Genomic DNA, 288,358 nt, shown 5'->3' on the forward strand with positions numbered 1-288,358 from the left:
ACTGTACATTTCTATATGCAACGTTCAAACTAGAAGGGTACCGAACTAATCGAAATATGGGCGAGAGATTAGAATTGATCTTAACTGGGAAAACGTAATGAGGTGTCAACATTGGCTATCTACCTATAGAAAAGAGAACGAATTCAGATATGTACAATGTGTATATACTGCTTTGTTACATCTAATGTGTTGCGTTACTGAATCAAATTACCCACGAATACAGACAGAGAATGCGCCTATCTATGGAACTTTACGGTACAGCCATACCAGCAGAAAGGGATAGTTCGATGTGCATGCAATTTCCCATTGAAAAGCTTGCAGCTACTTAAACACAAATGAGAATGCCCCGTCAATGACAATTATTTCATACACATTCTGCAAATCATATATTTTCATGCACATCGTGAAGTCGCTTTTGCACTGTCTTTAACAATAGCATTGTGTGCAGTGCATCCTAGCTAGTTGTCTAGCTAGCTAACGTTAGTTGCAAAAGAAACCCACCCCCCCCTCCGAGAAGAACAGCGCGCGACCAAAACATGGCGGAGTCAGAGGAGGCTAAACAAAAATCTCAGGTGAAAATATGTTTGCAAATAATGAAGGCATTATTATCTTATTAACTAGCGACCCATCTGTATCTGCTCAGCCTTGTTGCAGCTAGCTTCCTGGCTATCTTGCTAGATTTTCCTCAAGTGCATGACTATGTAGCTTAACGTTACAGTAGTTAGAGCTAGCTAGCCATGTAGCTAGGTTAGCTATTTTAAGCTAGCTAGATAGTAGTGTTCGTAGAATAATCAACCCTCATATCAATAAGGGGTTCCAGTGAAGATAATATATCACAGTTCTGTCAAAAGTATTATGAGTTTGCATCCCTGTGTGAGTGTAACGGCTTATGTCATGAGGTCCGAAACGGTATGGCAGGCCAGGGTCGCTGGTTCAACCAAGGCCCATTGCGGCTGTTTGTGTAGCTACTACAGCACTGTCCAGAGGTCTGGGCCCTCATGGCACAGGCAGGAGTGTGCTTGCTCTGTATGAAATATGGTTTCTGGTTCAAATCCCAACCAGACGATTCCCCCTCTATTGCTGCCCTAGTACGAATAATGTCATAGCTTTCTATACCAGACCGTATACCACAGGTATGACAAAACATTTCTGTTTAGTGTTATAATTACGTTGGTAACCAATGTATAATAGCAATAAGGAACCTTGAGGGGTTGTGGTAGATGGCCAATATACCACGGCTAAGGGCTGAATCCAGGCGCTCTGCGTTCAGTCGTGCATAAAGACCAGCCATTAGCTGTAGTATATTGGCCATATACCACACCCCCTTGGGCCATATTGCATGAATATATGGTATTTAGCAGAAGCTTTTATCCAAAGTGAATGCCATGCATGCATCATTTTTTCCCTTATGGGTGGTCCCAGGAATTGAATATGCTATCCTGGCGTTGCAAGTGCCATGCTCTACCAACTGGGCTAGAGAAGACCACCATTTTTTTATTACTATTATTATTTTTTATACCCTATTTTTCTCCCCAATTTCATGGTATCCAATTGGTAGTTAGTCTTGTCCCATCGCTGCAACTCCCGTACGGACTCAGGAGAGGCGAAGGTTGGGAGCCGTGCGTCCCCCGAAACACAACCCAGCCAAGCTGCACTGCTTCTTGACACAACGCCCATTAACCCGGAAGCCGGCCGCACCAATGTGTCGGAGGAAACACAGTATACCTGGCGAGTGTGCATTGCGCCTGGCCCGCCACTGGAGTCGCTATTGTGCGATGGGACAAGAACATCCCTGCCGGCCAAACCCTCTCCTAACACCGGGCGATGCTGGGCCAATTGTGCGCCGCCCCATGGGTCTCCTGGTCGCGGCCGGCAACGACAGAGCCTGGACTCGAACCAGGATCTCTAGTGGCACAGCTAGCGCTGCCTTAGACCACTGCGCCTCTCGGGAGGCCCCAAGACCACACTTTTTAACCAGTTGTCTCCTCCCACAGCATGAACTCCGGCTGTCCAAGGCTTTTGATGAGGCGGTGAAGCTCTCAGCCCCAACGGCTGGTGAGTCCCAGCGACAACACACTCCCCTGTCAACAAGATCTCTTTGGAGCAGCATCTCAACCGGACCAGTCTTTGGAGCACCAGAACCAGTCGGACGGCCTGACGTCGACCATGATTTTAGCAGTGACGATGAAGGGAATGTATTCCCTCACATCTCTCATCCTACCAGTACCACCTTCTCCCTAGCTGGTCTGGGGGTGGGCCAGCCAGAGGATGAGCTGGATGGGGTCCCTGTGTTTGGGGCAGATGAGGAGGAGGAGTGGGACATAGCCCTGCCCAAGGTGGCACTGGGTGATGTGGAGTCTGACAGAGAGTCAGGCGGACGGCCGGCTGGATCGCCTGACACACGACGTGCAGAGACTCAGGATGATAAAAATTCCACTGACAGATTCCTTGATGCAGTCTCACTTTCCAATATTAGAACAGGTTAGAATGAAAGCATGATGCCTAGTCTGACTTGGCCTGTGACGTTACTCCTCATGCATTTTTAACTTCTCATCACCAATATAACTTTTCTTACTTACATTTCTTACTACTTAAAGGACAATTCCACTCAAAAACGTGGTATTTGTTTCATTAGTCCACTGTTGATACATTCCCAAAATGTTTTATGCAAACTGTATCAACAGTGGACCAATGAAACAAATAACAAAAATAGTTTTTTTTGTGTGGCATTTTCCTTGAACTTAGGCCTACTTCTTTTTCATTGCTTAACAACAGTCATTCTTTTGGCAGCTTCTGAGGTGGCTAGTCAAATGCAAGGAGAAAGCCATCTTTCAACTAACCTATCTCAGTCCCCTTCACCAGATAACAGCTTGGGTAAGACTGCAAGCAAACTTGCCCTGCTAGTTATAACTATAGTTTCAATAAAGAACATGATTTAGGACATTTCCACACTCCATGCACATGGTATGCACATTATTAGAGCTGTGATGATTATAATAAATGGCATTTTCTCCATTTCTGTCAGATGGAGTAAGACAGAATCGGTCTATTGCTGGGGGATCCAGCCGTCAAGAGGTCTGTATAGTGTATGACCTTAGTATACCGGTAGTGTAAGTGGAGAGGGGCAGCAAGAAAGAACTGGCGGAGAGCGCGAGAGATTTCAGGATAATTCCCTTTTGCGGAATGCTGTTATGAACATTTTTTTTTTTTTGTGTCACCTTTATTCATCTATTTCATCCCTTTGCCCTGACCTCCAGAGGTCAGAGAGTGTGCTCCAGAACCCAGTGGTAGGGGACAGAGAACGGCCACCCATCTCTCCCCCCATGAACATCAAGGATGAGCCCATAGATGAAGGATATGACTGCGCCCTTCTACCCTCAACACGGGGTATCAAGGAGGAGCTGGACAACACAGCTCCTGAGGTCAGCAAAGGATCCCATGCCCTGCCTTAATGTCCCCTTTTACAACATATGGATATGATGATTCTGTTATGCTATATTATTGCTGCTATATTATTATTATCATCAATTCTTTGTTCTTATTTGTTCTTATTTGTTGTATGTTACAGGAGGTGCTGAGGATCAGTTCTGTCTTTTCTGTTGGTGGAGGAAATGCGTATGGCTCGCCCACTGCTGCTCCCCAGACCCCCACCTCCATATTTGCACCAGGAAGAAGTCTAGTTCAACAGGGGCCAACGATGACCCTCAGGAGCCTGGCTCCAGTGCCCCAGCAACCCCCTCCCCAGCCCCAGCCCCAGCCCCAGCCCCCTAGTGGCTCCAACCCAGCCAACGCAGTGCGTGTGTCCTGCTCGGGCTGCTCTAAGATCCTGCTGCGCGGTCAGACTGCCTTCCAACGGAAAGGATCCACCCAGCTCTTCTGCTCCACTGTCTGCCTCACTGGGTTCACCCTGCCTCCCATCAAACTGAGAACCTGCTACCAGTGCCTAAAGTGAGTCACTCGGCTACTGACTCACTTCAACTTTCAATCGTTCTGCTATCATCTGATTCCCGTAGTTACTGTGGGGGTGCACCAAATAACTTCCCCCGTTGCTCATAGCTGTATTGATGTTTATAACTCTTTAATCTGTCTAACTCGTTTATAACTTTTAATTTCTTCAGGGAGATCGAGGACCCCAAGGATGTAATCAGTGTGATTACAGACAATAACCTGAAGGATTTCTGTAGTCAGTTCTGCCTCTCTGTGTTCAACCGCAAGAGGAAACCAGGGACTATTTCCATGCCTTCTTTCCAAGAGCCCACCGCCCCGACGTGCAGTATGTGCAAGAAGAGCGACATGGTAAGGGACAAAACAGACAACCACTGGTTTGACTAGTTCACTCTCATTTCTAAGTCAACCTCAGGTGAGGTTACATGAGGAAATGTTTGATTTGACCATCCTGCCTGATTTGATAACCCCCCCCATCTCAGATTCAGCACGAAGTGACTCACCAGGGCTCCTTGCACAAACTGTGTAGCGATGAGTGTTTCATGCGCTTTCGCTCCTCCCACAACCTGGTCATAAATGTGTGTGAGAGCTGTGGCGAGTACTGCGCCAGTACTGACAGGAACTGCCGGTCGCTCCGAGTAGAGGGTGTCACCATGAAGTTCTGCAGTCGAACCTGCATTAGCACTTTTAAACGAGTAAGTATGCACAGTCAGGTAGTACACACAGACAGTCCTCCATAGAAACAGGAGTCCACTTTAAAAAAAATGTCTGGCCTTGATGGTCATATGTACTCTTAACTTCTATAAGGTATATTCAGTAGAGGTTGGGCCTCCCCTCTGAGTCTGGTTTCTCTCAATGAGTCTCTATGAATACATTATTGATATTATACACATTTGTCTCACTGAGTCCCCCTGTCCCACCTCCGCCATCATCAAATCTCTTCTTCTTATCAACTCTTTCCCATTGTTCCTGTATGGCAGACGACCACCAAGGTAATGCCGTGCGGTCACTGTCGTGATCTGAGACTCATGTCTGACATGGTGGAGAGCACTGATACGGATGGCAAGGTGGACCTCTTCTGCAATTCCGTCTGTGTCAATAACAGCCGGCCGCAGAACGACCTGTCAGGTAGCATTGACTTTACCATTGTATAAGCGGAAGTCTATAAATGTGTTTTCATTTATGAATATTGTAGGCCATATGTTGTCTGAAATAGTCTGAAATATGTTTTTGACTGGTATAATTTTTTTCTGGGATGCATTTAGTCCAATAATTATTACTCAGAGAGTGGAAAAAACCCTGCAGTGGATTCGGTCGGGATTTATTTTCCACTAGCCAGCAAACAATTTTGTGTTTCAACCAATATTTTGCCATAATTGTTTTTACATTTTATTTGCAGTGGTATTAAAAAAAGTTGTCACACACAGGAACGGCATTCCCTTGTACCTACTGCAAAGTGAAGGCTGTCTCTCAGTACCACCTGGCCATGGTAGACGGCAGCATCCGCAACTTCTGCTCTTACACCTGCGTCAAGACTTTCCGGGTATTCGTTGATTAATTGTCTAAATGGATCAAACAGACTATGTTACATATGATCTGTGCTTTCTGTGTGTGCATATTAGAGACGGTTCAGTCTCAGTCAGGTAGATTTGAGAGGGATTTTATGTGTTTTTCAGCATGCATTTAGGTTCAGGTTTATTTGACAATTGTACCAAACATAAAAAACACAGTGCATACAATACAGGTCAAATTGAAAAGATACCAATCAGCCTATATACAGTGGGGCAAAATAGTATTTAGTCAGCCACCAATTGTGCAAGTTCTCCCACTTAAAAAGATGAGAGGCCTGTAATTTTCATCATAGGTACACTTCAACTATGACAGAAAAAATTAGAAAAAAAATCCAGAAAATCACATTGTAGAATTTTTAATGAATTTATTTGCAAATTATGGTGGAAAATAAGTATTTGGTCACCTACAAACAAGCAAGATTTCTGGCTCTCACAGACCTGTAACTTCTTCTTTAAGAGGCTCCTCTGTCCTCCACTCGTTACCTGTATTAATGGCACCTGTTTGAACTTATCAGTATAAAAGACACCTCTCCACAACCTCAAACAGTCACACTCCAAATTCCACTATGGCCAAGACCAAAGAGCTGTCAAAGGACACCAGAAACAAAATTGTAGACCTGCACCAGGCTGGGAAGACTGAATCTGAAATAGGTACGCAGCTTGGTTTGAAGAAATCAACTGTGGGAACAATTATTAGTAAATGGAAGACATACAAGACCACTGATAATCTCCCTCGATCTGGGGCTCCACGCAAGATCTCACCCCGCGGGGTCAAAATGATCACAAGAACGGTGAGTAAAAATCCCAGAACCACACGGGGGGACCTATTGAATGACCTGCAGAGAGCTGGGACCAAAGTAACATAGTCTACCATCAGTAACACACTACGCCGCCAGGGACTCAAATCCTGCAGTGCCAGACGTGTCCCCCTGCTTAAGCCAGTACATGTCCAGGCCCATCTGAAGTTTGCTAGAGAACATTTGGATGATCCAGAAGAAGATTGGGAGAATGTCATATGGTCAGATGAAACCAAAATATAACTTTTTGGTAAAAACTCAACTCGTTGTGTTTGGAGGACAAAGAATGCTGAGTTGCATCCAAAGAACACCATACCTACTGTGAAGCATGGGGGTGGAAACATCATGCTTTGGGGCTGTTTTTCTGCAAAGGGACCAGGACGACTTATCCGTGTAAAGGAAAGAATGAATGGGGCCATGCATCGTGAGATTTTGAGTGAAAACCTCCTTCCATCAGCAAGGGCATTGAAGATGAAACGTGGCTGGGTCTTTCAGCATGACAATGATCCCAAACACACCGCCCGGGCAACGAAGGAGTGGCTTTGTAAGAAGCATTTCAAGGTCCTGGAGTGGCCTAGCCAGTCTCCAGATCTCAACCCCATAGAAAATCTTTGGAGGGAGTTGAAAGTCCGTGTTGCCCAGCAACAGCCCCAAAACATCACTGCTCTAGAGGAGATCTGCATGGAGGAATGGGCCAAAATACCAGCAACAGTGTGTGAAAACCTTGTGTAGACTTACAGAAAACGTTTGACCTCTGTCATTGCCAACAAAGGGTATATAACAAAGTATTGAGAAGTATTTGGTCAATAACAAAAGTTTATTTTCCACCATAATTTGCAAATAAATTCATTAAAAATCCTACAATGTGATTTTTCTGGATTTTTTTTCTTCTCATTTTGTCTGTCATAGTTGAAGTGTACCTATGATGAAATTTACAGGCCTCTCATTTTAAGTGGGAGAACTTGCACAATTGGTGGCTGACAATACTTTCTTGCCCCATTGTATAATGGATTGTACGGAATACATCATGTTTTTGAATGTGTCTCCTTTGATGTAATGTGGTAGGAGGCCGAAGGCAGCCAGCTTCCCCCCCAACTGGGCCAGATGAACGGCTCCTCATCCACTGCTCCTCCCATGGTGTCTCCGTACCTCCAGACCCCTCCAGCACCACCCCAGGGCTACTCCCATCCTTACCCCCCATCCTGGGTCCCCACCACTGGCCGCCCGTACGCCCCAACTCAGACCTCTGCTCCACCTCTACCCTATCGAGCCGCCACAGGCTTGGCTTGGGCCTACGGGGTGGGGCAGCATCAACCAGGTCCGCCCATGGCCCCCTCCTTTACCTCCGCCCCCAGTGGACCTGTGAAACTCTCCTGCCATCAGTGTCCTCAGCAGTTCCGCTGGAAACCTGAGCTCTATGAGTACAATGTAAGTACCTCTCTCTTGATCCTGTACCTTGTTTATTACATTTGAAGTGTTATGGGAATGGTCGTTTTGTGATAGGTATTGTAGTGTTGTCTAATAATGCTTTTGCGATTGGGGTTGTAGTTTTATCTCTAATGCTCTTTGTCCTCCTGGGCTTGTTGTGTTCCTTCAGGGTCGCACCATGCAGTTCTGTTGCAAACTGTGCTGTGTTGAGTTTAAGAAACGGAGTAATATCAAAGTGAGGTGTGAATACTGCAAACTGGAGAAGGTGGTCAAAGAAGTCATCAGATATGACCTCATCGACCGGCCCTTCTGCAGTGAGAGTGAGTACCAAAGACCCTTTCTCTCTTTCTCCTAGTCCTTTTTTGACAATTTATGCCATAAATATAACAATGATGTAATAATTTGTTTTGAGTATAATATTGTACATTAACCTGTCTGTGTGGGTGTTGTAACAGGCTGTAAGCTGCTCTTCAAGCACGACATGAAGGGGCCATGGCGGACGTGTGCCTATTGTGCCGACATCAGCCCCAAGATGATCCACAACCACTTTGGTGGAAGGATGCAAGAGTTCTGCAGGGACGCGTGCATGTCCAACTACACTGTTCTCTTCTATGAGGTCAGAGCCAGAATAATTTTTATGCATGTTGACCTCTGTATGTAGCAAGCATCTCAGAGTAGGAGTACTGATTTGGGATCAGTTTTGCCTTAAGACGACAATGAATAAGACTGCAGGGACCTGATTCCAGATTAGGACTCGTACTCTGAGTCGCTTTATGAATACATGCCCTGATCTCTCACTCTCTTGATTTGATTACCTTACAACCACTTCCCGGGACATATCTATGTAGTCCACAAATGGCTGAAGCTCTTTGAATTGCTGAACTGTTTGTTGTCCTTCCCCTACCCAGATGGCTAAGTGTGAGTGCTGCAGACGTCAAGGGAAGATGAGAGAGCAACTGAAGTGTTTTGGGGCAATTAGGCACTTCTGTAACCTGGAGTGTGTTATTCAGTACTGCTATCAGACCTTCCAGCTGCACCCTCGGACTAGCAACGGCACCACTACTACACAGGGTACTACTTAATTATATACACGTTTCTCTTGAAAACGACTACCTGGTTGGATGACCTATCGCTGCATCTCAGTTTAATGGCTGCCTTGGGCCTACTACTCAACATGTCTCCCCTCTTTCCTTCCCTTCTTTCTCCCCCTGTAGGTCCGTCCCAACCTCTGTTCTCCCTCTCCAAGCCAGCTCCTGTCATTGCTGATGTTGTCTCGTTGGCCACCTCTCCTGCTGGCCAGCCCCATGCTACGGCTGCCACTGCCCTGACTGGTAGCTAGTACACCCATTGAGAACACTGGCTAACACCGAGCATGGTTAAGACATTTGTGAAGAAGTGGTCGATTAATATAAGCTTTTGTAGTTCAGACTGTTTTTTGTTTTGCTTGTAGGAGCTCTTCCGACGTCGAACTCTCACGGCAAGAGCCTTGGCGATGCCAGCACCCAGACGGACGCCATGAGGATCTCAGCCCGCCGTCGGATCATGAAGAACAAGGCCATCATCTGTAAACCCCTCATGCTGGACCAGGAAACCAGCTGCCCGATTCCGATGCAAACCGCAGAGAAACCAATGGCACCCATGGGTAAAACAACAGACCGACATCCAAAACATCAGAAATGCTAACCTAGTCGCTGATGCCTATTCTGCGATTTTTATATCTTGATTCTTTAAATTATTTTAATATTTTTGGAACAAACTAGCTACTTAAGATGTCTCGTCCATAAAGGTATTAATAATATCTTCATTATATTTCTATGGCCCCACCCTTCCACTGAATTTGTAAATCAGACCTTCCACTACATGTTCATAGTACGACCACTTGGTTTAAAGGGTTAGTAAGGATCTCTGATTGTAGGCCGTCATTGTAAATAAGAATTTGTTTTTAACTGACTTTATTTAAAGGTTAAATAATAGCCTCTCTCGTTGTTGTTGTTGTAGGGTTCACAGAGACTGGGTTCACGTACACAGAGAACGGGGAGAAAGTGCGGGTGGTTGTGATGCCCGTCCCTGTGCCAGTCTTCATCCCAGTGCCCATGAACCTGTACACCCAGTACACTCCTGTGCCCATGGGTATCCCCGTGCCTGTACGTTTGCTCTGCGTCCTCTTCTCATGCCTACATCCACTTTCTCTTTATATGCCTTTTAATAGATACTTTATTTTCCACTTTTCAAAGGGAAGTACCCATCCCTGGTGGCCTAAACACTCACATGCCCCGTGTCTTGGATTGTTATTCTTCTGAGGACCCTACTAATACCCCCACCATGGTTCATTGTGTGTTCTTTTAATGATTGGTTAACTTGGCTGGTTAAACCATGTTCTGTTCTCTGTGCCCTCTGTCCAGGTGCCAGTGCCCATGGTAATACCCCCCTCATTAAGCCGTTCAGAGCTCAAGGACAAGAAAGACGGTGTCGCATCTCAAACCATGGCCGAGCAGGAGGACGAGGAGAAAGACAAACCTGTCTCCCATGGAGGTGAAGAGAAAAGTTTGTACTCTGAGCTGCGGCAGTGTGTTTATGGGAACGTTACTGTCTAACTTTGTTGCTTGGCACATCAGCCGACTGCTGCTTTCTTGAACGGGTCTCTCTTGCATTTATCTCAATATTTAGACTAACCCGTATTAATAGATAAACACTGTTGGAAAAGCAACCTTTTAAATTAAAATGACTCTGGTGGAGGATCTTACTGAAGGGTTAGATAACATGGTGTCTGTCTGTGTGGTGTTTATCCACAGACCAAGGCAGCGCCTACAGTGGAGACCTGGAGTCTGAGGCTGTGTCCACCCCCCACAGCTGGGGTGGAGAGGATGAGTCTACATCCAACCCCCAGAGAGGGGCAGAGGGTCCTGTCGAACCCCCCAGCACAACAGCCTCCCCCAGCATGTTGGACCTGGAGGCTGACTACCCCCCTGGTAAGAAAGGCTCTGAGAATAACAACATAGCTACATTTATGTTCCAAAGTTTTTTTTATTAGATGAAAAATATTTATTCAACCTTTATTTATCCAGTTAAGAATCAATTATATTTGCACTAGCTAGGTTTCCATCCAATTTGCGACAGATTTTCATGCAAATATTCTAGAAACTGCGCATAGGAAATATGTACATTTTCCTACCAGTTGTATGTTTCTACCAAGTTGACTTGTTGTGGAAACAATTAGTGCATGATGACGTAGTGCACACAAAATGTATTTTTCGCTTAGGTTTTCATGTACTGAATAAAAATCCAAAGTTTTTCTCATCCCATTTTCAACTCTACCGATAGTTTTGTCACATTGTTGAGTTAAATAGCAAATGTGTCTACTCTGGTCTTGGCACCTGCTCTCTAGCCAACATCTCTCAGATACAGTGCGGGTTGTCTAGTCTACATGAGATTATTATGAATAAACTGCAGTCAAGCATCGATCGTCATGTCACCAGAATAAAACCCTCAATATTTATTGGAAAGTGGCGTCAAGCTCATCACCGTGTACGTTCACCACCCTGTGAAGTTCATCATAACTTATTTCATCTGTAGCCTAACTGCATGGTTTCCCGAGTCGTAGTGGGAGGACCCCACACCATATTATGGCGTGACTCCAAGTTTACTTCGATATGATGGTTATTATATCAATATTTGTGCATAATGGAGTTTCTACCAACATTCCCCGCCAATTAATTTAACAGACGCAAAAAGATCCCACCATGTCGAACGAACAAATGATCTGTCGGCATTTGTAAAATTACACCGGCACTTCCTGTTTCCGTCACAGCTGTCGTGATTTATTTTTATACGATACTCGCATAGAAACTGTAGATGGGAACGTGGTTAATGATGAACTTGCTAATTCCCACAGATCACATTTGTATCCCCTGTGTAACTGTGTATTCAATGCTGTTTCAGAGTCGTTTGATCGTGCTGCAGTGAAGGGACAGAGGCTGACTGTACAGGCCACAAGACAGAAGAGACCCAAAGATGGCTTCCCTCCCAGAAAACGGGTATGTCTATACTGTAGTCTGCGTCCCAAACGCTACCCTATTTATTTTATAGCGGGGTTACTGGTCTAACGCTATAGGTAACATAACTAGTTAGGTCATATCAGCACCATTATTACTATTGACTGCAATAGGGTTTCAGAGATATTATACAGTAAAAGCAAGTTGTTTCTCCTTCCACTACGTTGTTGGTCCAAACCTTTTTCCCTTTCCCTTTCTCTATTGCAGAGTCGTAAGCAAAGTGGGACTATGGACATGGTGGAGCAAACTGTTTCACTCCCTCCTGCCAGATCAAAACTCCACCACGAGTATGGGGTGAAAGCCTGGAAGAATTGGGTCCTGCAGAGGAACAAGCGGTTTGACTGTGAATTTGCCAAAGATCCCTGTGAGTCAGATTGATTGATTTTAATTTATTTGTTAATTAAAGTGCCTTGCAACATCTCAGATGCCATGCCCAGATGAGTTTAAAATATGCTAGCAGTATTCATGTACAGTACCTCTACTTACTTCCGGTGCCGACAGAGATGGCCGCCTCGCTTCGCGTTCCTAGGAAACTATGCAGTTTTTTGTTTTTTTACGTGTTATTTCTTACATTGGTACCCCAGGTCATCTTAGGTTTCATTACATACAGTCGAGAAGAACTACTGAACATAAGAGCAGCGTCAACTCACCATCAGTACGACCAAGAATATGACTTTCGCGAAGCGGATCCTGTGTTCTGCATTTCACCCAGGACAACGGAATGGATCCCAGCCGGCAACCCAAAAAAACGACTTCGTAAAAGGGGGAAACGGAGCGGTCTTCTGGTCAGACTCCGGAGTCGGGCACATCGTGCACCACTCCCTAGCATTCTTCTCGCCAATGTCCAGTCTCTTGACAACAAGGTTGATGAAATCCGAGCAAGGGTAGCATTCCAGAGGGACATCAGAGACTGTAACGTTCTTTGCTTCACGGAAACATGGCTCACTGGAGAGACGCTATCGGAGTCGGTGCAGCCAGCTGGTTTCTCCACGCATCGCGCAGACAGAAACAAACATCTTTCTGGTAAGAAGAGGGGCGGGGGCGTATGCTTTATGGTTAACGTGACGTGGTGTGATCATAACAACATACAGGTACTCAAGTCCTTCTGTTCACCTGATTTAGAATTCCTCACAATCAAATGTCGACCGCATTATCTACCAAGGGAATTATCTTCGATTATAATCACAGCCGTATATATTCCCCCCCCAAGCAGACACATCGATGGCTCTGAACAAACTTTATTTGACTCTTTGCAAACTGGAATCCATTTATCCGGAGGCTGCATTCATTGTAGCTGGGGATTTTAACAAGGCTAATCTGAAAACAAGACTCCCTAAATTTTATCAGCATATCGATTGCGCAACCAGGGCTGGAAAAACCTTGGATCACTGCTATTCTAACTTCCGCAACGCATATAAGGCCCTGCCCCGCCCTCCTTTCGGAAAAGCTGACCACGACTCCATTTTGTTGATCCCTGCCTACAGACAGAAACTAAAACAAGCTCCCGCGCTGAGGTCTGTTCAACGCTGGTCCGACCAATCTGATTCCACACTCCAAGACTGCTTCCATCACGTTGTCTGGGATATGTTTCGTATTGCGTCAGACAACAACACTGACGAATACGCTGATTCGGTGAGCGAGTTCATTAGAACGTGTGTTGAAGATGTCGTTCCCATAGCAACGATTAAAACATTCCCAAACCAGAAACCGTGGATTGATGGCAGCATTCGCGTGAAACTGAAAGCCCGAACCACTGCTTTTAATCAGGGCAAGGTGACCGGAAACATGACCGAATACAAACAGTGTAACTATTCCCTCCGCAAGGCAATCAAACAAGCTAAGCGTCAGTATAGAGACAAAGTAGAATCTCAATTCAACGGCTCAGACACGAGGTATGTGGCAGGGTCTACAGTCAATCACGGATTACAAAAAGAAAACCAGCCCCGTCACGGACCAGGATGTCTTGCGCCCACTAAATAACTTTTTTGCCTGCTTTGAGGACAATACAGTGCTACTGACACGGCCCGCAACTAAAACATGCGGACTCTCCTTCACTGCAGCCGACGTGAGGAAAACATTTAAACGTGTCAACCCTCGCAAGGCTGCAGGCCCAGACGGCATCCCCAGCCGCGCCCTCAGAGCATGCGCAGACCAGCAGGCTGGTGTGTTTACGGATATATTCAATCAATCCCTATCCCAGTCTGTTGTTCCCACATGCTTCAAGAGGGCCACCATTGTTCCTGTTCCCAAGAAAGCTAAGGTAACTGAGCTAAACGACTACCGCCCCGTAGCACTCACTTCCGTCATCATGAAGTGCTTTGAGAGACTAGTCAAGGACCATATCACCTCCACCCTACCTGACACCCTAGACCCACTCCAATTTGCTCACCGCCCAAATAGGTCCACAGACGATGCAATCTCAACCACACTGCCCTAACCCATCTGGACAAGAGGAATACCTATGTGAGAATGCTGTTCATCGACTACAGCTCGGCATTTAACACCATAGTGCCCTCCAAGCTCGTCATCAAGCTCGAGACCCTGGGTCTCGACCCCGCCCTGTGCAACTGGGTACTGGACTTCCTGAGGGGCCGCCCCCAGGTGGTAAGGGTAGGCAACAACATTTCCACCCCGCTGATCCTCAACACTGGGGCCCCACAAGGGTGCGTTCTGAGCCCTCTCCTGTACTCCCTGTTCACCCACGACTGCGTGGCCACGCACGCCTCCAACTCAATCATCAAGTTTGCGGACGACACAACAGTGGTAAGCTTGATTACCAACAACGACGAGACGGCCTACAGGGAGGAGGTGAGGGCCCTCGGAGTGTGGTGTCAGGAAAATAACCTCACACTCAACGTCAACAAAACTAAGGAGATGATTGTGGACTTCAGGAAACAGCAGAGGGAACACCCGCCTATCCACATCGATGGAACAGTAGTGGAGAGGGTAGTAAGTTTTAAGTTCCTCAGCGTACACATCAGACTAACTGAATTGGTCCACCCACACAGACAGCATCATGAAGAAGGCGCAGCAGCGCCTCTTCAACCTCAGGAGGCTGAAGAAATTCGGCTTGTCACCAAAAGCACTCACAAACTTCTACAGATGCACAATCGAGAGCATCCTGGCGGGCTGTATCACCGCCTGGTACGACAACTGCTCCGCCCACAACCGTAAGGCTCTCCAGAGGGTAGTGAGGTCTGCACAACGCATCACCGGGGGCAAACTACCTGCCCTCCAGGATACCTACACCACCCGATGTCACAGGAAGGCCATAAAGATCATCAAGGACAACAACCACCCGAGCCACTGCCCGTTCACCCCGCTATCATCCAGAAGGCGAGGTCAGTACAGGTGCATCAAAGCTGGGACCGAGAGACTGAAAAACAGCTTCTATCTCAAGGCCATCAGACTGTTAAACAGCCACCACTAACATTGAGTGGCTGCTGCCAACACACTGACTCAACTCCAGCCACTTTAATAATGGGAATTGATGGGAAATGATGTAAAATATATCACTAGCCACTTTAAACAATGCTACCTAATATAATGTTTACATACCCTACATTATTCATCTCATATGTATATGTATATACTGTACTCTATCATCTACTGCATCTTTATGTAATACATGTATCACCAGCCACTTTAACTATGCCACTTTGTTTACATACTCATCTCATATGTATATACTGCACTCAATACCATCTACTGTATCTTGCCTATGCCGCTCTGTACCATCACTCATTCATATATCTTTATGTACATATTCTTTATCCCCTTACACTTGTGTCTATAAGGTAGTAGTTTTGGAATTGTTAGCTAGATTACTTGTTGGTTATTACTGCATTGTCGGAACTAGAAGCACAAGCATTTCGCTACACTCGCATTAACATCTGCTAACCATGTGTATGTGACAAATCAAATTTGATTTGGTGTTCAGTGGCCATCTTTCTCGCTATGGCAGCTAAATCCATGGTTCTCTAATCTGGTTTTCTGTGCCCTTGTCTCTCCTACGGCAGCTAAATCCAGGGTTCTCTAATCTGGTTTTCTGTGCCCTTGTCTCTCCTACGGCAGCTAAATCCATGGTTCTCTAATCTGGTTTTCTGTGCCCTTGTCTCTCCTACGGCAGCTAAATCCATGGTTTTGAAGGAGGACGTGTTGCAGTGTAACTCCTCTGAGCTTAGTTATGGCCTCTGTCGCTTCATCAGTGAGGTCCGTCGCCCCAACGGTCAGGCCTACCCTGCTGACAGCATCTTCTACCTCTGTCTGGGCATACAGCAGGTATTGAACCTCCATGTTTATCTTATTCCGTACTATGTTATTCACTGTGGTACCACCTTTTCTGTCTGTCAGTGGCCATACTTAAAATACGGTTCAGTCTAAAGCCCCAGTTATACTGATGTGATGGCAGCTAACACTGTTTGCAGACTATTACAATCAATATTATCTGGACTTTTCCTATAGCAACTTCCCCAGGGGCAACAACATCAATTGTACTTGCCCCTCTGCCAAATGTGATATACAGTGCCTAATGCCTCTCTCCCTCACCATCTCTCATTTGGCTCACCAGTATCTATTTGAGAATGGAAGGATAGAGAATATCTTCACTGACGTGCTCTACCACAAGTTCACCATGGAGATTACTATGATGCTACATTTCTGGAGACCTACCCTGCTGCCCAGCGGTAAGAATATTTCTAGTCTTCTATAAGTTTCTTCTTCTATGCCTGTCGTATCCCTTTAAAATTTAGGAATAAGCGTCCCATCAACGGGGCAGTTGTAAATCATGCAGCGCCATCGCAGATTTTTAGAGAAACAACAAATGTCGGTACATATAAGTGTCTTATATCGACTGAAAGCTTAAACTCTTGTTAATATAACTGCATTGTCCAATTTACAGTAGCTATTACTGCGAAAAAATGCCATGCTATTGTTTGAGGAGAGCTCCTAACAACTAAACACTTTTTTCACCACAATAGGTTTGATAAATTCACCTCTGAAGGTGAAATGTGTACTTACATTCTGAAATCTTGCTCTGATTTATCATCCAAAGGGTCCCAGAGATAACATGAGGTTTTGTTAGATAAAATCCTTTTTCCTATCCTAAAAGGGTCCATACATCATGCGCGATCAATTTTGTATTTCCACTCGTTCAATTTGCAAAGAAAGGAATCTGAAAATCTAACCCTAAACGTTGTTTCAACCAGTCAAATCACGTTGGTATTTATTCCTCAGAGATCCTAGAACGTAACCAGACTTCACTATATCATTAGGAGTGTAGTATATCCTATAGGACACCAGATTTGGTCAGAAACCGACGCCTTCATGTCGCGCCGATGACGTGGGCGGTCTTCACTTGATTGACTGTAACTTTGTCAAATAAGCACCAATCGGAGTCAAACAAAGCTAGCTAGATAGCCAATGCTTTACGGAAACCCTGTATGTCGCAAAATGTTGCTGCTAACCTTGTGCAACATCAAGCCTTTTCCTTTTGTACAAAAATTACAAGAATTTGGAGTGTTATGAAAATGTTGAACTTGTAATATGGCTACTAATACTAGAAAAGCTAAATCAAAGTCCAAGATTTGACAATATTCTTGCAGAAAAATGTAATGTAAATGTCTCGTCACGATTTGCCCAAATGTACCTGGGTGACTTCACACTAAATGTCATGTAGTTTGCTCATACTTCAAGTTATCCGTCTGAAACTTTGCACATACACTGCTGTTATCTTGTGGACACCAAGATACCAACCAGAGTGATGGCTAGATTTGGGACCTTTCTGTTGCATTTCAAAGATGGTGGTTTTTGATGTTTATTTTCTTCCACCAGATCTATTATGTTATGTTCTCCTACATTCAATTCACATTTCCACAAACGTCAAAGTTTTTCCTTTCAAATGGTACCAAGAATATGCTTATCCTTGCTTCGGGGCCTGAGCTACAGGCAGTTAGATTTGGGTATGTCATTTTAGGCGAAAATTGAAAAGAAAAAAGGGTCCATCCCTACGTTTCTTCTTATATGCCTGTTGTATCCCTTTAATATCGCTGGGACATTTTGAAATGCATAAAAAATGATGACCCATACCTCTGACCCTTCCTCCACTGTCGGTCTCTAGGCTACCTGCATTCCCGTGTGGAGGAGGAATACCTGTGGGACTGTAAGCAGCTGGGGGCCCACTCCCCCTTCGTGCTGCTCAACACCTTGCTCTTCTTTGGAACCAAGCTCTTCCAGTTCAAGACCCAGAGCCAACACAGACGTTTGTCCTTCGCCAACTTCACCCACTGTACCAGGGTCACGAAGAACGGCAAGAGCGCCTTCCTGAGGTTTAGGCCTTGTCAGGACACCGCCGGTGAGTTCCGACCTCAATGGTGTTGAAGGCTATCACATTTTATTCTACTTTATTTATCCCATTAGTAGCAATTAAGAAATGCATTGCCATATCCCAAGCAATAACATCCTCCACAAGCTCCATAATGCGCTAGGTTGCAGGTTGATTTGTGTCACTTTGTGTAGTGTATCCAGAGCTGCTAGCTTTGCCTGCCAAGAGGAAGCTGGATGAACAGGATGGTGACATGGAGATGTCAGAGAACACTGAGAACCCACTACGTTGCCCGGTCAGACTCTACGAGTTCTACATCTCCAAATGGTGAGATTACATAAACATGTTTATTCCTGCTATATTTCACTCTGTTACTGTACATATGACTTGTTTTAGATATTGACAACATTTTAATGCCTCAATGTTTTGCAGTCTGAAAAAGAGAAACGGATAACATTTCTGTATTGGCTGCCTATCGATTCATTATATAATCCTCTTTTTCCTCCAGCTCAGAGTCTGTGAAGAATAGGCCAGGCTTGTTCTACTTGCAGCCAGAGCTTTCATGCCTCTCCAACAGCTCGCTGTGGTACTCTGGCCAGCAACTAGAAGGCGCTGCACTGGAGAGCATGCTAACACGCATCCTGGCTGTACGGGAGGTCCATCTGGATGAGCCTCCACTGCATCATCACTCTACTGAAGCTTCATCAGCCTCCACAGATGACAACGATGATAGCTCGTAGTGGATATAACAGACTCATGGAATGGCACCCTATTCCCTATATAGTGCAGTGCACTACTTTTGAACAGGGCCCATAGGGCTCTGGTCAAAAGTAGTGCATTTAATAGGGGATAGGGTGCCATTTCAGACCAACCATGGACATGTTGCAAAAACATCCACAATCATGTAAAGACACTACGATAAGATACTTTTTTGACACTTCATTTAGTCTTTCATAATGTCTTTGTTTCTAGATTCTAGTTTTAGAGGATGAATGGAATCATTGTTGACAAAACATAAAAATACTGTTAATGTTACATTAGTGTCCGTTTGTTTTTCTAAGTTGTTACTATAGCTGAACATTTTATTGTTACTTTCTACTAATCTGTCTTTTATTCTAAGGGCCCACACAACTAATTCCATAGTCTCGATCATCCACTCTACTAACTAAACCAAGGTGATCATGTAATATTGTACATAGATGTTTTTTTGTATGAATCCCTCTGTTATGGACTTGAATAAGCAACATGATTATGCAAAGGACATTTCTGTCTGCTCTGCTGTTTGTTCTCTGAAGGGATTAAAAGAACCTCTGACTCTGAGAATAAAACTCAGAAACCGATTGAAAATGTTCCTTCACTGTGAAAGTCATCAGCATTTAGATTTGAATAATGATATGTTAAATTGCACCTGGTCCTGTATGCAAATCTGAGTGGAGCTGAAGAGTCGCTTTCATCTGCCTCAGTGTATGATTTACTGACTGATGGTTCAAGGTGGGGTTATGTATCTGTGTTGTGATGCTCCTGCTTTAGCAGTGCAGAGTCATGTAGTACAGTACATGATATATTGATGGACAAACAGAAAAGATAGTCAGACCACGTTCTCGTTGCATGTGCGAAAGGGCATGAGTGGGAGGAAAGGGGACTGTACTGAGAGAAGTGGTACTGAGGGATTGAGTGTGTTGCGCGAAGAAGAGTTTGTGTGGGAGAGAGGAGGCAGATGGATAAAAGATCAAACTGCAGGCTGAATTTTTATCCTCCTGCATCTCTCAGCCAAGCACATTGAAACTGGTTGTATAACAACGCGTTTTGTTTTCTGATTTGTTTCAAGTGATGAAATTTCAAGGATATCATTCTGTCAGTGTCACATAAGATGGAGATCGCAAAGCTGTGACTGTCCTTTTCACCTCTTTAGAAACGTCTGTTTTTCCCCTGCTGATTTCTGTCTGGAGAGGAAATCAAAGCCCATGGCGGTCAAACCTAAATGGAAAGAATAGGGGACGGAGAGAAAGAAAGAAGAAGCAAAGTTAGTCTTTAACAGCTCCAAACCTCTTAAGCCCTGAAGCAGCCTTAGAAACATGGGGGAGGGGAATCTGTAATTGGGTGTGTGTGTGAGAGATGGAGAGCGTGAGAGAGAGGAGGGGGGCGGTTTGCGTTGGTGTTGAAATATTTGTCAAATAATCAGTGCCTGTGAGCAGACGAGGATGATTTACATGGTTTCCTAAACCTGAATATCTTCATTTCAGAAATGCTTTATTTTGGAGCGAAAGCAAGAAAGGGGATGTACTGATCAGCTGCTATGGCAATAACAAGTGTTTGACATCTGACTTCATTATTGATGGGCACAATGGAAGTTGATGACAGCAGAGACAAGTATGAGGAGAAACCAATGCAGAGATAGACGATAAGAAATGCTTTGGGGGTTCTGAATGGACCAGCACAGAGAGAGCAGTGAGTTACCCGGCATCATGATGTTGAAGTCGTGTTATTTTTTGAAGCTGCAACTATTAAATTCCTCTGTTTTTGTGTTGTTGGCTGCAGTCAGAGGAAGTGAGCAAAATTGTTCTTTAATATTCCTGTATGTATGACTAAAAATAAATTCCCAAGCTCTACTGTTATTATTGAGAGGAGACTATGTTGACAGATTTTACAGATGGCACTCCTCAATCTGAATATTTCTCATTTACAGTTGACTATTACATGACCAAAAGGAATGAGCTGACGTGCATCTTAGACATTTTTAAGTTGTCTCCCTGCAACTCGTGTATCTAGTATATTTTAATTACGATCTCTTTTTGGACTATTAAGAAAATAAAAATAAAAACACTATGGGGAAGCCTCTTAGTCGACCGGGTTGTTGCAGGCAGAGCTCCTGCTGCCTGGAGAAGAGTGTAGACGGAGATGGCTATAATGAGGACGGTTACATCCCCCAGCGCTCCATCTACGACACAATGTGTATCAATGAACATATTGACCATGGCTCTGCTCAGAACACAATAACCTCCAGGGGAGGCCAGGACAACAACTTCTCCAGCAATGGCAACCTAGGGGTGGGAGCAGGTGCCTGCGTGGACATGATCACATTCGAGGCACGATCACGATCCACGACTCCCATACCTTCCGTAGGTAGAAGGCTGGATGAAAGGGTGATATTTGACCAGCTGAAGCTGGTTGAAGCTGGCCAGAGCAGCCGGTCCCCAGGGGGGTTTGGGGGCAGGTCAGTGTCCCCCAGTGTCTCCTTGATGTCAGCCCCTGAGGGAACTTCCTCTTCCAGTGGCAAGAGACAACACCAGCATGATAGCGGCAAGAGAGGGGACAACTGCCGGCAGTCCTGGAAAGTCCTGACACCCCCCAAGAATCTTGAGCATCTAGAACTCTCATCTGGTGATGTAATGGAGAAGAATTTCTTAAATCCTCTCTACCTACAACACAGCATGACCTCCCCTCTCATCTCACCTTTCTCTGGGTCACCCCTCTCCTCAGGCTGTCACACCCCTGTGTTCTTATCCCCAGCCAAACCCCTGCCGTTTCAGCAGCATAGCTTCATCTTCGAAGAATCACCCCCCTCTCAGCCTCGTCACCCGCCTCCCAAACCCCCTCTCTCCCAGCTCTCTGTGACGGCCCTCCAATGTGTTCAAGAGGATCTCAGAAGGATAGGAGAAAGAGATCGAGAAAGAGAAAGAAAGAAAGAGAATGGCGTAGAGATTGAGAAAAAAAGGGAGGTATCCCACTCAGTGGGCTCAATGTCTCAAGAGGAGAATGTTGGGGTTTTTGGGTTTACGCCCAGGACCAAGGCACTGGACTCAGCCATTGACAATGATTCTCCCTTCTCCCCAGAGCCAACCCGTGACACTACCCCCCTCATGCTCGATCAGATTTCCCCAGGACCTGCTCCTGCTCGTGCTGTGAGCCCCCAGCCTATGGAATCCACCTGGCCTCGCAGGCTGATTGTAAGGAAGAGAACTGTTAGACAAGGCGGTGCACTCCATAACCTCCCTATTCTTCCCCCTCTGCCCTCCCTGGTGGTTCTTAGTGCCATAGAGAGAAAAAATCTTCCTCGCCTCACCCCTTTTTCTGAGCACCAGGGTAAATTGGTAGGTAGGGTGGGTTACTCCTTGAAGGAGCAAAACCTGGAAAATTGGAGGGTCTACTCTGCAAAAAAACCTCTCCAGAAACAAGAGAAGGAAGGGGAAGAAGGAGCGGAGCCAGAATGTAAAAGCAGTGATGGTGCTGAGTCAAGTGTGAAGGAGGGAGATCCAGAAAGCAAGGAGGAGGAGGGTGGAGCAGGATGTGGTGGTGCAGAGGGGGAGGAGGTGGAGGAGTGGGACATAGTGCTCGGTATGGTGAACACACTGTGGGATGAAGGCTGGGGGGACACAGAGTCTTACACTGGCTCTCTGAGGCACTGGCCTCTGCTCAAACCCCCTTCTGGGTTTGGAGGATCTCACCCACCCTCTAGTGCTGCTTCTGAACTCTCCCTCCTGGAGCTGGAGAGAAGGGCCAAGGAAGTAGAGAGTGAACTTGTGGCACAACAATGTCTGACAGATTCTCTGAGAAAGAAAGCTTCACAGCTCACAGCGGAGCCATCTGTTGTTTCTGTAAGGGTCTCTGAACCTAAGCAGATCAGTACCCAACCCAGCCTGGAACTCCTTGCCATGGGGTGTTCAACAGGGACGACAAAAAATCTCAAGGAAGATGGTTCGCCTGATTCCAACCTGACCTTGGAGTCAGACTCAAGTGGAGTCTTCATGTCGAACCCCAGTCAGACCAGCCAGGAGGACAACGCCTCAGATGGTAGTGACAGACCCTTGACTGAGTCAGACTTGGGGAGCAACACATCTTTGGACCAGGATAAAGACGAGGTGGCATTTAAAGACTGGGGGAGGGAGGAGAGCACAGAGCTCCAGTGGTGCTACCCATCACTCTTAAAGAGCTCCTCTCACTGTGAGGGGCATGGGTTTGAGGAAGAATCACCTTTGATGAAAGAAACCGAAATGGGTGAGTTGCAGTCCACCAGCAATGAAGGGCCTGACCAGGCAGAATTGAAACCGAGGAACAAGAGTGTTCAAATACTTTCTGGCATTGACTCCCCACTCCCCTTATCCCCCTCCAGACATGAGATACCACAGAATAAATCAGGCCTGGACAGCAGTGACCTGGATCCGTTCGTTACTACAGATAGTTTTGTATACCTGGCTGTGTCTGTGCCCCCTGCTGTCTCACCAGCACAGAAGGAGCACCCCTCTCTCCCTTCTCTGACTGAGTCTACACCCCCAACCTCCCTCTCCAAACACCTCTGCCCCAACATTGAGGAAAGTGACTTCCTCTCAACAGATAGCTTTGTTTACCTAGCAGGTCCTGAGTGTCACCGGCTCGCAACAGAAGGCCACTCTTCGTTCCTTGGTAGTTCCAAGGAGTCTGACTCCTCTGATGACAGCGGGTCTGGAGTGGACTTTGTACTCGGCTCCATGGTTGGAGACAGTGACTGGGATTCTGATGAGTCCGAGTCTGGTCCTAAGGCTAAATCTAAACCAATCAAACAACCAACATGGGATTTGTGGAAGGAGCTAGAGCAGGAGGTGTTGTCTTATCTATTCTGTGAGGAAGTGAAGCCAGTGACCGAGCCAGTGACAGAGGAAGTTCCAGTCCCTGTAACCGAGCAACCGAGGAAGGTTACCTGGCAGTTCAGGGCCGCTGAAGGTTCAACTCGTCAGACGAGTAAAAAAGACACGTTATCCTCTTCATCTTCCTCTTCATCCTCTTCACACTCCTCAACCCACACAGAGGTGTGAGAGGAGAGACACTGTCTGCATCTCAAATGGCGCCCTATTCCCCATTTTGGGATACAACCAGAGGGAGTCTGCCTCATAGTTGTTGATCTCACATTGATTATGACAGCCTTTGTTTTGATTAAATTACAAATGAGTTTTTAGCTTAACACAATTACCCATTTCTGTCATATACTATGGAATCCATGCTTAATTTCAGTAAAGATAGTCCCAGTAAATGCTACCGTAATAACAGCTTAATTCATCGATTTATATTACCATATGAGCAAAATGTAAGAATTCTCCTTCTACAGCTTTTATTTCATGTATTTTTTGTTGCATCAAATAAGTTACATATATATATGCTTTATCAAGTTGATTGATATGGAAATTATGTTGGATTTTCATCTACAGTATTTGTTTGTTCTGATTGTTAGAATGAAAGGTTCTGAATTTAAGCGACACATTTGTTTATATATTTAATTCATGAAAAGTGTTGATTGGTTGTTGTATGAAAATGATGAGTGAATGTGGTATATTTGATCATTGCCAAGTATATAATAACGTGCTCTGAACCTAATTTAGCATTGTAAAGCTATGAAATCCTGAAGATGTCTTGATGAAATTAACTATTGATCTACAGTAGCCTACCTTGCTTAGTTTTTGATGGTAAATAATACTAAGTGATGCGTATGGAGGGATCTATTGTAAAGCTTTTGTGTGCAATTATGAGGACTTGTTGAAATGCATAAATGTGAAAATAAATATTTTAACTTGGTGATTCTGTGTCACCTGCATTTTGTCTATTGGGAAAAGTAAGCCCCACAATATTTTTTTTCTAACATTTTTATTTTACTACTGTAACGGTTGGCCATCATCCCCTTACAGTAGATTTTCAGCATTTTGTCTGTTTCAATTTTTACTTGTGCTCTTCATCTGTCTCATATTTTTTATTTTCCTATAAAATAGAAACTGTGACTTCTGTGTATTACATCGTAGGTACATCCAAGGCCGAACTGTTTTTGCAGAAATGTAGGGCTCAGTCTATTTCTGTCCAAATTAATTAGATCATTGTGAACAAGGCCAGAGAGGTGGCAGTAGGTGTGTGTGTGGTGGGGGGCTGTCGTAATTGATAGCTAAATTGTCAGCTATATTTCACATGAGAATCAATACACACATTATCTGAGGAGGCTGACAGACGAACTGTTGTGTTTGTGTCTGAGCATGATAGCACAAACAGACTAGTACCCAGGTTAGTAGTACATCAGTGGTCTTTCATAATCACCACAGTGTGTCTGGGTGACTAATCTCCCAAAACCATTACTGTGTCACTCACTATATGCGCCACAGTTTTTTTTTTTTTTGCAGAAAGAAACATTTTTGCTTCTTACCCTAACCCAAGTAAGTGTCACAGTTGATATTGAGCTCTGGAGCATTGAATGACACAGGTGACATCTACCTTTTGTTTTAGCGGCTGGTTCATGCTATGACGATCTCTCAGAGGCATGCAGATTGTTTCTTCGGAGTACTTCAGACACACCAGACGAGGTTATTGCATAATTTATTGATTCCGCTGAAGATTAATATTGTGAATATTAATTATATATTAGCCTGGTCCCAGATCTGTTTGTGCTCTTGCCAACTCCATTGCCCCCACAAGGGTGCGCACTCAGCCCTATTTTGTTCTCCCTGTTCACCCATGACTACATGGCCACGCACATCTCCAACTCAATCATCAAGTTTGCCCACCCTCCAGGACATCTACAGAGCCCGGTGTCACAGGAAGGCCAAGACGATCATCAAGGACCTCAGCCACCCGAGCAATGGTCTGTTCACCCGCTACCATCTAGAAGATCATCAAGGACCTCAGCCACGTCCTGTTCACCCCGCTACCATCTAGAAGATCATCAAGGACCTCAGCCACCCGAGCCACGGTCTGTTCACCCCACTACCATCTAGAAGGCGGAAACCGTACAGGTGCTTCAAAGCCTGGATAGAGAGACCGATAAACAGCTTCTATCGCCAGGCCATCAGACTGTGAAACAGTCACCACTAGCTCGCTTTCACCCAGTACCCTGCCCTGAACTTAGTCACTGTTACTACCACCCGGTACTCTACCCTGCTGCCCTATGTACAGTGCCTTGCGAAAGTATTCGGCCCCCTTGAACTTTGCGACCTTTTGCCACATTTCAGGCTTCAAACATAAAGATATAAAACTGTATTTTTTGTGAAGAATCAACAACAAGTGGGACACAATCATGAAGTGGAACGACATTTATTGGATATTTCAAACTTTTTTAACAAATCAAAAACTGAAAAATTGGGCGTGCAAAATTATTCAGACCCTTTACTTTCAGTGCAGCAAACTCTCTCCAGAAGTTCAGTGAGGATCTCTGAATGATCCAATGTTGACCTAAATGACTAATGATGATAAATACAATCCACCTGTGTGTAATCAAGTCTCCGTATAAATGCACCTGCACTGTGATAGTCTCAGAGGTCCGTTAAAAGCGCAGAGAGCATCATGAAGAACAAGGAACACACCAGGCAGGTCTGAGATACTGTTGTGAATACGTTTAAAGCCAGATTTGGATACAAAAAGATTTCCCAAGCTTTAAACATCCCAAGGAGCACTGTGCAAGCGATAATATTGAAATGGAAGGAGTATCAGACCACTGCAAATCTACCAAGACCTGGCCGTCCCTCTAAACTTTCAGCTCATACAAGGAGAAGACTGATCAGAGATGCAGCCAAGAGGCCCATGATCACTCTGGATGAACTGCAGAGATCTACAGCTGAGGTGGGAGACTCTGTCCATAGGACAACAATCAGTCGTATATTGCACAAATCTGGCCTTTATGGAAGAGTGGCAAGAAGAAAGCCATTTCTTAAAGATATCCATAAAAAGTGTCGTTTAAAGTTTGCCACAAGCCACCTGGGAGACACACCAAACATGTGGAAGAAGGTGCTCTGGTCAGATGAAACCAAAATTGAACTTTTTGGCAACAATGCAAAACGTTATGTTTGGCGTAAAAGCAACACAGCTGAACACACCATCCCCACTGTCAAACATGGTGGTGGCAGCAAAAGAACTGAGACTGGGACGGAAATTTGTCTTCCAACAAGACACAAAGCAAAATCTACAATGGAATGGTTCAAAAATAAACATATCCAGGTGTTAGAATGGCCAAGTCAAAGTCCAGACCTGAATCCAATCGAGAATCTGTGGAAAGAACTGAAAACTGCTGTTCACAAATGCTCTCCATCCAACCTCACTTAGCTCGAGCTGTTTTGCAAGGAGGAATGGGCAAAAAATGTCAGTCTCTCGATGTGCAAAACTGATAGAGACATACCCCAAGCGACTTACAGCTGTAATCGCAGCAAAAGGTGGCGCTACAAAGTATTAACTTAAGGGGGCTGAATAATTTTGCACGCCCAATTTTTCAGTTTTTGATTTGTTAAAAAAGTTTGAAATATCCAATAAATGTCATTCCACTTCATGATTGTGTCCCACTTGTTGTTGATTCTTCACAAAATAATACAGTTTTATATCTTTGTTTGAAGCCTGAAATGTGGCAAAAGGACGCAAAGTTCAAGGGGGCCGAATACTTTCGCAAGGCACTGTACATAGTCATTAAACACTTTGATATGTTTACATTCTGTTTTACCCACTTCATATGTATACAGTGCATTCGGGAAGTATTCAGACCCCTTGACTTTTTCCACATGTTGTTACGTTACAGCCTTATTCTAAAATAGATTACATTGTTGACAAAGCAAAAACATGTTTTTTGCAAATGTATTAAAAATTAAAAATAAAGTATTCAGACCCTTTACTTAATATTAATACTTTGTTGAAGCACCTTTGACAGCGGTTACAGCCTCGAGTCTTCTTGGGTATAACGCTACAAATTTGGCACACCTGTATTTGGGAAGTTTCTCACATTCTTCTCTGCAGATCTTCTCACGCTCTGTCAGGTTGGATGGGGAGAGTTTCTGCACAGCTATTTTCAGGTCTTTCCAGAGATGTTAGATCGGGTTCAAGTCCGGGCTCCGGCTGGGCCACTCGAGGACATTCAGGAGACTTGTCCCGAAGCCACTCCTGTGTTGTCTTGGCTGTGTGCTTAGCGTCATCTTGTTGGAAGGTGAACCTAAGCCCCAGTCTGAGGTCCTGAGCACTCTGGAGCAGGTTTTTATCAAGGATCTCTCTGTATTTTCTCCATTCATCTTTCCCTCGATCCTGATTAGTCTCCCAGTCCCTGCCGCTGAAAAAGATTCCCTCAGCATGATGCTGCCACCAACATGCTTCACTGTAGGGATGGTGCCAGGTTTCCTCCAGACGTGACGCTTGGCATTCAGGCCAAAGAGTTCAATTTTGGTTTCATTAGACCATATAATCTTGTTTCTCATGGTCTGAGAGTCTTTAAGTGTCTTTTGGCAAACTCCAATCGGGCTGTCCTTTTACTGAGGAGTGGCTTTCGTCTGGTCACGCTACTTTAAATGCCTGATTGGTGGAGTGCTGCAGATATGGTTGTCCTTCTGGAATGTTCTCCTGTCTCCAAAGAAAAACTCTATAGCTCTGTCAGAATGAACATCGGGTTTTTGGTCACCTCCCTGACCAAGGCCCTTCTCCCCCGATTGCTCAATTTGGCCAGACGGCCAGCTCATGGAAGAGTCTTGGTGGTTCCAAACTTCTTTCATTTAAGATTGATGGAGGCTACTGTGTTATTAGGGACCTTCAATGCTGCAGACATTTTTTGGTACCCTTCCCCAGATCTGTGCCGTGACACAATCCTGTCTTGGAGCTCTACGGACAATTCCTTCGACCTCATGGCTTGGTTTTTGCTCTGATAAGCACTGTCAACTGTGGGACCTTATATAGACAGGTGTGTGTCTTTCCAAATGTCCAATCAATGGAATTTTCCACAGGTGGACTGCGATCAAGTTGTGGAAACATCTCAAGGATGATCAACAGAAACAGGATGCACCTGAGCTCAATTTTGTTTCTCATAACAAAGAGTCTGAATACTTATGTAAATAAGGTATTTCTGTTCTGTTTTTGCTTTGTCATTGTGTGGTATTGTGTGTAGATTGCTGAGGGAAAAAATACATGTTATTTTAGAATAAGAATATGTGGAAAAAGTCAAGCGGTCTGTATGCTGTATTCAAGTCAAGGCTCATCCTACTGTATATAACTTCTGCTGTACACACTTTTCCTATTCATATACTAGCCATACTGTCTATACACACAATTATATACATATACAGTATATTTATATTCTGAACTTTGACATTGCTCGTTCTGATATTTCAAAGTTTCTTTCTTTACATTTTTGGGGGGATTTGTGTGTATTGTTTTGTATTGTTAGGTACACTACTAGATGGCCAGAAATATGCTCGTTGAACATCTCATTCAACATTCATGGGCATTAATATCGAGTTGGTCGCCCCTTTGCTGCTATAACAGCCTCCACTCTTATGGGAAGGCTTTCCACTAGATGTTGGAACATTGCTGTGGGGACTTGCTTCCATTCAGCCACAAGAGCATAAGTGAGGTTGGGCACTGATGTTGGGCGATTATCCCTGGCCCGCAGTCGGCGTTCCAATTCATCCCAAAGGTGTTCGATGGGGTTGAGGTTAGGGCTCTGTGCAGGCCAGTCAAGTTCTTGCACACCGATCTTGACAAGCCATTTCTGTATGGACCTTGCTTTGTGCACGGGGGCATTGTCATGCTGAAACAAGAAAGGGCCTTCCCCAAACTGTTGCCACATAGTTGGAAGCAGAGAATCATCTAGAATGTAATTGTATGCTGTAGTGTTAAGATTTCCCTTCACTGGAACTAAAGGGCCAAGCCCGAACCAAGAAAAACAGCCTTTTCCACAATAACAGCACTTACAGTTGACCAGGGCAACTCTAGCAGGGCAGAAATTTGACAAACGGACTTGTTGGATAGGTGATATCCTATGACTGTGTCTTGTTGAAAGTCACTGAGCTCTTCAGTAAGGCCATTCTGATGCCAATGTTTGTCTATGGAGATTTCATGGCTGTGTGCTTGATTGTATGCAACTGTCAGCAACGGGTGTGGCTGAAATAGCCGAATCTTCTAATTTGAAGTGGCGTCCACATACTTTCATAAACAGTTGAAGTCGGAAGTTTACATACACCTTAGCCAAATACATTTAAACTCAGTTTTTCACAATTCCGTACTTTTCATCCAAGTAAAAAATTGTATGTCTTAGGTCAGTTAGGATCACCACTTTATTTTAAGAATGTGAAATGTCAGAATAATAGTAGAGAGAATGATTTAATTCAGCTTTTATTTCTTTCATCACATTCCCAGTGGGTCAGAAGTTTACATACACTCAATTAGTATTTGGTAGCATTTCCTTTAAATTGTTTAACTTGGGTCAAACGTTTTGGGTAGCCTTCCACAAGCTTCCCACAATAAATTGGGTTTGTTTTGGCCCATTCCTCCTGACAGAGCTGGTGTAACTGAGTCAGGTTTGTAGGCCTCCTCGGTCGCACATGCTTTTTCAGTTCTGCCCACAAATTATCTATAGGATTGAGGTCAGGGCTTTGTGATGGCCACTCCAATACCTTGACTTTGTTGTCCTTAAGCCATTTTGCCACAACTTTGGAAGTATGCTTGGGGTCATTGTCCATTTGGAAGACCCATTTTCAACCAAGCTTTAACCTGATGTCTTGAGATGTTGCTTCAATATATCCACATACTTTTCCTACCTCATGATGCCATCTATTTTGTGAAGTGCACCAGTCCTTCCTGCAGCAAAGCACCCCCACAACATGATGCTGCCAGCTCCATGGTTCACGGTTGGGATGGTGTTCTTTGGCTTTCTCCAAACATAACAAATGGTCATTATGGCCAAACAGTTCTATTTTTGTTTCAGCAGACCAGAGGACATTTCTCCAAAAAGTGCAAACTTTGTCCCCGTGTGCATTTGCAAACCGTAGTCTGGCTTTTTTATGGCGGTTTTGGAGCAGTGGCTTCTTCCTTGCTGAGTGCTCTTTAAGGTTATGTCGATATAGGACTTGTTTTACTGTGGATAAAGATACTTTTGTAACTGTTTCCTCCAGCATCCTCACAACGTCCTTTGCTGTTGTTCTGGGATTGATTTGCACTTGTCGCACCAAAGTACTTTCATCTCTAGGAGACAGAACTCATCTCCTTCCTGAGCGGTATGACGGCTGCGTGGTCCCATGGTGTTTATACTTGCGTACTATTGTTTGTACAGATGAACGTGGTACCTTCAGGGATTTGGAAATTGCTCCCAAGGATGAACCAGACTTGTGGAGGTCTACAATACACTAAGTTGACTTGTGGAGGTCTTGGCTAATTTCTTTTGATTTTCCCATGATGTCAAGCAAAGAGGCACTGAGTTTGAAGGTAGGCCTTGAAATACATCAACAGGTACACCTCCAATTGACTCAAATGATGTCAATTAACCTATCAGAAGCTTCTAAAGCCATTCAATAATTTTGGGGAATTTTCTAAGCTGTTTAAAGGCACAGTCAACTTAGTGTATGTAAACTTCTGACCCACTGGAATTGTAATACAGTGTTATAAGTGAAATAATCTATCTGTAACAATTGTTGTAAAAATTACTTGTGTCATGCACAAAGAAACCTACTTGCCAAAACTATAGTTCGTTAACAAGATATTTGTGGAGTGGTTGAAAAATGAGTTTTAATGACTCCAACCTACGTGTATGTAAACTTCTGACTTCAACTGTATAGTGTATACTGCACTGTTGGAGCTACAAACATAAGCATTTCACTGCACCTGCGATTACATCTGTAAAATATGTGTACACGACCAATACAATTTGATTTGCTGTTACTGTCAAAGCCAAACATGTTTGGCATGACAGGGAGTTGGCATTTTAGCACAAACAAACTGACACTCACTACATCTATGTATCATCATCGTTATTATCATTGGAGAATACAGATGTGAACATATTTCAGACTAAACATATTTATCTTTTCTGTAGATTTTGCTAAAATAAAATATGTGGTCCTGCATTGTTTGACAGGGGAGTGTGTGGGAGTGCATGCTGTCTGTGTTCTTGATTGTACTGTATGTATGTGTGAAATGTAGCCAGCTAGGACGCTGCATGCGTGGGTGTAGCTGAGTGGGTGAATCATGCAGCAGAATATCTGCCATTGCTAGCTGGTCAGATTGACTGAGAAGAAAAGCAAAAAACACTGATATTATGCCACATCAGACATCCTCGCTCTTACTTATCAGCTGAAGTCAATTGATGTTTGAATAATAGGAAGATTCCGCCATAAATTAATGAGGGACGATAAGCTGTGTAAGTCATGGCAACGAGAAAGCACAAGAGGAAAGTGTTATTGTGGTTAGATGACAATGGGAAGAATGGAACTCGAGAGTGAGGGAGAGGGTCTGAGGATAATGGATAGATTGAATGGTAGGAGGGATGTACAAGTAAAAGTTCAAGAGGTGCCGCTTATGTAACGTTATGTAAATGCTAATGTTCTGGGCAGGCGGGCACTATGCTGTGCTGTAGATGGAGTGTGCTATTTTAAAAGGTGCTTTAGCTGAGAGAGAAAGCGAGAGAGACAGAAGCCGTGTGGAATGTGGCTTCAGAACACAGACGGGGGGAATAGAACCTGCAAGAGAGAAAGAGAGAGAGAGAGAGTAAAAAGACGGGTTCAGAAAAAGTAGAGCTTTTGAATTTATATTTCTAACGATTGTTGTTGTAACCTTTGAATGTGTAAAAATTGTGGTAGCTTTGTGAATTGTATAAAGGTTGTTGTCTTTGAATCATGTTCGCTTGCAGTGAGAAAAGTAGTCGTGAGTTGTTTGTGGTGGCAATGCAAATACTGTTTGGTTGAAGAGTTAGAAGTGATTTAAATAGTGTTCTGAGTGAGTGAGGTGAGCGTTGCACATTTCAGAATAACAGAGTAGGAGTCGTGGCTTTTGTTATGGCCATCGGACTCTGAGTCATGAGCATAATAATATTCAATTGAATATTAATATTCTGATATTCTATACCGTGATTTTCTATGGGGACTAGACCTGACCTAGCCTACTACTAATGCCTGGTCCCAAATCAAATCCTAGCAATCTACATAGAGGTTCTGGACAGTGCCTTCATATATTGAAAATGTACATGTTCAGTCTTTTAAAATACAATCATTTATTTCACGTATACAGACTTTTACTTGCCGAAATACAAGATCGATAAGTGATCTGTAATGAATTTAAAGAAAAGACAAAAATTCACACGGTCCTTGAATATTAAACATCTATAAAACATTACGGTGCAAAAAGTCTGTATTTGATTTTGCCATTTTACTATAAACCCTTAAATCTCTGGATGTTAAATATTGGGAAAGCTATTTAAAAATGTACGTTGATGTTCTGTAATATAATTCTATCTTGACTAGGTTGGGGATTTGAAATACTCTTCAAGTCAAGGAAGTGGCTAAAACAAAAAATATGAATAAGACATAATATCATGTAAGTACTAAATAATTAGTGCTACAGTGCTGAAACATAAAAAATAGATGAACAATTGTAAGCTATGTAAACAAACGGCAACAGAAGTAAACAAACAAAAGTAAACAAAAAAACACAACGAACCACAAGCAGACACACACCACAGTTATCTGTACATGTAGGAGTCCATTTATAAAGCTTCTTATTCCTGTGTAAGGTCCTTCTGTTCTTCATGATTCTTGCACAGTCCCAATATGCACCAAAATCATACAGATCAGGGCTACAGGCCTGTGGCAGCAGCCTCCTCTGCCTTCTTCTGTCTGTTGATGTTCTGCTGGCTCCCAATAGTTGGATCTACCCTGACGTACGATGACCTCGGCAGAGCAATGTTGGTGACCTTATGGCGCTCAGCAAAGAGCAGTCTCTCGTTGGCCTGCCATACTTTGAGCACCTTCTGTAAGCGCATGCCCACCAGATAGAACATCTCCAGTATGCACATGAAGACGCAGAGTACTGAGGAGACCACCATGAAGATGGTGAAGATCTTCTTCTCCATGGGCCTGGAGATGTAGCAGTCCACTGTGTTGGGGCAAGGCTCCAGGGCACACTTGGAGAGACGTGGCATGTCATACCCGTGGTAGATATAGTAGAGAATGTAGAGGAAGGCTACATCAAACCCGGCCTTGAAGATCAGGCTGACCAGGTAGGTCCACCACAGGCCTCCACGTTTCTTCCCTGGGTTGGCGTACAGGTGAGAGCCCTGGTGTTGGGCAGTATACTTTGAATCCTTCCCCTCGCGGTACTTGACGTGCGCCACCACCATGAGAGAGGGACAGGTGACAAAAATAAGCTGTAGGGCCCACAGGCGGATGTGTGAGATGGGGAAGATGCTGTCGTAGCAGACGTTGGTGCAGCCGGGCTGCCTGGTATTGCACACAAAGTCCTTGTTCTCGTCTCCCCACACGGGCTGGGCGGCCACCACGAACACCATGACACGAAACACAAATACCATGGACAGCCACACACGGCCGAACACTGTGGAGTACTTGTTGACCCCGCTAAGGAGGCTCTCTAGTGCTGACCAGTTCATCCCTGCGGACTGTCAACACAGGCACCATGAACACAGAGAGAGTCAGAAGTCAGTCACAAGGCAAAATGGTCAAACACAGGATTACAATCCGTCTGTCATCAATTAGACACTGACACAGCCAATCGTCCATCCTTTTCAGTGCTGTAAAATAGACTATGATGGCATTGGTGATGACATTAGCTCTCGCTTGCTACTTTGTGACTCTACCACAAAGCAGTCTAGGAAACAAGATTACTAAATGAAGAACCCACACCCCATTTACAATACAGGAAGTATATTTAATCTAAAACTCTTGATGAAAAGAAATGAGTGAATTGTATTCTTGACACATCATTTCATCCATCATGAATTGGAAGCCTAAATAAAACTAGATCTAAATTGGATATGGTATGTGTATCAGTTTTTGTGTTACATCATATATAATTAGTCCATGGAGATTAAACTAATCTACCTTCTGATAGCATTTATCAGCTCTAGATGCTTTTAGCGCTCCGAAGCACAGCAATCCATTTTGAAACTATAGGCCTTAGAGAAATGTAAAATGGAACGCCTACTTTTCCATAATGTCAGTAATGATGTACAACTATTACACTGTATTGTATGCCTCCAACATCCACTCAGACTATTAACTGTTAGAGACTATTTGACAAGTATTCAGTATTCCAGATCATGATTATATTTGATGGAATGATTTATTATTACTGAAGTCTTTGCAACAACAGTACTTGCCAGTAAATTGTCATTTAAATGTGTACAGAGGTATTGCTATGTTTGTAGAAAGCAAAAGTTTGTTCTCTCTACATTCAAAACACATCACCGGGCTCTAATCAACATGAGTCTAAACAAGCAACATTCACTGAACAGACGGTGTAAAGATGTTTAAAAATAAAAGTATGACAAACCAGTTCATCTCATTGAAAAAAAGCCAATTGAGATGTACACATTTGATAGGAGTAACAATAGAACAAATGTCACATTTTATTACAAAGTGTTCAAGTTAACGCTCCGACCATTGTTATTGTAGCATCTTTACTCTTGTAAGACATGTATTAGTCAGTGTAAGTGTTAACGAGTGTTAAACCGTAATTACTTTAAATTACACTATTGATTGATGTATTTGATTTTATGTACTGCTAAAGGATGGTATCCTCGAGTGTCCTGAAAGGCATCTGTCAAATAAAATGTATTATTATTGTTAAAGACATGTTAAGCACCTTGAGTATAGAACACCTAATGTGTAGAGATTATAAACATACTTGGGTGACAGGTATGGAAACAGGAGTGGTTATATTGTACAGAGCGTATACTGTGGTAGGCCTACCTCCAGTTTTCTGAATTTTAAAGTTTATTTACCCCCATTTCCCTAAGATAATATAGTTAAGGCATGTGTTTCTTAAAGTAGACTCAAAATGACCTTACCTGGAATATGAATATGGAAATATTACAGCCGAACAAACACAGCAGGAAGCTTCTATCAAGTAGCTCCCTGCTCCACTTCAGAAATCCTGTCAAACCTGATCAAGGGCTTAGCCTGTTGTCACCTGGAAAACTACAGAGTGCAAACAGCCTAGCCTACCTGCCCCAGGTGTGTGAGGAGTGAGTGATGAGGAGTGTATGCTATTGCCAGTGGTATAGTTTTTCTACCTGTTGATCAGAGGGTGTGGGTGTGTGTTTATCTATTCATGAGGAAACCACACAAGACCAGACATGTTGTTACAAGCCCACCCAACCTCAACGAGAGAGTATGGCTGTGGGCTGTAGGATTACTGTAAGAAGTAAGAGTAATAGTAGGATTTCACACCTGTGGTATCCATGTTAATGAAACTGCAATTACTTTATGTAGGCCTAACATATAACACTGAATGAGGACTGAATAACCTCTATGGCAATTAATGCGTCTACTAGGTTTCTTGTCAAGGCAAAATGTTTTTTTTTTTTAAATGGGTGTCTGTCGTCAGAATTGGGCAAACATTCAATATCATGTTTCATCACCAATGTCTATCATTGAAATAACATGAAATAATAAAAAAATGTATTTTCCCCCCAAATCAATGTTACTAAACTGTGGGTCAAGGTCTCCCTCTGGTGTTGAGAATATGAAAGAAAATGCTCACAGTATTGTTTTTCCAGCGCAAACATTGACGTCACTATACGCCAAGCCCCTAGAAGCTAAAACTGTTTAGCACCGCTGTCAACAAACGGAAACGTTGCTTTTGTCAACCGGTCTTTCACCGAATTGTCATTGCAATACTTTATTCAACAGCTTTTTGTAAGTAACTAGCTAGTTAACTACACATATATTTACTAGCTAGATTTGCTGCGTTTCTAACGTGTTAGCTTGACTCCCAAATACTGTATGGCAAATGTTAGCTTATAGCTAGATAATTATGGTGGTTAAATGAAAGTACTTCTGCAATAGTTAGTTACGTATATCAATATTATTGCATGAACTGTATTGTACTATTATGTTATGTTTATACAGACGGAGAGACAAAGAGTGGGTATAATTTGTGGAACGTTCCAACAGGAATCTGTTCCAAAAACTTCGTAAATAACAAGGTTGCCAACAAACGCATACAAAGTTGTATAGCGGCCGAATAAGATACCGGGTAGGAAGTGTGCTATTTCAAAGTGTTTCACTCACCACGTTTATTCCGAAAAATGTCTGTCCTCACTCTGGTATCATATGGACTGGCATTAAGAACAAGCTACGTGGTGAGTTGATGCCTTTTCTGCAGCTAGTTAGCTAGGTGAATTGATCGTGCTAACGTTACTTGTATGCGTTTGGCAACGTTGTACTTTACTAAGTTCTTGGAACAGATTCCTGTTGGAACGTAACACAAATTATACCTACCCTAAAGTATTGGTTTTGTGAACTGTAATTAAAGGTACCAGAAATGTTCCATATGCACAGAAAGCTTTTTTTTTTTTTCTCATGTTTTGTGCACACATTCATTTTCATCGCTGTTAGTGAGCATTTCTCTTTTGCCCAGATAAACAATCCACCAGGTGTGGCATATCAAGAAACTGATTAAACCACATGATCATTACACAGGTGCGCCTTGTGCTGCGGACAATAAAGGGCCACTCTAAAATGTGCAGTTTTGTCACACAACACAATGCCACAGATGTTCCAAGTTTTGACTGAGTGTGTAATTGACATGTTGACTGCAGGAATGTCCACCAGAGCTGTTGCCAGAGAATTGAATGTCCATAAGCTGCCTCCAATGTAATTTTAGAGAATTTGGGTAGTAACCGGCCTAACAACCCCAGACCACGTGTAACCACGGCATCCGGCTTCTTCACCTGCAGGATCGTCTGAGACCAGCCACCCGGACAGCTGATTTTAATTTTTTTTAATTTCACCTTTATTTAACCAGGTAGGCTAGTTGAGAACAAGTTCTCATTTGCAACTGCGACCTGGCCAAGATAAGGAATAGCAGTGTGAACAGACAACACAGAGTTACACATGGAGTAAACAATTAACAAGTCAATAACACAGTAGAAAAAAGGGGAGTCTATATATACATTGTGTGCAAAAGGCATGAGAAGGTAGGCAAATAATTACAATTATGCAGATTAACACTGGAGTGATAAATGATCAGATGGTTATGTACAGGTAGAGATATTGGTGTGCAAAAGAGCAGAGAAATAAATAAATAAAAACAGTATGGGGATGAGGTAGGTGAAAATGGGTGGGCTATTTACCAATAGACTATGTACAGCTGCAGCGATCGGTTAGCTGCTCAGATAGCAGATGTTTGAAGTTGGTGAGGGAGATAAAAGTCTCCAACTTCAGCGATTTTTGCAATTCGTTCCAGTCACAGGCAGCAGAGAACTGGAACGAAAGGCGGCCAAATGAGGTGTTGGCTTTAGGGATGATCAGTGCTGGATACACCTGCTGGAGCGCGTGCTACGGATGGGTGTTGCCATCGTAACCAGTGAACTGAGATAAGGCGGAGCTTTACCTAGCATGGATTTGTAGATGACCTGGAGCCAGTGGGTCTGGGACTTGCACATCTACCATTCAATTGCCATATTGTAATTACTTCACCACCATGGCCTATTTATTGCCTTAACTCCCTTATTTGACCTTATTTGCACTCACTGTATATATACTTTTTTTCCTACTGTATTATATTGACTGTATGTTTTGTTCATTCCATGTGTAACTCTGTGTTGTTGTATGTGTCGAAATGCTATGCTTTATCTTGGCTAGGTCGCAGTTGCAAATGAGAACTTGTTCTCAACTAGCTTACCTGATTAAATAAAGGTGAAATAAAAAAAAAGTTAAAAAAAGTAGAGATACTGTGGTGAAAAAGGAGCAAAATAAATACAGTATGGGAAGGAGGTAGATAGATGGGCTGTATACAGATGGGCTATGAACAGGTGCAGTGATCTGTGAGCTGCTCTGACCGCTGGTTCTTAAAGCTAGTGAGGGAGATGGGAATCTCCAGCTTCAGTGATTTTTGCAGTTCGTTCCAGTCAGTGGCAGCAGAGAACTGGAAGGAAAGGCGACCAAAGGAGGAATTGGCTTTGGGGGTGACCAGTGAGATTTACCTCCTGGAGCGTGTGCTAAGAGTGGGTGCTGCTATGGTGACCAGCGAGCTGAGATAGGGTGAGGCTTTACCTAGCAGAGACTTGTAGATAACCTGTAGCCAGTGGGTTTGGCGACGAGTATGAAGCGAGGGCCAGCCAACGAGAGCGTACAGGTCGCAGTGGTGGGTAGTATATGGGGCTTTGGTGACAAAACGGATGGCACTGTGATAGACTACATCCAGTTTGCTGAGTAGAGTGTTGGAGGCTATTTTATAGATGACATTGCCAAAGTCAAGGATCGGTAGGATGGTCAGATTTACGAGGGTATGTTTGGCAGCATGAGTGAAGGAAGCTTTGTTGCGAAATAGGAAGCCAATTCTAGATTTAATTCTTTGATTGGAGATGCTTAATGTGAGTCTGGAAGGAGAGTTTACAGTCTAGCCAGACACCTAGATATTTGTAGTTATCCCACGTATTCTAAGTCAGAGCCGTCCAGAGTAGTGATGCTGGATGGGTGGGCAGGTGCGGGCAATGATCGGTTGAATAGCATGCATTTAGTTGTATTTGCGTTTTAAGAGCAGTTGGAGGCCACGGAAGGAGAGTTGTATGGCATTGAAGCTCATCTGGAGGTTAGTTAACACAGTGTCCAAAGAAGGGCCAGAAGTATACAGAATGGTGTCGTCTGCATAGAGGTGGATTAGAGAATCACCAGCAGCAAGAGCGACATCATTGATGTATACAGAGAAGAGAGTCGGCCCTAGAATTGAACCCTGTGGCACCCCCATAGAGACTGCCAGAGGTCCGGACAACAGGCCCTCCGATTTAACACACTGAACTCTATTAGATAAGTAGTTGGTGAACCAGGCGAGGCAATCATTTGAGAAACCAAGGCTGCTGAGTCTGCCAATAAGAATGTGGTGATTGACAGAGTTGAAAGCCTTGGCCAGGTCGATGAATACAGCTGCACAGTAATGTCTCTTATCGATGGCGGTTATGATATCGTTAAGGACCTTGAGCCTTAACGATGAAACTGGGTTTGCACAATTTAATAATTTCTGCATAAACTGTCAAAAACCATCTCAGGGAAGCTCATCTGCGTACTCATCATCGTAACCAGGGTCTTGATCTGACTGCAGTTTGGTATCGTAACCGACTTAAGTAGGAAATGTTCTTCTTCGATGGCCACTGGCACGCTGGAGAAGTGTGCTCTTCACGGATTAATTCTGGTTTCAACTGTACCTGGCAGATGGCAGACAGTGTGTATGGTGTTGTGTGGGCGAGCGGTTTGCTGATGTCAACGTTGTGAACAGAGTGCCCCATGGTGGGGTTATGGTATGGGTAGGCATAACCTATGGACAATGCACACAATTGCATTTTATCTATGGAAATTTGAATGAGCAGAGATACCATGAAGAGATTCTGAGACCCATTGTCGTGCCATTCTTCCGCCACCATCACCTCATGTTTCAGCATTATAATTCACGGCACATGTCGCAAGGATCTGTACACAATTCCAGTTCTTTCATGGCCTGCATCCTCACCAGACATGTCAGCCATTGAGCATGTGTGGGATGCTCTGGATCGACGTGTACGACAGCATGTTCCAGTTCCCGTCAATATTCAGGAACTTCGCACAGCCATTGAAGAGGAGTGGGACAACATTCCACACGCCACAGTCAACCGCCTGATCAACTCTATGCAAAGGAAATGTGTTGTGCTGCATGAGGCAAATGGTGGTCACACCAGATACTGACTGGTTTTCTGATCCATGCCCCTACCTTTTTTTTAAGGTGTCTGTGACCAACAGATGCGTATCTGTATTCCTAGTCGTGAAATCCGTAGATTAGGGATGAATTAATTTATATCAATTGACTGATTTCGTTGCATGTTGCATGTTGCATTTTTCTTCTTCCGTATAAATAAATTGTATTCTACCTCTTCTATGAGCTGAATGAAACATTCATGGAATGTAAAATGTATTATATTCTTACTAGGATAATCTTGCACAGCATTTTCCTTAACTGGTCTTTTTTAAGCTATGTTTTAGCCAGGTCAGGAGCCCTTTGTGAGCAGCAGGAGCCCTAGGCTGAGCCACTGTAGAGAGAAGAATCAATGGTGTGCAGAGTTGTCACACCGCCTGGATGAACTCAACGTTACTCAGCACACAACGGTTGGTTTGTTTCACTCATAGATTTTCTCATTGTTTTTTTTGTTGTTGTTTTTTTTTTACCATGTAGGCCTATTTTATTGTTGCAAATCAAGTTTACATGACACATGTAATACCACATGACACACGACCTCTGTTGGACTTCTATAGCCTGAATTGCTTGTGCTGTATTCTATCTGATTTAGTTCTACAGCTAGTCTATATGTTTTACTTGGGCTGTGTTGCTGCTAAAGCCATGTCTCCCTGTGACTTATCTTCCTGTGATCAATGTGTTTTCTAGGATGCACATTTATGGCATTTGTGAGGGTGAGGAACTGTGGAGACTTCTGCCAGGCACAGCACCAGCACCTGGTCATTGTGGACAAGTAAGCTGCCTTTAGCCAAATATATGAAGAAATACCCCACCTGAAGTCGATCAGTACTCCTGGAGAGAGAGAGAGGCTGAAATTTCTCCAAGTATGTGGCTTCGATTGAGTTAATCCAGCCGTTTAGCAACCACTAAACCATTTCTGAATGTTTTATTTCCTTTTCATATTCCACTTTTTATTTACTTCCATCTCGATCTCCATAGTCTATATATTTCAATAACCACCTTTACACCCAATCTATCACAGATTTTGGAGTATTTTTCTCTACTGCTGGACTGTTCACCCTCTCCTGGAAGACTGCCTTCTCCAACTGTCTGTCAAGATGAATCGCCCCGCCCCTGTTGAGTTTACCTATGAGTGTATGAAGTTTCTGATCACCCACAACCCCACCAACTCCCAGCTGGTGAAGTTTATAGAGGCGCAGTATTAACTCCTATAATACATATCCCCATATGCTTTGTAATCACATGAAGCATTGTGTTATGAGTTTATAGCATTTTCTTTTGTCAAGCCAGATTGGAATGTACTGAAAAACAGACAGTGTCTTGATTACTAACATAAAACACTTCATTTAATTTATAACCAGGACCTCAATGCTTTTGGTGTGCAGACACTAGTCAGAGTATGTAATGCCACTTATGACAAAACCCCTGTGGTGCAGGAAGGCATCACTGTTGTGGTAAGACAACTTTTGTTCTCTTCTGCCATGATGTTAACCCATCAGAGACCTTCAGATTTGGTTGGAGCTTCAGGCATTCTGGTTCCAATCGTCCACTGTATCTACATGATATCTAGGTCTATCTTTTTCCTAATGATGGAGGTTGCATGAAAGCGTTAGGCCTATCAATTACGCTACCTAATAAATGAATCCATTAATGGAGCCTAAAACCAACCATATGTTTTCCTCAAACAGGATTGGCCCTTTGACGGTGGTTCTCCCCCCACCTGAACATGTCGTTGATGACTGGCTCAACCTCCTCAAGTGTAAATTCCGAGACGAACACGGTTGTTGCATTGCAGTGCATTGTGTGGCGGGGTTGGGTCGGCGAGTTGTCTGCCTACATGTTCAATCTATTTGCCTATTGTATCTTCTTCCTTAGAATGTCTGCTAGCCACCAACACATTGGGACTCATAGCAAAAGCAGTGTGTACTGAATAGTTTATGAATAATGATCATTTAATTCTCAAATGTGTTGTGTTTTATATTACACATGAACTTTCCCATCTCTACAGTACACTTGATATAATTGATATAATTTCTCTCCAGAGCCCCAGTCCTGGTAGCGCTGGCGTTGATTGAGTGTGGGATGGAAAATGAAGATGCTGTTCACTTTATAATCAGTAAATTCTCTCAATTGATCATATTGTGACATTTCAACCATTGTCATCACTACTTTAGATCAAATCTTCTTGCTAGTGTGAATTAAAAATAAAGATGATATAAGTTATGATGAGCTGATTCCAGAATAGTCTTTCAATATGACATTCAAAGTGCCATCAGAAAGCCAAATCATTAAAATACACAATGATTGCCATCAAAATGCCATCCTTTTTTCTTCTCTCAGAAAGAGACGTGGGGCCTTCAACTTAAAATAACTAAACTACAAACCCAAGATGTGTCTCCGCTTCAAAGATGCTAATGGACAAAATTGCTGCATCCAGTAAGAAGATAAGCGGTATTGTCAAGATTTACTCAAAAAGGAAACTGATTACTATAAGAACAGTTATTGGTTATACTCAAAGCAACAAAAAAATACTCAAGAAAACTAGTCTAAATAGTAAAATTGAATTTGATTAAAGTAAACATTCTAAAAAGACCAGCTAGAGATTCAACTCAGTTGTTAGCACTGATATTTTCCTCAACTACTGTAGTTGTGAATCATTGAAGAAACATTTTTAAATTGTTACTAGTTGGTGGTGGTAGGGTCATGTATAAGTTTTGCAAAGGCTAAAATAAGTGTGTTTAATAAGTCTAACAGTCTTTATTGTTATTCAAAACATTATCATGAAGGCATGAGCACCAGTCTGCACAAATACGGTATTTACCACATACGTTCTATGAAATGGTGTATTCTATTTTCTGGTAAATATTTCAAAAAGTCAATTATCTCAACATATTTGGGTAACTGCCTGGTACCAAATGGTGCCCAGTCGGGATTATTTGAATGAATCCTGAATCAAATGTAATTTTGGCCTATAGTTATTATCATGATGTTACCATTTTACTATGTCATTTCAGAGTAAATACTGTAACGACCCTTGGTTTATGAGCTTGGTTATTGACTCTGCCATATGAGCATGCTTTTGTGGCATAGTCGATGGCGCGCACGGCTACGGGCTAGAAGGTTGAGGACTTGAGCGCACTCCCTGCCTGTTTCATTACATTGTAGTAGACCAGCCAACCTGGAAAAAGTGCTTGCTTTTGTTTTGCTTGTTGAAGGCTGTCATCCATGCTAGATCAAACAATGATGGGATGATACACATAGGTAGGCCTGATGACATGTTACATTTTGATTAAGGCAATTTTCAAGGGTTAAAGGTCAAATCTGGTGAAAAAGGCATAATGAAAATAGTAATTTTTATTGTACACAGTGAGTCCATGCAACTTATTTGATTGTTATTTACAAGTTTTACTCCTGAACATATTTTGGAATGCCATAACAAAGAGATCTTGTTTCTCATGGTCTGAGAGTCTAGGTGCCTTTTGGCCAACTCCAAGTGGGCTGTCATGTGCCTTTTACTGAGTGACTTCCGTCTGGCCAATCTACCATAAATGCCTGATTGGTGGAGTGCTGCAGAGATGAGAGAACCTTCCAGAAGGACAACCATCTCCAGCTCTGTCATTATGGGATATTGCTTGTAGATTGCTGAGAATTAAAAAAAAAAATGTAATCCATTTTAGAGGAGGCTGTAATGTAACAATGTGGAACAAGTTAAGGGGTCTGAATAATTTCTGATGGCACTGTGTATATATAATTTCATGGAAGCTTTTAAAATTGTCAATTGCTTTGTTATTTCTAATGACCTCTTTTGTGTCTTAATCTTTTTAAATTATAACTGGCAGTAGCATGTATTCGTTTTGTGAGTGTTGTGAGATATTAACAGGTTTATTTGCCATTAAGTAGTAGACTTTATTTGAGTTTAACCTGTAGTTTTTGGTTCTCTTAAAAAGTAAAATATTGTATTCCTGCTTAAGTTTCTTTACCTTGTAGAGATTGTTGTGGAAATTAGCACCAGAGACACCTGAAGTAAATCTTAAATGAATCATTCTTTATTAACAGCAATCTGAAGCGGTCACAGTCAAACTTAGATGCATAAAGTACTGGTCTGAAGTGAGCGCCACCAGGGCAGTTCTGTTAGTTCTCTTATATAATGTTTACACAAGTTGCATTTGCATGATTTAGCTTATTCATAATGAATTCATTATTCGGAATGGGAATATAAAAGGAATACCTCCCAGATTGCAGTTCCTAGGGCTTCCACTAGATGTTAACAGTCTTTAGAAAGAGTTTCAGGCTTGTTTTTTTTTAAAATGGGCTAGAATTTGTAGTTTTAGTAAGTGGGTCCCATTTTGGCTGTAGTGTTTGTTGCGCGTTCCGATGAGGGCGCGTACTTTGTTATTTATCTCCACTAATGGTCTCCGGTATTCTCCATCTTAAATTTTATCGTTTATTTACATATTAGGGTACCTGAGGATTGATTAGGAATGTTGTTTGATATGTTTGGAAGAAGTTTATTGGTAACATACATTCCTTCATTTGTATGCATTTAGAACGAGGGATACCGGTGGATTACTGAGTCAAGCGCGCCAATGAAACTTACTTTTTTGGGATACAAAGGACTTTATCAAATAAAAGGACCATTTGTTATGTAGCTGGGACCCTTGTGATTGCAAAGATCTTCAAAAGTAAGTGATTTATTTCATCGCTATTTCTGACTTTCGTGACGCCTCTGCTTGGTTGGAAATGTTTATGCTTTTGTGTGCGTGGCACTGTCCTCAGATAATCGCATGGTGTGCTTTCGCGGTAAAGCCCTTTTGAAATCTAACAATAGCTTTTAAATGATGTATGACACTTGTATTTTCATGAATGTGAATTTAATATTACGATTTTTGTCATTTGAATTTCGCGCTCTGCAATTTCACCGGATGTTGTCGAGGTGGGACACTAGCGTCCCAATGATCCGTAAGAAGTGAATTTTCTTAGTCAGATAGCTTTACAGTTTGTCCTCCCAATGGCACATGTTCAAAGTGGATGGCCCTTGATAATTCCCGATTTCAATATCTGAGTAATAATCAGATTTTCCCAAGCACAAGGAGTTTCTAGAGCGTGATGAGCCAAGTAAAGCCCCCTCTGCAAAAACCCTCCCCTAACCCGGACGATGCTGGGCCAATTGTGCACCACCCTATGGGACTCCCGGTCACTGCCGGTTGTGACACAGCCTGGGATCGAACCCGGGTCTATAGTGATGCCTCAAGCACTGCAATGCAGCTGGGCCACTCAGGAGGCAAATCTCTTAATAGTTTTTACACCACTTACATATGTCTACGTGTGGGTGTGCAAGTTGTATATTATTATTATTTTCCATAGTTACTTTATCAAATCTCGAGTACCCATTATACTCTTCTTCACAAATTCCTCCTTTACACTAGTGTTCTTTCATTACAGGGGTTTAAATATTTACACTAGTGTTCTATTTAACAGAAATAGTACTCTCTCCTTTCACATACAGAATCCCTATATAACATTATACATTAAAAAAACTGGGATATTCATTCAGACACACACCTCTTTCACACCGGAGCTAGTCCCCTGACAGCTCCCATTCACTCAGTACTTAATAGTAATAATATCTATTATTATCTCAATTTCAATCCACTTATTATCCAAATTTCAATCAGCTTATTATACAAATTTAAACTCTTTGTTGAACTCAGCTTACCACTTATTATCCAAATTTCAATCTCTTAACACTAATATCGCTTATTATCTAAATTTCAATCAGTTTAACACGTCCTTTCCACACTCACACAACTCTCACATCCACATTCACTGGATACTATTCCCAAATACACTCAGTAATCTCCCTTATTTCTTAGTAATCAACCTTATTACTCCATCTTCAATAATCCTCTTGCTGTTACATCCTATGCACCATTTGTATCTTCAACAGTTCTCTTGCCGTTACTTCCTATACATATAAAATAACACCTCATGTTCAATAACACCTTGTGCTATTAACGGTGGCTCCCGCTTCTCCTCTTAATGTTGTAACTACCCATCCCGTGTCCGGTATCATTGTCATCATCTGACACTAATTAGCATAACGCAAGGGACATAAATATTACTAGAAAATATTCCTATTCATGAAATCACAAGTGAAATATATTGAAACACAGCTTAGCCTTTTGTTAATCACCCTGTCATCTCAGATTTTGACAATATGCTTTACAGCCAAAGCAAGACAAGCATTTGTGTAAGTTTATCGATAGCCTAGCATAGCATTATGTCCAGCTAGCAGTAGGCAACTTGGTCACGAAAATCAGAAAAGCAATCAAATTAAATCGTTTACCTTTGATGTTTTCACTCACGAGACTCCCAGTTAGATAGCAAATGTTCAATAGCTCTGTTTGTTCTTCACATTTGGCTGAGAAATCGACCGGAAATGGCGGTCACGAAAACGCCGAAAAATATTCCAAATTAGCTCCATAATATCGACAGAAACATGGCAAACGTTGTTTATAATCAATCCACAAGGTGTTTTTCAAATATCTATTCGATAATATATCAACTGGGACAGTTGGCTTTTCAGTAGGACCGAGAGGAAAAATGGCTACCTCTGTATTTTACGCAAGAATCACTCTGAGTCATCAGGTGACCACTTACGCAATATAGTTGCTTACGCTCATTCTTCAACATAAATGCGTGAAACTATGTCAAAAGGCTGTAGACACCTTGGGGAATACGTAGAAAAATGAATCTGGTTGATAGCCCATTCACTGCTCAATCGGAACGCAGAGCTTTCAAAACATGAGTCACTTCCGGATTGGATTTTTCTCAGCCTTTCGCCTGCAATATCAGTTCTGTTATACTCACAGACAATATTTTTACAGTTTTGGAAACATTAGAGTGTTTTCTATCCTAAGCTGTCAATTATATGCATATTCTAGCATCTTGTCCTGACAAAATAGCCGTTTACTCTGGGAACGTTATTTTTCCAAAAATGAAAATACTGCCCCCTATGCACCATGTGTATCTTCAACAGTTCTCTTGCCGTTACTTCCTATACATAGAAAATAACACCTCATGCTCAATAACACCTTGTGCTATTACCTGTGGCTCCCGCTTCTCCTCTTAAGGATCAGACCCTTTTTTTTCCAATTTATGCCTAAAATGACATACCCAAATCGAACTGCCTGTGGCTCAAGACCTGAAACAAGGATATGCATATTCTTGATACTATTGCAAAGGAAACACTTTGAAGTTTGTGGAAATGTGAAATTAATGTAGGCAAATATAACACATTAGATCTGGTAAAAGATAATACAAACAAAAAAAGCATTTTCTATTTTTTTTGCATCTTTGAAATGCAAGAGAATGGCCAGACAGTGATGTAGGATTATAGGTGTAATATAGATGTTGTCCACAAGATGGCAGCAGTGTGCGTGCAAATTTTCAGTCTGATTCATTTAAGAATTACATCAATACACAATATTTTGTATCAAGTCTGCCAGGAGTTTGCCCAAATGTGCCGAATTGGTCAATTTATACATTTTCAAGTAAATATGTATAGAGAACATACAAAAATGTAATGGCACTAAAACATTAAAGGTTACACACTCCCAGGAATTCCATACATGATGGATCATTAGCTTCCTTACAGAAAATACACTAACCTTCACACATCTAGATGGCCGGGCGGGGTGGGGGTGGAGCCAGAGACAGTAGTGGGATCAAACTGTAGAACCCAGTTCCTACATTTGAATATAAACATGGATTTTATCAAACAAAACTACAATACATTTTATCTCTGTGACCCTCAAGATGACAAATCAGAGCACGATTACTGAATGTAAGTACATTATTTACCCTCAGAGGTGAATGTATCAAACCAGTTGCCGTGATAAGTGTTTTGTTGTTGTGCACTATCCTCAAACAATATCATGGTATTTGTTTTCTGTAATAGCTACTGTAAATTGGACACTGCAGTTAGATTAACACTAATTTAAGCTTTCTGCCCATATAAGACATGTCTATGTCCCGGAAAGTTCTAGTCACATTATCACATACTGACCTACAACTGTCCCGGTTTAAGGACACTGATCCAGTAGAGGATAAAGAACTGTACACCTTTGATTGTAATTCCACACCAAGGCTGACTAAGACCTTTCTAAAATAATGAAGATCTCCTCTTCTCTTAAAAGAAGGCGTGTTGCTGGGAGCCCAAATATCTCTTAATAAAATTTAAAGGGCATTGGATAGCATAAATAAAGGCAAATCACCTGGATGGGACTGTTTTCCTCCTGAGGTCTATTTGACATTTTTGAATCAACTATGATTCCATGGATGATATTTTACTATATCTCGACAATGTATCTCAATTGCTCCAAAACACATTGAAGATCATAGGTAAATTCAACCTCATCTCAAGTTATAACATTTATTTAATCAAATTAGCCCTAGTTCCTCTCAAGACAGCGATGTAGGACTCCATCTCTATTTATGGAATTCCAATTGTTTCCCATTTGAAATATTTGGGAGTAGATATACACTACATGACCAAAAGTATGTGAACACCTGCTCGTCAAACATCTCATTCCAAAATCATGGACATTAATATGGAGTTGGACCCGGTTTGCTGCTATATCAGCCTCCTCTGGGAAGGCTTTCCACTAGAACATTGCTGTGGGGACTTGCTTCCATTCAGCCACAAGAGCATTAGGGAGGTCGGGCACATTACTGTATGGACCTCGCTTTGTGCACAGGGGTATTGTTATGCTGAAACAGGAAAGGGCCTTCCCCAAACTGTTGCCACATAGTTGGAACCACAGAATTGTATAGAATGTCATTGTATGCTGCTGCGTTTAGATTTCCCTTCACTGGAACTAAGGGGCCTAGTCCAAACCATGAAAAACAGCCCCAGACCATTATTCCTCCACCAAACTTTACAGTTGGCACTATGCATTCGGGCAGGTAGCATTCTCCTGGCATCCGCCAAACCCAGATTTGTTGCTTCCAGGCAGCTTAGAACTCGGTAGTGATTGTTGCAACCGAGGACAGACGACTTTTACGCGCTTCAGCACTCGACGGTCCCGTTCTGTGAGCTTGTGTGGCCTACTACTCTGCGGCTGAGCCGTTGTTGCCGTTGTTGCTCCTAGGCATTTCCACTTCACAATAACAGCACTTTCAGTTGACTGTGGCAGCTCGAGCAGGGCAGAAATGTGATGAACTGACTTGTTGGAAAGGTGACATCCTATTACGGTGTCACATTGAAAGTCATTTAGCTCTTCAGTAAGGCCATTCTAGAGCCAATGTGTGTTTATGGATATTCCATGGCTCGATTGTGTGCTCGATTTAATACACCTGTCAACAACTGGGTTGGCTGAAATAGCCGAACCAACTTATTTGAAGGGGTGTCCTCATACTTTTGTACATACAGTGTGTTCAGAAAGTATTCAGACCCTGTGATTATTTCCACATTTTGTTATGTTAAAGCCTTATTCTAAAATGTATTAAATAGTTTTTTCCCCCTCATCAATCTATATACAATATCCCATAATGACGAAGTAAAACCAGGATTTTTGAAAAATGCGCTAATTTATTTAAAAATAAAAAATAGAAATATCATATTTACATAAGCATTCATACCCTTTACTAAGTACTTTGTTGAAGCACCTTTGGCAGCTATTACAGCCTTGAGTCTTCTTGGGTATGACGCTACAAGCTTGGCACACCTGTATTTGGGGAGTTTCTCCCATTCTTCTCTGCAGATCCTCTCAAGCTCTGTCAGTTTGGATGGGGAGCGTTGCTGCACTGACATTTGCAGGTCTCTCCAGAGATGTTAGATCGGGTTCAAGTCCGGGCTCTGGCTGGGCCCCTCAAGGACATTCAGGCACTTGTCCCAAAGCCGTTTCTGCGTTGTCTTCGCTGTGTGCTTAGGGTCGTTGTCCTTTTGGAAGGTGAACATTCACCCCAGTTTGAGGCCCTGAGCGGTCTGGAGCAGGTTTTCATCAAGGATCTCTCTGTACTTTTCTCCATTCATCTTTCCTTTGATTCTGACTATTCTCCCAGTCTCTTCCTCCTGAAAAACATACCCGCAGCATGATGTTGCCAACACCGTGCTTCTCCATAGGGATGGTGCCAGGTTTCCTCCAGATGTGATGCTTGGCATTCAGGCCAAAGAGTTCAATCTTGGTTTCATCAGACCAGAGAATCTTGTTTCTCATGGTCTGAGAGTCTTTAGATGCCGTTTGGCAAACTCCAAGCGGGCTGTCATGTGCCTTTTACTGAAGAGTGTCTTCCGTCTGGCCACTCTACCATAAAGGCCTGATTGGTGGAGTGCTGCAGACATGGTTGTCCTTCTGAAAGGTTCTCCCATCTCCACAGAGGGACTCTGTCAGAGTGACCATCGCATTCTTGGTCACTTCCCAGACCAAGGCCCTTCTCCTCCGATTGCTCAGTTTGGCCGGGCGACCAGCTCTAGGAAGAGTATTGGTGGTTCCAAACTTCTTCCATTTTAGAATGATGGAGGCCACTGTGCTCTTGGGGAACTTCAATGCTGCAAAAATATTTTGGTACCCTTCCCAGATCTGTGCCTCGACACAATCCTGTCTCAGAGCTCTACGGACAATTCCTTCGACCTAATGGCTTGGTTTTTGCTCTAACATGCATTATCAACTGTGGGACCTTAAATAGATAGGTGTGTTCCTTTCCAAATCCAATCAAGTTGTAGAAACATCTCAAGGATGATCAATGAAAGCAGAATGCACCTGAGCTCAATTTTGAGTCTCATAGTGAAGGGTCTGAATAATTATGTAAATAAGGTATTTCTGTTTTAAATGTTGTATAAATTAGCAAACATTTCTAAAAAACTGTTTTTGCTTAGCCGTTCTGGGGTATGGTGTGTAGATTGATTAGGATTTTGTTCTATTTAATCAATTTTAGAATAAGGCTGTAACGTAACAAAATGTGGAAAAAGTCAAGGGGTCTGAATACTTTCCAAAGGCACTGCATAGTGTATTTCCTTCCTTAGATAAAACCATTGGCAGAAACTTTAACAGAACGCTCACATCAATTCAATCCGACCTCAGTAGATGGACTAATATCCCAGTTGCTTTAGCCGGCAGAATATCTATTGTCAAAATGAATATATTGCCCTTTTGGCTTTTGGGATAAAATGCCTGCTGCGGCTTAAAAATGTATATGCCAAGGTAAGCGATCCCTGATACAATTAACAAACTTACAAAGAGGGAAATATGTAGGAGGACTATTTGTATCTAACTTTAAATTGTATTTTCAGGCATTAGCATTTCGCCCCATCCTAAATTGGTTTAGACATGATTCTTCCGCCCCCTGGCTGAGAACAGAGATATATGGTGTCTCCAATTGCCCTGGAAGAGGTGGTCTTCACTGAGATCTCCCTTAAACAATAATAACTACGCTTTCGTCCTATTACTGCTCACACAATTTATATTTTGCCGCAAAATTGAAAAACGATGTAATTGGAAATCATTTCACAATAATGCCTTGCGATCTGGAGGGCGGCCATTTGCATCCTCCCAATTGTACAAATGTGAAATCCGTACCCTTACCGATATCATGGACAGTAATGGTGTGAGAACATTCCAAGATTTGAAAGACACATGCACATTACCAGGCAACTCATTTTTTCTATATTTAAAACTTAGGTCAGCTATGCTGGCCTATCGAGTCCCTTGGGAAACCCAACTACCAAACCATCTAATGATGGGATTTATAACTAAAGTATCTGGGCTCCCAAAAGGGCTGATCTCTATAATATATAAACAACTTTTAAAAAGCTCATATTCTGACCAAAAGTATGGTCCACAGATCTAAGTGAATCTGAACAACCCTTTAACTGGACCAGAATATTGAAAAAATATTACCTTGGCATCCCGTAATCCGAACCGTCAACTCACAGCTCCCAACTGTTCACTGCATCTACTATGTTACTTAACAATGACAGTTTATTGAATCCAATAAATGTTCCCCTTCCCTGCAACTAACTATAGATAAAGGGCTAACTATTTGTTTAGGCTGCTTCCTTTAGACACATCCTTGCAAGCAACTAATTTCACAGTATGGACACAAGATGACACTGAAGTTCCATTTAAATCTGCATCATCCTTGTTTTGAAACTGCTCTCATGCAGATAAACTTGGTTTAGAGTTAAAACAACTGAACTAAAGGACAAATACTCCGGTAGCCTATTTTATGAGGTTAATCAGTATATATGTTTTTGCATCAACCTCAAAATAGTACAATGTTATCATTCCTCTCCTCTCTGTGTGAAGCATGCCTGTCACTGACATTTGTCCCCTGCTGATGGAGAGTGGGTTGCATTATCTTGTGCATTTAAAACAGTTAGTTCTGTTGTATTTAGATTTTCTTTGTCACATCAACGAGGACTAGAGCACTGGCTGATAATAACTAGGCAAGAAAGAATTAAACAGTTGCAAAGTTGCTAATTAGCTAAAATGCTATAGTTGTCCGTGATGACATTCGAACACACAATCTTTTTAGCAAAGTAGCTAAAAAGAAAAGTAGCTAAAAAGAAAAGTAGCTAAAAAGTAAAAAGTAGTAAGTAGTTGCTAATTAGCTCAAATGCTGAAATTGTCCATGATCAGAATCAAACAATCAAACTTTGGGTTGCTAGATGTTCATGTTATACTCCTACCGAACCACCACCCTTTCGTTTTTGCGTTAAGTAAGCTTCCATGTTATGTAACCACACTAAGCGTAACATATACTAATGTCAGTGTCTCGGATTTACATTTACTATGTTACGTCTAGTCTATGAGACCAGTCTGGGTTTGAAAGTCAAACTAACGTTGTTGTGGTTTGACATGTCCGTTTTTTTCCTTGATATCAAGTCAACGTTAGAGAGTTTGGGTAATTTTAAAAAATTGGCTACTATCTCACGGATAACCAAGATCAGAGCAATAATCTTTGTTAATTTTTTTGGGGGCGGACTTGGTCTGTACCAGTTCGTGTCCTGTCCTTGGATTATCCTACATATTAGAGCACGCGGGAGGGCAGTCGAACCGTGTTAAAGCAATCGGCGAATTATTTGTGGCGTGCACTCGTTCAATCACTGTCATTACAGCATAACGCTTAGCAGCAAATTCCCTGAAACAACATGCCACCCAACTAGGCTGTGTGATGTTCTGTGACTATTGCGTGCAGTGACATACTTCGCCTTCAGCGTCTGTGTGAGTCTCTGTGGGATCAAGCATCGTTGCTTTAGGACCATTACATCTGATTCTGGAGCGGGACGCAGATTCTACCGACCGGTTATTCGGACCGGCCTGTCTGGCAACATAGGCTAGGGGAGGCAAAGGAGGCAGACAGAGGAGTGTGTTACTCCAAGAGATTGGCTGGAATAAACATATTTATTGTTTCACTGCAGTCATGATGCCGGTAAGTAAAAGTAATCCGATGGGAATAGAAGATAATATATATTTTTTTTAATGTTACATTTTTTTTTTTTTTTTACTTTGAGAGGTCTTGGAAATAGATTGTGGATTGAATTAATACATGCCTGTGGAAGGAATAGCTTGGAACAAATGAGCTCTAATAAAAAATATATATAATTATTTTAGGCTACATATGGATTGTGAGCCTGCAAATTTGAGTGGTGGATGACCTACAGTATTCCCATCAATTACAATGTACTTTTTTTTTGTCCTTTCATCCACCTTTTGTGTTTGAGTGGTGTGTGTTTGTGTGAGAGTGTGAGCAGGTGGTGAATGAGACAAATCACTGCAATATCATTTTTTTACTATGATTAAACATCACTTGATAGACCACTGATCTATGCATTTGCTCAACTCTCTGCCTGCCTATACAACTACAGAGAGAGAGAGTGAACATTAAGGGGAGTAAGGCATACTTTTAGGGTAGCCTATGTAAGATCCCCACACAACAGTGACAGACAGGCAATTCTGGTGATCACCCACACAGTGACGCACATTCACCATGACCTGTAACCTCCCTGTCAGTGTCAGTCCACCAGTAGCTGATGTCAGTGTAAGAAAGAACACACACACATACACACACCCTGTTCCAACATCTCCTCATGCCTGCTAATTGGCTTTTGCTCATTGAGCAATTCTTTACTTATATAATTAGCGAGGCAGGGAAGTGGGTTGAAAGTTCAGAATTGCATAGCTACTTTTGCAACAACAAAAAAATAGTGCAATTAATCGTATTGTCTGAATGTAATCAAAATACACTGGAAACATCCAAAATACATAGTCTATATAGCTAAAAACAACAATGCGAAGTCAAAACAAGTTGACATGGAGGTTAAAGAGTGTGCTTTATCAATTTACCCTCCTGCGCCTGCGTGGAGAGGAGACCAGGCTGGAGAGAGAGAGTCAGTCAGTTGCTGTTTGAATGACGGAAGGGATTAGCCTGTGGATTGTGATGGTCTGGGACGGCCTCGCTGTGCGTCACAGAGGTTGGGTGAGATGGCCGAATTTCTGGGTAATTTCCCACACCAGATGAGCTTTCAGCTCTGCACAAGCCCCTCTCGCTCGACCCTATAGTCCAACTGTACGAAGGTAGTCCTCCTATCTCTCCCTTACACTTACAGTTGAAATCGGAAGTTTACATACACTTAGGTTGGAGTCATTAAAACTCGTTTTTCAACCACTCCACACATTTCTTGTTAACAAACTATAGTTTTGACAAGTTGGTTAGGACATCTACTTTGTGCATGACAAGACATTTTTCCAACAATTGTTTACAGACAGATTATTTCACTTATAATTCACTGTATCACAATTCCAGTGGGTCAAAAGTTTACATACACTAAATTGACTGTGCCTTTAAACAACTTGGAAAATTCCCGAAAATGATGTCAAGGGTTTAGATGCTTCTGATAGGCTAATTGACATAATTTGAGTCAATTGGAGGTGTACCTGTGGATGTATTTCAAGGCCTACCTTCAAACTCAGTGCCTCTTTGCTTGACATCATGGGAAAATCAAAAGAAATCAGCCAAGACCTCAGAAAAAAATTGTAGACCTCCACAAGTCTGGTTCATCCTTGGGAGCAATTTCCAAACGCCTGAAGATACCACGTTCATCTGACAAACAATAGTACGCAAGTATAAACACCATGGGACCACGCAGCCGTCAAACCACTCAGGAAGGAGATGAGTTCTGTCTCCTAGAGATGAACGTACTTTGGTGCGACAAGTGCAAATCAATCCCAGAACAACAGCAAAGGACCTTGTGAAGATGCTGGAGGAAACAGGTACAAAAGTATCTATATCCACAGTAAAAACGAGTCCTATATCGACATAACCTGTAAGGCCGCTCAGCAAGGAAGAAGCCACTGCTCCAAAACCTCCATAAAAAAAGCCAGGCTACGGTTTGCAACTGCACATGGGGACAAAGATTGTACTTTTTGGAGAAATGTCCTCTGGTCTGATGAAACAAAAATATAACTGTTTGGCCAGAATGACCATCGTTATGTTTGGAGGAAAAAGGGGGGCGGCTTGCAAGCTGAAGAACACCATCCCAACTGTGAAGCACGGGCATGGCAGCATCATGTCGTGGGGGTGCTTTGCTGCAGGAGGGCCTTGTGCACTTCACAAAATAGATGGCATCATGAGGTAGGAAAATTACGTGGATATATTGAAGCAACATCTCAAGACATCAGTCAGGAAGTTAGATCTTGGCCGCAAATGAGTCTTCCAAATGGACAATGACCCCAAGCATACTTCCAAAGTTGTGGCAAAATGGCTTAAGGACAACAAAGTCAAGGTATTGGAGTGGCCATCACAAGCCCTGACCTCAATCCTATAGAAAATTTGTGAGCAGAACTGAAAAAGCGTGTGCAAGCAAGGAAGCCTACAAACCTGACTCAGTTACACCAGCTCTGTCAGGAGGAATGGGCCAAAATTCAACCAACTCATTGTGGGAAGCTTGTGGAAGGCTACCCAAAACGTTTGACCCAAGTTAAACAATTTAAAGGCAATGCTACCAAATACTAATTGAGTGTAAGTACACTTCTGACCCACTGGGAATGTGATGAAAGAAATAAAAGCTGAAAGAAATAATAATTTCTACTATTATTCTGACATTTCATGTTCTTAAAATAAAGTAGTGATAAACTGACCTAAGACAGGGAATGTTTACTAGGATTAAATGTCAGCAATTGTGAAAAAATGAGATTAAATTTATTTGGCTAAAGTGTATGTAAACATCCGACTTTAACTGTACTCCCTCCCTATTCCCTTTATTCCCACCCAGATTTACAACCCCTCTCATAGCTTTTAAACAGACAGCGGAATTGACCATTTGGGTGGAATAGTCAGAAAAGACAAGCTGCTAGTGGACTGAGTATTATTCTAAGTCTTATTTTGAGCTGCTGAACCTCCATGGAAAATAGACTGGGTTGTACATGAGTTATCATTGGGGGCTTGAGTATTATAAACATCACAACCAATAGCATATAACCTACTACAACGGCAGTGTTACAAGCCAAATATGAAGTTCAGAGCCCTCCAGTAGTTAACCGGCTGATTTTGATCGTGAGCCATTTTGTACGCTCTCATCTCATCTCATGACTTGACCAGTAGCCAGTTGTAGGCTTACAGACTTAACCTGTTTAATTTACTGACTTATTGTTGTTGTTATAGTGAGAGTCCCCCTCCTTCTCTTCCTCGATCATATCAGGGCAGAGTCTAAAAATCTCCTCCTCAGCTCTCATTAGTGTAAGTGATGCATGATATCACTGTGTAGTCGAGCTGCAGGGAGCTGTCGTTGTTATGACTCCTGCCATGTGCCTTTTGTATTGATGCTTCCCTCTCAGGTTTGGGGTCAATACCATTTCAATTCAGTCCATTAAGGAAGTAAAGTGAAATTCCAATTCCAATCGGGGAGAAAATCACAGAGGAAAATTGGATTTGGAAATTCTGTTTACTTGCTGAACTGACTGAATTGAAATGGAATTCAACCCAACTGTGATCTCGCTAACTAGAGGATAAAGTACATTTCTGTTTGTAGCAGAACGTGGAGCAAACAGTGCTAGTCTATGTCAGCTGCTCCAAGGCAGGGTTCTATCACAGAGAAAGCTATACATCCGAACCAAAACAAACTAGGTTCAGATCCTCACCTTATAAAAACTGAACCTTCCATTCAACCTCTTGACTTAATGGCAAACACTCCCCCCCCAGTCCCGCGTCAATGTGCTAACCCACTAGGCATGTATGTCAGCTGTGTGAATGGGAGGCTGTCAGCTCCATTGAATAGACTGAGGATGGAGAGTGTTGTTTACAGTCATGTCCTGTGTTTAACTTCCACAATCTCAAGAAGAACAGGACTGTCTGCCTGGGATCTTTTCTAGGGGTGCCAGGCAAGCGTGTTTCCACAGACACAGTGGTTGCTATGGAGACTTTATTGACTGTTCTGTACTGTGCTGCACAGGGGAGCCAGCCAGGACACTAAATCAGGTGTCGGTTGGTTGGTCCGGGTCAGTCCCAATGTGTCTGACTCTGAAACCTCACACTGTCTGTCTGCATTTTGGGTTCTTATCTTTGTTGTCTGTCCTGGGACCTGGTTAAAAGTAGCACACACACTATATCTTCCACCAATCAGACATGTTGCAAATCCATCCACTGATAAGGAGATACTGTATCTCAAATCTCTCTAATGATTTGTTATACTTTTCATGTGGTTTGTTTGATGCCTCGGGGGTATTCCTTTTAAGGAGCTTAAGACACTTTGTTTATAAACATCTTGCCCCATAGGACTGCCTCTGAGTCAGAAGTGGATATTAGAAGGGTTTTACACACACGCGCACACACACACTCACACTCACTGTCTATCTCGCTCTGCCTGGTAGATGAGGTCTGAGTAACAGGGTAAACTGTGCATCACAGGGATTTGTTTCCAGGCAGTGGTTCATCAGTCAGCCCAGCTCCAGGCCCACTGCGACAACGCCTGCTTTGTGTCCTCAGATTTATTATCGACAAGGCCCGGGATACTGCTGGCACAACTATTAGATTTGTGCTTCATGGAAATCAGTCAGGAGATCCATTCTGCCCTTCTTCAGACCAAAAATCAAGTGAATGAGAATAGAGAAAGAAAATATGAGATGGGATGGGATCATTTGTTCTCTAACAAATGGAATTATTGTAGTTTTGTCCTCTCAGCAGGTTTAAGTCATTGTAATTAAGATTTTGTTCTTAACTGACTAGCCTAGTTAAATTAAGGTTAAACAAAAAATAAAAAGTTATGTAGCTGCTGGAACATTTGAACGTTTGAACAGTCAGAATGTGTGCGTGTCACGCCCTGACCTTAGAGAGCCTTTTTTATTCTCTATTTGGTTAGGTCAGGGTGTGACTTGGGTGTGCAAATCTATGTTTCTATTTCTTTGTTGGCCTAGTATGGTTTCCAATCAGAGGCAGCTGTTTATCGTTGTCTCTGATTGGGGATCATACTTAGGCAGCCCTTTTTCCCACCTTAGATTGTGGGATCTTGTTTTTTGTATAGTTGCTGCTACAAAACGTTACGTTCGTTTATATATACATTTTTTTGGTGTTCATCAAATAAAGAAAGATGTACGCTTACCACGCTGCACCTTGGTCCAATCCTTCTCTAAATGCTCTTGACAGAAGATCCCACCACCAAGTTACCAAGCAGCGTGCCCAGGAGTGGAGGACATCCTGGACCTGGGAGGAGGTAATGGCAGGGGACAATACCCTGCCATGGAAGTAGGCTGAGGCAGCGAGAGAGGAACAGCAACGAGACGACGGAAGCCCGAGAGGCAGCCTCAAAAGAAAATTTGGGGGGGCACATGGGGTGGCGAGCGGAGCAAAGTTGGGAACAAGAACCAACTCCCTGTAATTACGATGAGAAGTTGGTCACGGTTCAGATACCATGTTTTCCGGTTCTGCGCACCGTGTCTCCAGTGCGCACCTTTAGCACGGTGCGTTCTGTGCCTGCTTTCCGTACTTGCCGTGCTAAGGTGAGCATCTGTCCAGGACGGATTGTGCCAGCTCAGCGGTCCTGGTCTCCAGTGCGTCTCCTCGGCCCAGGATATCCTGCGGCAGCTCTACGCACGGTATCCCCAGTTCACCAGCACAACCCAGTGCGGCCTGTGCCAGCTCCCCGCACTTGCCGTGCTACAGGGGGTATTCAGCCAGGACGCGTTGTGCCAGTTCTACGCTCCAGACCTCCAGTGCACCTCCACGGCCCAGTATATCCTGCGCCGGCTCTACGCACTATGCCTCCAGTGCGCCTTCACAGCTCAGTACGTGCTGTGCCAGCTCTCCACACTTACCGAGCTAAAGTGGGTATCCAGCCAGGACGCGTTGTGCCAGCTCCATGCACCCGGCCTCCAGTGCGTCTCTCCAGCCCGGTGCGTCCTGTGCCAGTTCCACGCACTCGGGCCTCCAGTGATGATCTATGGCCCGAAGCCTCCAGTGAGGATCCATGGCACGAAGCCTCCAGTGAGGATCCATGGCACGAAGCCTCCGGTGAGGATCCATGGCACGAAGCCTCCGGTGATGATCCATGGCACGAAGCCTCCGGTGATGATCCATGGCACAAAGCCTCCAGTGATGATCCATGGCACGAAGCCTCCAGTGATGATCCATGGCACGAAGCCTCCAGTGATGATCCATGGCACGAAGCCTCCAGTGATGATCCATGGCACGAAGCCTTCAGTGATGATCCATGGCCCGAAGCCTCCAGTGATGATCTATGGCCCGAAGCCTCCAGTGATGATCCATGGCCCGAAGCCTCCAGTGATTATCCATGGCACGAAACCTCCAGTGATGATCCATGGCCCGAAGCCTCCAGTGATGATCTATGGCCCGAAGCCTCCAGTGATGATCCATGGCCCGAAGCCTCCAGTGATTATCCATGGCACGAAGCCTCCAGTGATGATCCATGGCACGAAGCCTCCAGTGATGATCCATGGCACGAAGCCTCCAGTGATGATCCATGGCACGAAGCCTCCAGTGAGGATCACCAGCGACGGTCCCCAGTCCGAAGCCTCCAGTGATGATCCATGGCACGAAGCCTCCAGTGATGATCCATGGCACGAAGCCTCCAGTGATGATCCATGGCTCAAAGCCTCCAATGATGATCCATGGCCCGGAGCCTCCAGTGAGGATCACCAGCGACGGTCCCCAGTCCGGAGCCTCCAGCGACGGTTCCCAGTCCAGAGTCCGCGACGACGATCTACGGTCCGGAGCCCCCGGCGACGATCCCCGCACCAGAGGAGCCACCGAAGTGGGGGGAGCTTCAAGCGGAGCGGGGTCTGCGTCCCGCACCGGAGCCTCCACCGAGATGAGATGCCCACTCGGACCCTCCCCTATAGGTTCTAGTTTGCGGCCGGAGTCCGCACCTTTGGGGAGGGGGTACTGTCACGCCTGACCTTAGACTTTTTTATTCTCTATTTGGTTAGGTCAGGGTGTGACTTGGGTGGGCAAATCTATGTTTCTATTTCTTTGTTGGCCTAGTATGGTTCCCAATCAGAGGCAGCTGTTTATCGTTGTCTCTGATTGGGGATCATACTTAGGCAGCCCTTTTTCCCACCTTAGATTGTGGGATCTTGTTTTTGTATAGTTGCTGTGTTAGCGCTACAAAACGTTACGTTCGTTTATATTTTGTTGTTTTTTTGGTGTTCATCTAACAAAGAAAGATGTACGCTTACCACACTGCACCTTGGTCCAATCCTTCTCTAAACGCTCTTGACATTGTGCCTCTGTGTGTGTGTGTGTGTGTGTGTGTGTGTGTTTAATTTTATTTTATTTTACATAACCTTTATTTAACTAGGCAAGTCAGTTAAGATCAAATTCTTATTTACAATGACGGCCTACACCGGCCAAAGCCGACGATGCTGAGACAATTGTGCTCCGCCCTATGGGACTCCCAATCACGGCCGGTTGTGATACAGCCTGGATGCCTCTGTGTGTTGTTTAGCTGGATGATTATGTGTCTATGGTCACTGAGTGTCCTGTTCCTCCTATTGATGCCCTATGACAGTGACAGCCTGGTCTGGTTAGTGTCACCAGGCGCCTCTTATCTCTCTCAGCCCCACGGCTGTTCCTGTTCCTAGGGAATCTCATTCTGAAGGGGGCCGGCCGCGTTATATTACCCCTACCCCTTGCCTGGCCCTGGCTATGGCTGCATTTATCACCCCCCCCCCCCCCCCCCCCCCCCCCCACCTTGACTACGCTCCTCACGTTCAGTCACTGACACCCCCACCCCTACCCTTCTCCTGCCTTGTGCCTGGTGTCACCCACACACACACACTTGGAGACCCGTGCACACAGACAGACACGCAGTGAGTCTCTCTCAGCCCTGCCTGCCCTCCTGTCGATCTGTCTGCCTGTGTGAGTCTTCTCCCTCCGGCTCTATGAAGAGGTTCTTCAGCATGGTGCTGCACAGTCTGGTTAGTGTAACCAAGGACAAGGCCTGGCTCCACCAGAGGGTCCGTCCCGGGCTGCAGCAACAGCAGCAGAGGAACCAGGGCAGGAAGACGCCATGCAGGGCGGCTAAGGTGAACAGACAGACAGACAGACAGACAGACAGACAGACAGACAGACAGACAGACAGACAGACAGACAGACAGACAGACAGACAGATAGGGTTATAGCTGTAGCACTGGACTGGCTGGAGCTGGCTGGGAGGTGGGCGCTGCCGCTATTCTGTCCTGTCCAGCTTTGAGTCTGACTCTGACGGTACTCGTGCTGCTGCTTAAAATAGCAAAAGGCATTCACAGCTGGCTAGGAGTCATTTTGGGAAGCTGGAGAGTGTGCTTGTATGTTAAGTGTTTGTGTAAGTTTAAGTGTTTGGTGGGCTGTTGATGTTTTTGTTAGTGAATGAGTGTAGTTCGGGTGAGGAGACAGGAGACAGGAAAGGCACAGTATGTATGTGGTTGAGTACAGAATGTTGCTGATGCATATGAATTTGTATTGTATCTTTTTGCACAGAATTTTCAAGGGGATTAGATTCTAGGTGTTAGGCGTATGTGTGGTTTCTTTTTGTAGATATACAATGTTACTTGACTGTGTGAAAGTTTATTAAGAATGTTAACGTGTGTGGCTGGCTGTGCAGAACTAACGTGTAGAAGGCTGCTCAGTGTGACTGAGTGTTTAATACTATTAGGCAGAGGTAGGTTTTGCCTCTCTTTTAGCTTTTTTTCTGTCTGGTTTCTGACCTTTCATTGAGAGATGCAGGACAGAGTAGATCACAGATGCATGCGTGTTGGCAAACACGTTCCTGTGTGTCAAGAGAATATTTAGCACCGATGATGAGTTCAGGACTGGTTTGGGTTTTCTGAACCTTGTTGGTTGATTCTTGTTTGATAGAATGGTTCGGAGCGGCCTGTGTGCTTTTTTCCCCCTGTATAGTCGACAGCACTACAGGCCAATCCCTAAGGAGAAAAACATAGATTATCCTTTTCCCCCTACAATAACCTTCCCATCCTGGATTTGTTTATGCTCTCTCTCTCTCCCCTGGTGTATGTTTTCACTTGTCACCCTGTGGACACAGACATATACATGTTTATAACCTCCATAATCTCATTATTATAGTGCTCTCTATGTTGTAATCTGCGCTTTACAGAATTCCTCCTCTCAATCTATCTATCTGTCTGTGTCTGTGCGTGTGCTCTGGCAGTGAGAGATTACCTTACATCTTGGACTGGACGTGCGGCCCCGTTGCAGGGCTTGTCTCGGTCGGTGTGTCTGTGGTTTAGACATGTTTATGGGGCTGGGCTGAGCCACTACAGAGTGGAGGCAGAGGGTTTATACAGATGGTTTATACAGGCCAAGGGACCCGTGTCAAGCACCTCTGTCTATGTCAATCCTATCGTGGAAGTATCCGCTGCAGCAGGAAGGGGGGTATGACATTTAGGGAGGAACATATTTGGATTCTGCAACCCAAATTTGTAGATTAATCCTAAATTTAGCAGATTATCCCCCATTTCCGTTTACTACAGATTGTCAATCTGGAAATGAGGACGTCACTTCTCATTTTACCAGGAAATCCTATTTATAAATGTGGTTTCTCAGTACTCTTTATTGAGAGCAAATACTGTATTGCAGGCACGCGCACACACACACCTTCGTGTTGCCTCTTTTTTTTTTGTGCTAGGAATTTCAATAATCAATCTTGTTTTTAATTTACCAATAGGTTGTAGGCACTAACGGAAGTAAACTTGTCATGATGCCACCAAATCACGCATGTTGGTTTGGCAGTCTGCCTGTACTATCTTTGCGCTTGTAATATCTCTTTAATGTTTGTAGCTCAGCTCAGTCTTCAATAGTCTCTCTCCCTCCTGAATGCCTCTGTCTTTAAGGCAAAGCATTTGATGGAAATGTATTTAGGTTAGAGGGCAACCGGAGCTAAGGGGACATTTCCTGTAATTCAAGAGCTTTCCTCCCTGGGTTACATGCATTCAAATTCCTGGCATATGTACGTTGTATATACTTGTAACTACTATTACCAGTAGTCTGATCCCAGTCAGTAGCTTGATCCCAGGTATGTATGTGCTGTAGCCAACTCTTCATGACTACGATATAAGAGTTTGCTAAGGCATATACAGTATGAGCCCAGGCTATGTTTCGTCAGAGATATATAGTATGTTTGACAAGCTATTTCTCTGTCTCCCTCATGCAGATGATCCTGACAGTGTACCTGAGTGACTGCCAGCAGATGCTGACAGAGGTGCCCATCACCCCAGAGACCACTTGTAAGAATGTGGTTGAGTTCTGTAAGGAGGCTGGAGAGAACGTGTGTCACCTGGCTGAGGTCTGGAAGGGAAAAGGTAAGGGATGCTTTCATCTTTAGCCTCTGACCTCTAACCTATTTAACCTAATCTTCAACCCCTAACCTCCTGGGGTTAACTAACTGACTGGTTTATTGCTACACTGACTGACTGGTGTTGAGCTGTGTCACAAGCTCTAAATGCACTGAGCAAAGTGACAAGTTGAAAATCTTAGCTTTACAGATATTTAGCAAAGCACTGTATTTTTTATAATTTGTCTCTGCTTCATGACTTTCTTAAAATGAATTTATAGTGATTTCTTCCAAGTTTTGCATGAATCTATTCAACTGAATGTCTTGATATACAGTGCCTTAACTTTTTTGACATTTTGTTGTGTTGCAAACTGGGAATAAAATGTATTTAATTGTCTTTTTTTTTGTCAACGATCTACACAAAATACTCTAATGTCAAAGAAACATTCTCATATTTGTAAAAGAAATATGAAAAATAAAACACGAATATATCTTGATTAGATAAGTATTCAACACCCTGAGTCAATACATGTTAGAATCACATTTGTCAGTGATTACAGCTGTGAGTCGTTCTGGGTAAGTCTCTAAGAGCTTTCCACACCTGGATAGCAATGATCAACATTTGGCCATTTATTCTTTTCACAATTCTTCAAGCACTGTCAAATTGGTTGTTGATCAGTGCTAGACAACACATTTTCAGGTCTTGACATAGATTTAAATAAAAACTGTAACTCGGCCACTCAGGAACATTCACTGTCTTCTTGGTAAGCAACACCTGTGTAGATTTGTGTTTAAGGTTATTGTCCTGCTGAAAGGTGAGTTCATCTCCCAGTGTCTGGTTGAAAGCAGACTGAACCAGGTTTTCCTCAAGGATTTTGCTTGTGCTTATCCTGAAACTCCCCAGTCCTTAACGATTACAAGCAAAACCATAACATGATGCAGCTACCACTATGATTGAAAATATGGAGAGTGTTACTCAGTAATATGTTGTTTTGGATTTGCCCCAAACATAACACTTTGTATTCAGGACAAAAAGTGAATTGCTTTGCAATTTGATTTGCAGTATTACTTTAGTGCCTTGTTGCAAACAGGATGCATGTTTTAGAATCTTTTTTATTCTGTACGGGCTTCCTTCTTTTCATTCCACTAGGATTGTGGAGAAACTACAATGTTGTTGATCCATTCTCAGTTTTCTCCGATCACAACCATTTAAAGTCATTATTGGCCTCCTGAGTGGTTTCCTTTCTCTCTGGCAACTGTGTTAGGAAGGACACCTGTATCGTTGTAGTGACTGGGTGCATTAATACACCATCCAAAGTGTAATTAATGACTTCACCATGCTCAAAGGTAATTCAATGTCTACTTTTTTTTTACCCATCTACCAAAAGTTGCCCTACGTTGCAAGGCATTGGAAAACCTCCCTGGTCTTTGTGGTTGAGTCCGTGTTTGAAATTCACTGCTCGACTGAGGGACCTTACAGATAATTGTATGTGTGGGGTACAGAGATGAGGTTAGAAAATAATGTTAAACACCCAGCATGAGTCCATGCAACTTATTATGTGATTTTTTAAGCAAAGTTTTACTCCTGAATCTATTTATTCTTGTCATAACAAATGGGGTTGAATGCTTACTAACTCAAGACTGCTTTTCATTTGTATTAATTTGTAACAGTTAATAAAGTATTGTGTGTAGGCCAGTGACCAAAATATCTCAATTTAATACATTTTAAATTCAGGCTGTAACACAACAAAATGTGGAAACAGACATTGACAGCCAGCCATCATTTAGAAATTTTACTTGGCTAATGACCCTCTCCCCTCCCTGAACAAAAGCAGTGGTGGTCTGCCCCTGACATACAACAATGATGTTTTTGTCTCAGGCAGCCTGTACGTCCCAGACAGACAGTGAGGCGGGATAGAAAGTGGGTCAGGATGTCTCTCTGTGACCCTCCAGGCTCTGGTGCTTGTTTACACACATAGCCTGTGGGCCTGTCGTCACGTAGAAATAGAATTACTGGAACAGAAAAAGCACCTCAGACCACAGCAGTTTTGTTTTTGAAGCTCAGACCGCAGACAGCAATTTGACAGTACACTCAATATGGCCGCCGGTCCACCCATTACAGAATGTTGACTTGAATGGAATCGTAATTCTATTTCAATGTTTTCACAGCCCCAACCCGGCTGCACAGGCCAGGGAGCGCATGAACACATGCTCTAGTGAGGGAACATAGAGTAGCTAGCTACAGTGTCAATAAGGTTGTCCTGACTTTCATAGGTTCTTTACTGAAGACAGGTATTTCTCTTCATCGCGACCCAATACAGTGCGTCAGTGCCAGAGTATAGCTGTGGGGACTAATGTGGTTTATCCTATTCTATTAATAGAAAGTACTTAGTTCATCTCTAATGATGATCAGGGCTGAGGGGCAATCAACCCACCATATCACTTTACAATCACCAATAGATAATCACGCAAGTCTATGTGTCTAACAACAACTCCTGTTTTCTTCTTCCTCCCATAGAGTGATCCTCTCATTAGTGTTGTGTATATATTATAATTATGTTATAACTTTGTCCTCCTTGTCCTCCCCAGAGAGAGTGATCCCCTTTGACTACCTGATGTATGAGCACCTGCAGAAGTGGGGTTCTAGGAGGATGGAGGTCAGGTTCTACCTGAGACACGAAGACTCCCCCTCAGAGAGCAGAAACCAGGGTGGGTGACTGGCCCTCGCCAGGCCTGGTCCCAGATCTGTTTATGCTCTTGCCAACACCATTGCTGTCATTGTCAAGCCAAATATGACAATGAGTGACATGGAGTTATAACAGCACATTTAGGCTTGACCCATGGTTTAGGCTACATCTTAAATGGCACCCTATTCCCTGTATAGTATGCTACCTTTGTACCTGAAGTGAAACTATTCATTATAGAGTGCATTACTTTTGGCCAGAGGCAGCCTATTCCATATAGAGTGCACTACTTTTGGACAGAGGCACCCTATTCCATATAAAACATAGGGTGCCATTTCTGGCACAGACTTATTCTGTTTCTCAGTTAGCTAGTAACATATCAGATAACATAAACCAGACATTCACTGAGAAGCCATTATCATAAGAAGGTTGTCATGAAAAGCAGTATGTGCTCTCAATTCTGGAACAGCTCAATGTTTGTGTCCCAAGTGGCACCCTATTCCCGAAATACCGCACTACCCATAGGGCTCTGGTTCAAAGGACTCAAAAGTAGTGCACTATAAATGGAATAGAATGCCATTTGGGACATACTCTGTACTTTTGTTTTGTTTCTCTGAACAGGAAGGTGTGTTTCTGTTTTGACTCCGGAGTTCCTGTTAGAGCTCTCAATCATGTTTTTCCATGACACATAACTGGCTCTGTCTGTCCCTTTCCACGTGGCTGAGTGTTTGTGTGCGTGTGTGATGGCTCTGTATGGTTGGCCTGCCTGCCTGCCTGCCTGACTGGCTTTTATGTAACTAATCTCTTTTGTGGCTAATTGGTCTCCTCGCCTGTGACCTCCTCTGACCGGTGCACCTGAGATGGATCAGAGAGAGAGACACCCAGGCCTGCAGGGTTAAGGAGGGTGGAGGCCTGACCAGGGGTGGAGGGCAGGGGGCTGGTGCCTGACTGGGACCTGACCAGGCGTGGAGGGCTGGGGAACTGATGCCTAACCAGGGGTGGAAGAAAGGCCTGGGAAGTTGGAACTAGCCTTAAGTAAAGAGAGGAGCTTTACCGCTGTTCACTAGTTCTTATCATGTTAGCTATCTATACTGTAGACTGACTTCCTGAGAGTGGAGGATAAGGTATCAGAGACTCCCAGCCCACCTTCAAACAGAGGGAGGGGGAGGTACAGTCAAGGCAAGAGAAATCCAGCCATGTGGAACATGCTACAGATGTAGGATCTTAATTTGATTACCCTGTTGCAGGAGAACATTTCTAATTACAGGCCTGCCTGGTGGGTATTGCAATGAGGACAGGTCTGGCCCATTGAGGTTGAAGTCAAGTACAGAGAAACACCTGCCTGGGGGGCATTGTACTGTAATTAGCACAAGTCGGCCCATTGAGGTTGAACATGTTAAGGCCCTGCCTGGGGGATAATGAGGACTGGGCCGTTAACGTTGAACCTCCTATAGCCCTGCCCTGAGGGGCATTGTAATGAGGACCGGCCCACTGAGGTTGAGGTATTTGCAGCTGACTGACAGGATTACCCACATAGTGATTCAGGCCCAGGATTTAGGGAATTAAACATCTAGCTATTTATAGATGACACAGTTTGGGGGGGGCTGTTTCGCCAAAGAGAATAGAGAGTCCAGAACACTGGACTGAGTGCCTGAGGGAGGGACGGTTGGGTAAACGGTTGGGACAAACGCCCCTCCCTTATGACTCTGGACTGGAGTCGCATGGCACGGCGCGCCGGCCCAGTGGAGAACCAACCAATGATAATTAGACTTAATACTGGATCCTGGACAGCTCTGGCTCAGTGTTTGGACTCATTAGACCAGATCACTATCTGAATGAGGACTCTGTGGGGGCTGTACTATACTGTACCGCGCCGGCATCTGCTCTTATCCAGACTAGTGTGACAGGGGAGTTTGGAAGTTGGTTAGAAGACCGCAATGCAGTGAGTTGTCCTAGAAGGTATGGCTGCGGTGATAGTGATCAGATGTCTGACTCGTGATAGATTTGTCCTGGGCTGTATCCTGATGCAATTGTTATCCTGTGTAGTAGGTGTAATGTCAATGTAATTTTGTTAGGAATGCGTTTTTCTCCTCATGATTGGTAGACCTCTGTGTTTCATTATTGAGTCATGTGTGATCTAGATTCTTGATTGGTCATTGTACTCTATATTGTTAACTCTGTACTGCTCTACTGTGTTAGTGACTGGTTATTTGCACTGTTGTCTGATGTAATGTCCTTCTTTGCTATTCAGGGAGACAGCTCTCTCAGGACCAGTCCAGCAAAGGCAGTAGAGGGAGCTCAGACCAGCCTTGTGAGGACAGAGTAAGTCCTCACAACACAACACACACACACAAATGCACACATTCACACACTGCAGTAAACAAACACACTTCCTGGCAAAATGCCTGCCTGCTCATTAGGTTTGTGAATGGGAAGGAAAGCTGTATGGCATCATGATTTAGCATTTCAAGTCTTAATAATTCCTATCCATAGGGCCAAAAACAATGTTTTTACTGTAATACCAAGGACTTCCTCGGTCACTCTCTTTAAGAGATTTTCTTAGTGGGTCTTTAACTGTGAGAGAGAGGCAGAGAGAGTGTGTGTGTGTGTGTGTGTGTGTGTGTGTGTGTGTGTGTGTGTGTGTGTGTGTGTGTGTGTGTTGGTGTGCTCAAGTAAGTGTGTGTGTGTGTGTGTGTGCGTGTTAGATTGTGCTCGAGTGAGTGTGTGTATTAGAGTGCGTGTGTGTCTGTTGTTGTTTGTAGAGTACAGAGGATTAGAAGAAGGCTTAGTGACAGGCATGATTACAGTTCCCTCAGAATTTGTCCATGTGAAAACAGGAGATAAAGCTCAACTTACTACGGTCTGGCATCTCTGACCCAGGCTGGAATCCTGACTGCTTTCTTTGGCTATTATTTTTGTGTCACATATCAACAATTTCCCCTAGATGCTGTCCCCAGGCAGTGCTCAAAAGCAATTGCATTTAGTTTCACAGTTTATGATCTGAGATACTCATCTGTCACTCAAATGTTCGCTTATGTCCTTCATTGACAGCCATTTGGTTAAGGGCTTGTAAGCATTTCACGGTAAGGTCTACACTTGTTGTATTCGGTGAATGTGACAAATAAAGTTGAATTTGATTTGAGTTACATGCGCACATCTTCAAGTTCAGATGCCGCCATGAATGTATTAAAAGACGCAGATAACTTAGAATATAATTTAGCCTAGTAACTTAACACGTTTAGCGACAGTGCATCTACCTTTAGTTGAGTGCTTTTATTCAGGACTGGTTCTCTTAGTCAGTCCTGATGGATTACAACAATCTCATGAAATAACTGTTTTAAGATCATTTGGGGGGGCTGATTCTCACTGTGGTGTGTGTGTGTGTGTGTGCGCGCGCTGAGGTTACAGTTACTGGGGTGGGGTTACTGTAAATACATTACATAACCAAAAGTATCTGGACACCTGCACGTCAAACATCTCATTCCAAAATCATAGGCATTAATATGGAGTTGGGAAGGCTTTCCACTAGATGTTGAAACATTGCTGTGGGGACTTGCTTCCATTCAGCCACAAGAGCATTAGTGAGGTCGGGCACTAATGTTGGGCAAAAAGGCCTGGCTCTCAGTCGGCGTTCCAATTCATCCCAAAGGTGTTCGATGGGGTTGAGGTCAGGGCTCTGTGCAGGCCAGTCAAGTTCTTCCACACTGATCTCGACAAACCATTTCTGTATGGACCTCGCTTTGTGCACGGGGGTTTCATGCTGAAACAAGAAAGGGTCTTCTCCAAACTGTTGCCACAAAGTTGGAAGCACAGAATTGTCTAGAATGTCATTGTATGCTGTAGCGTTTAGATTTCCCTTCACTGGAACTAGCCCAAACCATGAAAAACATCCTCGGATCATTATTCCTCCTCCACCAAACTTTACAGTTTACAGTTGGCACTATGCATTGGGGCAGGTAGCGTTCTCCTGGCATCCGCCAAACCCTGATTCGTCAGACTGCCAGATGGTGAAGTGTGATTCATCACTCCAGAGAACGCTTTTCCACTGCTCCAGAGTCCAACGGCGGCGAGCTTTACACCACTCCAGCCGACGCTTGGCATTGCACATGGTGATCTTAGGTTTGTGTGTGGCTGCTTGGCCTAGGAAACCAACTTCATGAAGCTCCCAATGTACAGTTCTTATTCTGACGTTGCTTCCAGGGGCAGTTTGGAACTCAGTAGTGAGTAGTTCCAACTGAGGACAGATGATTTTTACGTGCTACGTGCATCAGCACTCGGCTGTCCTGTGAGCTTATGTGGCCTACCACTTCGCGGCTGAGCCATTGTTGCTCCTAGACGTTTCTACTTCACAATAACAGCTCGCACAGTTGACCGGGGCAGCTCTAGCAGGGCAGACATTTGACAAACTGACTTGTTGGAAAGGTGGTATCCTATGACGGTTCCACGTTGAAAGTCAATCATTAAAGCCATTCTACTGCCAATGTTTGTCTATGGAGATTGCATGGGTGTCTGCTGGATTGTATATACCTGTCAGCAATGGGTGTGGCTGAAATAGCCAAATCCATTCTTTTGAAGGGGTGTCCACATACATATGCCATTTCGCAGACACTTTTATCCACTTTTATCCAAAGCAACATTTATGTATGGGTGGCCACAACTGGAATCCTGACATTGCAAGCGCTATGATCTAGCAACTGAGACACTCAGGACTACTGTTAATTGATAACATGTAGCATGATGTCTCTTTCTGATCAAGGGGCACTCAAGCTGCAACCCATGGGCTTGTCGTAGTTGGCTGTCAGTGGTTTTGTTTAAAAAAAAATGGTACTTTAATAGTCTACTGTACTATGTTGATTCTTAGCAATCTCATATCTCTCTGTGCGTCATTGTCTTCACAGGGTGGAGTAGTTCACTGCCAGGAAAGTGTGTGTCTTGTCATTTATATGTAGGCCAACTCAATCCAAGCGATCATTTTTTTTTATGGAGATTGGAGATTTGAACATCCTTTGATCTTTTTATGGGTTTTCAGACAGTATAGGCAGATGTTAGGGGGGAGACAATGAAGGATGAATGACGGGTAGGAAGGGCTAAGCCGAGACCTGAACCCTGTGGATGGGCATATGTGGTCCAGAGTCTAGAGCGTTACAACTTGACCAGACTGAAAGTTGAAAGTTCAGTGTGGAGACAGAGGCAACTTTAGGAGAAACAGAAGTTGCCTACACCAGCACACTGTGCTGATCTCATTGTCTGTCAGTGTCTTTCCCTCCTCTTCTTTATCCTCCCTCTCTATGTCTCTCTGTATGTTCATTTCCTTCCTCTCTTTCTCCTAGACATGAAGTGTGCTGCCTCCACCCTCACATGCTCCTGCTACTGGATGTGTTGTAAGGGAGTGAGCTGTGGCTACAACAGAGCAAGGCTCAGGCAGCAGTGGTTGGGTGGACCCTTATGGCTGACATGACACTGACACCTTTGTTTGCACAACTGTGTGTAATTATAGAAATAACAGCTGGGTTAGGGAATACGTTTGATTATGTCAAAACAGGTCAAGGGTTTGTTGATAAAGATTATTATCTGCTCTTTTTCCATTGTATATTTTTTTTTTTGCAGGGCGGGGGAATCAAAATTGAAGACAGTTTAGGTGTCATAATGATTAGGTCCTTAGAATTGGGATTTGTGTGTGGAGCAAGCAGCAACTGAATCAGTTTAATTTATGTTTGAGACTGACTCTGAGGTTCTACTGAGCATCACATTTATTATGCAAGAAGTGTAATCTGTATTTCTGAGATCACAGCCATTTTAGAATATGATGCATGAAAGCGCTGGAATGATTGGCAGGTTTTGTTCCAACCTAAATTTCCATTATGTGCATTATCAGGAGGGTCCCAGTACCTGTCCGGGAGACAGCTGTGGCGCAGAGACTTTATGGCAGCAGGAGCTTGGGAAAGGGAGGGGATGTTCTCGTGCTGCAGTCCGGCTCCAGCAGCATAGAGAGGAGAGGAGGAGCGAGAGAGGGAGAGTGAAAAGAACTGCTGGCACGTCAAAATTGGAACAAATCCCTCACAGGGGAGAAAAACTTACGCAGTCACAAAGTCACGTCAGCGACGAAGAATGGGCGCTTTTGATACATGTTTGAGATGTTCTTATAGCCAACGTAATTTTAAAAAAAAGGTAGCTAGTGGTGTTTTGTCGTATGAACATATAGTGTGACCCATTACTCTTCAGGCTAAATGGATGTGACAACTATACCTGTCCATCTCATCCCGACTGAGTCACGGACTTGATTTGTCCTCTCTGTTTACTGAATGCGCACGCTGGTTTACATGTTCTAACGTGACACGAGGGGAATAACAAACCGTGCTTCTTGGGCCATAGGAAGAGACTCGTAAATCACCGCATCGAACAAGTGCGAAAGTTGCGATAGGAATCGGTGCATTGTCATTCATTGGCGCGGTGACCGGGGCTACGTTTACTAGATGAGTAGAGGAACGATTTGAATGAAAAAAATGGAGTGGAAACATGTTGAGGCTGTACAGGAATTTACAGTTGAAGGACAATGCAGCAAAATTAAGGTGCGATCTTGCAGAATTACCTGGGACGCCCACCAGGTAATAAAACCAATTTAAATTAGATCTCTTTGATGTTTTGTCATGGTGTAAAGTTTCTCGGGCAGGTCACATATTGTCTGCCTATATGTTTTCATGTGTTTTTATTGGTTTGTATAGCATTTCATTGTATTCCATATATGCTATAAAGGCTAGGAATGGTACCATAAGGCATGCATAAAAAGCTAATAATATCATTTATTTAATTTAATTTAATCTTTATATAACTAGGCAAGAATAAAGATATGCCCAAATCCCTGTGATTAGGCTATTACATGTTTGAATATCAGCATTTTTCTGGATTTTACTGATCATGCAATATGTCATAATTGCATAATTAAATGAATTATTGTCAAATGGCACTGATTTTAAATATAGCTGCCCGTTAGTGTGTGTAATTGACATATGTAAGACATGTTCTATAGCCTACATCTTTTTCTTTAGGATCCCCATTCATATGGGGTGTGATTAAAACTACATATGATTTAAGCTAGTGCTATAGTCATACCTATGATGACGATGAGACAGCCTATAGGGAGGAGGTCAGAGACCTGGCAGTGTGTTGCCAGGACAACAACCTCTCCCTCAATGTCAGCAAGACAAATGAGCTGATTGTGGACTACAGGAAACATAGGGCCGCGCACGCCCCCATTCACATCGACGGGGCTGTAGTGGAGCACACAACCAACACAGTCGTGAAGTGGGCACGACAACACCTCTTCCCCTTCAGGAGGCTGAAAATATTTGGCATGGGCCCTCAGAATCTTAAAAAGTTATACTGCTGCACCATTGAGAACATCTTGACTGGCTGTATCACTGCTTGGTATGGCGACTGCTTGGCATTCGACAGCAAGGTGCTACAGAGGGTAGTGCGTACGGCCAAGTACATCACTGTGGCCAAACTCCCTGGCATCCAGGACCTCTATACAAGGGGTTGTCAGAGGAAGGCCCTAAAAAGGGTCAAAGAGTCTAGCTACCCAAGTCATAGACTGTTTTCTCTGCTACCACATGGCTAGCGGTACCAATGCTCTGGAACCAACAGGACCCTGAACAGCTTCTACCCAAAGCGTTAAGACTGCTAAATAGTTAGTTAAATAGTCAACCAAATAGCTACCCGGACTATCTGTATTGACCCTTTTGCACTAACTTGTTTGACTCATCACATACTGCTGCTACTGTTTATTATCTGTCCCTTTATTCCTAGTTATAAACTCAGCAAAAAAATAAACATCCTCTCACTGTCAACTGCATTTATTTTCAGCAAACTTAACATGTGTAAATATTTGTATGAACATAAAATTCAACAACTGAGACATAAAGAGAACAAGTTCCACAGACATGTGACTAACATAAATGGAAAAATGTGTGCCTAAACAAAGGGGGGGTCCAAATCAAAAGTAACAGTCAGTATCTGGTGTGGCCACCAGCTGCATTAAGTACTGCAATGCATCTCCTCCTCATGGACTGCACAATATTTGCCAGTTCTTGCTGTGAGATGTTACCCCACTCTTCCACCAAGGCACCTGCACGTTCCCAGACATTTCTTGGTGGAATGGCCCTAGCCCTCACCCTCCAATCCAACAGGTCCTAGACGTGCTCAATGGGATTGAGATCCGGGATCTTCGCTGGCCATGACAGAACACTGACATTCCTGTCTTGCAGGAAATCATGCACAGAATGAGCAGTATGGCTGGTAGCACTGTCATGCTGGAGGGTCATGTCAGGATGAGCCTGCAGGAAGGGTATCACATGAGGGAAGAGGATGTCTTCCCTGTAACACACAGCGTTGAGATTGACAACAAGTTGACCATGACGAACCCTCCACCTCCAAATTGATCCCGCTCTGAGTACAAGCCTCAGTGTAACCTCCAAATTGATCCCGCACTGAGTACAGGCCTCAGTGTAACGCTCATTCCTTCGATGATAAATGCGAATCCGACCATCACCCCTGGTGAGACAAAACTGCGACTCGTCAGTGAAGAGCACTTTTTGCCAATCCAGTCTGGTCAAGCGACGGTAGGTTTGTGCCCATAGGCGACGTTGTTGCTGTTTTAGGGGTCTCACAATACAGACATTGCAATTTATTGCCCTGCCCACATCTGCAGTCCTCATGCCTCCTTGCAGCATGCCTAAGGCACGTTCATGCAGATGAGCAGGGACCCTGGGCATCTTTCTTTTGGTGTTTTTCAAAGTCAGTAGAAAGGCCTCTTTAGTGTCCTAACTTTTCATAACTGTGACCTTAATTGCCTACCGTCTGTAAGCTGTTAGTGTCTTAACGACCGTTCCACAGGAGCATGTTCATTAATTGTTTATGGTTCATTGAACAAGCATGGGAAACAGTGTTTTAACCTTTTACAGTGAAGATCTGTGAAGTTATTTGTATTTTTACAAGTTATCCTTGAAAGACAGGGTCCTGAAAAAGGGATGTTTCTTTTTTTGCTAAGTTTATGTACAGTACCTATAAAAAGTTTGGACACACCTACTCATTCAAGGGTTTTTCTTTATTTTTACTATTTTCTACATTGTAGAATAATAATGAAGACATCAAAACTATGAAATAACACATTTGGAATCATGTAGTAAACAAAAAAGTGTTAAACAAAATGTATTTTATATTTGTTTGCTTTAATGAAATCTTTGCACATGCTTGGCATTCTCTCAACCAGCTTCATGAGGTAGTCACCTGGAATGCATTTCAAGTAACAGATGTACCTTGTTCAAAGTTAATTTGTGGAATTTCTTTCCTTCTTAATGAATTTGAGCCAATCAGTTGTGTTGTGACAAGTTAGGGGTGGTATACAGAACATAGCCCTATTTGATAAAAGACCAAGTCCATATTATGGCAAGAACAGCTCAAATAAGCAAAGAGAAACTACTTTAAAACTACTTTCCTTTAAAATATGGTCAGCCATTCTGGAAAATTTCAAGAACTTTGAAAGTGTAGTCGCAAAAACCATCAAGCGCTGTGATGAAACTGTCTCTCATGAGGACAGCCACAGCAGAGGATAAGTTCATTAGAGTTACCAGCCTCAGATTGCAGCCCAAATACATGCTTCACAGAATTCTAGTAACAGACACATCTCAACATCAATTGTTCAGAGGAGACCGTGAATCAGGCCTTCATGGTCAAATTGCTGCAAAGAAACCACTACTAAAGGACACCAATAATAAGAAGAGACTTGCTTGGTACCAGGAAAAACTAGTAATGGACATTAGACCGGTGGAAAACTGTCCTTTGTGGTTCCCACCGTGCAGCATAGAGGAGGAGGTGTGAAGAGGTGTGGTGGTGCTTTGCTGGTGACACTGTCAGTGAGTTATTTAGAATTCAAGGCACACTTAACCAGCATGGCTACCAAAGCATTCTGCAGCAATACGCCATCCCATCTGGTTTGCGTTTGGTGGGAGCATAATTTGTTTTTCAATAGGACAATGACCCAACACACCTCCAGGCTGTGTAAGGGCTATTTGATCAAGACGGAGAGTAATGGAGTGCTGCATCAGATGACCTGGCCTCCACAATCACCTGACCTCAAACCAAATGAGATGGTTTTATCGCAGAGTGAAGAAAAATCAGCCACTAAGTACTCAGCATATGTGGGAACTCCTTCAAGACTGTTGGAAAAGCATTGCAGGGGAAGCTGGTTGAGAGAATGCCATAGTGTGTAAAGCTGTCATCAAGGCGAAGTGTGGACTTTTAAGAATCTCAAATCTAAAATATATTTTGATTTGTTTTACACTTTTTTGGTTACCACGTGTTATTTCATGGTTTTCATGTCTTCACTATTATTCTACAATGTAGAAAATAGTGAATATAAAGAAACACAAATTTAGGAATGTTTATCCCCGTTTTGTTCTGTTTACTTCCGTTAAAATCTCTTGAAGCTAGGGGGCACTATTTCTATGTTTGGAAAAATAACGTTCCCAAAGTAAACGGCCTATTTGATGCTAGAATATGCATAAAATTGACAGATTAGGATAGAACACACTAAAGTTTCCAAAACTGTAAAAATATTGTCTGTGAGTATAACATAACTGATATTGCAGGCGAAAGCCTGAGAAGAATCCAATCAGGAAGTGACTCTTATTTTGAAACCCCTGTGTTCCTATGCATCCCTATTGCCCATTGAAAGGGATATCAACCAGATTCCTTTTTCTATGGCTTCCCTAAGGTGTCAACAGCCTTTCGACATAGTTTCAGGCTTTTATTTTGAAGAATGAGCGTGAACGACCACATTGCGTAAGTGGACAGGAGGGGGCTCTCAGAGGGATTTGTGCGCAAAAGAGAGAGGCGGCCATTGTTACTCCCCGTCCTAGTGAAAAGCCAACTGTCCCGGTTGATATATTATCGAATAGATATTTGAAAAACACCCTGAGGATTGATTATAAACATTTTTGACATGTTTCTGTGGACATTATGGATATAATTTGGAATTTTTGTTTGCGTTGTTGTAACCGCTCTTTCCGGTGGATTCCTGGGCATAACGCACCAAACTAGCGGAGGTATTTGGATATAAAAAATATCTTTATGGAACAAAAATAACATTTGTTGTCTAACTGGGAGTCTCGTGAGTGAAAACATCCAAAGATCATCAAAGGTAAACGATTAATTTGATTGCTTTTCTGATTTTCGTGACCAAGTTACCTGATGCTATGTGTACTTGTCGTGTTTTGTCGAGCAATCGAAAAACTTACACAAACGCTTGTATTGCTTTTGCTGTAAAGCATAATTTCAAAATGTGAGACAACAGGTGGATTAACAAAAGGCTAAGCTGTGTTTTCCTATATTGCACTTGTGATTTCATGAATATGAATATTTTCTAGTAATATTTTTTGACTGTGGCGCTATGCTATTCAGCGTTGTTGATGACAATTCTCCCGGATCCGGGATGGGTGGTTCCAAGATTAAGAAATGTTTTTCAACAGAATCGGTGGAATGCACCCCTGATCACACACAGACACAGTTCACTTTCATAGCAGCCACATAAAAAAACCATGGTCCATTTGAACGTTGTAATCCTTCTCGCATCTACGCGCTCTCCTCTCACATTTTTCCTTCACTTGTGAACTTCAGTGCACAATACATCAGCTTTCTGTGACCAGGCGAAAAAACCTATCCAGGCCAAACCTTGATATCATAATTGCTAACCGCTACACACAGCCTACATCGTTGTCACAATATTACTATTATATGTAATAGTCAACATAGCTACTCATACAGTCAGCAGCAAGCATTTACACTGGCAGACCCTGTGGCAAGAAATTAATAAAACCAAAAGCTTACCTTGATTTGGAAGAATTCCAGTGTTGAACAGCCATAGCCAGCTAGCTAACATAGCGTCCCTCTCTGTTTGAACCGGGTGTTTGAGTAGGCTAAACTAGCTAGCTGCATTCGCTAGCTAAATAAGTGAAAGTGAAATACAACAACATCTCCCTCACTCTTTCTTGCCTCTCCTAATAGTCATTTTATCTCTCTTTGAGTCAACTACTCAACATATTTTACGCATTGCTAGCTAGCTAGCTAGCTGTAGCTTATGCTTTTAGTACTAGATTAATTATCTGATTCTTTGATTGGGTGGGCAACATGTCATTTCATGCTGCAAGAGCTCTGATCGGTTAGAGGACATCCTCCGGAATGTGTCATAATTACAGTGTAAGTCTATGGAAGGGGGTGAGAACCAAGAGCCTCCTAGGTTTTCTATTGAAGTCAATGTACCCAGAGGACTACAGAAACTAGCTGTCCTCCGGCTACAACATGGTGCTACCCTACAGAGTGCTGTTGAGGCTACTGTAGACCTTCATTGCAAAACAGTGTGTTTTAATCTATTATTTGGTGATGTGAATATATTTAGTATAGTTTTATCTAAAAATGCTAACTTAAAAATAAAATAATCACTTAAAAAAAAAAATCACTAAGGAGGATGATCCTCCCCTTCGTCCTCTGAGGAGCCTCCACTAGTACATATCTACCTCAATTACTTCTTACGCCTGCACATCGACTCAGTACTGGTGCCCCGTTTTTAGCTCATTGTGTATTTATTATTACTTTTATTGCATGTTTTACTTTTCTATTATATCTCTATTTTCTTTCTCTCTGTATTGTTGGGAAGGGCCCGTAAGTAAGCATTTCACTGTCAGTCTACACCTGTTTAACATTTTATTTGTCTTTTCCTATGGATAAAATATTGCAGGTACAGTACTCTGGCATGGTCCTGCGTATGGTATGAGGGCTGAGTCAGAATTCTGATCCTGCACAGGGACGCTGTTTCCTAATATCAGCAGTTATGTCAATGTTTGATGTGAAGGAAATGCACTGTTAGAGATTTTTGTCCATTTCCCTTAACTTGCATTAGAGACCCCTTTTCTCCTGCTGTTTTTGAACTTACAATGACAGACTAGTTAAGACAGACAGCAGTAGTTATCAAAGTTAGCTATGTTGTATGAAGCTTCTCTACAGCTCTGTTGAAATGCAAACAAGCCTGCTTCAGTTGTCTTTTAAAACCTCATTTGACATAATTTGGTGCCTCTCTAGAATGAGGACAATTCTGCCCATAGGCCTAATCAATGGATTCCACTGGTCCAAAATGTTCAGTGTAGTACTCATTCTATCCTTCTGACAATGGATAACCCAATGTTCCACTGTTGAATTGTTACTGGTGACTTGAAATGTTGCATATTTAAGCCCCTCAGGGGAGAGGAAGTCATGTATTCCAGGAAATCTTGATGTGACAGGCGACACTTGACATGTCCATTGACTGAGGCATGAATGAATCGACCACTCAGAGGCACCTCTCATTGTTCCAACACACACACATACACACATCACACACACACACACACACACACACACACACACACACACACACACACACACACACACACGCACAGACCGAGGAATGACCCTATTTCCCTCGTGGCGTCTATTGTCCAAAGGCGAACAGCAAGCCTTCCTGTTTTCACTAGCTCACAAATGCTGCCTTGGCACCACAAGCTAAAGCACCAGAGGCCTGTTCAAGGTTGCTGTAATGTATTTCCCTTTGAACATCATGGTTTCAACTTTAGCCGTAATGGGAATGGATTGGAATGGTCCAGTGACCTCACTAAGCTGTGCTTTGTAGTCTTCCTGTTCACTAGCCCTTTTCTCAAGATACAAAACCATAAACTCTTCACCTCAAAAGGATAGACTCGAGATCAAGCACCTGAGGGAGATTATGAGTTGACTGTGAAAGCAGGACTTAATGTGTGTGTTTTATAAAAAGTGTGTGTGAGAGAGAGACAGCATTGTGTTTGTTAATCAGTGACTATACACAAAACTATACACAATTGCAGGACATGACAGGACTACAAGCTTCCTGTTTAGGCAATCCAGGCATTTCCTAGTGGTCCAGTGATGATTGCTGGTGTGTGTGTGTGAGCGCCATGTGACTGCAGTGTGTGTGCACTGAGAAATGCATTTAAACAAAATATATATATTGTTTTTGACAGCTGTGTGTTGCACACAGCATCACGGGTCAGCATCAAACCTTTTAATATCATGAGCATAATGTTTGATATTCAAATGTGTATGATGTTCTGTTTGATATTCATTTTGTATATCACAAAGCTAATGTAACTTCACATCAGAGAGGAGAGTTATGTGTTTTTTGACGTTATGGAGAATACTCTTACATAAGACGGTGAGATGAGACCTGTTGTCTCCATGTTTGACGTTGTTATATCTAGGTCTACTGCTGCCTACACCATTCTCTGTATTCTACAGCATAATGTTTCATCATCTGATGCAGCCAGTGTTTTCATGTCAATATGTGTGTGTGAGGATGTGCTTTGTTTGTTGTTTGAGAGGGCCCACATTTTGAGCTTGTTCTTTCTCCCGGTTTGTCTGATGTGTGTGCGTACGTGTGTGTGTGTTTGCGCGTGTGTGTGTAGGTGGAAAACCCTAGCGTGGAGCTGTCTCTGTCGGAGCTGCAGGAGATGGCCACACGTCAACAGCAACAGATCGAGGCCCAACAGCAGATGCTGGTTGCCAAGGTACTAGGACACAGACACTGCTGATCACATAGTCAATAATATATATATATATATATTTATATATAAACAATAAACATAATATACAGTACCAGTCAAAAGTTTGGATACACCTACTCATTCAAGAGTTTTCTTAATTTTTAAAATTATTTTTCTACATTGTAGAATAATAGTGAAGACATCAAAACTATGAAATAACACATATCTAATCAGATATGTAGTAACTTTATATTTGAGATTCTTCAAAGTAGCCACCCTTTGCATTGATGTCAACCAGCTCTCAACCAGCTTCGTGAGGTAGTCACCTGGAATGCATTTCAATTGTGTGCCTTGTTGAAAGTTAATTTGTGGATTTTCATTCCTTCTATATGCGTTTGAGACAATCAGTTGTGACAAGATAGGGGTGGTATACAGAAGATAGCCCTATTTGGTAAAAGACCAAGTCCATATTATGCCAAGAACGGCTCAAATAAGCAAAGAGAAATGACAGGCCATCATTATTTTAAGATGGCCAGTCAATCCGGAAAACTATCAAACGCTATGATGAAACTGGCTCTCATGAGGACTGCCACAGCAAAGCAAGACCCAGAGTTACCTCTGAAGCAGAGGATAAGTTCATTAGAGTTACCAGCCTCAGATTGCAGCACAAATAAATACTTCACAGAGTTCTAGTAACAGACATATCTCAACATCAATTGTTAAGAGGAGACCGCGTGAATCAGGGCATCATGGTCGATTTGCTGCAAAGAAACTACTACTAAAGGACACCAATAAGAAGAAGAGACTTGCTTGGGCCAAGAAACACTAGCAATGGACATTAGACCAGTGGAAATCTGTCCTTTGGTCTGAGGAGTCCAAATTTTAGATTTTTGGTCCCAACAGCCGTGTCTTTGTGAGACGCAGAGTAGGTGAACGGATGATCTCCGCATGTGTTGTTCCCACCATGAATCATGGAGGTGTGGGGGTGCTTTGCTGGTGACACTGTCTGTGATATATTTAGAATTCAAGGCACACTTAACCAGCATGGTTACCACAGATTCTGCAGTGATACACCATCATATCTGGTTTGCGCTTAGTGGGACAATAATTTGTTTTTCAACGGGACAATGACTCAACACACCTCCAGGCTGTGTAAGGGCTATTTGTCCAAAAAGGAGAGTGATGGAGTGCTGCATCAGATGACCTGGCCTCAACAATCACCCGACCTTAACCCAATTGCGAAGGCTTGGGATGAGTTGGACCGCAGAGTGAAGGAAAAGCAGCCAACAAGTGCTCAGCATGTGTGGGAACTCCTTCAAGACTGTTGGAAAAGCATTCCATTTGAAGCTGGTTGAGAGAATGCCAAGAGTATGTGCCAAGAGTATGTGGCTATTTTGAATAATTCTAAAATAAATAATATATTTGGATTTGTTCAACACTTTTTTGGTTACTACATGATTCCATATGTGTTATTTCATAGTTTTGATGTCTTCACTTTTAGTCTACAATGTGGACAATAGTAAAAATAAAGAAAAACCCTTGAATGGAGTTTGTCCAAACTTTTGACTGGTCCTGTATGTGTATATATATATATATATATATATATATATATATATATATATATATATATATATATATATATATATATATATATATATATATATATATATATATATATATATATATATATATATATATATATATATATATATATATATATATATATATATATATATATATATTTGTTGTTGTTGTTGAACTTTTACTCCTTTTTCTCCCCAATTTTGTAAATTTCAATTGGTAGTTACAGTCTTCTCCCATCGCTGCAACTCCCGTAACAAATTATTGTCCCACTAAGCGCAAAGGTGAAGGTCAAGAGCCATGAGTCCTCCGGAACACGCCCCTGTCTAGCCGCACTGATTCTTGACACACTAATCGCTTATCCCGGAAGCCAGCCGGGATAAATGACCACAGAGACCACAACAAGCTGACCACAGCACGTGACCAGATCAACAACAGACCATGTGTGAGCTATATCCCAACCAATCAAAAATCAAACATAAGCAGAAGTACAATGGTCAGGAAAAACTCTTCCCCAACGCATCCCACCACAAATGCTGTTTGTGCTGAGCAACCAACTCTATTAAGACATGACAGGCAAGCAGGTAACATGTTTGTATATTGTCCCATACAATAATCTGTACTCCACATTTTTTGTTCCTAAAAAATAAAATAAATAAGTTGGCGACCCCAACTTTGAATACCACTGCTCTAAGGAACAGGCCAGGACAGGGAGGCCTGTTTTACTGTGGTCTCAGACAGTGGGACATGCTAACATGCTATCAGGGAAAATAGATACCTGCACACTGTCAAAGGGTTTGGATGAAGATCCAAAACAGATGCATCTGTTTACATGCAGGATACATTAACATGCAAACATGAGTGCTAAAAGGTCAGAGAGGCAGTGAGTGTGTGTTACCTGCTTGCCTGTCATGTCTTAATAGTGTTGGTTGCTCATCACAAACAGCATTTGTGGTGGGATGCGTTGGGGAAGAGTTTTTCCTGACCATTGTACGTCTGCTTATGCTTGATTTTTGATTGGTTGGGATATAGTTCACACATGGTCTGTTGTTGATCTGGTCACATGCTGTGGTCAGCTTGTTGTGGTCTCTGTGGTCATTTAAACACATCAAGCAGTTCCTAGATCATCTTGTGTGTGATATTGTGTGCAGTCACTAGCTAGGTACAGAGTTATGGTTACTGTGTGGTCATTGTGGTCATTGTGTGAGGTGGCAGCATGCATCGCCAGGGACAACGAGCAGGGACAACAACAGGAAGGGAATAGATGTCCGGCAGGAAATGAGATCAGCGGTGAGCAGCCAGCTGTTGGGCTGTCTCAAGGAGAGGAGAGGATGGAGAGGAACCTAGAGGGTTTAACAGTTAAGGGTTTACCCTATTTTACCACACGCAACATACTGGAAACTCAAATTTAGCACCAGGAAAGCATTTACCTGAGACATCAGGGGACAACTTGTCATGTATTCTTTAGTATTTTACTGATAATCACATTTCCTGTTTAGATCCGATTGTGGATTAGGTTTTAACTGGTGTTTCTCAGTCTGAAGGTAAATATGTCTGTTTATGTTTTATTATGGGGCTGAGGAAACACTGGATGTTTCAACGTTGTCTATCCTATAAGAAGCCATGATGCCTTTTTATGTGTTGATGATTAGGGTAATACTGGTGATGCAGTTGACTACTAGAGGTTTAATGAAGCTTCTGTGACTTTATAAGCTACGTACATACACGTGTCAGTATGGGAATGTTTTATTTGTTCACTGTATTAACACTGTGTATTAATGTGTGTGATTAGCTGTGATTTTGGGTGTTTGCATAGAGTGGGTTACTGCTCTCATTTTGTCCTTCTATTGAACAGTGTATTGTGTTTAGTCAACACTCCCTGCCCAGTTCTCTCTCTCTCTCGCTCTCTCTTTCTGTGTCAGAACCTGCATTGTGTTTGCTCATTCTAGAGCAGACCTGAACATTCTTTAGTCAGCACCACATAGCCTTGCAATCCCTTGTACTCACTACCTCATTCGCTCTCATTCACATACTGATTTGTTTTTCACTCATTCACTCACTCCACTACTGGTATGTATGGATTTTGTTTTCGTTATTTAGATTATCTATGTATGTCATTTGCAAGGCTGGTATTTTTTGTATTGGAGAAAATGTGTGTTGGCAGAAAAGCTCTTTAAATGTTTTGATAAGAGAAAAATGGTTTGTGTATTCTCTCTTCTCTGCAAATCTGTGTGTTTAGGTCCACTAAGTTAGCTGAATTCGATTACATTTGCTGTGTGTCTCTTGCTCCCTCTTTTCTCAATACTTTTTATTACTTTCTTTCTCTTTTCACTCTCTTTTTCCTTTACCATCTCCTTCCTTTTCGTCCTTTGTTCCTTTCAGCTCTCTTCAGTGAGAACGGAGGTGTGTGTGGCTGTGTAGTGTGTGTGTGAAAGTTATTTCTAAAAGCAGGTCATTGTTATGTGCTTGTGTTCGAATATGTGTGTCTGCGTCAGTGTGTGTAATTTTATCTGTGTCTGAATGAAGTGGAGGAATGCTTGCACTACATTTTACCTCCCCACATCTGTAACTCATTGTTCCCCTCTGTCCCTCCTTCAACCCTCCCCTCCCCTCCCCTCCCCTCCCCTCAGGAGCAGCGTTTGAGGTACCTGAAGCAGCAGGACCACACACAGGGCCAGACAGCGTCAGAGGCTGAGAAGCTGCAGAGGTTGAAGGAGCGAGTGGAGAGTCAGGAGGCCAAACTAAAGAAGATCCGCGCCATGAGGGGCCAGGTGGACTACAGCAAGCTCATCAATGGCAACCTGTGTAAGCAATGCTCCAATACACACACGCTTGCGCGCACACACACACACTGCCCTGTTAACGTGGTGAAAGTAGAATCTGGGCTCCGTTCAGCTGTCCATGATGTCATCTCTTTCCTTAGTTCTGTCAGTGAGCCTGGAATCTGACCCTCCTTATGTTGTGGTCTGGAACTGGGTGTGTCTGGGTGTTGACAGGAGTTCTCTGAATGTTTTAACGTCTCCATGGTCATACTGTAGCAGGGTCTTGTTTTGTATAACGTCCAAGGCTGCACCCTGCCTGCCACACACTGATAATGATACACTATACTCACTCTTCTCTCACACAGCATCAGACTTGAAGCATATGTTTTGATTTCTCCCTAACACACACATATATACACACACATAATACATAGTTACTGATATTCGTGTATTGCGTCCCCTGTCCTCTACCCATGCAGCGGCTGAGATCCAGCATGTGAGTGGGCTGTTCCAGGAGAAGCAGGCAGAGCTGCAGTCAGCTGTGGTGAAGGTGGACCAGCTCACCCAGCAGCTGGAGGACCTGAGGAGGGGACGTCTCAACGGCCTGCAGCCCCTAGGAGGACCTCTCACTGGCACGGCCGCCCTGGAGCTACGCAAACTTTACCAGGAGCTACAGGTACATTTCCTGAAGAAAATGTGTGCTTGCTTCAGCCATTTAAAATGATATTTTCAGTAGTACTGCAAGTACTGTACAGAAGTGAACATCTCATCACAATACCACTAGATTATGATGACACAGAGTCATGCTGAGAGATCAGTTTAATGTGACGTGTTTTTACGTAATACAACAAGAAATTACACTATATAAAGTAATGACACTTCAGATTCATATTTTCAAGGGGAAGTTACATCATCCAGCTGTAGATCAGATGAAGGAGAGGAGATTAGAGTCCGATTGACATTTTCATTCTGAAGGACATTTGCAGCTTTTGTCTCTTCATCCCTCATCCTGCCAGGGCCTGGTTAAACAGAGACAGGACAGGATGCCCACTGGCGTGACTCTGCCATGCCACCAACGCGCACACACACACACACACACACACACACAGGAATGACCCTATTTCCCATCCATCTGACCCCTGGTGTGTTCCCTGTTCCCTCTGTGTCTCTGTCAGGTGCGTAACAAGCTGAACGCGGAGCAGAGCGGCAGGCTGCAGCAGAACAAGGAGCTGCTGAATAAGCGCAACACAGAGGTGACCATGATGGACAAGCGCATCTGGGACCTCCGCGAGCGCCTGCACAAGAAAAAAGCTGAGGCACGTCAAAAAGAGAACAACCCTGTAAGACCAGGAAGGAACTCTCACAAGCTCACCAGAGATACTCAATCTATCTCAATACCTTTGTGCTCCCAGAGATACTCAATCTATCTCAATACTCAATACCTTTGTGTTCTCAGAGATACTCAATCTATCTCAATACTCAATAACTTTCTGTTCCCACTCACTCTTACACTCAGACCATCAGCGCATATGCAGTAGCATATCACGCCTACATACTGCACTGCACAGTGCCTAGTGAAAGTACTCACAGTTTTCACATTTTGATGCCTTAAAACAAGTTTTTAAATTTGCAAATGTAAGCCAAAAAAATGCTAATAATTTCACTGTTTATACATTCAGTATTTAGGTAATTGGCTTCACTCTCTGTCTCTTTGAAATTCTCTGTAATCTACAGCAGATCATTGTGATTTTAAGTATAGCTGACATTGTATTTCCCGTCTCTCTCGCTCCACTCCACAGCTTAACAGGATAAATGGGCCTCCCTCCCCCCAGCCCACCCCCAGCAGCTCAGGGCGCGTGGCCGCTGTGTGTCCCTATATCCAGGTCCCCGTCCCAGGCAGACAGGAGGGAGGCTACGCTCTGCCCCCAGACCCCTTAAAACCACAGTCTGTCCCTGGGACTGGCCCCATCAACCATGGCCGCTCTAAATCAGGTCAGTCCCTGCTCCACACTCTGCAGCTTTACCTACTTTATCACTCTCAAACTACTGTTTGTCAGACTATATCTGTCTATTTGGGACACCTTGGTTGATCTTATCTCGACAGTCATGAGATTGGTAAGGAGGAGGTGGTAGAGGATTTTAGTTCAGAGTGGTAGCAGCACGTAACACCTCTGAGCAGATATTTCAAATCTAAACTCGTCGTATTTTTGTGTTATCTGGCTCAGCTTTCTCTAACTTCCTTTCCTCTATTCTCCCATGTCTGTCTGTGGACCTCTTCTTCTCCTTCCCTTACTCGTATCGTCTTTTCCTGCTGTTGTTGTCGTCGTTATTGTTGTTGTTGTGACCACGGTGTGTGTGGCGGTCTCGGCTCAGCAGAGGAGGAGGGGTGCGGTGTGAGGAAGCCCTCCGGCCAATGGAAGGTCTCAGATTTAGACATCATAGTGGACCCCGTGGAGCTGAGAGAGGGGCACCGGTCCCCCTCAGGGGCCCACGGTGCCAACAGTGAGTCGGCAGCCAGGGACCAGGGCAGCAGAAGGAGAGGGGCTTCAGTAGCATAACTCAATATCAACAACAGTGCTTAAACATGAATTCTGATAGTTATGTACACTACCGGTCAAAAGTTTTAGAACACCTACTCATTCAAGGGTTTTTCTTTATTTTGACTATTTTCTAGATTGTAGAATAATAGTGAAGACATCAAAACTATGAAATAATACATGTGGAATCATGTAGTAAACAAAAAAAGTGTTAAACAAATATATTTTATATTCAAATAGCCACCCTTTGCCTTGATGACAGCTTTGCACACTCTTGGCATTTTCTCAACCCGCTTCAACTGGAATGCTTTTCCAACAGTCCCGAAGGAGTTCCCACATATGCTGAGCACTTGTTGGTTGCTTTTCCTTCCCTCTGCAGTCCGACTCATCCCAAACAATATCAATTTGGCTGAGGTTGGGGGATTGCGGAGGCCAGGTCATCTGATGCAGCACTCCATCACTCTCCTTCTTGGTAAAATAGCCCTTACACAGCCTGGAGGTGTGTTGGGTCATTGTCCTGTTGAAAAATAAATGATCTCACTAAGCCCAAACCAGATGGAATGGCGTGTTCAGAATGCTGTGGTAGCCATGCTGGTTAAGTGAGCCTTGAGTTCTAAATAAATCACGGACAGTGTCACCAGCAAAGCACCCCCACACCATAACACCTCCTCCTCCATACTTTACGGTTGTAAACTCATGCGGAGGTCATCCCACACCGTGTCTCACAAAGACACGACGGTCTTTGTGAGACTCCAAAAAATCTCCAATTTGGACTCCAGACCAAAGGACAAGTTTCCATTGGCCCAAGCAAGTCTCTTCTTATTATTGGTGTCCTTTAGTAGTAGTTTCTTTGCAGCAATTCGACCACGAAGGCCTGATTCACACAGTCTCCTCTGAACAGTTGCCGGTTACTTGAACTCTGTGAAGCATTTATTTGGGCTGCAATTTCTGAGGCTGGTATCTCTAATGAACTTATCCTCTGCAGCAGAGGTAACTCTGGGTCTTCCTTTCCTGCGGCGGACCTCATGAGAGCCAGTTTCATCATAGCGCTGGATGGTTTTTGCGACTGCAGTTGAAGAAACTTTAAAAGTTCTTGAAATGTTCCGTATTGACTGACCTTCATGTCTTAAAGTAATGATGGACTGTTGTTACTCTTTGCTTATTTGAGCTGTTCTTGCCATAATATGGCCTGGACGTTTACCAAATAGGGCTATCTTCTGTATACCACCCCTACCTTGTCACAACACAACTGACTGGCTCAAACGCATTAAGAAGGAAAAAAATTCCACAAATGTACTTTTAACAAGGAACGCCTGTTAATTGAAATGCATTCCAGGTGACTACCTCATGAAGCTGGTTGAGAGAATGCCAAGTGTGTGCAAAGCTGTCATCAAGGCAAAGGGTGGCTATTTGAAGAATCTCAAATATAAAATATATTTAGATTTGTTTAACACTTTTTGGGTTACTACCTGATTCCATATGTGTTATTTCATCGTTTTGATGTCTTCACTATTATTCTACAATGTAGAAAATAGTAAAAAATAAAGAAAAACCCTTGAAGAGTAGGTGTTCTAAAACTTTTGACCGGTAGTGTACATGCATGTATATAGTTATAACATCTACCTAAAACTAATGCCACAGCCTTGCCTTCCCTCCTTACATAAAATATGTAGCTACAGGTTGAATCATTATGTAACTATTGTGTTCATCTTCTGTAGGCCTACTATGAGGTCCCATTCATTTCTCGGCCTAGAAAATCAATTTATTTATATTGGAATTGAATGTTATCGTGTGAATATATGTAGCCAAAAATACCACGGTCAGTCTAAATGACCTCGATTGAATAATGGGAAATGGATAAGCTACGTGGTTTATTTGTATGGACAAAAATAGATCTATGACGTTCGAGAAGGGGTTACTGATGCATAGTTGTCCACCTCTATGAATGTACAATTCAAACGGGACTCATGTAGAGAGAGGAATGATGTGTCCTCTCTGATGGACTTGTGCTGCGTCAGAAATGGCACCCTATTCCCTATATTGTCCACTTTGTTTGACCAGAGCTCTATGTGGGCCCTGGTCAAAACTAGTGCTCTATATAGGGAATAGCTTGCCATTTCAGGCTCAGCCTTAGATGATGTAGCGCCTCTAGTGCTCACCTTTTAATAGGACCGGGCAGTTGTAATGTTTGAAAGGGAGAGTAGCAGTGGCTTTGCTGGCACAGACACTGCAACAGGTTTAATAGGAAGCCTGGCAGGCAGACAGACAGGATGCAGGGAATAGTTTACCTCCAGACAGACTATGTCTCCAGGAGAGCTGAGCGAGAGAAGAGAGGGAGAGGGAGTGAGAGAGAGATCCTCTTGGAGTGATAGACATTCTCTAATCCCTTTAACCTGATCTAAACCGGATCAGAAACGGGGACTAAAATACACACAGCACATACTCCTTGTTATTAGAACTGACACTGTGTCCCTCAGGTCAGTCTGTCCTGCAATATAGGTATGGAGGTCACCCTGTTCCTGTACTGTGCCAGTCTGTATGAGACTAATCTCTAGTGGACAGACTACATAAACGGTACTGGAGATCTGTCATGATACAATGGGATGCGCGGGATAACGAGCAGCATAAGTTCCCGGTGCTGTGGGCAAATTGTGATTTCGCAGGTGTTAGCATTTTTCAAATTTTGGAAGGGGAGGCAACATTTGGACTCTAACTTGCAAAGAGAGAGGGTGGAGCTCTTCGTTCCGGTTCCTATCCTCTTCTCTTAACACATATGGACCCAGAACTTAATCGAGCATCTGACCAACTACGCAAGACTTTAGTTCTGGGTTAACCGAGATTAGTATGAGACACAAGGCAAAGAGAGCAACGTGATCTAGAAATGGAAACGTATTAGCCTCAGGTACTAGTTCTTCAAATACAGTGTTGTGTGTGTGTAACTGTACTTTCAGTTGCTCATTTAGACTACGTCAACATTCTATCGATCACTTCTCAAGACAACTAGAATACCACAGCCCATCTTCCCCAACCTTTATACTGATACACAGACTACCGGGTCCTGCGGTCTTTCACCCCCTCTTTTACCTCTTGCCTTTCTCACTCAATCCCTCTCTTCTCTACCCCTCCTGTAGCCAATGATGCAGTGTGGCCCACCCTGAGTAAAAGTGTCTCCTCACGCCAACCTTCAGATTGGAGGAAAACCAGCCCAGACCAGGTGAGATCCCTACTTCACCTCCCACTACTACGGTCATTGAGTACCTCTCAATAGTCTAAAGTAGCTTCCTGTCATCATCTCCTCTCCTTCACCTGCACTGTTATTCTGTAACTAACCAAGAAAAGCAAATTCCTAGTAGGCATTCTCCACCATTTTGCTTTCACAGACCCTGTTTTTTCAGATCAATAAGGACGAAGGAGAGGACACAAGTAGAGAATCCACTTTAGACTATTGAGACGCAAACATTCACTTTTTGCTCTTTCACACATTCCTTGGACTACTGTCCTACATGGACGTCTATCTCACTGGTTCACTCTATTTCCTTCCACAGAGCCTTGACTCCAGTAAGCTACCAGGAGGATCCGTGTCCAAACCACCACCCATCTATGGCACTTACCCTGCACCTACTGGTCACCCGTCTATAGTCTGCTCTACCAGCTCCCTGCCCAGGTCTGCCCCTGCCACCTTAGCCTGGCAGCGCTCAGCCCCAACCCCTGCACCTCCTGGTTCCTCCTCCCAGCAGATCCAGCAGCGTATCTCTGTCCCCCCCAGCCCCACACCCCAGCCGGGCCAGGGAGAGAGGCCTGACCCCCCGCTGGCTGTGGCTGTGAGGCCCTACGTCCCAGACAGGTCCTCCTCCAGGCCTCAGTCCCCCAGGAAGGGCCCAGCCACCATGAACTCCTCCTCCATCTACCACATGTACCTGCAGCAGCCTACAGCCAAGAGCTACACACTAGGAGGCAGATCTGCTGTCAAAGCAGGTAAACCCCTCAATAGATTAACATTATATTTTGTAAAGAGTCAGTCAGACCTGGGTTCTAATAGTATATGATTTCCTTCAAATAATGCATCTGCACTTGATTGAGCTTGTCTGGCACAGTAGGACCAATATAATAGTCCCATTTCAATCCAGATAACGCTTGACTTTCCTGTTGGGCCTCAACCGGTATGGTCCTATAATAATGTCTTTATCTCCTTTTGTTTGTAGTGTATGGGAAACCAGTGCTTCCCTCCAGCACCTCTCCCTCCCCTGTGCCCTTCCAACACGGGGCACTGTCCCCAGGAGGAGGCCTGGGGGGTGGAGAGGACATGGTGGACAGGGAAGGGGACACCACAGAGGGTAGACTCCTACCCCCTCCCAGTGTGGAGAACATCCCGCGGCCCCTGAGCCCCACCAAGCTGACCCCCGTGGCCCACTCCCCGCTGCGTTACCAGAGCGATGCCGACCTGGAGGTCCTGCGCCGGCGGTTGACCAACGCGCCGCGCCCGCTGAAGAAACGCAGCTCCATCACAGAGCCAGAGGGCCCCACCGGACCCAACATCCAGAAGCTCCTGTACCAGCGCTTCAACACCCTGGCCGGAGGCATGGAGGGCAGCAACAACACTCCGTTCTACCAGCCTGTCTTCATGGGTGGTGTCCTGGGATGTCCTGACATGGACAACATCAACACTGCTAATGGGAACCTGATGGAGACCGCCTCCCTTGTGGTCACTGCAGCAGAGGGTCCCAATTCAGACCATCGCCTGTCCCCTTCCTCTGACTCCAATGAAAATCAGCAGCAGAGGACCCCCCCACCCAGTGAGGCCATTCCCTGCTTGCCCACCCCCCAGCCCAGCAAGGAAGACAACAACAACAACAACCAGCCTGGTCCTACCACCACCAGCACCACCTCCACTCCAAGGCCCATCCCTGAGGCCTCGTCCCCCCAGCAGAAAGACACCTCTCCTCGGACTGTCACACCCCCGGCACTGCCTAAGGTAAGCCCGCGGAGCTACAGCTCCACAGTGTAACAATATGCTTCCTTTTTGTAAGTCATAATTCATAGGGTCCAGAGTTTCTCCTGGTCAGGTCACACGGTAAGCAAAAACTCCTTGACTTATGTTAGAGTTGCCATCAGAGTTGCAGACTTCACTTTCTTCACAGGAAACATTCTCTGCCTTAGTCATTCTCTGTCTCAGCAGATCAAGAGGACTAACCTGAAGAAGCCTGAGTCAGAGCGGACAGGCCACGGGCTGCGGGTCAAGTTCAACCCCCTGGCCCTGCTACTGGACGCCTCTCTGGAGGGAGAATTTGACCTGGTGCAAAGGATCATCTATGAGGTAATCATACGCTCTTCAATTCAAACTATTATCCCAGAAGATAAATGAACTGTGTTGAGTCTTCTCATTTTACATACCATAGACTGTCAGCATGTGAGGGATTTCAAACTGACATCTAAATCATCTACCTTTAAACATTTTAACAGCTTTTGTGACAACTGTTGATGTAAAAAAAAAGTCTTTATCATGATTATTTAATTATTTAATTGAATTTAATTGAAATAAATGTGATTGATTGACCCTTTCACCATGCAGGTTGAGAATCCCAGCACAGCCAATGACGAGGGCATCACCCCCCTGCACAACGCCGTATGTGCTGGACATCACCACATCGTCAAGTTCCTGCTCGACTTTGGGGTCAACGTCAACGCTGCTGACAGCGATGGATGGTGAGGACATACACTTTTTAAACCCTGCTGTGACCATTTCTCTTTACCTTCCTCTTTCACTTGATATTTTCTATTTCTTTCACCTTAGCTTTGCTCACCTGTATTTAAAATGGTCAAGACTACACAATGTCTCCATGAACGTCTCTCCTTTTGTGTCCGTCATATATCCAGGACCCCACTACACTGTGCCGCCTCCTGTAACAGTGTACATCTCTGTAAGATGCTGGTGGAGTCAGGGGCGGCCATCTTTGCCACCACCATAAGTGACGTGGAGACAGCGGCTGATAAGTGTGAGGAGATGGAGGATGGATACACACAGTGTTCCCAGTTCCTCTACGGTGAGTGGTGTTCTATAGAGAGACATATGGCTCCTGAACAAAAACAACCCATAGCCCCTACACCCTACACACTAGGAACTTGTGCTAGGATATGTCAAATTGGATAGGTATAAGCAATATGGTGAAAGCTCCACCTAACCTATCTGAAGGCTAGGTGAAGTTCCAACGTTATTGTTTGGCCAGGGTTTTCTAGACAGGGCCATGGTTTTGTGTCAGGAAGGTTCAATAGTTTTTCTATGTGAACTGTGAAGTGACCCTCTTCCCCTCTATCCGCCCCCCAGGGGTGCAGGAGAAGCTGGGTGTGATGAATAAAGGGTCAGTGTACGGGCTGTGGGACTACGAGGCCCAGAGCTCAGACGAGCTGTCTTTCCACGAGGGAGACGCCATTACCACTCTGAGCCGCAGGGACGACGCTGAGACAGAATGGTGGTGGGCCAGACTACATGACAAGGAGGGATACGTGCCACGCAACCTGCTAGGGGTAAGGCCAGCCACCATGATGGATACAACTATGGTCTAAATCACCAGGATGTTAATATGAATCCCCAAGATGTTAATATGAATCCCCAGGATGTTAATATGAATAACCAGGATGTTAATATGAATCACCAGGATGTTAATATCATAGAGATCCTTTAATTATGTGATTAATGTGGTGTATTTATGCTTATATACTATGTATAAGATATCCCCAATCTTGTTTGAAATTACATGTTAATTAAATGTTAGTTGAAATTTATTAGGAGCTTTAACCCAATGACAGAAGTGGCATCTCAAAATATTTGGTAATAAATCCTATAAGCTGAATATTCCTTAATATGAACAATAACGTTTTCTTCTTCTTCTTACAGTTGTATCCAAGGATCAAGCCTAGACAACGTTCTCTGGCATAGAGAAGATGACGCACGTTGCTGAGAAGATAGTGCACGTTGTTGTGCTGGGACTGGGCTCAGAGCTGGAGCTGACTAGACTTGCAGACAGTGGCAGCGCCTGGACAGTGCCCTCTCTCTGTGTCAGTCTGTGCCACCCCAGAACAAAGGACAAGGGCCAGGGCATGGACAGAGTGGCCTATATCTGGACAGACAGACAGAGACAGACAGACAGACGGACGGACGGACGGACAGACAGGCTCGATATTGGTGGTCACTTACCAAGTAGGAAGAAGAGCCAGCACACACCATCCATAGATCCCTGTCTGCATTTAAGGTTTCGCTTTTCTCTCTGACTAAGCTGACTTTTTCTCATTGGTTCATGAAGCAATGAAGCAACATTTGTACTTATTTTTTTGCCACCACCCCTCATTCAGAGAATACTCTGGGACTGGGCTTCCCATTTCCCTCTCTCACTCAGTGTTTTTCTCCTGTGTGTCAGTCGAGTAAGGACTTGAATGTGATAATCTCAGAGAAGGGAGCAGAGGACAGGACAGAGGCAGTCATGGGTTAGTGAATGTGGGTTTGAACTAAGTGCTGTTAGATGAAGATGGACAGTTCCCCTGCAAGGCAAATCTCCAGGGTTTCAGTGGAGGAAAGAAAGCGAGAGATAAGGTAATGTTTTTACGAGAAGAGAAATGGACTGGATGAAATGTGACAGCAGGTGTTATTGAACGACTCTGAAGGCTGGTTAAAGCTACTGAAAGAGATGTGGAATGTTTAAAACAGTCATACAATATTGGTTTTATTTTTGCGAACCAAAATGTGTTTGTTCTGAAGGAAGGAGGGGAAGAGGTAGTGCTGGGATAGGAAAGTGAGAGGTGCAGTATTTTCTTATACAGATATAATAACTATGAAGCTAACGATGAGTGTGAATTGAAACTAAGCTCATCAAACACGCATAGGCCTACAGTATATAAATGCTTTATCACCCAAACAGGAGGTCTATAGTTAGGATCTCTCTTTGGCGTTTGTATTCATATTGAGTTCAATTTAGGCAGAAGTTTCTACATTGTGCTATTTTCCCTATTTTTGTTTCAGGTTGGTTGTTGTCTATTTAATAGCCATCATGCAAATTGATACACCATTTCATCACTGAGTATAGCCTACCTGTTGACCGACGCTGGCTTGATATACTGGTTGTGTATTACAGTCTACTGTATGGATGGGTTATGTGACATACAAAACAAACACCAATCAATATGCTGCAAAAAATGTAAATGTACACAATAAATAATTGTTTCCCTTGAATGGGAGTAAAAAAAAAATGTCACATAGAATGTTGTATGTTGTTATAGTAATAACGTCTCATTATGCTATGCACAATGCTTGCTTACATTGGCTGCAGTTTTCATACAGTCTACCAAACAAGAGTTAATAACAGGGGGCGTGTCGATTAATGTATGATCTATCCCACCATCCTTTGAAAGCTAAACATTAACGGATAGATATGGCAGTTTATGCAAAGGTCAGGGATAAATCATGTACTGATTGTCGCAGCAAGCTATCTTGTCACAAAGTTGCACCGCCTACGACTACAAACGGAATATTGTTCTACAGTAGCCTACTTCTTGCCTATTATTGTCTTGTCATCTGTAACGGAATTGCAATTTTAGTTGACAGCGGTACATTGCGTCTCTCTGTGGATTGGGCACATTGGCGAGAAAAGAAAACCTGGATTTGCACATTCAAGGGGACATCGAATACTTCCAACGTTGTTATCCTGAGCCCTCATGGCAAGCCCAAAAGCCTTTCACATAAATAGCCCGTTTTTGGAGAGCATAGACATGTCAAAACGGACGGGGACCGAAGTGTATTTAAAAATGGAAAGTTCCCAACCATCCGGTTCATTCAAAATCCGTGGTATCGGACACCTGTGTCAAAAGGTAGGCATGTTCAAAGGGTTGAAGTAAAATTATCGTAAATCCAATTTACATAACATCTAATGACAACCATACGTAAAATAGAGATTTAGTAACGTTTCAAAGATTAGCCTATTGTTTTACGCAAGTTATCAGCCTACATACTGGAAACAAACAACCTCACACGCACAAACCTTTGAAATTCTGCTCATCATGGAAAATATCCGCCATTATTATAAAGAGTTTGTTTCAGGTTTATTTAGTACTGCTCAAACACTTGTGCGATAACACCTCCTAGTGTTGACCAGATACATTTTGATTTATTAATGCTTCCTTGAGTTCATGATGATAAGAACAGAGCAACGTTTCAATATATAAATAACACTTTCCCAGTTTTTAAATAAAAAAAAAATACACATCTGATCAATAGCATTATACTTTTTTACATTTCTAGATTGCAGGACCAGAGTCCAAAGGAGTTGTTTGCTCTTCAGGTAGTAGACAATTTATATAATAATATTTCCAAGTGATCCAAACATTCCCCAATATGACAATATCTTTATGTTGTGTTCAGGTGGCAACGCTGGGATGGCCACAGCCTATGTGGCACGCAAACTAAACATTCCAGCAACTATCATTGTGCCTTCATCCTCTCCTGAGCTGATTAGGGAGAAGCTAAAGGACCAGGGAGCCACGGTCAGAGTAGTCGGCAAGGTAATCCCGCCAATTAGTGACCACCTCTCCTCTCTAGTTTTTTCCAGCCTTATAACCAAAGACTGCTTTACTTGTGGACTTTGTAGGCTACTCTGTTCCCCCAGGTGTTTGTTGCCATTTGTCTGTCTCATTTTTCCTGTTCAGGTGTGGGATGATGCCAATGATGAAGCCCTGCGTCTGACCCAGACTGATGGCCTGACCTATGTCCCACCCTTTGACCATCCTCTGCTCTGGTGAGAAGATACTCCAGTCACACCAACCTTAAATGAGCCTGTAAGGGGCATGACTTCTAGAATGACCGACTAGAATGACCGATCACAAATAATGGTTCAGATTCTGTGAAATTAACACCATTCTTCTCCTATTAGGAGTTGCTGTTGCCTTTTCTTTTGAATGGACAGTTTCCCCACCCCTTTTCTTCTTGTTTGTCTCATTTTTTTCCCCCTTTCTATTTTGTGTAAAGTGTATGGTGACACATTTGTTTGGAAATTACACTTTAAATATGATTTGATTTGATTCTCCCCCAGGCAAGGCCATGCCAGTATTGTGAGAGAGATCAAGGCCTCTCTTTCATCCAAGCCTGGGGCTGTAGTTTTATCTGTGGGGGGAGGAGGGCTGCTCTGTGGGGTGGTGGAGGGCATGAAGGAAGTGGGCTGGGCCAGTGTGCCCATCATCTGCATGGAGACTGAGGGAGCAGACTGTTTTAACGCAGCAGTAAAGGCTGGCAAGATAGTCACCCTCCCTGACATCACTAGGTGAGAAGAGAACAGAGATAACACTGAGATATTCATTTAGCTTTATGTTATATTCAAATCTTTTCTGCTCTATTCCATTGTAATGATCTGGCATGATGGTTGCATTGCCAGTGAGGCCAAGTGTCTGGGTTCGAAGACGGTGTGCAGCCAGGCCTTTGAGTACATTAAGGAGGGCAACATGAAAATCATATCAGAGCTGGTCACTGACCAGCAGGCCTTGCAAGCAGTGGAGACCTTCCTGGGTGAGGTTATACCAGACACCGCTGTTGTCAGATGGCGCATTCTAGAATTGTTTTAAATGTTCAATACATCTCCATACATTACTCTGCTTTATTTGATGTGAAGTTATATCCTAAAAGAAACGCAGCTACTGTTACAACTACGACTAAAACTGTGTGTGTGTGTGTGTGTGTGTGTGTGTGTCCGTCCAGACGAGGAGCGTGTGCTGGTGGAGCTGGCCTGTGGGGCTGCGTTAGCGGCTGTGTACTGTGGTGTCATCCAGAGACTGCAGGGTGAGGGCCGGCTGCCTGTTCCCCTAGCAGGACCCCTAGTTATGATTGTCTGTGGAGGGAGCAGCATCAACCAGGCACAGCTGGAACATCTCAGGAAGGTCCTCAACAGATGAACACAGAACATGGAGCTCCTAGGCTGAGTCTCAAATGTCACCCTATTCTCTATATAGTTCAATACTTTTGACCAGGGCCTATAGCCTTGTTCCATAGTTGATCAAACAATAACATATTTGGCTACAGCACATACAGTATGGACGAGGCTATTGGATTTCCACCAGCAGGTCATGGCTCCAGACTGTTTTAATGAAAGATTATGAGGACCGATTTGTAATTTGTTTTTTATTGCAGCTTCTCACCCTGTTGTATACATTTTCACAATGTTGACTAATGCTGCCTCTAATTTCCCTGCTTTGCAATCAGTGTCACATTTGGAAAATCTCTGACAACCTTTTATGTCTCATAGAATAAAATCTGATATACAATTCAGTAGTGGTTATTATCTGTACATTTAATGCTTTTTTCAAATGCAGTTACTATTTGTTACCAGCAGGTGGTACTCCTTGTTGAGAATTCCAACCAAAAGACCAGTGGACTTGGTAGGCTATATTAAGAAGACAACCGTTGCTTAACTTCTGACATCATTCTGTTTCTATCGGCTACAAGCATGTATTTTCTGGTATTCCATTATTTATTTGATATACATTTAGGCTACTATTTTGTTTAAGCTGACATGGTTGATGAGACAGTCTTAACCCAACGTGGCTATGTTTAACAGATATCAGTAGAAGCCTCATAAAATCTATCATATAATAATCTAAAATAGTAATGAAAAAGCAGAGACAGGTTAAAGAAGGATTTTTAAGCCTTGAGACAATTGAGACATAGATTGTGTGTGTGCCATACAGAGGGTGAATGGGCAAGACAAAATATTTCAGTGCCTTTGAACTGGGTATGGTAGTAGGTGCCAGGCGCACTGGTTTGAGTGTGTCAAAAACTGCAAAGCTACTGGGTTTTTCACGCTCAACAGTTTCTCGTGTGTACCAAGAATGGTCCACCACCCAAAGGGCATCCAGACAACTTGACACAACTGTGGGACACAATGTATGTGAGTTAGACACCATCTCCCAAGCTACAGGGTCATAAGAAGCACCACAGAATGGAATAGCACCATTGCTTATGTGAGTTTATTGAATGTGACAGGTTTACCTCACACCTATGAAGCAGTTCACCAAGGCACTAGGTCAGTCACAGTTCTACCAGGCCTTTCCAGGAAGAGAGTTGATTTACAAATGTAAGTATGATTTCCCAGCATGACTATAACAATTCAAGATTATAGTAAAACTGTGCTTTTCCTCTTTTTGGACACTGATATGTTGTAAATGACAGTCATTGAGATCCACTATGAAGATGTGATTAAGCTTTAATTTCTTTGAAATGCTTTTTAATGACTATTTTCATAGTCTATTATCCCTCCCCCAGGGGATGGAGTCTTAAAGGATAATCTGAGACCAGATCAGATACATTAGAGGATTGATTCCCCACCTCCCTTAAGACGACATCTTCCCTCATATTCGCTGAGGTTGTATCCCAAATTACACCCTATTCCCTATATAGTGTATTATTTTTATGGCCAAAAGTAGTGCACTATGTAAAGAATAAGGTGCCACTTGAGAAGCAGCCTCAGCTATCAATGATGATGCCTTCCAGACAAGGAAAATACAGGCTGGTACAATATTAGGTATAGACATTGGCATACTAACTTCTTTCTTTACTGTAATGTAGTTAAAGGAAGTAACGCTGTAAGCAGTTTTCATTGAAAACTATCACACGTGTAGCCCTTTAAGTGAAAATACACAAATGTGTTAGTAATGTTTAGTGTGGATGAAATACATGTATGTTTGAGATATGAAAGATTTAAGAGCGGGAGCAAAGAGCTGCATAGTTTGCCTGTCTGCTAAAGAATGTTTCTTTGTTCTGTTCGCTAGGTCTATAATACTAGTTTATGGAAATAGTGTTGCAGTCCCAACTTTATTCATCCCAGTCATTTTTAAACAAAGCATGACATATTATCCATCATGTTCTTTGTGTGCAGGTAGGAGCGCCAAGCTCAGAGCCACTGATGGGGCGGGTACTGAACCAATCATTAATCCTCCATCAATCACAACCTTTGATGTTTAGATGTAAGTGTGTAGGCAAGGCTTGATGGGTTTTTCCTTTTGTTTAAAACTATAAATCAAGTGCTGGAAATCAAAACTTTGTAAAATAAACATTTGTTTCACTTGCTGTATGTTCTATCTGCCTTATGAAGAGCTCCTAGCTCTCACATTTCCACAGTGAAGTTGTAGAGGCCTTGTCTGGTTGTCTTTGCTTAACAGAGGTGGGCAGTCCTCCCTAACAAATGTATTGGTATCAGGAATTTAATCAAAAGATCACTATGAAGTCAAGAAGTCTATATCTTTGACCTTTAGGTGAGGCAAATGAAAGTGACCGAATCATCACAAATGACTCTGGTTGAGTTACAGTACAGCTACGTCAGAGAGAGAACAGAACAGACCTGTGAAGAGAACAGAAAGAGAAAAAAATAAAGAAATCCAGGAATAAGTAGAGAACAGAGACAGGAACCTTAGTTTGAACTCTACAGTCGTGCCTGCCCTGCCTGACAACAAAGACCAGTCAGTCTGTACAGGGTGCTTATCCCTGGAGCAGTTTTACTGTTCAGTACTGACTGTACACTACAGCTACATGCCTCTATTAGCCCCTGAGCAGGGTACAATAAGCAGGCCCGGACAATTTAAATATTTTTACGCAATACTCCCAGGCCAACTTTTGGAAGTGCTGCCCTTCGTACATAAAGCAGACCAACCAGCCCCTGACGTCACCCTATGCTTTATGCCTGCATGCCTCCCTCCCTTCACTGGCTCTGGCTCTTGGAAGGGTGAGCAGAACAGAACCTCGACCCCCCCCCCCCCCCCCCCCAAAAAAAAAACAACAACTCCTGAACCAACACTTGCAGTTGAGCCATTTTTACATTCATCATCACTCCATCAAGGGAAATATCTATTCTTTATATATAAAAATATATATCTACATACGCTACAGAACACCCACTCATTCAAGGGTTTTTCTTTATTTTTACTATTTTCTACATTGTGGAATAATAGTGAAGACATCAAAACTACGAATTAACACATTTGGAATCATGTAGTAACCAAAAATATTTTTTTAACAAATCAAAATATATTTTATATTTGAGATTCTTCAAACAGCCACCCTTTGCCTTGATGACAGCTTTGCACACGCTTGGCATTCTCGCAACCAGCTTCACCTTGAATGCTTTTCCTACAGTCTTGAAGGAGTTCCCACATATGCTGAGCACTTGGCTGCTTTTCCTTCACTCTGCGGTCCGACCATCTCAATCCCAAACCATCTCAATTTGGTTGAGGTTGGGGGATTGTGGAAGCCAGGTCATCTGATGCAGCACTCCATCACTCTCCTTTTTGGATATAATAGCCCTTACACAGCCTGGAGGTGTGTTGGGTCATTGTCCTGTTGAAAAACAAATGACAGTCCCACTAAGTGCAAACCAGATGGAATGGCGTATCTCTGCAGAATGCTGTGGTAGACATGCTGATTAAGTGTGCCTTGAATTCTAAATAAATCACAGACATTGTCAGCAGCAAAGCACCCCCACACCATCACACCTCCTCCTCCATGCTTTACGGTGGGAAATACACATGCGGAGATCATCCGTTCACCCACACCACGTCTCACAGACACAGTGATTGGAATCAAAAATCTCCAATTTGGACTCCAGACCAAAGGACACATTTCCACAGGTCGATTGTCCATTGATCGTGTTTCTTGGCCCAAACAAGTCTCTTCCTCTTATTGGTGTCCTTTAGTAGTGGTTTCTTTGTAGCAATTTGACCTGATTCACACAGTCTTCTCTGAACAGTTGATGTTGAGATGTGTCTGTTACTTGAACTGTGAAGCATTTATTTGGGCTGCAATTTCTGAGGCTCTAATGAACTTATACTTTGCAGCAGAGATAACTTTGTGTCTTCCATTCCTGTGGCGGTCCTCATGAGAGCCAGTTTCATCATAGCACTTGATGGTTTTTGCGGCTGCAGTTGAAGAAACTTTAAAAGTTCTTGAAATGTTCCGTATTGACTGACTTTCATGTCTTACAGTAATGATGGACTGTTGTTTCTCTTTGCTTATTTGAGCTGTTCTTGCCATTATATGGACTCGGTCTTTTACCAAATAGTGCTATGTTCTGTTACCCCCCCCCCCCCACCTTGTCACAACACAACTGATTGGCTGAAACGCATTAAGAAGGAAATAAATTCCACAAATGTACTTTTAACAAGGCACACCTGTTAATTGAAATGCATTCCAGGTGACTACCTCATGAAGCTGGTTGAGAGAATGCCAAGCGTGTGCAAAGCTGTATTCAAGGTAAAGGGTGGTGTCAGGAGTGCGTAACTGGTGGCATGGAAGTCAAACGCAGGAGAGCAGAGCTTGGTAAATAGCCGGAGCCGTTTAATGTACATAACTACCGGCATACAAAAATAACAAAACACATGGCCAACAAAACCCGTATCGCACCAGTCACATAAAGCACACGTACTTACAAAAAACAATTCCCAACAAGGACATGGGGGAAACAGAGGGAACATATACAACATGTAATTAGGGAATTAAAACCAGGTGAGTGCGACAACCAGACAAAACAAATGGAACATGAAAAATAGATTGATGATGGCTAGACGTCCGGTGACCGCCGTCGTGACAGGTGGCTATTTGAAAATATAAAATATATTTTTGTTCAAGACTTTTTTGGTTACTACATGATTCCATGTGTGTTATTTCATAGTTTTGATGTCTTCACTATTATTCTATAATGTAAAAAATAGCACAAATAAAGAAAAACCCTTGAATGAGTAGGTGTTCTAACATTTTTGACCAGTAGTGTATATTTCAGGATAATGTGTATCCCTGGAAACAATCAGAATTCATGTAAACATTACAGTTTTGAAAATGGAGCTTGTCCAAAAAAGTGTCCTCTTGGCACAGTTTACCGGGTATGGTGTAAATTGAGCCACGGAACAGGGTAAGTGATCTACTTTGGTTTATATACAAGCATCATGAAACTGCTAAGAATGCATAAGAATGGTGCCGGAGGAGATGGGTGCCGGAGGAAATGGCTGCCGTTTTACAGGCTCCTAACCAATTCTGCTACTTTGTGTTTTTTCAGGTTGTTTATATGTAACAAACTTATTTTGTACATAATGTTTCTGCCACCGTCTCTTATTACCGAAAGAGCTTCTGGATATCAGAACAGCGATTACTCACCTCGAACTGGACAAAGATTTTTCATTAATCAATCGGATGCAAAGAATTTACTCCAGATATCCGACCAGGCCCAAATCCCTGTCATTCGCATGAAGAGAAGATGCCGATACAGGGGACACAGGTCCGGGTTCCTTGTGAGAATTCGTCGGCGAGTGAGCAAACCCGCCTCTACCATCCGTCCTATTGGCCATTGTGCAATCATTGGAGAATAAACTGGATGAACTTCGTTCAAGACTATCCTACCAACAGCACATTAAAAACTGTAATATCTTCTGTTTCACCGAGTCGTGGCAGAACGATGACATGGATAACATACAGCTGGATGGATTTTCCGTGCATCAGCAAGATAGAACATGTGCCTCCAGTAAGACAAGGGGAGGCGGTATGTGTCTATTTGTCAATAACAAAATCAAATACAAACAAGAAAATGCTCATCCAGAGGCGGCACTCCTAGTGGCCCGGGGAGTTTAAAGCAGAGAAAACTTGAATCCGTTTTACCTAATTTCTACAAGCATGTTACATGTGTGACTAGCTTAATACGGAAGTGGTCAGATGACGCAGATGCTAAGATACAGGCATATTTTGCGAGCACAGACTGGAACATGTTCCGGGACTCATACGATGGCATTGAGGAGTTTACCACATTAGTAACCGGCTTCATCAATAAGTGCGTCGATGACGTTGTCCCCACAGTAACCGTACGTAATACCCCAACCAGAAGCCATGGATTACAGGTAACATCCGCACAGAGTTAAAGGGTAGAGCTGCCGCTTTCAAGGAGTGGGACTCTAACCCGGACGCGTATAAGAAATCCCGCTATGCCCTCAGACGAACCATCAAACAGGCAAAGCGTAAATACAGGACTAAGATTGAATGCTACTACATGACATGGCTTCTAAACTATTACGGACTACAAAGGGAAGCCCAGCTGCGAGCTGCCCTGTGACACAAGCCTACCAGATGAGCTAAATTACTTCTATGCGTGCTTCGAGGCAAGCAACACTGAAGCATGCATGAGAGCATCAGCTGTTCCAGACGGCTGTGTGATCGTGCTCGCCGTAGCCGATGTGATTAAGACCTTTAAACAGGTCTACATTCACAAGGCCGCAGGGCCAGACGGATTCCCAGGACGTATACTCCAAGCATGCGCTGACCAACTGGCAAGTGTCTTCACTGACATTTTCAACCTGTCCCTGGACGAGTCTGTAATACTTACATGTTTCAAGCAGACCACCATAGTCCCCGTGCCCAAGAACACCAAGGTAACCTGACTACCGACCCCGTAGTACTCAAGTCTGTAGCCATGAAGTGCTTTGAAAGTCTGGTCATGGCTCACATCAACACCATCATCCCAGAAACCCTAGACCCATTCCAATTTGCATACCACCCCAACAAATCCACAGATGACGCAATCTCTATTGCACTCAACACTGCCCTTTCCCACATGGACAAAAGCAACACCTATATAAGAATGCTGTTAATTGACAACAGATAAGCATTCAAAACCATTGTGCCCTCAAAGCTCATCACTAACCTAGGGACCCTGGGACTGAAGACCTCCCTCTGCAACCGGATCCTGGACTTCCTGAAGGGCCGCCCATAGGTGGTAAGAGTAGGCAACAACACATCTGCCAAGCTAATCTTCAACACGGGGGCCCCTCAGGGCTGCGTTCTTAGTCCCCTCCTGTACTCTGTTCACCCATGACTGGGTGCCCAAGCACGACTCCAACACCATCATTAAGTTTGCCAATGACACAACGATGGCAGGCCTGATCAACAACGAGGCAGCTTATAGGGAGGTCAGAGACCTGGAAGTGTGGTGCCAGGACAACAACCTCTCCCTCAACATGATAAAGACAAAGGAGATGATCATGGACAACAGGAAAAGGAGGGCTGAGCACGCCCACATTATCATCGACAGGGTAGTAGTGGAGCAGGTTGAGAGCTTCAAGTTCCTTGGTGTACACATCACCAACAAACTATCATGGTCCAAACACACCAAGGCAGGCGTGAAGAGGGCACAAAAACACCTATTCCCTCTCAGGAGAATGAAAAGATTTGGCATTGTCACGTTCTGACCTTTATTTCCTTTGTTTTGTCTTTATTTAGTATGGTCAGGGCGTGAGTTGGGGTGGGCAGTCTATGTTTGTTTTTCTAGGTTTGGTTTCTGTTTCGGCCTAATATGGTTCTCAATCAGAGGCAGGTGTCGTTAGTTGTCTCTGATTGAGAATCATACTTAGGTAGCCTGGGTTTCACTGTTGGTTTGTGGGTGTTTGAGCGTCAAGTCAAGGTTCAAAAGGCTTCTTAACAGCTTCTACCCCCAAGCCTTAAGATTGCTGAACAGCTAATCAAATGGCGACCGGACTATTTGCATTGACCCCCCCCCCCTTTTTTTACGCTGCTACTACTCACTGTTTATTATCACTATACTCCTACCTCCTACATATTACCTCAATTACCTTGATTAACCTGTACTCCAGTACATTGACTCGGTACCGGTACCCCCTGTATATAGCCTCGTTATTGTTATATTATTGTTGTTCTTTTTTTTTTTTTTTTTTTGTAAATATTTTTCATAACTCAAATTTTTCTTAAAACAGCATTGTTGGTTAAGGGCTTGTAAGTAAGCAATACACGGTAAGGTCTACTACACCTGTTGTATTCGGGCGCATGTGACAAATAAAATGTTATCTGATTTGAACACAATAAATGAATTTGACTTGTTGAAATAACCCAATTTGCTTACCACTTTTTCCATGTGGTTTCATCATTCACAGGCTCCATGAAATTATGACCTCTTCCTAAATATTTGGTCAAATTATACATTTTGTGTATGGCTTCCTATAAACAAGGGTGGTTCAATTTAGCCCACTCATCCTTACATAAAAGGAGCAAAAAAAACATTTAGGTCTAAAATGCTCCGCATGAACAACCAGCTACTGTCATGATTGTAATTCTGCCGCACAGTTCTCATTCCAACAGTATTCCTACAATACCCTGTAATTCTGTCTGTGTCCTGTTTTTGGCTAAATAAATCACGTTACCCTTCCCCAATAGCTCCCATCAGCGCTGCGAAACTTGAAACTCAACTTTGACATAGTTCTCCATGCATAACAGGTTTTCAAAGACTTTTCACATCACCTTTTAATTACCTCACTTTATTAACTGTAGCCACTAGCTACATCTAGATGTATTCTATTTTATTTTATAAACTGGGTGGTTCGAGTCCTGAATGCTGATTGGCTGACAGCCGTGGTATATCAGACCGTATACCACGGGCATGAAAAAACGTTTATTTTTACTGCTCTAATTACATTGGTAACCAGTTTATAATAACAATAAGGCACCTCAGGGATTTGTGGTATATGGTCAATATACCATAGCTAAGGGCTGTGCCTAAGAACAGCCCTTAGCCGTGGTATATTGGCCATATACCACACCCCATCATGCCTTATTGCTTAAGTATACCACGGGTACGACAAAACATTTATTTTTACTGCTCTAAGTATATTGTTAACCAGTTTATAATAGCAAATCAAATCAATTCAAATTTTATTTGTCACATACACACGGTTAGCAGATGTTAATGCGAGTGTAGCGAAATGCTTGTGCTTCTAGTTCCGACAATGCAGTAATAACCAACAAGTAATCTAACCTAATAATTTCACAACAACTACCTTATACACACAAGTGTAAAGAGATGAAGAATATGTACATAAAAATATATGAATGAGTGATGGTACAGAACGGCATAGGCAAGATGCTGTAGATGGTATCGAGTACAGTATATACATATGAGATGAGTAATGTAGGGTATGTAAACATATACAAGTGTAATTGTTTAAAGTGGCTAGTGATAGTATATACGCGTTGTATTGTGCCTAAGAACAGCCCTTAGCCGTGGTATATTGGCCATATACCACACCACCTCGTGCGTTATTGCTTAAGTATACCACGGGTATGACACAACATTTATTTTTACTGCTCTAAGTATGTTGGTAACCAGTTTATTAAAGCATTAAAGCACCTTTGGGGCTTATGGTATACACGTGTTGCGTCGTACCTAAGAACAGCCCTTAGCCATGGTATATTGGCCATATACCACACCTCCTCGGGCCTTATTGCTTAAATATATTGTAATGAAACAGCAGGGAGCAGGTCTCGAACCCTCGACCCGAGGTCCGGCGCGCTATCGACTGTGCCGCAAAAGCATGCTCGTGGGGCAGGGACGATTTCCGCGCTTATAAACCCAGGGTCGTTACACTATAATTCTATTATATTCTATACCATATATATGCCTGTCAGATGAAGATGTCATGTTGATTTGTCACATTGTCTTGTAATCTAGGCTCTCAATCAACCATTTACACATCTGCTTTTTTTCACCAAGTGATAGCGGCGCACCATTCCTCTGGAACGACATTTCCCATGAAAACATGAGCTTTGTAATTAATCGTTGGTCTGTGAGCGCTGACACCAAGACAGTACCAAAGACAGTACCAAAGACAGTACAGCAGAAACAGCTTCTCCATTAGAAATACCAGATCACGCTTGTAGGCGATGTCATGGTGACGTTAGCTGGCTGAAGTTATGCGCAGAAACACGTCTTCGGTCTAACGGGTCGTTTTGCACCGAACTGCGCATGTGCAAAGGCACTCGTTCGATATAAAGTTGTTTTGACAAAAATGTAAACGTGTCAGTTTGTCACTTTCACGAGGTTGGAGTAATAACATGTCCAAGTAGATAAGATATTGGCTCGAATCTAGATTGTGCCTTTAAAATTCGAGAAAATTAACATCTAAAGAAGAATTGTTCACTTCTCTAACTTCTCAATCCCAAAACCCCTACCTATCCTGCTTGGTCTGCTTCACAAGCATTCCCGGAAGCCTCGCGATCTTGAGCCTTGGGTTTAGACTCTGTGCTTACACAATGGCCTGTGCTGACACGGGCTAAAAGGGATGATGTCACCTGCAACAGCCCTATGATTATTGTGTTAAAGGGGAATACACAACCATAAAGCACCGATCGAACTGCTTCAATTATGGATTTGTTTACAAGGTAAGCTAAATCGATATTAGATAACTAGCACGATGACGGTGGTGTATTTTTTTCCCCCACATACAAATATATTCCAGATACATTTTTAACATATTTACGGCAACAGATCGACACAGATGAGACCCGATGACCGAGGATCAGCTAGATGGGTGGGACGAAGGGATAAAACATGCAAATTCGATTGCAAATGAAAGATCTATGTATACCGCCGCCACATTTTGGATGCAAAACTGCACAGTTAAAGGCGATTTGATTACCTCGGTATGTGAAGAATGTCTTTACGCGGTTTCGAGTGTCGTGTGTCTTTTGTATCAGTTCGTGTATTTATGCGGGCTTGTGGCGAAGAAGCCGGTGTTATATCTCTGGAACTGGTGTTCGCATGCAATGCAACTATAGTAGGCCTATACAAGTGAATGCTTTGATCTGTTGTAATTTTATTAATGCAGTGTAGCCTAAACCTGTTTTTTTGTTTTGCAATTAGGCCTACAGTGTGATTATGGTATGAATGATCGAGATTGGGAACAAGTTAGATATATGCATTCACAACGTGTATTACTCTACTGTTCCAACTGTAATTTGCCTATGTATGTAATTTCCCTTGAACGTCAGTTAGAAGCTACACTACATTACCAAAAGTATGTGGACACATGCTCATAGGACATCTCATTCCCAAATCATGGGCATTAATATAGAGTTGCCCCCCCCCCCCCCCCCCCCCCCCCCTTTGCTGCTTTAACAGCCTCCACTCTTCTGGGAAGGCTTTCCATTAGATGTTGGAACATTGCTGCGGGGACTTGCTTCTGTTCAGCCACAAGAGCATGAATGAAGTTGGGCAATTAGGCCTGGCTCACAGCCGAAGTTCCAATTCATCCCAAAGGTGTTTGATGAGGTTGAGGTCAGGGTTCTATGCAAACCAGTCAAGTTCTTCCACACCAATCTCAAAAAAATATGGACCTCGCTTTGTATGGACCTTGCTTTGAACGGGGGCATTGTCATGCTGAAACGGGAAATGGCCTTCCCCAAACTGTTGCCACATAGTTGGAAGCACATAATCGTCTAGAATGTCATTGTATGATGTAGTGTTAAGATTTCCCTTCACTGAAACTAAGGGGCCTAGCTCAAACCATGAAAAACATCCCCGGACCGTTATTCCTCCTCCACCAAACTTTACAGTTGGCACTATACATTCAGGCAGGTAGCGGTCTCCTGGCATCCCCCAAACCCAGATTTGTCTGTCAGAGTGCAAGATGGGAACGCGTCCAATGGACTGCTCCAGAGTCCAATGGACTGCTCCAGAGTCCAATGGACGCAAGCTTTACACCACTCCAGCTTGGCATCGCACATGGTGATGTTAAGCTTGTGTGCAGCTGCTCGGCCATGGAAACCCATTTCATGAAGCTCGCGACAAACAGTTATTGTGCTGACGTTGTTTCCAAAGGCAGTTTGGAACTCGGTAGTGAGTGTTACAACCAAAGGCAGATGATTTTTACGCGCTTCAGCAATCGGCGGTCCTGTACTGTGAGCTTGTGTGGCCTTCCACTTCGAGGCTGCTCATAGACATTGTCTCTTCACAATAACAGCACTTACAGTTGATCTGGGCAGATCTAACAGGGTAGACATGAACTGACTTGGAAAGGTGGCATCCTATGATGGTGCCATGTTGAAAGCCACTGAGCTCTTCAGTAAGGCTATTCTACTGCCAATGTTTGTCTATGGAGATTGCATGGCTGTGTGCTTGTTTTTATACATCTGTCAGCAATGGGTGTGGCTGAAAAAGCCGAATCCACTAATTTGAAGGGGTGTCCGCATACTTTTGTATATACTGTATGGTATATGTCATTCCTATTCCAATATTTGACCAAAGGAGCCTAAATTTACTCCGTGCAAGGATCTTACATGTTCTGTTTAAAGGGCGAATTGGCTCTGGAAGCCAAAACAGCAAAATACTCCATCTGAACTTGAATCGATTCTCAATTGCAGTGCGGTTCTAGAAACATAAATCCCTTTCCCTTATTTAACTATGCAAGTCAGTTAAGAACAAATTCTTATTTTCAATGACAGCCTAGGAACACTGGGTTAACTGCCTGTTCAGGGGCAGAATGACAGATTTGTACCTTGTCAGCTTGATGATTTGAACTTGCAACCTTTCAGTTACTAGTCCAACACTCTAACCACTAGGCTACCCTGCCGCCCCTTTGACCTTGAGTTCATATCAAAATGATTACACAAATGCAAAATACACATTTAATCCACACTGTTTTTACCAGTTTTAATATGGCTGTGACAACATTTTTCAGTGACATGTTTGTGGCGTCTGTCTTCCGTTTACTCACAGGTGTTCAGAGACGCAGATGGCTAATTAGCACAGGTAGTTCACTGTCTTCTGTCTGTTTTCCGTAAACAAGCGCTGTATAACATGGAAATATGGCCGTGTGGGAACCCTAACCCTATAAAGGTGTGTATCTATTGAACCTTTTTGTTTTTTGAAAATGTATTTCTCCCCAATTTGAAAGATAAGATCCTTATGTTTCCAAAACTGTACGGCAAGCGACGCGTGTTAATGTTCAGACCGAGAGTCTCGGCTCTTTAAGTTTTACCATCAACAAGCAAACAAGTTTCTCTCAATGATATATTGTTGTTAGGAAACTGTCTGTAGTTTGTATTCTATACTCTTGCCTTGGGGTCAGAGTAGCAGTGAGGGACATACAAGCAATTCCACAGTAACAGTGATGCTGAGACTCAGATTTTTCACTTTAAAATGCATGTTTGGTAGCAGAATGAGGGCACAATCCGTCATTCTGTCTGTTCTTTAGATCCGCACTGTTCAAGTAAATGTATTTTTGTCAAATTTTCTGTGGAGGTTATGAAAAGTAGTTATTGGTTTAACTTTGCTACCATTTGGTTTTTGTTTGACATAGATTTTAAAGTGAGAGTCTCAGCATCCCTCTTATCGTGGAAGTAAGCATTTCACTGTTAGTCCACACCTGTTGTTCACGAAGCATGTGACAAATCAACTTTCATTTTGATTAAAAAAGGGCCTAGAGGACATTACAACTTGTTTACATGCATCAGTTTTGCCCCTCTAATCCTATCATCAGGTGAGGCATTAAAAATAAAAGATTTAACCAATGTTTGCTGAACCGTCTTGAGCACAATCCACCCCTAATTGCTGTGTGTAATGATGTAGAAGATGGGTGATGTCTTGTTTGCCTCCATGCACTGACGTCCGTGATGTTAGACATGCATAGGCTTGAATGTTCTATCATACGCAAAATAGTCTACATGCTACCCAGAGGTCTCCGATCAAGCCCAAGTCATGCTAATGACAACAAGCCTAGTAGCTCAGTGCTAAATTGTTCTCGTTCTGAAATATGACGGGTATTTTGTAGGGCTGACACAAATCACATGCCTCAGTCAGCCTCACAATCACTTAGATTACTACAGTGCTGTTAATCATCCATTCCAGACCAGGCCCCTCTGTGTGTGTTTTTGTGTCTGTGTGCGGCACTGGATTCTCAGCCTTTTTAATAAGTAATACCTCCGATACTTAACACGCTGAGCACCGGGCAGAAGCCCAAGTCTCTTCCAGGCATCATCAGACCATTCCGTTTAGATGGGTTCCTGTCTGGCTGCCTACGCTGCGCCCCCAGGCTGACATTCCCCCTGGTTCACCAGCCCTGAATCGCAGGTTCCTACTACTGACCTCTCTGCATTCCCCTGTCTGGGGGACTGACTGGGGCTCTAATAGCGTATAGAATCCCACCCTCCCCCTCTCTCTTGTGTGGGTGTGTGTGTATGCACATTTTGTGTGCGTGTCTGGCGTGTCTATTTTGTTATCCAGCAGACAGCCACAAGGGGATTTTATTTAGCTCAATTAGTGAGAGATCTGGAATCGCTGACATGAAGTGTGGGAGTAGCAGAAGCCTTAAATTAAAACCAATGAGGTCATACTGATAGAATACCATAAACACTGTACTGTAGGAGCTATCTCAACGTGAGGGAATGTCACAGCTATGCCAAGATGTGATACCAGAACTTCTTTCCACTACAAGTAACCGATACTGAGCAAGGAGGAGTTCTGTGAGAGATGTTTGTGTTCCTCTGTGATGTTCCCACCCCCCCTCGAACTCATCTAAATCTCTGCTCACAGCAGCCCCAGTCCCAGACTCAGTCATGCACAATGACACCATGATGTATGGGTAAAGAGTCATTAATACCATTAGTATTTAAAACATATTAATAGAACTTAAGTGATGAATGAATGACTGACCTCTAGTCTACCTCTGTGGTGGCAGATGCAGTCTGAGGAGAAGTACAGATGAGCTAGATGGGTGGTAGAGAAATGAGGTAGAGCATTCACCTCTAACTGGGCTAGGTCTAGTTGTTCATAACACGTGCCGGTCTTGAGCTAACTCTATGGCAATTGGGAAAGCCTTTCAAAAGAGCAACATTGAAGCTCTTCCACTAAATGTGTGCAGGAGCTACCTCCGGATATATATATATATATATATATATATATATATATATATATATATATATATAGCGTTTGGCACAGTTCTGGTTGGCACTGTTTTTTCCTCCTAATTTAGTTATGATGATTTAGTTTTTGGAACAGTTTTGTTGCTATGTCAAAACATTGCTCAGGTGAGGTGAGGATAAATGAGGTAACTCACTCAGTGAAACCAAGCCAGTTGTTTTCCTTTCGGTGCTCGCTCAGCTTCCGCCTTTGCCTGTGAACTGCTCTGGAGAATGATTTACCAGTGTACTCTATGCTCTGCTAGACTTTATTGTGTGTGTTTGTGTTTTGCTTTGTGTGTGTTCTAGACTTGCATATTTGCATGTGGTGGAGACAGACATAGCATAAGACAGACATTGCATAAAGGTTGGTGGGTGGTAACACCCTTTGTACAACCCACATTAAAATTAGGCAGATAGAAGGAGCACCAGCATGTGCGGTCGGTGCACCGGGCACCATTTAGTTTTCTGCGTAGGACTAGTATGAAGTGGATGGGACTATCCCAGAGGCCTCTGTAGCCCTGCCCTGCCTGCCTTGCCCCACCCATTGAGCCCAGCCCTCTGTCCGGTGAGGCTCAACAATGGTCCAGTGTAGCTGTTTGAACAACTTCCCATTCTCTGCTTGTGTGCTTCATTGGGGCTGGACAATGGTGTGTCCCGGTGTTATTCATTCTCAGGCAGAGGCGCAGCCAGCCAGTCTGTCTGTCACCCCACCCCACTTCCTCAGTGAGCCTCAGCTCCCCCTAACTCTGGTCCTCTAGCCCAGCTCCCCCTAACTCTGGTCCTCTAGCCCAGCTCCTCCTAACTTAAACCCTCCAGAGGGCTGCCTCAGTGAGCCCAGCTCCCCTCGCTGCTCCCCTAGAGAAGGTTGTCAGCACCCACACAGCATACACAAACGAACACCCCAAAGATGGAGAAGCTTTGCAGACTGTGTTGATAGTACTTTATAGCCAACGGGCAGCTGGAAAGTGTGCCTAATGCATAAAAGGGTTTTTCTTCCTCTCTCTCTTTTTAACTTATGTTAGTCTTTGAGTGGTTGTGACGAGCAAGCAGCTTTGAAATGTTTTCTGCTTTGAGGCTTGTGTGTATGCTTTGAATAATCTTCCGTATTTGGCGAGTGTGTTACAATACTATGCTTTGAATCGTCTTGTTTGGCAACAGGGCAGAGAGAGTGTGAACAGGCATTCATCTTAGAGGTACACATTACATCACCACACTCAGAAACAATGAGACCCTCACGTACAAACTAAGCCGGCTCCTACTCTTATCCCTAACCATGAAGTAACAAGTAAGAACTCTGAAAATCGTAGTTGGGGCAGGAGTGAAACTATGAGCCAGAATGGTTTTCCACAGGGGAAGGCCTAAATGGATTCATGTCTCGTTTGCGACATGCTAACAAAGAGCCCAGGCGGCATTCCACTGTGAATAAGCTTGAAGAGCGTCTCTTGTTTGTCATCAACATTCCACATCACTGACACTGTTGTTCCAAATGGCTGGAAGGGTTCCATGAGTTGAAGCAATGTGCCTTGTCATGTTGCAGTGATACGTGATCGGCATGAATGATTGCTACAGTGTTGCTTCAGTAATGTGACATGCAAAAGGTGACCAAATTTTAAAAAGCGGTGATGTTCATAGCTACCTGACGGCTACCGGTTTGAATGAACAAACTCCCATGCCTGCCTTAATGCTCCTCACTCCGTGGTTGCTGTTTTCACAGACGACTACAGCATTTGCTCACCTATCAATGTTATTGTGAGTGGGGCAGTTTCTGATATGGTGTGTGAGTGATTGTACTATAAATAGTGATGGGGTTTCCAGATGAAGCAAACCAATGGGATTGTTTTTGTAATGTTCACAATAAGAATTGATTTCCCATGGCACATCAAATGGAACCAAGTATTTTTTTTTAACCGTCTGACCATAGGCCTATATGGGCTGTAGGTTCTTTGTAGTGCTTCAAAGGACTCATAATATTGTGTAAGATCATTCAATATGGACATGCTGTGCTTTCTATGCCTCTCAGCCTCTCTGTTCCCTGAATAAGATGATTTATAAGAAATGTTTTCTGTCATATTGGTACTTCTTGTCTGTCTCCTTTGGCTAGATTTTAAACAGAAGGGGGGGGGGGGGGCTGACCTTTCACCATAAAGCACAGGTCCTCCTCAAAGAAGATCATATCCTGCTGACTGAGGTCTGAGACATCCAAGCCTGGGTATCTTTCCAACATAAAACTTACTGTAGTTATAAATGTTCAAATCCTGGATCGGTGAGGAGGATGTCCGGTAGCTCTGATCCTTTCAACAGATGGAAGGAGAATTGATGGCTACTGTCTGGTCTCTGAGTCAATCAGAAGAACTGTCCATGTTGGTCAGGCGTATTGAAATCTTCAAAAGAAACTTGGACCTCCTGAGAATTGAATTTTTAACTACCTCAAGGAGGACAATCTCTGTCTGATCTGTCTAAAGTGTACTGGGTACTAGCCAGCCTCCGCCCAGTACCCTGCCCTGAACTTTAGTCACTGTTACTAGCCAGCTACTACCCGATACTCAACTCTGCACCTTAAAGACTGCTGCCCTATGTACAGTCGTGGCCAAAAGTTTTGAGAATGACACAAATATTAATTTTCACAAAGTTTGCTGCTTCAGTGTCTTTAGATATTTTTGTTAGATGTTACTATGGAATACTGAAGTATAATTACAAGCATTTCATAAGTGTCAAAGGCTTTTATTGACAATTACATGAAGTTGATGCAAATAGTCAATATTTGCAGTGTTGACCCTTCTTTTTCAAGACCTCTGCAATCCGCCCTGGCATGATGTCGATTAACTTCTGGGCCACATCCTGACTGATATCAGCCCATTCTTGCATAATCAATGCTTAGACTTTGTCAGAATTTGTGGGGTTTTGTTTGTCCACCCGCCTCTTGAGAACCACAAGTTCTCAATGGGATTAAGGTCTGGGGAGTTTCCTGGCCATGTACCCAAAATATTGATGTTTTGTTCCCCGAGCCACTTAGTTATTATTTTTGCCTTATGGCAAGGTGCTCCATCATGCTTGAAAAGGCATTGCTCATCATCAAACTGTTCCTGGATGGTTGGGAGATGTTGCTCTCGGACTGATGTGTTGGTACCACTCTTTATTCATGGCTGTGTTCTTCGATTGTTCTTAAATTGTGAGTGAGCCCACTCTCTTGGCTGAGAAGCAACCCCACACATGAATGGTCTCAGGATGCTTTACTGTTGGCATGACACAGGACTGATTGGAGCGCTCACATTGTCTTCTCCGGACAAGCTTTTTTTCCGAATTCCCCAAACAATCGGAAAGGGGATTCTGCAGAGAAAATGACTTTACCCCAGTCCTCAGCGGTCCAATCCCCGTACCTTTTGCAGAATATCAGTCTGTCCCTGATGTTTTTCCTGGAGAGAAGTGGCTTCTTTGCTGCCCTTCTTGACACCAGGCCATCCTCCAAAAGTCTTCACCTCACTGTGCGTGCAGATGCACTCACACCTGCCTGCTGCCATTCCTGAGCAAGCTCTGTACTGGTGGTGCCCCAATCCTGCAGCTGAATCAACTTTAGGAGACAGTCCTGGCACTTGCTGGACTTCCTTGGGTGCCCTGAAGCCTTCACAACAATTGAACCGCTCTCCTTGAATTTCTTGATGATCTGATAAATGGTTGATCTAGGCGCAATCTTACTGGCAGCAATGTCCTTGCCTGTGAAGCCCTTTTTGTGCAAAGCAATGATGACGGCACGTGTTTCCTTGCAGGTAACCATGGTTGATAGAGGAAGAATAATGATTCCAAGCACAACCCTCCTTTTGAAGCTTCCATTCTGTTATTTGAACTCTCCAGCCTTGTCCTCGTCAACACACACCTGTGTTAATGAAAGAATCACTGACATGTCAGCTGCTTCTTTTGTGTCAGGGCTGAAATGCAGTGCAAATGTTTTTTGGGGAAAGTTAATTTGCATGGCAAAGAGGGACTTTGCAATTAATTGCAATTCATCTGATCACTATTCATAACATTCTGGAGTATATGCAAATTGCCATCATACAAACGGAGGCAGCAGACTTTGTGAAAATTAATATTTGTGTCATTCTCAAAACTTTTGGCCACGACTGTACATAGTAATTGAACACTGGTCATTTTAAGAATGTTTACATACTGTTTTACCAACTTCATATGTACTGTATACATATAGGCTCATCCTATATAACTACTGCCGTACACACATTTTCTATTCATATACTGTTTATAATGTCTATAACACTATCCTATACAGTGCGTTTGGAAAGTATTCAGACTACTTTACTTTTTCCACATTTTGTTACGTTACAGCCTTATTCTAAAATTGATTAAACAGGTTTTTATAAATTTGGGAAAATGTATAACAAAAAAACTATCACATTTACATAAGTATTCAGACCCTTTACTCAGTACTTTGTTGAAGCACCTTTGGCAGCGATTTCAGCCTAGAGTCTTCTTGGCTATAGCGTTACAAACTTGTCACACCTGTATTTGGGGAGTTTCTCCCATTCTTCTCTGCAGATCCTCTCAAGCTCTCAGGTTGGATGGGGAGCGTCGCTGCACTGGTATTTTCAGGTCTCTCCAGAGATGCTTGATCGGGTTTGGGCTCTGGCTGAGCCACTCTAGGACATTCAGAGACTTTTCCCGAAGCCACGCCTGCGTTGTCTTGGCTGTGTGCTTAGGGTTGTTGTCCTGTTGGAAGGTGATCCTTTGCCCCAGCCTGAGGTCCTGAGTGCTCTGGAGCAGGTCTTCATCAAGGATCCCTCTGTACTTTGCTCCGTTCAACTTTCTCTCCATCCTGACTAGTCTCCCAGTCCTTGCTGCTGAAAAACATCCCCACAGCATTACACTGCCACCAGCATGCTTCACCGTAGGGATGGTGCCAGGTTTCCTACAGATGTGACGCTTGGCATTCAGGCCATGGTCTGAGAGTCTTTAGGTGCCTTTTGGCAAACTCAAAGCAGCCTGTCATGTGCCTTTTACTGAGGAGTGGCTTCCATCTGGCCACTCTACCATAAAGGCCTGTTTGGTGGAGTGCTGCAGAGATAGCTGTCCTTCTGGAAGTTTCTCCCATCTCCACAGAGGACCAATGGAGCTCTGTCATATTGACCATTGGGTTCTTGGTCGCCTCCCTTCTCCCCCGATTGCTCAGTTTGGCTGGACGGCCAGCTCTAGGATGAGTCTTGGTGGTTCCAAACTTCTTCCATTTAGGAATGATGGAGACCACTGTGTTCTTGGGAACCTTCAATGCTGCAGAAATGTTTTGGTACCCTTCCCCAGATCTGTGCCTCGACACAATCCTGTCTTGGAGCTCTACTGACAATTCCTTCGACCTCATGGCTTGGTTTTTGCTCTGACATGCACTGTCAGCTGTGGGACCTTATATAGACAGGTGTGTGCCTTTCCAAATCATATCCAATCAATTGCATTTACCACAGGTGGACTCTAAGTTGTAGAAACATCTCAAGGATGATCAATGGAAACAGGATGCACTGGAGCTCAATTTTGAGTCTCGTAGCAATGGGTCTGAATGCTTACTTAAATAAGGTCTGCAAATGTATTCAAAATAACACATTTAAATACATTTCTAAACCTGTTTTTGCTTTGTGTGTAGATTGATGAGGAAAAAATATAATTTAATCAATTTTAGAATAAGGCTGTAACATAACAAAAAGTGGAAAAAGTCAAGATTTGATTTGAACCAGGATTCAGACTTTGTTGATGCTACCATACATCATGTGTTTGCACTTTGTATCCTCAATGACACTGGTTTCACCCTCAGTCTGTAGCTTGATTTACTTACATTTACTTACAGTAAATAGGCTATATAAGGGAGCTTCTGAACAATAACAACATGGAGAGGTACAGAGGGAATCGTCAAGTTTGTCTCTTGCTGACTATCGCCAATCAGCTGAGAAATGGTGTGATCGGATGATCTATACATTCCTTTGAATGTTTGTATCCTGCGCACAAACAGGGACCGTGTCCCGATTCTCTACCCTTATGGTGCACTTGACCTCTTCCCATTAAAAGGAAATGACTGATGTGAAGACGTGGTGGAAACTCCCTATGGCCCATGCTTACACCAATCAAATGCTATTTACAGTAAATATGTGCTGAGTGCATAAGTGTACACATCCCAGAGAGTTGGATGCAGGAAGGCTAATAATATTTCTCAGTGGGAACAGTGTTGTTTGGTTATTTAAGATACTGTACAATGCCTTCAGAAGTATTCATACCCCTTGACTTTTTCCACATTTTGTTTTTATAGCCTGAATATATAAAATTGATAACATTTTGATTTTGTGTCACTGGCCTACACACAATACACCATTTAATGTCAAAGTGGAATTATGTTTTTAGAAATGTTTACAAATTAATACAAAATGAAAAGCTAAAACAAATAAGTATTTAACCCCTATGTTATGGCAAGCCTAAATAAGTTCTGGAGTAAAAATGTGCTTAACAAGTGTCATAATATGTTGCATGTACTCACCTTTGTTTGCAATAATAGTGTTTAACATGATTTAACATCTCTGTACCCCACACATAAACTCAGCAAAAAAAGAAACATCCTCTCACTGTCAATTGCATTTATTTTCAGCAAACTTAACATGTGTAAATATTTGTATGAACATAACAAGCTTCAACAACTGAGACATAAAGTGAACAAGTTCCACAGACATGTGACTAACAGAAATTGAATAATGTGTCCCTGAACAAAGGGGGTGTGAAAAGTACCAGTCAGTATTAATTCTGCAGTGCATCTCCTCATGGACTGCACCAGATTTGCCTGTTCTTGCTGTGAGATGTTACCCCGCTCTTCCACCAAGGCACCTGCATGTTCCCGGACATTTCTGGGGGGAATGGCCCTAGCCCTCACCCTTCGATCCAACAGGTCCCAGACGTGCTCAATGGGATTGAGATCTGGGCTCTTTGCTGGCCATGGCAGAACACTAACATTCCTGTCTTGCAGGAAATCACACACAGAACGAGTGGCATTGTCATGTCAGGATGAGCCTGCAGGAAGGGTACTACATGATGGAGGAGGATGTCTTCCCTGTAACGCACGGCTTTGAGATGGCCTGCAATGACAACAAGTTCTGTCCGATGATGCTGTGACACACTGCCCCAGATCATGATGGACCCTCCAAATCCGCTCCAGAGTACAGGCCTCGGTGTAACGCTCATTTCTTCGACGATAAACGCGAATCCGACCATCACCCCTGGTCAGACAAAGACGCGACTCGTGAGTGAAGAACACTTTTTGCCAGTCCTGTCTGGTCCAGTGACTGTGTGTTTGTGCCCATAGGCAACGTTTGTTGCTGGTGATGTCTGGTGAGGACCTGCCTTACAACAGGCCTACAAGCCCTCAGTCCAGCCTCACTCAGCCTATTGCGGACAGTGTTTGCACTGATGGAGGGATTGTGCTTTCCTGGTGTAACTCGGGCAGTTGTTGTTGCCATCCTATACCTGTCCAGCAGGTGTGATATTTGGGTGTACTTGTGCGAGGACAATCAGCTGTCTGTCCTGTCTCCCTGTAGCGCTGTCTTAGGTGTCTCACAGTACAGACATGCAATTTATTGCCCTGGCCACATCTGCATGCCTCCTTGCAGGACCCTGGGCATCTTTCTTTTGGTGTTTTTCAGAGTCAGTAGAAAGGCCTCTTTAGTGTCCTAAGTTTTCATAACTGTGACCTTAATTGCCTACCATCTGTAAGCTGTTAGTATCTTAACGGCCGTTCCACAGGTGCATGTTCATTAATTGTTTATGGTTCATTGAACAAGCATGGGAAACCGTGTTTAAACCCTTTACAATGAAGATCTGTGAAGATATCAGGATTTTTAACTTTTTGTCCTGAATACAAAGCATTATGTTTGGGACAAATCCAACACATCACTGAGTACCGCTCTTCATATTTTCAAGCATGGTGGTGGTTGCATCATGTTATGGGTATGCTAGTCATCGGCAAGGACTAGGGAGTTAAAAAAAAAAAAAAATGGAATAGAGCACAGGCAAAATCCTAACTGGTAACCTGGTTCAGTCTGCTTTCCAACAGACACTGGGAGACAAATTCACCTTTTGTCAGGATAATAACCTAAAACACAGGGTCAAATATACACTGGACTTGCTTATCAAGACGACATTGAATGCTACTGATTGGCCTAGGAACATTTTACACTGCAATTTTAGTTTTAATACTCTATGGCAAGACTTAAAAATGACTGTCTAGCAATGATTAACAACCAACTTGACAGAGCATGAAGAATTGTACAATGTATATTTAGTATTGTACAAAATCCAGGTGTGCAAAGCTCTTAGATTTACACAGAAAAACTCACAGCTGTAATCGCTGTCAAAGGTGATTCTAAAATGTATTGACTCGGGTGTGAATACTTATGTAAATGAGTCATATTTCATTTTCAATAAATTTGCAACAATTTCCAACAACATGTTTTCACTTTTCCATTATGGGGTGTTGTGTGTAGATGGGTGAGACAAAAGGTAGATTTAATACATTTTGAATTCAGGCTGTACCACAACAAGATGTGGAATAAGTCAAGGGGTATGAATACTTTCTGACGGCACTGTGTCTGACCGCTCACTTTAGCATGCTAATGAGGCAGCAGCCAACTGACCAAAGTGCCCTGCTGAGGACAGAGAAAGGGCACAGCCTGTCCCAGAGCACGACTGGGACCCAAACAAAAGCAGTGCCATGTGTTTCAGCCAACTGTAATTCTCACAGTGAGAGGGTTTTCATGTTCTGATGTTTCATGAAACTGTTGATGATTAGTGGTGACATCCTGGTGATGTTTTTCCACCATTTTAATTGATGTAATCCTATAACTAACCAAGCTCTATCCACCACAGCAGACGTGTGTCATCATGTTTGATACAGCTGAAAGTGTGTATGAGTGATTGTGACATTTAAGCGTTATTGAATGTGTCAGATCATGACTCTTAGTGAGATTCGTCTCCAGGGTGTGAAGGTACTCCAGAGTGGTATACTACGAAGCAAGCTAGATCTACTTAGGATTTTAGAAAGCTAGCCAGCTTCAGTTAACTTCACATTCCAGGTCAGGCTTCGTCCGTACTACGACGGTGGATATTGCTCGTCCGCCTGCTGATAACTCTAGCAGGCTTGTAACTGTGCGTGTATGTCGCACATGGCTAGTCGAACACCAGACTTTTATTTGAGACAATGCTTAAACATGAATCCAGTGCCACATTTTAGTTGGTGCCAAAATTTGAACCAAAGAAAAGTTATCTTGCAAATTCAGCAGGCTAAGGTGTGAAATAGGCTTTTAGATGTGCCGTCTTATTTTATTATTTATCGTTAAATGCAGTCTTTAAAAAATATATATTTTTAAATTAACTAGGCAAGTCAGCTAAGAACAAATTCTTATTTACAATGCCTACACCGGCCAAAGCTGGACGACGCTGGGCCAATTGTGCGCCGCCCTATGGGACTCCCAATCATGGTCGGTTGTGATACAGCCTGGATTCGAACCAGGGTGTCTGTAGTGACGCCTCTAGCACTGAGATGCAGTGCCTTAGACTGCTGCGCCACTCGGGAGTGCTTAGCAATGCAAAAACACTTTCCTACTTCTATCCCTACTTCTTCTGTGGAACAGCTTGTTGCGTTGTGGCCATAGACCTAATCAATAGGAGGGTTTTGCAACCTCTAACCCTGGCAAGTTGACTGTTAAACTCATGGGTACACTAGCAATGGCTGCCAGTCTCAACTTGAATGGGAACTGCCATCTATGGATTATACACTGAGTGTACAATACATTAGGATCACCTTCCTAATATTAAGTTTTGCCCTCTGAACAACCTCAATTCGTCAGGGTATGGACTCTACAAGGTGTCAAGCTTTCCTCAGGGATGCTGGCCCATGTTTACTCCAATGCTTCCCACAGTCAAGTTGGCTGGATGTCCTTTGGGTGTTGCACCTTTCTTGACACACGCGGGAAACTGTTGAGCGGTAAAAACCCAGCAACGTTGCAGTTCTTGACACACTCAAACGGGTGCACCTGGCATCTACTCCCATACCAAGTTCAAAGGCACTTAAATATTTTGTCTTGCCTATTCACCCTCTGAATGACACACACACAATCCATGTCTCAAGGCTTAAAAATCCTTCTTTAACCTGTCTCCTCCCCTTCATCTACACTGATTTGAAGTGGATTAAACAAGTGACATAAATAATAATACCTTTCACCTGGTCAGTCTGTCATGGAAAGAGTTCATAATGCTTTGTACGCGCAGTGTATGTCTGGTTGGTTGCAGCTGTCAGTTTGTAAATTTCAAAATACAATCGCGTGAAAAACTTAGTTTGTAAAGCAAATGCTGTGATCGATATTTTAACATAAAAAAAACATTTTCACAGAACTTTGATATAATAAAATATTTAATCAGTCCTCAAATTTAAGGGGATTATGATGCAATCTTTGCGAGGGAGAGGGTATCCTATTTCATTGGTCCTCAACTTGTGGCTCAGACACATTTCAGGATAAATAGAGTTAGCCCTGAGTTAGCCTGCCCCGGAGCAGGTTAGTTCTGAAGGATTCATTGCCATAAAATGTACCTAGCTAAAAGGTGAGCAACTTTCGTGGTAACGGTTATCCAAAGTTGCCTTGCTAACTCCAGAAACTTGATTCGTAGTATAGGGCTCATGCAGGGTTACTGAGGTGAATGTGGCACACCTTCGATGGGTTAGCCTATTCTGTCCAGGCACGCCGAAAGGGAAAAACAAGACACTCCCTTCAAGGAATTGTTTGCAAAAACACAGCTTAGGTGGTTCCAAAACAATGTTGGAATGTCTGGGAGCATGCATAAATATGACTGTGCGCATTCGTCCATCAATGGCGTTCATCTACAGTCTCCACAGACATACTGTACACTGACAGTGTGTCAGCCAGTCCCAGAGAAGGGAATATATATCAAGGCTGGTTTGTTACATTACAACGGTGATGGTGGCCATGTTATTTACTAGGATCCTGGCAGAGAGCAGGCTGGGTGAATGAGACTGAGGGAGAGCTGTCCATAGCTGTCTGGCTATGGACAGGGGAATGTGAGTCTGTCTGACCACTGACCAGTTTGTATCAGCCAGCCACTGAGCCTCTGCAGAATGGGCAGGCAGCCTGAGATAGCCAGACCAGCCCAGGGTGGTGACTGCTGGCAAACACTGGTTCCCTCTCTGAGGCAGTCCAACCCTGCTCTGTGTCTCTATGATGTGGACATAGTTATTTTTCTAGAGGAGAGAGGGGTTTTGCTTAATCTATAGAATAGCTCATGGTTTGTTGATTGCTGACAAATGGCTCCAGTGCCTTTTGATATCATGGGCTACATTTCAATGTAATTACCTTTTTTTTATGTCCACATACTAGTGTAGGCTAGACCACCAGTTAGAAGAGAATGTTGCAAAAGTTATTAAACAGGAAGCCCTTCTTTTTGTGTACGACCACTAATAAATGCTTCGTTGCACAGTATGCGCAGACGAGGTTGCTCTCTGGTGGCCTAGTTAGTTGTCAATTATACGCTGTATTAGAGGTTGACCGGCTATGATTTTAACGCCGATACCGATTATTGGAGGGCCAAAAAATCCGATACCGATTAATCGGCCGATTTATAATAAAAAAATGAAGAGCTGCTGGCAAAATGCACGAAAGTGCTGTTTTAATGAATGTTTATGCGCCTGCTTCTGCCTACCACCGCTCAGTCAGATACTTGTATGCTTGTATGCTCAGTCAGATTATATGCAACGCAGAACACGCTAGATAATATCTAGTAATATCATCAACCATGTGTAGTTAACTAGTGATTATGGTTGATTGTTTTTTATAAGATAAGTTTAATGCTAGCTAGCAGCTTACCTTGGCTTACTGCATTCGCGTAACAGGCAGTCTCCTTGTGGAGTGCAATGAGAGAGAGGCAGGTCGTTACAGCGTTTGTCTAGTTAACTGTAAGGTTGCAAGATTGGATCCCCCGAGCTGACAAGGTGAAAATCTGTCGTTGTGCCACTGAACAAGGCAGTTTAAAATAAGAATGTGTTCTTAACTGACTTGCCTAGTTAAATAAAGGTGTATATATATATATATATATATAAATAAAAAAATCGGCGCCCAAAAATACAGATTTCCGATTTGATATGAAACTTGAAATCGTCCCTAATTAATCGGCCATTCCGATTAATCGGTCGACCTCTACCCTGTATGTGTTGTGATCGAATTATACTGTATTTTTCAACAGCCTAATGAATGTGGCTTTGTACATCTAGAGGGCTTTGTAGAGAGAGAAAGAGAAGCATCTAGAATATTCTGGTAGCAGGAGAAACTCTTTTTTATTCCTTTACTTGGCAACTATCTGAGAAAATAAACATGAGTGTGAATGCTGCTGGGTATTATCTGGGCAAAGGTCTGTCATCCACAGAAACACTAGCATGCTGTTTACTGATTGGAGTGGATGGAGACTTCATGCCAAATGGCACCATATTCCCTATTTGGTGCACTACTTTTGACCAGGGCCCATAGGGCTTTGGTCAAAAGTAGTGCACTATATAGGGTGCCATTTGGGACAAACACAAAATTACTTACTAGGGCTGGGATGATACCAGTGTCGCGATACTTGGTAGGAAACAAAACACAAAGGGAATTTAACTTCCACAGGCAAACAGTCCTAATGTTGGAAAGAAACATCATTATGTTGTCATCCAGAATCACATTTATTTATTTTCCAAGTTATAGCACCCACTATTTTATGTAAAGAAGGTTTTTAAAGGTGCAATGATTTTGATCTGCTTCGTGTAAATTTTTGGGAAAAAATAGCCCAATACTGGTGTCCCCCTACTTGCTGAGTAGCCCCCCGACTTGCTGAGTAGCCCCACGACTGTATGTAGCCCACTGAGTAGCCCCCTACTTACTGAGTAGCCCCCTACTTACTGTCGCCCACTGAGTAGCCCACTGAGTAACCCCCTACTTACTGAGTAGCCCACTACTTACTGAGTAGCCCCCTACTTACTGAGTAGCCCCCTACTTACTGAGTAGCCCACTACTTACTGTAGCCCACTGAGTAGCCCACTACTTACTCAGTAGCCCACTACTTACTGTCGCCCACTACTTACTGAGTAGCCCACTACTTAATGAGTAGCCCACTACTTACTGTAGCCCACTGAGTAGCCCACTACTTACTCAGTAGCCCACTACTTACTGAGTAGCCCACTACTTACTGAGTAGCCCACTACTTACTGTAGCCCACTGAGTAGCCCACTACTTACTCAGTAGCCCACTACTTACTGAGTAGCCCCTTACTTACTGTAGCCCACTGAGTAGCCCCCTTACTTACTGAGTAGCCCCCTATAGTAATTATTGAGTAGCCCACTACAGTACTTACTGAGTAGACCCACTGAGTAGCCCACTACAGAACTTACTGAGTAGCCCCCTACAGTACTTACTGAGTAGACCACTACTTATTGTGGCCCACTGAGGAGCCCCCCTACTTACTGAGGAGCGCCCCTACTTACTGAGGAGCTCCATTTGCTTGCTGAGTAGCCCACTACTTACCTTGTAGTCAGTATAGTGGAGTACTCTACATTTACATTGATATGAGTCAAGTGGGTGAGGTACACCCATCTAGAATGATCCCAAAGGTGCTAGGTCTCAAACAAAGGAACTGTCCCTTTGTAGACATTTAAAATATTGTAATTCTTCTGATTTTATTTTTCTATTTTTATGTTAACATCCATCAGAATCAGATGCAGTGTTTCTTGACAGAGGACAGAGAAGAAACATCAACAACCAGAACTTCCCTCACCACACAACATCTATATAATGTGGTGCATAATTACAGGGTTAGATCAAATAATGTGAATACTGCCAAAGGAGGACAGAATTACAGCCATGGATGGAAAGAAACTCTGTCTGTGTATGAAATGTGAAATGATTAAATAAAATAAATGGTAATGGCTATGATTAGCCCAAAGTGATTAACCACTTGAATCATGATCTAAGTCAAAACATCAGTGGTGGTGGTTGGTTGGAAATGTAGTCTTGAAGCCACCTAATAGAAAGGATTACCTCAGAAGCAGATGTGTGTGTGTGTGTGTGTGTGTGTGTGTGTGTGTGTGTGTGTGTGTGTGTGTCAGACAGACTGGACGGGATGGTAATGTGATCTGTTCTTGGAGAGGAAAGCCCTCATCACTGCCTTGATGGGTAAGTATTCTGGGAAAATTATAGGACATGAACTCTCTGTCTGGTGGATGGAAGGCAAAGGCAGGACGACAGCCATTGTAGCACAATGTACAGTATGTTATGTGCAGTAGGCCTAGTCTGTGAAATGATTAATTGTTGGTGATAGTATTGTAGCTCAATATACTTTAGACTGTAAAATGATTAATTGTCCATGATAGATGTACGTTATGGTGTGTGATTTCAACCTCTTACAAAATAGTTCCTGCTTAGTGAAACCCAATATGAACAGATGGATGATCCGTGTCACTAAGGGTATTGATCTTTCTCTCAGCAGAGTCAATCGAGTAGGAAATGGTTCAGACTCACAACACAACTGCCCTTGATTCTGGTTATAATACTGAAATACACTGCATGGACTATCATCAGCTGTCTGTTTTGAACTGTCTGTTGTAAATATCCACATTCCTTCCCATTGTCTCATTTTAAAAGCCTAGTAGAAGTGTGTTATGTCAGTGAGGCCGTCCTTTTCAGTGATGGTCGTCAGTGGCATATGAATACAAATAATCTTGAAACTATTGGGATAAAAGCTTTATATTATCAGTGCACATCTGCTACCTTAATGTTATCCTCTCCAGGTGTTGTCCTAAGCTTCCGTTTGTAAACTCTCTTCATGAAACAGGGCTGTGCATGATGAGAACAATGAAATGACGCTGAGGAACACACACAGAAGCCTGTGGGAACATTGCATTTGGAGCTATCAGCTATTCTATATCACACAGACATGCAAACATACGCACACACACACACACACACACAACCTCTCTAAGATATCTCTCCCATGATCCAACATTCGTACTCACTCGGAACTCCACTTGGAACAGAAAGAAAGCTGAGAGCAGTGGGAGGAGCCCAGCTCTGACTCTCTCCAATAGAAATACGGCTGGTCACTGGGGGGTGTGGCAGGCCCGGGGAGGAGGGCTGGCTGACAGAAGCGGCAGCAGGAGCCAACATCTGTGTGTTTGTGTGTCTCTGTCCATAGTCTCAGACCAGTCTGGACTGGCTGCCTCTGTGCTCTGTGTAGCCAGTTCGACAGATTGTTTCACTGTGGAGACTTTACGGGATTGGAGTGAGACTTTTCTTGGATAGATTGATAGATCCCAGTGAGACAGTTCTGTGTGATGGATAGTTTGTGACTGATCGGGAGATCTTTTGGGAGCACACAAGGGTCCTGTAGCCTACAGTACGAGGCAATCTATCAGCAGGGAGAGGAGTTGGCTCGACTCTACAGCTACGTGACCACGCTTCACTGACTCAACCCATGGATGTCATAATGCTATGTCCAAGCTGAAGAGGTCTGTGTCTTTTCTGGATAAGGCTGGAGCTGGATGCGTTTCTCTCCTGTTCTGTGATGGTGTGATCTCACTGCTGGAGATGTAGGAAGCCCTATATTCAGCGCCTTTCACACTTTCTAGTCTCTACTATCTCTGTCTGCCTGCCTGTATAGAGCAGAGCAGGCCTCGCTCTGTACTGTGGAGCTTGCTTAACTGCCTGGACGGGACATTATATCATGGCTGTTTAATCATATAAGTGGATCTATTGCTGTAGGGTAAAAAGGTAAGATTGTTAACATCTTTCTAATTGAAAGAGAAACAAAACTCTCCTGGTTGTATCTTATTCTAGGCCAAACAACAAGGTAATAACAACCACTAGTAGCATAGTAATGGGTCACAGTGGAAATCTGTGGCTGCTTATGTTTCATTATGGACAACTAACTGTTAGGGAAGTATGAGTAGTAGGCTACAGGCACAGTGGAATTTAACTCCCTCTGTATTTAGGAAGGTTTGTGCTCAGAATGTGTGTGTCGTGTGACTCAATGGAAAACAACACTCCGTCTGTCTCTATGAGGTGTAAACTGTGAACCCTGAACAGAAAAACTATTATGAATGGAATGAGACTCGTATACATGACAGCCCAGGGTGCCCAACAAATGCACGCACACACACACAGCTTGCATGTCAGATTGTTTATCATAAGTGCACCACTGCACTGTTGATTATTACTGTTTTTAGGACGTCTGGGTGTCATTGTGGTTTTCTAGGAGTTTTTAGCAGTGTTATGTTTGACTGGAACTCTGGTCTGGCAATTGCCATGACTTTGTGTGTTTAAATAGAAGGTGGAGTTTTTCATAACAGCAAAGTGAGTACTAGGGCTAGGCTGTGAGAAAGGTAATAAATGTCAAGTCAATGGGGCCAGGAACTTTGGCCTTGTTCTGGCCTGACTGTTCTGAGTTAGTAGTTGGCATATCCCTACTTTCCAAGGGCAAGGGCCAGCTGGCTGTGTCATGGTTGAATATATCCTCCTTAGTTGCTTAATAACACATCCGTTTCCATGTGGATGGACGGCTGAATGGATGTCGTTAGACGCTTAGCCCCTGTATGATTTTGCAGGAAGCAGCTACGGTCGGTCCCCCCCCCCCCCCACACACACAGCCCAGAGACTCCCACCCATCTCTGATTGGCAGCTGGGGGCCCCATGCATCCGAAAGCTTAGTCTGGAAAAACTCATTACTCACACTGGTCCCTGTTCAATCCCAGCGACTCATCCTGCTGGATTAGCACATGTAATGCAGGGCACTGAATCGGAAACAGCCCTGGCAACAAGGGAAGAGGGCGGGGGTTATCCAAGGTCCTGTGGAAGAGGATGAGCTCAGAAAATCGAATGAAATTAAATATTATTCATCACATGCTTCGTAAACAACAAATGTACACTAACAGTGAAATGCTTACTTATAGGCCCTTCCCAACAATGCAGAGAGAAAGAAAATAGAGAAATAATAGAAACGTAATAATAAATACACAATGAGTAACGACAGCTTGGCTATATACAGTTGAAGTCGGAAGTTTACATACACCTTAGCCAACTACATTTAAACTCAGTTTTTCCACAATTCCTGACATTTAATCTTAGTAAAATTCCCTGTTTTAGGTCAGTTAGGATCACCACTTTATTTTAAGAATGTGAAATGTCAGAATAATAGTAGAGATTTATTTCAGCTTTTATTACTTTCATCACATTCCCAGTGGGTCAGAAGTTTACATACACTCAATTAGTAGGTAGCATTGCCATTAAATTGTTTACCTTGGGTCAAACGTTTCGGGTAGCCTTCCACAAGCTTCCCACAATAAGTTGGGTGAATTTTGGCCCATTCCTCCTGACAGAGCTGGTGTAACTGAGTCAGGTTTGTAGGTCTCCTTGCTCGCACATGCTTTTTCAGCTTTGCCCACTAATTTTCTATAGGATTGAGGTCAGGGCTTTGTGATGGCCACTCCAAAACCTTGACTTTGTTGTCCTTAAGCCATTTTGCCACAACTTTGGAAGTATGCTTGGGGTCATTGTTCATTTGGAAGACCCATTTGCTTTAACTTCCTGACTGATGTCTTGAGATGTTGCTTCACATAATTTTCCTACCTCATGATGCCATCTATTTTGTGAAGTGCACCAGTCCCTCCTGCAGCACTGCACCCCCACAACATGATGCTGCCACCTCTGTGCTTCACGGTTGGGATGGTGTTCTTCGGCTTGCAAGCCTCCCCCTTTTTCCTCCAAACATAACGATGGTCATGATGGCCAAACAGTTATACATGGCTCAAAAAAATAAAGGGAACACTAAAATAACACATCCTAGATCTGAATGAATTAAATATTTTTATTAAATACTTTTTTCTTGTCATAGTTGAATGTGCTGACAACAAAAGCACACAAAAATGATCAATGGAAATCAAATTGATCAACCCATGGAGGTCTGGATTTGGAGTCACACTCAAAATTAAAGTGGAAAACCACATTACAGGCTGATCCAACTTTGATGTAATGTCCTTAAAACAAGTCAAAATGAGGCTCAGTAGGGTGTGTGGCCTCCGCGTGCCTGTATGACCTCCCTACAACGCCTGGGCATGCTCCTCCTGAGGGATCTCCTCCCAGACCTGGACTAAAGCATCCGCCAACTCCTGGACAGTCTGTGGTGCAACGTGGCGTTGGTGATGGAGCGAGACATGATGTCCCAGATGTGCTCAATTGGATTCGGGTCTGGGGAACGGGCGGGCCAGTCCATAGCATCAATGCCTTCCTCTTGCAGGAACTGCTGACACACTCCAGCCACATGAGGTCTAGCATTGTCTTGCATTAGGAGGAACCCTGGGCCAACCGCACCAGCATATGGTCTCACAAGGGGTCTGAGGATCTCATCTCTGTACCTAATGGCAGTCAGGCTACCTCTGGCGAGCACATGGAGGGCTGTGCTGCCCCCCAAAGAAATGCCATCCCACACCATGACTGACCCACTGCCAAACCGGTCATGCTGGAGAATGTTGCAGGCAGCAGAATGTTCTCCACGGTGTCTCCAGACTCTGTCACGTCTGTCACATGTGCTCAGTGTGAACCTGCTTTCATCTGTGAAGAGCACAGGGCGCCAGTGGCGAATTTGCCAATCTTGGTGTTCTCTGGCAAATGCCAAACGTCCTGCACGGTGTTGGGCTGTAAGCACAACCCCCACCTGTGGACGTCGGGCCCTCATACCAGCCTCATGGAGTCTGTTTCTGACCGTTTGAGCAGACACATGCACATTTGTGGCCTGCTGGAGGTCATTTTGCAGGGTTCTGGCAGTGCTCCTCCTGCTCCTCCTTGCACAAAGGCGGAGGTAGCGGTCCTGCTGCTGGGTTGTTGCCCTCCTACGGCCTCCTCCACGTCTCCTGGTGTACTGGCCTGTCTCCAGTTGGCGCCTCCATTCTCTGGATACTACGCTGACGGACACAGCAAACCTTCGTGCCACAGCTTGCATTGATGTGCCATCCTGGATGAGCTGCACTACCTGAGCCACTTGTGTGGGTTGTAGACTCCGTCTCATGCTACCACTAGAGTGAAAGCACCGCATTCAAAAGTGACCAAAACATCAGCCAGGAAGCATATGAACTGAGAAGTGGTCTGTAGTCACCACCTGCAGAACCACTCCTTTATTGGGGGTGTCTTGCTACTTGCCTATAATTTCCACCTGTTGTCTATTCCATTTGCACAACAGCATGTGAAATTTATTGTCAATCAGTGTTGCTTCCTAAGTGGACAGTTTGATTTCACAGAAGTGTGATTGACTTGGAGTTACATTGTGTTGTTCAAGTGTTCCCTTTATTTTTTTGAGCAGTGTATTTTGTTTCATCAGACCAGAGAACATTTCTCCAAACAGTACGATCCTTGTCCTCATGTGCAGTTGCAAACTGTATTCTGTTTTTTTTTACGGCGGTTTTGGAGCAGTGGCTTCTTCCTTGCTGAGCGGCCTTTCAGGTTACGTCGATATAGGACTCGTTTTACTATGGATATATATACTTTTGTACCTGTTTCCTCCAGCATCTTCACAAGGTCCTTTGCTGTTGTTCTGGGATTGATTTGCACTTTTCGCACCAAAGTATGTTCATCTCTAGGAGACAGAACGCGTCTCCTTCCTGAGCGGTATGGCGACTGCGTGGTCCCATGGTGTTTATACTTGCGTACTATTGTTTGTACAGATGAGTGGTACCTTCAGGCGTTTGGAAATTGCTACCAAGGATGAACTAGACTTGTGTAGGTCAACAATTTTAATTTCTGAGGTCTTGGCTGATTTATTTGGATTTTCCCATGATGTCAAACAGAGGCACTGAGTTTGAAGGTAGGCCTTGAAATACATCCACAGGTACACCTTCAATTGACTCAAATGATGTCAAATAGCCTATCCGAAGCTTTTAAAGCCATGACATTTTCTTGAATTTTCCAAGCTGTTTAACGCACAGTCAACTTTAGTGTATGTAAACCTCTGACTCACTGGAATTGTGATACAGTGAAATAATCTGTCTGTAAACGATTGTTGGAGAATATACTTGTGTCATGCACAAAGTAGATGTTCTAACCGACTTGGCAAAACTATAGTTAGTTAAAAAGAAATTTGTGGAGTGGTTGAAAAACGAGTTTTAATGACTCCAACATAAGTCTATGTAAACTTCCGACTTCAACTGTATCTATTGCAGTGGCATTCTGTATAACATTGGGAGTTAGCTAGGATATTGCTGAACAAGAGGGAGGGATCAGGTAGGTGTGTGTGTGTGTGTGTGTGTGTAACTGCATTCCTGCAGGGACCAGACTCTCTGCCTTTTTGGTTATTTAATGAGAAGGATGGAGGAGGGCTGGAGGCATCCCCCTAGGGGCTTTAAACTATGACCCCTTTAGCATTGCCCAGGGGAAATAAGGGCAGATTAGCCTGTCGGCACCCTGCTAATATTGATCTCAGCAACTCTCTAGACCTGGAGTGCTCCACTTTGTAGTCTGAGTGATCTGATCCCAATTGCATTCTGCCAGGAGAGCCCCCAAAACACCCCGATCAAAATCAATTCCAAATGGCCCCAACTCCAACCAAAATGTAACACACATGTCACTAGCTAGGCTATATGACTTGTATGTCTGCGTCCCAAATGGTACTCTATTCCCTATGGGCCCTGATCAAAACGAGTATACTACATAGGGAATAGGGTACAATTTGGGATGCTGCCCTGGTTTGTTTTCATATCCTGTGAATGGGAAATTGCCCCTTACCTCAGATACAGACACACACGTGTCTCTATTTCTGTCCTTGTTTCCTTTCCTCACCCAGTGGTTCCAATGTTGGTGTCCAGATCATCTCCATTATAATGGGATCTGACAATCAGATGAGCTAGTTTTCCATCCATGCAGTGAGTGAATGTGTCACATGGTAAAATGTGCGTGTTTTATAAATCTGGTATCTACTGTTGTGCCGAACTACGAGTACTAGGTAGACACACTTTGCTTCCATTTGATTACATATTGATGCCGGTTAAATCGTTTAGTGGATTTGCTGGGTTCATTAAGTAAAAACCCAGCCCATGGTGTGATTGACTAACCTCATTGAACTCTACTGGACAGCCTGACTCTCTCTTATGTGAACCTTAAAAGTTTGTCCTGGGTTTCGCAATGCTGCTGGATCATTGATTCCACTGAAACGTTCTGATTTCTAAGAGCCCTCATGTGCTGCGCTTAATGCTCTTACAGTACCCAGCTTATCATTCGATCCATGTTGGTGATGTTGACATGGAATCAGAGGGGTCTGAGCTTCAGATCTCTTTTCTCAGATGACAAGGATAAGTCTGTCGGGTAGGATTGATTAGATTAATTGCAAATGTAAATCATGTATATGTATGAATCACTATCAATCAGTGCACCTCCATCTCAACATAGATGAAGTGTGTCGGTGATGATAGCTAAGCACATCTTACATTTCTCCACTGAGGCAGGGCCAAAAAGACTGATGATGAAAGGAAGTAAAGCCCACACACATTATGTGTTTTATTCTCATCCGTTGGTATGGACTTCTAGCAGTGAAGTGCCTATGGTTGGATAGAGTTCAGTACATCATTGGGCTGGGAGTGCGAGCTTGGCTCTGGTTTGCCTGTCATTAGCAGACAGAGACAGGCATGTGACGGGGAAGCCCCAAGGGATAGGCTGCTCTCTGTATGGGTTAGCCCAGTCTAGTGAGCCTTTACTGTTAGCACGCTGCTTCACATATTTTGCATCCCAAATGGCACCCTTTTCCTTGTCTAGTACACTACTTTTGAACAGGGCCCATAGGTCAAATCAAATGTTATTGGTAGCATACACATATTTAGCAGATGTTATTGCGGGTGTAGCGAAATGCTTGTGTTCCTAGCTCCAACAGTGCAGTAGTATCTAACAATACACAACAATACACACACATCTAAAGTGAAATAAGAAATGCATAAATATTAGGACGAAGGTAGGAAGTTAGTGCACTATGTCGAGAATAGGGTGCCATTTGGGATGCAAACACTGGAACGTGTTCACAGTAGTATAATGGGATTCCTGTCTGTGCTATGATCTCATCAGTTTAAGTGTATTTTTTTTAAATGGTTGGTTGATTTTCCTCTTCCAGTTTTATATTTAGGTCAGAAGTTATATGTCCCAAATGGCACCCTATTCCCTATGTAGTGCACTACTTTTGACCAGGACCTATCGGGAATAGGGTGCCATTTGGGACAGCACCATAGATCAGTATTTGACTTGGTGACGTCGAGGGAAATAATAAACACGCAGGCTGAGATAGATTAGGACTTGTTTCTACATTCCACATCATCATAATAAAGATACATCTACATGATTGCATTATATTGTCTGCTGTCTGGCTGTCATAACTTCAGGTCTTTGGCAACTCAACTTGGACTTCCTGTGCAAGGCGAAGGGGAGAACACGGGAGGAACTCATGTCTTGCTATCGGTAGAACACGCTTGAACAACTCAGCATTTTTCAGATGCTTGTGCACTTGTTGATGATTCTGAGAGAAGGAGTAGACTGTATGATGCATGTTTACTCCTTGTCATTATTCATCAGCCAAAGAAGCTTGTTAAAGAAGCTTGTTTTGCTCTTTGTATATTAATCATACTGAAAGGGTTGAGGTTGTAACCTCTTCTACGTGACATTTAAGTTGTTGAAACTGATTGTTCTATAGCAGGGGTGTCAAACTCATTCCATGGAGGGCCTAGTGTCTGCAGATTTTAGTTTTATCTTTTCAATTAAACACTAGACAACCAGGTGTGGGAAGTTCCCCACTAATTAGGGACCTTAATTCATCAATCAAGCACGAGGGAGGAGCAAAAACCCGCAGACACTCGGTCCTCCGTGGAATGAGTTTGACACCTGTGTTCTATAGCTTTGTTTACCTACAGGGCATAAATGTTACGGAGGCAGAACATTGTTATTGTATTGTTGCCCTGAGTCTGACAGCCCTGAACTATCATAAGGTAAGGCCATGAGTTTCGAAGAATATTTTAATGCAGACTTTATTTAGGCAAAATGGATGCTCAGACCAAATAGTCCTCACACACTTGATGAACAGATATTCTTACTGAATGCAGTGTGTGCCTGGCTGTACAGTATATGTTGGTTTGGTCCAGCGGGTCAATGAGCAGCAGCAGGATGTGTAACATGTGGTTTACAGTCTGTCTCTAATGTCTAGATTAGAACTACACCCTCTTTGACTGACCGCTGGGCTGCTGAGCAATACACTTCTAAGTTACTTTATTTCCTTTCACACTTTCTCTGTCTGCAGTCCTCCTATGCTGCTGCTCATAGTGCAGTGAGTTTGTATTAGTGGTTATCAAGGCCAGTTGCCCAATCCCAGATTAAGCCTATTCCTGGACTAAACTGCTTGGTCAATGGCGACTCAATCAACTCCCTTGAAAGTGCTTGTTAGAACAGGAATACACTTAATCTGGGTCCAGGAAACCCGGCCCATACTGCAAGTGAACAATGCTCCAATCAGTCAGATATAAACATAACATAATCAGAAATGGGAGCAGAGGAGTGTCTGTATGTGTCTGCTTTTATCAGAAGCCCTAACTCAGAGCAATGGCAGAGAGAGCAAGTGAGTAATCTTTTAGTGTTGTGTGTACAGCAATCAGAAGTTTGACGCGGCTGAGCACTGGAGAGAATATCAAACTGTCCTGCCTGTCAGGAGACTGATAAAGATCACGAACATCCTGCGATTGTTCAGGACTTTTAATTGCCAGATGTTCTCAGATGTGTGCGTGTCTTTGGAAGAAAAAAAATTAAATGTTTTTTTTTGCAGAGGGGTTACAGTGCAACTCATGGCCCTGTATCCAATATGACATCTGTACCCAATATGTGTAAACAGCTCTAGCTACGAATAATCCAATAATTACTTCTTGAACACGTTGAGCGTATCTGGTTTTGCTTTAAGGGCAACAATCAGCCTGGTATGTTGTCTAAGTACACTTTGGGATCTCGAGATCACTTAATTTTATTCTGCACATCGTGAGTTGTATTTGTTCAAACATTGTTTTAGGGTTTGCCTCAACCCAGTGCTACGCAATTATAGCCTAGTAATACTCGTTGTTATTGGCATTGTTAGTTAGATGCCTGTCATAGGAATCAGCAATACCAGTCAAACTACAAGACACAATTCCACTTCAACTCAGTCAATTTCCTTTAATTGTTTGAATTTCAATGGAATTGATCCCAACCCTAATTTGAATGACTGTCAGCTCAGTCGCTGTGTTTTTTTTCAGCTGGTACAGCGTAACCAGAAGGGCTGTTACAGTAGGAACATGTGTGGGTGTGAATGAGCGAGTCTATGAGAATCAACCAGTGGCACTGCACACATCCTGTTTTCTCCTGCTGACTCACCTTTGGTACAACAATCAGAACAGATGTGGCTTCCGAAGCTCAGTGTCTCAGAGGGAGGGAGGCACGTTGGTGTATCAGCATGTTTGTGTTGTGAATTGGGGATTATGAATTCATGGATGTGTAATGTATGGGACTGTGTGTTGGATCATGGAGGATCATGATTAAATTGAATTCATGTATAGCTCAGACATGCAAACATACAGGCTATACCCCCCCACTCATGATAATCTCCCAAAATGCTCTCTGATTGCCTCTTTTGGATGTACAGTATACTCCCTTTGTCATATATCACGGATAAACAGGAAATAGGATACGAATGAGACTGCTAATAAAAGTAACTGCATCAGTTAGTATCGCTATCAGCATCCTGACTATTACAAGCTGCTCTTTGAAATCTAAGATATTAAAAATCCACATCCCTCAAAGTTTTCCAGTCGGACTCTTTGTGCTTAGTCTTTAATAAAAGTAAGGAAAAAAGAAAGGAATGAGAAAGAGAAAGGAGAGGAGAAACTCTGTGTTTATTGATGGCTGTGCTTCAAAGAGTATCGCTTCCCTGAAGTTGTCCTGTGTGTGTGTCTTTCCTGAAGCTGACCTGGGTAAGAGGTGGGAATGGTTTCTCCAAAGGGCTCTGATCCAGGTCTTAGTACAGCTCTTCTGCAGTACCTGCCCTCCTTTTCCTTTTCTTCTTTAGTTCCCTGGAACAGAACATCTCCCTTTCTAAAGATGGATCGTGTAAAGTTCACAAGGACATCATCTGCTGTTGTAGGAACCGACAGATTCACTGGAGTCCAGCACATGTGGAAAACACTCAGTTTGCGTCCCAAATGGCATCCTACTCCCTATATACTACGGCCCCTGGTATAAAAAATTTGTAGTGCAGTAGTGCAGTAAAAAGGATGCCATTTGGGACTCACTCTCTGTGCTGATGATGGTAGTCCATTCAGGAAGGACAAGGTTGCACATAAATAAACAGACCGCTTCATGTGTTTTTAAAATGACTGCCGGGGAGGGAGACTTATTTTAATTTGATTTCCTGGAGAGACATCTTGGTTTTATGTCATGTTTAGGTTAGGCATCTCTAGATGATGTGTGTTTGTTTTATACTTTGTCGGCAATTGTTTTTATTGCCATATAATGTTCAAACTATCTGCCTTTTGTACGCTGTTGATTCAGTGATGAAACAATTAAATTAGTAAATATTATACATATCATATCTTACAATATCCTATACTAGCAAATATACAACATACTGGATATAGGCCTACCTGCTGCAAAGAGTGGTCATTCACCTTTCTAGTCTTGTTTGGTCTGTTCACATTTGTCCATACCTACTGTAAGAATGTGGTAAAGTTGTTCTCTAATAGGCTACTCCAAGACTTCAATGGTGTGGATTGTATGAGTTATGTGTGTTCCACAACCACAGGATTTAGCCTAGCTACACAATCACATGATTTAGCTTAGTTACACAACCACAGGATTTAGCCTAGCTACACAACCACAGGATTTAGCCTAGCTACACAACCACAGGATTTAGCCTAGCTACTCAACCACAGGATTTAGCCTAGCTACTGTACAGATCCACAGGATTTAGCACACCCACACATTCTTAGTTCAAGAAAAGCCTCTTTATAGTAACTGAAGATGTTGAATGATGATGTTTGCTTAGTGCTTTGTGGAAGGTCAGAGTAGTGCTTCCTTGGGAGTTTTGGAAGCTGATCTTTCTCACTCTGGCCTTGTGTAAATCGACCTCTCAGAGGAGAAACATTGAGAGCATCTAACCTTGTGTAAATGATTCACTGAGATTTTTGTGAATGAACCCAAAACAGAGTAGACTGCCCTCAGTCTGACCTCAACCTCACTGGGGACCACACTGTCTGCTATCACAGACTGCTGGGTTTCACTTTCCTCTCCTGCGGTTGTTAGATTGGCTTCTCAGGCCAGTCCTGGTTTCTGTTAGCTAACCCCAGGACCTCATTTACAAGTTAATATTCATGTAACTTTTCAGTTTAGCAAAATTCTGAGGTGATATTGTTTTCTTTTGCTTTTCTCTTTTCATTTAGATTCTTAATCTTACTCTCTCAACAGGAGTTGAGTCTCTGGTTCCTGCTTAATCAAAGCTCATAGATACACTCATAACATCCACATCCCTCCCTCTTCAAAGACTAACATACTGCCATTTGTCTTACTGGCCCAGTCTGGAACTTAGAAATCACTTTGCTTAAACTCAGATTCAATCTGTGACTTTGCTGTGAAATGCTTACTTACAAGCCCTTTCCCAACAATGCAAAGTTAAAAGGTAAGAAATGTAGCAAATAAAAATAGTAAGACAAAAGACAACAACGAGGCGATATAAAAGTAGTACTGGTACCAAGTCAATGTATGAGGTATTAGAAGTAATATATACAAGTAGGTATGGGTTAAGGTAACTAGGCAATCAGGATAGATCATAAACAGAGTAGCAGCAGCGTATGTGAAGAGTGTAGAAGTGTGTGTGTGTGTGTCTATTGCCTGCTGCTAGTACATGAACATGAAAACCAGGAACCACAGTGAGTTGAGCTGAGAAGCAGCGGGTCTTCCCAGTCAGTGCACTAATCCCCACAGTGCCCGTGTTTGGATATAAATCCTGGTCCTGTTGTGTAGGGTCACTGAGAGGGATGCGGCAGGCTGAGGCCCCGCGGCATAATATCGCTTCCTCTCTGTCTCTCTCTCTGTGTGTGTGTTTTATAATCATCAAAAGCCACTGTAGCTAGGCCCCTAAACCAATCTGAGGATTGTGAGGGGAGACATGTTCTGGTCCGTGTGGTGAGGTAGCTATCTACCCATATATTTTAAAGCGGGTATGTTTGCTTTTATCTAATTCACTGAATTAATCAGACACTGCCGTTTTAACTGTCCCCACCAATAAATCCACTATAATGGAGAATTTCAATAAGCATTTTTCTACGACTGGCCCATGCTTTCCACCTGGCTACCCCTACCCCGGTCAACAGTCCTGCACTCCCCACAGCAACTCGCCCAAGCCTCCCCCATTCCTCCTTCACCTACATCCAGATAGCTGATGTTCCGAAAGAGCTGCAAAATCTGGACCCCTACAAATCAGCCGGGCTAGACAATCTGGGCCCTCTCGTTCTAAAATGATCTGCCGAAATTGTTGCAACCCCTATCACTAGCCTGTTCAACCTCTTTCATATCGTCTGAGATTCCTAAAGATTGGGAAGCTGCCGCGGTCATCCACCTCTTCAAAGGGAGAGACACTCTAGACCCAAACTGCTACAGACCTATATCTATCCTACCCTACCCTTCTAAGGTTTTCAAAAGCCAAGTTAACAAACAGATTACCGACCATTTTGAATCCCACCGTACCTTCTCCTCTATGCAATCTGGTTTCAGAGCTGGTCATGGGTGCACCTCAGCCATGCTCAAGGTCCTAAATGATATCATAACCGCCATCGATAAGAGACATTACTGTGCAGGCGTATTCATAGACCTGGCCAAGGCTTTCGACTCTGTCAATCACCACATTCTTATTGGCAGACTCAACAGCCTTGGTTTCTCAAATGATTGCCTCGCCTGGTTCACCAACTACTTCTCAGATGGAGTTCAGTGTGTCAAATCGGAGGGCCTGTTGTCCGGGCCTCTGGCTGTCTTTATGGGGGTGCCACAGGGTTCAATTTTCGGGCCGAATCTCTTCTCTGTATAGATTAATGATGTCGCTCTTGCTGCTGGTGATTCTCTGATCCACTTCTACGTAGACAGCACCATTCTGTATACTTCTGGCCCTTCTTTGGACACTGTGTTAACTAACTTCCAGACGAGCTTCAATGCCATACAACTCTCATTCCGTGGCCTCCCACTGCTCTTAAATAGAAGTAAAACTAAATGTATGCTCTTCAACCGATCACTGCCCGCACCTGCCCGCCCGTCCAGCATCACTACTCTGGACGGCTCCGACTTAGAATATGTGGATAACTAGAAATACCTAGGTGTCTGGTTTAGACTGTAAACTCTCCTTCCAGACTCACATTAAGCATCTCCAATCCAAAATTAAATCTAGAATCGGCTTCCTATTTCGCAAAAAGCATCCTTCACTCATGCTGCCATACATATCCTCGTAAAACTGACCATCCTACCGATCCTCGACTTCGGCAATGTCATTTATAAAATAGCCTCCAACACTCTACTCATCAAATTGGATGCAGTCTATTCTTTTCTTTTCTTTTTTTCCACTATATTATTGACTATGTTTTGTTTATTCCATGTGTAACTCTGTGTTGTTGTATGTGTCAAACTGCTCTGCTTTATCTTGGCCAGGTCGCAGTTGCAAATGAGAACTTGTTCTCAACTAGCCTACCTAGTTAAATAAAGGTGAAATAAAAAAAATAAAAAAACAATCTGTAGTGTTGCACTGTGTTTTCTCTATACAGAAGACAATAATCCAGTAATGGCTCTCTCCCATTGACATACAGGACTCTCTGTCTCTTTATTTGGAGTCCTAGGATGTCTGGATGTATAACAGTACATTTAGGCCTCAGTTGTGGTTAGTGTCGTTTTAAGGTGAGGGAGAACACATTTATGTCTTAATGAGCATGGCCTTATTTCTATTAGAGCATGTTGGATGACGCTCATTCATAGTCCATTCACCCAGTTCAATGTAACAACGATAGGTTTAGGCTACTACATGATACTAACATTTTTCTTATAGCCAACCTGAGGTTGCTACAACCTAGCCTATGAATTAAAGTTTACAGCGTAGGTGACCACAGGTCGAGAGACATTTGAGGTGAGACATTGACATTCAATACCGCCTTGCACACTCTTGCCTGCATCTAGCTGATATAGGGTGTAATCATTAGTCCGAAGTTGCAAACAAGAGTTTCTATTGGAAAAATTCAGGTATGTTTATCCTCGTTTTGTTCCGTTTACTTCAGTTTTAAGAAATGTTTTTTTTAACCTGTTGCAACGACCAAACCCGGATCCGGGATTCTATTTATAGACCTAAGCTCATTACCATAACGCAACGTTAACTATTCATGAAAATCGCAAATGAAATGAAATAAATATGCTAGCTCTCAAGCTTAGCCTTTTGTTAACAACACTGTCATCTCAGATTTTCAAAATATGCTTTTCAACCATAGGAAAACAATCATTTGTGTAACAGTAGCTAGCTAGCGTAGCATTTAGCGTAAGCATTAGCGTTAGCATTAGCGTTAGCATTTAGCAGGCAACTATCACAAAAACAAGTAAAGCCTTCAAATAAAATAACTTACCTTTGAAGAACTTCTGATGTTTTCAATGAGGAGACTCTCAGTTAGATAGCAGATGCTCCGTTTTTCCAAAAAGATTCTTTGTGTATTAGAAATAGCTCCGTTTTGTACATCACATTTGGCTACCAAAAAAAAAAAAAAAAAAAAAAACGAAAATTCAGCCCTCAAAACGCGAACTTTTTTCCAAATTAACTCCATAATATCGACTGAAACATGGCAAACGTGGTTTAGAATCAATCCTCAAGGTGTTTTTCCACATATCTCTTCAATGATATATCCTTCGTGGAAGCCTGGTTTCTCCTTGCTCTCAAATGGAAAAATAATTGCACCTGGCTTTACGCTCCAATTTCGACGCAGGGACACCAGGCGGACACTTGGAAAATGTAGTCTCTTATGGTCAATCTTCCAATGATATGCCTACAAATACGTCACAATGCTGCTAACACTTTGGGGGAACGACAGAAAGTGTAGGCTCATTCCTTGCGCAATCACAGCCATATAAGGAGACAATGGAAAACAGAGCTTCAGAAATTCTGCTCATTTCCTGGTTGACGCATCATCTTGGTTTCGCCTGTAGAATGAGTTCTGGGGCACTTACAGACAATATCTTTGCAGATTCTGAAACTTCAGAGTGTTTTCTTTCAAAAACTGTCAAGAATATGCATAGTCGAGCATCTTTTCGTGACAAAATATCGCGCTTAAAACGGGAACGTTTTTTATCCAAGAATGAAATAGCGCCCCTAGAGATCAAAGAGGTTAACAGAATCGGCGGAATGAATACACCCCCTGATCACGCATAAACAGAGTTCACTCTCGTAACAGCCACGTTGTATTAATTCTCTTCCCTTCACTTGTGGACTTCAATGCACAACACAGCTGTATGTGACCAGGAGAAAAAACCTTTCCAAGCCAAACCGCTACACACATCGTTATCACCATATTAACTAAAGTAACGCCAAAGTCAGCATTGTTAATAGAGCTAACGCATTAGTAAACTTGCTACAATCATGCAGTAATGTTATTGTACAGTCAGTAAGCAGTTACACCGGCGGGCCATGATGGCAATAAATTAGTAATACCAAAAGCTTATCTTCCAGTGTTGTGTTGGAAACTCAGCTAGCTAACATAGCATCCCTCTGTTTGATCAGGGTGTTCAGTAGGCTAAACTACCTGGCTGCATTTGCTAGCTAAGTAAGTGAAACTGAAAGTTAACTTTTTTGGGGGCGAAGAAATGTGTTTGTTAAACTATTGTCTTTCTCTCTCACTTTGAGTCAACTACTCACCACATTTTATACACTGCAGTGCTAGGTGGCTGTAGCTGATGCTTTCAGTACTAGATTAATTCTCTGGTCCTTTGATTGGTTGGCCAACATATCAGTTCATGCCTCGAGCTCTGATAGGCTGGAGGACGTCCTCTGAAATATATAATTACAAGTCTATGGAAGGGGGTGAGTCTATGGAAGGGGGTGAGAACCACGAGACTCCTAGGTTTTGTATTGAGGTCAATGTACCCAGAGGAGTACAGAAACTAGCTGTCCACCGGCTACATCATGGTGCTACCCTACAGAGTGCTGTTGAGGCTACTGTAGACCTTTGCAAAATAGTGTTTTCAATCAGTTATTTGGTGACATTATTATGTTTAGTATATTTTTTTCTAAAAAGGATAACTTTAAGTTTTACAATTTTTATTTTTTATGAAATTCACTGAGGAGGATGGTCCTCCACTGTTAGGCCTGTGTTTTAACTCAGCCACCTACATTTACTTTGAGAACAATGCAGATGCAAAGTTTGGTTGCAGAATGACCGTTTGTGCTATTTGTTCCATCATTCTGCCCTGTTCAAGTAAATTTGTTTTTGTTAAATTTCCTGTGGAAATTGTTAAGTCATCCTAAATGTCATTAAAAGCTGTATGGTTTGTTTAACTTTGTAATCATTGGTTTTTGTTTGACATACATTTTTAAAGTGAAACATCTGTTACAGTGGGGCAAAAAAGTATTTAGACAGCCACCAAGTTCTCCCACTTAAAAAGATGAGAGAGGCCTGTAATTTTCATCATAGGTACACTTCAACTATGACAGACAAAATGAGAGAAAATATCCAGAAAATCACATTGTAGGATTTTTAATGAATTTATTTGCAAATTATGGTGGAAAATAAGTATTTGGTCACCTACAAACAAGATTTCTGGCTCTCACAGACCTGTAACTTCTTCTTTATGAGGCTCTTCTTTAAGAGGCTCTTCTTCTCTTCACTCGTTACCTGTATTAATGGCACCTGTTTGAACTTGTTATCAGTATAAAAGACACCTGTCCACAACCTCAAACAGTCACACTCCAAACTCCACTATGGCCAAGACCAAAGAGCTGTCAAAGGACACCAGAAACAAAATTGTAGACCTGCACCAGACTGGGAAGACTGAATCTGCAATAGGTAAGCAGCTTGGTTTGAAGAAATCAACTGTGGGAGCAATTATTAGGAAATGGAAGACATACAAGACCACTGATAATCTCCCTCGATCTGGGGCTCCACGCAAGATCTCACCCCGCGGTGTCAAAATGATCACAAGAACGGTGAGCAAAAATCGCAGAACCACACGGGGGACCTAGTGAATGACCTGCAGAGAGCTGGGACCAAAGTAACAAAGCCTACCATCAGTAACACACTACGCCGCCAGGGACTCAAATCCTGCAGTGCCAGATGTGTCCCCCTGCTTAAGCCAGTACATGTCCAGGTCCATCTGAAGTTTGCTAGAGAGCATTTGGATGATCCAGAAGAAGATTGGGAGAATGTCATATGGTCAGATTAAACCAAAATAGAACTTTTTGGTAAAAACTCAACTCGTCGTGTTTGGAGGACAAAGAATGCTGAGTTGCATCCAAAGAACACCATACCTACTGTGAAGCATGGGGGTAGAAACATCATGCTTTGGGGCTGTTTTTCTGCAAAGGGACCAGGACGACTGATCCGTGTAAAGGAAAGAATGAATGGGGCCATGTATCGTGAGATTTTGAGTGAAAACCTCCTTCCATCAGCAAGGGCATTGAAGTTGAAACGTGGCTGGGTCTTTCAGCATGAAAATGATCCCAAACACACCTCCCAGGCAACGTAGGAGTGGCTTCGTAAGAAGCATTTCAAGGTCCTGGAGATCTCAACCCATAGAAAATCTTTGGGGGGAGTTGAAAGTCCATGTTGCCCAGCAACAGCCCCAAAACGTCACCGCTCTAGAGGAGATCTGCATGGAGGAATGGGCCAAAATACCAGCAACAGTGTGTGAAAACCTTGTGAAGACTTACAGAAAACGTTTGACCTCTGTCATTGCCAACAAAGGGTATATAACAAAGTATTGAGATAAACTTTTGTTATTGACCAAATACTTATTTTCCACCATAATTTGCAAATAAATTCATTAAAAATCCTACAATGTGATTTCCTGAATTTTCTTCCTCATTTTGTCTGTCATAGTTGAAGTGTAGCTATGATGAAAATTACAGGCCTCTCTAATCCTTTTAAGTGGGAGAACTTGCACAATTGGTGGCTGACAAAATACTTTTTTGCCCCACTGTACGTCTCATTCTGTGACTGTGGAATTGCCCATGGCATAGATCATGTGACATACGCCATGCTCTGGGAGTGACATAGACCACACCTTGGGGGGTGATATAGACCACACCCTCAGGGTTAGAATTTACATATATCACACCCTCAGAAGCCAAATTAATAACCTGGTTAAATGACTCCAACCATGTATTCCACTAACAATCTGTTTTGTCTCCTTCTACAGGGAGCCGTGGTGAAAAACGGTAACGTTCCCTAGAAAGGGCCCAAACCCTGGCCGCCATGGCCCCTCGCAAGCGTCCAGGGCGGGGCCTCTCCGATATTTTCTGCTGTTTTAAAGGGAGTGATCACCCGGAGATCACCTACCGCCTTCGCCATGACAGTAACTTCATCCTACAGACCATGGAGCCCTCCCTGCCCATGCCGCTTGAAGAGGAGCTGGATGCCATGTTCTCTGAGCTGGTTGTACGTACTGTTCTTGGGCTGGGCTGGGCCCAATGCCATGCTGAACTGCTGTCTCATTCTATTGCTCTACTCTGTTTCTCTCGCCCATTCAAGTGATACTTTGGAATTTTGGCAATGAGGCCCTTTGTCTAGTTAGAGTTGGTTTGAGAAACTACTTCTAGCTTCCTTAATACTGGACACAGAGACATACACATGGTATCTACCATTTAATCTGACTCTGGGGAAGTAGACAAAATGCCTCATTGCCAAAATCCCAAAGTATCCTTTTAAGAGCTGCTGGTTGGTAGTTGGTTCAGTTCTACAGTATAGATGACTAAAGGGATCTGGCCATTTATGGCTTTCATTTATTACAGTGCCTTGCGAAAGTATTCGGCCCCCTTGAACTTTGCGACCTTTTGCCACATTTCAGGCTTCAAACATAAAGATATAAAACTGTATTTTTTTGTGAAGAATCAACAACAAGTGGGACACAATCATGAAGTGGAACGACATTTATTGGATATTTCAAACTTTTTTAACAAATCAAGAACTGAAAAATTGGGCGTGCAAAATTATTCAGCCCCTTTACTTTCAGTGCAGCAATCTCTCTCCAGAAGTTCAGTGAGGATCTCTGAATGATCCAATGTTGACCTAAATGACTAATGATGATAAATACAATCCACCTGTGTGTAATCAAGTCTCCGTATAAATGCACCTGCACTGTGATAGTCTCAGAGGTCCGTCAAAAGCTCAGAGAGCATCATGAAGAACAAGGAACACACCAGGCAGGTCCGAGATACTGTTGTGAAGAAGTTTAAAGCCGGATTTGGATACAAAAATATTTCCCAAGCTTTAAACATCCCAAGGAGCACTGTGCAAGCGATAATATTGAAATGGAAGGAGTATCAGACCACTGCAAATCTACCAAGACCTGGCCGTCCCTCTAAACTTTCAGCTCATACAAGGAGAAGACTGATCAGAGATGCAGCCAAGAGGCCCATGATCACTCTGGATGAACTGCAGAGATCTACAGCTGAGGTGGGAGACTCTGTCCATAGGACAACAATCAGTCGTATATTGCACAAATCTGGCCTTTATGGAAGAGTGGCAAGAAGAAAGCCATTTCTTAAAGATATCCATAAAAAGTGTTGTTTATAGTTTGCCACAAGCCACCTGGGAGACACACCAAACATGTGGAAGAAGGTGCTCTGGTCAGATGAAACCAAAATGTAACTTTTTGGCAACAACGCAAAACGTTTTGTTTGGCGTAAAAGCAACACAGCTGAACACACCATCCCCACTGTCAAACATGGTGGTGGCAGCATCATGGTTTGGGCCTGCTTTTCTTCAGCAGGGACAGGGAAGATGGTTAAAATTGATGGGAAGATGGATGGAGCCAAATACAGGACCATTCTGGAAGAAAACCTGATGGAGTCTGCAAAATACCTGAGACTGGGACGGAGATTTGTCTTCCAAGAAGACAATGATACAAAACATAAAGCAAAATCTACAATGGAATGGTTCAAAAATAAACATATCCAGCTGTTAGAATGGCCAAGTCAAAGTCCAGACCTGAATCCAATCGAGAATCTGTGGAAAGAACTGAAAACTGCTGTTCACAAATGCTCTCCATCCAACCTCACTGAGCTCGAGCTGTTTTGCAAGGAGGAATGGGAAAAAATGTCAGTCTCTCGATGTGCAAAACTGATAGAGACATACCCCAAGCGACTTACAGCTGTAATCGCAGCAAAAGGTGGCGCTACAAAGTATTAACTTAAGGGGGCTGAATAATTTTGCACGCCCAATTTTTCAGTTTTTGATTTGTTAAAAAAGTTTGAAATATCCAATAAATGTCGTTCCACTTCATGATTGTGTCCCACTTGTTGTTGATTCTTCACAAAAAAATACAGTTTTATATCTTTATGTTTGAAGCCTGAAATGTGGCAAAAGGTCGCAAAGTTCAAGGGGGCCGAATACTTTCGCAAGGCACTGTACATGATTACACTCGAATCAAAATCTTTCAGGACTGTGAAGTATTTAACTAGCTTAATCATATGTGGGGATACGTGGATGGCCATGTTTGAAGGCGAAGCGGCCAGGTCTGCACTTGCTTTTCTTCAACTCTGTTTTCAGTGCCTGGCTGTGTGATTTGGACTCATAAATACTCACTAAGGGAGGAGCTCGCTTTTGATATATTTCCTCTGAAATACTTTGTTAGCTTGTTTCCAGCATAATCAATGCTTCTTGACAGCAATATAAAGGCATAGCAGACACTCTTATCAAGAGTGACAATTAGTTTGGTGAAACAACCTCAATAATGTAGTTATCAGCAAAGTCAGTGCTAGTAGGAGAAGACATTACTTTTTTTGGGGCGCCATGGGATTCATTTAAGATACTCTGTAAAGAGGCAGGGTTTCAGACATTCTCGGAAGATTGGCAGGAACTGTGCTGATTTAGCGTCAGGAGGAAGCCATCTTTGGGGTGCCCTGACAGAGCATTGACTGGGCTGAGCGGGAGCTGACCCCATAGGGGTGCGAGGGCCAAGAGACTAGAGGTGGCAGAATGGAGTGCTATGGTTGGGATGTAGGATTTGAGCATAGCCTGAAGGTAGGGAGGGCTAGTTTCCATTGCTATTCCGTAGGCAAACACCATCGTCTTGTAGTGGAGGAGGTGGTGGGCCGACATCTAAGCTGAGATGTCTGCCAGGCACACAGAGATGCGGGTTGCCATCTGGGTGTCAGAAGGGGGAAAGGTTGAGTAGTTGAGGAAGTAGTTGAGTGTCATCTGCATAGCAGTGATAGGAGAGATCATGTCAGGATATGACAGAGCCAAGTGGCCTAGTGTATAGAGAAAATAGGAGAGGGCCTGGAACCGGGCCCTGGGGGACACCAGTAGTGAGAGCATGTGGTGCAGACTCAGATCCTCTCCACATTACCTGGTAGGCGCAACCTACCAGGTAGGATGCAATCCAAGAGTGTGCAGTGCCTGAGATGGTGGAGAGGAGGATCTGATGGTTCACAATGTCGAGGGCAGCGGATAAATATAGGAGGATGAAAACAGAGAGTCAGCTTTGGCGGTGCGGAGAGTCTCCGTGACAGAGGAGAGCAGTCTCAGTTGAGTGAGCCGTCTTGAAGCCTGACTGGTTAGGGTCAAGAAGATCGTTCTGAGAGAGATACAGAGAGAGTTGGTCAGAGACAGCATGCTCAAGTGTTTTGGAAAGAAAAGAAAGAAGGGATAACGGTCTGTAGTTTTTGACGTGAGAAGGGTCGAGTGTTTGTTTCTTGAGGAAGGGAGCGACTCTGGCCTTCTTGAAGTCCGAGGGGACGCAACCAGTAGTCAGGGATGAGTTGATGAGGGGAAGTGAGTAATGGGAGGTCTCCAGATGTGGTCTGGAGAAGGGAAGAGGGGATGGGGTTGAGCGGGCAGGTTGCCGGGTGGCGGGACATCACAAGTTGCAGGATTCCATCTGGAGAGAGCGGGGAGAAAGAGGTCAAGGCATAGGGAAGTTCTGTGAGAGTGGGACCAGTGGACTCAGTAGGCTGAGTGAATTGGGAAAGGACATCGTCAACCTTCTGTTCAAAGTGGTTGACAGTTGTCCGCAGAGAGGTAGGTAGGAGGTGGAAGATTAAGGAGGGAGGAGAAGGTGGAAAAAAGTTTCCTAGGGTTAGAGGCAGAAGCTTGAAATGTAGAGTGATCGAAAGTAGCGTAATAGCGGATACAGAGGAAGAGAAGGTAGAGAGAAGGGATAGGTCCTCCGGAACTTTAGTTTTCCTGCGTTTCAGCTCAGCTGCACGCAGCCCTATTCTGTAAGCTTGCAGTGAGTCACTCAGCCACGGAGCAGGAGGTGAGGGCCAAGAGGAAAGGGGACAGTGAGAGTCATAGGATGCGGAAAGGGAGGTGAGTAGGGTTGAAAAGGCATAATCAGGAGACAGGAGAGAGAAGGATATAGCATATGGTAGAGATGATAGGATGGAAGAGGAGAGAGTAACGGGAGAGGGAGAGTAAAGATTGTTATGGTTGAGTGGGTAGGGTTGGAGGAGGGAGGGAGGGAGGGAGGGAGGGAGGGAGGGAGGGAGGGAGGGAGGGAGGGAGGGAGGGAGGGAGGGAGGGAGGGAGGGAGGGAGGGAGGGAGGGAAATTGTGATCAGAGACTTGGAGGGGGGTGGCAATAATAATGTTTCAGATGAAGGAAACTTCAGAAAACTCAGAGGCCAATGCTTCCTCTTTGTATGGTCATTACAGGGTCAACAAAGGCCCAGTGCTCATGCCTCTATAGGGATAGAGAATAGCTTCTTCCTAGTGCTCATCCTAATAATCCCAAGCTCTCTGTTATCCCCTTATTACTCTCACTATTGATCCATTAAAGGGTTAGCTACCATGAGTGAGACACGCTCATCCTCATTTAGCTCTGCAGACTCCATTGAGAAGGGGGCCAGTGAGTGTTTGTGCAGGCATTGGCTACCAGTTCATGATGGTGCCTGTCCTTGTCCCTACCCAGCAGCAGCAGCCGCCAGCAGTACAGTCTGGCCCTTCGACTTGCAGGGCTTCCACGCGCTCTGCCGACTGAGTCAGTTGTCCCAGGCACCGGCCAAACAAGACTCCTACAGAGAATCCATCTGCAGCCATTGTGTCCTGATTGGACCTCTCACAATGGGCCAAAACAGAGATGTCAAACAGTATCAGCTTAAACTCCAGCATGGTAAACACCCCAGCTCTATGCCTCTGGATGAGGGAAATTTGGCTTGGGTCATATTGAGTAGGCACGAAACGGAAGAAAACTGTCAAACGTGGAGGTGCCTTAATAGACGAGGGGATGTTGCCAACCATCCACTTGGTTCATATTTGAAAGAAGAAGAGTAATATAGGATACATAGAGAGAGCGGTGTTTTTTTTATTTTCTTTTAAGTTATTTATATTACTTCAAAGGTCAGCAGAAAAATGATTTAGGAAGCTCTCTCGTTATCTCTAAGTTATTTCAGTCCTCCATTCCTTCCGTCTGTCCAGTGTTGTAGTGGTGCCTGGAAAAGTGGGTACTTCCTGTCTTATTTATTTAAGAAACAGTTACATACACTCTGAATGCCCTAAAATTATGAATCCCATATTGGTCTTTCCCAGTCAGGCCAACCCAAGCTGTACTGTGCAAGTATGCTAATAGTAGTTCTACTATTGAAACAGGTTTTCGCTCTCAAAGTAACACTTTTTTATTAGAAAAACAACTAAGTTGGATGTTCTCAGTCCATAACAATGCTTAAACCACATCGTGAGACTACTTTTATTTTTGAGAGTAGTTACCCTTTTAATTCAAGTGCACATGCACCTTGCACTGTGGTTTAGTTAGCAGTGTTTCTGTAGCACATGAGTTTGCAAAACAGATGGTCACTGGATTGATGCAAATCATGATATCATTCTGCCAGGTAGGCATAAGCTACTTTGTAGCTACTTTTTGGGAAAGTCTCTCTATCTAGCAGACGACGGTTAGGCCTATCATTAGCATCGCTATGTCTTTCCTGTTCCTTAATTGTTTGAAACTTGGACTTTTTTACTTCATATTAATGTCTTGTCTTGGTTCAAAGTAGCCTATAGCCAAAATCCCACTATAGAAATGTTGAGACAATTATTTTATAAATACTTCCTCATTATTTTGTAAAGAGTTCTCCTGTTCTATGGGTTTTCTTTCAACTTTCTTTCATTGTCTAACAGCCAAATGCATTATCCTAGTCATATTCGCAACCCATGATAGTTGTTGCATCTTTAGATCTCCCCTCTTTCTACATTTCTAACAGATATTTCCATTTCTGTCCATTAAACCGCTCGCATGTGTGGTGCGAATTTTAGAACTGTGTTCTCCAGCAAATTGCATTTTGGAACATTTGCGCAAAGGCCTACCGCAGTTTGCACAATTTTGCGCCTAAAATGTGAAGAAATAATAGTTGATCAACATTTTTAGGCTAAACATTCTGATCTGTTCCTGTTCCATTAACCTTATTAATTGATATGACATATACATCCTCGACACTACTTTTATATGTTTAAAAAGTGAGTATACGCAATGCCCACTGAAAATAAGTGGGTATACAGTGTATACCCTCCACTACACCACTGCGTCTGTCCGTTGATGCACCAGACATTTTTGTGTCTCTGACTTGGGGCTCCACACGTCTCGTCTGGATAAGATCAGGCCTGTAGCTTGGCAGACCTGGAGAAGAGCTGTGGCATCTGGCAGTGATGTTTTCTCTCTGGTATGCCTGTTGTTCACACTGAACTATCTGCTCTGCTTTAGCTACTCTGTTTTGATGGGTTTTATGTTAGCCACATTTCATGCTGTCTGTTGGTCAAAACATATTTTTTTGTGCCTTTTTTTCACTCCTTCTCCACGTCCTCCACAGTCACCACTGTGCTGTTATGGGGAGAGATAGTTGACCTGTAATAACTTACACATGAAGTTGATATATTTGCACCCAAACATATGGTTTGAGAATGAACTGAGAGGCGTTGCAGTGGATAGCAGCCGTTTTACTGGCTCCTGACCAATTCTGCTATTTTGTGTTACCGAAAACAGCATCTGGAGATCAGAACAGCGATCACTAACCGGTTTCTACTTCAACGAGTCAGCAGCTCTGTACGTTCTGCATACTCCGACACAAGGCCCTAATCACCGGGACTCAAAATTGGATGAGATGGCGCGAAAGATGCAGATGAGCCAGCATCCAGACCAAACTTTGTTGACAAGTAAATAAACCGCCTCTAGGTACAGTCACTAGAGAACAAACTGGACGAGCTCCGTTTGAGACTATCCTACCAACAGGACCTGAAGAATTGTAATGTTCTATGTTTCACAGAGTCGTGGCTGAACAAGAAGATGGATAATATACACCTTGTTGGCTTTTCCATACATCTTCAAGACCGGTTGGCAGCCTCGGGTAAGATGAGGGAGGGAGTGGTGTGTCTGTGTTAACTGCTGGGGCGCAATCTCGAATGTTAAGGAAGTCTCAAGTTTTTGCTCTCCTGAGTTTAGAATACCTTATGATAAGCTGCAGACCAACCATACTATTTACCTACATATTTTTCATAGCACTCTATTTATCAATGCAAACCAATGCTGGCACTAAGACCACACTCAATGAGCTGTTTAGGGCCATAAGCAAACAAGAAAGTGCCCACCCAGAGGCAGCTCTTCTCATGGCTGGTGATTTTAGGTGCAGGGAAACTGAAATATGTTTTATTTCATTTTTATCAAGATGTCATAAGTGAGACTACAGGCAAAAAAATTCTAGATCCTCTTTTCTCCACACACAAACGTATACAAGGCTCTCCCCTGCCCTCCCTTTGGCAGATCTTACCATAACTCTATCCTCTTGTTTCCAGCTTACAAGCAAAAACTCAAACAGGAAGTACTAGTGGTCCGATGAAGTGGATGCTAAGCTACAGGACATTTGCACTGAGCTAAAGGCTAGATCTGTCACTTTCAAGGAGTGGGACTCTAATCCGGATCGCTTATAAGAAATCCAGCTACGACCTCTGACAAGCTATCAAACAGGCAAAGCGTCAATACAAGAAAAAGATTGGATGAGATACTACAAATACAAATCATGACAAAAACAAAATGATTAACCAGTCATAACTACCCAATGGCAATGCAGATTACACAGTAAGCAACCAATCGATTAAACACAGGATATGACATCACATACTGCGCCTGCGCTGATGCTCGTCAGACATGGCAAGGCTTGCAAACTAACACTGATTACAAAGGGAAACCGAGCAGCGAACTGCCCAGTGACACGAGCCTAGCAGACGAGCTAAATGCCTTATATGCTAGCTTTGAGACAAGCAACAATAAACCATTCATGAGAGCACAAGCAGTTCCAGACCATTCTCCGTAGCTGATGTGTTTCAAGCAGACCACCATAGGTTACCTTGGCGTTCTTGTGCACAGGGGCTGTTTCAATTATTTTTGCCTCATAACCTTGAAAGGCTGGTAATCACTCACATCAACACCATCATCCCAGATGTCCTGGACCCACTCCAATTCACATACCGCCCCAACAGATCCACAGATGATGTAATCTTTATTGCACTCCACACTGCCCTCTCCCACGTGTACAAGAAGAACACTTATTTGAGAATGCTGTTTATTGACTACAGCTCAGCGTTAAACACCATAGTGCCCTCGGAGCTCATCACTAAGCCCTGAACCCTGGGACTGAACACTTCCATCTGCATCTGGATCCTGGATTTCCTGACGGGCCACCCCCAGGTGGTGAGGGTAGGCAACAACATATCCAACACACTGAGCATCATCACGGAGGCACCTCAAGGCTGCGTGCTTAATCCCTTCTTGTACTCCCCGTTCACCCACGACCTTGTGGCTGCCTACGACTCAAACGCCATCATTAAGTTTGCTGACAAAACAGGACAGTGGTAGACCTGATCACCAACGATGATGAGACAGCTTATAGGGAGGAGGTCAGTGACCTGGCAGTGTGGTGCCAGGACAACAACCTCTCCCTCAACGTTAGCAAGAGCTGAACGTAGACTACAGGAAACGGAGGGCCGACGGGGCTGCAGTGGAGTGGCTCGAGAGATTCAAGTTCCTTGGTGTCCACGACAACTAATACCGAGGCACCAAGTCTGGAACTAACAGGATCTAGAACAGCTTCTACCCCCAAGCCACAATACTTCTAAATAGCTACCCGGACTATTTATCTAACTATCTGCATTGACCTGCTTGACTTGACTCATGACTCATTAACTCTTGACTCATTACATACACCGCTGCTACGGTTTATTATCTCTCCTGTTGACAAGTCACTTTAGCCCCACCTATATGTGCATTCTGTATCTACTGGTGCCCTGTGTTTTTATATTTTTTATTTATTTAACCTTGATTTAACTAACGGAGGGCCCAGCAAGTCATTTAAGAACAAATTCTTATTTCCAATGACGGCCAGGAAAAAGGCCCCCTACGGGTACGGGAAAATATATCCAAGTTATCTTTACTCATGTTTTATTTATTCCTCGTTATTATTTTTTCTATGTTTTTTTCTACAGTGCCCTGCGAAAGTATTCGGCCCCCTTGAACTTTTGCCACATTTCAGGCTTCAAACATAAAGATATAAAACTGTATTTTTTTGTGAAGAATCAACAACAAGTGGGACACAATCATGAAGTGAAACGACATTTATTGGATATTTCAAACTTTTTTAACAAATCAAAAACTGAAAAATTGGGCGTGCAAAATTATTCAGCCGCCTTAAGTTAATACTTTGTAGCGCCACCTTTTGCTGTGATTACAGCTGTAAGTCGCTTGGGGTATGTCTCTATCAGTTTTGCACATCGAGAGACTGACATTTTTTCCCATTCCTCCTTGCAAAACAGCTCGAGCTCAGTGAGGTTGGATGGAGAGCATTTGTGAACAGCAGTTTTCAGTTCTTTCCACAGATTCTCGATTGGATTCAGGTCTGGACTTTGACTTGGCCATTCTAACACCTGGATATGTTTATTTTTGAACCATTCCATTGTAGATTTTGCTTTATGTTTTGGATCATTGTCTTGTTGGAAGACAAATCTCCGTCCCAGTCTCAGGTCTTTTGCAGACTCCATCAGGTTTTCTTCCAGAATGGTCCTGTATTTGGCTCCATCCATCTTCCCATCAATTTTAACCATCTTCCCTGTCCCTGCTGAAGAAAAGCAGGCCCAAACCATGATGCTGCCACCATCATGTTTGACAGTGGGGATGGTGTGTTCAGTGTGATGAGCTGTGTTGCTTTTACTCCAAACATAACGTATTGCATTGTTGCCAAAAAGTTCAATTTTGGTTTCATCTGACCAGAGCACCTTCTTCCACATGTTTGGTGTGTCTCCCAGGTGGCTTGTGGCAAACTTTAAACGACACTTTTTATGGATATCTTTAGGAAATGGCTTTCTTCTTGCCACTCTTCCATAAAGGCCAGATTTGTGCAATATACGACTGATTGTTGTCCTATGGACAGAGTCTCCCACCTCAGCTGTAGATCTCTGCAGTTCATCCAGAGTGATCATGGGCCTCTTGGCTGCATCTCTGATCAGTCTTCTCCTTGTATGAGCTGAAAGTTTAGAGGGACGGCCAGGTCTTGGTAGATTTGCAGTGGTCTGATACTCCTTCCATTTCAATATTATCGCTTGCACAGTGCTCCTTGGGATGTTTAAAGCTTGGGAAATCTTTTTGTATCCAAATCCGGCTTTAAACTTCTTCACAACAGTATCGCGGACCTGCCTGGTGTGTTCCTTGTTCTTCATGATGCTCTCTGCGCTTTTAACGGACCTCTGAGACTATCACAGTGCAGGTGCATTTATACGGAGACTTGATTACACACAGGTGGATTGTATTTATTATCATTAGTCATTTAGGTCAACATTGGATCATTCAGAGATCCTCACTGAACTTCTGGAGAGAGTTTGCTGCACTGAAAGTAAAGGGGCGCCCAAGCCCAGGTCTACAATCGGGGAGCCCAGCCCTGAGAATTACAGGTGGGACACAGGGTGTTGGTCTTAATCCCCACGGCCGAAAGTAAGTTCCTGGCAATATGGCACGGGCCCTACGAGGTGAATGAGAAGCTGGGACCTGTCAATTATGTAAACCTCAGCAGGTTTACCACGTGAACCAGTTGAAGAAATGGCACGAGAGGACAACCTTGGCCGTGTTATGGTCGGGGCCCAGAATGCCAACGGTACCAATGAGGACCTCGAGCCAGCCCAGAGGCATGAGCTCAGGGAGCTCGTCGATCTGAACATGGCGGTGTTCTCCAAGAAGCCCGGCTGCATGACCCTCATTGAACACCACATGCATACCCGGCCCGGGGAAACGGTACAAAAGAGGCCATATCGGATTCTGGAGGCCCGAAGGAAGGCCATGAAACAGGAAGTGGAGACTATGCTCCACTTCCACTCAAGATGAAGCTGGCTGAGAGAATGCCAAGAGTGTGCAAAGCTGTCATCAAGGCAAAGGGTGGCTACTTTGAATAATCTAAAATATATTTTGACTTGTTTAACACTTCTTTTGGTTACTACATGATTACATGTGTTATTCCATAGTTTTGATGTCTTCACTATTATTGTATAATTTGATCAATCTACTTCCCATCTTACTCACAAAACCAGTTTGAAGTCAGAAAGCTAAAAAATATATATATTTTGAGAAATCACAATGCCAAGATCATTCAAAAACACTATCAGCTTAAAATGATCGTAATACAGGTTTCACATCGATCAAGAAATATTTAATAGTCCCTCTTACAACAGGTTTGTGACAGTGTCAGGCACAGAGATGCCTAATAACCCTCTAACTCAGTACAATGTTCCTCTTTCACCTTGCAGGATGAGCTGGACCTGTCAGGGAAACACCGGGAAGTCATGTTTGCCCTGCCAGCTGAGAAGAAATGGCAGATGTACTGTAGCAAAAAGAAGGTAAGTTTAAGGCCCCTTGACTAGTAGTTAGTATTAATGTAACCATGTGTTTTGATTCTGTTTGTATTTTGTCTGAGTGTGAGAGAGGCCGTGTGTGTGTGTGTGCATCTCTCTTGCCCTCTGTGTATGTTAGCTACAGTATCCAGAGGGAATGTCTGCTGAGCACTGCTAGTGTGTGGGAAATATTTTAAATTGAAACAAATGAGAGAGAGAGCGGGAGAGACTCAACACAAGCCCCCCTCTCTTCCCCTTCCAATCCCCACCTCCTTGCCCCAATTCCGTTGAGTCAACACATCAAAGCCCTCCCCTAGTGTTCCAGCCCTCTAATATAATATTAACCCTAACGTTGGAGTTGTGCTGTTCCTCATTAATGGATTGGATACATTTCCTCGAAGGACGCTCTCATCTGTTGATCTAGCTCATCTAGCTGATAAATATGTGAATACAGAATCCTGGCTGTCTTGCCAGATTAAAGTACACACAGAGGTCCAGCCTGAATTTAAAATGGTGAGAAAAAAATCTATTTAATCCAATCTATACCCAATAATAACAAAGTAAAAATATGTTTTTAGAAATGGCAAATGTGCTGAAAATGAAATACAGAAATATATAGTTTGCGCAAGTACTCACTACTGAGTCGATACATGTTAGAATCATCTTTAGCATTGATTTAAAGCAACGAGTCTTTCTGGGTAAGTCTCTAAGAGCTTTCAACACCTGGATTGTACAATATTTGCACATTATTCTTTAAAAAAATCTTCAAGTTCTTTCAAGTTGGTTGTTAATCATTGGTAGACAGCCGTTATCCAGTCTTGCGATAGGTTTTCATGCCAATTTAAGTCAAAACTGTAACTAGGCCACCAAGATGATGTCTTGGTAAGCAACTCCAGTGTATATTTGGCCTTGTGTTTTAGGTAATTGTCCTGATGAAAGGTGAATTCATCTCCTAGTGTCTGGTGGAATGAAGACAGAACCAGATTTTCCTCCAAGATTTTGCTTGTTTGCTCTATTTTGTTTATTTTTATCCCAAAAAACTCCCTAGTTTTTATACCCTTAACAGGATGCAGCCACCACCATGCTTGAAAATATGAAGAGTGGTACTCAGTGACGTGTTGTGTTGGATTCAGGATAAAGTTTTTTGCAGTTTTACTTTAGTGCCTTATTGAAAACAGGATGCATGTTTTGTAATATTTTTATTCTGTACAGGCCTCCTCCTTTTAACTCTGTCATTTAGGTTGGTATTGTGGCATAAGTACAATGTTGTTGATCCATCCTCAGTTTTCTCTTATCGTAGCCATTAAACTCTGTAACTGTTTTAAAGTCAACATTGGCCTCATGAATAAATCCCTGAGCAGTTTTATTTTTCTCCGGAAACTGAGTTAGTAAGGAGGCCTGTATTTTGTAGTGACTGGGTGTATTGATACACTATCCAGTGTAATTTAATAATGGTCAAGGGGATATTCAGTGTCTGCTTCTTTTCCTTTTACCCATCTACCAATAGGTGCCCTTTTCTACGAGGCATTGGAAAACCTCCCTGGTCTTTGTGGTTAAATCTGTGTTTTGAAATTCACTGCTCGATTGAGGGACCTTACAATTTGATCTGTATGTGTGGGGTACAGAGATGAGGTAGTCCATTCAACTTATTATGTGACTTGTTAAGCACATTTTTACTCCTGGACTTATTTAGGCTTGCCATAACGAACGTATTTAACACTTATTGACAGCTTTTCATTTATTTTTTATTTGTAAAGAATTCCACTTTGACATCATGGAGTTTTGTGTAGGCCAGTGACACAATATCTCTGTTTAATCCATTTTAAATTTAGGCTGTAACACAACTAAATTTGGAAAAAGTAAAGGTGTGAATACTTTATGAAGCCACTGTAAACTAGAGGGTTTTATCTAGAGAGGCGTTACATGGAATTGACTTAATAAAGGAGAGTGTTTGACTGAATGTGAGTTCCCCCTGGTCTGTAACAGCCCTGTAAGTGGTTGGTTTCTGTTGTCTGGCATGTCCTGCACTGTAAGACCTTGTTAAGAGAGCGAGAGAGTGCTGCCATAGAAACACCAATGCAGCTGCTGTCTGTTGATCAGTAGGCAGCTTTCTTCTCAATGGCGGGCGCTGAGTGGCATGGCCAGTAGCCAATAGCAGGTGCAGGGCCCTCTGACCCAGGTAGCCCTTATACACTTCCTGTTTTTTACATTCCATTTCCTGTCCAGCTTACGCTCCCTCATTGTTCCATTACCGGGGTCAACGTCTTGTCTCATTAACTACGTGGATCTCACCTTGTCTGGGATCCAAATTGAACACGGCTCTGTTTTTCACTATTGTTGATCAGACAAGTGACACAATAGTGAAATTAAGCAATATTCAGTTGGGATTCCCGGGTAGATTTCATCGTCAGTTGGCCGGAACCTTCCAGCCATGATAACTGCCAAGGTGGTCAATGTGGGGTAGCAAGTGCGCTGTGGTCGCAGTGATGTCTTACTGACCTACAAAGCGAGCTCCAAGCTTACCAGTCTTCCAGTAAGTACTGGGAGATATAGCAGCACAGTGCTACATTTCACAAGTGGTCACTACTACTGTCCTCATTCCTGCTGACCCACTCCTTAAGTCGTCCACATGCTTCCCAGCCGAAACATTTCAGAAGAATTTGTGCATATATTATGACACCATTTTGTGATGTTTTTGACTTGGGTGAGGGTTTTTTCAGCTGTTCAGGCACACATTCTTTCTAAAGGCAAGCCCAAATTCTGAGCCAAAGTCTGCGTACCTTAATCTGTGATTAGACAACAGTAGGGATTCTTCAATAAAGTTTTCATGCACATTTTTTCTTTGAGAAATACTGCACCAAACATCTTAGATGTAAAATTGCACCTCTAAGATCTCATCGGCAAAAACATCAAAATGAATGACAGATTTCTTGAGTTATCTTGGATTAATACTGACTGTTTTGAGGAAGTGTATACTGGCTATGGCATCTCAAAAGGGGCAAACGGTACTATTTCTGCTTTTTTCTTGTTTTTCAAGCGAAGGTCTTTTAAGGGAGTATGCGAGCACACTCATTCTGTTTGGCTGGTTGAGTACGGCTAGGCACCAACCAAACTGAAGCATACTTTTTTTTTTTATAAAGATCTACTAAACCCAACTATTTTAATAAATTCTGGCGGTCTGAAATATATAGCCACCAATATTTTCTGGTTTCATCCTTATCTCACTGCTCATGTGGTGAGGATAGATGGGAATCTGGGTAACTAACACCTCATCAGGGAGAGAGAGTGAGTGCTCCAGCTCCTTTGTTTTCACAGATTTCTAGACCCCTTTAATGGGATATTGTGTTGACCATTGCTAAGCCTGTGAGAAAAGCCACACACTCATTTCACTAGCCCAGTCTTTGGTGTGCTGGTGTTAGTGTTTGTTTTTTTAGTTTGGGAAGCTTTGGGAAGTGTGGGTGGGCAGCTCACCCAGTAGCCCATTAAATCTGCTTACCTAACCACTCCTGTGGGGACTCAAAGGCTTCAATTATGAGGTGCCAGGGGACTGGACAGTATACGGAACTAGGACACTGAACAGGAAGAAAGAATGAAGAATAGAATAATTTCTCTTTTGAAATGATTGTGGAAGAATGTTTGAAAGAACGTGTGCATTGAAGGCTGGGCTTGATCCTGGTCAGTGTTGGCCAAACGTACGCTGTGATTTAAAGAGGAGCAGTAGCAGATTATAGCCTAAACATAGAAAATTACCCAATTGCAGTAAATGTACGATGGCATTATTTCAGATCATTAACCTTTTTATACAATACAAATACTACCATCTGTTGAGAACCCATAACTAAGGAGGGAAAAGGCATGTACTGGACATTACTCTAGACTGTTCATGCTCAGCCAAAACCTAAGACAAAATGGACGACTTGAGCCTGCGATACACAGGGGATTTATAAGAATCCATGAGATTAGGCTGCACAGCAACCTTATGCATTCTGTGAGACTGAGAGCCAGGTGAGAACCAGAGAGTACATATCTGGTGTGGTTTTTATGATCCCAAAGGGAGGCTAGGCTGGAAATTAATGAGGGCAGTCCAGCTCACACACTCCACTGTCACTGGAAGGAGTTGAGCTGCAATTACACGCTAGTGGGTCAGGTTATATAGGGGTCATAAGGCCTTGGAGGTATTCTCTGTTCTCAGGCTATGCACTGTACTTTTCAATACAGGGTTTGGGTTTTGTCTGGATGATGATATGATGGTCAAGGGAAATATATTAAACGTTTATGTGGTTTGGAAGGAATGTGTGTGTGTTTTATGTAACCCTTTGTCTGTCTGTCTTTTCTGTTTCAGGAGGGAGAAGAGAGCAAGGGTGCGACTAGCTGGCCAGAGTTCTATATCGACCAGTTGAATTCCATGGCTGCTGTAAGTACCCTTCTCCCCTCATCAAACACCCAACCTGTACTTGGCAAATATAGCTAACATTGCAGATGCAAAACAATAACACACAATAACCAACAATGCTGTAGTGTAGACAGAGCCATGTGATTTTGGTGTTGCACTAGCCACTATATAGAGTAGGCCCTCTATTTTATGGGTATCTCTCCTTGTAAAAGCTTATGGTCTGATGCTAAATCTGTGGAAAATTTGAGTAAATTAAGGGGGTAATATCAATTTGTTTTATAGTTTTGCCTGGAGGGTGGGGGTGGGGGGGTCTGTGTGTGTGTGTCTCTTCTACATATTTCTCACATATGTAAATAACTGTGAAACCCTCACAGTTTATATTAGGCAAATATGCAGTATAATAGTGACCTTTTATTTAACCTGGTAAGTTATTGAGAACATATATTTTAAAAATATATGCGCTGAAAAGGCTTGTCCACCTGAACATGCACTATTTGACAAGCTGATGACGTTAATCTATGGTCCCTTAATGGAATCTCACACCCTGGAGTTGTGTGTTAAATCTCCACATGCTTCCTCTGGTTTGGAGGTAGTAGTCCTGGGGGGGATCCCTATAGGCTAATTTAGGATGTTTTCACAGGGCAGTGAAGTTACAGTAGCACTAGGGCTGGCAGGTGTGAGATTCTGGTTGGATCCCTAACTTCTAACTGTTACCACAGGGTGTAGCCTGCTCCAGGCCAAGTAAAGGAAATGACCTCCAGTCATGTATCAGTGAAGGAGCTGCTGGTGGTCTGCTGGGATAATAGGATAAGAGCTGCCTGCTGGTGGTCTACAGCCAGGGATAGTTACTGAGCAGGTTCCTTCCCAGCACTGTGAATCATAGGTCTGGTGGTCAAAGTTCTTATGGCCTGGAAAAAACAGAGAACCATAACGGTCCTAGAACAGAGCCTTGAAGGACACCATTTTGAGTTTTAGTGAGCACATTGTTATTGAGTCGTCTTGTCATCACCAGAGGAAGACCCTTATTGCTTTGGAAATGGAGGATGAGGAAGAGAGGAACAAGACAATAGAGAGCTTAAAGACAGCTCTAAGGACACAACCCATGAGGTAAACCAGTGACACTCACACACTCATGCTCCTTTTAATGCTTACATGTTCTCGTATGCATGCATTCAATTATGATGTGTGCTATGTATGTGTTTGTGAAACCGAAGGCTGAAATTGAAGAATTGGATAGCCTTAGATCACACGAGATCGAGTTTCCTTTTCTTTTATGAGATATTAGTTATGATAAACTCATATTCTATTTTGAGCATAAGTCATAACAGATTTTGGCCAAGAGTGATTTAGTGAGTCTGCTATTTTCACAAAGTAGGTTGAGTTAATTCACTGTTAATTCAGTCTCCGAGTCCATTCATCATCATTAGAGTGACCTAATATGATTAATCACCAGACTAGGCTTTGTGTTGAGAGCCATTCAGACTCAGTTCCAGTCCAAACATCACTGCATTAATATGATATTACAGCTCTATAGACCACACCGCGTAGACTAGTCTGACACACGCACACACACACGTGCACGTATGCAAGCACACACACGTGAGGTAAAATGTCTTCCCCTTAAGGTCCTCCAGAGGTTAGGTCTCCTTCTCACCTTTCACCTCTAACCCCTCCCAGGGGTCATGGTAGTTTATCACCAATGAGCTCTCTCTGTTTTCCTCCATGCCTGTTTTACTGTGCTAAATGGCGCTTGGCTGCTGGCTGAAGATGTTTATTTGTCCTCTGTTCTTGTTTTCATGGAATGAAAACTGCAATTCCACTTGCTTACATTGAACACATATGCACACCGAAAGCACATGCAAACACACGTGTGCAAACTCTTAGTTTTGTTAAACAAAGAGAAGTTACTGTAGAGGGCAACAAAGGGATCAAACTCTCTATAAATATAATTTAGTCAATTTTCATAGAACACATGGTCACCACATTATTTTACATTTTATTTATATATTTTTTTAATTTAACCTTTATTTAACTAGGCAAGTCAGTTAAGAACAAATTATTATTTACAATGACAGCCTACCTCGGGCAAACCCAGACAACACTGGGCCAATTGTGAGCCGCCCATTGGGACTCCCAATCACGGCCGGATGTGATGCATTCTGGATACAAACCAGAGACTGCAGTGACGCCTCTTGCACTGAGATGTAGTGCCTTATACCGCTGTGCCACTCGGGAGTCTCAAAGGGCTCTGGTCTAAGGGCTCTGGTCAAAAATAGTGCACTACATGGGGAATAGGGTGCCATTTCAGATGCAACCTGTCTCTCTCCCTGACCTTTACCCTCAATCCTCTTCCTTTAAAGGTTTGTGACGCGGTTCATCGACCTGGATGGTCTGACCTGCATCCTGAACTTCCTGAAGAGCATGGACTACGAGACCACCGAGTCCCAGATCCACACGTCCCTGATTGGCTGCATCAAGGCCCTGATGAACAACTCCCAGGGGCGCTCCCATGTGCTCTCCCACACAGAGAGCATCAACATCATTGCCCAGAGCCTGGCAACTGAGAACGTCAAGACCAAAGTGGCGGTGCTGGAGATCATGGGCGCTGTGTGTCTGGTGCCAGGAGGGCACAGGAAGATCTTGGAGGCAATGCTGCACTATCAGAAGTTCGCTTGCGAGAGGACTCGCTTCCAGGTGGGAAGACAGACACCTTAGCCTCATAGACACCACTGTAGCCAAGTGTTCAATTGGGCTTTTCACACTAATGTGTTAGCCCAAGGTTTTCCTTAACCGTGTGTTAAGGCTGTGCCAGAGATATTGCATGGTCTTATTCACTTAACATTTATAACTTTCAGATGTTTATCTAATTCGTGTTTACGACCACAGCAATTTTTTTCTTAAGATCATATTACTGATGCTTACTCCTTATTTCTCCTCGTTTTTCCTGTCTTAGACTCTGCTGAATGACCTGGACAGGAGTACGGGGCGCTACAGGGACGAGGTCAACCTGAAAACAGCCATCATGTCCTTCATCAATGCAGTGCTTAGTCAGGGAGCAGGGGAGGTGAGTACTCCTCTTCCTCAAAATCTTTGCCCTCTTATGGTCCTGTTGGTTGTCTTCAGAGAGTCTTAACTGCTATGTGTACTCCACAGTCGAGCTTTGAGTTCAGAATTCACCTGCGATACGAGTTCCTTATGTTGGGCATCCAGCCAGTCATCGATAAACTGAGGTCTCACGACAACTCAACGTTAGACAGGTGAGTGAAGTCATAAACTGCGTGATTGGTATAGTACATTTAAGATCTAGACCACACTGTCATACCCAACTGCAGTAGATTGTGTCTGACCATGAGATGTTGTCTTCCAGGCATTTGGACTTCTTTGAGATGCTGAGAAACGAGGATGAACTATCTTTGGCAAAACGCTTTGACACTGTGAGTAACATTGGTATTTACCTATACAGTACATGTAGTTTGTAATAGTCATTTCTCTGTCTACTAGTTCTAATATCAACGTTTGTTTTTTATTGTTGCAGGTGCACATTGACACAAAAAGTGCCACGCAAGTGTTTGAGCTCATAAAGAAGAAGATGAACCACACAGATGCACACCCGCACTTTATATCTGTCTTACAGCACTGTCTCCTTATGCCTTGTAAGTGCCACCTACCTCCCGTCCGCCATTTGTTTGAGTTTGCCAAGACTCTTCAGGCCTCAACTTTTACATCTTTGAGAACTAAACGGTTTGGTTTCTCAGAGGGATCCAAGGTGGTTATATATCAGTGTTTTTAGTGTATTTTAGAACAGCAGTAAAAATGATGTCCTCTCTAGGTAGTTTTAAATACCTGGAAATTATTGTTGGAGTTCTGCTTATGTAAGGGGTTTCTCTCTAGAGCGTGTTCTTCCGTTTGATAAGAACTTTCTACACTACAGCGGAAATGTTGTTCCTTCACAATGCTTTAGCTTTGTGTATGTTGTCCTGAGGGAGCTGACTTCAGCCTAATCTCTCCCCTTAGACTCTGTCCTTATTGTGTTGCTATGTGTATGGTAGGATTTCATGGGCATAGATTTAGCCTAGTCCTAGACTAAGAAGCATTCTCAATGGACAATCTCAATTAAACATGCTTTTTACTCCCGGACTAGACTTAGTTTGTGTCCAGAAGACTGGCCCTAGATGTTTCTTGTTGCATATGCATTGGCTGGCGCAATCAAATGTTCCCTTAGGGTATTGATAAAGCTCTCTCTTCTCTCAGACAAGCGTAGTGGGAACACAGTGCATTACTGGCTCCTCCTGGACCGCATCGTCCAGCAGATCGTCCTGCAGAACGACAAAGGTCATGACCCTGACGTCACCCCCCTGGAGAACTTCAACGTGAAGAACGTGGTGCGAATGTGAGTGAGGGGGGGGGGGAATGTTTTGACATGCCTGAGTTATGTCTGAGTCGGTTTGACGTTCTCCGCACGGCAGAGGACTGACGGTCTTCATCATAAATCTCCATGTGTTATTTAACATGCCTCATTCCAGAAATGGCTTTAAACCCGAATATGGTGATCATGAATATAATCAATGCTGTATATTTATTAATGCGTTCATGTTATCCTGCGCTCAATACAGTGGCCATGATCAAAATCACTAATGGTCCAGGTACTGTACATCACAAATATTACATGTAAAATATGTATGTCCTATTATCACTTTCATTTTACAATCCTTTCACTGCTATTTGCTGATTTAGCATGAATACCCTGATCCCTTAATACTTGCTAAAAATCAGCAAGCAGATTTTACCAGGATTTTAATAATTCCCTTTTGAAAATATAATCCAGAATTAAAGTGCTTTGATCTGTTTTTTGGATGAGGAAATCTGTGAAACGTAGAATTCCAAACACACATACACAAACATCAGTCAACCCCTTCAGCTGCCTCTTGCAAATCTCAATCTGACTGGGTAGGTTTAGAAGAAGTTTACAGGTTCCCTGTTGTCAACTCTGATCACCAATGACTTGTCTAATGAACCCGTTTTTAAAAACGAAGCCTATGCCTAACCTCAGTGGCGGGGGGGGGGGGGGGGGGGGGGGGGTAATGCCTAGTGGGATTTTGCTGCGATGTTTAATACGTTAGATTAACCTCTGTTCTTCTGCTCAGGCTGGTCAACGAGAATGAAGTCAAACAATGGAAAGAACAGGCCGAGAAAATGAGAAAAGGTACACACATTTCTGGTTTCTATTAGCGTTAGGAACTGTCGGAAGGCAGACCTTTCTGTACTGTGTATCATCATACTGACGACTGCTCCGGTCTCGCCTGTTCTGGTCTGGTTTCTCAGAGCACCATGAGCTGCAGCAGAAGTTTGATAAGAAGGAACGCGAGTGTGAGGCCAAGACCCAGGAGAAGGAGGACATGATGCAGACGCTGAATAAGATGAAGGAGAAGCTGGAGAAGGAGTCCAGCGAACACAAGCAGGTCAAGCAGCAGGTGGCCGACCTCTCAGCCCGGCTGCATGACCTCAGCACTGTACGTTTGTTTGTTTAGATCTCTGTTTTAGCTCACAATGGGGATATCTTCCAAAAGTCCAAGGAAAAACATAGAAAATAGCATCACAGAATGCATTGTAATTTTATGTTACACTATCACATCTTTACACCTTACTCCTTCTTTTAGCTTTTCCAATCAGGAATAAAGGCAGGATGCTTTGGTTATAGTACAGTTGTATATGAACAACAACATAGCCTGCTGTCTTGCGAATTCCTACGATAATTGCGTGCTAAACAACAACCATAGCAGTTGGCTACACAGCACAAACAGTTCTGGGGCCAGGCTAACGTCCTCTTTTCAAATCAAATCAAACTGTATTTGTCACATGCGCTGAATTCAACAAGTGTAGACCTTACCGTGAAATGCTTACTTACAAGCCCTTAACCAACAGAGCACTTCAGGAAGAGTTAAGAATATATTGACCAAATAAACTAAAGTAAAAAGTAACACAATAACAATAACGAGGCTATATACAGGGGGTGCCGGTACCGAGTCAATTTGCGGGGGTACAGGTTAGTTGAGGTCATTTGTACATGACTATGCATAGTTAATAAACAGCGAGTAGCAGCAGTATACAAAACAAATGGTGGTCAATGTAAATAGTCCGGTGGACATTTGATGAATTGTTCAGCAGTCTTATGGCTTGGTGGTAGAAGCTCTTAAGGAGCCTTTTGGTCCTAGACTTAGCGCTCCGGTACCGCTTGCTGTTCATGACTGGTTGACTGGAGTCTCTGACAATTTCATGGTCTTTCCTCTGACTCCGCCTATTATATAGGTCCTGGATGGCGGCAAGCTTGGCCCCAATGATGTACTGGGCCGTAAGCACTACACTCTGTAGCGCCTTACGGTCTCAGATGCCGAGTAGTTGCCATACCAGGCGGTGATGCAACCGGTCAGGATGCACTCGATGGTGCAGCTGTAAAAAAAATGTGAGGATCTGGGGACCCATGCCTAATCTTTTCATTCTCCTGAGGGGGAAAGGTTTGGATGTGCCCTCTTCACGACTGTGTGTGTTTGGTGTTTGGACGATGATAGATCGTTGGTGATGTGGACACCAAGGACCTTGGAACTCTCGACCAGCTTCACTACAGCTCCGTCGATGTTAATGGGTGACTGTTCGGCCCGCCTTTTTCTGTAGTCCACGATCAGCTCCTTTGTCTTGCTCACATTGAGGGAGAGATTGTTGTCCTGGCACCACACTGCCAGTTCTCTGACCTCCTCCCTATAGGCTGTCTCATCGTTGTCGGTGATCAGGTCTACCATCGTTGTGACATCAGCAAACTTAATGATGGTGTTGGAGTCGTGTTTGGCCACGCAGTCGTGGGTGAACAGGGAGTACAGGAGGGGACTAAGTACACACACCTGAGGGGCTAGAGTGTTGAGGATCAACGTGGCAAACGTGTTGTTGCCTACCCATACCACCTGGGGGCGGCCCGTCAGCAAGTCCAGGATCCAGTTGCAGAGGGAGGTGTTTAGTCCCAGGGTCCTAAGCTTAGTGATGAGCTTCGTGGGCACTATGGTGTTGAATGCTGAGCTGTAGTCAATGAACAGCATTCTCACATAGGCGTTCCTTTTGTCCATGTGTGAAAGGGCAGTGGAGTGCGATTGAGATTCCCCTTAGCCGTTCAGTTTAGGAGTGGATACATAGGATGTTTGATTACTGCACAGTTAGACATGAACAACAACATTGCCTTGTGATGTTCTTCCAAATCAATAAATGTTGATTAGAACTGCTCTAGCTAGTACAGAGTGCTTCTATGATTTCCATTATGTAACAGAAATTATTGTAATACATCCAGTACTAATCGAATGTACATCCCAATGTGTCCCATATTTTTCAGAGGCCAAATCCAAGTGTTCCTGGTGGCCATCCACTCATACCTGGGGCCCCTGGAGGTCCCATACCACCCCCTCCCATGCATGCTGCCATGCCCCCACCCCCTCCACCACCCCCTGGGGGCATGCCTCCACCGCCACCCCCTCCACCCGGTGGCCCTCCTCCTCCTCCAGGCATGGGTCCCCCTCCTCCACCTGGAGCTCCCATGGGACCAGGGCTGAAAAAGAACATCCCCCAGCCCTCCAACCCACTCAAGTCATTCAACTGGGCCAAGCTGGCTGAGGTCAGTGAGTTCTGCTTAGTCAGAACGTGATGGACTGCGTCCATCATGGCACCCTATTCCCCATGAAGTGCACTAATTTCGACCAGAGCTCTATGGACCATGGTCAAAAGTAATGCACTTAATAGGGTGTCATTTTGGACAAAGCCAGTAATTACATTTTTTTTGTGCATGTCTGTCTAGTACAGAGGGAGTGAGTGCTGGCTGTGCTGATGAGGCAGACAGAACAGAGGTTTTTGTAGCTACATCTGACTGTCCAGGGGGAATGAAGGATAAGGATTGCCTTTTTACCCAATGCTTTATCTCTTGCATTGTTTGCACAATGGAATGAAATCAATATCGCCAACCAGCCCTAGACGTGTTTATATGTTGTTGTTGTAACTTTTACAGTCTTAGTTATGGATGGGGGCTGTTTTGTTGCAGAATAAGCTGGAGGGCACTGTGTGGACGGATGTCGATGACATCAAGGTTTTCAAAATCCTGGACCTTGAGGACATCGAGAAGACCTTCTCTGCATACCAGAGACAGCAGGTATAGTTTAACACCTAAATACCAAAGTATTACTGTAGGGAAAAGGCATTTCAGTATATAGCAATTCATCCTTAAGCACAGGACACAAGACCTCAAATCACTTCTTAACAATTTGCATGTAACTACTTTGAGTGTTTCCATGGCCACTGACCATGCTGTTCTAACAAACACTTCTAGCTAGTGATAAACACATGCATGCCATTGCACTTTGTAACTGAATCCTTCCAGCAGCACTTCTCAACACATTGTCTGGAACTGGCTTAAAGGGCAATCAGGCCATTACAGAGCATTTTACTGTAGCCTGGTCTCAGATCGGTTTGTGCTGTCTTGCCAACTCCTATGGTGACAATGACCTTAAGACTTGGCAAGATAGCACAAACAGATCTGGGACCAGGCTAGCTTTTTTGTTTTTTGTAGGTCCGATCAATTGAATCATCTACTTTGTGAGTGTTCCCAGACGGAATTAATGTTTGGAACAGGAAGTAGCCATGCTGATAACATGGTCCTTGGATAGTTTACTGATGATGCTGCATGAGAAGGGTGGCATTTTTCATTAAGCCTTTATATGTCCACAATGTCTATTCTAGTTCAGTTGAAATCCTCCAGATATCACTTTTCCTATACCTTTTCCTTTAACCAACCTAAAAAGTCTGTGATTGGAAAGGTTAGACTAGGGCCCAATTCCCATTACTAACTACCCATTAAAAGTATAAATAAAGTTGCATCAAATTGAATTCCTTTTGTTGTATAAGGAATTTATGAATTTTAAGCCATGCTGTTTATGATGTGTCTGAACAAAGTTAATTTGCATCTCTGACTCATGATTCCGCTTTTCCTCACAAACAAATGCATAAATGGCCACTGAGCTGGCCCTGTATTTCACCATACATAGCCTACTGCACGCTTGTTCTGATTAATAATGAATGCCGAATCTTCCTTGCTTCCTGCCCACCTACCTGATTAGGACTTCTTAACAATGAACAATAACAAGGTGAGTGAACTCTGACCCCTCTGACGTTTACCCTACTCTGCTTCTGTGACGCTTCTGTCTTGATGCTCGCTACCGTCCTTCATCGTACGCTGCTCTCTTTCTCTCCTTGTCTCTGTCCTGTTTATGTCTATGGGGATCGTGTGTCTCTGTGTGTATGTGTGTCCGTAGAGGTGAAATACTTGTGAAAGCCATGTCTTCCGGCAGCCTCCATCTCTGCGTTTCTGTGGATTTATTCTTTCAATCAATACTTTTAGAATATACTGTACTTCTAAACACACCAACATGATGTTTGAATGAACTGTTTTATTGGTTATCATTTCAAGATGTTTCTGAACATAATTAGCCAAATTGGTTTTGTGGCACGCAGTCAATTCTGCAAACAGCTGGAGTCTTGCAACTATAAAAAAGTGCCAGATCTCCGTTTTCCAAAAACAAATCTCTCCTGTATTCTTGGGGTGAAGCAATTGATCGCCAAACACACTATTTCACACAGCCTGTTTCACAGCTGTCCTCCATTTGGCAGTTTCAAATACTGACCCATTCAAAGGAACAATTTGCTGTTTTATGTTCATACTGTGTGTCTCCTGTGCATCCTGGGCTTTTGTTAGGGTTTATGGTGGATGCATATGGGTATCGGGTCTAGTCTTTGTGTGTGTATGTGCGTGTGTGTGTGTCTGTTTTGTGGTCTGGTTACTATGTACCAGCAGGTGGTGAAATGGAAGAGGCCTTAAAAACACTTGTTCCTATTGCCGTTGATCAACAGCTAAACTGTATGCAGGTGTGAGTCAGCCACCTAGCATAGCATGGGGCACTGTTATTCCTGGATCTTATTCATTACGCACAAATGTGAATACTGACTGAGACAAGCAACGACTACTTGGGCTTGTACAATAGGAAACACACATTTTTTGTTTTACGTTGCAAAATATTTTTCTACGTGTTCCCTAATGAATATAACCCTGGTGTATTAGGTGTGGCTCTTCCTCCCAGAGAGAGTATTATTTAAGGTCATGTAGTCACAAGCATTTGCTGTGTTCAGCAAATACTGCATCCAAAAGTGCTTCAGTATGATGAGTGATTTACAATTGGGTGTTTATTAAACAGTAAAGCTGTCTAAATCTAGCTTGATGGTAGAGAGTACAATTTAAGGTCATGTACAGTAGTACAAAAAGAATGAGCTGTTCTGCGTGCTAGCCTCCATCCCAAAGTGCCTTAGTGTGATAAATTATACAATATTCTGTTTACATGAACGGAATGTGAAGTTCAGCTAATTACGGTTCATGCTCAAACTCTTCCTTCCCTCCCAAATGTTCTCCTTCCAGAAAGAGTCCGAAGATGATACTGTGACCTCCAAGAAGGTCAAGGAGCTGTCAGTCATTGACGGTCGCAGAGCCCAGAACTGTAACATCCTCCTCTCTCGGTTAGTATTTGACCTTTCTACCCCATGACATCATTGCAGAAGTATGTCCTACTTATATTAGTGGAGATCGCTTATTGTGATCGTGTCCATCTGATGGGTGCTTGAAATGTATTTTTCCACACACATACATGTACGCGTACAAACACACACACACTTCATTTGTTAACGTACACAGCCAAGTGTGTACATTCAATTCGTATTTAATCTACCATTTGAGCAATTCTGTATTTACATCAACTTCGACTCAAGTTGAGAGATCATTTTTCATATTTGACAATGTGTTTAAACATCAAGTGCAGCCAAGAATAAAATATGTACTTTGTAACGGGATGATGTTGGCCAGGAACTATTTGCTGCTTCATTACTGTCATCCCTGGTCTCCATGGCAGCAACCACAAACAGAGGCTTGTGTCCTTTCTACTAAGTTAATTTCATGTAGCTATCCTTCTCAATTTAAACACTGTAAAAGAAACCTGAAAGTTTAAGGGATTCAGCTATTTTGATTGCTTCCTGTATTTAAAGTCTCATTCAATATTTGTGGTTTATGAACAGCGGTTCATTCCTTTTTTTGAACTTGCAGACTTGAAAATGTTTTATTTCTGCAAAGTGGTATCAATTATGCATTAACAAGCCTTTTCAGACCTAGCCAACACTTTGAATAAGGCTAATATGTACATTTATTTAAAAAAATTGACATGACTGAATCTTAATTGCTCTGTCATTAGTGTGTGCCTAAATCAGGTATTCGGACTGTGAGAAGTCCTGTCAGAAAGCACCGTGGTCTGCTGTGGTAGGCTAGGGCTTCAGGCTCAGATGATGAGGGTGTTTGTTTGCCAATGGAGCTTTTCAAAGAGCAGAACCACCAGGCTTTCTGCCACCTGCTCTCTCTGGCTGGCTGGCTCTTTCTAATAGCTGTGACTTGAAATATTGACTCTGTCTCTGCAACTGCTGAATGTGTGCGGCACACGATATTAAGTTCTGGACTTTACTTTCTTTTTAACTGACACTTAGTGCTTTTCAAAATGGATACTAACTGATAATTGTTTGAGGTGACACATGTAGAACAGTACATTACATAACACGAATGCATTTCACATTACTTTTGAAACAAAAAGTAAACACACCCATAATAAGGCATTAACTGGTACAACTGGTGTCCTCTCTTGTTGACCATTTAGAACTGGTGTACAGTAGTCCTCTGTGGTAATGCTGATGCTGTTGTGTTGCAGCCTGAAGCTGACCAATGAGGAGATCAAGAGGGCCATCCTGACTATGGACGAACAGGAGGATCTGCCCAAAGACATGCTGGAGCAGGTGGGTCCTCCTCTCTCACTCATACAGCATGTAGCCCTCCTCTCTACTGTAGCGGCTTAATGGCTTTATACCATATAGCAGGTCCCAATTCCCATCCGATCCATCAAATCAAATGTATTTATAAAGCCCTTCTTACATCAGCTGATATCTTAAAGTGCTGTACAGAAACCCAGCCTAAAACCCCAAACAGCAAGCAATGCAGGTATAGAAGCACGGTGGCTAGGAAAAACTCCCTAGAAAGGCCAGAACCTAGGAAGAAACCTAGAGGAACCAGGCTATGAGGGGTGGCCAGTCCTCTTCTGGCTGTGCCGGGTGAAGATCATAACAGAACATGGCCAAGATGTTAAAATGTTCATAGATGACCAGCAGGGTCAAGTAATAATAATCAGTGGTTGTCGAGGGTGCAACAGGTTAGCACCTTAGGAGTAAATGTCAGTTGGCTTTTCATAGCCAATCATTCAGAGTATCTCTACCGCTCCTGCTGTCTCTAGAGAGTTGAAAACCGCAGGTCTGGGACAGGTAGCACATCCGGTGAACACGTCAGGGTTCCATAGCCGCAGGCAGAACAGTTGAAACTGGAGCAGCAGCACAGCCAGGTGGACTTGGGACAGCAAGGAGTCATCAGGCCAGGTAGTCCTGAGGCATGGTCCTAGGGCTCAGGTCCTCTGAGAGAGAGAATTAGAGAGAGCATACTTAAATTCCCACAGGACACCGGATAAGACAGGAGAAGTACTCTAGATATAACAGACTGACCCTAGCCCCCGACACATAAACTACTGCAGCATAAATACTGGAGGCTGAGACAGGAGGGGTCGGGAGACACTGTGGCCCTGTCCGACGATACCCCCGGACAGGGCCAAACAGGCGGGATAGAACCCCACCCACTTTGCCAAAGCACAGCCCCCACTAGAGGGATATCTTCAACCACCAACTTACCATCTTGAGACAAGACCGAGTATAGCTCACAAGGATCTCCGCCATTGCACAACCCAAGGGGGGGGGGGGGGGATACAGTTTGTCACGTTTTCTTCCTTCCTCATCCCCTGTTAAACTTTTCTCAAAACCACTGAGCCTTCATGTTTTTTGTCGCCCCATAATTATGATGGTTACTAGGTGAAATACTATAGTAATTTCAAATAGATGTGAGAGTACTTGAAGGATAATCCAGTTTTATAAGACTTTTTGTTGCTGTTGCTTTAGGGACCTAAATAAGGGGACTGGGTTAGTGACGGATTGGAGTATTTGTAGGGGTGGGGCATGGCCCTGCCCGGATGGCGTAGGTTATTTAGCAAGGGTTTAAAGGATCTGAATGCTGTCTTTACGTAGTAAGGTGGAAACTCGCCTTACCTTACATTTTGCGCCAGAAAGCTCACCAGACATTAGCTATCACAGTGAATCTATATGGGGATTAGCATGTGGATGTACAAGATCTCTCTTGGTAACAGTCTTCTCCCCCTGGTGTGTTCCTGTCCAGCTGCTAAAGTTTGTCCCAGAGAAGAGTGACGTGGATCTCCTGGAGGAGCACAAGCATGAGCTGGACCGCATGGCCAAAGCTGACCGCTTCCTCTACGAGATGAGCAGGTACGGACTTCGTTTCGGTATCATAATACAAAATTGGTACTATTACAATGTGTATCACTACATTCCCCATATTAGGCACTAGCCACAGGATGTTATTTTGTTGTTGGTATACTGGAAAATACTCAGGTGCTCATGGATGACAAGGGAAGTTGACTTAAAAACGACTTAATTGTTAAAAAGTTGTCTTCATCAGGGACTGACTCCATTGTCGGTTTACTGTAACAACACGTTCTGTGTTTATAGTATCACCCTGAAGAAGGCACAGTGATGCCGAAATGTTGGTGTTTTACCCAATAAATTACTGGGAGTTTATACATATGTGACTGTCTTTGTTTTATAGCTTACAGTTTATTCGCCGTTAGTCATCACCTCTACACTAAATCATTTTCTCTGGGTTTAGCGCCAGTTCATGCTTTTTATAGTATTGTAATAAAATGTCAGGAATCGAGACCGATCATTGGGCGGATTCGATAATGCTGGTCTATGGCCCATGACTTGAATGGTGAGGGAGGAGTGCCCTTCTCAAATGGAACAGTAATCTGCGCCTCTCGGTTGTGTTGTCAACAAGGCAGAATGGTGCATCGTCCAGAAACATACAACATCTCTTTTCCATACCGTATGCTAGAATTTTGTTAGGCTTTGAATGGGCCACCTAGCTCATGCCCGGAGGCAGCCCGGTTCCATAACGAATGTAATCAACTTTCACCCAGTGCAAAGCACACCTACCTGGGCGCCCAGGCCAGATTAATCGAATCACCTCATTGTTTTACAACACCAGGAGCATATGTATGACACACAGTGACACATGCTAGCTGGATGTGAACGTCTTTTTAACATAAATCTCTTTGGCATATCTAACTGCTGAGGGACATCACTCTAGACATTAAAAAGGTGCCAGTGTAGGCCATTGGTCCAGTGAGGGTTTGGGGAGTGTAGAAGGATTGGGATCATTTTTTAGTAAATCAAATTAACAGCACTGTATTTGGACCTGTTTAGGTCAAATAGATGCTCTCCATTTAATTCACTATGGACTATACTTATGAGATTCAGCCCCCAAACGGTTTAGTTTTTTTTGTGGTGGCAGGTAGCCTAGTGGTTAGAGCATTGAGACAGTAACCGAAAGGTCACTAGTTCGAATTCCTGAGCCAACAAGGTGAAAAATCTTTCTGTACCCTTGAGCAAGGCACTTTATTGCTCAAGGGACTTAATTGCTCAATGTTCACTCTCCAAGGGTGTCTCAGGGGGAGTTGGGATATGCAAAAAACACATTTCCATTTCAAACCATGTGTAACAAGACAAATAAGCACCCACCAAATTATGATGATTATTAATATTATGTTTTAAGTATAATATGTGAGTGTGTAAATTCTTTCACTGTCACTGTCTACAAGCTAAGGGGGAGGTTGTGGTTGAGGGGGAGGCTGGTGTGTAGGTGGCGGCAGGCAGCTGAACTTTCCATGTACCTCATATTGTTCATGAATTAATATGAAGCCCCCATGGGGAGACATTCTCGGCTCGCGCAGCAACAAAGAACAAAACCCCAGGGATAGGGCTCACTGTTTTAATAGCTCTCGCTTTAATGAGCATTCTGTGTTACAAATGAAGATTGGATTACTAGATTACAGGAAGGGAAACAATGTGCAGGTTCTAATGTACAAGTGTAGCACCGGCACCATTTTTTCCATGATGTGTCAAGCCGTTTACTATGGGAATAGAGACTTCCTTCCAGGATCTGGCGACGTTTGTGTTTTGGCTTCCTGAAAACATTGTAGCCATGGAAACAGCGTTTGGGCAGGGAGAAGGAAAGGAGCTTCTTTATTAAATGTGCTCTGAGTTTTCCATGTTGGGTATTTAATCCAGTAAGATCATTTGTAAAAGATGTTGCAAAGATGTTGTTTTTTTGTCACAAAACCTCAGAATGAGGTCAAAGTCATTTAACCCCGATTGTTGATAAAATGTGTGAACAAAACCCCAAAAAACTGTCTTTCTATTAAAAAGTTAATGCCCTTCATTTAGGACGTCATACCATATTACACAAACCGTTTCAGTGGAGCGTTGTATCTATGTAAACTCCTAATTAACCTTTTCACTTCAAACTACAATACAGGATCAACCATTACCAGCAGAGGTTGCAGTCCCTCTACTTCAAAAAGAAGTTTGCTGAAAGAATCGTCGAAGTCAAACCTAAAGTTGAAGGTAGGATTTTCTTTACAATGTTCGATGCTCAAATGATCTACCTTTAAACCATTTTAATAACTGGTTGGACTGTGGAATCAAATGTAAACATACTCTAATGAGAGATGCTGGCAATAATCAAAGCCTGCAGATACAATGCTATCTAAGGTGTTAAAGGTACACTATATATACAAAAGTATGTGGACACACCTTCACATTAGTGGATTTGGCTATTTCAGCCACACATGTTGCTGACAGGTGTATAAAATCGAGCACACAGCCATGTGATCTCCGTTGACAAACATTGGCAGTAGAATGGCCTTACTGAGGAGCTCAGTGACTTCCAATGTGGCACCGTCGTAGGATGCCACCTTTCCAACAAGTCAGTTTGCCCAATTTCTGTCCAGTTAGAGCTGCCCCGCTCAACTGTAAGTGTTGTTATTGTGAAGTGGAAACGTCTAGGAGCAACAAAGGCTCAGCCGCGTAGTGGTAGACCACACAAGCTCATAGAATGGGACCCGCCGAGTGCTGAAGCGTGTAAAAATAGTGCCCTCGGATGCAACACTGACAACCAGTTCCAAACTGCTTCTGGAAGCAATGTCAGCACAATAACTGTTCGTTGGGAGCTTCATGAAATGGGTTTCCATAGCCGAGCAGCTGCACAGGAGCCTAATATCACCATGCGCAATGCCAAGCGTCGCCTCAAGTGGTGTAAAGCTCGCCGCCATTGGACTCTGGAGCACTGGAAATGTGTTCTCTGGAGTGTTGAATCACGCTTCACCATCTGGCAGTCTGACTCTACCTGCCCAAATGCATAGTGCTAACTGTAAAGTTTGGTGGAGGAGGAATGGTCTGGGTGCTGTTTTTCATGGATCGGGCTAAGCCCCTTAGTTCCAGTGAAGGGAAATCTTAACGCTACAGCATACAATAACATTGTAGGAGCATGACAATGCCCCGTGCACAAAGCAAGGTCCATACAGAAATGGTTTGTCGAGATCAGTGTGGAAGAACTTGACTGGCCTGCACAGAGCCCTGACCTCAACCCCATCAAACACCTTTTGGGATGAATTAGAACGCTTACTGCGAGCCAGGCTTTATCGACCAACATCAGTGTCCAACCTCACTAATGCTCTTGTGGCTGAATGGAAGCAAGTCCCCGCAACAATGTTCCAACATCTAGTGGAAAGCCTTCCCAGAAGAGGGGAGGCTGTTATAGCAGCAAAGGGGGGGACCAACTCCATATAAATGACCATGATTTTGGAATGAGATGTTCGACGAGCAGGTGTCCACATATACTTTTGGTCATGTAGTGTATGTATGAGTCTTTATAGGGACTAGGATGCCATTTGGGATTCAACCAATGTCTTTTGGGGCGGCAGGTAGCCTAGTGGTTAGAGCGTTGGGCCAGTAACTGAAAGGTTGCTAAATCAAATCTCCGAGCTGACAAGGTAAAATCTGTCGTTCTGCCCCTGAACAAGGCAGTTAACCCACTGTTCCCTGGTAGGCCGTCATTGTAAATAAGAATTTGTTCTTAACTGACTTACATTTTTATTTAACCTTTATTTAACTAGGCATCCTCGTAACTTCTTCCTCTCCCCAGCTCTAACCAGGGCCTCTAAAGAGATGCTGCAGAGCCGCAACCTCAAGCAGCTTCTGGAAGTGGTCCTGGCCTTTGGTAACTACATGAACAAGGGCCAGAGGGGAAACGCCTATGGCTTCAAAGTGTCCTCACTCAACAAGATCGCTGACACCAAGTCCAGCATTGACAAGTAAGAAATGGTCTGGTTTATATATCATATATATATATTCCATTGATATGAATGAATGAAACCTGTCCAAATGACACAACTCTAAGTTTAAAAGAGAATGACGTTGTGTGTGATGTATATGATGTTTGTGTTTGTAGGAACATTACTCTGCTGCATTACCTGATCACCATCCTGGAGCAGAAGTATCCCAAAGTGGCTGTGTTCCAGGAGGAGCTTCAGAGTGTTCCAGAGGCAGCTAAAGTCAAGTAAGAACTGCTGCTAAGGATGACTGAATCAGAACCCCCCCTCCACCCCCATCACACACACACACGCACTACCGATACTGTTTCATAAACCTAAGTTGCTTTCATGTCTGTGTAGCAATTGTGTGTAATTAACCTTGTAACAACAGTGTAAAAGTTGAGTCTTCCTCTCTAAGCTACATTTATGGTGCCTGACTTTAAGTGGAAAATGTGAAAGGTTAAGACCGTATTGCTGTGTGTGTTGCCTTACAAACCTTGTTTACATAGAGGGTCAAAGGTCATATTTATATTGTCTGGATTTGTCAGAGGCACAGGTTGTTCTTAATGCCCCTAATTCAAATGTGTGAAGTGTGAACCCTAGAACCTTTGGTAGGTCAAGGTGTTTCCTGTCTTACCAGAAGAAAGCAATATTATAGCAAACAGCATAATCCATAGATTTAAGGAAACCTAAAACGGTAAGAAAACATGTTGCAAATAAAGATCATCTAAGTTAGTTTCTGTTAAAACCTAGTGAACCCTGAATCTATTTATTTCCTGAGTGAGAAGGGAGGAAGTTGGGTTTTATTGTCTCACATTTCATGTCTCTAATGCTTCATGTGAATAAACTCCAGTCCCTCTCTTTCCCTTTCCTCTCCTCTTATCCACAGTATGACAGAGCTGGAGAAAGACATCAACAATCTACGCTCTGGTCTGAAGAGTGTGGAGCTGGTGAGTGGCCATTTTATGTTGGTTTCCCTTTATGAAGCCACACATGATATCTCAGGCAGTGTAATTAGGCTTACACTCCTCTACCAAGGGCATGGTACTGTACTCTTGTGTTGTGGGTTGTCTGATGGCAATCATGTAATTCTCCTGTAATGCTGTTCCCTGTAGGAGCTGGATTTCCAGAGAGGTCATCCTCAGGTTTCGGGGGATAAGTTTGTGTCTGTGGTGAGCCATTTCATCACTGTGGCCAGCTTCAGCTTTTCAGAGGTGGATGATTCTCTGACTGAGGCCAAGGAGCTGGTGAGAACGGGGGGCAGAGTGCTGGGGGCCATGCTGTCTGTCTGTCTGTCTGTCTGTCTGTCTGTCTGTCTGTCTGTCTGTCTGTCTGTATGTGAGGACAAAGCCCTTCAGACCACGGCAACTTGACAGGAACACTCATGGTTACACTCAAATGGGTGTTGGTTCACCCATCACAGAACACTGACTTGAATGGGAATGTACATTCTAGTAGTTATATTTCTATGGGGTTGGGGTCGTGTTGTCCATCCTTCCCCTCCTTTTCACAACTAGGAGCTCTAATAGAGCTATAAAAAATAATAGATGGGCATCGCAAATCCTGTAACATTATCCTTGGCCACATAACCAAGTAGGTAGCACACAGTCTTCTTACTGCAGCTTTGAAGTCACCTTTTAAAGATCGAACCAACTCATATATCTGGGAATGCTATGCCACGTGTTTCACTGTATTTCAGCGACATAGTAACTTAGTAAAGACATAGTAAAGTCTACCTGTGTGGACATTGGAACCTCTGAATATAGGCAGTTAGTGTTTAACTAAGATGGGTCAAGGCTATCAGTTTCAAAGGCGTGGTTTCCCCCGACCCCCCCCCCCCCCGTGCCATGTGGAATATATTTGATACATGTGCAGGGGATAGAGGGTTATGTATGTGTCAAATTACACTTTACAATGACAGGGAGGAAGACACTATCTCTGTTGGGATTAGACCCTGGTTCAAATACTATTCGAAATCTTTCAAATACTGAGTGTTTGCCCTCAGTTCACCTGTGCCAGGTGAACATTTGCAACAGTTCTGTTGGTTCCAATGTGCCAGACAAGCTCAATCAAGCCAAGATAATGTATTAGTTAGGATTTAAAATAGTATTTAAACCCAGGTGTGATGGGGGTAGGTTCTGATTTAAAGCTAGATTAATCAACCAGGCAACAAGGTCTCACACATTCATCCCTAGTGTATCACTGAAAGAATGTTCACCTACATTCACACTGAATCACCTGTGACACACAGACTGCATTTCATTACATCTTGATGAAGGATCACAGATACTCCTTTTTCTTTCCAGGAAAGGCAGTTTGACCATCTTGAAGTACTTGGTGACTAACTTTGTTTTCTCTCCAGTTTCTGAAGGCAGTGCAGCATTTTGGAGAGGATGCAACCCGTATGCAGCCTGACGAGTTCTTTGGAATCTTCGACCAATTCCTGCAGGCGTTCGCTGACGCTAAGCAGGAGAATGAGAACATGCGCAGACGCAAGGAGGAAGAGGAACGACGGGCCCGCATGGAAGCACAGGTTAGATTGTTAAGATTGTCTATCTCCAACCACAACACTAGAGAGAGTCACCTATGGTCACCATTTCACCACTCATTCATTATGTAACAATTATTACAAATGGGTATCAAACTAGTGTTTGTGAGATTACACAATACGCAAGCTACTCTTGACCTAGTCACACTCAAATGTAGGTCAAGAGTAGTGCTCATTTACTCAGTATTGTAAATGAGCACTACTCTTGTACTGCTGTACTGCTCATTTACTCAATACACCAAATACATTGCTACTGTAAGTGTGAGTCACTAAGTTCCTCCTGTTTTGTCCCCTCAGCTGAAGGAGCAGAGGGAGAAGGAGCGCAAGGCCAAGAAGGCAAAGGAGAACTGTGAGGAGGACGGTGAATTCGACGACCTCGTTTCAGCCCTGCGCTCCGGGGAGGTGTTCGATAAGGACTTGTCCAAGATGAAACGCAACCGCAAACGAGTCAACTCATCAGCTGAGACCAGCAGGGAGCGACCCGTCACCAAACTGAACCTCTGAAACAACTGATCCTGTCTTACTGGAGCTAAGCTATGCTGCCCTCTGGTGTCCTGGCATGAGCCTAGTGCCCCCAGTTTTGGGAGTGGACAGAATTCACTTCTAAAACGGAACTGAGCAGGAAAGGTGGTGGACAGACTTCTACTTACTCTTCTGCTACTCAAGCAACAATAACCCAGAGCTTGTGTCCATCTGGAAACAGACATATAAGATATTACCTCCTCTGAAAACCATGAACTATGGATAAGGAGTGACTCTCTAAGCTATTTGTGTTAATTGCCAAAACCTACACTTTTAAAATGCTGTGCTCTGAATGACAGTTTTTCTCCTGTTGTGGACGGGACACTTTTTTTAATAGCATAGGGATGTTGCCCTGGAGTAGGACACTCTTCTTGACCCTTCCTACCTGCAAAAATTAGCAGGAAGTGGAATGGAAAGCCAGGGGTCACACGCGCACACACCGGCTGCGACACATTTCCTCTTTTAAACGGGAGAAAGTGGAACTTCTTTCCTGCTATTGTGTTCAGTCAGTCAGACACCTCTCGAGAGTACAGTAGAGGATGCCAACCCCATGCAGAGAAACAGTGTCTCTTGAAGCACAATCCATCATGTATGAATTACGTTTTTGAGATGAGCAAAAAAGCATAACAAGAAACACATTTTAATACTGTTTTTATCACAATTTTGCAAAGACCTAATTTAGATATTTAAAACCAAATCAAAGATGCAATATTACCATTTTATTAGAGCCTATAACTTTCATCTATAAAATACTCCATTAGAACTGAAATATACAGTATTGTAGAAGAGTAGGATCTAATTTTAGGCCTGCTGACTTGAAAGGACAGTGTCACTGTTTCTATATTATTCGAAGAGTTACCAAAAATAATTGCTCTTCCTCTGGTCATCCTAACACACGGAGGATATCAGTCTGGAAACTATGCAGCCCAACATTTACTGCCATGTACCAGTCAAAAGTTTGGACACACCTACTCGTTCAAGGGCGTTTCTTTATGTGTACTATTTTCTACATTGTAGAATAATAGTGACGACGTCTAAACTATGAAATAACACAACCATGTAGTAAGAAAACATGTTAAACAAATCTAAATATATTATACAGTTTTGATTCTTAAAAGTAGCCACCCTTTGCCGTGAATGACAGCTTTGCACACTCTTGGCATTCTCTCAACCAGCTTCATGAGGAATGCTTTTCCAGCTGCCTTGAAGGAGTTCCCACATATGCTGAGCACTTGTTGGCTGCTTTTCCTTCACTCTGCGGTCCAACTCATCCCGAACCATCTCAACCCTGTTGAGGTCGGGTGATTGTGGAGGCCAGGTCATCTGATGCAGCACTCCATCACTCTCCTTGGTCAAATAGCCCTTACACAGCGTGGAGGTGTGTTTTGATCATTGTCCTGTTGAAAAACAAATGATAGTCCCACTAAGACCAAACCAGATGAGATGGCGTATCGCTACAGAATGCTGTGGTAGCCATGCTGGTTAAGTGTGCCTTGAATTCTAAATAAATCACAGACAGTGTCACCAGCAAAGCACCCTGCACCATCACACCTCCTCCTCCATGCTTCACGGTGGGAACCACACATGCGGAGATCATCCGTTCACCCACTCTGCGTCTCACAACCAAAAATCTCAAATATGTACTCATCAGACCAAAGGACGGATTTCCACCGGTCTAATGTCCATTGCTCGTGTTTCTTGGCCCAAGCAAGTCTTTTCTTATTATTGGTGTCCTTTAGTAGTGGTTTCTTTGCAGCAATTCGACCATGAAGGCCTGATTCATGCAGTCTCTGAACAGTTGATGTTGAGATGTCTGTTACTTGAACTCTGAAGCATTTATTTGGGCTGCAATCTGAGGTGCAGTTAACTCTGACCTTATCTTCTGCAGCAGAGGTAACTCTGGGTCTTCCTTTCATGTGGCGGTCCTCATTCTACAATGTAGACAATAGTACAAATAAAGAAAAACCATGGAACAAGTAGCTGTGTCCAAACTTTTGACTGGTACTGTATGTTTATATTATGTACATACTGTATGCCCGTTCCAGTGTCACCTCACTTGACTCTCAAAAAATCTAGGCGGCAGTCTTCCTTCTCCCCACAGTTTTCAGCCATTAGCTTCGCCCACAAGTGGCTAATTTGAACTACAAACGTTAATCATTGCTTGCGATGCGGCTTTCGAAACATATGGCCCTTATCTTTCATCAGAAAGAATCCTTCAAATAAAAAATATACACTTACTGTAGCAGTTTTGCACAGATCCAGCTATGGGTGCCTTCATCTGACAAAACGACACTTCCCGAACACAGGTGTTACGAGCACCGTCTTCTGTATTTAGCACAGGTGGTTGCCTCTTCCGTCTGTTTTCCGAAAAACAAGCGCTGTAACATAGAGATATGGCCGTGTGGGAACCCTATCAAGGTCTGTATCAATTGAACCTTTTTTTGCTGATCTATAACATAAGGTCCTTATGCTTCCAAAGCCGTACCGCAAGCGATGCGTTATTGTTCAGATTCAGCATCAGGGCTCTTAACAAAACTCCCCTGTACAGAAGACACCTTTATCCAATGTGTGGAATGGAATGGAACTGAGAGTCATGACCATGGGCTATTCCTCACTATAACATGTACAGCAGAAAGATTTCAGTTATTTAGTCTGCCCCCATTAGTAAAACCTTTTCTCAAACCTTTGGTCACATTTCTACCAACACCCTCCTTACTTAACTGTGTGATCGCATGTCTGATGTATGTGGATTCTTTCAATACAGCTTTATTATTATTTAAACAACTTTTTATTTCGAAACTAAAGTAATAAACTTGGATGTTAATTATCTGTTGAATCTGTTTTTTTATGTTTACAAGCCAAAACTACAACCAGTAATTCATCTCGGATTGTATTAAACTGTATTTCTGTTTTCCAGAAATAAAGACCGGTATTCATCTCAGAGTTATAGTAAGGAGCATCCTCTGGTGGCCAATGTGCAAAAGTATCTATTTTTTGGGTTCCATTTCCATGTTTTCAAGACATTCTTTGAGGACACAAATTTGCTTGTTAATTGTATTACTTTGGATACTCTTCAATTCAGAAAGCATTGTGAGTAGGGACTTGATCTCTAATAAAACCTCTGGCAACATAGACAGCAATAGTAATGACGTCTTTTTGTAGGCACTAACTCCGCCATGGCTCCTTGGCCAAAACCTATGGGGAAATGAATGAATGCCAAAAATAAAGGTCTGTGGTAAACACATGAGAGAATCTTCATCAGCTAACGTCACTTAGTACATTTTTAAGGATTTATGTAGTCAAAATCACATAAAGCACAAAAAGGCTTCATAATTCATAAAGGTCATGTTAACTGACTGATATTATCTCATAGAACAAAATGTATAAGTTGTCTTAAACCTGTGTTAACCTCAGACCTTATTTTCTGTTGAGTGTGAAAACCCCAGCAGCATTGCACCTACTACCATACCCCGTTCAAAGGCACTTAAATATTTTGTCATGCCCATTCACCCTCTGAATGGCACCCATACACAATCCATGTGTCAAGGTAAAATATTTTTTTATTGAACCTGTTCCCCCTTCATCTACACTGACTGAAGTGGATTTAACAAGTGACATCAATATAGGATCATAGCTTTCAATTGAATTCACCTGGTCAGTCTATGTCATGGAAAGAGCAGGTGCTCTAAATGTTTGAAAAGTCAAAATAGTATTAATCAACTGATTACCAATAAAACAAAATTCAACTCACAGCTTGTTTTGTACACTCTTAGGGAAAAAAGGTGCTAGAAACATATAGGGTTCTTCATTTTGTTGCCATAGGGTTACACTTTTCGGTGCTACACTATGTAGGGTACTTCATATAATCCCCTGATAATGGTTATCTCTCTATGAAGGGTTTTGCAGATAATTATTTTCTCTTTAAAGTGTTTTTCCTAGAACCCTCTATGAATGGTTCAAGCAGCCTTATTAGCCTTTAAAAAATATATTTGTATGACAATTTTGCACATATCATAAACTCCAGGTTTACAGGCCACATCAGGCCTGCAAGTCACATAATGCTGGTTTGCAAAGTGATATGTAATTCCTATTGGAATCCAGCCAGAGTGAGGATGTTCAACAATTGGTACTTTTAATCACCCGCTACCTGCATTCAGAATGTCTGCCATAGTATGGAAGATTGAATAATGGGACTACCTAAAGCTACTAAACTGGAACAAACATCTCGGTAACAGTAATGGGTACAAAATAAAGTCCAACTACTTACAGATTGGATTAGTTTAGAAAAATGTATGTTTGATCTTTGTGTAGCATCAGATTATACAACCAATCAATGTACAGTTGAAGTCGGAAGTTTACATACACTTAGGTTGGAGTCATTAACTCGTTTTTCAACCACTCCACAAATTGTTAACAAACTATAGTTTTGGCAAGTCGGTTAGGACATCTACTTTGTGCATGACACAAGTAATTTTTCCAACAATTGTTTACAGACAGATTATTTCACTTAGAATTCACTGTATCACAATTCCAATGGGTCAGAAGTTTACATACACTATGTTGACTGTGCCTTAAACAGCTTGGATAATTCCAGAAAATGATGTCATGGCTTTAGAAGCTTCTGATAGACTAATTGACATCATTTGAGTCAATTGGAGGTGTACCTGGGGATGTATTTCAAGGCCTACCTTTAAACTCAGTGCCTCTTTCCTAGACATCAAAAGAAATCAGCCAAGACCTCAGAATTTTTTTTGTAGACCTCCATAAGTCTGGTTCATCCTTGGGAGCAATATCCAAACGCCTGAAGGTACCACGTTCATCTGTACAAACAATAGTACGCAAGTATAAACACCATGGGACCACACAGCCGTCATACCTCTCAGGAAGGAGACGTGTTCTGTCTCCTAGAGATGAACGTACTTTGGTGCGAAAAGTGCAAATCAATCCCAGAACAACAGCAAAGGACCTTGTGAAGTTGCTGGAGGAAATGGGTACAAAAGTATCTATATCCACAGTAAAACGAGTCCTATATCGTCGTAACCTGAAAGGCCGCTCAGCAAGGAAGAAGCCACTGCTCCAAAACCGCCATAAAAAAGCCAAACTACGGTTTGCAACTGCACATGGGGACAAAGATTGTACTTTTTGGAGAAATGTCCTCTGGTCTGATGAAACAAAATATAACTGTTTGGCCAGAATGACCATTGTTATGTTTGAAGGAAAAAGGGGGAGGCTTGCAAGCCAAAGAACACCATCCCAACCGTGAAGCACGGGGGTGGCAGCATCATGTTGTGGGGGTGCTTTCCTGCAGGAGGGACTGGTGCAATTCACAAAATAGATGGCATCATGAGGAAAGAAAATGATGTGGATATATTGAAGCAACATCTCAAGACATCAGTTAAAAGCTTGGTCGCAAATGGGTCTTTCCAAATGGACAATGACCCCAAGCATACTTCCAAAGTTGTGGCAAAATGGCTTAAGGACAACAAAGTCAAGGTATTGGAGTGGCCATCCCAAAGCCCTGACCTCAATCCTAGAGAAAATTTGTGGGCAGAACTGAAAAAGCGTGTGCGAGCAAGGAGGCCTACAAACCTGACTCAGTTACACCACCTCTGTCCGGAGGAATGGGCCAAAATTCACCCAACGTATTGTGGGAAGCTTGTGGAAGGCTACCCATAACGTTTGACCCAAGTTAAACAATTTAAAGGCAATGCTACCAAATACTTATTAAGTGTATGTAAACTTCTGACCCACTGAGAATGTGATGAAAGAAATACAAGCTGATATAAATCATTCTCTGTTATTATTCTGACATTTCACATTCTTAAAATAATGTGGTGATCGTAACTGACCTAAAACAGGGAATTGTTACTAGGGTTGAATGTCAGGAATTGTGAAAAACTGAGTTTAAATGTAGTTGGCTAAGGTGTATGTAAACTTTTGACTTCAACTGTACATGCAAAAACAAACATTTCTGAAAATCAACCTGCAATAGAGGATGGTTGTGGTTTTTTACTTTACACAAAGTAAAGATGACACAATCACACTCAACTCTAGTTATTAACACCAACACTGGGGTTATTTTACACCACTGAGTGTTAAGTTAATTTAACTCCTGAATCAACACTAGAAATGTTACACTGAAAACCAAGCTGGATAAAACTGTCCAATTTGCTGTGTTGAAGAACCCGTTGGAGACGCAAAAGCCGTCTCCAAATATCCACACACCATATTTGCTGAAGAGCATCATGAACGAGAACGGTAAAAAAAAAAAAAAAGAACGACCTTCAAGAAATCAGACCGTGAAAGGGACATGATGAAAGCATTGGTAACCGTTCTCAGCTGCCATGTTTGATTATGACAATCACCACCGCACAATTCCCTAAACTAGAGAGGAGGAAGATGGCCAGGAGCACAAAGGCTTGAGCTGCCACCGTGATGCCCTGGAGGACCGAGTTCCCTTCCTCTCTCTGTACTGGTGTGTGTTATTGGTACTCCTCGTCTCCACCCGTAAGGTTTTCGAGAGTGGCCTTTGTGAAAACACTGTGTAACCTCGGGACTATGGTGACTATTTCTAGCGTTAAACTCGTCCAAGAGCTGTTGTCCGGAGCAGTAAAGTTTTGGGTGTCCCATTCCCAGTAGACAAGTGCTCCTGTTTGCAGTTCTTGCCTGATCGTAATCCTGTAGCCTATCTCATATTCCCAGCCTTGCTTGTGTACAATCTGTAACTTTACCCGGGTGGCAGGTAGCCTAGTGGTTAGAGTGTTGGGCCAGTTCCCGAAAGGGAATCCCCGAGCTGACAAGGTAAAAATCTGTTGTTCTGCCCCTGAACGAGGCAATTAACCCACTGTTCCTCGGTAGGCTGTCATTGTAAATAATACTTTTTTCTTATCTGACTTGCCTAGTTAAATAAAGGTTAAATAAAAAAAACTTTGTGCTGTTTATACCCTGACTACACCGCTAGCGTTGCAAAATAAATGTAGGAATCTATGTTTTCAATTATTGCACCCACACAACTCGCGCGTGTTTGGCACCGTTATAGTACAATTAATGTAATGTTTAGGGTTGTGTTGTGTAGTGGCTTTTTTTTAATGCACCACCAAGATTGGCACTGTAACCATCCATGTAGTTTTAAGAAAAATAAGAGGTTCTTGTCCAGTTCTGGCATTTAGATCAACACAGACTAGTACATATCCCTTGGCCTAGAAATTGTTGATCTTCTCCTGTAGGATGGAGAAACTGTCATTGTTAAAGTATGGGGACTCTATTACTGGAGGCAATATAGGTGGCACACAAGGAAATGTTTCTCTGTTTTGATAATTTCCTGATTAATTTCTAGCCAGATGTAAAATGTCCCTGTTTTGACTACTTTAATAGATTGGTTTAGGTATGCTCTATACTAAATTAACATACCCTCTGAGTCTCTTCCCTGTTTCACACCTGGTAGTTTGGTGGGTGGGACTACCAACTCTCTGTAACCTAGAGGGCAACCAGTGTCCATCTCCTCTATAACATATTTATTGTAGGATGACAATGTCTTTATTTCCGATTCCTTTCATGAAGTCTGTATTCCTAATCTTTAGGCCAAAGGCAGATGGATGACCTTATGTATTCCAGGATGAGATAATAAAAGTTTTGTCTTCCATAACGTCTAGTGTTGTTTTCGTGTGGTTTAGGTTCGGACCATTACAGTAGGTGTGAGCAGAGCATGTTGAGCATCTGATACATACCTCTTAGGTCGCAGGATGGGGCTTGGCCGGGTGTATTAGTGGTGGTTGGGCCTGTTGTTCTGCTCATGGCCTGGGCATATGTACGGCTGTCATGTTGAGGTCCTTCCTGCAGGGACCTGCTGGGGCTGCGGTTGAGGGTAATGTCCTTCAGGTCCTGGCAAAAGTTGGGACTGCTGCCTTGTAGAGATGGATCTGGTCAGAAAGGCTGTTCAATTCTCGAGTGGAGTGGTGGCCAGGTAGAAGTTAGGTTTTGAGGCACAGTCCCAGGACATGCTTGCATTCACCCGTTGTATGGTGGCAGGGTGAAAGTATTTCTGTGGTAGCAGGGTGGAGATGACCACTCGTGTGTTAGGGAAAGTGGAAGAAGCTTTTTCAATCACTCCCTTGAGTGCTGTCCACCCTTTCCTGCTGGCCCTTTACGTCGTTTGTGCACGTATGAATCATGATGCGGCTGGGAGACTCTAGTCTGTCCTCTGACAACAGCTCCAAGGTAGCTTAGTAGGCTTATTAACTTAGCTTTATATACCAAAATTACCTAAACATTATTATATTTTACTTTTTGGCTTCAGAGGTAGCTTCAGACTGAACATTACTCACTCAGTTTTTGGTTGGATGGTATTTCCAGGTTTCTGCTGTGTTTCTTCTGCAGGTTTTGGTTTGCCAGTGTTTTCTTGATAGTCCTTAGTAGTAAGAATCATTCTGGGTAATTTTGTCCAAAATCAAGTTTTTAGGTTTAGAATTTAGATTTGGAGTGAAGGTTTTGTAGTAGAGGGTAGTATCCTGTATAAGTCCTTGTGAAAAAATCCAAGTTTATCTATGTTTATCCAACTCTGATTCAATTTTTTTGCAGAAGAATTCAGGAGCTCATGACCTCTCTCTATCTACCCTACTCATGACACATAGGCTACTTGGAACATGTTTATCTTACCTTTTATATTATATGAACATATTGTGTGTCTGTAAAATAATTAAAATAAATACATTTTAATCATCATGTGTTTTAACATTTGATCAGCATTTGTCCACTGCTCGATTTGGGATCTCTAGCAGAAGCCTTCGGTACTGGGTGTAGTAGTGAGATTCTGCTGGGTCTACTTGGGAGTGAAATAGTAGACCAGGTAGCCCAAAGGGCTTTAAAACAAGATATAATTCATATTAGAGGTGATGCGATGCAATATTAGAGACCATTGTGATAGAAACGGTGCGACAGAGCCCAAGGACCTGCATTTATATGCCTTCCAAAGAAAGGTAGGTGGGCCAAGATTCAAGGGTCAGACAAGGAAGGAAGAGAGTCTGCTCAACTGCGTCTAGGACATTGTACATTAAACTCTTCATTATATCTGGTTGGCAAGCATGCAAATGGTTTGTGTATGGAGTGGTGAAACAGTGAAGCATGTGTTGTTGTATTGTTGTAAGTACTGGTAGGCCTATGTGGAAGAGGATTGATGTGCAGGATTATTGAGGTTGGATGGGGATGAGGGGGTTGGAAGGGATTTGGGGAATGGGGGAGGGTTTGTTAGAAGGGCTCTTTTTTATTTTCTTAGTAGTACAGGATTAAGATAGGAGGGTTTAGTTTATTTTAATGTTTGTTTCTTTATGAATTTAGTCTGTAAACTGTGATGGACTACACACTCCAGTACAGTAGGTGGCGGCATGTACTTCTAACGTTTGTTTGCGGACTACCATAATATTATAATAGATGAAGAAGCAACTTCAGGCTGATCGCTTGATTTAGCAGAAATTAAATCGTTGGATACGTCATAAACATATTCTACTAAGTAATGTATTAACGCTTAATCGTATGGAGGTTGACTAATAACATGGGTATGTGGCTACATTGTCTGCACAATGATGGCTTTAACGTCCCGTTGCCTAAGCCAGACAAGCCACTATAGCTAGCTAGCTAACTATTAGCTAGCGTTACTTGTTAGTTGTTAGCTAGCTATTATGCTAAAGTACATATTGACGTCTGCAATATTGTCAATAACTGTATTGTTGTATTACTTACTCCTGGCTTCATTACAGCAGTAGCTATGAGTTCAACTTGTCCGGGACTGTATTGCGGCAAGACGTTAATAAATGGCTCCTTTGATGGAGAATGTGGGGTGAGTAGCTCCAGCTGAATGTTAACAAACGTCATCGATCTAGCAAGGCTGTTGAAATGGCATTCTACTGTAGCTACTGTAACACTAGCTATGTTTCCGTAACCTAGTAGTAGCCTATGCCCACACACTAAAATGTAGTTGAATGATCAGGTATGTCCCAGAGGAGAGAGGACTAGCATGCAGAAGATCTGTGAGAAGTGTACAGAATCCCCTGAACTTTATGACTGGCTGTACCTGGGCTTCATGGCAATGCTGCCACTGGTTCTACACTGGTTCTTCATTGAGTGGTATTCTGGAAAGAAAAGGTAATGCCTCACATTCAGGCCAAATTAACCAATTATGTATTTGGTCACCATAACCCATGGCCAATAGGCTGCATATTGTGACATTTACTTTTTTGAAAAGAGGATTTTAACATTGTCCTGTAGTAGCCTACTTGGTAACTCGCTTTAATGTTTCTGATATTATGTATATTTTTCTGCAGCTCCAGTGCCCTCTTCCAACACATAACTGCCCTGTTTGAGTGCAGCGCTGCGGCTGTGCTGACTCTACTGGTCAACGACCCAGTGGGTCTGCTGTCTATCAGGTCCTGCAGAGTCCAGATGCTGTCAGACTGGTACACCATGCTGTACAACCCCAGCCCAGACTATGTCACAACTCTACACTGCACGCAGGAAGCAGTCTTTCCCCTGTGAGTAGCCTATGCCTATGTTGTCCACGTCATGAATTGGACCTATACACTTTGCACTTGTAGGGCTGCTTTCACAGCTAGTCCTGGACCAAAAGCATGTTGAAATAGCTTTTTAGTCCAGTATTAAGTTCAATCTCTGTCTCAACTGTCTCCTAATGAACTGATATGAATTGGCAATGAGTTGAACATGTAAGAGATAATCAGCAAGGGGCTATGCCTTCTATTGAAAATAATGAACGACGTGGAAGGTGTATTCCACAACGCGCTAGCAAAGTGGAACTAACCTTAAACGGAGTTGCATTATTTTCCAGAGAAAGCATAGAGCCCTAAGTTGATTGTCCTTTTTATACCATGGCTATAAATTAACACATTTGCCACTAGAAATGTGTTCATTTGCAGGTAGAAATGTGTTCAACGTCCACTGAAGTAGCTAGCAAGTTTACTCGATAGCTACAGTAGTTGCCGTAGTTTAGCTAACCAAACCATCAGTCCTAGCTTGCTATTATGAAAGTCGATTTCAACATGGCAATAATTTTTTCAATGTGACTTTCTCTTTCAAAAGCTATAGCCATTAAATTCTACCGTGATGATATACCGTGCGTTATAGAGAAATAATGCACGCTCTAGAATGCTCTTCAAGCCATTCAGAAACGAGTATTCAACAATACCATGGTATAAATGAAATTGGTTGGTATGTTCAGAGCATTGTGCACACCATCAAGCACAGTGTGATGTGAGCTGTTTTGTTAATTGAATAACATGGTTTATCATATTGTGTTCGCAGGTACACTATGGTTTTGATCTACTACGCCTTCTGTCTGGTTTTCATGATGCTCCTGCGTCCACTCCTGGTCAAAAAGATTGCCTGTGGTCTGGGGAAATCTGACCGCTTCAAGAGCATCTACGCTGCTCTCTACTTCTTCCCTATCCTGACAGTCCTGCAAGCTGTGGGAGGCGGCCTCCTCTGTGAGTATGCTTTCAGATGAGGGTCCAGTCAGGTTCGGTCTAGTCAGGTTAAGTCCAGTTTGCATTTATATAGTATTGCTTGTTACATAATTGATTTATGTGAAATGCATTCTTTTAAAGAGCGACTGCCTTTAAAAAGCAACAAATCCCTTTTAAAATGTCATCAGTCAGTCAGAAATGGTGTAAATAGGATCATTTTGGTCATAAAGTCAGTCTCGTCTATAACAGAGTTTGGAACATCCGTGTGTCACAACTGGTAAATTAAGGTTGGGTTTTGATTTATGTCATTTTCCCACTGACATGGGGAGAAAAACTGCAGTGGTTGCACTCTATCCAATAGCATAGACAGTGAGAAGGACATGCCCAGCAGCTCTGAATTTGTTTATATAAGACAACACGTTGCAAATTTTTTTTACACACCTCCAAGACTGAAATCTTAAATGTCTAATTAGCAACAGAAAAACACACTTGCCAATCGGCATGTTCAGTCGCTCTTGAAGGCCAGAGGTCTTGTGGCCTTGGAAGCCCAGGATTCTTATGTTCTGTTTGAAGGACTGAGGAAGTTCTCTTCAGGACGACTATAAATATTTATGGAGTACGGTGGAGTATGCATGGAAACTAGTGACACGTTAGAGTAGCTGAACCAGGCATACATGGATGCCAGAGTCGACCTGGGTTCAAATCCAGCGAATTGGCGGATTTGAACCCAGGGGTTTTGGCGGCGGCAGGTAGCCTAGTGGGGCAGCAGGTAGCCTAGTGGGGCAGCAGGTAGCCTAGTGGGGCAGCAGGTAGCCTAGTGGTTAGAGCGTCGGCCCGAGCTGACGAGGTAAAAATCTGTCGTTTTGCCCCTAAACAAGGCAGTTAACCCACAGTTCCCTGGTAGGCCGTCGTTGTAAATAAGAATTTGTTCTTAACTGGGTTCAAATTGTTCTCAACCTTGCCTAGTTAAATAAAGGTTAAATATTTATATTTAAATGATTGCCCTTTGACTCACCAGACTATCTTTCCAGTCTTTCTAATACTTTACTAGCCCTTCAAAAATTAAGAAATGCAAAACTAGTAAACATTTTAAGAAATGCAAAACTAGTCCTTTTATAATTTAAACAAAAATAAGTCCAATAATTTGCATGGGTTGAACACCAAAGAGGTTGTTTCTGAATTCTTCTGCCTTGCAACAAGCTAGTGGTAGGAAAATACACGGACAAAACATGGAAAAAAAACTAATACGGGAATGCCTCCAGAGGGGAAACATAATTTTTGCTCAGAGCAAATCAAATGTGAGTGTTAACAGCCAGCGCTCGCATTCAAAAGCAAAATCCAAAACTGAAGTTCTCCAGACTTCCAATGACTTTGGTATTTTCTGTTTATTTCAGATTATGCTTTTCCATACATTATTTTGGTGTTGTCCCTGGTTACCCTGGCAGTGTACATGTCAGCCTCAGAAATACAGGTAAGAAACTCCTTATTTTATATTTACTTAACATTTGTGATCAATCAGTCAACATCATTGTATTAGAACATATCCAATTTCCTATTTGTTTACTCCTATCCATAGTCTTTCAAGAATCTCATTGCCAAGAAGAAGAGGTTGGTGGTGCTCTTCAGTCATTGGCTCCTTCATGCTTATGGCATCATCTCCATCTCCCGATTGGATAAACTGGAGCAGGACCTGCCTCTATTGGCCCTGGTACCTGGACCTGCCCTCTTCTACCTTCTCACTGCCAGGTTCACTGAACCTAGCCGGATTCTGTCAGAAGGCGGCAACGGCCACTAGAAGTATTATAGAGGGATGTGGGGATTAATATCCACCTATCAATTCAGAAGGTGTTGTGCAATAGACATATGGACAATAGTCTTTACTGACTCCTCTGAGTATGGTAGAATGATGACTGCTGCATGCAGGGTTGATGGTGTGAGTTCATCTCACAGGGAGAAGGAAGATTTTATTATATTTATGCAACTAAGGTGGAAAACAATCACCCTATGCACATACAGTATGTCTATAATCTATAAAGCTCCATATATGTGTTGTAAATTATTGAATGTTATTGTGTTGATGCTTGTGTACACTTGAATGTTGTTGTCTAAGGCCTAAGATGTACTGTTCCTCATTGAGGCTGTTATACATGTTGTGTATAAACATATTCACTCTTTAATATTTTATGCTCAACTTCCTTGATTGCTTTAATCGCCGATATCCTTGGTTGTTGTTTTGAAATCGATTGAGGTCTCTGGATTGTCCAATATTTTAAGTTAAGTTTTCTTGAGCTAAATCTAATGTGCCAAAAACTCTGAACACGTGCATATGCCCAGAGGCACATACAATGGTTCACTATAACCTAATAGTAATCGTTACAAGTGGATGCATTTAAATGATTTTGCTTGTAAGTTTTTTAAATGGAAATTATATTGCCTTTTCCCCATAAATTCTGTTGTGGAAATACACTGTTGAATAGTAAGCAAGTGAAATCGTGAATTTGTTTCATGCATGCTCATAGAATGCCTGTAAATGTATAACAATGAAAGTGTTGATTAGATCTATATAATTTTATTGCACTGTAATTTTAAAACATACAAAACAAGGACTTGACTAGCTAGATTTGACTATTGTGAAAACTCAGAAGTGTTGTTCAAATTTTCTGAAATAAAAATTACAAGTGTGTACCATCTGATATGACTTTCATTTGTTTTTAGTTTTTCTAACAACAGTTGTGTTGATGTAATTCTTTGTCTCACTTTAGTTGCTCTCTACTTTAAGTGTAATGTTTGATTTAGTTCTGGCCAACAGGAAACTCATGCCCTTCAGTTCTTCCTGTAGTATATTTTTGAGGTCCCCCAGTTGGAACTTCCTGATGTGGATCTTGGTCATGCGTCTGTGGATAACCTCCAAAATCTTGTGGTCTCTCTGAAGATTCCTGAAGTGTTGAATTAGTCATTAGATTTTATCAATAATAGCCAATACCATGACGGCCCTCGAACTTCACTGGACTTTATGGAAACCGTATATCCTGAGGCTGCATTTATTGTAGTTGGGGATTTTAACAAAGCAAATTTGAGGAAAGGCTCCCAAAATTCTATCAACATAGTGATTGTTGTACTTGCTCTGCTAAAACTCTCGACCATTGTTATACTACTTTCCGGAATGCAAAAAGGCCCTCCATTCGGCAAATCGAACCACGATTCCATCTTGCTCCTCCCCTCCTATAGGCAGAAACTCAAACCGGAAGCACTGGTAAGGGCCATTCAAAGCTGGTTTGACCAATCGGAATCCACACTTCAAGATTGTTTTGATCACGCGGACTGGGATATGTTCAGAGAAGCTTCAGCAAATAATTTTCGACACATATACCAATACGGTGAATGAGTTTATCAGGAAGTACATAGGAGATGTTGTACAGTGCCTTGCAAAAGTATTAATTCACCTTTACGTTTTTCCTATTTTGTTGCATTACAAAATGTTATTTAAATGGATTTTTATTGGATTTCATGTAATGGACATACACAAAATAGTCCAAATTGGTGAAGTGAAAAAAAAGTTTTTTTTCAAAAATGTAAAAAAATAAATCAAATGGAAAAGTGGTGCGTGCATATGTATTTACCCCCTTTGCTATGAAGCCCCTAAATAAGATCTGGTGCAACCAATTACCTTCAGAAGTCACATAATTAGTTAAATAAAGTCCACCTGTGTGCAATCTAAGTGTCACATGATCTCAGTATATACAGTTCAAGGGCCAAAATTCACCCAACTTATTGTGGGAAGCTTGTGGAGGGCTAACCAAAACATTTGACCCAAGTTAAAAAAAATGTAAAGGCAAGGCTACCAAATACTAATTGAGTGTATGTAAACTTCTGACCCACTAGGAATGTGATGAAAGAAATAAAAGCTGAAAAAAAATAATTCTCTCTACTATTATTCTGACATTTCACATGCTTAAAATACAGTGGTGATCCTAACTGACCTAAAACAGGGAATTTTTACTTTGATTAAATGTCAGGAATTGTGAAAAACATATTAATTGTATTTGGCTAAGGTGTATGTAAACTGCCGACTTCAACTGTTCTGAAAGGCCCAGAGTCTGGAACACCACTAAGCAAGGGGTACCACCAAGCAAGAGGCACCATGAAGACAAAGGAGCTCTCCAAACAGGTCAGGGACGAAGTTGTAGAGAAGCACAACATGCCTACATGGTAGGCATGTTGTTAAAATCAAATGATAAAACCCCCCAAAATCTATTTTATTTCCAGGTTGTCAGGCAACAAAATAGGAAAAATGCCAAGCGGTGTGAATAATTTTGCAGCCACTGTAATGCTTGTCTTTATACAACATTTTCAGATCGAAAATGAACAAATTACACTCCTTCTGCACATCTACAGTGGGGCAAAAAAGTATTTAGTCAGCCACCAATTGTGCAAGTTCTGCCACTTAAAAAGATGTGAGAGGCCTGTAATTTTCATCATAGGTACACTTCAACTATGACAGACAAAATGAGAAAAAAAAATCCAGAAAATCACATTGTAGGATTTTTAATGAATTTATTTGCTACTACAGCGATGCGTCGCTGTAGTAGCATGCTACTGACATATCACCATCTCTCTGGGGTTAGGCTTCTCTTCTTTTATACAGGCTATATATACACTATATATACAAAAGTACGCCTTCAACATTAGTGGATTTTGGTATTTCAGCCACACCCGTTGCTGACAGGTGTATACAATCGAGCACACAGCCATGCAATCTCCATAGACAAACATTGACAGTAGAATGGCCTGTACTGAAGAGCTTAGTGACTTTCAACGCAGCACCGTTGTAGGATGCCACCTTTCCGACAAGTCAGTTCGTTAAATTTCTGCCCTGTTAGAGCTGCCACAGTCAACTTTAACTGCTGTTATTGTGAAGTGGAAACGCCTTGGAGGCTCAGCGGCAAGTGTTAGGCAACACAAGCTCACAGAACAGGACAGCCGTGCTGAAGTGCTGAAGCGCATAGCATGTAAAAATCATCTGTCCTCGGTTAAAACACTCACCACCATGTTCCAAACTGCCTCTGGAAGCAACGTCAGCACAATAACTGTTAGCGGGGAGCAGCCTCAAATATCTAAAGAGTAAGCTACAAGCCAAACAAGCTTGTAACAATTGTACTTTAACTCCATCATACTCTTCTGATAGTTGAGCATTTTTTTACTCTATCGTTGCAATGTGTCTGTATCTATGTAATTATATATGTAGTAAAGTAAAACATAGGGACCACAATGGAAATAAGTCTCTGACTTTATTGTGCAATCCCTGTCACTTAATTAAAAAAAAAAATATATATATATATATATATAAACTCAGCAAAAAAAGAAACGGCTCTTTTTCAGGACCCTGTCTTTCAAAGATAATTTGTAAAAATCCAAATAACTTCACAGATCTTCATTGTAAAGGGTTTAAACACTGTTTCCCATGCTTGTTCAATGAACCATAAACAATTAATGAACATTCACCTGTGGAACGGTCATTAAGACACTAACAGCTTACAGGCGGTAGGCAATTAAGGTCACAGTTATGAAAACTTAGGACACTAAAGAGGCCTTTCTACTGACTCTGAAAAACACCAAAAAGAAAGATGCCCAGGGTTCCTGCTCATCTGCGTGAACGTGCCTTAGGCATGCTGCAAGGAGGAATGAGGACTGCAGATGTGGCCAGGGCAATAAATTGCAATGTCCGTACTGTGGGACGCCTAAGACAGTGCTACAGGGAGACAGGATGGACAGATGATTGTCCTCGCAGTGCCAGACCACGTGCAACAACACCTGCACAGGATCGGTACATCCGAACATTACACCTGCGGGATGATCCAGAGCACGAAGCCTCCAGTGATGATCCATGGCAGAAAGCCTCCATTGATGATCAATAGCCCGGAGCCTGCAGTGAGGATCCATGGCACGGAGCCTCCAGCTTTGATCCGCGGTCTGGAGCCTCCAGCGACGGTCCCCGGTCTGGAGCCTCCAGCGACAGTCTCCGGTCTGGAGCCTCCAGCGACGGTCTCCGGTCCGGAGCCTCCAGCGACGGTCTCCGGTCCGGAGCCTCCAGCGACGGTCTTCGGTCCGGAGCCCCCAGCGAGGGTCCCTGGCCCGGGGCCGCCAGCGAAACTGTCCCCAGTCCAGAGGCGCCACCAAAGTGGGGGGAGCCAGAGGTGGAGCTGGGTCTGCAGCCGCCTTTATTTCTATGTTTTCTGTTTCTATGTTTTGGCCGGGTATGGTTCTCAATCAGGGACATCTGTCTATATTTGTCTCTGATTGGGAATTATACTTAGACAGCCTGTTTTTCCACCTTAGTTGTGGGTGGTTGACTTTGTTAGTGGCCTGTATAGCCCTAGTAAGCTTCACGCTAGTTTTGTTATTTCTTGTTTTTGTTGGTGACAATCGTAATAAAAAGAAATGTACGCTCACCACGCTGCACCTTGGTCCGGTCATTTCCCTGACGACGTTCGTGACAGGTGGTGCATTTTATATGACACATTGAGTCGCACCAACCACTCCCACCAGTTAATTTTGATATGTCCCTAAGTATTCCACCTCTTCCACCCCAGCCTAAATAAATTCAGGAGAAGAAATGTGCTTAACAAGTCACATAATACATTTCATGGACTCACTCTGTGTGCAATAATAGTGTTTCAAATTATTTTTGAACGAGTGCCTCATCTCTGTACCCCACACATACAATTATCTGTAAGGTCCCTCTATTGAGTAGTGAATTTCAAGCACAGATTCAACCACAAAGACCTCTCATAGTAGGGCCCCAATTGGTAGATGTGTAAAATATCCCTTTGAACATGGTGAAGTTATTATGGATGGTGTATCAATACACCCAGTCACTACAAAGATAGACGTTCTTCCTAACTCAGTTGCCTCAGAGAAATGAAACTACTCAGGGATTGTGCCTGGAAAACATTGTGCCTGGAAAACTTACGGAGCTGGGGCTTGCGCGGGATATCCTACGAGCAAGACAGCCTGTCTTGACGACGGGGTGGAATTGGAAACGGCAGGATGTATAAACCTATAACCGGGCCCTTTATCTGTAAGAAAGGAATAGTAAAATTGTTTAATTAATTATAGCATGTTTTAAAATGTATGTACTAAAAATGTAGAATTAAATAAATGTTTTTAAAATTGTATCTCACCCTTTAACGAACGGGAATCTCTCGTTTTCGCTCTCGCCACGGTCTGTCGCGGGAAAATGGGCATGTGCGTTTCAAAACAATGTCTTATTTTTATACAATACAGTCTTTACTACAACAGACAGTTATAAACATAAACATTTAAAGGTTATTAAAAGTGTAGTACTGTGTCTAGTAATGATGTATAACTGTTGTACAACAATGTTTATACATAAAAACATTATTGCATGTTTCAATGTTGGGCAGTAAAATTGGTTAATTAATTATATAGTGTTTTAAAAGGTCTGTACTAAAGATTTAGAATTAAATAAATGGCTTTAAAATTGTATCTCACCTTTTAACGAATAGGAATATGTATTTTCGCTCTATCACCAAGCATGACCTGGAGAAAAAAGGCGTGTGCGTGTGCGTGCTTGCGTGCGCATGCGGGCATGTATGTGTGTGTGTTTCAAAACAAAGGGTTTTCGGTCTCTTCAATTGGGCGTTTGAAACTAACTTGGGCACTAACGTGCACAGAATCCTCTCTATTCAGAATGTATTTCCCCCAGAGGATGTGTGGGGGATGCATAAGTCAAACAGAAGGTGTTTTATCCGCAAGGTTGTAGGAAATCAAAAGGCAATACAGCCTTTTCACACACACAGGGCTGTGTGTGTGAATGATGATCTATCATTTAAGTGTGTAATATTACTCTCTCTCAATGTATACCCTTTCACTCAATGTATACCATAGTAACAAATATTATTTAACAACGTTTCAACATTCGGTATTGCAACATTTATGAAAGACAATGACATACAATTTTAGGCAATTATCAATATAATGTGCTCCATAGTGTGCAGCTGTGATAACTAGGTAATATATTCTCTCTCTCTCTCAGGCTATGAAAAAGACAAAAGACAGGACTCATGAGTGCTGAACTTATGCCCACTCTACAGCCACTCTGGTTATTATATGACCCTGAGGGTAATCTACGAACGTTGGAACATCTTGAAAAAACAATAAGGTGCACACGTACTCTTAAATGTCCACTCAGAGCATAATTAGGTCGGGTGGAAATGTACAACGGATCTCATCCCATAAAATGAAGAAATAGCCATAGCCAGATCTCGCTGCTTTCTCTTCAGTACCCCGTCTAATCCAGAAGATCTGTGCGTCCAGGAATCCATGTAAGTCCAACGAATCGGGAACCTTTCATAGGAACACCATAGTACCCTCCAAGCTCATCATCAAGCTCGAGGCCCGGGGTCTGAACCACACACTGTGCAACTGGGGTCCTGGATTCCTGATGGGTCGCCCCCAGGTGGTGAAGGTAGGAAACAACACCTCCCCTTCGCTAATCCTCAACACTGGAGCCGCTCAGGGGTACGTGCTCAGTCCCCTCCTGTACTCCCTGTTCACCGACGACTGTATAGCCAGGCACAACAACACCACCATTAATTTGCAGACAACACAACAGTGGTAGGCCTGATCACCAACAACGATGAGACAGTCTATAGGGAGGTCAGAGACCTGGCCGGGTGGTGGCAGAATAACAACCTATTCCTCAATGTAACCAAGACTAAGGAGATGATTGTGGACAACAGGAAAAGGAGGACCGAGCACGCCCCCATTCTCATCGATGGGGCTGTAGTGGAGCAGGTTGAGTGCTTCAAGTTCCTTCAACAACAAACTAGAATGGTCCAAACACACCAAGACAGTCGTGAAGAGAAACTACAAAGCCTATTCCCCCTCAGGAAAATAAAAATATTTGACATGGGTCCTCAGATCCTCAAAAGGTTCTACAGCTGCAACATGGAGAGCATCCTGACTGGTTGCATCACTGCCTGGTACGGCAATTGCTCGGCCTCCGACCGCAAGGCACTACAGATGGTAGTGCGTACGGCCCAGTACATCACTAGGGCTAAGCTGCCTGCCATCCAGGACCACTACACCAGGCGGAGGAAGGCCCTAAAAATGGTCAAAAACCCCAGCCACCCCAGTCATAGACTGTTCTCTCTACTACCTCATGGCAAGCGGTACCAGAGTGCCAAGTCTAGGACCCAAAGGCTTCTCAACAGTTTTTACCCCCAAGCCATAAGACTCCTGAACAGATAATCAATGGCTACCCGGACTATTTGCATCCCCCCCCCCAACCCCTCTTTTACACTGCTGCTACTCTCTGTTTATCATATATGCATAGTCACTTTAACTATACATTCATGGACATACTACCTCAATTGGCCCGACCAACCAGTGCCCCCGCACATTGGCTAACCGGGCTATCTGCATTGTGTCCCGCCACCCACCACCCACCACCCGCCAACCCCTCTTTTATGCAGCTGCTACTCTCTGTTTATCATAAAAGCATAGTCACTTTAACCATATCTACATGTACATACTACCTCAATCAGCCCAACTAACCGGTGCCTGTATGTAGCCTCGCTACTGTTATAGTCTCGCTACTGTATATAGCCTCGCTACTGTTATTTTTCACTGTCTTTTTACTGTTGTTTTTATTTCTTTACTTACTTATTGTTCACCTAATACCTTTTTTGCACTGTTGATTAGAGCCTGTAAGTAAGCATTTCACTGTAAGGTCCACACCTGTTGTATTTGGCGCACGTGACAAATAAACTTGTTGGGAGTGTTGTGTCACGCCCTGATCTCTTTCACCTGTCTTTGTTCTTGTCTCCACCCCCCTCCAGGTGTCGCCCATCTTCCCAATTATCCCCTGTGTACTTATACCTGTGTTTTCTGTTTGTCTGTTGCCAGTTTGTCAAGCTTACCAGCGTTTGTTCTGTCAGCTCCTGGTTTTTCCCAGCCTCTCTTTCTCACCCTCCTGGTTTTTGACCCTTGCTTGTCCTGAACCTGACCACTCTGCCTGACCCTGATTCTGCCTGCCGACCTGTACGTTTGCCCCGTCTGGATTTTTGACCTCTGACTGACCTGAGCCTGGCTGCCGTCCTGTTGCTGTAGTAAATGTTGTTACTTCGACACGGTCTGCATCTGGGTCTTACCTTATCCTGATAAGTTGTCTATCTGAAGAGGACCTTGCTTACATGCTCTTCTGTTCTTTATTGAGCTGTCCATGCAGATCGTCCATATTCCTTTCAAACAGGTCTGCAATAACTATGAGAAATGGAGTGCAAACTATCTAAGAAACTATTCTCACTATTCTACATGCCATTCTCTTTATGATCAGTACATAACAACTAAACTATGAGATAAAAGCTCTGAGAAAAGTTTTCAACATAATTATTTTGCCTTTTCAAACTTTATATTTTTAACTAAGTCAGATGGTTAATGCTGTCCATAGTGAAATAATTTACTTTGATACTACACAAACAAATGATGGAGATTATAGCCTAATATGATCAAATGGACCATATTACTTACATATTATTTTCATGGAGTTGTTTGATCTTTCTCCATTTCTCTGTTCTCAATTTTATGTTTAGGGATCAATGTAATGTGCTCCTCAAGTCTAAGTTTGGATTTTTCTAACCTGAAAATGAAACAGACAGACAAACAAACATAAAACATAAGTAAATATGACTGTTAGCCAAAGTAACGGGAAAGCAGAGTTGCAGGGTGACTCGTCTTGAGACACTGAGGTGTTCATCCATGACGTCTCCCTCCTCATTCCACTGAGCTTTGAAGCTGTCAGACAGCTTAGCAATAGACTCCAGGTGGATGGCCTTCACTATCTGGCCCTCCTTCATCTCACCATCTACCTGCACACATAACAGAAGAGCCCATCTACACAACGCCTTATCTACTAATGCATGAGAATCCTGACTTGAACCAAAACATTTGATCATATTACTCCAGTGCTAGCCTCCCTACACTGGCTTCCTGTCAAGGCAAGGACTGATTTCAAGGTTTTATTGCTCACCTACAAAGCATTACATGGGCTTGCTCCTACCTATCTCTCTGATTTGGTCCTGCCGTACATACCTACACGTACGCTACGGTCACAAGACGCAGGCCTCCTAATTGTCCCTAGAATTTCTAAGCAAACAGCTGGAGGCAGGGCATTCTCCTATGAGCTCCATTTTTATGGAATGGTCTGCCTGCCCATGTGAGAGACGCAAACTCAGTCACAACCTTTAATTCTTTACTGAAGACTCATCTCTTCAGTGGGTCATATGATTGAGTGTAGTCTGGCCCAGGAGTGTGAAGGTGAACGGAAAGGCTCTTGCTGTCTCTGCCTGGCCGGTTCCCCTCTTTCCACTGGGATTCTCTGCCTCTAACCCTATTACAGGGGCTGAGTCACTGGCTTACTGGTGCTCTTTCATGTCGTCCCTAGGAGGGGTGCGTCACTTGAGTGGGTTGAGTCACTGATGTGATCTTCCTGTCTGGGTTGGAGATCTTTGTGGGCTATACTCAGCCTTGTCTCAGGATGGTAAGTTGGTGGTTGAACATATCCCTCTCGTGGTGTGGGGGCTGTGCTTTGGCAAAGTGGGTGGGGTTATATCCTTCCTGTTTGGCCCTGTCCGGGGGTATCATCGGATGGGGCCACAGTGTCTCCTGACCCCTCCTGTCTCAGCCTCCAACAGCTAGGGTCAGTTTGTTATATCTGGAGTTCTTCTCCTGTCTTATCCGGTGTCCTGTGTGAATTTAAGTATGCTCTCTCTGATTCTCTCTTTCTCTCTTTCTTTCTCTCTCTCTCTCTCTCTCGGAGGACCTGGGCCCTAGGACCATGCCTCAGGACTACCTGGCATGATGACTCCTTGCTGTCCCCAGTCCACCTGGCCGTGCTGCTGCTCCAGTTTCAACTGTTCTGCCTGTGATTATTATTATTTGAACATGCTGGTCATTTATGAACATTTGAACATCTTGGCCATGTTCTGTTATAATCTCCACCCGGCACAGCCAGAAAAGGACTGGCCACGCCTCATAGCCTGGTTCCTCTCTAGGTTTCTTCCTGGGTTTTGGCCTTTCTAGGGAGTTTTTCCTAGCCACCGTGCTTCTAAACCTGCATTGCTTGCTGTTTGGGGTTTTAGGCTCGGTTTCTGTACAGCATTTTGAGATATCAGCTGATGTACGAAGGGCTATATAAATACATTTGATTTGATGAGAATTCTCTACAAACAATAGAGGCTCCCCCACATGACCCCACATACAGGCACATACCCTGTTGGGTATATTTTTTTGTATAAAGTTTTTGTCATTGTTGTTCTGAACTCACTTCCTGCAAGTTTCTGTGACATCGTCAAGTTCACCCCCCCCCCCCCCCCCCCTCCCCACCTGGTTGCGCCTGTTGGCCAATATGGATGACAATACCCTTAAAGCTGAGAGTCTGCACTATAACCTCACAGTCATTGTATTATTTAAAATCCAAAGTTCTGGCGTACAGAGCCAAAACAACAACACATTGTCATTGACCTTTATCAGTGTTTAGCAGCGCAACACGACACACCTGACCACTGGGTTGGCATGGTAACTAACAGGCACAAGATTAAATAGTCGAACTTGCACTGAAAGGTGGTGCATTTGGAATGGGATGTAGCCCAAAAGCCGGCAGATGGCTATACTGAGTTGTTCCATCTTAAAGAGAATGCATGCAGCAGTCTATACACTTGTATCCCCCGTGGACCATTTTGTACATAAAACATTTTCCACTCAGGCCGCTTCGTCGATTTCCTCCTTAACTGGATTTAATAGTGAGAAGGCAGGGGAAAATGGGGAAAGTATGTGTACTTTTGTTATGAAACACCATTTTCCACCATCATGCTACAGTGGCTAATGCCTACAGGAATTCTAGTCCCGGATGTTGCATATCGCGTTCAGCCAACCAAGGTTGCAGCAGTCTATTGTTTAATCCTGGCTGAATCACGGGGCGCAACATCAACAAGTAGCATTAGGACTAGTAGCAGAAGTCCCCTCCCCACACACAAAACGTTTTTGGAGGGGGAAAATGGCTAACTTTCTGCAATTTTACACAATTTGCAATATACACTGCTCAAAAAAATAAAGGGAACACTTGAACAACACAATGTAACTCCAAGTCAATCACACTTCTGGGAAATCAAACTGTCCACTTAGGAAGCAACACTGATTGACAATACATTTCACATGCTGTTGTGCAAATGTAATAGACAACAGGTGGAAATTATAGGCAATTAGCAAGACACCCCCAATAAAGGAGTGGTTCTGCAGGTGATAACCACAGACCACTTCTCAGTTCCTATGCTTCCTGGCTGATGTTTTGGTCACTTTTGAATGCTGGCGGTGCTTTCACTCTAGTGGTAGCATGAGACGGAGTCTACAACCCACACAAGTGGCTCAGGTAGTGCAGCTCATCCAGGATGGCACATCAATGTGAGCTCTGGCAAGAAGGTTTGCTGTGTCTGTCAGCGTAGTGTCCAGAGCATGGAGACGCTACCAGGAGACAGGCCAGTACATCAGGAGACGTGGAGGAGGCCGTAGGAGGGCAACAACCCAGCAGCAGGACCGCTACCTCCGCCTTTGTGCAAGGAGGAGGTAGCAGGAGGAGCACTGCCAGAACCCTGCAAAATTACCTCCAGCAGGCCACAAATGTGCCTGTGTCTGCTCAAACGGTCAGAAACAGACTCCATGAGGCTGGTATGAGGGCCCGACGTCCACAGGTGGGGGTTGTGCTTACAGCCCAACACCGTGCAGGACGTTTGGCATTTGCCAGAGAACACCAATATTGGCAAATTCGCCACTGGCACCCTGTGCTCTTCACAGATGAAAGCAGGTTCACACTGAGCACATGTGACAGACGTGACAGTCTGGAGACGCCGTGGAGAACGTTCTGCTGCCTGCAACATCCTCCAGCATGACCGGTTTGGCGGTGGGTCAGTAATGGTGTGGGGTGGCATTTCTTTGGGGGGGCGCACAGCCCTCCATGTGCTCGCCAGAGGTAGCCTGACTGCCGTTAGGTACCGAGATGAGATCCTCAGACCCCTTGTGAGACCATATGCTGGTGCGGTTGGCCCTGGGTTCCTCCTAATGCAAGACAATGCTAGACCTCATGTGGCTAGAGTGGGTCAGCAGTTCCTGCAAGAGGAAGGCATTGATGCTATGGACTGGCCCGCCCGTTCCCCAGACCTGAATCCAATTAAGCACATCTGGGACATCATGTCTCGCTCCATCCACCACAGACTGTCCAGGAGTTGGTGGATGCTTTAGTCCAGGTCTGGGAGGAGATCCCTCAGGAGACCATCCGCTACCTCATCAGGAGCATGCCCAGGCGTTGTAGGGAGGTCATACAGGCACGTGGAGGCCACACACACTACTGAGCCTCATTTTGACTTGTTTTAAGGACATTACATCAAAAGTGGATCAGCCTGTAGTGTGGTTTTCCACTTTAATTTTGAGTGTGACTCCAAATCCAGACATCCATGGGTTGATAAATTTGATTTCCATTGATATTTTTGTGTGATTTTGTTGTCAGCACATTCAACTATGTAAAGAAAAAAGTATTTAATAAAAATATTTCATTCATTCAGATCTAGGATGTGTTACTTTAGTGTTCCCTTTATTTTTTGAGCAGTGTATATACATATATAACCTTTATTTAACCAGGAAGGGCTCATTGAGATTTGAAATCTCTTTTTCAAGAGAGTCCTAGCCAAGATAGGCAGCATCAAGTCATTACAAAAATTACAGACAAACAACATGAAAAACTACAGAATTCACAAGAGTAAGGTACAGAATTCACAAGAGTATTTTGTAAGGCGTTCCAAGACAATGGCGCAGAGTACATTAAATGGGGCAAAGAGAGAAAAAAATACTTCTTATAGCTAATCCCATACTGTTCTACACATTTTGCCATGCAGCTGAGAAACAATGTTGCTGTTTTAAAGCACATTCCCTGTAATTTTCTACACATAAAACAGAAACATGGGGCGTTGTTTTATAGCTAATCTCATGCTATTCTACACATTTTGCCATGAGGCTGAGGGAAAATGTTGCTGTTTTAAGGCTGGTATGCCAGTGAAATAACATGGATATCACTCTAACATTTTGAAACTATTGTAGGCATTATACTGTATATGGTATGTTCAGATTATTATTATTTTTTTACAATCCAGAATAACATTATCCACCATCATTTACATAAAATTCCTTTAGAATTGTTGATGATATACAGAGCAATCAGAAAGTATAGACTCCTTGACTTTTTCCACATTTTGTTATGTTACAGCCTTATTCTAAAATGTATTCAATAGTATTTTCCCTCAGCAATCTAAACACAATACCCCATAACGACAAATCAAAAACTGGTTTTAGAAATGTTTGCTAATTTATTAAAAATGAAACTGAAATATCACATTTACATAAGTATTCAGACCATCACTCAGTACTTCGTTGAATTACCTTTGGCAGTGATTACAGCCCTGAGTCTTCTTTGGTATGACGCTACAAGCTTGCCACACGTGTATTTGGAGAGTTTCTCCTATTCTTCTCTGCAGATCCTCTCCAGCTCTGTGAGGTTGGATGGGGAGCGTTTCTGCATAGCTATTTTCAAGGCTGTGTGCTTAGGGTCGTTGTCCCGTTGGAAGGTGAACCTTCACCCCAGTCTGAGGTCCTGAACGCTCCGGAGCAGATGTCCATCAAGGATCTCTCTGTACTTTGCTCCGTTCATCTTTGCCTCAATCCTGACTAGTCTCCCAGTCCCTGCCACCACTGTGCTTCACTGTAGGGATAGTGCCAGGTTTCCTCCAGACAAAATGCTTGGCATACAGGCCAAGAATTCAATATTGGTTTCATCAGACCAGAGAATTTTGTTTCTCATGGTTTGAGAGTCTTTAGGTGCCTTTTGGCAAACTCCAAGCGGGCTGTCATGTGCCTTTTACAGAGGAGTGGCATCCATCTGTCTACTCTACCATAAAGGCCTGATTGGTAGAGTGCTGTAAAGAGGTTGTCCTTTTGGAATGTTCTGCCATCTCTACAGGGGAACTCTAGAGCTCTGTCAGAGTGACCATCAGGTTCTCGGTCACCTCCCTGACCAAGGCCCTTCTCCCTGATTGCTCAGTTTGGCTGGGCGGCCAGCTTTAGAAAGAATCTTGGTGGTTCCAAGATTCTTCCATTTTAGAATGATGGAATGATGGAGGCCACTGTGTTCTTGGGGACCTTTAATGCTGCAGAAATGTTGTGATACCCTTCCCCAGATCTGTGCATCGACACAATCCTGTCTCTGAGCTCTATAGACAATTCCTTCAACCTCATGGCTTTGGTTTTTGCTCTGACTTGCACTGTCAACTGTGGGACCTTATATAGACAGCCTTTCCAAATCATGTCCAATCAATTGCATTTACCACAGGTGGACTCCAATCAAGTTGTTGAAACATCTCAAGGATGATACATGAAAACATAATGCACCTGAGCTCAATTTCAGGAGTCATAGCAAAGAGACTGAATACTATGTAAAATACGTTTTTAATTTTTTTTTTTTAAATAAATTTGCTAAAATGTCTAAAAACCTGTTTTCGGTTTGTCATTATGGGGTATTGTGTGTAGATGTCTGAGGATGTTTTTTCATTTAATCCATTTTAGAATAAGGTTGTAATGTAACAAAATGTAGAAAGAGTATATGGGTCTGAATATTTTTCGAAGGCTCTGTACACTAGATGGCAGTGTAGGACCAGACATAGACCAATGCCCAGAACAAGACTGTCCAGTTTCCACCAGAAGTGATACCCACTGAAGTCTGGAATGCATAGGTATTTCTGCTTAGAGAAATTGTCACCTGTCATCTATGGCAATGTACATGTCATGGTCGTTGGAAACATGTGACACGCATGCATCAAGACAGGTTCTATATGTCAGTAGTTCTCAAGAGTGGCTTTAAAGTTTAAAGTTGTATTAGTCGTATGTACTTATGGTATACATCGTCCAACGAAATGCTTGCTTGCAGGATCCTTCTCAACAATGCAACAACAATAAGAAATAAAATATAATATTTAAGAACATGAACATAAAGTAAATGTCTCAGTAGAATAGAATAAAGATTTTTAGCATAGGTATAATATAGGAATGCACGATTTATAGTCCAATATTTACACAAGCCTGTGCGTTTTTCCATTGTGCCCACTGACCTCAAAGTGTCCATGTGCTGGCAATATGTTGGCATGCCCTTGACCAACCCTAGCCCGTTCTCATGTCATTGAACCCTATCTTGTCCTATCACCTGTGCTTTCACCTAGATGGTGTTTTGTTGTAGCTTACATGAGAATAGACCGTCCAGATATCTATGTCTAGCAGCAGCAGCAATGCTCCTATTATAATTCCATACATCTTTTTACAAGAAGGGGGCACTGTGGATCTGTCTGTATCACTAGGACCGATGGCTCTGATCCACAATGTTTGAGAGGAAATTAGATGGATTTGAGCTGCATTACATTTTTTGGCATTGATTCCCCCCCCCCCCCCCCACCCCCATCAGCAATGGCCTATATTAGCCAATGACAGTGGAGAGCAGCTTCCTCAATGTCCTCTGTCCTAACAGCAATCTTAAGTTATGAGTCTATAACCTTGGAAAGGAGTGTCAGCAAACTGCAGTGCAAACCTGGGCGAATCACCGGCCTCCCAAAACAAACAGCTATGGTAGGGTGTGGTCGGCTGACAATACTTTAGGTCTCAGGGCAGGTGAAGTCACTGTATGATGCCAACATGCGTTCACTAGCTGTTGTATTTGATTCACATCAGCTAAGATCACCCCCTTTTGACTTCCTGCAACCCCTGAAAACCTCATATAAGATGCACATTATTGCTATTGTGCTTTCAGTTTCCTTACAGAGCAAATGTTATACCACACATACCGTACAACGCAATGGCATAATAGTTCTGTGGAATATTACTCATGCTACCAAATTGAATGTATACCACTGGCACTGACCTTCAGATGACTATTTATTTATCTACAGAGGGTAATTAGCCTTTTAAAGTAGTGATAAAATAGGCCAGCAGCCATAGACACTCCCCACAAGGGACCTTGGCTAAGCACCATACACCAGCATAGTAGAGCGAGACCGAGAGGGATGGTTATCTTCTAGTTGAGGTTGTGAAGGAGTTATCTCCCGGACTCTTATACTACACAGTTCTCTCTGAGGGCAAAGACATTCTCACAGACATATTTTCTCAGGGATCACTGTAGGCTAAGCACAGCTCGCTAAAACAGACCGAGACCCAAAATCATAGCTCTTATAAAAAAGTGGCGAGGGTGAGATGGAGACCTGAGAGATGTACCTGTGAAATAGATGTCAGGATGATGTCTCAAACCAAAACCTATGATTTTATACAGAAGAACTATGCAATCATGCTCGCTGTGTGTGTGTGCAGGTGTGTGTTGATGTGTTTGTCTGTGTGTATGTTCTTCCCCTGTGCACACTGACTCCCTGCCTGATCGCCTGAAATTACAGTAGTCGTTAAGAAGAGAAGCTACTTCTGTCACTGGCCCCTGTGTTCCTCTGACTCCTCACTGTGATGAAAAGACGGGCAGTATTTTCCTCCTTTGTTTACAGGAACTGGGATACAAGCCGCCACTTTGGTCTTGAGGGCTGGGTGTATCTGGTGTCAAACATAGCATGGCTGTAGGTTAATTAAGGGCAGGCAACTAGATTTAGCCACGGGCCGATTTCTGTCAAAGCACATGGTTGGGGGCCCGAAGCATAATTGTAATCATTTGTACACTGCAAATTGACCACAACTAAGACCAAAAATAGATAATTTCATACCTTGATTACAATGAGACAGGATCACGTCTCTTTTTTTAATGTAATCATTTTCATGGGAATATTTGACTAACAGATTTCCTAAATGAAAGTCATGTTCAGCTGAATTCCTGTCATTTTTTTGACCCAAAACTAAAATCTCCACCCACCCCAACAAAATGTTAGTATTTGGGCCTAAAAAGTTTTTGAGGGGCAAAAATGTTTTGCTTGAGGGACGATTTTGACCCGCGGGCCGCCTGTCGCCAACCCCTGATTTAGGTATTCTGTTTTGTGTGCGTGTGTTATGGGGCTTGATCATTGTAATGAAACAGGTGGAAGGATGTTTAAGCACATGGCAGGCAGGTCCTAGGATCACTCAGGTGTTCTGTTACAACTCATGTGCATAATTGATCTCTAATTCAAGGTCAAGTACAACAGGCCAGGGGTTATTCACTATCTACTCAATGTCAAACAGCTCCAGTGTTGCCTGTACTGTAGTTAGCTATGTCATTTCAACATGAAGTTGTTCAATGTCTCCTTGAATATCACTTATGAAGATGACGTGTAAAATAAACCTTTTTGAGTAGAATATTGGACAGAATGAGCCAGGAAAGGACCTGTGAGGATGCACAATCAGTAGCGGTGCGTCTGTAAAATCACTGGGGAAGCCCCCCCCCCCCCCCAAAAGCCTTATTACAACCTATTGTTGTGATAAATCTGTTGTTTGCTCTATAACCTGTTAATTCATATGCCTTGCGACCGTGATATATAGGCCTAAAAATAAAAATCAAATAAAATTTGATTTGATTTGATTTAAAAATGCAGAGACAAAAGGAAGACAGTGGCCGAATAAATTCAACCACAACTTTGTTTTTTCACAACTGGATAGCAACCTCTGTCTGGTTTAGTCCTCAAAGCATATTGCATGTACAGTAACAGACCGTTCGCTACATGACCTACAGCTTGGTCAAGAAAGTTAATGTTTCCGACATTTTCGGACCAGTAAAAAACGATTGATTTAGAACCACAGAGAGTTACCTCAAGTCGCAAAGAAAACAGGAGCTGCCTCCACTATTCCAGCACCATTTCAACTTCAACATTTCAACATCATCAAATCACCTCTGCTTAGTCTAATACAGAGACAACTAAAAGATACCAAAAACAATTTAGCCCATTCAACATAAGCAAAATATGTAGCTGTCCATGGTTCTGATTTATGTGTGGCATGTGCGTGTGTGTGTGTGTGTGCATGTGTGTTGTGCAAGTAGGAAACATTTTGACTCACCCTACTTGCAGAGAAATACCATCCTCCTCTCCTTCATGTTGACATATGGTCTACCGCTATGTCATACAGTTCCCACTTAAATGTTTTGTTGTCTAAGGCTACCTGGCTAGAATTCTTGCCCGCTAGCCTAACTTCCATTCATGGGCAATGTTAACTAGTTAACATTGGCCTTCTACATCTAGCTACATATTGAACTTCCATCCTCTTAGGCCAGGTGCACAACAATGTATGAATTAATCTTTGGATCATAATTGCCATTATAATCATTGGCAAGTACAGAGAATTAAGGAAAATCACAAATCCAAATCCCTATCTCCATTCATGGCTAATTTAGGAAAGGGCCATTTTAGGTCACTAGCTTGCTAGCCACTATAGGACAACGAGATGCTACAATTCCAAGTTTTTCTGTCAATGACTTGTATGCTCTCAATGGGATTTGATAGGAGTGATGCCAAAATCCAAGCTGGCTTCCCTTAACACTTTTTTTTGGTGCTCCAGGGCCATTCACAGTTGAGCTTGCTCAGTTTAGCTCAATGCAGATTGGCTAATTTGTTATACTTTTTTTCATCAAGGGAGGCCAAATGCTTGCTGGCTTCCCTTGCCTTCAGTGCTATGAGCGGCAACAATGGCATACTCACAGCATCATACAGATGGCTTATGGGTAAAGACAGAGGGGCGCTGTTTTGCTCGCCTGGATGCTTTCTCCTGTGAGATACATTCTGCCTCTTGCAATTTGAAGAACAATTATGAAACACTGAGAGAAGAAAGGTACATTCTTTTATGTTTCTAAAAACAATATATATATATATATTTACATACACCACTGTGTACAATGTGTCAGTATTGTAAGGTTGAGAGTCTCTCTCGCTGGTGTTGACAACTCCCACATTGTAGCTTTCAAAATGGTCATGCTGCTACTGTTATGCAACTGACTTTGAGTAAAGGATTGAAGTTGGTATTGTAAACTGTATAACTTTGTGATAGAACATTTCTACAGCCTTGTAATTCACATCTGAGGGAATATAACCCTTTACTGTGCTGACATCAAGGCCCAAGTCATATTATGATCTACTGGGGACTCATTTATAACCTCTGCGTACATTTCACACAAACTTTCTGCGTGCGCCATTTCTGAAAAATACATACGCATGTTTCCCGTTGTAAATCAGACCTGTCATAAAACTGTGCGCGTGTGAACGAGCATTAAAACTCCACCTGTAAAACGCCTCCATTCCCCTTTTATGGTGACAGTAACGCCCTTAATTTGCTGTATAATTTGGAACTACTGGCATTATGCCACGGCATAATACGAGTTGTTGTTCAATATTCAGTTTATCAATAGATCATTGGGTTTATATGTCCTGCCTTGGTATAGGCTCTAAGATTAAATAGCCAATGATGTCGCGCTCTTATCGAACAGCAATAATGTAGCCTACCCATACTGTCGAATATTTTAATGGTCTATTTACTGTGTTGGCAGAATATTTTCATCTTTAGCAGTAATTTATACTGTATCTGGAAAAGGACTGTGGCAGTTTTGGAACGAGAAAGAAATGGCAAATTGTCATGGACCTGTCAGCAGAACGTTTGAATTCAACAACGTTTTATGACTTTTTCACCAACCTAAAGATGATGACCTTCCCGCGAGCTCTGAAACGTAGGGCAGGCTACTCTTTAAAAAATATATATATATTGTACAGTACTACTGATATTCATTACTGCATTGTTGGGAAAGAGCAAGCAATAAATACATTTCACTGTAGCATAGTTGTTCACATGACAATACAAAACTTAAACTTGATACATACAAATAGGCTATCTATTTACTAGGCTACTAGGTCCAATTAAACGAGAGATGCGCATTAGTGATGGTCATTCGGCTCTTTTCAGTGAGCCGGCTCATCGGCTCAGCTCACCAAAGAGCCGGCTCTTTTGGCTCCCAAACGGCTCTAAAAAAATATATGTTTTGTATTTTTTCAAGTCAAATACAGTGGGGCAAAAAAGTATTTAGTCAGCCACCAATTGTGCAAGTTCTCCCACTTAAAAAGATGAGAGAGGCCTGTAATAATCCTCATAGGTACACTTCAACTATGACAGACAAAATGAGGAAAAAAAATCCAGAAAATCACATTGTAGGATTTTTAATGAATTTATTTGCAAATTATGGTGGAAAATAAGTATTTGGTCACCTACAAACAAGCAAGATTTCTGGCTCTCACAGACCAGTAACTTCTTCTTGAAGAGGCTCCTCTGTCCTCCACTCGTTACCTGTATTAATGGCACCTGTTTGAACTTGTTATCAGTATAAAAGACACCTGTCCACAACATCAAATAGTCACACTCCAAACTCCACTATGGCCAAGACCAAAGAGCTGTCAAAGGACACCAGAAACAAAATTGTAGACCTGCACCAGGCTGGGAAGACTGAATCTGCAATAGGTAAGCAGCTTGGTTTGAAGAAATCAACTGTGGGAGCAATTATTAGGAAATGGAAGACATACAAGACCACTGATAATCTCCCTCAATCTGGGGCTACACGCAAGATCTCACCCCGTGGGGTCAAAATGATCACAAGAACGGTGAGCAAAAATCCCAGAACCATACGGGGGGACCTAGTGAATGACCTGCAGAGAGCTGTGACCAAAGTAACAAAGCCTACCATCAGTAACACACTACGCCGCCAGGGACTCAAATCCTGCAGTGCCAGACGTGTCCCCCTGCTTAAGCCAGTACATGTCCATACCCGTCTGAAGTTTGCTAGAGAGCATTTGGATGATCCAGAAGAAGATTGGGAGAATGTCACATGGTCAGATGAAACCAAAATATAACTTTTTGGTAAAAACTCAACTCGTCGTGTTTGGAGGACAAAGAATGCGGAGTTGCATCCAAAGAACACCATACCTACTGTGAAGCATGGGGGTAGAAACATCATGCTTTGGGGCTGTTTTTCTGCAAAGGGACCAGGACGACTGATCCGTGTAAAGGAAAGAATGAATGGGGCCAAGTATCGTGAGATTTTGAATGAAAACCTTCTTCCATCAGCAAGGGCATTGAAGATGAAACGTGGCTGGGTCTTTCAGCATGACAATGATCCCAAACACACTGCCCGGGCAACGAAGGAGTGGCTTCGTAAGAAGAATTTCAAGGTCCTGGAGTGGCCTAGCCAGTCTCCAGATCTCAACCCCATAGAAAATCTTTGGAGGGAGTTGAAAGTCTGTGCTGCCCAGCAACAGCCACAAAACATCACTGCTGATATCTCTATGGAGGAATGGGCCTAAATACCAGCAACAGTGTGTGAAAACCTTGTGAAGACTTACAGAAAACGTTTGACCTCTGTCATTGCCAACAAAGGGTATATAACAAAGTCTTGAGATAAACTTTTGTTATTGACCAAATACTTATTTTCCACCATAATTTGCAAATAAATTCATAAAGAAATCCTACAATGTGATTTTCTGGATTTTTTTCTCATTTTGTTTGTCATAGTTGAAGTGTACCTATGATGAAAATTACAGGCCTCTCTCATCTTTTTAAGTGGGAGAACTTGGACAATTGGTGGCTGACTAAATACTTTTTTGCTCCACTGTAGTTTGCGATAGTTTGACTATGATTGGTGTTAAATGAATTCTAATTAAATTATTAAATGAAATCATACTCTACCTTAACCACAATGTATTTGCAAATGCATTGGTTTGCTATGAAAAATAATGCTATTAAACATTTGCATTTAAAGTATAACCTTTTAATGTACATAAACAAAGTGCATATAAATCTGCAGCATCCCACATAAAATATTAAACCGGTCCCTCTTTTCTCTCTCTTCTTTATTGCCATGTTATAACCAGCAGCACACAGCAATGCTGACCATGTTTAGCTTTTATGAGAGATTTGCATTCAGAAATGCAAACTGCCTCACTTTCGAGGGGCTGATGCAGTTTCTTCTCTCAGTAATTATTTGTCCCGTTTTCAGGAACGGATGTGGGAACGATGTGGCCGCTATGCAGTCTCCCTTTCATGACTTTAGTAAGCCATGGGTAGACAAAGGCCTTGGTCTTCCTACAGCTCAGAGGATCTGCAGATCTTTGGAGGAGGGGCTCCTCCTAATAGGATCGGACCTGGTACTGCTGGTGCTTCTGACCCATCTGCTCCCTCTTCTTCCTTTTGCCCTGATGCCTGAGCCAGCTGACTGCTGGGGTTGTCCCTCCCTGCTGAAGAGGTTATTCTTTGAAGAGCCTCATAATTCACTCTGGCATCACTGAAGATTAACTTCTTAAACATGGGGTCAAGTGCAGCGGTTTATGATAACACGTGATTATATTCAATTATGTGGAACTTTCTGTCCGTTAATGAACATAGGGTGTCCATCAACTCTGTCACATATCTCCCATTTGCCCAAAATACCTCTACTTGCCATCTCGCAATAGAATCTTTCAACCACTAGCAGATGTGCGTACTCATGGTCTAAAGTTTGCGGGGAGGTGAGCACATCTCACGTGAAGTTCCATTTTTATAAATGCCAACTTTTGTGTGGAAACTGGCGCATGCACATTTTGGGGGTATATTTTGTGAATACTCACGGTTTATAAATTAGGCATCTGGAGAGGAACCAAAGATAATATAACTCACAAAAAAATAAACTCACAAAACATAATACATTCTGTATTCCACAACATTTGGCACCTTTACTTTCTGTCTATATGTCTAACAGCACAGTTCGATGTACTCTACTCTGGATGTGCACGTATTGCACCAATGACCCCGGGCCAACGCCAGAACGAATCAGTTGGAAGGGCATTTGATTTCTATAGGCGGGCCCATTTTTTCACATGCCCTTGCACGAAGACCATAGGCAACTCATGAGTTTCATGTCCGGGGAGGCTTACAATTTATCCTACAATTTCTACCTGTCTGTGTGCCAGTAATTATGTTAATTTGCGCGTTTTCGTGGAGCAGTTTCACTACAATAAAAACGTTTATGTTTCTCAAAATTATTGTCAAATGGCTAATCATAACAATACAAATTCGATTCATAAAAGCCTAAAAGTTACAATTCAACTAATGCAAAAGCACCATCTTTTGCCATATGGAGACATTGATACACAGTGATCCATTGGCGGCTAAAGATCTCAGATATAGCCTATAGGCCAATGCAGCCGTAGGCCTAACTTCCATCGTCAACTAAGTAAAATACATAGGCCTAAAGCTGACAATCAGGACAGAGAAATCACACACATGCTCATTGTTCACATGGAGCACTCCAAACCAAAAATAATGAAAAAATGGACCAAACTCCAAATTGATGCTTAAAATAAAATAAACCAAAACTTGTTTCTCACAATTGTAGCAGGTTGTGAACTCTGCAAACAACGTTTCCACTCCGAGAATGAGAACGTACATGCATATACATGTATACAATACATGCATTAACAGAAATTCATGTAATGTGACCAAATGAAAGGGGTTAACAGTACTTCTTCTAGGCCTACTGGTTACATATGTAGTGGTGAATTGATAAAAATAAACGATCAAAGGCGAACAATTTACACAACGAAACAACAAAGGTGCAAGAATTGGTGGGAGACATTGCAGCACATTCTGGAGAGCTGAGTGCAGCACATTCTGGAGAGCTGAGTGCAGCACGTTCTGGAGAGCTGAGTGCAGCACATTCTGGAGAGCTGAGTGCAGCACATTCTGGAGAGCTGAGTGCAGCACATTCTGGAGAGAGATACCCATATCGTCGCCAGACACTTCTCCCCTTCTTCTTGTCTCAACATTTTAAATTATACTCAAGACACATTATCTTCACACATTTGCTTTTCACTGAGAGCTGCAACTCAATAATCAGCAAGAAATATTGCCACACACTCTGCCCAAATTGATGGCTTCGCAAATAGGCATAGGCCTATTGTGATTTGAAACAATCCACAGCTAGTTATTTTTTCAAATAAGCTAATGATCCTCTGTGCCCAGTCAGGCTCTGGTAAAGTATTTCTATTGACTTCATATAGACAGGCATACTTATATATTTTTGGCAAAACAGTAATTTACTTTAGGGGATGCCAGCATCCAAAAGGTTCACCCGCCAACTTTTATTTTCTAATTCTCAAGTGGCTGTAACCAGAGATTTGTATATACGGTGCCTTGCGAAAGTATTCGGCCCCCTTGAACTTTGCGACCTTTTGCCACATTTCAGGCTTCAAACATAAAGATATAAAACTGTATTTTTTGGGGAAGAATCAACAACAAGTGGAACACAATCATGAAGTGGAACGACATTTATTGGATATTTCAAACTTTTTTAACAAATCAAAAACTGAAAAATTGGGCGTGCAAAATTATTCAGCCCCCTTAAGCTAATACTTTGTAGCGCCACCTTTTGCTGCGATTACAGCTGTAAGTCGCTTGGGGTATGTCTCTATCAGTTTTGCACACCGAGAGACTGACATTTTTTCCCATTCCTCCTTGCAAAACAGCTCGAGCTCAGTGAGGTTGGATGGAGAGCATTTGTGAACAGCAGTTTTCAGTTCTTTCCACAGATTCTCGATTGGATTCAGGTCTGGACTTTGACTTGGCCATTCTAACACCTGGATAAGTTTATTTTTGAACCATTCCATTGTAGATTTTGCTTTATGTTTTGGATCATTGTCTTGTTGGAAGACAAATCTCCGTCCCAGTCTCAGGTCTTTTGCAGACTCCATCAGGTTTTCTTCCAGAATGGTCCTGTATTTGGCTCCATCCATCTTCCCATCAATTTTAACCATCTTCCCTGTCCCTGCTGAAGAAAAGCAGGCCCAAACCATGACGCTGCCACCACCATGTTTGACAGTGGGGATGGTGTGTTCAGCTGTGTTGCTTTTACGCCAAACATAACGTTTTGCATTGTTGCCAAAAAGTTCAATTTTGGTTTCATCTGACCAGAGCACCTTTTTCCACATGTTTGGTGTGTCTCCCAGGTGGCTTGTGGCAAACTTTAAACAACACTTTTTATGGATATCTTTAAGAAATGGCTTTCTTCTTGCCACTCTTCCATAAAGGCCAGATTTCAAGGGGTTCAAAGTTCAAGGGGGCCGAATACTTTCACAAGGCACTGTAATGATGAGATGCTCATGTTTCCGCCCTAACAATGCGAGTCGTTGTCCCAAAGCTGGGAATGCAGGCAACAAGCTTAGGTCTGCATATTGTGCAAATAGAAAAGCATTGGGTTTATTCAGGACAGATTTTTGGCGAGAGTGAGCCCTCTCGATTCGCCCCTCTGTCTTACTATATTTATCCCATGTATCTGATACTGTCTGGACAGAAAAGGTATGACATGCCGTACTCCTTTTGTCCAGACAGTGTCAGATACATGGTCCACATGTACGGAGACAGAGGGACGCTGTTTCCCTCGCTCGGATGCTTTATCTGAGATTGATGCATCTTTCTGTTGGCGTGCATCTCCGTCCCAAAAAATTATCAATATTTCAATATTTTGGGGGGATGGGCAAGAAGGTACAGGCCCCCTAGGGCCGGCCCATAATGCCAGCCTTGCATCGACCCCTCTAGTTATTCATTCCCAGTGTGCATTGCAGCTGACATTTTCTGGGTGTCTGTGTGATTGATCTGAATAAAAGCAGACCTGGGTTCAAATACTATCTGAAATCTTTCAGACACTAAGCGTTTGGCTTTAGCCTACCTGGAGTGCCAGGTGGACGAGGTTTGACCTTGCGGGACTTTTCTGTTAGTTCTTTTGCAGCAGGCAAACTCAATCAGCAGCTAAATCATTTGAACCCATGTAGGTCTGAATAAAATATTAAAAAGGAGCATCTGTGAGGCAGGCAGAGGCAGCCAGTCAGACAGCACAGCGGAGCCACAGTCAGTGTGGCGTGCCTGGAGCCCAAGCTGTCATCTCTACTGTTCCCCATCTGCTGTCATACACAATAAAATAATCTCTAAACTAGCAATTACACCACACCACCACTGCAGCCTGCAATCATATTAGGACATCCAAGCCTCCTCTCTCTCTTTGTCTCTCTCTCTCGCTCTCTCTCTCTTGAGCAACTGAAACCTTTAAGTATTCATCCTTGTCACAGAGCTACCAATTAATGAGATCAATGGAAGCAGTGCGGAGAAAAGGCTGAGCTGGAAACATTGATTATGAAAACATTAAGAATGGGCTAATGAGCATGGCCACAAGGATTTCGATTCTCATAACACCATACATGTGAAGGAAAAGGTACGTTTAGGAAGGAAAATATTAAACCAGTAGATCATCTCTTTAATGTAATGTAATATTCTCCTTTTTACTTTTGTGTGATCCTCTACAACGCAGAAAAAGCTTTTTGCAGCACAGATAAATATCAATGGAACAATTATAATCATTATGCTTTTTTTGGGAAGAAACCATCCCTTTAGGCTTATAAATGGCCACAATCATTATTTTCTGGGTTTCAGGTAGACTTGCCCATGAACTAACCTACCAATAGGAAACCAACATTACAAACATCACTCCTCCAACAATTGTTGTCTTCTATCAAAAAAAGTTAACTATTGTTTTGTTGGTCCTGGAGCATGCATCTGTTGTTTGTTGCTGTAACATATGTCTATTGGTATCTCACCCTTAACGGTTCTAAAAACAAGTCTTGTTGAAGGGTGTGGAGGTGTGGAGGATTCACATGCTTGATAGCTTGATCCAATCACCTGGAAATAAACACAACAGGCAGTGTGGGATGCCACCACTTGATGAACAATATAGACAAGATACTCGATTTTCAGGATATTAAAATATTGCTATTTAATCTCATGGCTATGTTTTTTTTTTAACTAGGCAAGTCAGTTAAGAACATTCTTATTTTCAATGACGGCCTAGGAACAGTGGGGCAGAAACCTTTTGGTTACTAGTCCAACACAAGACACTAACCACTAGGCTACCCTGCCGCCCCAGCTGGGTAATATAATGTTAGAGTGATGCATGTTTTAAATCAAGAAAGATGAGATGAAGAGGCAGCAACCAAACTACAGTGATGTATGGTTCTCATGGTTGTAGTTTAGTGGGTTGATAGGTGGATCAAACCACGCTATAATGTTATAAGATGTTACAACCAACCAGATCAGAGTTGGTCCCTTCAATCTCTTTCCCCCTCTCTTCTTATTGATTGATTTCCACTTCCTTACACGTCAGTATAGAGAATTAATAAATGCGTCCTGACTCCTGCCTCTCCTCTCCTCTCTGATAATGGAGGCCTTTCTTCTCTTCTTTGTGATTGCAGGCCCAGATTACTGTGTGGCCTTCCTTCCCCTGCTCTTAGCCACTGAGGTGCTCAGCTCATGAAGTAATCCTACTTAAGCCTGGTCACTGGATATGGGCCACATGCTTAACATCAGATATCCTATTTATCTGATACATTATTGAGCCTTTTACCAGGAGTGGGCCTTGAATAATACATGATGGGGGATAAACTGCAGCACAGATAAACTACAGTTTCCTTGCTAGGGAGTCACTTAGGGACTGAATGTGTTTATATGTGTGTGTGTGTGTGTGTGTGTGTGTATGTGTGTGTGTGTATGACCATGTTTGCGAACTTTGAGGTTTATCACTTACCTGTGATATTGAGGCAGTAAAGGAGCAGACCCCCTGCTGAAGGCATTCAAGAACCATCTCTAAACTGTACTGTTATAGGTGCTGGAAGTGGTGTGTGAGTGTGTGGAGAGCAGCTTGATGGCTTCAGCCAATGAACTCCAGGCGGGCAGCTGGGGTAATATATCACAACGTCTCTTGCTTGGCTGCAGAGGCAGAGCTTATGTGGATAAGGGCTCTCATTCGACAGCTCTGACCAGTAACACGATGATCCTGGCCGCTTTCCCCCACTTGACATGGCAATAATACACATTTAAGTACCTTCTCAATCTCTCCAGCATCCACCCCCTCTGGAGAGGTACCCAGATAGCTGTGATATATACCACAAAAACACAACTCAAATTCCTGCTTAACAAGTTTGTTTGGAGGCACTTTTCAGGGCTGAGAGGCAACAGGGCTGAGATTTATTGAACAGCTTTCAATGGGAGGTAGGAGTGCTGACACAGAGGTTTGGGGGTCCCCTGTGTATAAATTCTCAATGTTTTAGAGTTTTTTTTCTATTTTCTATCGAAATATCCTTTCATACTTCTTGGCACTAAAATGACCCGCTCTAAGTTCTGGAGTGCTCTCAAGCTGGAGCTCTCTTGAATTTTGTGTGCAGGTGCTTGAGATGACTCTATCTCCTCTGCCCGCCTTCCTTACCTTGACCACTCACAGTGCCCAGACTGATTCGCTGACTCAGGGGATATGTTCGCCTAGTGAGAAATTCATCACAGCCGGCTTTGCACCCTGTATGCTGTCCCCTCCTGTCCATTCAGATCCATGTCTCTGGCTCTGGCATCCTCAGGAGGCCTGGCTGCCTGGCTGGCAGGTTCTGTGAGCTACTAACCACTACAAACCCTCTGATGGCCTTTAGATAACCTGCACTCAACTGGTTTATTCCACTTGTTTATTTCTTCTTTCATTAAATTCCCTTGTTATGGCCTTGTGTGGATATTGAGCATCCCCTATGCACATACAAAATGGAAGAGTTCATGTCTGTCGGCCGATGGCATTTCAGAAAAATCCCACTCTAATTACTCAGATAGCGCTCTGACAGCACTCTGACAAGGGTGGCACAAAATCAGATCGCATTGATTTTTCTGAGAGATAGTAGACAGAGAGAAAAAGGCAGCTTGTCAGCTGTGAACTGACAATGGGCGAATGATTGGAGAGAGAGGGCTCACAGGCCATAATGGATGTCTTACAGGCACTACCGGCAGGCCTGAAAGCCTGTTAAAAGCAAACAATAGCACTCCCCGACCGAGAGGCTGGCCTGTCAGAAGTAAAATGAAAGAAGAGAAACGTCAGAATGCCCTGCCTTCAGCAGGGTATAGGTCTCAGCATCCCTGGCATCCATCTTGAATCCTGTTTTTAAATCAAATCCAATTTTATTTGTCACATGCGCCAAATACAACCGGTGTAGACCTTACCGTGAACTTACAGTAACGAGGCTATATACAGGGGGTACCGGTACCGAGTCAATCTGCGGGGGTACAGTTTAGTCAAGGAAATGTGTACATGTAGGTAGGGGTAAAGGGACAATGCATAGATAATAAGCAGTGCATATCAGCAGTGTAAAAATAATGGGGGGGGGGGGGGTCAATGTAAATAGTCTGGGTGTGTAACTTCCGGCGCCGACAGAGATGGCCGCCTCGCTTCGCGTTCCTAGGAAACTATGCAGTTTTTTGTTTTTTTTACGTGTTATTTCTTACATTAGTATCCCAGGTCATCTTAGGTTTCATTACATACAGTCGAGAAGAACTACTGAATATAAGATCAGCGTCAACTCACCATCAGTACGACCAAGAATATGTTTTTCGCGACGCGGATCCTGTGTTCTGCCTTACAAACAGGACAACGGAGTGGATCCTATGCAGCGACCCAAAAAAACGACTCCGAAAGAGAGGGAAACGAGGCGGTCTTCTGGTCAGACTCCGGAGACGGGCACACTGTGCACCACTCCCTAGCATTCTTCTTGCCAATGTCCAGTCTCTTGACAACAAGGTTGATGAAATCCGAGCAAGGGTAGCATTCCAGAGGGACATCAGAGACTGTAACGTCCTTTGCTTCACTGAAACATGGCTCACTGGAGAGACTCTATCCGAAGCGGTGCAGCCAACGGGTTTCTCCACGCATCGCGCTGACAGAAACAAACATCTTTCTGGTAAGAAGAGGGGCGGGGGCGTATGCCTCATGGCCAACGTGACATGGTGTGATAAAAGAAACATACAGGAACTCAAATCCTTCTGTTCACCTGATTTAGAATTCCTCACAATCAAATGTAGACCGCATTATCTACCAAGATAATTCTCTTCGATTATAATCACAGCCGTATATATCCCCCCCCCCCAAGCAGACACATCGATGGCTCTGAACAAACTTTAACTCTCTGCAAACTGGAAACGATTTATCCGGAGGCTGCATTCATTGTAGCTGGGGATTTTAACAAGGCTAATCTGAAAACAAGACTCCCTAAATTTTATCAGCATATCGATTGCGCAACCAGGGGTGGAAAGACCTTGGATCATTGTTACTCTAACTTCCGCGACGCATATAAGGCCCTGCCCCGCCCCCCTTTCGGAAAAGCTGACCACGACTCCATTTTGTTGATCCCTGCCTACAGACAGAAACTAAAACAAGAGGCTCCCACGCTGAGGTCTGTCCAACGCTGGTCCGACCAAGCTGACTCCACACTCCAAGACTGCTTCCATCACGTGGACTGGGAGATGTTTCGTATTGCGTCAGATAACAACATTGACGAATACGCTGATTCAGTGTGCGAGTTCATTAGAACGTGCGTTGAAGATGTCGTTCCCATAGCAACGATTAAAACATTCCCTAACCAGAAACCGTGGATTGATGGCAGCATTCGCGTGAAACTGAAAGCACGAACCACTGCTTTTAATCAGGGCAAGGTGTCTGGTAACATGACCGAATACAAACAGTGCAGCTATTCCCTCCGCAAGGCTATCAAACAAGCTAAGCGCCAGTACAGAGACAAAGTAGAATCTCAATTCAACGGCTCAGACACAAGAGGCATGTGGCAGGGTCTACAGTCAATCACGGACTACAGGAAGAAATCCAGCCCAGTCACGGACCAGGATGTCTTGCTCCCAGGCAGACTAAATAACTTTTTTGCCCGCTTTGAGGACAATACAGTACCACTGACACGGCCTGCAACGAAAACATGCGGACTCTCCTTCACAGCAGCCGAGGTGAGTAAGACATTTAAACGTGTTAACCCTCGCAAGGCTGCAGGCCCAGACGGCATCCCCAGCCGCGCCCTCAGAGCATGCGCAGACCAGCTGGCCGGTGTGTTTACGGACATATTCAATCAATCCCTATACCAGTCTGTTGTTCCCACATGCTTCAAGAGGGCCACCATTGTTCCTGTTCCCAAGAAAGCTAAGGTAACTGAGCTAAACGACTACCGCCCCGTAGCACTCACATCCGTCATCATGAAGTGCTTTGAGAGACTAGTCAAGGACCATATCACCTCCACCCTACCTGACACCCTAGACCCACTCCAATTTGCTTACCGCCCAAATAGGTCCACAGACGATGCAATCTCAACCACACTGCACACTGCCCTAACCCATCTGGACAAGAGGAATACCTATGTGAGAATGCTGTTCATCGACTACAGCTCGGCATTCAACACCATAGTACCCTCCAAGCTCGTCATCAAGCTCGAGACCCTGGGTCTCGACCCCGCCCTGTGCAACTGGGTACTGGACTTCCTGATGGGCCGCCCCCAGGTGGTGAGGGTAGACAACAACATCTCCTCCCCGCTGATCCTCAACACTGGGGCCCCACAAGGGTGCGTTCTGAGCCCTCTCCTGTACTCCCTGTTCACCCACGACTGCGTGGCCACGCACGCCTCCAACTCAATCATCAAGTTTGCGGACGACACAACAGTGGTAGGCTTGATTACCAACAACGACGAGACGGCCTACAGGGAGGAGGTGAGGGCCCTCGGAGTGTTGTCAGGAAAATAACCTCACACTCAACGTCAACAAAACTAAGGAGATGATTGTGGACTTCAGGAAACAGCAGAGGGAACACCCCCCTATCCACATCGATGGAACAGTAGTGGAGAGGGTAGCAAGTTTTAAGTTCCTCGGCATACACATCACAGACGAACTGAATTGGTCCACTCACACAGACAGCATTGTGAAGAAGGCGCAGCAACGCCTCTTCAACCTCAGGAGGCTGAAGAAATTCGGCTTGTCACCAAAAGCACTCACAAACTTCTACAGATGCACAATCGAGAGCATCCTGGCGGGCTGTATCACCGCCTGGTATGGCAACTGCACCGCCCTCAACTGTAAGGCTCTCCAGAGGGTAGTGAGGTCTGCACAACGCATCACCGGGGGCAAACTACCTGCCCTCCAGGACACCTACACCACCCGATGTCACAGGAAGGCCATAAAGATCATCAAGGACATCAACCACCCGAGCCACTGCCTGTTCACCCCGCTATCATCCAGAAGGCGAGGTCAGTACAGGTGCATCAAAGCTGGGACCGAGAGACTGAAAAACAGATTCTATCTCAAGGCCATCAGACTGTTAAACAGCCACCACTAACACTGAGTGGCTGCTGCCAACACACTGACACTGACTCAACTCCAGCCACTTTAATAATGGGAATTGATGGGAAATGATGTAAATATATCACTAGCCACTTTAAACAATGCTACCTTACATAATGTTACTTACCCTACATTATTCATCTCATATGCATACGTATATACTGTACTCTATATCATCGACTGTATCCTTATGTAATACATGTATCACTAGCCACTTTAAACTATGCCACTTTGTTTACATACTCATCTCATTTGTACATACTGTACTCGATACCATCTACTGTATCTTGCCTATGCTGCTCTGTACCATCACTCATTCATATATCCTTATGTACATATTCTTTATCCCCTTACACTGTGTACAAGACAGTAGTTTTGGAATTGTTAGTTAGATTACTTGTTATTACTGCATTGTCGGAACTAGAAGCACAAGCATTTCGCTACACTCGCATTAACATCTGCTAACCATGTGTATGTGACAAATAAAATTTGATTTGATTTGATTTGATTTGGGTGGCCATTTGATTAATTGTTCAGAAGTCTTTGGGGTCAAAGCTTTTGAACCTAAATCTGGCGCTCCGTTACCGCTTGCCGTGTGGTAGCAGAGAGAACAGACTGTGACTGGAGCCTTTGAACATTTTTTGGGCCTTCCTCTGACACCGCCTAATATATAGGTCCTGGATGGAAGGAAGCTTGGCCACAGTGATGTACTGGGTCGTACGTAGTACCCTCTGTAGCGTCTTACGGTCAGATGCCGAGTAGTTGCCATACCAGGCGGTGATGCTCTCGATAGTGCAGCTGTATAACTTTGAGGATCTGGGGACCAATGCCAAATCTTTTCAGTATCCTGAGGGGGGAAAGGTGTTGTTGTTCCCTCTTCACAACTGTCTTGGTGTATTTGGACCATGATAGTTTGTTGGTGATGTGAACACCAAGGAACTTGAAAGTCTCGACCCGCTCCACTACAGCCCCGTCGATGTTAATGGAGGCCTGTCCGGCCCTCCTTTTTTCCTACAGTTCACTATCAGCTCCTTTGTCTTGCTCACATTGAGGGAGAGGTTGTTGTCCTGGCACCACACTTCTAGGTTTCTGACCTCCTCCCTATAGGTTGGCTCATTATTGTCGGTGATCATGCTGTTGTCGTCAGCAAACTTAATGATGGTGTTGGAGTCGTGATTGGCCACGCAGTCATGGGTGAACAGGGAGTACAGGAGGGGACTAAGCACGCACCCCTGAGGGGCCCCAGTGTTGAGGATCAGCGTGGTAGATGTGTTGTTGCCTACCCTTACCACCTGGGGGTGGCCAGTGAGGCAGTCCAGGATCCAGTTGCAGAGGGAGGTGTTTAGTCCCAAGGTCCCTAGCTTAGCGATGAGCTTTGTTGGCACTATGGTGTTGAACGCTGAGCTGTGGTCATTGAACTGCTTAATCACATACAGTGGGGCAAACAAGTATTTAGTCAGCCACCAATTGTGCAAGTTATCCCACTTAAAAAGATGAGAGAGGCCTGTAATTTCCATCATAGGTACACTTCAACTATGACAGACAAAATGAGAAGAAAAAAAAATCCAGAAAATCACAATGTAGGATTTTTTATGAATTTATTTGCAAATTATGGTGGAAAATAAGTATTTGGTCACCTACAAACAAGCAAGATTTCTGTCTCTCACAGACCTGTAACTTCTTCTTTAAGAGGCTCCTCTGTCAGTAGGAATGGGCCCAACTTATTGTGGGAAGGTTGTGGAAGGCTACACGAAACATTTGACCCAAGTTAAACAATTTAAAGGCAATGCTACGAAATACAGCCTTATATGGCCTTATACAGCTCGTTGAGTGTGGTCTTATTGCCAGGACTCTCTTGGTAGATAGTGTAGATAGTGTAACTCTCTTGGTACAGGTTTTCTACCTCAGTTGAGCAATACCTCGAGACTTCTTTAATATTAGACATTGCACACCAGCAGTTATTGACAAATAGACACACACCCCCATCCCTCATCTTACCAGACGTAGATGCTCTGTCCTATCGATGCACAGAAAACCCAGCCAGCTCTTTATTATCCGTGTTGTCGCTCAGCAACGTCTCTGTGAAACACAAGATATTACAGTTTTTAATGTCACGTTGGTAGTGTCGTGTCTTTGGCTATGCCGGATTAAGTGATTTGACATGCTGTTCTTTAAAATCATTTATCCGTAATTAATATTATCTGATTAAGCTAATCATGTAAATGTAATTAACTAGAGAGTCGGGCAACACAAAATAATATTTATAGAGCTGTTATCTTCCGAATAAACTCTAAAAGACCTAGTAATATTTTACATCAATAGCAGTCAATATCAATTGTCATCTTAATTCAGTCTCATCTGAAAGTTGTAAATTCTTTTATCTGCACAAACCCTGGCCAACAAGTTGAATCAGCAATACAAAACTGGGTTTAATTATTTACTTACTAAATACCTAACTAATCACACAGACTTACACATACACACAATTAATCATAACTTGATTACAAATTACGTCATAAAGGAAAACGTCCCTAGCGGGCGGAACAGATATGACAGCTTGTTACACAAAAGAAAAGGAGCTGGGTTTGCGTGAAAGAGCGGGAAGACTGAGGAACAATGGGAAGAAGCTGTGCTATCGTAAATACAGTATCTTATGCATTCTAAATTACCGCCCATTTGGAAAAGGAAATGCAATAAGTTTTTACTCTAAGCTGCGCTTCGGAAGGTTGGTGGTAGATGGAAGGCCGTGTTGCCCAACCGAGTCCTTTGAAGAATGTCTCTGGTGGTCAATTGGATACATTGTAGTAACGTTGTTGGGTGCTAGACGGAATACTCTGTCTGTTCCTTCCTAACCTGCGTTTGCAGCTGCGGTTGCTAACTCAACGGCTAGGAGGTATCACTTCTGTAGTGAATAAGAGTTCAAAGTTCATACCATTTACAACCAAAGCTCACGCTGATGTTGGCTTCGTTCTGTAGTTATTATCTGAACCATTCTGACATAGGACCGTCGTCCTACATCCCCGGACCAGGAAGTTCTATTGTCATCAAGGGCTTATATAGGAAGGGAGAGGAGGGCGTGTTTGAAAAGTTTTATAGCCCATGTCCCTTCACAGGGCGGGCCACTGATTGAGCAGCCCTATCTTATGAAAACTCACATCTCACATTTTAGAATCTAAAATCACATTTTAGAATCTAAAATCACATTTCATCCCATCACAAATAATTTCATATTTAAATTGAACAACAATTCCATGTGAATCTGATAACTCTGATGTGTAGACTTTCCACTGTAAAGTTTATGTCATCTTATCATTGATGAGAATGTCTCAGATGACAACCGAACTGACATCATATTCATTAAGTACTACCGCATATGTTCAATTGTTCGGATTACCAGAATATAGTTAATTTCCCCCCACCTACTGATGTTCCCAGAATCTCTATGTTAACCAAGGGTTTTGCAAATGTAACCTCAGTAGGGTAGAGAGAGGAAAAAGGGGGTAGAGGTATTTATGACTGTCATAAACCTACCCAGGCCAACGTCATGACAGTAGGATAGTCTTAATCGTAGATCGTCCAATTTATTTTCCAATGATTGCATGTTGGCCATTTGGGCCTGTTCCCGAAAAAGCAGTATTTCCTTCGCATCGGACTAATTAATGAAACAATCTTTGTGTTACGGTTTTCTTGGTGAGAAGGAGAGTCGGACCAAAATGCAGCGTGTCGATTGCGATTCATGTTTAATGAAAAAAAACACACTAAACACAAACACTACAAAAACAATAAACGTAACGAAAACCTAAAACAGCCTATCTGGTGAAAAACACATAGACAGGAACAATCACCCACAAACACACAGTGAACCCCAGGCTACCTAAATATGGTTCCCAATCAGAGACAATGACGAACACCTGCCTCTGACTGAGAACCATATCAGGCTGAACATAGAAATAGACAAACAAGACATGAAACATAGAATGCCCACTCAGATCACACCCTGACCAATCAAAACATAGAAAATACAAAGTAAACTATGGTCAGGGCGTGACAGTACCCCCCCCCCCAAGGTGCGGACTCCGGCCGCAAAACCTGAACCTATAGGGGAGGGTCTGGGTGGGCATCTGTCCGCGGTGGCGGCTCTGGCGCTGGACGTGGACCCCACTCCATGACAGTTTTAATCCCCCTCCTAAACGTCCCTAAATAGGTTACCCACCACAATGATAACATGGGACAGAGGGACAGCTCGGGACAGAGGTAACTCGGGACAGATGGGTAGCTCAGCCCTGAGAGGAAGCTCAGCACTGAGAAGAAGCTCAGCACTGAGAAGAAGCTCAGGCAGGTGGTTAGATCCGGCAGATCCTGGCTGGCTGGCGGTTCTGGAAGATCCTGGCTGACTGGCGGATCCGGAAGATCCTGGCTGACTGGCGGATCTGGGAGAATCTGGACGACTGGCAGATCTGGGAGAATCTGGACGACTGGCAGATCTGGGAGAATCTGGACGACTGGCAGATCTGGAAGAGTCTGGTCGACTGGCAGATCTGGAAGAGTCTGGTCGACTGGCAGATCTGGAAGAGTCTGGACGATTGGCAGATCTGGAAGAGTCTGGACGACTGGCAGATCTGGAAGAGTCTGGACGACTGGCAGATCTGGAAGAGTCTGGACGACTGGCAGATCTGGAAGAGACTGGTCGACACAGACTGGCTGCTCTATGCTGACTGACAGCTCTGGCTGCTCCATGCTGGCAGACTGCTCTGGCTGCTCCATGATGACTGGTAGCTCTGGCTGCTCCATGCTGACTGGCTGCTCCATGCTGACTGGCAGCTCTGGCTGCTCCATGCTGACTGGCTGCTCCATGCTGACTGGCAGCTCTGGCTGCTCCATGCTGACTGGCTGCTCTGGCTGCTCCATGCTGACTGGCTGCTCCATGCTGACTGGCTGCTCCATGCTGACTGGCGGCCCTGGCTGCTCCATGCTGACTGGCGGCCCTGGCTGCTCCATGCTGACTGGCGGCCCTGGCTGCTCCATGCTGACTGGCGGCCCTGGCTGCTCCATGCTAACTGGCAGCTCTGGCGGCTCCTTGCAGACTGGCAGCTTTGGCGGCATCCTGCAGACTGGCAGCTCTGGCGGCTCCTTGCAGACTGGCAGCTCCATGCAGACTGGCAGCTCCTTGCAGACTGGCAGCTCTAAGCTAACTGGCAGCTCTAAGCTAACTGGCAGCTCTAAGCTAACTGGCAGCTCTATGCTAACTGGCAGCTCTATGCTAACTGGCAGCTCTATGCTAACTGGCAGCTCTATGCTAACTGGCAGCTCTATGCTAACTGGCAGCTCTTTGCAAACTGGCAGTTCTGAACAGGCGGGAGACTCCGGCAACGCTGTAGAGAAGGAAGGCTCTAACAGCGCTAAACAGGCGGGAGACTCCGACAACGCTGAAGAGGAGGAGGGCTCCGACAGCGCTGGACAGGCGAGGCGCACTGTAGGCCTGATGCGTGGTGCTGGCACTGGTGGTACTGGACCGAGGACGCGCACAGGAAGCCTGGTGCGGGGAGCTGCTACCGGAGGGCTGGGGTGTGGAGGTGGTACTGGAAAAACCGGACCGTGCAGGCGCACTGGAGCTCTTGAGCACCGAGCCTGCCCAACCTTACCTGGTTGAATGCTCACGGTCGCCCTGCCAGTGCGGCGAGGTGGAATAGCCCGCACTGGGCTATGCAGGCGAACCGGAGACACCGAGCGCAAGGCTGGTGCCATGTAAGCCGGCCCAAGGAGACGCACTGGGGACCAGCTGCGTAGAGCCGGCTTCATGGCATTAGGCTCGACGCTCAATCTAGCCCGGCAGACACGCGGAGCTGGAATATACCGCACCGGGCTATGCACCCGCACTGGAGACACCGTGCGCACCACTGCATAACACGGTGTCTGTCCGGTCTCTCTAGCCCCCCGGTAAGCACAGGGAGTTTGCGCAGGTCTCCTACCTGGCGTAGCCATACTCCCTGTTAGCCCCCCCCCAAGAAATTTTTGGGGCTGCCTCTCGGGCTTCCTTGCCAGCCGTGTTCCCTCATATCGCCGGCTCCTCTCTCCGGCTGCCTCTGCTCTCCTAAGTGCCTCCACCTGTTCCCATGGGAGGCGATCTCTTCCAGCCAGTATCTCCTCCCAAGTGTAACAGCCCTTGCCATCTAAAACGTCCTCCCATGTCCATTCCTCTTTACGCTGCTGTTGCTGCCTGTTTACACGCTGCTTGGTCCGTTGGTGGTGGGTGATTCTGTTACGGTTTTCTTGGTGAGAAGGAGAGTCGGACCAAAATGCAGCGTGTCGATTGCGATTCATGTTTAATGAAAAAAAACACACTAAACACAAACACTACAAAAACAATAAACGTAACGAAAACCTAAAACAGCCTATCTGGTGAAAAACACATAGACAGGAACAATCACCCACAAACACACAGTGAACCCCAGGCTACCTAAATATGGTTCCCAATCAGAGACAATGACGAACACCTGCCTCTGACTGAGAACCATATCAGGCTGAACATAGAAATAGACAAACAAGACATGAAACATAGAATGCCCACTCAGATCACACCCTGACCAATCAAAACATAGAAAATACAAAGTAAACTATGGTCAGGGCGTGACACTTTGTCCAGTTTGAGGTCAGTAATCGCTGTTCTGATGTCCAGAAGCTCTTTTCGGTCGTAAGAGACGGTAGCAGAAACATTATGTACAAAATGAGTTACAAACATTGTGAAAAAACAAACAAAATAGCACAGTTGGCTAGGAGACCATAAAACGGCGCCATTATCCAGTTAGGTTTTACCTGCAGGCGTTAATGGTACAAGCTGTGATATTTACCTGTAATGCCCGGGGTGTAGCGGAGGAAGGAGTCAGACGCAGGAGACAGAGAGTTCAGAGTAGCGCTTATTCTTTATTCACCAACCAGGTGAAAACAGACGCCACTCAAAACAAATGCCCCAAAACACAGGGGAACTAAACAGTCCCGAAAATAACTCACGTACATGAACAACCGCGACTTACAGGCGTGTACACGAGTACACATAAAACAATCTCGTACACCCAGCAGGCGGGCCGGCTGGCTAATAAAGCCCAACTAATAAACCTAATTAACAACAGGTGTAACTAATAAACAGACAAGGAGGGGGAGGAAAAGATCCGTGGCAGCTAGTAGGCCGGTGACGACGACCGCCGAGCGCCACCTGAACGGGAAGGGGAGCCACCTTCGGTAGGAGTCGTGACATAACCTATGTTTATGGTCATTTCAATTAATTATATACCCATTAATTCTTGAAGAATATAACTAATTTTGGCTACTGTTTGACTGAAAAAAATAATAAAAAATGGTGGTATTAGTACAAACCTGGACATTGTTTCCTTGTTGTACTAGCTAGCTAACAGCATCTGTACGTCACAGTTGGTTGGCTGAGAGAGGGCGTGAGAGAGACAACAGAACAGGTGTTGGTAAAATAGCAGTGCTGTGAGGATGGATCCTTTCTGTAGCATGTTGCCAGATGACTCCGTTCCTATGCGTACCATCCGCTAGCTATTCATTTATTCATTTACTGTCTGCAGTTTTTCACACCATGTTATTGATCATTCACTGCTCTGGTCTGCACACTAAAAAACTGTCTGAAACAAGAATAGAACCACAGTAGATTAAATATTCCTTCTAGGCAGTGTTTTTGAAATACTTCGTATTGTACTTTTTCAGCATAATCCTTTAGAGTTTGGCCTGGGTTTGTTGGAAACACAGGTTGGGCCATTTTATCTCAAATAATTTAGATTCAGAGATTGATTTGGTTTGGATTCCAAACGCCATAGAATGGACAAGTTTTCAAAGACGGAGAAGGAGAATCTGTATAACACTGACATTAAATATTTGGCTTGTTCCTAGAAATTAATATGTAATTTGACCATCACTCATCACATCACATATGAAAACAATGAATAAAAAAGGTAAACATTAAATATTATTTGGTAACAAAAGTAAATGGGAATCTTACTGATCAGGGAACAAGCTCTTATCCGACTGATCAAATTGAGCATAGATGCTATTGAGCAGAGCACATCTTTTTAGCGTAGGTTGGAGCATGTTTTTGATATTGTAGCTAAATATCTTTGATAAATTGAATTCTTTGAGCTTGAGTATAAATATGTTTGACAAATGGAGTTCATGGAGCTTTTGTCCCATTCTGCAGATTTAGTTATTCTCTGTTTGTTGCTGTGTCATAGCTGTAGCTGTGTGTTCTATACTGCTTATATAATACGACTAAGATTTCTACTCATGAAGCCACCCTCTCTCTGCAGTCCACTTCTCTAATGAAGTATTGTCACTGTGGAAACCAGGCAGTCAGTCAGGCTCTCCATACAGGAACATGAAAACTACAGGAAAGATGATGAGTGGCTGGTAAATGGTCCCAAATGGTTCCCTTTTCGAATGTAGTGCCCTATATAGGGAATAGGATGCCTTTGGACACATCACATGTATTCTGTGTTCACTGGATTGACCTGACTGATTACCCTTTTCATACATGTCATTCATACATGTACCTTTCTGTCAGAACATTTAGAATTTGCTGTTGACTGAGAGTCCTGGTCCTAGTTTGTTATTACTGTGTATTACTTGTGCCTATTATGTAAACCATTCACTGACAGTTGTCACACTTACACTCTTGCTTCTTGGAGACAATGAGAAAGGAGTCTGTCAGGTTGTTGATCTTATTAGGTTAGGCAATAAGCACCCAACATAATTGTGATGATACCGCAGTCCTTGACGATGATGACAACCTAGCAGACACTTCCATGCGATTGGAATCTAGACCAGGAAAAATACCTTACCACATTAGATTAAATAGTAACTCATAGAGATGTGTGTTCTAACACTCACATGATGTAACTCCACAATTAGTGCCATGTTATTATGTTGTGTGTGTGTGTGTGTGTGTGTGTGTGTGTGTGTGTGTGTGTGTGTGTGTGTGTGTGTGTGTGTGTGTGTGTGTGCACGCCTGAGTGACAGTAATAAATACTGAGGGTTGGGAAACGCTCCTTTCTACTTACTGCCTATCTGTTTACTTAAACTGAAGGTCTCATTCCATTTTTGTTCACTTATGTCTCTGAGATGTCCTGACATTGTCTATGATAGAAATTGATGACTACTTACTGTAGAGGAGGCCTGGCTGCAGCTTCTAGCTGCTCTCAAATATTTTACTCTAGAACCACCAGGCTTTTCAACATACCTATTCCAACCAAGAGAATCCCGCCAGGCATCACCTCTAGTCAACACTAAACCTTAGATAGTTGAGAACCATCTTGCTTCTGATAGAAGTCTCTATGGCACAGGGCCTTAATTTGTTTCAAACTAACATTGTCGGCAGCACCGTCTTGCACTAACAAAAAACATGATGCTCCACAGAGATCCATTTCTCCCAGAAACACATGGGCTCCTCTGTTTACCCAGAGATAACAATCTTATTTACAAAGGTGCCCTGGGTGCTAGCTGGCAAGCTAATGATCTAGTTTCTCAGTTGGATTTCAAACACTTCAGCTGTGAAAGCTGGCATAAAGTCCCCATAATTGAAAATATTTTTTCCATTGCAGTGCCAAAAAACTTGTTGAAAAATGTCAATTATTATTTATCAGTTAAGTTGACTGAAAACACATTCTCATTTGCAGCAACAACCTGGGGAATAGTTACAGGGGATGAAAGAGCCAATTGTAAACTGGGGATTATTAGGTGACCGTGATGGTTTGAGGGACAGATAGAGAATTTAGCCAGGACACCAGGGTTAAAACACCTACGATAAGTGCCATTGGATCTTTAATGACCTCAGAGAGTCAGGACACCCGTTTAACATCCCATCCGAAAGACGGCACCCTACACAAGGCAGTGTCCCTAATCACTGCCCTGGGGCATTGGAATATTGTTTTTAGACCAAAGGAAACACTGCCTCCTACTGGCCCTCCAACACCACTTCCAGCAGCATCTGGTCTCCCATCCAGGAACTGACCAGGACCAACCCTGCTTAGCTTCAGAAGAAAGCCAGCAGTGGTATGCAGGGTGGTATGCTGCTGGCATGTGAACTGATAAATGCCACTCAGAAACCAAATCTGATGAATGACAATTGTCTAATTTATGATAATGCATGGATAAAAGAAGCCTGGCTTGGAAAATAATGTCCTTTCCCTTAATTCCTTATCTATTGTCGCAGTAAGACAGAAACACTTACATGTAGCTTGGCAAAAAGGTATTTAATCAACAGTATTTTGTGATGATTGTCACAAATCCATTTTACTCCCACTTCTACAGAAATATAGTTCAATGACAAAAACATATATGTGACCGACCGGCTGGATTCAGTCTTATGTAGCAAAATTAGAAATGTTTTTTTTTTTTACATTGGATAAAAGTAGAGACTCAGAGCCAGAATATGGTATATACACTACAGTTGAGGAACAATAGGAAATTACCTTTGGTGCAGGTAATGTTGTTCTTCACGTTATCGTCTCTGGTAAACACTCACTATATCAAATAAAATCAAAGTTTATTTGTCACATGCACAGGATACAGAAGGTGTAAACGATACAGTGAAATGGTACCTTGCATAGTGGAGTATTTTGTTTAGACATGTGAACCATAATCCCAACTCATAATGTTATTACCCTTCATGAACCTGCAGGTAGCTAACCAGCTAGATTCAATGTTAGCTAGCTAGCTGACATTAGTCTATAACTAGCTATGCAAATGTCGCTGAGATATGAATAATAGTACTACACAGATCATACACGTAATGTTAGCTAGCGAGCCAGCCAGCTAACATTAGCTAGCTAACAGTATGCTTTAACTTGCAATGAAAATGACTTTTTCACTAAATAAAAAATTGTAATATCTGAAAATGTAGCTAGCTGTACTCTTACCTGTATACATGGATGGACGCTTCTCCCTCCTAGTCACGGATGCCATGGTTGCTCTTAGTTTGAAGATGTAATCCAGAGACAGGTGTTTTATACAACAGCCTGTGTTGTTCTCTTTTCAACTCACTCTACCTATTTGCAATCAAACGCCTGAATTTTCTCCATGTCCTTAGCTATTATACTCCGCTTCCCCCGGGCATTCCACTGATTTAAAAACTCAGTCCTCCAGAAAGTGGAGGGCAACGATTTTGCAGTTATTCGTGAGATCTTAAAAAAAGCAGCTTTAGAAAGTATTACCTACACATACTGAGCAGCCCATTGTTATAGACAGAAGAGTGTTACTTGGCAGACCAATCTGAACTTATCTCTTGGCATGTCCAGCCCATCCATTATCCCAGCCAATCATGGCTGGCGGGAAGGTTCCTGTCTTTTTGCATGGCAAAACCAACTAGACTTTGTATTTACAGATGGCATACCAATTTGTTAATAAGTGAAATAAAAGATTACATGTTCCAGAAGGCAGTTCTGCCAAAAAACACATTCTGATAAAAAAATATATGTTTACGTTCAAATGCCTCTCCTGTGAAGTAGTGGCGCATTGTCTTGCATTAGGAGGAACCCAGGGCCAACCGCACCAGCATATGGTCTCACAAGGGGTCTGAGGATCTCATCTCGGTACCTAATGGCAGTCAGGCTACCTCTGGCGAGCATATGGAGGGCTGTGCGGCCCCCCAAAGAAATGCCACCCCACACCATGACTGACCCAAACCGGTCATGCTAGAGGATGTTGCAGGCAGCAGAATGTTCTCCACGGCGTCTCCAGACTCTGTCACGTATGTCACATGTGTTCAGTGTGAACCTGCTTTCATCTGTGAAGAGCACAGGGCGCCAGTGGCGAATTTGCCAATCTTGGTGTTCTCTGGCAAATGCCAAACGTCCTGCACGGTGTTGGGCTGTAAGCACAACCCCCACCTGTGGACGTCGGGCCCTCATACCACCCTCATGGAGTCTGTTTCTGTCCGTTTGAGCAGACACATGCACATTTGTGGCCTGCTGGAGGTCATTCTGCAGGGCTCTGGCAGTGCTCCTCCTGCTCCTCCTTGCACAAAGGAGGAGGTTGCGGTCCTGCTGCTGGGTTGTTGCCCTCCTACGGCCTCCTCCACGTCTCCTGATGTACTGGCCTGTCTCCTGGTAGTGCCTCCATGCTCTGGACACTACGCTGACAGACACAGCAAACCTTCTTGCCACAGCTCGCATTGATGTGCCATCCTGGATGAGCTGCACTACCTGAGCCACTTGTGTGGGTTGTAGACTCATGCTACCACTAGAGTGAAAGCACCGCCAGCATTCAAAAATGACCAAAACATCAGCCAGGAAGCATAGGAACTGAAAAGTGGTCTGTGGTGGTCTGTGGTAACCACCTGCAGAACCACTCCTTTATTGGGGGTGTCTTGCTAATTGCCTATAATTTCCACCTGTTGTCTATTCCATATGCACAACATCATGTGAAATGTATTGTCAATCAGTGTTGCTTCCTAAGTGGACAGTTTGATTTCACAGAAGTGTGATTGACTTGGAGTTACATTGTGTTGTTTAAGTGTTCCCTTAATTTTTTTGAGCAGTGTATATTAGTTGGCATGCCTGCTGGCAAGGTTGGCAGACTTTAGAAAAGCAAGAAATAACTAAATGTACTGAATAAGACTCACATTCCTTTCAATGTTTTACCCAGATTTTAGCAGAGATGCAGAGAAGCATATGTAGTTTCTTTAAAAAAAGAACCACCAGTCAGGAGGATACAGACAGTTCAAGAGGTATGCTTAGATAGGCAGAAAAATAATGATTATGGCTCTAGATTGCAGAAAAAGGCTGTTTCAGATGTTTGAAAAAAATGCAAATTTCTCAAATTTACGGACAGGGGGCCTCTGGAACCCCCCCCCCAGCCATCCTCACGTAATCCCCCCCCCCCCCCTTTAACAGGCTCAGATAAAAATAACTTCACCCTTTCATGACCCATAGAATATTCTGAAAATAACATTCTGAACAGAATGTTGGGGGGAGCGGGGGGGCATTCTGATTTAAACCACCAGGTGGCAGAATAAGATTGACAGACTAGGCCAATCAATTAAATCAAATCAAATTGTATTTGTCACACAACAGGTGTAGAGTAAACAGGCCCCTCTGTTGTTTACAGGGCCCTGTTTACAGGCCCCTCTCAACAATGCAGAGAGAAAAAATCTAACTTTTAGTTATTTTTTACGCACATCAGTCAGGAGCAAAACGTTATTTCCCAAATCAAACATTGTGTTCCACCCAACTTCAGCCCGTATAGAGTTGATCAGTGGTTGTGTGTGTCTGTCTGTATTGCAGACTTTTACAAAATGGCGTTCAAACTAGAATTGCTATGGGATTGCATCGTCATGCTAGCTAATGAATTCAGAATTTGACACCTGCAAAGATTCCTTGACCCATTTAATTATATGCCAGTGGTAATACCCTGTTGCATTCTGTTTAGAGGCTTGATGCACATGCAGGTCCTTGCTTAATTCAGATGACTGTTTTGGAATGATGTATTATTCCCAGAAATATGTATTATTCCCAGATTATAGATGCAGATCATCACCGAAATGTCAGAGACAATTTAAAATGTAAAAACATTCTACCAGAGTACTTTACCCTAATGCATAATGTATCCATTTTGTACACAATTATGTTTGCATGCAGATTATAGGCCGTTACAAGCTCAACTGAACCCTAAACAACCTGAATGAATAGTCTGATTTCTGTTTAGTAATGTATTTGAGACGAGGAGGAACTGGCTCTCTTGCACATCTTCTTTCCAAGCTCCATTTAGAAAACACCTCATCTGAAAATAGGCTACATGAAAATATGCATGCAAACACGTAAATAGAAGTGCTTACCTTGCAAGGTGTCTATAACTCAGACAAGAGATCTCCAGAGAGAGACAATAATTTTTCAAATACTAAAACATCTCCCTTTCCCACTGAAGGGGAAAGAGCGAAGCAAACATATTATATTTGTTTGATGAGGCACAGCACAGCAAGGCATTGTCCTAAACATAATAGTTTGATTATGTTCAGCAATGTACCGAACACAATTATTTACCAATGTGAACAAAGTATGAATGTAATCGTGAGACATAGGAGCCAACTGCAGACCTGTCTTCGTATTGTCTGCACTGCTTTGCCCGGGCTTAGTTTATTTTACAGCTCCTGTAAAGAAAATGTCTTTCTCTGCCCACGAAGTTGGCAGGTCTCATACATTATATTTCTGGATTGTATGTGTATTGTTTATTTTTTTATTGTTAGGTATTACAGCACTGTTGGAGCTAGAAACACAAGCATTTCGCTGCACCTGCGATAACATCTGCAAATCTATTTACCTGACCAATAAACTTTGATTTGATTTATTTACCATTGAGCAATATTCTAGCTGTTGTTTCATTACTGCCCAATGAAGAGTGCATATCTATATCTTCATATTGCCTTATTCATTTGTTGCTTGTGGTAGAATTATTGTGTTGGTATGTGTATATGTTCATGTTTTGTATGTTCTGGCTGGCACAATCCAATTTCCCCTTGGAGGATTATTGAAGTACTATCTTATCCTATCTGATCTTATTCCCTGCATTTTGTCATGTAGAGTGGGGAAGGTTTTTGGTTTGTGCCAACACCATTTGGGAGGGGTTGGTTGTTGGATGATACAATCTTTCAGAGAACATTGTGAACCCCGTTCTTCCCTCCTCCTCTTCCTCCTCATCACCTGGCTGGGTCTCCAGCTGTGTCTTGTGTTGTCGGCCATGTCACCTTGGATAAAAGCATCAGCTGGCTCAGATGAATAATGAGTGTTATATCAGCTGTGTTCCCTGTCACTGAACACCTGTGTGCTGTCTGTGCTCTGTGATTGCACTGTCACTCTGCGAGAGAGAGATACCAGTTCCATCTCTGATCAGCTCTTACCATGGCCAGGAGGGGGTAAAAGAGCCACCGAGGGGTCTGGCCGTGGGGAGGGGGGGGGGGGGGGGGGGGGGTTGGTGTGTGTGTTTGGCATGCCTGTCATTACTCGGTAGAATAAAGGGGTAACGGTAACCTGTACACGGGCTCTGGCGACTTTTTAGTCTGGCCAACACAGCATTCTGGTTGTAATGCATTTGATTTCACACAGAAATGATTTGTATTTGATGCACTGTTCTGCACTGCACTATGAAGAAATGGCAGGCAATTGTACAGTGTTATAGCAATCCCAGACATCATTACAACCAATTGTACATTCATTATGATGTCATGTCAACCACTGGGAAAAGACAGGAGGTATGGTAATACCTGTGCATTGATGTAATTGATTTCACTCCAAATGGGCCTGTTAGAAGTTGTCGGCTGACTGTTTGTTTCATACTGTTTATGTACAATACATTTAGGTGAATATAAGAAGCATAAATTCACACTCTCAGCTGGATATTTACACTGTTTACAGCTAACTGCCAAAATAATGGAAACACTTGAGTAAAGGGATGCAAAGTATATTGAAAGCAGGTGCTTTCACACATTTGTGGTTCCTGAGTTATTTAAGCAATTAAAATGTCATTTTTTAATGTAATTTTAGCAGATGCTCTTATCTAGAGCAACTTACAGTAGTGAGTGCATACATTTTCCAAAAACATAATTGTACTGGTCCCCCCCATGGGAATCAAACCCACAGCTCTGGCATTGCAAGCACCATGCTCTACCAACAGATCCACACAGTACCACATCCCATAATGCTTAGGGTCATACTGGGCAGGCCATTATTTTGGCTGCCATGGCTATGCTCCCATAGGATGATAATTCCCCCATCAACAGGGCACGAGAGGTTCACTCACTGAATAGTTTGATGAGCATGAAAACGATATTAACCAGGGATGGGCAACTTTGAATGGGGGTGGGAGACAAAAAAATCTGAACTCATCATGAGGGGCCGCAGTTGCTTGCAGGTCTGACATAACAAGATATAAACTGCTGATGCACAATCAAATTTAGAATGACATCTTGTGAATTTAGTGAAATTCTAACTTGCAACAGTAAATTGAGACCCCTCTGAATGGTGTTGCATCCCACTTATAGAATCCATGCCAAGGTGCATTGAAGCTGGTCTGTCTCGTGGTGGCCCAACACACAATTTAGACACTTTATGTTGGTTTCTTTTATTTTGTCAGTTACCTGTACCTCTTCATCTGGATGCAAACACCCACAATGAAGGGGGTTTATGTGTTCCCGTATGACAGTAACGCCTTTCTGCTTTAAAACCCATCTCAAAGCTTGAATCTGTGGAAGACAGCGGTGTGGTAAAAAGAACAATGGAAAACAGAAAGGAAAATGCCGCACACTGCTGCTCATGCTCCCAGGTGATATTTATTTACAACGTTGCGACCCTTACATCATCATCAGGCATCCATATTCCATGGTGGAGGTGGAAGGTCCTATATTTTGGGCAGTACTCAGTGACATCACTTCCTAAAATAGGAATTAAAAATGCATAACATAGTTTCGCAATATTAACATTCAATTTATCAAAATATATGATCATGCAGAGAGAATGTAATCAATATTTATAGTAATATACATACGCATACAATATTCAATTAGGATAAAAAAAAACATAATTTTGAATTATTGAAACTATAAGAACAGTTTCAAGTCAAACTCCTCGTTAAGTCCAAGAGGAGACAGTGTGTTCAGCCTGAGGATCCAGAAAGATTCCCTTCGAAGACATTTCCTCTCAATGTCCCCTCTCCTGCATGACATCTTGACCATTTCTATTCTAATGTATCTCAGAGAACTAATAGGATGTCCAGCTTGTACAAATTGAGCAGCAACCAGATTTTTTTTGTCTCCCCTGTCCTTATATTGCTGTGGTGCTCACTGATCCGTGTCTTAAGGCTTCTACAGGTTTTCCCTCCAAGACAGACCACAAGGACATTTCAACATGGAAATAACATTGGTGGACATGCAAGTAATCAGGCCCTTTATCTTAAATTTGTAATGTAAATGAGCATTTGTACGTAAAGCTGCATTGAGCACGTTGGCCACATTTGTAATTACCCTCCGGAACCTTGTCCAAAAAAGTTTCCCTTTTCAACTTGCAGACTTGTTTTCGAGTTGCTGTGCCAACCTGTTTTGCTACCTGACAAATGTACGGTTTTTACTTTTTAATTACAGTTTATATATATATATATTTTTTTTTCCTCAACTTTTTCACTCCGGACGCTTTATCTGGACACGATTCGTCAGGACCTCCAACAGCCGAAGCTAAGTAGTAACATTAGCATGATGCCTTCTAATTGCAGTCGCTGTACTCGCCTTACGGCGAGGATAGCTGTGCTACAAGCCCAGCTTCAGACGCAATCGTTAGGCAAGGGTAATTTCAGTGTAGGAAAGGATGAAACAGCGTCTGTGCCACCAGTAAGTACAGATAGTAGTATAAATCCCCTGGCGCAGTCCCCGCAGCCGGACAACTTTCTCACGGTTTCTGGAAGGAAATGCTGTAGGAATGCTCAACCGGTGTCGCTCATTCAGCCAACAGAAACTTTCAACCAGTTTTCCCCATTAAGCAGCGAGTCGGAGTCAGAGGCCGAGTCTTCTCTGGTCTCTACTCCTCCCGTTACGGGGTCTGAGACGCCGAAGCTTCCCACCATTAGCTCTGACAAATTGAAAACTCTAGTCATTGGCGACTCCATTACCCGCAGTATTAGACTTAAAACGAATCATCCAGCGATCATACACTGTTTACCAGGGGGCAGGGCTACCGACGTTAAGGCTAATCTGAAGATGGTGCTGGCTAAAGCTAAAACTGGCGAGTGTAGAGAGTATAGAGATATTGTTATCCACGTCGGCACCAACGATGTTAGGATGAAACAGTCAGAGATCACCAAGCGCAACATTGCTTCTGCGTGTAAATCAGCTAGAAAGATGTGTCGGCATCGAGTAATTGTCTCTGGCCCCCTCCCAGTTAGGGGGAGTGATGAGCTCTACAGCAGAGTCTCACAACTCAATCGCTGGTTGAAAACTGTTTTCTGCCCCTCCCAAAAGATAGAATTTATAGATAATTGGCCCTCTTTCTGGGACTCACCCACAAACAGGACCAAGCCTGACCTGCTGAGGAGTGACGGACTCCATCCTAGCTGGAGGGGTGCTCTCATTTTATCTACCAACATAGACAGGGCTCTAACTCCTCTAGCTCCACAATGAAATAGGGTGCAGGCCAGGCAGCAGGCTGTTAGCCAGCCTGCCAGCATAGTGGAGTCTGCCACTAGCACAGTCAGTGTAGTCAGCTCAGCTATCACCATTGAGACCGTGTCTGTGCCTCGACCTAGGTTGGGCAAAACTAAACATGGCGGTGTTCGCCTTAGCAATCTCACTAGGATAAAGACCACCTCCATTCCTGTCATTATTGAAAGAGATCATGATACCTCACATCTCAAAATAGGGCTACTTAATGTTAGATCCCTTACTTCAAAGGCAATTATAGTCAATGAACTAATCACTGATCATAATCTTGATGTGATTGGCCTGACTGAAACATGGCTTAAGCCTGATGAATTTACTGTGTTAAATGAGGCCTCACCTCCTGGCTACACTAGTGACCATATCCCCCGTGCATCCCGCAAAGGCGGAGGTGTTGCTAACATTTACGATAGCAAATTTCAATTTACAAAAAAAAAAATGACGTTTTCGTCTTTTGAGCTTCTAGTCATGAAATCTATGCAGCCTACTCAATCACTTTTTATAGCTACTGTTTACAGGCCTCCTGGGCCATATACAGCGTTCCTCACTGAGTTCCCTGAATTCCTATCGGACCTTGTAGTCATAGCAGATAATATTCTAATCTTTGGTGACTTTAATATTCACATGGAAAAGTCCACAGACCCACTCCAAAAGGCTTTCGGAGCCATCATCGACTCAGTGGGTTTTGTCCAACATGTCTCTGGACCCACTCACTGTCACAGTCATACGCTGGACCTAGTTTTGTCCCATGGAATAAATGTTGTGGATCTTAATGTTTTTCCTCATAATCCTGGACTATAATCTGCTCAGACCCCAACCAACGAAAATCAAAAGTCGTGCTATAAATTCACAGACAACACAAAGATTCCTTGATGTCCTTCCAGATTCCCTCTGTCTACCCAAGGACGCCAGAGGACAAAAATCAGTTAACCACCTAACTGAGGAACTCAATTTTACCTTGCGCAATACCCTAGATGCAGTTGCACCCCTAAAAATTAAAACCATTTCTCATAAGAAACTAGCTCCCTGGTACACAGAAAATACCTGAGCTCTGAAGCAAGCTTCCAGAAAATTGGAACGGAAATGGCGCCACACCAAACTGGAAGTCTTCCGACTAGCTTGGAAAGACAGTACTGTGCAGTACCGAAGAGCCCTTACTGCTGCTCGATCATCCTATTTTTCTAACTTAATTGAGGAAAATAAGAACAATCCGAAATTCCTTTTTGATACTGTCGCAAAGCTAACTAAAAAGCAGCATTACCCAAGAGAGGATGACTTTCACTTTAGCAGTGATAAATTCATGAACTTCTTTGAGGAAAATATTATGATTATTAGAAAGCAAATTACGGACTCCTCTTTAAATCTGCGTATTCCTTCAAAGCTCAGTTGTCCTGAGTCTGTACAACTCTGCCAGGACCTAGGATTAAGAGAGATGCTCAAGTGTTTTAGTACTATATCTCTTGACACAATGATGAAAATAATCATGGCCTCTAAACCTTCAAGCTGCATACTGGACCCTATTCCAACTGAACTACTGAAAGAGCTGCTTCCTGTGCTTGGCCCTCCTATGTTGAACATAATAAACGGCTCTCTATCCACCGGATGTGTACCAAACTCACTAAAAGTGGCAGTAATAAAACCTCTCTTGAAAAAGCCAAACCTTGACACAGAAAATATTAAAAACTATCGGCCTATATCGAATCTTCCATTCCTCTCAAAAATTTTAGAAAAGGCTGTTGCGCAGCAACTCACTGCCTTCCTGAAGACAAACAATGTATACGAAATGCTTCAGTCTGGTTTTAGACCCCATCATAGCACTGAGACGGCACTTGTGAAGGTGGTAAATGACATTTTAATGGCATCGGACCGAGGCTCTGCATCTGTCCTCGTGTTCCTAGACCTTAGTGCTGCTTTTGATACCATCGATCACCACATTCTTTTGGAGAGATTGGAAACCCAAATTGGTCTACACGGACAAGTTCTGGCCTGGTTTAGATCTTATCTGTCGGAAAGATATCAGTTTGTCTCTGTGAATGGTTTGTCCTCTGACAAATCAACTGTAAATTCTGGTGTTCCTCAAGGTTCCGTTTTAGGACCACTATTGTTTTCACTATATATTTTACCTCTTGGGGATGTTATTCGAAAACATAATGTTAACTTTCACTGCTATGCGGATGACACACAGCTGTACATTTCAATGAAACATGGTGAAGCCCCAAAATTGCCCTTGCTAGAAGCATGTGTTTCAGACATAAGGAAGTGGATGGCTGCAAACTTTCTACTTTTAAACTAGGACAAAACAGAGATGCTTGTTCTAGGTCCCAAGAAACAAAGAGATCTTCTGTTGAATCTGACAATTAATCTTAATGGTTGTACAGTCGTCTCAAATAAAACTGTGAAGGACCTCGGCGTTACTCTGGACCCTGATCTCTCTTTTGAAGAACATATCAAGACCATTTCAAGGACAGCTTTTTTCCATCTACGTTACATTGCAAAAATCAGAAACTTTCTGTCCAAAAGTTATGCAGAAAAATTAATCCATGCTTTTGTCACTTCTAGGTTAGACTACTGCAATGCTCTACTTTCCGGCTACCCAGATAAAGCACTAAATAAACTCCAGTTAGTGCTAAATACGGCTGCTAGAATCCTGACTAGAACCAAAAAATTTGATCATATTACTCCAGTGCTAGCCTCTCTACACTGGCTTCCTGTCAAAGCAAGGGCTTATTTCAAGGTTTTACTGCTAACCTACAAAGCATTACATGGGCTTGCTCCTACCTATCTCTCTGATTTGGTACTGCCGTACATACCTACACGTACGCTACGGTCACAAGACGCAGGCCTCCTAATTGTCCCTAGAATTTATAAGCAAACAGCTGGAGGCAGGGCTTTCTCCTATAGAACTCCATTTTTATGGAATGGTCTGCCTACCCATGTCAGAGACGCAAACTCGGTCTCAACCTTTAAGTCTTTACTGAAGACTCATCTCTTCAGTGGGTCATATGATTGAGTGTAGTCTGGCCCAGGAGTGGGAAGGTGAACGGAAAGGCTCTGGAGCAACAAACCGCCCTTGCTGTCGCTGCCTGGTCGGTTCCCCTCTTTCCACTGGGATTCTCTGCCTCTAACCCTATTACAGGGGCTGAGTCACTGGCTTACTGGGGCTCTCTCATGCCGTCCCTGGAGGGGGTGCGTCACCTGAGTGGGTTGATTCACTGATGTGGTCATCCTGTCTGGGTTGGAGATCTTTGTGGGCTATGTCCCCCCCTTGGGTTGTGCCGTGGCGGAGGTCTTTGTGGGCTATACTCAGCCTTGTCTCAAGATGGTAAGTTGGTGGTTGAAGATATCCCTCTAGTGGTGTGGGGGCTGTGCTTTGGCAAAGTGGGTGGGGTTATATCCTTCCTGTTTGGCCCTGTCCGGGGGTGTCCTCGGATGGGGCCACAGTGTCTCCTGACCCCTCCTGTCTCAGCCTCCAGTATTTATGCTGCAGTAGTTTATGTGTCAGGGGGGCTAGGGTCAGTTTGTTATATCTGGAGTACTTCTCCTGTCCTATTCGGTGTCCTGTGTGAATCTAAGTGTGCGTTCTCTAATTCTCTCCTTCTCTCTTTCTTTCTCTCTCTCGGAGGACCTGAGCCCTAGGACCATGCCCCAGGACTACCTGACATGATGACTCCTTGCTGTCCCCAGTCCACCTGGCCGTGCTGCTGCTCCAGTTTCAAATGACCTGAGCCAAAGGACCATGCCCCAGGACTACCTGACATGATGACTCCTTGCTGTCCCCAGTCCACCTGACCGTGCTGCTACTCCAGTTTCAACTGTTCTGCCTTATTATTATTCGACCATGCTGGTCATTTATGAACATTTGAACATCTTGGCCATGTTCTGTTATAATCTCCACCCGGCACAGCCAGAAGAGGACTGGCCACCCCACATAGCCTGGGTCCTCTCTAGGTTTCTTCCTAGGTTTTGGCCTTTCTAGGGAGTTTTTCCTAGCCACCGTGCTTCTACACCTGCATTGCTTGCTGTTTGGGGTTTTAGGCTGGGTTTCTGTACAGCACTTTGAGATATCAGCTGATGGATGAAGGGCTATATAAATACATTTGATTTGATTTGATTTGATTCTCTGGTGGGTAATCAGATTTAACCACAATATCTCTCAAGTTTGGAGGTCTTTTAAAAACCATACGTGGGGGATATTTAACAATGCGTTTCAATTGTGGGTCAGCATCAATAATGTACCAGTGCTTCCTGATAATGTCCTTAAATGCCTTCCCCAATGGTGAGTATTGGGAAAAGCATGATGGGATATGTTCTGCTTTGTCGACTTCCTTTGTCGGCAGGTTTTATAATGATACTGGAGTCATTTTTCAGTTTCACAAGAGATTCTTTCTCTGCTTGGACATATTGCGGAATACCTTGTATTCTTTTTATTAGCCAGGAGATTATTTACATCTTTCTCAACTAGGCGGCAATATGTTTCAAGAGAGGGATTTCTTTTGGCTGGTAAAAATGTGTTTTTCCTCTTGAAATATGTATTTTCCCTTGTCATGTCCTCAGTGCGAGAGTCAAGTTCATTGAGGTTATGAATTGGAAAAACATTAGCACTGTTTCCTGTCTGGTTACTAATATTGTCCAATAGATTAACATTGGCAGCAACCCCATTACCAAAAAACTCAGTCAATCTCAAACTGCAAAAAAACTTTTGAATGTCCATAACTGCATCAAAGTCATTGGCCTGTGATGTTGGGACAAATGATAGCCCCTTACTTAGGGCAGATGAACATGTATCAGATATAGATAGACCTGTTGGACAGGTTTATTACCGTGTATTGCTCCGTGTGTGGGGCGGGGACTTTGGGAGCTGTCGACTTCGTACGTAATCCTCGCCTGCATTTCTTGCGGGTATGCAGAGTGAGCGGTGGTCTTGATGACGGCCTATTCGATGACGTCGTCCATCGGGATTCCTCAAAAAAGAAGACGCTCCGGCTCCGGATTGGTCACTGGAGTCAGATGTGAGAGAGTTGGTTGATCACCACATTAGTGGCCCTCTACGATTATGGCTGGGCTGGCATTTACCCTTCCAGCTTGCTCGTGGGGGAGTGCCAAATGGCTGTCTCTGGCCATCCCTCCAGAAATAAGCCTTCTGCTCCGTGTTGTCCGCAGTATCATGCTCAAACTTTTCCCGCTTGTTTGTCTTTGTCTCCTCCGCAAGTTTGTCACAAACATTTTCCACATTGGTCAGAATGTACTCTTTTGTCCTTATCGGTGATCTTGTTTTCTAGATCAACATTTAACTGTGTTACTTGATCTCTGGTCCCACTCAGTTGTTCTGTCACTTCTTGTATGGTAAGCACCATTAAATCAAAAGAGCATTTATTAAGAATCTCGCACCGTCGGTCACAAAAAGAGGGATGGTTCGAACCAAGAGCAGGTGCTTTCTGTGTCCGTAATCCTCTTGGAATTATTTTATTCCTTAGATAATCACTTACTGATAATATTGTTTTGCCTCACGGATCAGTAGATTCTTGAGAGATGTGATAACTGAGTCTGCATTGCAGTCTGTCATTGGGCCAGTTTCATCAAAAAGCGAGTCCTTCATTATGATCCGGGAATAATGATGCTCTGAGAACTCTTATGTCAGTCATAATGTTAAAAGACAGGTAGACTTGTGAAAAGGGAGTCTCATAAAGGAGTGCTGTATGGTGTAGAGTTCATGTACAAAAGCTGAAGAACATACGTACATCCAGGTACTTTCCGCAGGAGCTGGAGTTGTAGGCAAATTCATGGAAAACAGAAAGGAAAACTCGGCTGACTGCTGCTCATGCTCACAGGTGATATTTATTTACAACGTTTCGACCCTTAGGGTAATGTTTCATAGTTTCACAATATTAACATTCAATGTATCAAAATACATTATCATACACAGAGAATGTTATCAATATTTATAGTAATATACATACAATATTCAATTAGGATTTAAAATGTTTTTTGTTTCAAGTCAAACTCCTCGTTAAGGCCAAGAGGAGACTGTACGTTGTCCACAGGCTGAACACACTAAGACAACAACACCCGAAGTCCCTGATCCACACACGAAGCAACATGTTCATCTGTTCATGTTCATCTGCCCTAGGTAAGGGACTATCATTTGTCCCAACATCACAGGCCAATGACAAAAAATCTGGTTGCTGCTCATTTTGTACTAGCTGGACATCCTATTAGTTCTCTGAGATACATTGGAATAGAAATGGTCAAGATGTCACGCAGGGAGGAGACATTGAGAGAAAACTTCTTCAAAGGGAATCTTTCTGGATCCACAGGCTGACCTTGAAACTGTTCTTATAGTTGAAATAATTCTAAATGGTATTTTTTTATTTTCTAAATTGTCTTTTTTTTTTTACAATTGAACATTGTATGTGTATGTAAATTACTACAAATATATTACTACAAAAACGCTGCAGTGTGCGGCGTTTTCTTTGTCCCCATATGCAGCTGCAAACTGTAGTCTGACTTTTTTTATAACAGTTTTGGAGCAGTGGCTTCTTCCTTGCTGAGCGGCCTTTCAGGTTATGTCTATATAGGACTCGTTTCACTGTGGATATAGATACTTTTGTACCTGTTTCCTCCAGCATCTTCACAAGGTCGTTTGCTGTTGTTCTGGGATTGATTTGCACTTTTCGCACCAAAGTTCGTTCATCTCTAGGAGACAGAATGCGTCTTCTTCCTGAGTAGTATGACGGCTGCGTGGTCCCATGGTGTTTATACTTGCGTACTATTGTTTGTACAGATGAATGTGGTACCTTCAGGCGTTTGGAAATTGCTTCCAAGGATGAACCAGACTTGTGGAAGTCTACAATTTTTCTGGCTGATTTCTTTTGATTTTTCCATGATGTCAATTCAAGAGGCACTGAGTTTGAAGGTAGGCCTTGAAATACATCCACAGGTACACCTCCGATTGACTAAAAGGATGTCAATTAGCCTATCAGAAGCTTTTAAATCCATTATATAATTTTCTGGAATTTTCCAAGCTGTTTAAAGGCACAGTCATCTTAGTGTATGAAACTTCTGGAATTGTGATACAGTGAATTACAATTGAAATAATCTGTAAAGAATTGTTGGAAAGTTACTTGTGTCATGCACAAAGTAGATGTCCTAACCAACTTGCCAAAACTATATTTTGTTAACAAGGAATTTGTGGAGTGGTTGAAAAACAAGTTTTTAAGACTCCAACCTAAGTGTACGTAAACTTCCGACTTCAATTGTACCTGCTATTACTTATGCTGCAGTAGTGTGGGGGCACGGAAATTATACTTGTGTTAATGCTGTTTTTAACCGTGACTGCATATTTTACCTTGGTGTGGGTAAATGCCCGCCAAATGCTGCTATTCAATGCGACATGGGCTGGAAAACTATGGCATCACCAGTGGCTATGTATTTTTACAAATTGGCAGAGATTTAGCAGCATGCCAAAAGAACATCTATGTAAACATGTATTTTTATGGGCTTGTGATGTTGCAACTGGAAAGAGAAATGGCATATACCATGTCAAAACCTTTTTTTAAACTCCATCCATATGTCTCAGCTCACTGATACAGTACGGAGTGTATTCTAGAAATGACCGTAATGCTTTTGAATCAGCACTTTTAGAGAGCAATGAACTAAAAGTGGTACAAACTGATAAACAAACCTGAAAGTAACAAACTGCAAACCTAATGCCTTTTTAAAACGCACTTTTGGGACATTACCTTATGTGTGTACTGTTCTATCCAAGCAATGTCGAAACTCTTTCACAAAATGTGGACGTGGAGTGGCCCTTCTCGCTATTGAGACTGGTCGATAAACAAACACTCCGCTAGATTAACTGAAACTGAAGCTCATGCCTTGCTTTACTGTGGGTTATATAACGAAATTAGGGATGATATTTTTTGTCAGCTGTCCAGCCAAAATGATGAAAATAATAAATTATGTGACATTGTATTAAGTAACAATAATGTTAATGCCTGCGCCAAAGCCTGCCACATCATCCTCCGAGGCGTTTCTTTATAAGTTCCTAATTGTCCTTTTATCCACAAAAAATTAAAATTAATATGCATACATATTTATAGATGATGCAATGCTTTATAGATGCCATGTTTGACTATGATTGTTTTTTTGTGTCTCAACTCAATTTAAGTGGTCCTCAAGGTGGTTTGAAAAAAACACCTTGTATTTTGTATTTTGAATTATTGTATCATTGTGAAGTGACACTTACACTTTAATGATCAGTATACACTCACACCATTCTGTTGTTGGGGTATGCCCACACCACCAAAAAATCTAAATTTGCATTTAGGATTCCCAATATTTGATTGAGTTTTTCTGATAGGTCTACTTCCCTTAAAAGGAAGAAAACTGTCCTAATAGTTCCATAAATTGCACTGGGCTGCTAGATAATTAAATAATGAGTCCTCTGGAGACCCAGAGTCCTTGGCTAGCTGTTCTTTGTTTTCATCAGGAGGTACAATGGGAGAACGTCTCGGGATCCCCATTGATAACCTTAACTGCCTTTTGATGGATTACTTTTTCAGGGGAAACCTTCTAGGGACACAGAGTACAATAAAGATCCAGGATGGCTCATTGTGCAAGGGGCGTGCCGTGTCGTTCTGCCACTGCTGTTCCCAGAGTCTAATCCCCTCAGTGCCATTACAGTAGAGTCTCCTGGACAACACAGAGCCAACTTAGAAACAGCCCTTTAGCTCTCTAGGCATCTCAGAACAGGGAACAGGAACATCACACTTCTTGCCCCAAAATGGCTGATTTTCTTCTTGATATAAAACCACTTACTCCTTCAAAAAGCTGAAGCTTTATAGTGTTGAGTGTTCCATTAACACCCCTTGTTATGCGTGTTGAATGTTAATGAGTGAAACTTCTGACTTCCCGGCTGAATGGTTATTGACACATTACTCATAATGCTCTTACTATAACCTTTTTACACCCACACACCTTCCATACCATATGGCTTTAGAGTACATTCTGTATACCTAGGTTCTGTTATGAAGAGCTTTATGATTCTTCTGAGTAATCACTCTCCCCCTCCTTTTCTATCTCTTGTTATTCTACACACATTTCAATTCCCACTTTTAATTCAATATTCTACTAGGTTGAATGAATACAGACAATGGCCTCACAATAATGTGGAAGTTCTACCGCTCTGAATCAACCATGGAAACAGCTCATGCATTGTAGCTACAGTATGCTGCCTAGGCAGTTGGAAAGCAGTCTGAAGCCGATCATAAGGTTGGCAATCTTTCTTTTTTTTGTGCTAATGCCATAAAAAATACCAAAAAAGTTACAATACAAAAAGATACAAACCTATGAAATTATTTCTCATTCGTGTCTATTCGTGTTTCATTTTCCTTCAATGACTATTTCACCAGAGAAAGCATACGAGCAAGGCAAAAATCATCCCTCTGTCTGAAGCCTTGTTCACACTGCAGGCCTTAATGTTCATGGCTACGCTAGTTGTCATAGTAACGATGGATGTATGCACAGTGCTGTAGTCCGATTGGTGCTCGTGCTTCCTATCACTCAGAAGTTACGTAGCAAGCTAAGGTGACAACAATGCCTGCCATGGACGTTACCCAATCGCTTTGAATATTCAAAATCAGTGTAAGAACACTTTTAAAGCAGGAGGAAGGATGAATGCATGGCCTATGGCCTAAGTTATTCATTTAGACCCATTCAATCCACTTGAAGAGAAGCCAAAACCCAATCTGTGCTTTATTCTAGTCCCAAATAGGCCTATATACTATTCAAAAGTATATAGGCCTAAAATGTCATTACAATATTAAGAAAAGGCTCCATTCTACAGCGAGTTCATCTCCATGCAAGATAATGATGGCGTGTGATGGAAACGCTCTCCATGTGGGAAATGTTTCAGAAAGGTTATGTTTTAGCCTCTGGTCTTACATAGAGCATGGTAATCAATTCAATGCAGTAGGCCTATTAGCCTCATGTTAGGGATAATGAATGGTGGGTTAACATGCATAAGCTTCTAACTTATAGCATCTGTCTTCACTGTTCTATTGCGCAATAACACACCTGCTCTCTGCTGGCCTCTCTCCTTAGCTCTTGTGGAGGAAAATCTAGACTGGTGTAGCTTGTTGGACATATTTTTTTTGCATTTATTTGGCTAATAGACTATTTGAATAGGGGTGAAAACTTGCTCTTGTTTGTTGAATATTAAATACAGTGCCTTCAGAAAGTATTACTTCCCTTTGACTTATTGCACACTTTGTGCTACAGACAGAATTCGGGGGAAAGACGTCCTTCCAGTGCCTTCTTGGCTCCTTCCTGCACCTTCCCAGTTGGGAGGCTAATGGAGCCCAGCTGAGGTTAATTAGTCAATAGAGTGTGTGATTGGTTGTACAATCAGCCCCAACCTTATGATTAGGCTGCTGCTGCTCACAAAGGATGGGACACAGCACCAGACATGTTGGGACTAAAAGACTGAGATCAAGATAACCTTTGGTACTGGCGTTACTTATTTGTAAGCGTTTCTGTTGGTAAATGATGTAATAAATCTTACTCTGCCTTACTGAGCCTCTGTACCCTGAGACCCTCAAAGCTCTGGTCCATGGTCAGGGGCTTCTCCCCAGGCTCTGCCATACTCATCTACACACAATACCCCAAAATGACAAAGTGAAAACATATTTTTAGAAATTCTTGCAAATGTATTGAAAATGAAATACAGAAATCTCTCATTTACATAAGTATTCACACCACTGAGTCAATACTTTGGCAGCGATTATAGGTGTGTGTCATTTTGGGTAATTGTCTAAGAGATTTCTACACCTGCAATGTGCAACATTTTCCCTTTATTCTTTTCTAAATTATTTAAGTATTTTTAAGTAGAAACAAACTCAGCCACTCAGGAACAGTCACTGCAGCACCGGTTCAGATTGGGCCTTGTGTTTTAGGTTAATTTCTTGTTGAAAGGTGAACTAATTTCCCTGTGTCTGGTGGAAAGCAAACTGAACCAGATTTTCTTCTAGGATTTTGTCTGTGCTTAGCTCCATTCCATTTATTTTCTTTAAATCCTGAACCCCCCCCCCCAGTCCTGAACAATTACAAGCATACCCAGAACATTATGCAGCCACCACTATTCTTGAAAATCTGGAGAGTGGCACTCAGTAATGTGATGTATTGGATTTGCCCGAAACGTAACACTTTGTATTCAGGACAAAAAGTTAATTCATTTTTTTCAAATTTTACCTGAAATGACATACTCAAATCTACCTGCCTGTAGCTCAGGCCTTGAAGTAAGGATATGCATATTCTTGGTACCATTTGAAAGGAAACACTTTTGAAGTTTGTGGAAATGTGAAAGGAATGTAGGAGAATATAACACAATAGCTCTGGTAAAAGATAATACAAAGAAAAACAACCATTCTTTTGTATTTTATTTGTACCATCATCTTTGAAATGCAAGAGAAAGACCATGAAGGGTGGCAGGTGGTATTCTTTCACTGTAATAGCTACTATAATTGCAGTTGCAGTTAGATTAACAAGAATTGAAGCTTTCTGCCAATATCAGATATGTCTATGTCCTGGGAATGTTTTTTGTTACTTACAACCTCATGCTAATCAGCCTACGTTAGCTCAACCGTCCCGTGGAAGGGACACCGATGACAAAGAAGCTTATTTTCACTCTGTCAATTAAGTTAGTATTGTGGAGTAACTATAATGTTGTTGATCCATCCTCAGTTCTCATATCAAATCGCACCGAATACAACAGGTTACAGTGAAATGCTTACTTACAAGTTCTTAACCAACAATGCTTTAAGTTAATAAAAAAATACAAAAATGTGTTCAGTAAAAAAATAGATAAGTAAACCATTTACAATAAAAGTAACAAATAATTAAACAGCAGCAGTAAAATAACAAGTGGGGCTATATACTGGGGGTACCGATACAGGGTCAATGTGCGGCGGGACGTAACGGCCGTTGGTGGAAGAAGGTGAGGACCAAGATGCAGCGTGGTACGTGTTCATCTTTTATTCGTTGAACTGAACACTGAATAGCAAAACAACAAAGAGAACAACCGAAACAGTTCTGTCTGGTGCAGACACAAAAACAGAAAGCAACTACCCACAAATCCCCAGTGGGAAAAAGCTACCTAAGTATGGTTCTCAATCAGAGACAACGACTGCCTCTGATTGAGAACCACACCCGGCCAAACAACAAAGAAATACAAACCATAGAAAATGAACATAGAATGCCCACCCTGGTCACACCCTGGCCTAACGAAAATAGAGAATAAAAGCCTCTCTATTGCCTGACACGGGACCACCGGTTAGTCGAGGTAATTGAGGTAATATGTACAAGAAAGTAGAGTTAAAGTAACTATGCTTAGATTATAAACAGAGAGTAGCAGTAGCGTAAAAGAGGGTTCTGGGAAGCCCTTTGATTGGCTGTTCAGCAGTCTTATGGCTTGGGTAGAAGCTGTTAAGAAGCCTTTTGGACCTCGACTTGGCGCTCCGGTATCGCTTGCCGTGCGGTAGCAGAGAGAACAGTCTATGACTAGAGTGGCTGGAGTCTTGGACAATTAGGGCCAATTAATTTAGGGCCTTCCTCTGACACCACCTATTATAGAGGTCCTGGATGGCAGGTAGCTTGGCCCCAGTGATGTACTGAGCCGTACGCACTACCCTCTGTAATGCCTTGAGGTCGGAGGGCGAGCAGTTGCCATACCAGGAAGTGATGCAACAAATCAGGATGCTCTCAATGGTGCAGCTGTAGAACCCTTTGAGGATGTGAGGACCCATGCCAAATCTTTTCAGTCTCCTGAGGGGGAATAGGCTTTGTCGTGCCCTCTTCACGACTGTCTTGGTGTGTTTGGACCGTGATAGTTTGTTGGTGATGTGGACAACAAGGAACTTTACGCTCTCAACCTGTTCCACTACAGCCCTGTCAATGAGAATGAGGGCGTGCTCGGTCCTCCTTTTCCTGTAGTCCACAATCATTGGCATCATTGTGAAATTCCTGAGCGGTTTCCTTTATCTCCGGCAACCGAGTTAGGAAGTACCTTTGTAGTGACTGGGTGTTTTGCTACACCGTCCAAAGTGTAATTAATAACTTCAACATGCTCAAAGGGATATTCAATGTCATATTTTTTTTTACCCATCTACATATAGGTGCACTTCTTTGCGAGGCATTGGAAATCCTCACTGGTGTTTGAAATTCACTGCTCGACCTTACAGATAATTGTATGTGTGGGGTACAGAGTTACTGTCACGTTCTGACCTTTGTTCCTTTGTTTTGTCTTTATTTAGTATGGTCAGGGCGTGAGTTGGGGTGGGCAGTCTATGTTCGTTTTTCTATATTTCTATTTCTGTGTTTGGCCTGATATGGTTTTCAATCAGAGGCAGCTGTCTATCGTTGTCCCTGATTGAGAACCATATTTAGGTAGCCTGTTTTCCTTTGTGTTTTGTGGGTGGTTAATTTCAGTCTTTGTGTGCCTGCACCAGTCAGAACTGTTTCGGTTGTTTCTTTGTTGTTTTTGTTATTCAGTGTTCAGTTTAGATTTTTATTAAATAAGATGAACACTAACCATGCTGCGCTTTGGTCCTCCTCTCTATCTCCAGACGACATCCGTTACAGTTTCACTGTAAAAAGACCTTTGCAAGTTCCACTTAAAAAAATTGAGGAACTATTTGTGTTAGCTTTTTGAGTATTTCCAACATTATGTATTTTTACATTTAATATACTTATTTTTTTGTGTTTCACAAACACTAATATATTAAGTCAAGTATAAAAAAAAATGACTAAGATCCAACTTAATTTGATCAAAACCCAGAACTGTTCTGTACGTTAGATATACTTAATCTTTCTGGTTAGTTACTTTCAATGATCGCGCCTTAGTGTGAAACATGGCTTTATGTATTTCATATCTTGACATTTGTATCCAGTGCCCGTTCCACTAGCTGTAACTGATAGTGATGGGTCGTTTGCGAACAAGTCGGCTCTAAGAGCGAGCTCTTATAGGTGAGTGTTGGGTGCCGGCTCGTATATCAAAAGAGCCGAATCTATTTCTAAAAATATAAAAAAATGAAGATATCAATAATCAAAAGATTTAAATTAATAGAATTAGCTAATTCAAAGAACGAAAAAATAAATAAAATAATATAGGGCTAACTGCTCAAGCGCGCACACACATTTGCTCTGACTGTCTGCTCAGACTAACAGCCTCACGTGTTGTTCCTGTCAATCAGACACCCAGGGTCAAAGATGTGTGAGGGAGGGCCGAGCCAACTCACTCACAGTCACACACTTAGCAGCCGAGGAGAGAGAGGAAGGACAGCTGTGAAAACAACAGCTGGAAAATGAGTCGGAAGCATAGTAGCATTTGGATGCATTTTAATAATGTAGAAAACGTTAAAGCACAGTGTAGAATTGGCCAAAACAAAATTTCATATAAAGCCGGTTCAACGTACAACCTACACCGTCATATGTGAACTGTACACACAACTGTGAAGCTAGCTGTAGCGGAGCTTCGAGAAACTAGCGGGCCTGCTAGTGATAGTGGTGGAGCCAGCACCTCACCACTCAGTCAAGTAGGCCTACTCCGCGACCCACAGCAACGCAATCTTCTAGGGATCAGTTTATGCCAAAGTCTATGTCTGTAGCAAAACAAGGCCAAATCGATATTGCATTGGCTAAAATGATTTCCACCGATTTCCAGCCATTTTTGATCGTGGAGGACCGAGGTTTTAGAAATTATAGCAATAGTCTAAATCCAGTGTACACAATTCCAAGCAGGAAAACCCTTTCAAAATCACTTATTCCACAAATGTACGAGAGCACACAGGCTTCAGTGCAGGAGAGAGTCCAAAAAGCTACTGCAGTTTGCCTTACCACTGATAGCTGGACATCAAGGGTAACCACTTCTTACGGTTACATGTCACTTCATTGAAGATTTGTTTGATGTCTAGCTGTCTTCTGGACTCCTTTGAGTTCAGCGACAGACACACCTCAGGGAACTTGGCAGAGGAACCGTTGAGAGTGGCCAGAGAATGGCAAGTAGATGGGAAAGTGGTCTGTTGTGTTAGCGACAATGCAGGAGGTGGTGTGCAGAGTCCTGGAACCGTTTGAGCAGGTCGCTGTGGAGATCAGTGGAGAGAGGTACAGTAAGCAGTTATTACTACATCCTTATTTAATTCAGTATTATATATGTATGTGAGCAGTAGATGAGAATGTAGTAACAGCATACAAAACATGAACCTGAACTAATAAGTTCAGGTTCAGCTTATTAGTTCAGGTTCATATTTTGTCTACTGATACTACATTCTCATCTACTGCTCACATTCATATATAATACTGGATTAAATAATGATGTAGTAATAACTGCTTATGGGGACACTACATTACAGCAAAATCTACAGGGAGAGCTCTAAAATGAAAGCACCTTGGGTGCTGCCATAGAGTTATATTAGAAGAGCCCATCCAAGAAGGCTCAAGGTCATTAGCCACAGATAAAATTACGACAAATCACGTTATACCTACTGTAGCATTGATTGGACTGATCATGTTAACATCATGCTAGCAAGCTAGATAAGCAGTCATCATCATGAATCACGTTGGCAATCTCCTGGAAAATCCTTTTCAATCCTTGTCATATGAAGATATTATTCTGCACATTCACAACATCAAAATTCACCAATTGCCCACGTTATGGGCCAGGTTTGCCACTAGCAAATTTACATGTATGTCAAGCCCTGTTGACTGATATGACATTATGTCTAAAATAAGTTGATCTTGTCAACCTATAGATAGCAACCTCACAAATCCTTGACCCTGGTTTGGGAAACCACAATTGAAAACTGTATTTCTGTCCTGTACTTCTGATATCCCTAAACCACAATTCCTGTCTTTTCCTTTCTTTTGGAAACAGATTTTTTTTATTTTGTTTGCCCCATCACCCCTATTTGAGTGGCTCAGCACCTTTAAAAAATATACAAGTGTACATGAACGGTTTTGATTAGATAGCTAGTTACTTTGTTGCAACATCTACAGCAAAAGATACAACTATAATCAATGGTGCCATTTGAAAATTAACTTTCAAAATCCAACGGTAACTAATTCAAACAAAAATAACATAAGACAACGTGAAACACACTTGTAATGCTTGTGTTGAGTGTTTTTGTACACAATCTTGGTTAGAGACAATTGGCTTCTGGTCTTCAACTAACATTGGGATTAATAGCAATTGCTCCTATATCACCAATATAATCACAACCCACTGTTTTGTTAGCAGTGTTAGCCATATGCTAGGATGATTTTCACAGGCTGCCTTTCGGGTTACCAATTTAGTTTTATCGCTCGCTGTAGCTAGCCACTTCATTCAGGGAGACTTGTAATGTTACATGTACTGCTGTCCCGGAGTGAAGAGGCTAACAATAGAAAGACAGTCAACCATTTGCAAAAAAAAAACAAGCATGCACAGACTAGTCTGTGACACAACTGTCTTTATTTACATTGAACTATATCAGGATATTACAAAACACATGCATAAATCGACTTTCTTATTGTTTTGGTGCTTCAGCGATACTCCTCCATTCATTCTGAATGCAGAAGCTGGTCTGTTTTGAATAATACTCTTGCAGAGTTATGTCTTAACCTGGGATTCTTCAATCTAGGTCTAAGGTGTCGAAACAATTAGACATACAGTGCCTTGCGAAAGTATTCGGCCCCCTTGAACTTTGCGACCTTTTGCCACATTTCAGGCTTCAATCATAAAGATATAAAACTGTATTTTTTTGTGAAGAGTCAACAACAAGTGGGACACAATCATGAAGTGGAACGACATTTATTGGATATTTCAAACTTTTTTAACAAATCAAAAACTGAAAAATTGGGCGTGCAAAATTATTCAGCCCCCTTAAGTTAATACTTTGTAGCGCCACCTTTTGCTGCGATTACAGCTGTAAGTCGCTTGGGGTATGTCTTGCAGTTTTTTTTGCACATCGAGAGACTGAAATTTTTTCCCATTCCTCCTTGCAAAACAGCTCGAGCTCAGTGAGGTTGGATGGAGTGCATTTGTGAACAGCAGTTTTCAGTTCTTTCCACAGATTCTCGATTGGATTCAGGTCTGGACTTTTTTTTTTTTTTTACCTTTATTTAACCAGGCAAGTCAGTTAAGAACAAATTCTTATTTTCAATGACGGCCTGGGAACAGTGGGTTAACTGCCTGTTCAGGGGCAGAACGACAGATTTGTACCTTGTCAGCTCGGGGGTTTGAACTTGCAGCCTTCCGGTTACTAGTCCAACGCTCTAACCACTAGGCTACCCTGCCGCCCCACTTTGACTTGGCCATTCTAACACCTGGATATGTTTATTTTTGAACCATTCCATTGTAGATTTTGCTTTATGTTTTGGATCATTGTCTTGTTGGAAGACAAATCTCCGACCCAGTCTCAGGTCTTTTGCAGACTCCATCAGGTTTTCTTCCAGAATGGTCCTGTATTTGGCTCCATCCATCTTCCCATCAATTTTAACCATCTTCCCTGTCCCTGCTGAAGAAAAGCAGGCCCAAACCATGATGCTGCCACCATCATGTTTGACAGTGGGGATGGTGTGTTCAGCTGTGTTGCTTTTACGCCAAACATAACGTTTTGCATTGTTGCCAAAAAGTTCAATTTTGGTTTCATCTGACCAGAGCACCTTCTTCCACATGTTTGGTGTGTCTCCCAGGTGGCTTGTGGCAAATTTTAAACAACGCTTTTTATGGATATATTTAAGAAATGGCTTTCTTCTTGCCACTCCTCCATAAAGGCCAGATTTGTGCAATATACAACTGATTGTTGTCCTATGGACAGAGTCTCCCACCTCAGCTGTAGATCTCTGCAGTTCATCCAGAGTGATTATGGGCCTCTTGGCTGCATCTCTGATCAGTCTTCTCCTTGTATGAGCTGAAAGTTTAGAGGGACAGCCAGGTCTTGGTAGATTTGCAGTGGTCTGATACTCCTTCCATTTCAATATTATCGCTTGCACAGTGCTCCTTGGGATGTTTAAAGCTTGGGAAATCTTTTTGTATCCAAATCCGGCTTTAAACTTCTTCACAACAGTATCTCAGACCTGCCTGGTGTGTTCCTTGTTCTTCATGATGCTCTCTGCGCTTTTAACGGACCTCTGAGTCTATCACAGTGCAGGTGCATTTATACGGAGACTTGATTACACACAAGTGGATTGTATTTATCATCATTAGTCATTTAGGTCAACATTGGATCTTTCAGAGATCCTCACTGAACTTCTGGAGAGAGTTTGCTGCCCTGAAAGTAAAGGGGCTGAATAATTTTGCACGCCCAATTTTTCAGTTTTTGATTTGTTAAAAAAGTTTGAAATATCCAATAAATGTCGTTCCACTTCATGATTATGTCCCACTTGTTGTTGATTCTTCACAAAAAAATACAGTTTTATATCTTTATGTTTGAAGCCTGAAATGTGGCAAAAGGTCGCAAAGTTCAAGGGGGCCGAATACTTTCGCAAGGCACTGTATGTCATATCAGTAATTCCATTTTAGCAATGGCGCTGGAATAGCCTAGGCCATATGTGACAAACTCATTCCACGGAGGGCCGAGTGTCTGCGGGTTTTCGCTCCTCCCTCGTACTTGATTGATTAATTAAGTTCACTAATTAGTAAAGAACTCCCCTCACCTGCTTGTCTAGGTCTTAATTGAAAGGAAAAACCTGCAGACACTAGGCCCTCCATGGAATGAGTTTGATACCCTAGGCTATGAGCTCCTGTACATTTGTAAATATTGAATAATTTTTGTGGATTTTTGATTACATTTTTGAAGTATCTTTTTGTCTTCTAATTATCTTCTAATTTGTTATCTATCAGCATGGTATGACTGGCAAGTCAGTTGGTTTCGCCATAAAATATTTCACTGTCATCAAGAAGTTTAGCAAGCTAACTAGGTCATGTTTTGATTGAAAGTAAGGGGATGTTTGTTTTTGAGATAAGGATGCTGAAGTTACCGTTTTGAGCAGTTTTCTTGAGTGGTTAGCTCCAAGGCTGACTGGTCTGGACTGATGTCCAGTGTGCTTTTCTTGCGCCTTTGTTTCTGTCGTGACCTCACCCAGCGTGCTACATATACCGGTACTGGTGGAGTTCTACCCATCGAGTCTGACTTCAGAGACTACTACAGAGAAGCATCTTTCAGAGATGGCAAGTGCCGGGGTTCCCTGATGAACAGCTCTAGACCGGTCTGAAACCTCCATCTGTTTGATCTCTGAACTGCCTTTACTCAACCCTCCCAAGCCATGAATGAACTACCCTGTCTGTCATGATCGTCCCGTCCATCATCGACGCAATAATGATTTGTTTTTGTTTTCAAAATTGCATGTCTTTACTTTCACTCTTTAACATTTAAAGCACTTTGAGATGATATGATATTGAGATAAAAAAGGCTGGATTGGACCACTAGCTTTTTTAAACACTTTTCATTACATAAATGAAAAGTGCTGCAAAAATTAAAGGTCCAATCCGGCCATTTTTATCTCAATATCATATCATTTCTGATGTCACCAGGCAGGCCAAATCTCCATCCCACCAAAACAGGCTGAAATTTCAGGCAGTCTTTCCAAACAGCTCTTACACAAAAATTATCATAATTTTCACAATTTCACAGTATTGTTCTAACCTCATAGTGTGGAAATACAGTACATATAAATTACAGGAAAATCACATTTTTGACTGCCTTTAAAAATAATAAATATTATATTTACAGTTCTTATAGGACAGTGATGATTCACACGTTCATCTGTAGATGACATTCGGAATGCTTAGTCTGTTCTACAGTATGTGTAGTGCTATGTTGTCAAAGTATAATATTTGTGTATGATGTGTGTGGGTTGCATGTCTTTTGAGCTCTGGCATACAGTTAGTATCCGTTAAACACTTTATCAAACCCAATGACTGAGATTTGTCAATGTAGCGCTTTGGGAACAGCACCAATGCCAAAACCACAATCTTATGCTACATACTATGTGTAACAACCCCCTTATCCACACCTCATTGTGAACAAGGCTGAGATGAGTTTACCGCTGGGCTGAGACCGTCTTCTACTCATTGCTTAGAGAAACACCTCTGCATTTCCTTGTGAAGAAGACTGTGAGAGACAATGGGGAAAAACACAGCGACATGTTGAACTGAACGTGCTAATTCAGCAATGGCCAGGGTTGAGTAGGTTACTTTCTACATGTAATCGAATAGTTACTAGTTACCTGTCCAAAATTGTAATCGGTCATTTTTTGGATTACCCAAACTCAGCAACATAATCTGATTACTTTCAGGTACTTTCCCCTTTAGAGCTATTGACATGAAGGATAAATAATTGTTTACATACTGCCCATAAACAGGACGTTGCATTTGACATTATGTAGGCTTCTTCTAACCCATTGCTTTCTACTACAGATCATATTACGATTAGGCCAAAGTCTGTCAGATTTCAAGTAATTCCAATTAATTTAATAGCCCTCAATCTTTAAGAATCGGACTTGGAAATATAGATTGGTTGAATTGTTTAACCTGAGCATAACCTCAAAACTAAGGACTTTTAGCCTACTCTGTTGCTTATGACTTTGTTGCCGTGGAGGACTGATTGGGCTCATTGCTTAGAGTTGAAAAATAAATGCTGCTCTCATTGAATGGCACGCATTGAGCACTACCCGAAAAGTGCTATTTGCATGTGAAAAATGAATGCCATATGCTGCATTTGCTATAAGCCTTTCAGACCTGGCGCCAGGATAAAATGACTACGAGCGCAGTTGAAATTGGCGAGGCATAACATTTTTTGGGGAGGGGGGGTTCTTGCATTGGAATAATATTGAATTATGCTTATATAATCACGCTATACCACAATAAACACAAAGTTAAAATGCAGAGACTGCGAGATTATTGAGTGCTTTTGAAATCTTTAGCCTATCTATGCTGTGCTGTAGCAGCACAATGGACAGCACCCAACAGCTAGGCCATTTAGGTAATGACTATAGGCTACAATATAGATATGGCAATTCACCTATTACAAACAGTACACACAGCTGTCTTATCAAAATAATGCATTCTAATGCATGCTGAAAATAGTTGCCTAGTTATTCATGCAAGCAAGTAATAATATTGAATAGCAGTTTTTGCTTAGAATACCGACAAAACTGCGAATGTGAATGAATGGAACAGAACAAAACAGCGGCACACTCAAAACATGTGGAGTTCAACAAGGGTTATTCTAAGATCCTCAAAGTTTATCGAAGAACCTCAGGGTTCTTGGCATTGAAAATGGCCTCAAAGGTTTTTCCAAGAACCCCATAGGAGGTGGGGTTCATTGAGGAACCTCCTTAGTTGGTGGGGGTTCTTGCAGGAACCTGACTGCCCAACTGAAACATTTGGATTTGAAATTGAAAGGACAGCATGTGCAGGCACTTAACTGAAAAATGTAAAGATCTCGATTTAAGGTAAGATCTGTCCCTTGAATGATCTAAATTGATATTGTTCTATGATGATACCATCTATCTTTTCATATTTGTGAAACTCTTTCTAAACCTGAAAATGGACACAATTCAATGGATATCAATCAACAAAGAGGTAAGAATACGTAGGCTATAAGAATATGTTGAAGGCTAGCTGTATTGGGCACAGATGACTGAGCTACTCACTTTTTTTTGTCTGTGTCTGCAGGTATACAGATGAGGAGGCATAGAAAGGTATGTCAATTAGTATTGGCATGTTACGCAGATCACATTTACCATCCTCCTCCCTTACCTCTTCAGTGAATGGATGTCCCATAAGCATCTACATTATGGATATGTGTATGAAGGTATGTGTATGAAAACCCTTATCAAAACATTTTTTCTCATTCACATTCACCACAAAATCCAAGGTATGAAAACTGACTTGTGCATGTTTTGTTAGTCATCTGTATAATAATTATTTGTTTTTGATTCACAGACTTCACCTTCCATACACCTCTATTAAATATAACAGGAAACCTGTTTGATCACCATGCACTGCTAAATCATTCTGGCTATGGATACGGAGAAGATCAGCACATTATCATCAACACGCCAGAGGATATACCCATTGGACTTGGGGCTCTGCTGGGAGTTTACCTCATATTTAGATTTTTTAATTCTGCTTTGCCACTGAAATCATAATAAACACTGAGAACTAAAATATTGTGTTATTGTTATGCGTATTATTATTAATAATAATAATAGGGGAGAGGGCGTAGTTCAAAAGTATACCCCTAAAGGTTCTTCAAAAGGTTATTCGAGGATCCATTAAAATGGGTTCTTTGAAGAACCCTTTTCTTCAAGAAAATTATAGGGGTTCCCCCACAGTTTCAATTTGAAGAACCCCTAAAGGATACTCCAGGAACCTTTTATTTTTAGAGTGATTAGTTTAGCTTTCTTCAGGTGTAGCATGCTTCTTCTGTGCTGACTGAACACTTGTCAAAGTGGACAATTAGTTATCGCAGGTAACTGTGGACACCTCAAAACTCAGTCCATGTTCCAGTGCAGTCAGCACGGTCAGCATAGTGAAGAGAGGCCTAGAGAATCATTGCAGGATATCAAAAGGGGGCAATTTGTCCTCATTGGAGCCAGAGCGGCAAAAACTGGCAAGCAACACTAAACTCAGCTTCCACCAAATCTGCTTTGCTTAGATCCAGCAGTGGTTTCACATCTAAGTCATGGGTCTCTGGGTCAAGGGCACACAGGGCCTCCATAACGTTGTCGTTTGCTTCGAGCTGGGGATGCTGCATCAGTGCCACTGGCACTGCACTGTGCCCAAATGGCTTTGAACTCGCACCTCAGTTTCTCGACACACTCCAACTCACTGCGGACCACTTTTACTCCAGTGTAAAGAGCCATTGCTTTTGCCTGGAGTAATTTGTTTGGAAGACCAAGAAGACTGAGGATTCTGTGCGCCACGGTGGCTGTAAACATCAAGCCGGGGTCCGTCCTCACATTCAACAGCCCTGTAGCTTCGAGTCTTATTTCTGTGTTGTAGGAACGTGTGAGTTTTTTTCTGCTTTTATGGATGCCCAAATGTATAGGGTGTGATAAGGCTAGGCAACCGTACCACCTGACATCAAATCAAATCAAATCAAATCATCAAATCAAATTTTATTTGTCACATACACATGGTTAGCAGATGTTAATGCGAGTGTAGCAAAATGCTTGTGCTTCTAGTTCCGACAATGCAGTAATAACCAACAAGTAATCTAACTAACAATTCCAAAACTACTGTCTTATACACAGTGTAAGGGGATAAATAATATGTACATAAGGATATATGAATGAGTGATGGTACAGAGCAGCATAGGCAGGATACAGTAGATGGTATCGAGTACAGTATATACATGAGGTGAGTATGTAAACAAAGTGGCATAGTTAAAGTGGCTAGTGATACATGTATTACATAAGGATGCAGTCGATGATATAGAGTACAGTATATACATATACATATGAGATGAATAATGTAGGGTAAGTAACATTATATAAGGTAGCATTGTTTAAAGTGGCTAGTGATATATTTACATCATTTCCCATCAATTCCCATTATTAAAGTGGCTGGAGTTGAGTCAGTGTCAGTGTCAGTGTGTTGGCAGCAGCCACTCAATGTTAGTGGTGGCTGTTTAACAGTCTGATGGCCTTGAGATAGAATCTGTTTTTCAGTCTCTCGGTCCCAGCTTTGATGCACCTGTACTGACCTCGCCTTCTGGATGATAGCAGGGTGAACGAGCAGTGGCTCGGGTGGTTGATGTCCTTGATGATCTTTATGGCCTTCCTGTAACATCGGGTGGTGTAGGTGTCTTGGAGGGCAGGTAGTTTGCCCCCGGTGATGCGTTGTGCAGACCTCACTACCCTCTGGAGAGCCTTACGGTTGTGGGCGGAGCAGTTGCCGTACCAGGCGGTGATACAGCCCGCCAGGATGCTCTCGATTGTGCATCTGTAGAAGTTTGTGAGTGCTTTTGGTGACAAACCGAATTTCTTCAGCCTCCTGAGGTTGAAGAGGCGCTGCTGCGCCTTCTTCACGATGCTGTCTGTGTGAGTGGACCAATTCAGTTTGCCTGTGATGTGTATGCCGAGGAACTTAAAACTTGCTACCCTCTCCACTACTGTTCCATCGATGTGGATAGGGGGGTGTTCCCTCTGCTGTTTCCTGAAGTCCACAATCATCTCCTTAGTTTTGTTGACGTTGAGTGTGAGGTTATTTTCCTGACACCACACTCCGAGGGCCCTCACCTTCTCCCTGTAGGCCGTCTCGTCGTTGTTGGTAATCAAGCCTACCACTGTTGTGTCGTCCGCAAACTTGATGATTGAGTTGGAGGCGTGCGTGGCCACGCAGTCGTGGGTGAACAGGGAGTACAGGAGAGGGCTCAGAAAGCACCCTTGTGGGGCCCCAGTGTTGAGGATCAGCGGGGTGGAGATGTTGTTGCCTACCCTCACCACCTGGGGGCGGCCCGTCAGGAAGTCCAGTACCCAGTTGCACAGGGCGGGGTCGAGACCCAGGGTCTCGAGCTTGATGACGAGCTTGGAGGGTACTATGGTGTTGAATGCCGAGCTGTAGTCGATGAACAGCATTCTCACATAGGTATTCCTCTTGTCCAGATGGGTTAGGGCAGTGTGCAGTGTGGTTGAGATTGCATCGTCTGTGGACCTATTTGGGCGGTAAGCAAATTGGAGTGGGTCTAGGGTGTCGGGTAGGGTGGAGGTGATATGGTCCTTGACTAGTCTCTCAAAGCACTTCATGATGACGGAAGTGAGTGCTACGGGGCGGTAGTCGTTTAGCTCAGTTACCTTAGCTTTCTTGGGAACAGGAACAATGGTGGCCCTCTTGAAGCATGTGGGAACAGCAGACTGGTATAGGGATTGATTGAATATGTCCGTAAACACACCGGCCAGCTGGTCTGCGCATGCTCTGAGGGCGCGGCTGGGGATGCCGTCTGGGCCTGCAGCCTTGCGAGGGTTAACACGTTTAAATGTCTTACTCACCTCGGCTGCTGTGAAGGAGAGTCCGCATGTTTTCGTTGCAGGCCGTGTCAGTGGCACTGTATTGTCCTCAAAGCGGGCAAAAAAAGTTATTTAGTCTGCCTGGGAGCAGGAAATCCTGGTCCGTGACTGGGCTGGATTTCTTCTTGTAGTCCGTGATTGACTGTAGACCCTGCTACATGCCTCTTGTGTCTGAGCCGTTGAATTGAGATTCTACTTTGTCTCTGTACTGACGCTTAGCTTGTTTGATAGCCTTGCGGAGGGAATAGTTACACTGTTTGTATTCGGTCATGTTACCAGTCACTTTGCCCTGATTAAAAGCAGTGATTCGCGCTTTCAGTTTCACGCGAATGCTGCCATCAATCCACGGTTTCTGGTTAGGGAATGTTTTAATCGTTGCTATGGGAACGACATCTTCAACGCACGTTCTAATGAACTCGCACACCGAATCAGCGTATTCGTCAATATTGTTATCTGACGCAATACGAAACATGTCCCAGTCCACGTGATGGAAGCAGTCTTGGAGTGTGGAGTCAGCTTGGTCGGACCAGCGTTGGACAGACCTCAGCGTGGGAGCCTCTTGTTTTAGTTTCTGTCTGTAGGCAGGGATCAACAAAATGGAGTCGTGGTCAGCTTTTCTGAAAGGAGGGCGGGGCAGGGCCTTATATGCGTCGCGGAAGTTAGAGTAACAATGATCCAAGGTTTTTCCACCCCTGGTTGCGCAATCGATATGCTGATAAAATTTAGGGAGTCTTGTTTTCAGATTAGCTTTGTTAAAATCCCCAGCTACAATGAATGCAGCCTCCGGATAAATGGATTCCAGTTTGCAAAGAGTCAAATAAAGTTTGTTCAGAGCCATCGATGTGTCTGCTTGGGGGGGGATATATACGGCTGTGATTGTAATCTAAGAGAATTCTCTTGGTAGATAATGCGGTCTACATTTGATTGTGAGGAATTCTAAATCAGGTGAACAGAAGGATTTGAGTTCCTGTATGTTTCTTTCATCACACCATGTCTCGTTAGCCATAAGGCATACACCCCCGCCCCTCTTCTTACCAGAAAGATGTTTGTTTCTGCCGGCGCGATGCGTGGAGAAACCCGCTGGCTGCACCGCCTCCGATAGTGTCTCCAGTGAGCCATGTTTCCGTGAAGCAAAGAACGTTACAGTCTCTGATGTCCCTCTGGAATGCTACCCTTGCTCGGATTTCATCAATCTTGTTGTCAAGAGACTGGACATTGGCAAGAAGAATGCTAGGGAGTGGTGCACGATGTGCCCGTCTCCGGAGTCTGACCAGAAGACCGCCTCGTTTCCCTCTTTTTCGGAGTCGTTTTTTTGGGTCGCTGCATGGGATCCATTCCGTTGTCCTGGGTGAAAGGCAGAACACAGGATCCGCGTCGCGAAAAACATATTTGTGGTCGTACTGATGGTGAGTTGACGCTGATCTTATATTCAGTAGTTCTTCTCGACTGTATGTAATGAAACCTAAGATGACCTGGTGTACTAATGTAAGAAATAACACGTAAAAAAACAAAACACTGCATAGTTTCCTAGGAACGCGAAGCGAGGCGGCCATCTCTGTCGGCGCCGGAAGTTATATTTCATGTCCATGACATGATACCAACGCCTTACTAACGTCTGCGTGACGCCTGCATCGCGTGTTAATGAAAATCATAATGTGTATAGTTTATATTTATATAAATAAAATGTAAACCATAAATGTTAGAAACGTACAATTTCTCCCATGCAAGCAGACATTCCAACGTAGCCACCTTGAACTATAGTGTATCCTACGGCTTGAGTATTTCCTGTTATCGCTAATGGCCTAGAAAGGATGATGCCCAATCTATAGATAATTTGTCTTTCCCTATTTTATCTTGCTGAAAACAGATCTAAATGTTGTTATCACAGACGGTGTTGTTACCAGTTCCACATCAGACACTCAAAAAGAGTTTCAACCAATAAGGCTTTCAGAGGAGTTCATAGGTGCTATTTCGGGATCCTTGGGATGTCCCTTCAGTCGAATAAAACAGTTCATAGACTTTCTCAGAGGGTCTGTGCTATTCAGAATCCCTGGGATGTCCATACCTCTGTCAAGTATACATTTAAATTTAAGTTTAGTGTTAGTTTAGGGTTTAGGGTAAGGACGTCCCAAGGAATCCGGATTGCAGTGACTGTTCATAGAGTGAGAGACTGGCATGGTATTTGAGAGCTCGGCGACCAAGACATTCATCTTTTTTTTTACAAGTGGCAGAAGTGATTTTCGAGTGTCTGCCCATGATAGTTTCATTAGAGATAATGAAAATAATTACCAAGATGCCCTTGATCCAATTGAGGAGTAAGTAGGCCATATTTAAGTTGTGATATTGTTAGGAACTATTTAGGCCTACTGTGTTAATGTAGGCAAAATGTGGTTTATTTGAAAATAATAATTTTTTGTTGATAACGTATTGTCGAAAGCACGTAGGCAATATTATTTACTGTGTCGATAGCGTAAATAACACTAGCCTAAATAGAGTAGGATAGTGTACAATAATGTAATTTGATGCGCTAGTATTATTTGCTTAACGGATTAATTAAATTGTAAATGAAATAACTACTTTTCACTGTAGACGGCAAATGCGGTACAACATGCAACTTCGATCGAAGACCTAAAATTAAGCCTGACAATATCACAACGGTATCCTAATTTAGTGTGGATACAGTAGCAGCCTATTCTATAACAATGTAACTGTATGTGCTGGTATTATTTATCTAAATGATCAATTGTAAATGTGGATGGGTACGCTATTTCATTCAATGATTACGTTATTGTACAAGGTATATACAGGAGTAGTCTATAGTCTACAGCAATAATGTAATTGAATGTGCTATAGTATAATTTATTTAATTAATTAATACAGTTGTAAATGGGGATGGGTAGGCTACTTCATTCAGTGAATACTGCATATATTGCTATCTCTGGGAGTATGTTATTGATGGCTTTTCAGCTGTTGAACTATGGCAATGTCAAGCTACTTTCTAAATCTCTTTCTTTCAGTCAAGATGTGATGAGCCAGAGCAACCAATCAGCTTCACTGCAGGTGCTCAAACCCACCACCCTCAATGTTCTCCCTCCACAAGTAACCACATCGTCTTCTCCTGTTCAACTACTTTGCCACCACACTAAAAATGACTGTACATATACCCCTGTGCCCATCTCAGTGTAATATGATCCATCCAAGGCCTTAGCTGGATGTCTAAAATGTAAGAAATGTAAGTAAGATGCTATAGTGTGTGTGTGTGTGTGTGTGTGTGTATGGATGAAGTTCCAAGCAAAGACTTGAGAAGATGACAAGGGAGATAGTGATGAGAGTGAGACCATACAGTATGAAGATAAAGACCTTTGGGATCTAAAATGAGTGTGGGTTGCCTCTTGCGTCTCCTTTTTGTCCGTTTGAGGATACTACAGTCACCCCTGGTGGAGGTTCTTGGAACACTGCGATTTAAGTCTGAGCAGAGGTTGACGAGGTGGTGTTTGAGTACATAGTCAAATGGTGTAAACTTAACAGTCTAAACTTGTTGAGTACACTCTTTGAGAAAGGGGTTCCAACAGGGTTCTTGGGCTGTCACCAAAGGAGAAAACGTTTTGGTTCCAGGTAAAAGTATTTTTGGTTCCATGTAGAACCCTCTGTGGAATGGAGTCCAAAAGGGTTCTACCTAGGCACAGAAGGGGTTCTCTTATGGGGACAGCGGAAGAATCCTGTTAGTTTGTAGATATCACCTTTTTTATCTGAGTGTAGGCCTATATTGCGGTCGTGGTTCCGTGGATGTCTGTGAAAAATAAAATTAAATGGTGGTGGCGGTGAGTTAAGATAATCAGAAATACTATGAAACATCCCCACTTTTAGCACACATTTGCAAGCAGGCAAAGAAACCCATGTGTGCTGAGGGATGTGTGATCACTCAACATTGACTGGACCAAAAAAAAGACACGCTTGGGACTCCCGAGTGGTGCAGCGGTCTAAGGCACTGCATCTCAGTGCTAAAGGCATCACTACAGACCTTGGTTCGTTTCCAGGCTGTATCACAACCGGCCGTGATTGGGAGTCCCGTAGGGCAGCGCACAATTGGCCCAGTGTCGTCCGGGGTAGCGTTTGGCCATGGTAGGTTGTCATTGTAAATAAGGATTTGTTCTTAACCGACCTGCCTAGTTAAATAAAGGTTACATTAAAAATATATAAAAAACATGCAAACAAAAGATGACTTGTCTAACTTGCACCGTTATGCAATTGTTAGGAGACTAGATACGCTGCTGCCGTTTCATTGACCCCCCACCCATTTGTTTTGTACACTGCTGCTACTTGCTGTTTATTATCTATGCATAGTCACTCCACCCCTACCTACATGTACTCAGCTAACCTGTATCCCCGCACACTGACTCGTATATAGCCTCGTTATTGTTATGTTATTGTGTTATTTTGAATTATTTTGCATTTTATTTTTTACGATATATTTTCTTAATCTTCTTGAACTGCACTGTTGGTTAAGGGCTTGTAAGTAAGCATTTCACGGTAAGGTCTACACTTGTTGTATTCAGTGCATGTGACAAAGTTTGATTTTAAATAGCTAATCCTGGCTACTAATGTTCTAGCATTCATTTATTGAGGCAAGCAGATCAGAGATGTCAAGGTGGTACTCAAACATATGCCATGTGTATGGACACATTTTTTATGTTTAATTTAGTTTATTTAGCCTCCCAGGTATTTGCATTTAATGTATGTATATAATTACTGCCGCTAGGGGAACTGTGACGTCAAAGAAGTAAGTTAGTGAGATATTTAACATTTCTTCTTCATTATGGAGAATGGCTAACATGAGTTCTGAAAACGAATGTTTCTCCGTCTCATAATTTTACCCGATTAATTCAGGTCTGTAATGTGCAAAAATGCAATATGACTCAAAATATTGAGGTAACATGGTTAATTACATAGTCCATGAGTTTGGTGATATTTGAAGGGAGTTTTAACTGAGTGAAAAACTGGTTGTTATTTTCCCAATTGTAAGTAAGGTAATGGAGTTTGGCTAGGTTGCTAATGGTTTACATGAATGAAAAGGGATTAACATGGTGACCGTACTTTTTTTTTCAAAGTTTTGGATCCAATTTGTTTTATTTTCTATGAGCCTCAGCAGTTAACTGACAAAAACAATGCAATTGTGTATAACATTATTGCATATACTGTAGAATATATTTTTTTGACTGACTTAGTGTTTTTATTTTGCTGTTTGTATAGCATACTTTGAGGTCACTGAAACTCCACCTGATGTGGTGTAAGTTGTCGAACCAGATCAGAACGCCTTCAAAGACCACTTTCAGGGCGCAGAAGAATCAAGTGGACAAAGTGCTTCAACATCTGGGTGAATGACTTGGCTTGGAAGAAGGACGGAAGGAAGGCGAGACCCGGGAAAGCCTTGGTGCTCTTTTGCTCCAAGCTGGGGTCAACATTTGTGAAGGTGAAATATAAAAATCTCAGATGATAACTATTTGCATATGCTGCCTCGTGGTGGGCGGCATCAACATGCTGTCAGCAGTACCAACACTGGCCCAGGGGTTTCTCCAAATAGTTAATCTCAAAGCTAACCACCGGGTCACTTTGAGTAACCGCCACTTCCAGGTAGGTACTGTTAAGGTGTATGACTGCACTGGTCATGACGCCACCCTGGAGTTTCTCTCACAACTCTCATCTCTCTATCTTTTCCAGGGACCATCCCTTACCAACCCAACTGACATCAAAAATTAGACAGGTATCCTTTCTTTTCTGTCTGCCATTAACATTATTGCATGGATCCTAGTCAGGCTTTTGTTTGTCAATTCCAGATTAAATACAGTGTGTATCATGTGTATCCAATCTGTTTTCAGTTCCGTTTAGTCTAAGGATATGCGTAAGAACGCAACTCCACTGAAATTAATAGCCTGATTCAATGAGATGCTCCTGAATAATCAATAGTTTTATCTGTTAAGCTGTTTGGTCGATGCATAGACCCATACCGATTCTAACTTTTTGGTATTTTGCATAAGGCATAGGTATAGCTCTATATTGCAGAGCATTTAATAAACCAACCACATCATGGGATGTTTAGGCTGCGCAAGACCTTCGATAGGCGAGTAGACTGCGGAAATAATTGTGGAGTTTATCATTGTTATAGCCTAGGTGGCTTTATAAAAGCTGTACCTTTGCTTTTCCTATGGCTAAGAAAACAAGTGGTAGCATATGCTTTTTGCACGTCTCTATAACAAGGCCTATATCCTCACATACCCCCTAAATTCGAACACTGCTTTTAACCATAAGACATCTCCACAGAAATGTATAGGCAAGGGATTGCATGGTGACAGTGATTATGTCTGTTTATCTGGCAAACTGGGAAGTGGGGGGAAAATGAGGTCAAATCATGACATCAGTCATTTTCAGGTTCCAGAGATTCCGAGTTGGATGACTGTTCAAAACAAATATCCCAGTCTGAGGTTGTTTTTTTCAGAGTTCCCAGTTGTCTTGAACGCACTGAAGATGGAAGTCAGAGATTGCCGACTTCTGAGTTGTTTTGAAGGCACCACTAGAGACCTAGGCTACCTCCAACAAAGAAAAGGAAAGGGGGATACCTAGTCAGTTGTACAACTGAATGCATTCAACTGAAATGTGTCTTCCGCATTGAACCCTCAGAGAGGTGCGGGGGGCTGCCTTAATCGAAATGCACCTATTCGTCGCCTGGGGAATAGTGGGTTAACTGTCTTGCTCAGGCAAAACAACAACAAAAAAGTTTCTTCTCAGCTTTGGGATTTGATCTGGCAACTTTTTGGTTGTTGGCCCAACAATCTAACCACTAGGCTCCCAAGAAGCCCTTGGGTTTGTATTGTTGCGAGAAATAGACAAATCTACACAGTAATGGTGGCTGCTATATCAACTATCCTAATAATTTTTGCATTGCGATGATAGGCCTATTTTAGCTAAATCGACAAATAAAATTGATTAACTAAACAGACACTTAAACTAACACGTAACACAGTTTTCAAGGCGTTCATGGTAAGATCATTCATAATAAACTTACACGTGACGTGACACGTGATGCGACGTGAACACCACGTGAACACTACGTCTACATGACGTGTGCGTGTCACGTGACGTGAACCCGTCGGCAGTTTGACACCTTAGAAACAAACTTGTCTCCATTGACAGTCCAAGTTAATTCATGGCGTTATTTTATGGCACTAGGAAGACATTACGTGACTTGGTGAGAGGTATCAGTAGCTTCACAAGGCTTAATTCTGGCATGAATCACCCCCCGTACAAAGCAGTCATACCTAACCACCCAGTGGCTTTACATAGCCCCCCTACACACATCGCGGCACACCCTGTCCATTATGCTGATACAGCGCATCGGAGATAGATTTTTTTTGCAACAACCTGTCACTCAGTAATTTTAACTTGCTCAGGCAGAATAAACTTAAACTTTCTTCATTTCTTCAATGGTGATTTTAATGTCATTGAGAAAACAAAATTATACATATTTTTTTTGCACACATTCTTTCGGAATTTAAAAGTCATCCTAAAAGTGATCATCTAGTTTTTCAAAAGTACCTGTACATTTAATAAACAATACTTTTGCTGGTAACAATGGATTACACTTACAGTTTTTTGTAATCAGTTATTCCCCATCCCTGGTAAGGGCAGGGAGAAATATGATAACTTGGCTGTCAGAGCAGAATGGCATACATTCACAAACAACAATACTGCCCTACCAAACAAAAGAGCAGTAACTGCACATTTGGTCAAAGATTAGTTATTTATATTTTTTATGCATTAAATACATGCTTCATCATGTGGACAAATATCCTGCCTCCGTTGTGTTGTATTATGGATTTAAAAAGGGGGGGTCATGTGTGCAGTAATTGCAAACTCATAATGGAAATGTATTCCAGTGGGTGTACCAAGCAAGAAGGCAGTAACTGCAGTCTATGGTCAAAGGAAATGTCAGAGGTCAGGGTCAATATGAATAAAAAATTGCCTCATAGTAAGACAACAGATAACCACATATCCAATGATCTGCCTAGAATTCATTAAATGATGTGGTTATTTGGCAGGACAATAAAAACACGTTGAAGTAATTTCTCAGTTTCACTCTATGAGCAGTTACTGCTCTTTTGCTTGGTAGGGCAGAATACCTTTCAACACAAGTAGCAATAAAATACCCTTCAACCAAGCTTTTTCCCAATTGTGTTACAACAATGTATACAATCCTGAAATGACCTTGACATGTCTATGATTCATCTGTTATTGTAGAAGTGTATAGCTTGACATTCTGACCTCTGAGGAGGGTTATATAGGGATTGGGTTGCCTGTGTAAACGCAGCCATGGCTGTTTCATATGCAGTCTCACCTACCTATTAGGGCAACCTCTATCGCCATCCTCATCTCCATAGCCCTTTATCCATTGATTGAATAAGCTGCTCATCACCATTATTAGAGCAACAAGAAAGAGTAACCGAGTCAAGGCCAGGGTTCCAAATGGTACCATATTCCTGTCGTGTCTTTACTATCATTAAATGAAGACTTTTAGTTTTTACTCAAGATTCTCTGTAATTAGTATTACCCGATCAAACTGATTAATCAAATAACTGTAATTAACTAGGAAGTCGGGGCACCAAGGAAAATATTCACATTACAAAGTTATAATTTCCCAATATAACCTTTCAGATATTTTCATATCTGATCAATAGTCTTCTGATTGATTAATTAATGATTTATTTTACCTCACGTTAGTCTCATTCCAAATGTCGTAAATTGTTGGTTATCTGCACGAACCCAGTCTTCACTATGAGTCATCCATACATCAATTGTCTTAAATCATTTATTTATCACTAACTAAGTAATTCACAGAAATGCATAAACAAAACAAACAAAGAAAATATGGTTACAAGAAATGATAGGAGAATGTGCCCTAGTGGGCTAAACCGGCATGGCGGCTTGTTAGACAAAAGGGAAGTGGGGGTCGACTAAGAAATCACTACAGAGTTAATAATTATAACAATTGAAATGCTAATCCTTTACACATGAATGCTCACTCATTCGGGAACAATTGCAATCAATATATATATTTACGCTCAGTGTGTCGCCTTGATCGCTGTTGAAAAGTTAGTTTCTGTTGGAGAGTTTCCGTTCATTATAACGTTACTGACAAGAAATTGTATATTGTTTTCTACTGGGCATCACAGTTTTCTGTAGTGCTATTGATCTCTCTCTCTCTCAGAGGGGATAGTTCAGAGCGACATACATCCATGTTGTTGTAGAATGGATGTTTCGGCGGTTGTCGTTCTTCGCGTTCAATGATACCGAATTCCTAGCTGCAGACTAGTAATTAATATCAAAGACTTGTTCTTATTCTGTCGGTATCAATAGTCTAAGAGTTTAACCACGTGGTATGGTTAAAAGATTCAGCAATGGTCTGCAACCTTCGTCCTCCCGTGATTGAGAGTAACATGGTCTACTGAGAATTTCTCAAAGTTGGGTTTTATTCGGAATTGCAGAAAAGGGGCTGTCCCAGGATGCCTGACCCTAACTGGGCTCATGGGCGGTCCTCTGATTTAGTTCAACTCAAAAGGGAATTTGAGTTTCCTTCATTAAACAGTCCAAAATCAAACAGTATCATCCTCACTCATTCATCTTATACAACAATTAGATGTAAACCTCATATCTGAGGCTATTATATAAACAGCGTTATGGTAATGTGGCCACACCGTCTCCCATGAGCTTCCCAAAAATGTAACAAACGGACCAGTTCGTAGCTGGATTCTTCACCAATCTTTTATACCTTCTCCGGAACATTAAATTTGTTCGGACCTCAAGTTCTGTGAGGTGGAAGAAATTCCTTTGTTCTCAATGAAAATTCACTCTGTCTCTTATACTGTGTCCATGAGGAGATAATCTCTTCAAGGAATTTACGACCTCACTGACCACAGCAGCCTGGTTGAAGGAGCAGAGAGAGGCAGGGAGAGGGGGATGGTGCTTGCTGTACCCAAAGAGGTTAACGTCATGACATTCCCTGTATAGTGAACAACTTTTTGGCAAGAGCCCTAAGGGCACAATTTAGGAAATAGGGTGCCATTTGGGATGCAACCAAGGCTTTTTATCATCTGCTACTTTACAGTTGAAGTCGGAAGTTTACATACACCTTAGCCAAATACATTTAAACACAGTTTTTCACAATTCCTGACATTTAATCCTAGTAAAAATTCCCTGTCTTAGGTCAGTTAGGATCACCACTTCATTTTAAGAATTCTAGAATAACTGTAGAGAGAATTATTTATTTCAGCTTTTAATTCTTTCATCACATTCCCAGTGGGTCAGAAGTTTACATACACTCAATTAGTATTTGGTAGCATTACCTTTAAATTGTTTAACTCGGGTCAAACGTTTCGGGTAGCCTTCCACAAGCTTCTCACAATAAGTTGGGTGAATTTTGGCCCATTCCTCCTGACAGAGCTGGTGTAACTGAGTCAGGTTTGTAGGCCTCCTTGCTCGCACACGCTTTTTCAGTTCTGCCCACACATTTTTTTATAGGAGGTCAGGGCTTTGTGATGGCCACTCCAATGCCTTGACTTTGTTGTCCGTAAGCCATTTTGCCACAACTTTGGAAGTATGCTTGGGGTCATTGTCCATTTGGAAGACCCATTGAAGACCAAGCTTTAACTTCCTGACTGATGTCCTGACATGTTGCTTCAATATATCCAGAAATGTTCCTTCTCATGAGGCCATCTATTTTGTGAAGTGCACCAGTCCCTCCTTCAGCACATCACCCCCACAAATATGATACTTCGTACTTTTCACACCAGAGTACGTTCATCTCTAGGAGACAGAACAAATCAAAAAATCAAATCAAATTTTATTTGTCACATACACATGGTTAGCAGATGTTAATGCGAGTGTAGCGAAATGCTTGTGCTTCTAGTTCCGACAATGCAGTAATAACAAGTAATCTAACTAACAATTCCAAAACTACTGTCTTGTACACAGTGTAAGGGGATAAAGAATATGTACATAAGGATATATGAATGAGTGATGGTACAGAGCAGCATAGGCAAGATACAGTAGATGGTATCGGGTACAGTATGTACAAATGAGATGAGTATGTAAACAAAGTGGCATAGTATAGTATAAAGTGGCTAGTGATACATGTATTACATAAGGATACCGTCGATGATATAGAGTACAGTATATACGTATGCATATGAGATGAATAATGTAGGGTAAGTAACATTTATATAAGGTAGCATTGTTTAACATCTCCTTCCAGAGCGGTATGACGGCTGCGTGGTCCCATGGTGTTTATACTTGCGTACTATTGTTTGTACAGATGAATGTGGTACCTTCAGACATTTGGAAATTGCTCCCAATGATGAACTAGACTTTTGGAAGTCTACAATTTTCTTTTTGAGGTCTTGGTTGATTTCTTTTGATTTTCCCATGATGTCAAGCAAAGAGGCACTGCGTTTGAAGGTAGGCCTTGAAATACATCCACAGGTACACCTCCAATTTTCTCAATTGATGTCAATTAGCCTATCAGAAGCTTCTAAAGTCATGACATAATTTTCTGGCATTTTACAAGCTGTATAAAGGCACAGTCAACTTAGTGTATGTAAACTTAATGTATTTAAAGTGAAATAAACAGTTTGTAAACAATTGTTGGAAAAATGACTTGTGTCATGCACAAAGTAGATGTCCTAACCGACTTGCCAAAACTATAGTTTATTAATTAACAAGAAATTTGTGGAGTGATTGAAAAACTAGTTTTAATGACTCCATCCAAAGTTCATGTAAACTTCTGACTTCAACTGTAGCTACTGCCTGCCAGATCCCCCGTCATTCATTTGCAAATCAAGGCAACGGAAAGAGAAAACATTATTTCTAATTCTACCTGGAGGCCGAACCCTTTGGACTGATGTGGGTGGTGGAGGAGGGGAGGGAAGGAGAGGAGAAAAAGAGAGGGGAAGGCGAAAGCAGCATCTGATGCATAATGTAGGCGGTGAATAAGCAAATGCTTAAAACGCTGAAATCAGCCTTTTTGAGGCTTATCGTAAAAGCCATCATTTAGGATTTGTGTTGCCATAAACAACCTGTCTCTGCTAGCTTTTTTACTGCGGGTCGGGAGAACGTAGACGGAGAGATACAGAGAGATAGAGAGCGAGAGAGAGGAAGAGAGAGCACTCTGTATTACAGAGAGAGATGATTTTGTGGGTGACCTTTAGTGGTTGTCAATTTATCCTGGCGAGGAGAAAGAATGTCAGCGCAAATGTGCGCAGACAAGGGCAGTTCTCAGAGCAGCTCAGAATGCGTTTAGCGGCATAGGTCATTTAGTTGAAGTAGGCGTATCAGGTTATTACTGCTAGACAGACCCCTTTCCACCTCTTCACTTCAGACTGTTGCTCTTCAGTACCACATTACAACTTTACGACCTAGTTGGTTAGATAAAACACTGAGGGTACTTTGTAGACTGGAGGGAAAAAGAACAGCCCAGCAATGTTGAAGTATTTTCTTCAGTCCATAAAGGATGTTTTCAGCTGATGGATGGAAAGTATTTTGGTTTACAAGACATGGCCGTAAAAGCTCCAAAAGCCCCACAGCTCACAGCGTGCCTCCCAAATCGCACCATATTCCCTATATACTGCAATACTTTTCACCAGAGCCCTATGGGATGCACACACACACACATACACACTCTCTCTCTAATGTAGTATTGTAATATTGAAATGTAATAATGGTGCAATGTCAATTTGTATATTGCACCAAGGGCAGACTGGGACAAGAATTTGGGCCTAGGCATTATATTCACACCAGCCCACAGTAAGGCCAAAATCAATGTTTTATGTAATTTTCTATACTTAAAGGGGTCCTAACATTCAAAATCAATTGCTTAGACTCTTAAGAATTAACTAGATCGCTAGCTCTCAGTATAGTAGTCACTGCTAGTAGCTATGTATTCAGTCAATTTAATGTCCTAAAAACACTTTGCAGTTGTAGGCTACTACCCATGAGACCTATAGGTGTATGCCCTCGCAATGGTGGGTGTACCTCTCCATATCTCAAAGCCATATCAAAAAGCTTGGTTGTAAAAATAGTTGCTACTGAGAGGGACAAGGAGACAAAGCTTTCAAAGCTGTATTTTTTCCCATAATTATTATACAATCAGAACACATTTTTCTCTTGAGCGCATATGAGGGGAGTAGATTGGCTCGCTCATTGGCCCATCACTGTCAAGGTGGCAGCTACTCTTCTTGGGGTCCAAACATATATTAAACATTACATCAAACAAAACATTGTGCAATACTGGGGTGAATTGGCCATTTTTTTGTAAGGTGGTCTGGTCGAAATGAATACACACACAAAAACAAACAAAAATCTATAAAACATGTCAAATGGCCCATGGGCCTGATAAAATATATCTTTTTTGGTTTTGGTGCAATTTCTCTGTTATAGAAATGTCCATGTAATTGCCAAAATAATGGAAACACTTAACCATTATTTTGGCTACCATGGCTATGCCCCGCTAAGATGACAATGCCCCCATCCACATGGCACGAGTGAATGGTTTGATGAGCATGAAAACGATGTAAACCACATCTCAACCCAATTGAATAGCAGCGCCTGAGACAGCATTTTCCACCACCATCAACAAAACACCTAATATTGAATTCCTTGTCAAAGAATGGAGATGCATCCCTCCAGGCCCCTCGCTGGGGCCTGTGACAGCCAGCTAGGGGATCCTAATAATGGGGATCCACAAGACTTTGCTTGTGTAACCAAGGTGTCCTTAGACCGTTAGCTTTGATTAGAATGTCCTGTACACCTACAGACTGAAGATACCTAAGACTGAGACGAATCAAACTTCAATCAGTGACTTTTAAACAGAATGGAAGAACATGGTGTAAAATTTAAACCACTATAGTGTCTGACTAAAGGTTGAAGGCTGTGCGGAGGACAGTACAGTAGATATGCCTCCTCACACTCTTCAAGTACATGAACAGTTCTCATGAAGGACTTGCTTTCTGGAAATAAATAGTTTAAGGAATTGGTTAAGTCAAGCTGTGCACTGTTGAAATGAGAAAAGGAGTGTAATGTGTTTTCACAGTGGCTAGTTGGGGCCAAAAAGGCATTAATCTTAAATGTTGCCCCTAGCAACTTGACCATCAGGAAACCCAATCCAGGAGTTGGTGGCTGTTTTTCAGAGATAATAGAAGCTTAGAGGCTTAACCTGGAGGGAGGGAGTGTGTGTGTGTGTGTGTGTGTGTGTGTGTGTGTGTGTGTGTGTGTGTGTGTGTGTGTGTGTGTGTGTGTGTGTGTGTGTGTGTATAGATTTAAATTTAAATTAATTTCGAAACTACTGGTTGAAAGGCTGCCTTGCAGGAAAGGATTGATTGTGAAATGCTGCTTGGGGACATGATAGAGATAGAGAGTGATCATTCTAACAGAACAATATAGCAGTAACTGCACTAGAATCAGACTGTTGAGGAGAAATGTAACGGACATTGCAACAGCATGTCTTTCAGTCGATGCTTAACAAGATTAAAGGTTTTCTCGATCTGATCAGGAACAGAAAATACATTTCACCCTTTCATGTCGTAAGCGGGGGAAGTGAGAGTGGGATGGAATGGATGGATAGTGGTGGATAAGGGGGGTTCTATTGAAGAACGAGGCCCAGGTTTTTAGCATAAATTAGGTTTAATCATGGGCTTGTGAACTTTGATCTCCCTGCCAGACCTCTGGTTGAGCAGAGCAGATAGATCAAGGTAAACTCAGTAGAGAGAGGAAACAG

General features: G+C 43.0%; 7 protein-coding genes and 2 long non-coding RNA genes across 71 annotated transcripts; 7 read left to right on the forward strand and 2 right to left on the reverse strand.

Moving 5' to 3' along the window:
* The first annotated feature begins 225 nt into the window (after positions 1-225).
* Positions 226-19,451, forward strand: LOC110497712 (zinc finger MYM-type protein 4). Of its 2 annotated transcripts, XM_021574007.3 has the most exons (26): positions 226-572; positions 1,995-2,481; positions 2,791-2,874; positions 3,026-3,075; positions 3,258-3,422; positions 3,569-3,948; positions 4,119-4,296; positions 4,428-4,640; positions 4,926-5,073; positions 5,373-5,488; positions 7,379-7,741; positions 7,911-8,061; positions 8,197-8,357; positions 8,650-8,812; positions 8,956-9,072; positions 9,192-9,383; positions 9,740-9,885; positions 10,144-10,273; positions 10,534-10,710; positions 11,681-11,775; positions 12,001-12,157; positions 15,923-16,074; positions 16,364-16,478; positions 17,912-18,145; positions 18,310-18,442; positions 18,624-19,451. In XM_021574007.3, exons 1-26 carry the CDS (start codon positions 537-539, stop codon positions 18,853-18,855), a joined length of 4,575 nt encoding a protein of 1,524 aa, XP_021429682.3. In that variant the 5' UTR covers positions 226-536; the 3' UTR covers positions 18,856-19,451. The 2 variants fall into 2 exon arrangements, with proteins under 2 accessions (XP_021429682.3, XP_021429683.3); XM_021574008.3 differs by lacking the exon at positions 2,791-2,874 and having other exon boundaries at positions 269-572.
* Positions 19,452-19,817: 366 nt separating this feature from the next.
* Positions 19,818-24,659, forward strand: LOC149975195 (uncharacterized). The gene has a single exon (XM_090211046.1). It carries the CDS (start codon positions 20,941-20,943, stop codon positions 23,902-23,904), a length of 2,964 nt encoding a protein of 987 aa, XP_090067172.1. The 5' UTR covers positions 19,818-20,940; the 3' UTR covers positions 23,905-24,659.
* Positions 24,660-33,048: 8,389 nt separating this feature from the next.
* On the reverse strand, positions 33,049-37,252 carry LOC110497713 (gap junction beta-4 protein). Of its 2 annotated transcripts, none has more exons than XM_021574011.3 (2): positions 37,102-37,252; positions 33,049-34,466 (listed from the first exon to the last, which is right to left on the reverse strand). In XM_021574011.3, the coding sequence occupies exon 2, from the start codon at positions 34,455-34,457 to the stop codon at positions 33,648-33,650; it is 810 nt and encodes a 269-aa protein (XP_021429686.1). In that variant the 5' UTR covers positions 34,458-34,466; positions 37,102-37,252; the 3' UTR covers positions 33,049-33,647. The 2 variants fall into 2 exon arrangements, with proteins under 2 accessions (XP_021429686.1, XP_021429685.1); XM_021574010.3 differs by lacking the exon at positions 37,102-37,252 and adding an exon at positions 35,877-36,103.
* Positions 36,599-43,072, forward strand: LOC110497715 (uncharacterized). Of its 2 annotated transcripts, none has more exons than XR_016488934.1 (5): positions 36,599-36,726; positions 37,632-37,837; positions 41,033-41,166; positions 41,444-41,619; positions 41,778-43,072. It is a non-coding gene; the product is annotated as an uncharacterized LOC110497715 (long non-coding RNA). The 2 variants fall into 2 exon arrangements; XR_002469697.3 differs by having other exon boundaries at positions 36,607-36,726; positions 37,697-37,837.
* A 10,478-nt stretch (positions 43,073-53,550) lies between these two features.
* Positions 53,551-96,303, forward strand: LOC110497716 (apoptosis-stimulating of p53 protein 1). Of its 50 annotated transcripts, none has more exons than XM_021574021.3 (18): positions 53,551-54,190; positions 64,419-64,566; positions 67,128-67,247; positions 69,474-69,544; positions 81,748-81,849; positions 86,037-86,211; positions 86,648-86,844; positions 87,344-87,508; positions 87,968-88,160; positions 88,542-88,670; positions 91,837-91,919; positions 92,251-92,680; positions 92,908-93,677; positions 93,879-94,019; positions 94,275-94,408; positions 94,580-94,746; positions 95,028-95,227; positions 95,598-96,303. In XM_021574021.3, the coding sequence occupies exons 1-18, from the start codon at positions 54,182-54,184 to the stop codon at positions 95,637-95,639; spliced, it is 3,276 nt and encodes a 1,091-aa protein (XP_021429696.2). In that variant the 5' UTR covers positions 53,551-54,181; the 3' UTR covers positions 95,640-96,303. The 50 variants fall into 50 exon arrangements, with proteins under 50 accessions (XP_021429696.2, XP_090067181.1, XP_090067182.1 ...); XM_090211055.1 differs by having other exon boundaries at positions 93,882-94,019; XM_090211056.1 differs by having other exon boundaries at positions 88,545-88,670.
* Positions 95,853-100,000, forward strand: sdsl (serine dehydratase-like). Its single transcript, XM_021574025.3, has 7 exons — positions 95,853-97,561; positions 97,992-98,031; positions 98,112-98,251; positions 98,396-98,484; positions 98,779-99,006; positions 99,118-99,248; positions 99,438-100,000. The coding sequence occupies exons 1-7, from the start codon at positions 97,409-97,411 to the stop codon at positions 99,629-99,631; spliced, it is 975 nt and encodes a 324-aa protein (XP_021429700.2). The 5' UTR covers positions 95,853-97,408; the 3' UTR covers positions 99,632-100,000.
* A 9,527-nt stretch (positions 100,001-109,527) lies between these two features.
* On the forward strand, positions 109,528-187,644 carry LOC110497719 (disheveled-associated activator of morphogenesis 1). Of its 8 annotated transcripts, none has more exons than XM_021574027.3 (26): positions 109,528-109,931; positions 147,965-148,203; positions 159,537-159,626; positions 163,963-164,034; positions 165,026-165,120; positions 166,374-166,707; positions 166,967-167,077; positions 167,167-167,270; positions 167,381-167,447; positions 167,549-167,666; positions 168,265-168,403; positions 169,158-169,216; positions 169,336-169,523; positions 171,386-171,664; positions 172,085-172,192; positions 173,157-173,183; positions 174,506-174,603; positions 175,833-175,917; positions 177,392-177,498; positions 179,606-179,694; positions 181,274-181,442; positions 181,580-181,687; positions 182,332-182,392; positions 182,558-182,689; positions 183,805-183,975; positions 184,288-187,644. In XM_021574027.3, exons 2-26 carry the CDS (start codon positions 148,021-148,023, stop codon positions 184,492-184,494), a joined length of 3,201 nt encoding a protein of 1,066 aa, XP_021429702.3. In that variant the 5' UTR covers positions 109,528-109,931; positions 147,965-148,020; the 3' UTR covers positions 184,495-187,644. The 8 variants fall into 8 exon arrangements, with proteins under 8 accessions (XP_021429702.3, XP_090067219.1, XP_021429701.3 ...); XM_021574026.3 differs by lacking the exon at positions 109,528-109,931 and adding an exon at positions 129,618-130,279; XM_021574028.3 differs by lacking the exon at positions 109,528-109,931 and adding an exon at positions 129,653-130,017.
* LOC149975196 (uncharacterized) lies at positions 143,764-145,070 on the reverse strand. Its single transcript, XR_016488935.1, has 2 exons — positions 144,945-145,070; positions 143,764-143,870 (listed from the first exon to the last, which is right to left on the reverse strand). It is a non-coding gene; the product is annotated as an uncharacterized LOC149975196 (long non-coding RNA).
* Positions 187,645-193,894: 6,250 nt separating the features above from the next.
* Positions 193,895-198,670, forward strand: LOC110497720 (JNK1/MAPK8-associated membrane protein). Of its 4 annotated transcripts, none has more exons than XM_021574031.3 (7): positions 193,895-194,063; positions 194,265-194,344; positions 194,495-194,649; positions 194,829-195,035; positions 195,820-196,001; positions 197,375-197,451; positions 197,557-198,670. In XM_021574031.3, exons 1-7 carry the CDS (start codon positions 194,060-194,062, stop codon positions 197,773-197,775), a joined length of 924 nt encoding a protein of 307 aa, XP_021429706.1. In that variant the 5' UTR covers positions 193,895-194,059; the 3' UTR covers positions 197,776-198,670. The 4 variants fall into 4 exon arrangements, with proteins under 4 accessions (XP_021429706.1, XP_021429708.1, XP_036810591.1 ...); XM_021574033.3 differs by having other exon boundaries at positions 193,897-194,017; XM_036954696.2 differs by having other exon boundaries at positions 193,914-194,017; positions 194,268-194,344.
* Positions 198,671-288,358: the final 89,688 nt, after the last annotated feature.

The sequence above is a fragment of the Oncorhynchus mykiss genome, chromosome 19 (genome assembly GCF_057628025.1).
Source record: "Oncorhynchus mykiss isolate SJ-2025 chromosome 19, ASM5762802v1, whole genome shotgun sequence".
NCBI lineage: Eukaryota > Metazoa > Chordata > Actinopteri > Salmoniformes > Salmonidae > Oncorhynchus > Oncorhynchus mykiss.

What these genes read in the sequence shown, in the direction of transcription:
- LOC110497712 (XM_021574007.3), top strand. Translation starts at nt 537, where the DNA reads ATGGCGGAGTCAGAGGAGGCTAAACAAAAATCTCAG. An exon ending in CAAACCTGTCTCCCATGGAG is followed by an intron (nt 10,274 to 10,533) that starts GTGAAGAGAAAA and finishes GTTTATCCACAG; the next exon opens with ACCAAGGCAGCGCCTACAGT. An exon ending in TCTGTCTGGGCATACAGCAG is followed by an intron (nt 16,075 to 16,363) that starts GTATTGAACCTC and finishes TTGGCTCACCAG; the next exon opens with TATCTATTTGAGAATGGAAG.
- LOC149975195 (XM_090211046.1), top strand. Translation starts at nt 20,941, where the DNA reads ATGGGGAAGCCTCTTAGTCGACCGGGTTGTTGCAGGCAGAGCTCCTGC.
- LOC110497713 (XM_021574011.3), bottom strand. Translation starts at nt 34,457, where the DNA reads ATGAACTGGTCAGCACTAGAGAGCCTCCTTAGCGGGGTCAACAAGTAC.
- LOC110497716 (XM_021574012.3), top strand. Translation starts at nt 62,152, where the DNA reads ATGAAGAGGTTCTTCAGCATGGTGCTGCACAGTCTGGTTAGTGTAACC. An exon ending in GTCAAAAAGAGAACAACCCT is followed by an intron (nt 87,509 to 87,967) that starts GTAAGACCAGGA and finishes TCCACTCCACAG; the next exon opens with CTTAACAGGATAAATGGGCC. An exon ending in CCATGGCCGCTCTAAATCAG is followed by an intron (nt 88,161 to 88,541) that starts GTCAGTCCCTGC and finishes GTCTCGGCTCAG; the next exon opens with CAGAGGAGGAGGGGTGCGGT.
- sdsl (XM_021574025.3), top strand. Translation starts at nt 97,409, where the DNA reads ATGGCAAGCCCAAAAGCCTTTCACATAAATAGCCCGTTTTTGGAGAGC. An exon ending in CGGTCAGAGTAGTCGGCAAG is followed by an intron (nt 98,252 to 98,395) that starts GTAATCCCGCCA and finishes TTTCCTGTTCAG; the next exon opens with GTGTGGGATGATGCCAATGA. An exon ending in AGCAGTGGAGACCTTCCTGG is followed by an intron (nt 99,249 to 99,437) that starts GTGAGGTTATAC and finishes GTGTCCGTCCAG; the next exon opens with ACGAGGAGCGTGTGCTGGTG.
- LOC110497719 (XM_021574027.3), top strand. Translation starts at nt 148,021, where the DNA reads ATGGCCCCTCGCAAGCGTCCAGGGCGGGGCCTCTCCGATATTTTCTGC. An exon ending in TGTAACATCCTCCTCTCTCG is followed by an intron (nt 174,604 to 175,832) that starts GTTAGTATTTGA and finishes GTTGTGTTGCAG; the next exon opens with CCTGAAGCTGACCAATGAGG. An exon ending in GTCTGAAGAGTGTGGAGCTG is followed by an intron (nt 182,393 to 182,557) that starts GTGAGTGGCCAT and finishes TGTTCCCTGTAG; the next exon opens with GAGCTGGATTTCCAGAGAGG.
- LOC110497720 (XM_021574031.3), top strand. An exon ending in TGGTATTCTGGAAAGAAAAG is followed by an intron (nt 194,650 to 194,828) that starts GTAATGCCTCAC and finishes ATTTTTCTGCAG; the next exon opens with CTCCAGTGCCCTCTTCCAAC. An exon ending in TGTCAGCCTCAGAAATACAG is followed by an intron (nt 197,452 to 197,556) that starts GTAAGAAACTCC and finishes TCCTATCCATAG; the next exon opens with TCTTTCAAGAATCTCATTGC.